Source organism: Lissotriton helveticus, chromosome 1_1 (assembly GCF_964261635.1).
Source record: "Lissotriton helveticus chromosome 1_1, aLisHel1.1, whole genome shotgun sequence".
Lineage (NCBI taxonomy): Eukaryota > Metazoa > Chordata > Amphibia > Caudata > Salamandridae > Lissotriton > Lissotriton helveticus.
The window spans coordinates 110,653,743-110,942,100 of NC_136057.1; the positions used below are offsets into that span (position 1 = coordinate 110,653,743).

The 288,358-nt window shown below is 46.9% G+C and overlaps 2 protein-coding genes across 2 annotated transcripts in view; one reads left to right on the forward strand and one right to left on the reverse strand.

The window, feature by feature from the left end:
- The first annotated feature begins 2,653 nt into the window (after positions 1-2,653).
- On the forward strand, positions 2,654-217,909 carry LOC144759342 (uncharacterized). Its single transcript, XM_078646480.1, has 6 exons — positions 2,654-2,674; positions 2,771-3,247; positions 61,215-61,222; positions 81,620-82,337; positions 176,207-176,386; positions 215,987-217,909. The coding sequence occupies exons 1-6, from the start codon at positions 2,654-2,656 to the stop codon at positions 217,658-217,660; spliced, it is 3,078 nt and encodes a 1,025-aa protein (XP_078502606.1). The 3' UTR covers positions 217,661-217,909.
- A 70,202-nt stretch (positions 217,910-288,111) lies between these two features.
- LOC144762308 (uncharacterized) overlaps positions 288,112-288,358 on the reverse strand; it is a 6,676-nt gene continuing 6,429 nt past the window's right edge. Inside the window, exon 2 of the mRNA XM_078647493.1 lies at positions 288,112-288,358. This exon is cut by the window's right edge and continues 1,940 nt beyond it. The gene's annotated coding sequence lies outside the window, so the exon portion shown is untranslated.

A 288,358-nucleotide genomic window follows, 5' to 3' on the forward strand; every position in this document is an offset into this window, starting at 1 on the left:
CCAATTCAGCTCTGCTTCCCAACTTTTGAGCAAGTTCCATTTGCTACCCATTGGGAAGCTTTCAAAGTTCAAAGCCCTGTCCATCTCCCACAAAATCCATGCAAGCAAGGAGAGCCCAGCCTAGCTGCCTGGATGCAATTTTACATGCCCTCCAGAACACTACGCTCCGCCAATCTAAACAAGGCCCACATCCCTCGTCAGAGCCAGAACAGGAGGTTGCTCCTTCCATGTCTTAGCTCCGACCCTATGGAATTCTATGCCTCCTAACCTTAGAAAGAGTCAATATCACTTACTGATCCGGAAACAGTGGAAGACCCGGCTCTTCTCCATCTAGGCTGACGATTTCGCCTCTCTGCGGCTGTGTTTCATAGGATCCATTTATGTCCCTTGCTGATATTGTCTCACACCCGGACCCTCACCTTCCCCTCAAGGCAGGCAGTCTCCAGGTGTTGTGCTATCTAAGGCTCTGCTCTCTTCTTGTAAAGGGTCAAAGTGGTAACACCCCTGCAGTAAGTGCCTTTATCAGCCGCAGGATTAAGATATAGTGCACACCAATACCCAGCCCAGTACAGGTCTGAAACAGACTGAAAAAGGAGCATGTACCTACATGTTCGTCTCCTCTGTTTGTACCTCATTAGTAGCTACCTGTGCACTTCCTCCGTTTGTATGTCCCGGGCGAGCCTCTTTAATGACGCTTGCGAGCCTGGTACTGCCAAGCATGGCCGTTTGTCTATCAGATCATTACCTGATGTCTGCTGTGTGCATCGAGTCTCTCCTCTGCTTTAGCTGTGAGTGAACCCTGCTGAGCGAGTACACAGACATTAGGGGCTATGGAAGGTGATGAGCAGGGAGTAAGGTGAAGCTGATTTCAAGAAATGCCCAAAGGTGTAAATGATGCAATCCCCCTCAAGCAACGGACATCTTGTCCCACTCTGCCTACGCTCCATCCACCCACAGAGTAGCATGCTGGCACCAAACGGAAAACATTAAGTCAGATACCATGGTAAGGTAGAAAAAGACAAAAAGCAGACCTGTATTGGCAGCAGAGATATCGCAGGTATATTACAGGTTGTGATGGAATCTATATAATCAATGCTGTAATCTTCTCACATATGCTTGAACAATCCCTAGGAATGTGGCAAAGATCACTTAACAAACAGAAAAGTAAAGACAGGAGTTGGAACTTCAGCTGCTCAACTGTGAACAGGAAAGTACTGTCAAGAAGAGTGTGAATGGAGCTTCATTTCTTATATACTTCCTGGAGCGTTACCTTTATTATATACTTCCTGAAGAGTTTTGTTTGTGATATGGTTCTTGAAAGGGTTACCGTTGTTATACACTTCCTGAAACTGAAGTGAGAGCAGCACATCCTGATCCATCTCTTTTTCCATAATCCCTTCTTGTTTAAATAAAATCTTGGCCATGTTGCATCTTCCTAAAGCTGTACCTCTAGCGAGTGGGCACTCCATGTGTGCTCTTTCTGTACTAAGTTACTCTGTGAACACTGAAAAATCACCTCCTTTTCTGAAGTAAGTAAGAGTGACCTGTTCAATGGAAGATTTAGTTAAATGTCTGTGTATGGTGAAATATGTCTTGGTAACTTTCATAAATGGTAAAGAAGAGATATCTTTTACAACTAGTTAAATATTGTGTATTCACATTCTCTTACATTTCCATTTAGTGATTTTAAATCTCTTTACATTCAATAGGAAACCAGCCTTGAATGCCCAAATGATCGTGAATTATGACAGTAATTGTGCAATTCTGAAAAAAGTGGTTAGACAAAATGAGCGCCAATATTCAGGAAAAGATCTGCACAGTCAGAGACTGAGGAACCTGAACATACACCGATAGATCCTGGAAGAAGCAGTCAAGAGCATATCAGTGGATGCACGCAACAGGACTAAGAAATGACCTCTAGAAAATTAAGGCAACAACACTGACAAACCACCTCCTGTATAAACAGGCCTGCACCACCAGCTTTGATCATGGTCCGGTATGAGGTGGATACAGCATTGCTCTGCTTCCTGTAATGATGGCAGACCACTATTCAGCATGCTAGGTGTATTATAAACTCTTTCTGGCCAAACCACATGAGCACGAGAAAAACACAAGGGAGTGGAGCTAGACAACTGAAGGGTAATAGAAAGAGAGGGCCTTTGATCTACAACAGACTGTGCTAAGTTGCATCGACCAGATGGAAGACTAATCTTTATCCGTAACACACAAAACTATTATGCAATCAAAAGACATACCCACCTACAAAGAAGCTTTACTTCCCAAAATAATGATATATGTAGCTGGCGAGTCTTGTATTTCATTGTGAAATCTGAAATCAACCATCCCAAAATACCACAGACACACCGGGAATGTGAGAATAACACAAGTGCTTTATCAACCATGTTAGCTCCTCAGGAAACGCACTCATGGGATGCAGACAATTATAAACCCGACCCACAGACACAAACCAAGAAAGAAAAATCATACACATGCAGCAAGAGCTTTAGTTTGTTATCGCTACTAAAGAACCATCAGCAAACACACACAGGAAAAGCAACGTGCAATTGCAATAAATGTGTGAAGAACTTTAGTCAGTTTGCACTCCTAAAAGATAATCAGCGAACACACACAGGGGAACAATCATACCATTGCAATGAATGTGCGAAGAACTTCAGTCAGTTATCACAACTCAAAAGACATCAACGAACACACACAGGGGAAAAACCGTACCATCGCACTGAATGTGTGAAGAAATTCTGTCAGTTATTAGACCTCCAAGTACATAAACGAACACACAGGGGAAAAACCATTCAAGTGCAGTGAATGTGGAAGTAGTTTTAGTGATTCCTCAACACTCAGGAGTCATCAGCGAACACACACTGGAGAAAGACCATTCAAGTGCAGTGAATGTGTAAAGAGCTTCAGTCTGTTATCAACTCTCCAATCACATCAGCGAACACACACTGGGGAAAAACCATACCATTGCAATGAATGTGGAAGTAGTTTTAGTCATTCCTCAACTCTCAGAGGTCATCAGCGAACACACACAGGAGAAAAACCATTCCATTGCAGTGAATGTGGAAGTCGTTTTAGTCATTCCTCAACTCTCAGGGGTCATCAGCGAACACACACCGGGGAAAAACCATTCCAGTGCAGTGAATGTGGAAGTCGTTTTAGTGATTCCTCAAATCTCAGGAGTCATCAGCGAACACACACAGGGGAAAAACCATTCCAGTGCAGTGAATGTGTGAAGAAATTCAGTCAGTTATCAACTCTCCAATCACATCAGCGAGCACACACTGCAACGAGTTCTGAACTGGAGAATCTATATTTAGGAACAAGGGGTTTATACTTCCATTAGTGGACTAATACATTTGGAACCTACTACTTTATAGATCTGTATTAATGATACATAACCAAACACCACCCATGTATGGACATCCAAGAGCCTTTAAAAACCACACTACAGAGGTGTGTACCAGGATTTACTTTAACATGAAGTAAATTATGATACAGCAAGAACAATCATGATGCTTTGAAATGTACACAATTATGACTAGATGTTACGTGTTAATAAGAAATGTATGTTTTTAGACTTAATAAAACAAATGTATTTGAATTAATGGTATTTGACTTGCTGAGTGTATATGAGGCGATCTTAAATGTGATTTATACCCTAAACTTTAAAGATAATTTGTGATGTCAGCAAGAAGCCTAGTTTATTTGGTAATAGAGGGGTCAAATCTCGATAGCATGACTGCTTTCAGCTGGGAGTCTGGTGCAGGTGGTATCAGAGGGGACTATTCTCACCAGTGTGCCTTCTCTCAGAGTGAGAAGCGATTCTTTGCTTGAGATGGTACTACCTCTCCTTCTGTGTTAATGAAGAGAGAGGTGCTACCAGTAATACTGAGATCTGGGATTCACAGCTGTTTTGGGAACTTAATTCAGTCTTTTTTACCCAATCAATACCTGATTTATTTAGGAAATCTAAAATATGTCTGTGTGTTGGCAGTCCTCTTGTTAATAATCCATAAAAATGCCACAGGGATTTACACATGAATTTGGCAAATACAAAATTGTATTTTTTTTAAGGTTCTTATATAGCACTGCTTTATCTAATAATGTCTGATGGGTTTTCTTCGAGCCCTTTCTTCATCGGAAAAAGTTTTCGATCGACAGACTCAATGGGATTTCCGATGAAAGGCTGACAACCTGTCCAACTCTAAACAAGGATGGTGGGTGGACCGTTGGTTTGGCTGGTGCAAGGCTTTGTTGCATTTTTGATAGAGTGCCCTAAATCTAACCCGCCTTTCTTTAGTGATTTTTCTATTTTGAGTTACATTTGAAGAATGTCCCGCTCATTTATAGTTTGACAGGGGTCCACGGTCTGCCAGAGGAGCAGGCGTAAAAAACTCCACTACCCCGTTGGACTACCATGCACCATATTTAGCGATCTCCACCAACCTGGCCATCCCTGTGTCTTCAGAGGAGCAACAGGAGCTCCTCTAAAAGCACCTAAAGTTTGGTGAGTGTCTGCCATTTTTCACACGGTTGCACAACAGACTTTTTTGGTTTTACTCCTAAAGTGAGAGTTTGCTTTTTGTAAAACCAATAAATCATGTACTTGATACACTGAGAGCTTTCTACAAGGGAGTCTAGGTCATTTTTCATAGATGTTTTCAGTTTGAGACAACCAGTCTTTTCATTGTGTTCCTGAAGAGAAACACGTAGGTCAGAATGCCTACCATAAGTAGGGCAGATGGTCTGATGTACTTACACCAACAGCCCCATGTATGTCAGTCATTGTTGTGAGGGTTCCTGAGGTTCTGACCTCTGTTCAAACAGAGGGGTACAGTGATAGCTTCTTCTCACCAACCTCCAAAATTCTCCAATTTATTTTTTATAATCAGTTTAATACAATTTGCTGATGGATTATACATGAGAACCACGGCCACGCTTTCTTCTCTTACTCATGCATTAGGGATCAGGAGGTTGTCTCTATGATTCTTGGCCTCTTCTTCGCCTGCTGAAGTCCTTCTGGCATAACCTCTTCCACCAATTTATCCTTCAAGGATTCATCTTGTTTCATTAAAGAGCCTTATTTGAACAGTTTCTCCAAATTTGTAAAACTGTTGAAAGTGGAGATTCTTCCTTAGAGACCTTGGTTGGAAGTTTGCAACATTGTGTCTGGTGTTGTGTAAAACCATTGTGTCATTCTCCAAGGCTGTGTTGTTGCACCACATGTTGTAGCAGTGTGCCACCCTCTGAGGCTGTGCTGTTCAATCAGATGATGTGTAAAAGTAGTGTGCAGCTTTCTTAGGCTTCAAAAGGACATACGTAAAGCCATTGTGTCTCCAAACATTCGCTGCTTAAAGCAACATCAGTGTCCACCTTCTACCTGGGATCCTATCTGTTTCTGACCATCATTAGGAGACACAGAAGCTACAGAAAGAAGGGCCTGAGGATTCACTAATAATGTGTTGTTATTAAAATGTTACAGATCACAATGGCAAGTTACAATTCTGTCAAACTGACACGCTCAATTAAGCACTGTGGCACTTTCACTATTGTTGCAACTATATTAAGCTACCTAGCGTCTTCATGTAAGTCTTACAGAATGGTGAACACACATAGATCGACCATTGTATACACCACACTTTATTGATGAGAAACCTGTGGGGAAGCATACAGTAATTTGACTATTAAAAAATGAATAAGGTTAACTAGACCTCCTTTACCAAAATATCAAATGTTATGATGTGGTAACATAGTCTTTCTTGAGTTAAATCCCTGGCTTGAGAATCCTGATCTCTTGCTGATGGGTTTGTCAGCAAAACTGACCATGAGTTTGTGTTTCAGACAGCAACCCTTTGGATGTTTTAGGCCTGGAATTCTGTTCTCAATTTCCAGCTGTACAAAAGTTTTTAACAGCAGTGGATTATCCTGCCTTTCCTGAGCCACCAAATCTCTGTGTAGCTTGATGTCTTAAAGAGCAGTAAGCTGGAACATCGGGTCTCTGAGTGCCCGATTCTCAAATCCTTATTTATTTTAGGAAACTTCATTGTCCTGCATCCTCTACTACTCATTCCAGATGGGTTACGTGGCCCATGAATCAATCTAGAATTGATAGAACCTGTTTCCTGAGGTCATTCCTCTAGGCCTGCCATGACTTCCTAAACCTTTCCAATAAAAGAACATTGTGAGAGCAGCAAATTGGTTTTGGCTTCCACTTTCAAAACTTTCCATTACAAACCAATTGTTCATGCTTGTTCCATTAAGCAGTTTTTAAATCGCATGATGGTAGTCTCCAGTCTTACAAGAAAATCCAGGTGTTCCCAGTGTCTATGATGGAAAGTCCTAATTTAATTAAATGCACCTAGGCGACTATCTTTAATTTTATGGATAGCAGTTTGATTCTGTTTAATATGTATAGTCCCTCCCTAATTTGTTCTCTGATGCAGTGGTATTTAACCTGTGGTCCAAGGACTCCTGGGGCTCTGCGAGGCCTACTCAAGGACTCTGCAAATGTTTTTACAATATTAAATAATAATACAATTAATAAAGGATGTATGAATGAAGAAGCTAAACTGAAAATTGTGAACCTTTTTCAAAATTTGATTATGAATTAAACAAAAGTTGACTGCTCCTCTACAGCAATTACTTTAAGGTAGTGGTGGATGCAGGTCTCAGCAGTCTCCTTACAAATATGGAAGCTGGCCGTGGTATTGGAACCAGTGCCAAATCCCTCGGAACAGGTTGAATTGGACAGGTAATGTAGGTGTCCTCCGAGCCAGCTTCCGTGACTATGACTGGCTCCTCCTTCTCATCCCCATCCATTATTCTAAGGCTTTCAAGAATTGTATTTTCCCCTTGTCTCTCATGGACTCAGCCAGGGTCCAATCAGACCCGATCATCAGACGGGGGGTTGGAATTTGGAGAAGATGATGGAGTAACTTTTCATTTTTTTGGCTGGAGATCAGAAATCCAACGGTTCAAGAAGAGGTACATCATGCTCATCAGGAAGCTCAACCTCCTGTTCTCCTCGTACTTCAGAAAGATGTATAGCTGGCTGCCTCTCCTGTTGTTCACTTTACTCAGTTTCCTGCGACAACTGGGTACTAGTTTACGGCTGACACAAATCCAATTCAGACGCATTGCTTGTCGCCATGATGGCAGTGGCGGCCTCGCTGGGAGACCTGGCCTTGGCTTAGGTTCGGGTGGTGGCATTGATGTAGGAGTGCCACACCATGTTTCCTAAAAAGGTGTTTGTTGGCACGCCAGTGGTGGCACAGGCAATGTGTTTTTTTTCTCTTCCGCCTGGGCCCCTTTTTAGGCAGCACCTTTCTTTGGGGCTGTCTTCAAGCTCTGTCAGTTTGCACTTTGCTGCACAAGCAGAAGAGAGAATGACTCACATGTTGCGTTCAAGTCAATTTGTGCTGGAGGTTAAGTGGCTGTTATCTGTTGTGCACCAGGCTAAAAGCAAGAAAAACATTTAGTGCAACTGGGCATTTTTGCAATTTGATTATTCATAGTACAGACAATATAATTTAGTGAAGTTATCTTCTCAGAAATAATGAACAACATTAGTGTATCCTTTCCATTCTAAAGTCAAACCACACTATCACCATATATAATATATCAACCAGGATATCAACATACAGATGTAACTGTTTGCTTTATGTGCATCAAAGGGGAGACACCTATGACAGGCAGGGGAGTGCAGGGGAAAATGGAATAATCCTAAAAAGATTAATGCTGATGTAAGCCTACGGTGCACCGATGAGCATGAGCACAACATAGGAAGGCCGCGCTTGTGTATACAACATACACAAAATGGCAACAGGTCAGATGGTCAAACAACAATTACAAGCAAGGAGGCATGGAAAACAAAGAACGCAGGAAGGCCTATGGCAAAAGCACACAGCTGGCTATACAAAATGGCCACCGGCCACATGATCAAATAACTAGGCCTGGGTGGTGAACTTCGCTCCGTTCAGGGAGTTTGTCAAGGTTTATGCACTCCACGGAGCTTGCAGAGTGCAGAAAACTCCGCTTCGCGATGTGCAGCTGAGTTTTTGTCCCGCTTGCGAACGGTAAGTTGGCGATCGCGAGCTGCCGCTCGGGTAGAATTTCTACCCAAGCAGATGAATATCAGCACAAACTGCAGTTTGTACTGCACTCTGCCACTCGCAGAGTTTGCAGAGTTTTTTTGTAACTTCGCAGAGTTCCGCGAACTACGCCCAGACCTAACAACAACAAGCAAGGAGGCATGGTGGACACAACAAAGAACACATGCTGGCCTATCGCAAAAGAACACTGTCTGGCTACACAAAATGGCCACATGGTCATACAACAACTGCAAGCAAGGAGGCATGGACAACAAAGAACACATGCAGGCCTACGCCAACAGCATACTGGCTGGCTATACAAAATGGTTGCCAGGCACATATTCAAACGACAACTACAAGCAAGGAGGCATGGTGGACACAACAGAGAACATATCTAGACCTATGGCAAAAGCACATTGGTTGACTACACAAAATAGCCACCGGCCATATGGTTAAACAACAACTAAAGGCAAGTAGGCATGATGGAGAGCACATGCAGACCTATGGCAAAAGCACACTGGCAGGCTGCACAAAAATAGCTACAGGACACATGGTCAAACAACAACTACAATCAAGGAGGAACCGTGGACACAACAAATAACACATTGAGGCCTACGGCCAAAGTACTGGCTGGCTACACAAAAGGGCCCCCGGTCACATGATCAAACAACAACTACAAGCAAGGAGGCATGGTGTACACAACAAAGAACACAGGCATGCCTATGGCAAAAGCACACTGGCTGGCTTCAAAAAATGGTCACCGGCCGCACAGCATGGAGATTAAAGACAAATGGTGGCCTATAGCAAACACACACACACACCCACTGGCCAGACAAAGACAGTATGGTAACACAGAGACACAGCATTAATTCAGCAATGCCAAAAATCAAGATTAAATGAGCTATAACATTTTTACAACAACACACATCTTCCCAAGGCATCAAATATTATTACCCCACCAAAATACACTCTTTCAGAATAAAAAGTGAAATACATTAAAAAAGCAAAGTAAAACCCACATTTTTAATTTAATCCAATGACATCTCTGGGCTAAATGATATTTAGTAACATAAACCACAGAAACCGTTGTTTCATATACCCAATAAATTGGACTGGTGGGATGGCCTGTGGTCAGACTAGGCCACATAGTATAATTAATTAATAGTGCAAATGTAAGTAACATGGAGAAAATATACTTATCTATGTAACCTTTCTGCCTACAAAGGATAAAAATGAAATGCCCAAAACATAACTAGACTCCTACTGCAACTCCAAGTGACCCACCATAACCACGGTCAAACTTAAAAAATGAATAAAAGTACAACTAAATACTGGTGCATGCCCTCTATCAATCAATCAACCCCTCATACTAACGTTTTGGACTTATTTGTGATATCACAACAACAAAGTCCTTCATCATCCAATGATATATATGCACAAGAAATTGTAGACAACGAGAGTGATCCTTCACCTCAAAATCCAAATGAAAAGTGACCAGGAGATGGACAAATTACTGCTGAACAGGAAGTTGGAGTCTCTAGGGCACATCAATTTTCGCACTAAAAACCAACCTGAACTGTCCATTGGAGTAGAATAGTCACTCAAAACATATTTTTGAGTTGATTTAGCTACTTCTAGAGAATAGAATTTGCTTGAAAAGCAGCAGAAGGCACTCGCCAGCATCACAAAAGTGGCACCGGTAGGCTCTGTGGCAAGCGGAAGCCGCACCAGCACCCAGCAAATCTCATTGCACTTGCCAGCGCACTCCAACACAAGTCTTGTACATGCAAATGGATTTATAATTCTGCTACTCGCCAGATGGTGGAATCTACCAGGAACTCCATGTTGCCCGCGTAGCAAGGAGTTTATGATTTCCAATAACTCCGCTAGTGGAATTATAATTCTTCCAGGGCCTACTCCTATCACCACTGTTGCCTGAGGAATAGAGCCCTCCCCAACACATCTAGAGGAGCACTGACAGACTTGGAGAGTTGCAGAGTAATTCTCCGAGAGATGTTAATACAGTGCTCTCACTCGCCTCCACGGACTACATCCTCCTAGGGGACCTGAACTTCTACCTCGAGAACAACAATGACGCTAATTCCGCAACCCTGATCTACAACCTCGCCAATCTCGGCCTCAGACAACTCGTCACCGCACCCACCCACGCCTCCGGCCACACGCTGGTCCCCGTCTTCTCCACAAGCACCCACATTGCCTTCGACCACACGACCAAACTCCAATGGACTGACCACCACTGCATCCATTTCACCTTCAAGAAACCAACCACGCACCACCGCACCCAAAAGCTGCCTCGCCGCTGCTGGGGCAAAGTCACCGAAGACCAGCTGATCACCACCCTCGCCCAGAACCCACCCACTGAACCCACCAACTCAGACATCGCAGCCCGCAACCTCAGACAGTGGATCGAAGACTGCGCCAACACCCTCGCCCCACTCAAGAAACCCTCCAACAGTCACGCCAGCAAGAGAGCCACCTGGTTCACCGACTAACTCCAGACCTCCAAACGTGCATGCCAGAAACTGGAGAAAATATGGCTCCACGACCGCCTGGATAACAACGCACATGACAGCAAAGAGCTCTTCAGCATCGTAAAGGAACTCTCCAACCCCAGCGCCAACACCAACGACATCCCGCCCTTGCAAGAACTGTGTGACTCACTAGCCATCTTCTTCTATTGCAAGATCGCTGACATCCACGACAGCTTCAACACCACGACTGCCCCGACTACGCCAGACTCCACCTCCCCTGTGAACACCACCAGCGCCATCCGCCTGACCTCCTGGTCCAACGTCAACGACGACGAGACACGCGAGGTCAGGAACTCCATCCACTCAGGGTCTCCATCAGAACCGTGCTCACAACACGTATTCAACAAAGCAGACGCTGCCATCGCACCCCAACTATGAAAGGGAATCAACATCTCCTTCAAAACAGCGACATTCCGCCAAAATCAACGGCCTCCTCAAGAAGCCCAAGGCGGACCCGTAAGACCTCAAGAACTTCCAGCCCATCTCCCTGCTCCCGTTCCCGGCAAAGGTCATCGAGAAAATCATCAACATGCAACTGGCCCGCCACCTGGAAGACAACAACATCTTGGACCCGTCCCAGTCTCGGTTCAGACGAAACCATAACACTGAGACAGCCCCATCGCCGCCACAGATGACATCAGGCGCCAAACTAGACAACAGTGAAACATCAGCCCTCATCCTCCTGGACATCTCAGCCGCCTTTGACACGGTCTGCCATCACACTCTAAAGACACGCCTCCTAGAAGCTGGAATCCAAGAGAAGGCCCTTGAATGGACCACGTCCTTCCTCTCTGGCAGAACACAGAGCGTCAGCCTCCCGTCCCTCCGATCCGAGGCCACCAACATCATCTGCGGCATCCCCCAGGGCTCATCCTTCAGCCCGACGCTGTTCAACGTCTACATGGCCCCCCTCGCACAAGTGGCCCGCCAACACAACCACAACATTATCTCCTACCCCGACGACACCCAGCTCATCCTCTCCCTCACCAAGGACCCGCACACCGCCAAATCCAACCTCCACGAGGGAATGAAGGCCGTCGCCGACTGGATGAAGAACAGCCATCTGAAGCTGAACTCGGACAAGACGGAGGTACTCATCCTGGGACACCTCCTGGTGGCCAACCACACTGGGAACGGCACCGACACCCACCGACCATGCACGCAACCTAGGATTCATCCACGGCTCCTCCCTCTCCATGTCTAAACAGGTCAACACCATCTCCTCCTCCTGCTACAACACCCTCCGCATGCTCCGCAGGATCTATAGGTGGATCCCGACTGAAACAAGAAGAACGGTGACACAGGCCCTCGTCCGCAGCAGACTGGACTACGGCAACGCAATCGCCCCAGCAATCACAGCTAAACACCTATGACGACTACAACGCATCCAAAACGCCTCCGCCCGACTGATCGTCAACGTCCCCTGCCGCAGCCACATCACCCCCACCTGAGAGACCTACACAGGCTCCCCGTCGACAAGAGGACCACCTTCAAGCTCCTCACCCATGCACACAAAGCACTCCACAACGCCGGACCAGCCTACCTGAACAGCAGACTCAGCTTCTACACCCCCACCGCCAGCTCTGCTCCGCCAGCCTCGCCCTCAACGCTGTCCCCCGCACTCCACGAACAACCTCCGGCGTCAGATCCTTCTCCTACCTCGCCGCCATGACCTGGAACACCCTCCCTACCCACCTACGGCAGATCCAAGACATGGCTCTTCGAGCAGTAGCGGCACCCCCTCCCCTCAGCGCCTTGAGGCCCCTTACGGGTAAGGCGCGCGCTTTACAAGTACTCTGATTGATTGATAGAACTTGTCAAACTTGCTAGGCAAGTGGGAAAAGTGGAAGGAAGCACAAGGCTCCTCTCCAACGTTTCCCTGTAGTCAATACCCCCTTTGAACGGGTGGGCATTGACATTGTGGGGCCACTGGACCCGAAGACAGACATGGGCAACAGGTTTATCCTGGTCTTGGTGGACCCTGCTACCCGCCCCCCGAAGCCATCCCGCTCAGGACAGTGACGGCCCCCATGGCGGGACGTGCACTGATGGGGATTTTCTCCCGTGTGGGATAACCCAAAGAGGTGGTGTCAGACTGTGGTGCCAACTTCATATCTAATTATATGAAGTCCCTTTGGAAGGGGTGTGGTGTTACATACAAGTTCATCACTCCTTACCACCCACAAGGTAATGGGCTGGTTGAGAGATTCAACCGGACCCTTAAGGGCACGATTTTGGGTCTTGAGGAACCTATGAGGCGTAAGTAGGACGTCCTCTTGCTTACCGTGAGGTGCCACAAAAGTCCCTAGTGTTCAGCCCCTTTGAACTGTTGTATGGACACCCAGTAAGAGGACCTTTGAGCCTGTTAAAGGAAGGCTGGGAGCCATCTCCCAGAAAACCTCCCCAGTATGTATACAGTTACATGCTGGCCTTCAGGAACCAGACTCAGCGATTCAGACAACTCGCTCAGGCAAATCTGGAAGCCAGCCAGGAACATGAAGCGGTGGTACGATCAGAAAGCCACTCTGATTGAGCTTCAGCCTGGAGAGAAAGTTTGGGTCATGGCCCCTGTAGTGTCTTGTGCGCTCCAGGACAGGTGGACTGGACCATTTGAGATGGTGGAGCACAAGAGTGATGTCACCTATTTGGTGAACGTGCGGTCTCCAAGGAACTCTTTGCGGGTCCTGCATGTTAACCGCCTGAAGCCCTTAGATAGGTCCGAAGTGGGCATGCTCCTGGCGACAGATGATGGAATGGAGGAGGAGACTCTTCCTGACCTCCTGTCTGCAACAGAGCAAGATGGATCAGTGGATGGTGTAAGCCTCTGCCACACTGACCCTTGATCAGCAGCAAGATTGTTGCCAACTGTTGAGACAATTCTCTGATTTGTTTTCCTTGATTCTTGGTGTCACTGAGTGGTGTGTCTATGACGTGGGCACTGGGGACAGTCCTCCTGTGAAGTACAAGGCTTACAGAGTGACTGACAAGGTCAGACCTTACATCAAGGAGGAGGTCTCCAAGATGTTTGCCTTAGGGGTGATTGAGGACCTCCAACAGTCCTTGGGCCAGCCCAATGGTTTTGGTCTCAAAGGCTGCCTCGCCTGGTGCCACAACTGAACTCCGGGTCTACCAAGGACTCAATTCAGTCACCAGGACTGATGCGCACCCCATCCCCAGAGCTGATGAGCTCATTGATCAGTTAGGGGCTGCACAGTACCTCAGCACAATTGATTTGTCGTCTGGGTACTGGCAGATTGCCTTGATTGATGGGGCCAAAGAGAGGTTAGCATTCTCCACACCAGATGGGCACTACCAATTCCGGGTTATGCCCTTTGGGATGAAGAATGCCCCTGCCACCTTTCAAAGGTTGGTCAACCAGGTGTTGGCTGGATTGGAGGATTTCAGTGCCGCCTACCTGGATGACATTGCAGTGTTCAGCGCCAGTTAGGAAGAACATCTGCGCCACCTCTGGGAAGTGTTGAAGGCACCGCGAAAAGCAGGCCTCACGATCAAGGCGAGTAAATGCCAGATCGGGCAGGGTACCGTGGTATACTTGGGACACCAGGTAGGGAGCGGCCAGGTGGTGCCCCTGCAACCCAAGATTGATACAATCCTGGCATGGGACTCAGACGCATGTGAGAGCCTTTTTTGCCACACGGGGTACAGCAGGAGGCTTGTCAAGGGGTATGGCAACATTGTTACACCCTTGACTGCTCTAACTTCCAGGAAGCAGCCCAAGAAAGTGAACTGGACTGACACCAGTCAGAAGGCGTTTGATGCCCTGAAGACTGCCATGTGCACAGCACCTGTGCTTCAGGCGCCCAACTTCTCAAACATTGTTCAAACGGATGCTTCAGAGCATGGTGTGGAGGTTGTTCTATCACAGATTAATAAGGAGGGCCTAGACCAACCTGTAGCCTTCATCAGTAGGAGGTTACTTCCACGGAAACAGAGGTGGAGTGCAATTGAGCGTAAGGCATTTGCTGTGGTCTGGGCACTGAAGAAGTTGAGACCATACTTGTTTGGAACTCACTTCCAGGTTCAGACCGACCACAGGCCCCTCAGATGGTTGATGCAGATGAGGAATGAGAACCCAAAGTTGTTCAGGTGGTCCATTTCCCTACAGGGGATGGACTTTACGGTGGAACACCGTTCTGGTACAGAACACGCCACTGCTGATGGTCTGTCCGGCTTTTTCTGCCTTAGTGAAGAGAACTCCCAAGGGGAAGGGTAGTTCTCCCCATATTTTAGCTGGAGGGGACACGTGTTAGACATGGTACCATTGGCGTGAGCCTCCCTTCCATTTTATACTGATTGCCTTCTCTGTTTTTGATATGTTTTTGCTGGTTAGATGCTTTGGGCTCTATGCCACTGCTATTCGGTGCCACAGTGCAAGTGGCACCTATGTTAAATTGTTGTACTAATTAGTGACTCCATGATTGGGTTATTTGATTTATTTGTCAGACCCTAGTACAGTGCACCGTGTGTGCCCAGGGCGTGTCAATCAAATGCTGCTGGTAGGCTTGCAGCACTGGTTGTGCTAACCACAGAAGCAGCTTGTAAAGTGTGTCTCAGGCCTGCCATTGTAGAGCCTGTGTGCAGTCTGTAACTGCCATGTCGACTTGTAATTGTAATTGTAATTGTAAGTGGATTTATAGAGCGCGATTGATGCCCGGGGGCGTCCAAGCGCTAAGGGACCAACAGATGATTAGGCAGAGGCGGGGATAGTACCAGGAATTACTGTGGGGAGTTGAAAAGAAGAGTCTTGAGCTGTTTCCGGAATGAGGTAAGATTGGAGTTAGCTCTCAGATGAAGGGGAAGGGCGTTCCACAGCTTGGAGGCGTTATGGGCGAAGGTCCTACCACCTGATCTGGCTCTTTTTATTCTGGGTGCAGTGGCAATGAAGGTCTGGGTTGACCGTAGGTTTCTGCTAGGATGGTAGTGAGAGATTAGGTCACGGGTGATAATGGGGCCTATGTCCCAGAAGGCCTGGTGGGCGATACACAAGGCTTTGAAGTGGATTCTTTGGCGGACTGGCAACCAGTGTAGACTGGTCAGACCAGCTCTGATGGATTGTCGGCGTGGGAGCTGGAGCAGTGTCCGGGCTGCACAGTTCTGCACTGTTTGAAGTCTCCGCAGTGTGTAGTCTGGTGCCGCGAGATACAGGACATTATTGAAGTCCAGGCAGGACTGGATCAGACCCTGGATGGCCACCTGTTTAGCCTCCATGGGTAAAAGATGAAGAATTTTTTTGAGCATTTTAAGCAGGCCAAAGCAGGTGGCCGAAAGTTTGGTAGCTTGTGTGTCGAATGACAGGGTTTTGTCGAGCCACACCCCAAGACTCCTGATGTTGTCCTTGGGTGTTGGAGGGGTACCCAAACAGGGTGGCCACAGGGAATTGAAGGAGCTTGGGTTCGCGGAACCTAGAAGCATCAGCTCCGTCTTGTCCCCGTTTAGCTTGAGTGATGAGGCAGACATCCAGCTCTTTACCTCCTCAAGGCACTTATAGAGTCCTCCGCTTATGGGAATGTTGGCCTCCTGCGCCAGTGAGACCACCAGCTGGGTGTCGTCCGCATAGGAGATGATCTTAACTCCATACGGACGAACAACCTCAGCCAGTGGCCTCATATAAATGTTGAATAGCGCCGGGCTTAAAGAGGAGCCTTGTGGGACCCCGCACCTTAAAGTTCTGCTGGTGGACACTGATTCCCCGTCGAATACCTGAAACGATCTGTCTTTCAGGAAGGACTCAAACCATAGCCAAGCCTTGTGCTTGACACCAACATTAGCTAGACGGTTCAGCAAGATGTCATGGCTGACCGTGTCAAAGGCCGCGCTAAGGTCAAGGAGGATCACTGCCACTGATCCTCCTTGGTCCAAGATTTTTCTGGATTCCTCGGTGACCATGAGGAGGGCGGTCTCGGTTCCGTGCTTGGGTCGGAAGCCTGTCTGGGTGGGATCTAGTAGTTGGTTGGTTTCTAGGAAGGTGACCAGATGGCTGTTGATGTATTTCTCCAAAACCTTGCTCAGCCAGGGGAGTAGGGAGATTGGCCGATAGTTGCTGAAGTCTAGTGGGTCCAAACTGGGTTTCTTCAGCAGCGCTTTAACCATGGCCCGTTTCCATCCAGGCGGGACCGTGCCGGAGGAGATGGAGGCATTCAAGAGGTCCATAATGATGGGCAGGGTGACCTGAGATGCCGACATTATAATGTCAGGTGGCGCTGGGTCATTGGGGGAGCCAGATTTGACTTTCCGGGCTACAGTACCCGGAGATACCAGATCTAGGGGGGGGAAGTGATCTAGTGTGGAGGGAGTCTGTGGGGAAAGGTGTGCCAAGGCTTTGTTAGTCGAGGCTGTGACGGGTGCGGCCAAGGGGGGGAAGGAGGCGTAGATTTTGTCAACCTTTTGATGGAAGAAGGCTGCCACCTTGTTGCAGTGCTCTGAGGATGTGGTTTCAGGCAAACTGGGTGGTAGCTTGGTGAGATTTTTTACTATTTGGAAAATCTCCCTTGGTTTTGATTTGGCTAGAATGATTTTGTTAGCAAAATATGCCGCCTGAGTAACTTGGATTTCTTCTTTGTACTCTTTAAGTAGCGTTCGGTATTGGGTTTTTTCCATTGGAGAGAAGTCCAAACGCCATTTCCTTTCAGCTTTCCTGCATAGGCGTTTCTTTGCCCTAAGGGCCTCTGAGTACCAGGGTGCAGATTTGTGGGAACGTTTCAGAGTGGTTTTTCTTTTGGGGAGAGTGTTGTCAAGGGATTGGGTGATCCAGTCTTCAAATGTCTGGTTGGCTAGGCAGGGATCCTTGTTATGGAGAGGAAGGCTACTAGCGAGTTTGGTCGTCCATTTATCGACTGGGAGGCGGGACCAGGCTCTGGCTATTCGTACTGTGGGTTTGATGGTTGGGGGTTTGAATGTGGTCCAGGTGAAGGGGACTAGTAAATGGTCAGTCCATGGAAGGGGGATTGGTGGGCTAGATGTAAGATCTGCACAATTGCTGAACACAGGGTCCAGCAAATGGCCTTTGACGTGAGTGGGGGACCTGACGATTTGGGTTAGCTGCAGCGCTGCAAGGTCATCTACCAGCATAGTGGCTATGTGATCGGTTGTGGAGTCAAAGTGGTAGTTAAGATCCCCTAGCAGGGTGAAGTTTGAGGGAGTGCTGACGCGTTCCGCCACAGTTGAAGCGAGAGAATTGTGGAATTGCTTGGGAGGGCCTGGGGGGCGGTAAATTAGAGTACCTGTGAAGCAGATGTTAGGGGAGAGTTTGAGGCTGAAGGCTAAGCTCTCGCAGTCCAGGATGGTTTCCGGGATTACTCGACAGAGGAATTGGTCTTTATAGATAATAGCTAAACCTCCTCCTCTGCCCTCAGGTCGGTCCTGTCGAATGATTTGGAAGCCAGGAGGGAGGGCTGTGATTACCGCCGGGTCCGAGTCTGTGGCCAGCCATGTTTCCGTCAGAAAAACAATGTCTGGCAAACGTTCTTCCAGCAGTAGCGCAAACTCTGCCCTGTGTTTGGGCAGGGATCTGCAATTGAGCAAGAACATGCGGTACTCGTGTGATTGGTCTGGGGCCGGCTTAGGTTTGAGGGTTGATTGACAGGAGGGACAGGTAAATGGGATGTTTTCTGCATGGAACTGGGACTGATAGCAATCCCTGCCATGGGGTCTTAATCCCAAGAGAGTTTCCGTGCTGTAATGCTTGCGTTTTGTAGCCTGGGATATAGGGGGGGTGGCCCTAGGCCCGGTACGGACGAGCACAGACGAGCTTGCCTCATGCGCGCCTTCGGCGCGCAATCGTCGCGCCCGCTGCGCTCGTCCGCTGCGCTTCCGGAACATGCACATTTTTGTTGGGAGGGGATAGGTGGAGGCGTGGCCTCGAGTGGGTGTGTCCCAATCAGGGCGGGAGGAGATTATTAGGCGGGAAAGGCGGCGATTTCGCCCTTACCAGCACTTGTTATCAGCGTGGAAGGGTGCCGGCACACAGAGGATATGTCCCAGGAGGGGTGAGTGAGTTAAAATTCAAGTGGCAAAAATACAATTGTTTAAGTTAAAAACAGTGAAATAATTCTGTCTCCTACTACTCCCGGCTGCGCCTCAGGAGGGTCCAAGTTATCTAACTTGCTTGAGATTCAGCTCGTTTTTTATAGCTTGGGGTAGGGGGCGTGGCCTCGAGTGGGCGTGTCCCAATCAGGGCGGGAGGAGATTATTAGGCGGGAAAGGCGGCGATTTCGCCCTTACCAGCACTTGTTATCAGCGTGGAAGGGTGCCTGCACACAGAGGATATGTCCCAGGAGGGGTGAGTGAGTTAAAATTCAAGTGGCAAAAATACAATTGTTTAAGTTAAAAACAGTGAAATAATTCTGTCTCCTACTACTCCCGGCTGCGCCTCAGGAGGGTCCAAGTTATCTAACTTGCTTGTGATTCAGCTCGTTTTTTATAGCTTGGGGTAGGGGGCGTGGCCTCGAGTGGGCGTGTCCCAATCAGGGCGGGAGGAGATTATTAGGCGGGAAAGGCGGCGATTTCGCCCTTACCAGCACTTGTTATCAGCGTGGAAGGGTGCCTGCACACAGAGGATATGTCCGAGGAGGGGTGAGTGAGTTAAAATTCAAGTGGCAAAAATACAATTGTTTAAGTTAAAAACAGTGAAATAATTCTGTCTCCTACTACTCCCGGCTGCGCCTCAGGAGGGTCCAAGTTATCTAACTTGCTTGAGATTCAGCTCGTTTTTTATAGCTTGGGGTAGGGGGCGTGGCCTCGAGTGGGCGTGTCCCAATCAGGGCGGGAGGAGATTATTAGGCGGGAAAGGCGGCGATTTCGCCCTTACCAGCACTTGTTATCAGCGTGGAAGGGTGCCGGCACACAGAGGATATGTCCCAGGAGGGGTGAGTGAGTTAAAATTCAAGTGGCAAAAATACAATTGTTTAAGTTAAAAACAGTGAAATAATTCTGTCTCCTACTACTCCCGGCTGCGCCTCAGGAGGGTCCAAGTTATCTAACTTGCTTGTGATTCAGCTCGTTTTTTATAGCTTGGGGTAGGGGGCGTGGCCTCGAGTGGGCGTGTCCCAATCAGGGCGGGAGGAGGTTATTAGGCGGGAAAGGCGGCGATTTCGCCCTTACCAGCACTTGTTATCAGCGTGGAAGGGTGCCTGCACACAGAGGATATGTCCCAGGAGGAGTGAGTGAGTTAAAATTCAAGTGGCAAAAATACAATTGTTTAAGTTAAAAACAGTGAAATAATTCTGTCTCCTACTACTCCCGGCTGCGCCTCAGGAGGGTCCAAGTTATCTAACTTGCTTGTGATTCAGCTCGTTTTTTATAGCTTGGGGTAGGAGGCGTGGCCTCGAGTGGGCGTGTCCCAATCAGGGCGGGAGGAGATTATTAGGCGGGAAAGGCGGCGATTTCGCCCTTACCAGCACTTGTTATCAGCGTGGAAGGGTGCCTGCACACAGAGGATATGTCCCAGGAGGGGTGAGTGAGTTAAAATTCAAGTGGCAAAAATACAATTGTTTAAGTTAAAAACAGTGAAATAATTCTGTCTCCTACTACTCCCGGCTGCGCCTCAGGAGGGTCCAAGTTATCAGGCAAGTGCACCCACTTGCCAGCCCCTAAACCTTCCCTTTCTTCATGTCAGACAACCCTAAGGTATGCCCAAGGGCAGGGTGCATTGTAAGTATAAGGTAGGACATGCCCTGGTGTGTGTGGTATGTCCTAAGAGTGAATTACAGCCATTTTCGTTTTTCACTATTGCAATGCTACCTGATCCCCCATAGTCCAGAATGGGCTATTTGATTATTCCATCTTATAATCCTAACGGACTCAGGGAACTAGGTAGAAATTCGAGTGTACTATGCCTGAACTCCGAATGATAAAATACATCTTTCAGTGAAGTTGGTTTTAACATTTTGTGTTTGAAAATACCACTTTTTAGAAAGTAGGTATCTTCTTGCCTAACTATCCAAGCCTGCCTCTGCTAGTTTGTGTATTCCTTGTCTGGAGTTTGAGTGACAGGGTCTTGGGGATTCCAGGAGACAGGGTGAGTCAGTAAAGTAATGAATAGAGAGATCTGCATCTAGATGGGTGGGAGGAGTTGCACCTGGGACCTCAATAGGGCTGTGCCTTCCCTCCACAATGCTGGCTCCACCTCATGTGGTAAGGGTGATGTCCCTGGCCTTCACTGTGAAAGGAAAGAAGGTGTCTTGTCAACAAAGTGCTCCAGGACTGACCAGAACTGGTTTGGACTAGGCAGAGGCCTCTCTGCCTTCAGAGAACAAAGAGAATTTGAGTATAAATATAAATAAATAAATGAAACAAATATTTGTAAGCGCACAGCTACCCGAAGGCATCCCGGCCCTGGGGTCTGTCGGGAAGATTAAGCGAGCTATTGCCCAGAGTCACATGGTGCTGTTCTGACCTGCAGCCAGTGATCGAACTGTGAGCCCCAGTGTCCGATATCAGTCACCTTGGCTGCAGCACCACACCTCTTCCATATGGGGACCCAGACGCCAAGACTTTTGATCACTTCTGGGAACAAGACGAACCATTCGCCAAGGAGAAGAACCAAGGAAGCTGCAGGAGTTTGGACTGCCCCTCTGCCAGTGTGCTGTTTGCTGGGTTGGCCTTCAGTTGTCTCTTCATTGTCAAGGAAAGGAGAAGGAACCTTTAAAGAACTTTCATCATCTTGCAGAATATAACTATAAAGGCTTGATTTGAGCTTGCCTCCTGACCGAAGACTCAGGGATACCAGACTTCACCCCCTTCTGTTTGCCTGCATCTGGAACTTGCTTTTCTAGTGCTATCGAAGGACTCTGCAATACCGACGCCGGCGAGCCACACCGGATTCTGCACTGAAGCTGCGAGTGCTGCTCCGACTTGCAACATGGATTTGACGCCGGATGCCGTGCCACAGCGACGCCAGCGAACAACATTGTAAGCCTGCCATAGCCGTGAGCACTGCTCCAACTTGCGACGCCGGCCCAACGCCTGCTGCTCCGAAGCTGACATCATCGCGGAGCCGATCGTCGACGTGGGTGGTCAAGAATCCATCGCAGCGTGACATCGTACGGAACCGTGGTTTCAGCGCCATTGTGACGTCACCTCCTCCCTAGTCAGGAACTGACACCTCCCCTGCCTGCACAAGCATCCAGGTCCCGATGCATTATCTCCCCCAAAGCAAGGAACCGACGCCGCAACGTGCCAACAACGTCGCTTCTCCCCGACGCCGTGAGCTGTCTTTGTTTCCACTTTTACAAGGTACTGGTCTTTTTGGGTCTGTTTTGACTCCGTGCCCGACGCCGCGCACCTCCCGGTCGGCACCGTAGTTTGGGATTTCTTTGAACCTATTTTTTAACCATTTCGGCCATCCTGAAGAATTCTTATTGATTACATAATTGTGGATTTTTGTCATTTATGGTCGTATTATAAGTCTATATAAAGAATACTTATTTTTTATAAAACCTGTGTAGTGTCCATCTGTAGTGTTTTCACTGTATTACTGTATGTATTCACAAGTGCTTAACACACTGCCTCTGAGATAAGCCTGTCTGCTCGTGCCAAGCTACCAAGCGGGTGAGCAGCGATTATCCAGTAGTGTTATACCCTTTCCCTGACTTAGAAGCAAGGGGCCCTATAAGTATACGGTAGGACATGCCCTGGTGTGTGTGGCATGTCCTAATAGTGAATTACAGCCATTTTCGTTTTTCACTATTGCAATGCTACCTGATCCCCTTAGTCCAGAATGGGCTATTTGATTATTCCATTTTATAATCCTAACTGACTCAGGGAACTAGGTAGAAATTCGAGTTTACTATGCCTGAATTCCGAATGATAAAATACATCTTTCAGTGAAGTTGGTTTTAACATTTTGTGTTTGAAAATACCACTTTATAGAAAGTAGGTATCTTCTTGCCTAACTATCCAAGCCTGCCTCTGCTAGTTTGTGTATTCCTTGTCTGAAGTTTGAGTGACAGGGTCTGGGGGATTCCAGGAGACAGGGTGAGTCAGTAAAGTGCTGAATAGAGAGATCTGCATCTAGATGGGTGGGAGGAGTTGCACCTGGGACCTCAATAGGGCTGTGCCTTCCCTCCACAATGCTGGCTCCACCTCATGTGGTGAGGGTGATGTCCCTGGCCTAAACTGTGAAAGGAAAGAAGGTGTCTTGTCAACAAAGTGCTCCAGGACTGACCAGAACTGGTTTGGACTAGGCAGAGGCCTCTCTGCCTTCAGAGAACAAAGAGAATTTGAGTATAAATATAAATAAATAAATAAAACGAATATTTGTAAGCGCACAGCTACTCGAAGGCATCCCGGCCCTGGGGTCTGTCAGGAAGATTAAGTGAGCTATTGCCCAGAGTCACATGCTGCTGTTCTGACCTGCAGCCAGTGATCGAACTGTGAGCCCCAGTGTCCGATGTCAGTCACCTTGGCTGCAGCACCTCTTCCATATGGGGACCCAGACGCCAAAACTTCCATATGGGGACCCAGACGCCAAGACTTTTGATCACTTCTGGGAACAAGACGAACCATTCGCCAAGGAGAAGAACCAAGGAAGCTGCAGGAGTTTGGACTGCAGACTCAGGGATACCAGACTTCACCCCCTTCTGTTTGCCTGCATCTGGAACTTGCTTTTCTAGTGCTATCGAAGGACTCTGCAATACCGACGCCGGCGAGCCACAACGGATTCTGCACTGAAGCTGCGAGTGCTGCTCCGACTTGCAACATGGTTCTGACGCCGGATGCCGTGCCACAGCGACGCCAGCGAACAACATTGTAAGCCTGCCATAGCCGTGAGCGCTGCTCCAACTTGCGACGCCGGCCCAACGCCTGCTGCTCCGAAGCTGACATCATCGCGGAGCCGATCGTCGACCTGGGTGGTCAAGAATCCATCAACAGTGTGACATCGTACGGAACCGTTGTTTCAGCGCCATTGTGACGTCACCTCCTCTCTAGTCAGGAACTGACACCTCCCCTGCCTGCACAAGCATCCAGGTCCCGATGCATTATCTCCCCCAAAGCAAGGAACCGACGCCGCAACGTGCCAACAACGTCGCTTCTCCCCGACGCCGTGAGCTGTCTTTGTTTCCACTTTTACAAGGTACTGGTCTTTTTGGGTCTGTTTTGACTCCGTGCCCGATGCCGCGCACCTCCCGGTCGGCGCCGTAGTTTGGGATTTCTTTGATCTTGATGTCGTGATAACTCCCATTGGAGTTATCTGTTGCTAAAGACTATTTGTAAGTGAATAACCTATTTTTTAACCATTTCGGCCATCCTGAAGAATTCTTATTGATTACATAATTGTGGATTTTTGTCATTTATGGTCGTATTATAAGTCTATATAAAGAATACTTGTTTTTATAAAACCTGTGTAGTGTCCATCTGTAGTGTTTTCACTGTATTACTGTATGTATTCACAAATGCTTAACACACTGCCTCTGAGATAAGCCTGTCTGCTCGTGCCAAGCTACCAAGCGGGTGAGCAGCGATTATCCAGTAGTGTTATCCCCTTTCCCTGACTTAGAAGCAAGGGGCCCTATTTGGTCAAAGGTGTATACCATTGCCAACTTGAGACCCCCAGTTCTAACACTTACCATCTTGATTATCCGGAAACTAAGCCTAATAAACCATCTACTTATAACCTACTTCATGGCTAAATTTGGACTTCCTTTGGATTGTATCAATGGTGATAAGCGGAAAAGGACCTACTGTGAGAAAAACGTCACTTCTGATACTTAAGAGGAGTCATGTTTGCTGCAACATGGGGGGGGGAGAGACATTAGAAGAACTTTTAAGAGAACCTATTTTAAGCCTGCTGAGAGAAAATGTGTCTGGGAGCCCCACCAGTGTCAGTTTCCATCAGATGGCCTCATCCTAGGGCATTTGAACAAGCTCTGCAGAGGTAACGTGACTTTGGAACCAACTTAAACTTTTTCTGGCTGTACTGATGCAGAGTGAGCCGACGGTTCCTTGCTGTGAATACTTCAAAGGTGAAGGGGATCCAGGAATTATGTTAAATGTTTAAGGAGAACAGACCACATGCTTCCGGCAGCCCTCCATTGGCTTGGAGGTGTAGTGCTTTAACATATATTTACAACCCTCTATTGGATTGAATTGCCAGTTTATTTGAAATTGTACACCAGAATTTTATGGGATTGAAGCATCCTTTTTGTGCCAGTGGTGAGTTTGCAATGGACCTGCTGTCACTGGATTTGTTTTTCTGCACTTCAATTTGACTGCCGGTAACCTGAAGAGTTGTTATTAAAAAGGGGCCAGCACAACCTATGTAAGCACATTGAAAAGGCCTTGAGGGCTGGGACCTGCGCTCTACATTTACATTCCCTGGTGAATTTCAAACGTGTCCGCCTCTGTATTAAATTGCTGGCAAGTGTGCGATGCCTGCTCACTGAGGTTGACGTCACAATGGGCTGTCCGTTTGATTAATACTACTGCCATCTCCTCTAGCAAAGAACGTAGAGCGGCGTTTTGGGAGCCATTTTTCCTGATTGGGAGGATTTATGCTGTCATGTCCAAGAAGTGACATTTAGATATGTCTTCTTAGCACTCAATTTATTATTTTTATCTTGGTGTTCCGACACAGCTGATTTTAAAACGCAAAAATGTGGGGTGCACTGGAGAGCAAGAATCCCAGCTTCATTGTGAGATCATGGAATATTTTCATTTGTACTCCAGGATTGTGCGCTTATTATGTAGTTTGATAACCTTCTCCTTCCCAGCAGGTGGATACTTGGGTACTAGGTTTGTGTACCAATGTCATTTCTCTCCAATTTTCCTTAGCATGCCTTATCATTTCTAACCAATTTTCTTAGCATGACTTTTCATTTCTCACCAATCTTCTTAGCATGCCTTGTTATTTGCACAAATTATTTCTTTCTGCATTTGTGCATAGCAATAATTTGATGGCGAGCACTGCAATATTTAACCTTTCCTATTTTGCCAATACAAATTTTGAACGTGCATTTAAGTATGTGGTGTGCGAGTTTTGCTGCTTGTTTGTAACTGTTTTTTCCATTCCTGATCTGTTCCCACATATATTTGAAAACATTCCCGTCACAGTGATTGTCTGCATGTGTTGGCTTGGCTGTGATTTCACCTATGTCCCTGATTGCTTATTCTGGCCATATTTTTTATAGGCCCTGACTTTATGTTGTTGTTTAAACTGAGGTGTGCATTGAAGGGTTGTGTTCCCTGTGCTGTTGTTTAACCTGATGTGTCTGTTGAAGGGTCAGGTACGCAGTGCTGTTGTTTAACTTGAGGTGTGTGTTAAAGGGTCAGATACCCTGTGCTGTTGTTTAACCGGAGGTGTGCGTTAAAGGGTCAGGTACCCTGTGCTGTTGTTAAACAGGAGGTGTGCGTTAAAGGGTTGTGTACCCTGTGTTGTTGTTTAACTGGAGGTGTGCATTAAAGGGTTGTGTACCCTGTGCTATTGTTTAACCTGAGGTGTGCATTGAAGGGTTGTGTTCCCTGTGCTGTTGTTTAACCTGATGTGTCTGTTGAAGGGTCAGGTACCCTGTGCTGTTGTTTAACCGGAGGTGTGTGTTAAAGGGTTGTGTACCCTGTGCTGTTGTTTTATCTGAGGTGTGCATTGAAGGGTCGTGTTCCCTGTGCTGCTGTTTGACCTGAGGTGTGAATTGAAGGGTCGTGTTCCCTGTGCTGTTGTTTAAACTGAGGTGTGCGTTAAAGGTTGTGTACCCTGTGTTGGTCTCCCTTTTAGACTGAAAACACCATAACATCGAGATGGAGCTTTCAAGTACAAACTTTGTCACAATACGTATCTTCTTCCTCTGCACTGTGTCCTCTTCAACAGGATAGTAGTGGTTGCACCAACACTGGGTTGTGTGGGTGTCCCCTGGGCACAGGCTCAATGTGCAGCTCTCACACTGCAAGAATTCTATTATGAAATAAAGTTTATAATCCAATTTCTTCAATGATGCATTTTATTCTACTCATGTATTGTTTAATGTAGTGTACTATATAACAGCTTTTCGTAAACATTTAAGTTTTGTATCTAATGATGAATGATACACCACTAGGGAGTGACATGTTTAATAGTGATACATATTATTTCTTGACAGATTACCCCTGATGAAGGCAAATTGCCGAAATGCATTGGGATTGAGTTAATGGATGTATATGAATTAATACCTTATTTGGATCCTATATGTTGGATGCACAATGAGTTTTTGATCAAAATTAAAGAATTTCAATAAAATGCATCATTGAAGAAATTGGATTATAAACTTTATTTCATAAAATAATTCTTGCAGTGTGAGAGCTGAACATTGAGCCTGTGCCCAGAGGACACCCACACAACCCAGTGTTGGTGCAACCACTACTATTTTCAACTACACTCCCGAGCGGGAAGTGAGCCCGGGGTGCACGGCAAATCGTAAAGAACCTATAAATATACATTGTTGTGCACCACCTTCATCAAGTTTAGTACTCTTCAACAGGATCTCATCCTCGTTGCCAGTTTTGTAAGACAGGACTCAGAGGATAACATTAATTAGAGCTTTATTCAGCAGGTTTCAATGACCCCTGGCACCTCCCTGATCTCTGGCAACTGTGTCCTTCAGAGCTTCTCAGAATCCACACACACCAGATTCCAGAAGTGGAATCATCCATGTTGTGGGGAAACAGCATCACAGTACCAGGGTGAAAATATACAATACAGAACATAACACTCTGGGAGTAGAGGCTTGACTGATCAGCACAGCACCCTCAAGATGCAGGTGTCTGTTTACAGTGCAGGGAGCTATCGTAAAGAAGCTAAAAGAAAATATGCTTATATATTTTTACCTGTGATATTGCATAACAGCATAGACCGTGATAGCTGCACCGATGTAAAATGCTTGTACAGTGCTGAGACATGACTTCAAACTTGTGACCGGCACAACGTTATTTTACATTGTAGCCTGAGGCAGCTGGTCTCATGGTGAAAGGCGCAGCTTTTATTTGTAATTCTAGTTTTCCACACTGTGCTGTTTGGACACTTGGTGATAGGCCCACTATCAGGCTGTGTCGCATACATTGTGTAGTACTCGGGGTTCATGGTCTTGATAATGTCGTGATGCAATGTCATGTCGGAATGTTGTTGGCGCGGGAATCTAACCGAGTACGTTGTTCTGTGGCTGGTGAGGGGAGAATCACGCTACATTATTGGTGTCTGTTACTAAAGGTGTTCTACCTTTACAACTAGTGTGGTGCAGTCACTACAACATTTTGGCAACAATCGCCCGCCACGTGTTGTGAATGACACCAGACTCTGGTGTGAGTGGAGTCGGTGCTGGGGCCAGCAGCAGCCGCTGGGTGTGTGTCACATCTAAAGGAACTTTGAGGCATGGGTAGCACTGGAAAAGGAGTTTCAAGTCAGTGCTTCCAGTCAAGATTTATGTCAGGTGGCCGAAGTGAGCAATGGGCATGTTTACTTTTGGCATGCTGTGTCTGCCTGCTGTGCCTGCTGTGTAACATTGCCTCATGCACCGAGTGCCCTGCTGAAGTGTCATGTCAAGCGCTCTACACTGCTGGCCTTATAATGTGTGAAGACTGCGTCTGTCAAGGTGTGAGTTTGGGGGCCGAAGTGTGAACGGGGATCACTGTGAGTAATAAGCGCATCAGACTGTCTCGCCTGCGGTGTCTGCCCGCTGTAGCTGCTGAGTAACGTTGCCTCACAAGGCCTCTGCTAAGCTGCCTGGCTGGGCACACACACTACACAACTGGTCTTGTGATGGTAAAGACTGCACACTCTCTACACGACGCGCCTGTTGGAGCCACTCCCCTACCGTTTTGGGTCAGTGCACACTGTGGAGGACAATTCATCGGTTCTGATCTGTGGCTGGGGCGTTTCTGAAGACAGAGAGTCATGGCTCAGGTGACACATTAGAGGAAAGGCTCTACCCTATTTCTGAGTAGACTGTGTGGTTTCCAGTAGAAGAAAGTATCTCGCAAGCAAGACCCAGCAAGACATTAACCCTTTCTGAACTCCACTAGCATTTAATTATGGCACGTTCCTCAATTGTGATTCCACCCCCATTTCTGGCACAACAGGGTCAACCTTCCATTCAAGCGGAGGAGTGGATAGACCTGTTTGATGATTAGATTAATTACAATAATCAAGCACAGAGAGAGGGAAAAGCGAAGGGTTGCTCCAGGTGCGGCAGTGCGTATCATACCAGTGACTCAAAGTGGTGTTTCACTTCAAACAAGGAGTGCAGAAGATGTAGGCATAGAGGTCAATATGCCCGGGTTTGTAAAGAGTCTGCCAAATCCCGTGCTGCAGTTACCGATGACTTAAGTTGGGAAGACGAGAATGGGGATTGTGTGTTGATGGTTCTCCCTGACTAGGGAGAATATGTCAGAAGGATTCAACCAAAGGCACAGTCGCGGCCGGCATGGCTCACGGGCGGGGGCAAAGCGCGGGGTCGCACGGGCTTGGAGGGATGGGCGAGTGGTCACGACGGAAGAGGGGGGTTCAATAATTAAAAAAAAAGTAAAACCTATCTTTCTGACGGCTCGGGTCTTGCGTCTTCACTGCTCGGTCTGCTCCTGCTTTTTTGCCTCCGGCCGGAAGAGGAAGCAGGCAGCCTCCCTCCCCTCCCCTATGCCAATAACAACGCTCCAGTGGAACGTTGTGAATGGCCGGGACGCCGCCTAGCCAGTGGCTGTAGGGTATTGCATATTCTCCATGTAGGCTGCAACCCAGAGTATGTATGACTGGTTTGGCCGGCCCGAGAGGGCTGACCAAACCAGTCATGCTTACTCAGGAGTGGGCAAACCACTCCTGCCCTGCCTGGGCAGCTCTGCCCATGAGCCTGCCCGCATTGGTGTGAAATCCTCCCAGCCGGCACCACTTTCCCACCGCTCCTACCTGCAGCAGCTGAATTGTGTGTCTTTTGCTGTCTAAGTACACAGGGTATACACAGGGTATGCCCAGATGTGGGTCCCAGGCTCACTGTGCCACTAGATTCAAGCTAGCCTGGCTGGTGAGGGGTGAAGCCCCGAAACTGGTCCCAGGATGCTTGTTTCCGGTCCAGGAAGGACCTGGCTTGGCATTTCGGGATAGACTCTTACCATGAGCCTCAGTCAAGACTGATTTGCATATGGCCAGTTCTAAACTGGGGTGGCATGGTGAGCAAAAGAATTATCAATTTAACCCAGATCTCTAGATTGGGGGGTGAATGTTCTGATTTGTTCTGCATTCCAGCCATCAATTGTGTGTCTTTTGCTTCAAAGGATTATGGTGGAGGTTTTCAGGGATCTGGAAAACCTAAAGTTTTTCCAAGATAATATTCTGGTTTTTGGAGCGTCCATTCAGGAACACAACAACATCTTAAGGTCTATGTTAGGTAGGCTAACGGGGGGCGGGGCTTACCCTAAGGAAGGAGAAATGCAAGTTCCTTGTTGAGGAAATTGAAAACCTTGGCTGTACGATTTCGTGGCAGGGAATCCAACCTTAAATTTACTTTTTGAAAGCTATCAAGTCTGCACTCATTCGACATGATAAAAACCAGTTACGTTCATTTGTGAGCTTGATCGAATACTATACAATTTCTTTTCCTCATTTTGCAAAAAGACTGAAAAATCTAGAATGTTATTGCGGAAGGGGTGTTGATTGGTTTAGGGCAATGCTCAGCAAAGTGCTTTTGATTGTGTAAGGAGAGACATTTGTGAGCCGGGAATTCTTGCACCTTTTGACACTCATCTTAAAACATTTCTAATGGTGGATGACAGTGCGCATGGTTTGGGGGCAGTATTATCCCAGGTGAGGGCGGGTACCCCAAAAAAACGTGGCTTCTGCCTCATTGAGGGAACGTGAAAGCAACTATTCAGTTATAGAGTTCAAGGCCCTTGCAGCTGACTGCTCTGTCGAGAATTTTAGGACCTATTTATGGGGTTTACATTTTTGCATACGCACTGATCACAAACCCTTGGTGAAAGTTTTGAGTCCTGGCGGTACTGGTAAGGGCTCAGTTAGGCTAGCTAGACTCGCTTCCAGACTTTAGGAGTATCGTTACAACGTTGCCCACATATCAATATGGAAGAACGTGCACGCTGACTGCCTTCTTGTATGTCTTTGGAGTGTCCCGGGGAAAACGGTCACAGTGGGTCTGCCTGGGATCAGGAAGGGGCTTGGGTTTCATTGTGTGATGTGGAAGAATGCAGCAGTGGCTGGGTCTGTGCTGATGAATTGGGTTCGCAGGCAGTCAAGTGGGATGAAAACTGGGGGAGGGTCTCTCAAAGGGGTGTGGCCGATGGTATTAAGGGCGTGGCTTACAAATCTAAGCTAAAAATCTATGCTTAGCATAGTGTGCCACCAGACAAATATTTTGCTGCTTCTGTCATTGCATTCACATATATAATACACCACAGAAGATTTCACCTACAACAAACTAGTACTATTGGCTTTGTCATTGGTTGTTATTTGTATAAGATAAATAAGCAACAACTATGGCTATATAATATTGAAAATACTTCCGTTCTGAAATGAGACTGTGAAAGAACTAAAACGAGGCTTTTTGACGTTAGATTAAAGGCAGTGAAGGATGGCACTGCTGCAGAGTCAAGATTTTTTTTTTCACCCTTTGGGTAAGGTAAAAAATGGGGAGCCCATCTCAGTACCTGCTTTTTAGAACTGCCGGTGAGCACCGGCAGGACCTGGCCCGATTAGCGCCTTGGGCGTTCGTACATGGATCGGGACGTAGTGTTGAACAAATGGTAGTGCATGGCGAGCTTAGGGAGAGCATGGTTGGTCCTTCTGTGAGACCATTTGTTAAGATTCTGGATGAACTAACTCTGAGTGACACAAAAGTTCTAATGAGAAATGACAAGTTTGTACCACCTGAGGGTTTGAGGTGCTAAAACATTATCGTGAGGGGCACTTAGGGCAAACTTTGACAAAAAACGGGTAAGGCAGGATTTTTGGTGACCCTGTATGGATGATCAGATCATGGTGAGTGTTGTGGATTGTGAAGTGTGTAAGGAGAGCGAAAAATGGCTTACAGCACAAGGACATATTGAGTACCCTGATGCACAGAGTACGATACCGAATTAAGAGAAAACTAAGGCAGAAAAGTGATGTTACAAATGTATATATTTGATTTTATTTAAAGTCCTATTTGGCGTCATACCCAGGCCTTTCCGACTCTTAAAACAACAACAACTGGTCGGTATTTATCTTGTGGGAACGGGTCAACCCTACCTGAGGTGACAGCATAAAAAGCACAGCAGAGTCATAGTGGGCTCTGCTCAAGCCTGCAGGATGGGGGTGGAGAGGCACCTGAGGCTAGCACTGAGCTGTCTCCTGCTGCAATAGGTCCTGAAAGTTAGATAAGGAGGCGAAGTGGTTAAATGAAAGGAGTGATTTGAGCAGGCTTGAAATACACTGGCCTTGTGCACCTGCAGAGCCCAACGTCTGCCACATGTCTAGTCATCAATGAAAAGTGTGTACGGGGCTATAGGCAGAGCCAGCAAACACAACCAAAACAATACACTTACGTGTTGGCACTGCCGTAATGAATCTTCCAGGGTGTTCTTTTATTTTCCGCATTAAAGCATGCCTTATGCCAAACTGAATTTGATCTGGTGGATAAAACGTCATGGTATTTTTCTCTATTTACGTTGCTATATACCCTGCTGTGCATTTGAAAAACCCAATAAAGTGTATAAAAAAATGAAAAGATCAATAAGCTGCCCGTTTAATTGCACATCTAACACGTTTTCATATATTTAATGAAACACAAAGCCTCGCTTCCAGTTGACAGCTTCCTGTAAATACTCTTTAGTCCTCTGCATAAGTGTTTTGAAGATGCTCATGTGAAGAGAAGCTGTAAATACTTTTCTACAGCAGCAACCGAGAGTGAGACCCTGTAACTTGGACTGTGTGTGTCTTAAAAACATCCATATCTGTGGCTTCTAAAAACCCAGGTCTTTCCTGCCACAAAATGTTTGTTCGTGTGAAATGTGTTCACTCCTGGGGACTGGGAATGGAGGTTCTGTTAGTGGCCACCAGAGGGCGCTCCTCGTCTGCTGATGAAATCCACAGAGCACATTGTATGAAAGGAAAGAGTTTCCTTTTCCAGGTCAGCGGTGGCAGAGACAGCACCAGCACAAGATGCTGACATCACTTCTTGCCTCTTTATCTGTTCCCAGTCTGCTGCAGAGGAGGAAGGGTGCCCTGTCTGTGCAGTTATCTTCATCTTGAGACCTTCACAGACCCCCCCCCAGACCGCAGATGTGCACCTGCCCCGCCCCCGCCCTAGGACGTGGAGAGAGCCTGGAAATGTCTGCACAGGTTTCTGCTCAGGTAGGAAATTGTCAGCACCTTCTGCTGTGTTTGTAGAAATAGACTGAAAATTCCTGGAGGAAATCTCTGTCAGGAGCCAGGCTCTTCTACGGGGAGGGGGTGGGGGAGGGGAGAGGAGGGGGGGAGGGCTTTCATTCTGGCCCTGTGGGTGTTTGTGATCATCATTTGTGTTGAGATCTGTGCAAGGTGCTTTGCATCTTACTGCACTGTGACAAATCTGTGCACAATGCACTGCGTCTTACTGCACTATGAGAAATCTGTGCATGCTCCACTGCATCTTACTGCACTATGATGGATCTGTGTCACTGCATCTTACTGCACTGAAGAATCTGTACCACAGCACTGCAATTTAGTAAGATGAAGTGCAGTGACACAGATTTCTCATAGTGCAGTAAGATGCAGTGCAGTGACACAGATCTCTCATTGTGCAATAGGATGCACTGCGGTGTGTACAGATTCCTCATAGTTCAGTAAGATGCAGTGCAGTGCGGGCAGATTTCTCAGTGCAAGGTGCATAGATTTTTCACAGTGCAGTATATGGCAGTGCAGTACATAGATTCCTCATAGTACAGTAAGGTGCACTGCAGCGTGTACAGATTCCTCATAGTGCAGTAAGGTGAACTGCGTCATGTACAGATTCCTCATAGTGCAGTAAGATGCACTGCAGCGTGTACAGATTCCTCATAGTTCAGTAAGATGCAGTGCAGTGTGGGCAGATTTCTCTTAGTGCAGTAAAGTGCAAGGTGCACAGATTTTTCACAGTGCAGTATATGGCAGTGGAGTGCATAGATTCCTCATAGTACAGTAAGGTGCACTGCAGCGTGTACAGATTCCTCGTAGTGCAGTAAGGTGCACTGCAGCGTGTACAGATTCCTCATAGTGCAGTAAAGTGCAAGGTGCACAGATTTTTCACAGTTCAGTATATGGCAATGCAGTGCATAGATTCCTCATAGTGCAGTAAGGTGCACTGCAGCGTGTACAGATTCCTCATAGTGCAATAAGGTGCACTGCAGCATGTACAGATTCCTCACTATTTAGTAATATGAAGTGCAGTGAGTGTGTTTAGAGTTTAAGAAATATGTGTGCTATGCACTGATTATTGCCCACACTGTGAGAGGTATTTACTTTTTGTGGAAACTTTCACACACTGTATCTTTTATGTCTGGCACTCTGAGGGGGTTTAAATAAATGCGGGTGTCTGTGTCCATTGCACTGCATTGTACTCACAATATGCAGTACTAACAGAAGAGGAAACCAATACACTGCACTTCACTTTGGAGAGACCTTCACTGAAGATTTAATCTGTGCACCTGGAACTGCTTTTTACCTTGACTGGGGAAAATAAGTTGGGATATGCATAATCATTTGTTACGTGTATTTGTAGTGCGCATTATCACCGAGAAGGTATCCTGGTGCTGTGCAGGTGTGGAAGTCTAGCCTAAAGGGCGGAGTCATTCAAAGATCCAGGGCGTCCGCTTCTTGGTTAGCTCAAGAAGTGAGGAGGAGGCTCGGATGTATTGAGGGAATTCGTTTTACGCTTTAGAAGTGATGTATGAGAAGAGTTGGCCTCCGGATCCGTTTCTGTGTATGCGTGGGATGTGTCTGAGTACAAGTCCGGCTGAACATAGGTGCATAGGGGGTTGATGGAAGGAGATGCAGTTGTGAATGTAGGCAGGGATTTGTTGGTTAGTGCCTTGAAATGTGGGCGCTTATACATCTGGAGCTAAGCAGCTCTGAAATGTGTTCTGAGTGGGAGGTTGTGGATACGTCTGGTTGCTGCATTTTGGGTGGTTTGCAGCTGTCTGGTGAGCTGTTTGAGGATTCCTACACAGAGAGTGTTCACGTAGTTGAAACTATTGGTGATGTGTGCGTGGATGGCTGTCTTCTGGTGATTCTCGTGAGCCATTATACATTTTTCTGCAGGGTGTGGAAGCAGTGACGTCATAGACCTGGGCGAACAAGTTAAGCTTTTTGTAGATGATGATCCCTAGGCTGCTGGCAGGCGAGTTGGGGGTGGAAGTAGGTCCTAGATTGGATGGCCTTCAGGTGGAGTCCCATGGGCAGGTGTTGTTTCCAAAGATCAACACTTCTGTCTTGTCAGTGTTGGTTGCTACTTCTGTCATGCAGGTAGTGAACTTGTTTCTTGTGTTGTAGATTTTGCCCAAGAGTGTCACTATTAGTTGTGTGTTGTCACTGTAGCAAAGGATGTTGATGTACTGGGTATGAACGACGTTAGTCATTGGGGTTATTTAAGTTTTGAATAGTGTTCTGCTGAGGAGTGAACCTTGAGGTGCTCCGCGGATGAGATTTCTGGTTTCCAAGGAGCATGATGTCAGGTTGAATGTCAGAGTTCTTTTTATCTGGAAAGAGTAGATTAATTGCATGCAGATTCTTGAATCTCCATCTTGTGAAGGCGTCTGATGAGGATGAGATGTGGTACCATGTGACACACCGCCATGAGGTTCAATAGAATGACGGTCTTACCCTGTCCTCTGTCTAGGATCATGCAAATGGCATAGGTAGGTTCAATGGGTGCTGTTTCTGTACTCTGGTTGGGCGGCATCAAGATAGGGTGGCCTTGAGAAACTGGTGGTTGATGAGGTAGCTGGTCAGACACTTATTGATGGTTTTCTCTAGGACTTTGGCCATGTATGGTAGGAGGGTGATTAGTCCGTATTTGTAGAGTTTGATGAGATCCTCTGAGGGTTTCCTCAGCAGGGCTGGGACAGCTGCCTGCCTCCAGGTTTCTGGGGAAGAGGGTCACATTGATGGAGTAATCCAGGATGGGAGTGAGGACTTCACTGATGGTGGTTAGACCTTTGTTGAAAGTGTGGTGGGGGCGTGGGTCTAATGGGGCTCCACAGTGGATGGTCTTCATGGTTGCGTCAGTCTCGTTTGCGGTGATGCCGTTCCACATGGTCCAGGTCCATTCTTCAGCTGAGATTGGAAGACTGGCTGTGAGGTCGCTGGAGTCCGGTTGAAGATTGAAGTTGCATACATGGATATAATCTTCCTCCAAAAGAAGTTAGAGATTGCTGCAATGGGTTTTGTAATGGGGGGTTGTTGCTGACTTCAATGCGGTTGTTGTGGGCTGTTCACGTGGCATTTCAGACATGCTGGTGGACGAATGTCAGGGCAGATTTGAAGACGATGTTGTCTGCAGTGTCTTTGCTCATTCTCAACTTGCTTTAGAGTTGCTTATTCTGCTGCATCACCACCCTGAGTTCTTCTGTGTACCAGCTGACATGCTTTTTTGATCTTGATTTTATTTTTGTGTTCCTATGCTTGAGGGGGTGCAGGTGGTGATCCATTCATTGACCTACTTGACGTCTTTTGTTAGGCTGCTGGTATGCTTCAGTGGGCTAGGATGTTGGTGCAGGTGGAGATCTAGTCATTGAAGTTCTTGACGTCTTCCATTAGGCTGCTGGTATGCTTGAGGGGGTGCAGGTGGTGATCCATTCATTGAAGTTACTGATGTCTTCTGTTAGGCTGCTGGTATGCTTCAGTGGGCTAGGATGTTGGTGCAGGTGGTGATCTAGTCATTGAAGTTCTTGACGTCTTCCGTTTGGCTGCTGGTGTGCTTGAGGGGGTCTAGAGTGTTGGTGCAAGTGGGGATCCATTCATTGAAGTTTTTGATGTCTTCCGTTAGGCTGCTGGTTTGCTTGAGAGGGGCCAGGATGTGGGTGCAGGTGGTGATCCATTCATTGAAGTTCTTGATGTCTTCCGTTAGGTTGCTTCTGATATGCTTGAGGGGTCCATGGTGTTGGTGCAGTTGGTGATCCATTCATTGAATTTCTTGATGTCTTCTGTTAGGTTGCTGCTGATATGCTTGAGGGATCCAAGGTGTTGGTTCAGGTGGTGATCAATTCATTGAAGTTCTTGATGTCTTCTGTTAGGTTGCTGGTATGCTTGAGGGGGGCCAGGGTGTTGTTGCCGGATGCGATTCATTCATGGAAGTTCTTGATGTCTTCTGTTAAGCTGCTGGTATGCTTGAAGGGGGCCAGGTTGTTGGTGCAGGTGGTGAGCCAGTCATTGAAGTTCTTGATGTCTTCCGTTAGGTTGCTTCTGTGCTTGAGGGGGTCCAGGTGTTGGCGCAGGTGGTGATCCATTATTTGAAGTTCTTGATGTCTTCCGTTAGGTTGCTGATATGCTTGAGGGGGGCCAGGGTGTTGCTGCAGGTGGTGATCCATTCATTGAAGTTCTTGATGTCTTCTGGTAAGTTGCTGCTGATATGCTTGAGGGGTCCAGGGTGTTGGTGCAGGTGGTGATCAATTCATTGAAGTTCTTGACGTCTTCTGGTAAGTTGCTGGTTTGCTTGAGGGGGGCCAGGGTATTGTTGCAGGTGGCGATCCATTCATTGAAGTTCTTGATGTCTTCCGTTAGGCTGCTGATATGCTTGAGGGGTCTAGGGTGTCGGTGTAGGTGGTGATCCAGTCATTGAAGTTCTTGACGTCTTCCCTTTGGGTTGCTGCTGGTATGCTTGAGTGGGGCCAGGGTGTTGGTGTAAAATGTAAATGTAAATTGATACTAGTATATCGCACTACTCACCCGCAAGGGTCTCAAGGCGCTTGTACGAATACCGCTGTGGAACCCATCCTGGCTTTCCCTGTGAGGTGTCCACTCCTGGGCACCCCCAAGGTGGAGGCCAGGCATCCTTAGCGTTGTGGGGGCCGTTGTGGAGATTAAGCAAGCTATTGCCCAGAGTTGCAGAGTGGGACTCCATGATTGGAATAGGCACCGAGGCGAGAATTATCAGGTCCGTGGAATTTTTGAGCCCAAGACCCGACGAGGCGGGGAATTGAACCCTGGTCCCGGTTAGACCTCTGCATCAGGGTCTGCCGCTCTAACCATTGAGCCACACTTCTCCACATGGTGCAGGTGGTGATTCATTCATGGAAGTTCTTAATGTCTTCTGTTAAGCTGCTGGTATGCTTGAAGGGGGCCAGGTTGTTGGTGCAGTTGGTGAGCCAGTCATTGAAGTTCTTGATGTCTTCCGTTAGGTTGCTTCTGTGCTTGAGGGGTCCAGGGTGTTGGTGCAGGTAGTGACCCAGTCATAGAAGTTCTTGATATCTTCTGTTAAGTTGATGGTATGCTTGAAGGGGGCTAGGGTGTTGGTGCAGGTGGTGATCCAATATTTGAAGTTCTTGATGTCTTCCGTTAGGCGGCTGATATGCTTGATGGGGGCCAGGGTGTTGGTGCAGGTGGTGATCCAATATTTGAAGTTCTTGATGTCTTCCGTTAGGCGGCTGATATGCTTGAGGGGGGCCAGGGTGTTGGTGCAGGTGGTGATCCAGTCATAGAAGTTCTTGATATCTACCGTTGTGTTGATGGTATGCTTGAAGGGGGCTAGGGTGTCGGTGCAGGTGGTGATCCATTCACTGAAGTTCTTGATGTCTACAGGTAGGCTGCTGGTATACTTGAGGGGGGCAGGGTAGTGGTGCAGGTGGTGATCTAGTCATTGAAGTTCTTGATATCTTCTGTTAAGTTGCTGGTATGCTTAAAGGGGGCTAGGGTGTTGGTGCAGGTGGTGATCCAGTCATTGAAGTTCTTGATGTCTTCCATTAGGTTGCTGGTATGCTTGAGGTGACGTGTGTTGTGGGCAGAAGCCCAGTCCTTCTCTGAGATGTTCTTCCAGCTGCGGCTGCCTGCCCAGAGGTGGTGGATCTCCTGTGATTCAGGGTGGTGAGCGTGAACCTTAAAAGGGTGTTTCAGTTTAGGTGATAGGTGTTTGTTTGTAGACTTAGATGTTATTTAGCGTGGAGAAGAGATGGGCCAGGAAGTGTTCAGCTGTGTGGGTGGGTCTGGTTATGTGCTGAGTACGGCCGAGGTTCCCAAGGCATTTGAGGAGGGAATTTAAATTGGAATCAATACGGTCCTCTAGATGAAAGTGCTAGTCTCCATGGAGGTTGAAAGTGCTGAAGTCAATGATAATCTCAAGTCTAGATTCGTTCTGATGTCCATTCTTTCTGTTACACTGACCTATATCTCTATATTATCAAAGTCAAGACAAGCCTTTTCTAATCTTTCTTCTGCATTTTACTTTGGGACTGCTGGCTTCTGATCATTCACTTTATCGTTAACAGGAAAATACATAGGTTGGCTTGTTCACTTTAATGCTTCCAAGTATTTTGAGGATACCCAGTGCTGAATGCTTCAATCTCTGACCCAATTAGAACCTCATTTAGTTTGTAAACATCTGAGGAGAAAAATAAATTGTTTTTTTCCCCACATGGGACTTGGTCCTTGTGAAGGTCACCTTCTTCAGATAGGAACCTGTTGTATCCTCTCTGGTTGTCTACTTGATGTCTGGAATACTACGTGTAATACACATCCAGGCTCCTGTGATCCCATACTCTTTACCAAGAGACTAAAAACAGCGAAAGTTAACCCCAGTCAGACTAAGGACTAATGAGCTGAAGGTTTATCTTCCAGGGCACTTGTGAAAGAACTTAACAAGGTGTGACTGCAGGACTCGTACTCCAAGATTTTGGACATTTGCAGAGATTTTGTCACAAAGACAATCTCAGCCTAATTTAATGACAAAAACATCAAGCTTGATCTGACTGTCCAAGCAACCGTAGATGTACCATGAGAAGGCTTCTGTCCTGATACTTAAGCAGGGTCAATCACATAATTTCACCTTGTTTCACGCCCAACCATCCATTCATTTTGCATTTTGTGCAGTTTTCCGATCCTGCTGACACGGGGAAACATCGCTAAGGCTATTTCCTGCATTTAGGCTTCAGGCTTCAGGTTCAGTGGGTGGAGGGAAGATCTATTTTATTTCGTCATTGTTTTAAAAAAAGCTTGAATAACCCTGAACACCTACCTGACTTATTACACACTCTTGCGCCCCGGTCCACTGCAGCCCCGTGACTGATTGATGTGGAGGGCATAGACAAGAGCAAAGACCGGAACCACTCACTTCCGGTAGCACACCATTTTGGTCGCCGCTCTAGTTGCTGCATGCCGCATTTCCTATTTAAAGCTAACAGACGGCGCGGGCATACTGTTTGTGCAGTTTTCCGAACCTGCTGACAAGGGGAAACATCGCTAAGGCTATTTCCTGCATTTAGGCTTCAGGTTCAGTGGGTGAAGGGAAGATCTATTTTATTTCGTCATTGTTTTTAAAAAAAGCTTGAATAACCCTGAACACCTACCTGACTTATTACACACTCTTGCGCCCTGGTCCACCGCAGCCCTGTGGCTGATTGATGTGGAGGGCATAGACAAGAGCAAAGACCGGAACCAATCACTTCCGGTAGCGCGCCATTTTGGTCGCCGCTCTAGTTGCTGCACGCCGCATTTCCTATTTAAAGCTAACAGACGGCGCGGGCATACTGTTTGTGCAGTTTTCCGATCCTGCTGACATGGGGAAACATCGCTAAGGCTATTTCCTGCATTTAGACTTCAGGTTCAGTGGGTGGAGGGAAAATCTATTTTATTTCGTCATTGTTTTTAAAAAAGCTTGAATAACCCTGAACACCTTCCTGACTTATTACACACTCTTGCGCCCGGTCCACCGCAGCCCTGTGACTGAATGATGTGGAGTGAAAGTGGCCTAGCCCCACCCTGGCTGCTAGGACTCCAACATGCAACAACTTAATTGAATTATATCAATTCTCAATCATAAACATTTTATAACACATTTGTATTCCAAATCTTTGAAATCTTTTGAATCATTTTCTTCAATGATTTAGTTCATGAATTCACAAATTCAATATATAACTGAATAAGTATATAAACACATAAGCTTTAAGCGTGCATTTTTTCTTTAAACCCAATGCATTTCGGGACGTGCTGTCCCTTCTTCAGGGGTTCTAGGTTTCTGTCAAGGAGAATACAAAAGAAAGGAAACATTTTCAAGGATGCACATTTTGAACATTTCCAAAATTTTCATATTATAATAACTGGTAACAAAATTCATTGCGGTTATAAACCACAAAGGAATCTCATGTAACATCTCTGCATTTACAATGGGCGATCATCATTTCATTATATGTTATTAATAGTTCACCTCCATATGCATTTACATTGTATTATACCGTTTTTACATGAATTGTCTTTGATCATAGTTAATTAAAACCACCATGTTCTTAGATTGCCTATGGTTATTATGTGCCAATTAGTGGTGAAACCTCTATTACGAATCTCGACTCTGTTCTGTTGTGCTCACCATCATATTTTGCGTAATGCAAATAAACATTCAACTATTATCCGAAACAGTCTTACTCTGCAACCAATGTATAAGACTGTTCTTCGAGGGCAACTGTAATCAGTGTCCTGACCGGTTTGCCTTCTGGGGGTACCACTCCAGAGGGGTGGTGCAGGCCTAGACGGGATCTTTAGGGTCCCTGGCTGAGTGTGGTAGTACTACCGTGAGAGCAGGTGGGGGCCATCTTAAGGGAAGGGACCTTGATCTTCAGAAGGGAGGGTATAGGGCTCTGGAATGGGGTGCAGAGGGAGGGAGTCCTCACCTCTGACCCCGGTGCAGCTGGTAAATGTGGATCCCAGGTGGTAGACTAGTTGATGGAGAGAGGTCCTGAACTGGTGGGAGAGTTGTGTTCTGGTGGGTGCTTCTCCTGTGAGAGTGCGGAACCCCAGAAGTAGAGGTAGGGTTAGGAGACGCTTCACCTGTGACCTCTGGTCAGCCTGACGGTGCGGACCCTAGGTTGAAGGATTGGTGGTAGTTTGGAACTACACTGAGAGGGAGAGTGGAGAATGGATATTATGTGCCAAGGGTTAGAGACCACTGACATCTGGATGGCCTGGTCTTGGCCGTGGACAACTAGGGAGTACCAGTGGGGTAGCCTAGTTTGGCCTGAGAGTTTTTTTTTCAGAGGGAACCATGTGGGCTCAGAGTGGCGTAGAACCGGAGGGTGTCCCTGCAGTGCGGGCCCACGTCCGTGTTCTATCTCCCGAAGCAGGGAAGCCCATCAACGTAGTGATTGGTCTACCCTGCATTTTGGCTGGTAGGGGGTTGTGTTGGACTTGGCCCTTTTTGCAGATTCACCCCTAAACTTTTAGCATTTCTCCCAGCCCTTTTCTCTGTGTAGTGTTAGTGGTTTAAGGCCGCTGGGCACTTTAGCCCTGTTGTCCAGTGTAAAGTGCGTGTTACATTTAGTGGGAGTGAGAGTGGCCTGTCCTCCCATAGGAATGCATGCGGGATTCCCTGCTCAGTGTGTGTCAGTGCTAATTCCTGTTATGAGAATAGCAGTATGGTTAAGTCTGGTATGTATGAAATTGTGAGAATAAATGCTGCACAATGTTGTGCTCAGATTTATTATGACTATGTGAGAAATGACACTTTTAGAAGTTGGCATTTCTGTGTGCTATGTGTTCGCCTGCCTGATGTGAAATTCATGTCTGGTTTTGGAGGGACAGGGCAGGCTGAGCCAGACGTGGGTTGAAAAGAGAGATCTGCAGTTGGAGTATGGGGAGGGGTGACCCTTTGATCTGAGCAGGGCTGTGCCTGGCAAGGTGAATGATGGCTCCACCTTCTACTGTGCGGCTGATGGCAGACCCCCTCTTCCTCAAAGGCAGGATGCAGCCTTGTAAACAAAGTTCTCCAGGACCACACCAAACTGGTTCTGGCTTGGTTCAGTGACTTGTAACTTTTGAGAACAAAGTCTTTTGGTGGTATAAGTAAAGGGGCTGTGACCCCATGAAATTGTTCAGTTCCATGGTGCTCTTCTAGGATGATGTACTGCTCCTGATCCTGCTGGGGCATGCTGCTGCTGGGGCCCAGGAACTGCCATGAGGGCTTGTCTCCCTGGCCCCTGCATTGCCCCCTTGGTTGCTGAGGGCTTTTTCTTTTGGAGCTATAGCACCCTGCACCCTGTGAACGATATATTTTAATTCTATCCTGGAGGAAGAACGTGTTACTTCTGGATGCCAAGACGAACCTCTGTCCGTGTAACTAGAGGGAAAGGACTTTGAAACTTTCATCCATCTTGCTGAAGCAACTACCCAAGGGCCTGATTTGAGCTTGCCTCCTGCTGAAGTCTCAGGGACATTAGACTTCACCCCTCAGCCATCCGGATTCCTATTTGAGGGGATTTCTCCTCGCAGGTGAGGCCTCTGTTGAGAATTCCAGAGCCTTTGGTTCTGCTGTGGGGAACGCGGGCTGAAAGTCATCGTATCACTATTGTGGGCCGCCACAGCTGAGGAGCTGTTGAGGTTGAGAGCCCGCACTTGCCTGTGTTACGAAAGTCATTGTTATCGCTATTGTGGGCCACTGCAGCTGAGGAGCTGTTGCCGCTGAGCGCCCGCATTTGCCTGTGTTGCCAAAGTCATCTTTTATCGCTATTATGGGCCGCCGCATCTGAGGAGCTGTTGCTGCTGAGAGCCCGCATTTGCCTGTGTTACGAAAGTCATAGTTATCGCCATTGTGGGCTGTCCCATCGGAGGAGCTGTTGCCACTGAGAGCCCGCATTTGCCTGTGTTACCAAAGTCATCTTTTATCGCTATTATGGGCCACCGCATCTGAGGAGCTGTTGCTGCTGAGAGCCCGCATTTGCCTGTGTTACGAAAGTCATAGTTATCGCTATTGTGGGCCGCCGCAGCTGAGGAGCTGTTGCCTCTGAGTGCCCGTGTTAGACCTGGCATCTTTGGCGTGGTTTCCCCCTATCTTTTTGCCTCTACCTCCTGTATTTTTGATGCTGTACTGGATTTCGTTTTTGCTGGTTTAGATGCTTTGGACACTCTGCCACTGCTGATCAGTGCCAGAGTGTAAGTGCTCCCTATGTAAATTGTTATTATGATTGTGTTAGACCTGTCTGCCTTTGGGTAGTCCCTCCTATTTATTTATTTATTTTTGTCCCCTTTTTGCCCCTCAAAACCTTTTTTTCTTTTTATGTCCACTGGATTTTTGTGGTATTGACCTAGGGGATAGATGCTCTTTTGCCCTCGTAGTCCCTTTTCCTGAGGCCTAGGTGCCTTGTCTGACTAAAAAGTATGGGACATGCAAAATGGTGGTCAGCAACTGTCATAACTAACACTTCAGGAGAAAGGGACCATAGGATTACACTAAGAAGGTACTAGAATCTTCTGGAGGGTTCTGGTAGCCAGAGCCAGCCTATATAAGGCCAGAACCAGGGCGGCCATTTTAGCTGTTGGTGGAGAGTGACCAGAGGAGGCTGAGTGGAAGTTGGTGAGGAGTAAAGCAGTAGCGAAGGGAGGAAAGCGCACTGAGAAAGGTTAGATCGACCCACGGGCCGGCTGCTCTACTGTGCTGGTGTGTCCCCCTTTCTACGGACTAAGCCCTAGCACCGCTACCTCATCTCTAGCTCCAACTATTGACTTGTGTCCAAAGAGTAACGTGGTTGGGCTATTTTGGATAAACGGGTGACTGGCTTGGGAATTCACCCAGAGAAGCACCCATTTGTAGGGGGTTGATTTCTGCCTGTCTGCCCCTTCGGGATCTAAACTGGACTGTCCCCTTAAAGCGTGTGGAGGAGCGATACTTTGGCGTTCCATCCAAAGTCCTGAGCGTCCGTGAGGCAAAGGGAAGAATCCTACCGTGTGAGGGCTTGCCGCTTTTGTCCTTTCCTCGAAACGGCTGTGGCATCTTCACCGTGCCGTTCGGGAGGTCCAGCGGGGAGAGCCGCTTGAGGAACGCAACCAAGAGGCTGGCTTCGCGGAAGTCTGCACTGAGCAACCAGTGACGCGGAAGAAGGGGGTGGGAGTCCGAGGAGGCTGGCTGGCATCTGTTCCCTCCCTTCCTGACGGCTGAGGTGAGGGCGGAGCACTGAGCAGTCATCGACGCGAAAGGAGGAAGTGCGGGGTGATTCCGGCTCTGTCAACCGCCCAGAGCTGTCAGCGCCAGGTCAGGGGGCTCCTCGGAACGACGTCGCTGGGGTGAGTGAAGAAGCGGAGATGTGGGACCGGACCGAGGCGTAATTCCCGGTAAGACTGTGGGGAGGTAGCGTGTCCGAGTCGTAGTGGGCGCCGCTATTGCCTGAAAGAGCTTCGTAAAGGAGAGCCTGAGACACCACCGGCTACCGGCGTGGAACAGAGTAAAGAGCAGACCGCTGAGGTCGACTGTAAGCAGGTCTGGGCTAAACTTTAGACAGTACTTAAACGAATGAGTGGAAGTGAAGTGGGGGTAAAAATTGCTAAATCCCCTTCAAGATATGTGAACTCCATCGAGACATTTACCTAGGCATTTTACTGAATCTATTTAGGAGTGTCATAAGTAGAACTGAGCAGGCATCTTACTGAATCTATTTAGGAGTGACATGTGTAGAACTGAGCAGGCATCTTACTGAATCTATTTAGGGGTGTCATAAGTAGAACTGAGCAGGCATCTTACTGAATCTATTTAGGAGTGACATGTGTAGAACTGAGCATGCATCTTACTGAATCTATTTATATGTGAAGACTGAACTACCTCATGTTAGGTTACTGCTAACAGAATTGAATGAACAGCCTAATCTGGATGTAGGAAATATCTATGCTTGCTAACTTCTAAATGTATGATGCATATCTTGCCTGATTAGGGTGCAGGAGTTGTGGAAAAGTAAATTTTGCCATGTTCTGTGTCCCTACGTGTCATCCATCATATGTTATGTGTGCATGATTAATATGCATATGTACTCCCTATGTTTGATTAATGACGCAATTACAGTTGTGTCCACTTCTAATATGCCAGTTTCCAGTTCTCGTGAATACTACGAATATCCGGCCTATGTAAAGCTACGTTGCCACGTTTCCCAGTGTACACGTTATTTCATTGTAAAGTCCCCGTTTCTAGGCCTCAAAAGGGCCTGGACACCAGATTCAGTTCCTGTCTCCTGAAGCCTCGCTGAGGAGCGATCCAGCCCCCACCTGTATCCTCGACCCTTCACTTACTTCCTGCCACGCAGTGCCCGGTTCAGCTTGGCTCTGCCTCTGAGTCTGCCAAAAGTATGTTATAGTTCCTGTTATCAGTTCAGTCCTCCTTCTCTGCATTCCTAAACTACTGAACTGCATCAATAGTTTCCGTCATTGTCTAGCCTTTTCGGCTCCATGTAAGAGAAATACTGTATTTAATGGTCATTTAGTATTCTTCATCACGCACTACATGTAGAATAATGCATGGTCCAGTCTTAGAATCAAGTTAGCCTTTCCCCTCCTGACTTCTAGTTTATATCAACATGTTCTCTAAACATCAGATACTAGATACTGTTTAGGTACATGTCGCCCTGACTCTCCAGACTTCAGTCTCTGCTCCTAGCACAGAGTTCATAGCCCCCAGCTTCTCCTAGTGATACGTCATTGCAAGTTTGCGCGCACCATCAGGTTAGAGGTCCCGGCTCCTTAGATAGCCCCCTCCATGGTTTCCGCCCTATTCATGACATATTCTGTTACGTTTGCATCACATGTCTATGTATACGCCCTGTTACACCTCTTTTCCCCCTTATCTTTCGCGACTGCTACGCGTCACGCCTTCTGCTCCACCCACTGCTACGCCTACTGCAATGTAATGCTATGTGTTTGCGTTATGTATATATGCTCATGTATTGTTATTAAAAAATTATCCCTTCCTTTCCCTTGTCCCGATCCTGACACCAGCAGCGCTGCTGGGCCCTGTCATCCTATTACTATGCAGGTTGTCCTGTTCCTGTCCTTTATGCTGTAATAAACCTGCAAACTCCTACTACCTCGAATCTTGACTCTTATTTTATTGAGCTATCTGTTATTCATTTATGTATTCAAAAATAGGGTATTATTTATTTATTTACCACATAATGGCGCCCGAACAGGGACTTGCCCTTTCCCCACGCGTCGGTGAAGCCACGCCGACCCCCTGACCCTCTGCAGTCGTGACGGAACTCTTCTGCGCAGTGGCAGATATTTCTGCTCAAGTATCCCTCAGGCCCACGGAGGAGACGGAGGAGGCGGTCCAGCATCCGAACGAGACGGTGGAGGAACGCGGTGAGTCCCGACCAGAGCCCAAGCCGAGAGTCCAAGGTCCGAGGTATCCGGAGGTCCACCCGTAACTGAAGTCCGAAGTTCGTCGTCCGTCGTCGTAGCAGTCCAGTCCGATCCGAGGCTTTCCGTTCTTGCTGCCCGGTGAGTACCATTACTGGGGTAGTATCTAGACAGGGTCAATCTAAATTGACTCTGGTCCGTGGGTTGGTGGTACCCAGACTCACAAACGAAGTGTTCACCTAGGTGGATACGGGTCTTGATGCGTCCCTTTATGGGACCGGTATGTTCCGTACTGTTTCAGCAGTGCATCCAGTAACTCTAGTCTGTTCCGTTCTCGAGAAATTCTTGTGTTTCTGTTCTCAGTATTCCAGGTAATATTCTGTCCGAACTGTTATGTTATGATGTTGTTCACTGTATTTCCAATGTCGTGGTATGCCTGAATTGTTCTCCCAATTGTTATTGTTCCTCGTCTATTGTATTGTGTCCCGATTCAAGTTTACAATGTCTCTCTTTTCGAGATTACGTCAGCTAAAAACTAGAAAGGGTTTGTTAGAAGAAGCAGTTCCTGTTCCGCCTAGGGACAGTCCAGGTCATTTTATGTATCAGAAGCATGGCATAAGCGCCATATTATATCTAGATTTATGGGTAGAGTATACCAAACAGTTAGAAGAAAAGTATAGATGGCCCGTATCGGGTACATGGGATGCCGAGTGCATCATGCGAGTAGAAGAGGCATTATGGAAAAAGAAAGCCAGACAGTCACAGAAAGATGCCATCGAGTTATGGCGTAAAGAAGCCCATAAAAGAACCGAAAAAGAAATCAGAAAGTCAGAATTAAGTAGAGAATCCTTAGAACGAGCACAAGAAAAAGAACTAATCGAGATAGGTGAACAAGTCAAAGCCGAACAGTCAGACAGACAGAGGCATGCCCTTAATAGGGGTATGTATCCTCTTCTTGCCGAGGGCTTGCCAAAGGCGACCCCAGAGGCATCTAGTAATTTCCCGCCACCATTAGTTCCGACCAAGCTACGTCACAAACAGACCGCAGCTGATATTTTTATTTCGTCTTATTTGGACGACACAGTCCCAGAATATGCAAATCCTGTTCGCGCTCCGCCCGTCCCTGTAAATCAGGCACTTCCCGCTCCTCCAGACACCGGAGTACCTGTTACGGTACCCCCGGTCCAGCCCGCCATACAAGTCCAGCCTACATTTCCATTTCCAACTCTGCCAGGACGAAGAGCCTCAGTAGACGACTCTAGTTTAGGGGCCGCAGGAGGAGGTCCTCCTCAAACCCCGCCGCCACGTAATCGTTTAACGACAGCCGAATTACATGCACAAGCGTCACAGCGTACGCCCAGACATCAGACTGTAGCAGAAATAAGAAAATCCCTTGCCGAATGCTGCTATGATCCAGTCCCAGGCGAGGATAGTATGGTTCTATATTCATTCCGCGTAAGAAAGGTGGCCGAGTATCTAGTCACCTTACCGAATATGAAAGAAGATCTAGACAGAATATATCGTTTCATCCGTACAGGGGATGATCCAGAAAGTATTGGCGAGGCCATGTCTCAAAGGAAAGCCGAGATCCAGCTCATGATATTAAAGTTTCTGATAAATTGTCTAATAAGAGAACAAGATTACCCGTCTAAAGATCAAGCTGAAATGAGAACCCTGACAAGGTGGAGTGATAATATAGCCGAGGGTAAGCACAAGACCGTCGGTGCTATGGAGAGTATGTACAAGAAAATCCGTAGAGAAATAATAAAGTTACACGAACAGCGTAAAGCAGCACAAGTAAGCGAGAAAGAAAGTAACTCTGATACTGAAGAGGTAGAAGACGAGAATCCCGACAGAATAGCGTATGTAGGAAAATCTAGACTTCCAGATCGCCATTTACGCCTAGAACACAAGTCTATTTTCCACCATCCAGCACCAGAACAAGGTTCACTAGAACAAGTGTTTCAAGCTACCGATCACATTCTGAAATCACGAATCGGTTACAGTGAGTTGAGTACTATGCATGAACAAGAAATAGCCCGATCAGCAGTCCGATGGATTACTGATTCTACCACTTTTCCAGACGAAATAGTGGCACAAATGTTTCTGAAAATGCCCCCAGCCGAACAACGACTGGTGGGTACGTATATGATCCAGCACCTCATTACTCTGTATGAGGGTCAACACTCTGATCCAGGTCCGTTACATGATATCCTGAACGAGTTACTCCAGTATAGATGGAGAGGTCTAGGTACCGATTTAATTAGTGTCATTCTAGAACAGCGCCACAAATATAGAACGTTTCTGAACCCGCATTTTGTTCATGTCTCACCCCCAGAAAGTAAACCCTTTTACATAGACAGACAGAATCCGTTACGAGAAGTCCACCCAGTTAGAGGAACGGGTGGCGAAATGCAACGAGTGTTTGTATACACTCCGATCACAAAGATGGAACTTCTTGAAATGAAGAAATTAATTCCCTGTCATGACAAAGATCCAGCAGGGTTCCATAGAGAATTAAAAGACATGCTCCGTATGGGAGAATACACGTATCCAGATATAATTAAAATGTTAAAAGTTCTGCTGCCCGCAGGGGTGTATGAAAAGCTCAAGGAAAAAGAATGGGAGGTGGGAGAGAAAAAGATCGATTGGGCAGTCCTAGAAGCTGAAGACAAGGTACGAGTACCAGGTACCGGTCTTGGAGATAAATGTAAAGAATTACCAGAATTATTGATTCAGGTTTTACCCAGATTATTGACAACTAGAAAAGAAGACTGGGATGCAATCTCAGCCTGTAAACAGAAACAAGACGAAGATATTAGTGACTTTTATTCTAGATTTGAAAAATGTTTCAGTATCAACAGTGGCCTCAAGACAAGTAGTGAGTCATACCCTCACCTTTTTGTTACTAAATTAGTCGAGAATTCAAGTCCATCAATTAAAAATCGAGTTTTGAAAGTCGAAAGTACCTGGCAAGCTAATACCCCGTCCCAGATGTTACAGATGCTCCAATACCACCAGAATAGAATTAGAGAAGAGCAAGAACATGAAAGGAAACGTATGAAAGACACGAAGATGAAAGTACTAGTTGCACAATCTGTTCCTCAAGACAGTCAGAAGAGGGGTCCAAATCAAGCCAGTCATCCTGCAGCTCCTGTTAAAGGGAACTGCAATTATTGTAAACAGCCAGGTCATTTTATAAACGAGTGTACAGTTCTGAAACACAACATAGCTACTGGTAAGACTAAAGAAAGACCACGTCCGCCTAGACAAGAACAAGTTTCACAGACTCCTCAGCCACAGAATGCACCACAGACAGTTACAGTACCGCAGCCTATCGCTGCAACACAGCACGTTACACAGCAGATGTACCAGTATGCACAGTCTGAGTATCCAGAGTACCAGCAGTACTCATGAAACAGCCTAGAGAGGGAGGTAGGCTTGCCTCTCATCGAGATACCTGTAGATCAAGAAGGTCCCTATGTTCACAGTCAAGTATTAGGGAAAGACAGAAAGTTTTTGATTGATACAGGGGCAAGTAGGACCACAATTAGTCACGCCGAAGTTCCAGGGGCTCCGCTCTCAGGCTCAAGAAATGTTTCCCTTGGATTTTCAGGAAAACCCATCGTAAATGAAATATCAAAGCCAGTTTCTCTAGAAGTAGGTCCATTGTCCCGTACTACTGATCTGTTACTTACTAAGTCATGTCCAGAAAATCTATTAGGCATTAAAACACTGAAAGAGTTAGGTGCAGTTATATGCTGTTCCCCAGAGGGAATACGATTGTTCCTACGTGACTTTAAGGGTCACTATGTATTACGAGATTTTGATTCAAGACTGTCTAATGTTCCACAGCATCTATGGGCACAAGGTCCAACTGATGTTGGTTATATGCAAATCACACCCTATCGTGTGACTCTCAAGCCAGGTGTAGTGTTACCACGAATCAGGCAGTACAGATTGCCACCAGAGGCTGTAGCAGCCTTATCCAAAATTATTGACGAGCTCATGGCTCAAGGAGTGGTTGTAGAAACTGACTCCAATGTATGTAATTCTCCGATCATTCCAGTCATGAAACGTACTGATCCTAATGCACCCCCAGTATATCGATTAGTGATTGACCTACGAGAACTTAATAAATGTATTGTTCCTCAGTACCCAGTTGTCCCAGATATCTCTTCCCTATTGACAGCCATTGATTCCGAAGCCATGTTCTTTACTGTAATTGACCTCAAGAACGCGTTTTTCAGTGTTCCTATTCATCCAGACAGCCAGTTCCTTTTCGGATTTTGTTTAAATGGAAGAAGCTATATGTTTACACGAGCTCCTCAAGGTTTCACAGAAAGTCCTAGTATTTACAGTCAAGCACTTAAGAGACAACTAGACAACATTCACATGCCAACTGACACTGCCCTGCTCCAGTATGTCGATGATCTACTGATCACAGCCCGTTCTGAACGTACTTGCGAGCGAGCATCCCTTACAGTCTTGTATTTCCTAGCCGAGATGGGGCACAAGGTGTCCCCTTCTAAGCTTCAATTCTGTGTCCAGCAAGTGGTATACTTAGGACACTTACTGTCCAAGAGGGGTAGGCAGTTGACACCAGACCGTATCCAGTTAATAGCGAGTCTTCCTCAGCCCAAGACCCAGAAGGAGGTACGTGCTTTTATTGGCCTTACTTCTTACTGCCGTCAATGGATTCCTCAGTATGCATTTCTAGCCAAGCCACTGATACAGTTAACGACACAGGAGGCAGCCGTATCGACTGTCCTCCCTTGGACATCTGAACATACACTTAGTTTCAATGAGTTAAAGAAAGCCCTATGCCAAGCTCCAGTTCTAGCTACACCGAACTACAGTAAGCCTTTTACACTTTTCGTTACTGAACGCGAAGGTACAGCATTATCTGTTCTCACACAAGATCAAGCAGGACAATACAAGCCCTGTGCTTATTTTTCGAGCACATTAGATCCTGTAGCCCAGGCTCTGCCTGCGTGCCTCAAGTCAGTTGCAGCCACAGCACTAGCTATCAGACAAAGTGATTCCATAGTCTTAGGACATTCCCTGACAGTACAAGTTCCACATTCCGTGGAAGTTCTTTTAAACCGAACACAGACTCAGCACTTGACAATTGCACGTTTAACAGGTTATGAATTGACACTGTTCCAGCCACACATAGAAATCAGACGCTGCAACATCCTGAATCCTGCTACACTGTTACCATCAGTTACTCCGAATTCTGCCACACATGACTGTGTGGAAGTAGTTAACATTACGACTAAGCCAAGACAAGATCTGACAGACATTGCATTACCAGATCCCGACCTGACACTTTATGTGGATGGTTCATGTATGAGAACAAGTACAGGAGAACTAGTCGCCGCGTATGCAGTGACTACTGACACTGAAGTTATTGAGACACACCGTATCGACACCCTGTCCGCTCAAGCAGCAGAGCTAGTTGCTCTGACCCAAGCCTGCATACACGCCAAGAACTTGAAAGTTAACGTTTACACAGATTCACGCTACGCATTTGGAGTTGTACACGACTTCGGAGTGCTCTGGCAGGAGAGAGGTTTCATGACTTCTCATGGAACCAAGATTCAGCATGGTCTCCTTATTCAAGCTCTGTTAGATGCCATACACTTACCGACATCTATCGCTATCATGAAATGCAAAGCACATACGAAAGTTACTGACATTATTTCCCAAGGTAATGATCTAGCAGACCGCACAGCCAAGCTTACAGCACAGACTCCAGACATTCCAGTTAACATGACACATACTCCAGATCCGACTACATGCATGACAGTTAAGGACCCTACACAAGATGTCATAGATATCCAGTTACATGCTACTCCTGAAGAAATCAAGAAATGGTCCGAACAAGGAGGGGTCCAGACAGATCAAGGATGGTTAACGAAGGGTAGAGCCACATGGTTTCTCCCCGACTCTATGGTTCAAGTCATTATTAATACCGCACATAGTCCAGCACATTTAGGAGAAAAAGCCATGTTAGACAGTATCCAGAACATTTGGTTTAACAAGCATTTACGAGCTGCAGCCAAGCAGAAAGTCCGTACCTGTATGATATGTTGTCAGTTTAATCCAGGTAAAAGTGTCCCGGTGGAACAAGGTGGATTCCAGCCTCCTGACCACCCTTTTGAAGTCCTCCAGATGGATTATATTCAGATGGAGCGATGTCGAGGTTTCAAGTATGTCCTTGTAGTTGTATGCGCTTTGTCCAGGTGGACAGAAGCATATCCAGTCCCAGATTACACAGCCGCGACCACTGCTAAGCAGTTGGTTCGTGAGTTCTTCCCCCGTTATGGACTCCCTAGAGTCGTATATTCTGACAACGGCCAGCCATTCTCATCTGAACTCATGAAGCATGTTTCCCTTCTGTTAGGGTACCAGTGGAAGTTCCATTGTGTACGCCATCCTGAAGCAGCCGGTCTCGTAGAGAGACATAATCAGACTCTGAAAATCCGAATCGCCAAAGTATGCAAAGAGAAAGGTGTGGACTGGCTAGTAGCTCTGCCAGTTGCTTTATTTTATATGCGCATGGTCGCACATTCCAGATCAGGTCTGTCCCCGTACGAGGTCGTTTTCGGCCGCCCCCCTAACATGTGGGGTACTCCTAGACCCCGAAGTATTACCGATGTTTCAAGTAATATGCTGACAGATTACCTAGCTTCCTTGATGTCTGCCCTCAACTCATGTCGTTCACAGGTTGCCGCTGCATTTCCAGACAATACCGAGGTGGCACCGCATGAAATCGTTCCAGGATCCATGGTGATGGTCCGTAATTTTGACAGATCAAGTCCGTTGGAGCCTCGTTGGAAAGAGCCCCGACAGGTCCTCCTCACCACCCGTACAGCCGTGAAGTTGGAAGGACGCAAAGGCTGGGTGCACCTTTCTCATGTCAAACAATTTAATGGATTGAAACCCGTCTTAAAGAACATTTCCCAGGATTTGAAGGATTGCCAAAATATTGTTCTCAAGGACTGTCCCGCAAAAGACATTGCTACAACCCCTCCCCTGTTAGAGAAAACTCCGCAACAGGAGTATAAACTCAAACTCCGGTCTAGTAAAATAAGTCAGCCAGTTTGATTGTCTAAGTCCTCCCCTAGGTGAAACGGTTAGACTGTTTCTGACATGTATAAAATAGACCCCCATAGTGAGAGAGTTAGTCAAAACTCAATTCGATGTATCGTTTTTCTAAGTTTCATTTTATTTCTCAGCATTATGATTTCCTGCACCAGTTATGCATTTTTCCTGTATTTCCCAGTTTTTCATGTAAATAAGTCTGCTAATGCTACTGTAGAGCACATGTTTAGTGACCTACCTCCTCATGAACTCTCTTACCGCCTCGCTATGCGAAATAACTCATTTATCCGCATGTTACATTACTCACACCAGACCAGCAATGCCACTAATTGTTGGGTGTGTGGCCGACTCCCCCCTTTCCAGACCCCGAAGGGAGTTCTGCCACTTTTTCCTTATCCATTTTCACATAATGGTTCGTGTGGAGCATGGTCCACGTTAACGTCATCCTCAACAGATATGTCTTTTCTTAACAGTACATGTTTTCCAGACAAGCAAGGTCTCCCCCACAGAACAGGGTTAGATCTAGAAAATGAAGTGTATAATTTAGGTAATTATTCGTCGAATTTCATGGTCCTGAATGTTCAGTCTGATTCTACTCCAGACTTACCTGCTATTTCAGTACTACCAGTTAAAGGCGAATTATGTGTCCGAAATAATGGTTCCGTACATGTAGGACATAGTGATTGTACTACCATTGTCAAGTATAGTGACAGTGGGAAATCTATTTTCAAAGCTTCACGTCATTCTTATTTTATTTGTGGTCAAACTGCATATGTTCGTCTGCCCCTCGATTGGGAGGGAACCTGTTACATTGCCTTCCTACTGCCACCTGTTTTTCTAGCCCCATCTGATTATCACAGAAACACACATCTAGTACACATTAGACATAGAAGGGAGTCCCCAATTGTCGATTATACTGAAACTGCTCTAGAACAATATACAGATTTCAATAGAGGTTTCTTTTTCTTTATAGGACCTATCCAGAATAGTAAACTGATCCGTAGGTTAACCAGAACCCTCGAAGCTGTAGTAAATGAGACTGCCTCTGCTCTAGGTAATTTAACTGAAGAGCAATCTGCTATGAGATTTGTCGTTTTACAGAATCGTCTCGTCCTTGACGTCATACTGGCCGATAGGGGCGGGGCCTGTAGAGTCATCGGATCTAGTTGCTGCATTTTCATTCCAAATAACGCGCCATCTGTTTATTCAGCTATAACCAGACTCCATAAGATTGCCCATCTGATTCACCAAGATCCAGGCACCTGGACATGGTCCGGTTGGTTCTGGAATATAATTTCTGCATGGGGATGGAAAGTCTTGTCTTTTCTAGGTATTGCAGTAGCGATCATATTCAGCTGCTGTCTCTGTATACAATGTGGCCCTGCGATTTGCGGCATTTGTGCTACCTCTTGTATTCCTAGTCCCAAGCCCCGTTCTAAATCCCGTTCCAGGATAATTCGAGACGAGCAAATGATACTGTATGAAATGATAGATGGTATCATGAATATTGATGTTTCCTGATGGAAACGTAGTGACAAGGAGGGAATGTGGAAAAGTAAATTTTGCCATGTTCTGTGTCCCTACGTGTCATCCATCATATGTTATGTGTGCATGATTAATATGCATATGTACTCCCTATGTTTGATTAATGACGCAATTACAGTTGTGTCCACTTCTAATATGCCAGTTTCCAGTTCTCGTGAATACTACGAATATCCGGCCTATGTAAAGCTACGTTGCCACGTTTCCCAGTGTACACGTTATTTCATTGTAAAGTCCCCGTTTCTAGGCCTCAAAAGGGCCTGGACACCAGATTCAGTTCCTGTCTCCTGAAGCCTCGCTGAGGAGCGATCCAGCCCCCACCTGTATCCTCGACCCTTCACTTACTTCCTGCCACGCAGTGCCCGGTTCAGCTTGGCTCTGCCTCTGAGTCTGCCAAAAGTATGTTATAGTTCCTGTTATCAGTTCAGTCCTCCTTCTCTGCATTCCTAAACTACTGAACTGCATCAATAGTTTCCGTCATTGTCTAGCCTTTTCGGCTCCATGTAAGAGAAATACTGTATTTAATGGTCATTTAGTATTCTTCATCACACACTACATGTAGAATAATGCATGGTCCAGTCTTAGAATCAAGTTAGCCTTTCCCCTCCTGACTTCTAGTTTATATCAACATGTTCTCTAAACATCAGATACTAGATACTGTTTAGGTACATGTCGCCCTGACTCTCCAGACTTCAGTCTCTGCTCCTAGCACAGAGTTCATAGCCCCCAGCTTCTCCTAGTGATACGTCATTGCAAGTTTGCGCGCACCATCAGGTTAGAGGTCCCGGCTCCTTAGATAGCCCCCTCCATGGTTTCCGCCCTATTCATGACATATTCTGTTACGTTTGCATCACATGTCTATGTATACGCCCTGTTACACCTCTTTTCCCCCTTATCTTTCGCGACTGCTACGCGTCACGCCTTCTGCTCCACCCACTGCTACGCCTACTGCAATGTAATGCTATGTGTTTGCGTTATGTATATATGCTCATGTATTGTTATTAAAAAATTATCCCTTCCTTTCCCTTGTCCCGATCCTGACACCAGCAGCGCTGCTGGGCCCTGTCATCCTATTACTATGCAGGTTGTCCTGTTCCTGTCCTTTATGCTGTAATAAACCTGCAAACTCCTACTACCTCGAATCTTGACTCTTATTTTATTGAGCTATCTGTTATTCATTTATGTATTCAAAAATAGGGTATTATTTATTTATTTACCACAGAGTGGATAGAGAACTCTCCTTTCAGAGTGAAGGAACACAAGGAAATGCCAGTAATGATTTTTCTTTTATGAAACTGTCTAGTTGCTAATTTCTTTTATGCAAAGCTAATTCATGTGCTGTAACTAAACACTGCTAAGTAACAAAGGAGAAATAGAGAATACTTTTCATAAAGCAAACCGTATTTTTCTAACATTGGTGTAGCGTCCTTATTTCTGAGTGGATGGACGTTATGTTACTGAAGGGTGTGACGCAAACTTAACACATGTACCTTGGAGTTAGGCCTTCCCACTTAGTGCCAAGCTACCCTAGGTGACTTGGAGATCCCAGGTCCAACGTAATTGGTGTCTAGCGGTGGGATGGGAACTGTGTTTGCGTCTACTCTGAAATAATAAAGCGTACTCCGCAGGCCTACACCTGGAGTTTTCTCCTGGCGGACTTCCCAATTACTTCTTTTTGTTTTCCAAATTTACTCCTGGTGGTGGGTGGAGGTAGCTTTGAGTTGCCCCTTTTGAACCAATTCTTCCCGAGTGGTTGCCCCTATATTTCTCATAAGCAAAATGGAATTTGCTCTGGAGGAACTGGAGACCTATACTACAGCCCAGCTTAGAGACTTTTGCCAGAAGATTGGAGTTTTTTTAAGCGTGGTGCCAAGAAGGGGGAACTCCAGACAAGTTTGAGAGCGTGGGTGGCAGCACATGGAGAGGGAAAGGAGGAGGAAGAGGGGACGGACCGGGACACAGTCATAGAGGTAGAAGGATTGTTTCCACCTGAGATGGGGAACCTACTACCAGGACCTAGAACCTTTTCAAGGGAGGGCAGCAGTGTCTCCGGAGGAAGCTTAACCGAAGCTGAACTAGTGGACAGGAGGGAAAAGAGACAGCTAAAGTGAGAGTTGGCTAAGATGGAAAAGGAGAGGGAGGAACAGAGGATGGCTCACGAGTTGAAACTTAGGGAGCTAGAAGTCAAGGCCCTACAGATGGGACCCTCCAATTCTCCAAATGGTGGCAGCGAAAGCAAAGAACTGACCAGGGAATCCAGACCCTACCTACCTAAAGATATAGTTGCCAGCTACAGCTCAGAGGATGACATCGCCAAGTGGCTGGCTGCCTATGAGGTCTCCTTAAGAGCCCATGGGATCCAGGAAAAACACTGGGGGGTGGCTTGTACAAATACATGCCTCCTACTGGGCGGGACACACTATTGGCCCTGGAACAGGAAGAGCAGACCCACTACCCCACCATGAAAGTGGCGCTAATAAAGAAGTTTGGGCTGACCCCAGAGAAGTATCGTCAAAAGTTCAGGGGAAGTCACAAATTAGGCACCCAAAACTGGGTGGATTTCCTGGACTATGCAAGGAAGGCATTGGAGGGCTGGATACAAGGCAGCGAGGTGAGGGACTATGAGGGGTTGTACGACCTTTTTCTCAAAGAGCACCTACTCGAGAAATGTTTTCCCGAGCTGCGTCAACACCTGGTGGACAGCAAGCTGACCAACCCCCGGAAGCTTGCAGAGGAGGCGGACATCTGGGCAAGTACCCGGGTGTCCTCAAAGGGGACTGGAGGGGATTCCCAAAGGGCCGGACAGGGCGCCCCCCAGAAGAAGGAGGGGGGGGGATAAAAAGCGGGAGTTCTCAAAAGGTCCCCAAAATAGTTTCCAGGGAAAGGGAACAGGATTCACCCCTAAGGTTAACCCGCCCAGAAACCCTCATCCTGGCCAAAGCCAGCAGCCAAGGGTTGTCCACTGCTTTGAGTGTGGTGGTGTTGGACATTATAAGGGAGATGTCAAGTGCCCAAAGAGACCACCCCCTCCCACCAGATGAAAAGCCTCGGGAGTAGCTAGTGTAGTGCTCGGGGAGGAGTTGCCCTTAGATAAGGGGGGTGAGTGGGCGGGTGTCACCTTAGTGTCCCTGGGAGATCGGGAGATGGTTCCTAAGATCCAGGTGCCCTCAAATACTGTAAAGTGTGGGCAATGGGTCACCATCAATCAATCAATCAATCAGGTCATTTATAGAGCGCACTACTCACCCGTAGGGTCTCAAGGCGCTGGGTGGGGGGGGGTGCCGTTACTGCTCGAACAGCCAGGTCTTGAGCTTCTTCCTGAAGGAGAGGTGGTCTTGGGTCAGGCGCAGGTCGGTCGGGAGTGAGTTCCAGGTCTTGGCGGCCAGGTAGGAGAAGGACCTTCCTCCTGTTGTCGCTCTTCGGATGCGGGGGACGGCGGCGAGGGCGAGGCTGGTTGATCTGAGGAGGCGCTTGGGAGTGTAGAAGTTGATCCGGTTGTTGAGGTAGCTCGGGCCTTGGTCGTGTAGGGCTTTGTGTGCGTGGGTGAGGAGCCGGAAGGTGATTCTCTTGTTGATCGGGAGCCAGTGCAGATCTCTCAGGTGTCCGGAGATGTGGCTGCGTCAGGGGATGTCGAGGATGAGTCTGGCCGAGGCGTTCTGGATCCGCTGGAGTCTCTTCTGGAGCTTGGCGGTGGTTCCGGCGTAGAGGGCGTTGCCGTAGTCCAGTCGGCTGGTGACGAGGGCCTGGGTGACCGTCTGCCTTGTCTCGGTGGGGATCCACCGGAAGATCTTACGTAGCATGCGCAGGATGTTGAAGCAAGACGAGGAGACGGCGTTTACTTGTCTGGTCATGGAGAGGGAGGAGTCCAGGATGAAGCCCAGGTTGCGTGCGTGGTTCGTCGGTTTGGGTGCGGTGCCCAGGGCGGGGGGCCACCAGGAGTCGTCCCAGGCGGAGGGCGAGGAGCCCAGGATGAGGACCTCCGTCTTGTCCGAGTTCAGTTTCAGGCGGCTGGTCGTCATCCATTCGGCTACATCTCTCATCCCTTCGTGCAGGTTGGCTCTGGCGGTGGCGGGGTCGTTGGTCAGGGAGAGGATCAGCTGGGTGTCGTCGGCGTAGGAGATTATGTTGAGGTTGTGTTGGCGTGCGATGGCCGCGAGGGGGCTCATGTAGACGTTGAAGAGGGTGGGGCTCAGTGAGGATCCTTGAGGGACGCCGCAGATGACTTTGGTGGCCTCTGACTTGTACGGTGGTAGGCGGACTCTCTGTGTTCTTCCGTCGAGGAAGGAGGTGATCCATTCCAGTGCCTTGTCCTGGATTCCGATGTTGCCGAGGCGCTGTACTAGGGTGCGGTGGCAGACAGTGTCGAAAGCCGCGGAGAGGTCCAGGAGGATGAGGGCCGCTGTTTCTCCGTTGTCCATCAGAGTTCGAATGTCATCGGTGGCAGCGATGAGGGCCGTCTCGGTGCTGTGGTTCGCTCGGAAGCCCGACTGTGAGGGGTCGAGGGATCCATTCGTCTCGAGGAAGGCGGTCAGCTGTTTGTTGACGGTATTCTCGATGACTTTGGCCGGGAACGGGAGGAGCGAGATGGGACGGTAGTTCTTGAGGTCGGTGGGGTCTGCTGTGGGTTTCTTGAGAAGAGCGCTGAGTTCGGCGTGCTTCCAGCTCTCAGGGAAGGTGGCGGTGTCGAAGGAGGTGTTGATGATGTCCCGCAGGTGGGGTGCGATGACAGCGTCGGCCTTGTTGAAGACGTGGTGAGGGCAGGGGTCAGTCGGAGATCCGGAATGGATGGAGTTCATTGTGCGGATGGTGTCTTCGGTGCTGATCGGAGTCCAGGTGCGGAGGGTGGTGGTGGGTGGCGTTGTTGCGGTTGTGGCTTGCGTTGGTTGGTTGCTGAAGCTGTTGTGTATGTCCGTGATCTTGTTGTGGAAGTAGGACGCGAGGGAGTTGCAGAGGTCTTGCGACGGGGTGATGTCATTGTTTCCGGCGTTGGGGTTGGAGAGCTCTTTCACGATGTTGAAGAGTTCCTTGCAGTTGTGTGCGTTGTTGTCCAGTCGGTCCTTGTATGTATTTTTCTTGGTGGCGCGGATCAGTTGGTGGTGTTTCCGGGTGGCGAGCTTGAGGGTGGTCATGTTGTCCGTAGTTGGTTCCCTTCTCCAGACTTTCTCGAGGGCTCGGCAGTTCTTCTTGGAGCTCTTGAGTTCCTCGGTGAACCATGGTGTTTTTCTGCTGCAGGGTCTGCTGGGTGGGGTTCTCAGAGGGGCGAGTTCGTCCGCGCAGTTGTTGATCCACTTCGTGAGGTTGTCGGCGGCCTGGCTGGGGTTCGCTGAGCTGGCGGGAGGGTGCTGGCTCAGGGAAGCGGTGAGCTGGTCGGCTGTGATCTTGTTCCAGCTTCTTCGGGCAACCTGTTGCTGGTGGAGGTGGATCGTCGTTCTTCTGAAGGTGAAGTGGACGCAGCTGTGGTCCGTCCAGTGGAGTCCTGTTGCATGGCTGAAGGTGACGTCTTTGCTGGATGAGAAGACGGCGTCGAGTGTGTGTCCGGCGAGGTGGGTGGGGGTGGATACCAGCTGCTTGAGTCCGAGGTTGGCGAGGTTGTCGAGCAGGCTGATGGTGTTGCGGTCGCTGTTGTTCTCCAGGTGGAAGTTGAGGTCCCCCAGGAGGATGTAGTCGGCGGAGGGGAGGGCGTGCGGGCTGATGAAGTCGGCGATGTCCTCGCTGAATCGTGTGCGTGGACCCGGGGGTCGGTAGATCAGGGTGCCTCTGAGGGTGGTCTTCGGGTTGGTGTGGATCTGGAAGTGCAGGTGTTCAGCGGTGGTTAGGGTGTCGTCGGTGTTGGTCGTGATGCGGATGGTGTCTCTGTGGATGATGGCGATGCCTCCTTGTTGTAAACAAAGTTGGAAGCGGCACACCAGCGTCGTGTAGTTCAGGGTAATTTATTTAAGATGCGAAGCAGAAAACCCAACCATCGTGCACAAGATGAAACGGGCAACTGCCAACCGTTAGATAGAACACAGGACATGTCATAAAGTGAAGCAGCGCGAGTGCAGCGCGCGACATGAATCGTGACACAAAGCAAAGGGTGAATATAACACATCTCCTTTCCTTAAACGGAGAAAGAAAAGGATACAACAGTATAAGTAAGTCAAAAGCTCATAGTAAACTCTTTACAAAGAAAAGGTGAAACATAAGGAAACACAGCATCATTGAACACATCTCTTGGCTTTGGGAAATGCAGAACAAAATAAAACAAGCCATTCAACCCCACATTCTCCCTTAAACAGACGAAGTTACACATAGTCCTTCAAATAGGCAGGAGCCACCTTGCAGCGAAGAGGTCTGCAAACTCTATCAGTAATCACATCCTTAGTAATTTGAGCTGAAGGAACAGACTTAAGCTTTCTTTGGTAAAGTGCTACCCTGCGGAGATTCCACGTCTGACCATTTTGTAGCTTAACATAGTTGCCAACTACAGACCTAACCTGGTAGGGTCCCCTAAATTTGTTGAACATCCTTTGATTGCCCCCAGGTTTTACTTTTACCAGGTCCCCTTCAGCTATTTTGGAAGAGACAGCTTTCCCCATGGAGTCGCCTCCCACACCCTTTTTTTTTCATGTAGCCAAGTGGGAATGAGTTTAGTGCCTGGTACCCTCCCCCTCATGAGCTCAAAAGGTGTTACAGACATGCTGCTGTGAACAGTAGTGCGGTATGCCCACAGCATTTCTTTGATCTCCTTCTGCACAGGGCGACCTGACGCTAAAGCGAGCTGCATAGTACCCTTAACAAGCCTGTTAATTCGCTCACAAAGTCCATTCCCTTGTGGGTTGTAGAGCGATGTACGCAAGTGCTTCAACCCAAGGAAAGCAAAATATTCCTCCATAATGGTTGAGGTAAGCTGCGTACCATTATCCGTTAACAACATTGAGGGAATGCCCTCACGTCGAAATATCTCATCAAGGACCTTGATAGTGGATTCTGCAGTGATGTTTTTCATGAAAGCGACTTCAACCCACCTAGAAGTTGAGTCAACCAAAACAAAGGCGAATTTCTCAGCATCAGTCAGATCATGAAAAGGACCTATGAAATCAATGCAGACCTTCTGCCATACACCATCGTCTGCAATAATCTTCCCCATGCCATCTTTGCTAGCACAAACCTGTAATCTCTTTTCAGACTCTTTGCACGGCTGGCACTGCTCAACCCAACTCTTCACCTGTGCATCTACACCTGGCCACCAAAAATCCGCTTTGACTTGTTTGCCAGTAAGGGTTTGGCCAAGATGGCCCTCATGCGCCAGCTCAATGATGCGGGGTCTAAGGGATGCCGGAGGCACATATTTCTCTCCCCGCACAAGGATGTGCTCACCCTGCAAAGAAATCTCGTCCTGTAACTGGACATAAGGCCTAAGAGCAGGTGAGACAGTGCTCTGCCTTGACACCCCTTCTTTGCACATCTTGATTAAGCCAGCCATAACAGGATCTTTCCCCATTTCCTCAATCCATTCCCTGCTAGATATGGAGCCGGGTAGATCACTTTCCAAGTCATCTAAAAACGCAACCACATTTTCAGTCACTAACTCCTTAGGTGGTTCCTTGGTGTCAGGTAATCTAGAAAGACAATCCGCCACACTGTTGCACCAACCGGGCAAATACTCTACCCTACAAGTAAACTCTTGTACACAAACAGCAAGTCTCGCTAACCTCCCAGAGCAGTTCCTAATCCCGCCAGGGGCCAAAACTTTCAATAGGGGCTTATGGTCAGTCCTGAGTGTGAAGGTGATTCCCCATAAATACACCCTGAAATAGCGAGTTGCCCATGCAGCTGCAAGAGCTTCACGCTCTATGACTGAGTAGTTCCTTTCGGTCTCAGTCAGAGAACGCGACGCAAACGCAATGGTGTTTTCTTTGCCACTCCCTTTCTGTGTTAAGACCGCACCAATCCCAAAGGAACTAGCATCAACAGTTAGGAAGGTGTGATAAGACTGTACAAAACTGGACAGAATATTAGCATCTAATATGTTCTGTTTGATCAATAGAAAGGCATTTCTCTGATCTGCACCCCAAGTGAAACCTTTCCCTTTCCGCATGATAATACGTAAAGGTTCGACTTTTTCTGCAAAGTTCTTTACAAATTTTGCATAGTACTCAACCATGCCCATAAAAGATCTTAATTTGTCTTTGTCATCAGGTTCAGACACATTACATATTGCGCTTACAAGGTCTTTCTTGGGTTGTATGCCAAGGCCAGATACGTGGTAGCCCAAATAGTCCACTTCTTTAACGGCAAATACACATTTTTCCCTGCGTAATGTTAGACCAGCACTTGAAAGAGCAGAAAAAACCTTGTCCAGAATGACATCATGGTCACCCACATCCAAACCATGAATCAGGATGTCGTCCTGGAAAAATACTACCCTTTCAATGTCTTTTAATATATCCGTAATGATCCTTTGGAAAGCACTAGCTGCCGAACAGAGGCCAAAAGGGAGTCTTTTAAATTGGTAAGTACCCTCCGGTGTGATGAACGACGTAAACTGCTTTGAGTCCGGATGGAGCTTTACCTGATGGTATGCGCTGCGAAGGTCTAACTTTGAAAATACCTTTCCTCCACCCAAACTCAGGACAATCTCATTTATGTTCGGAAGTGGAAAGCTATCCATTATCACCGCTTTGTTAAGGCTCCGCAGGTCCACACAGAAGCGCAAAGATTTGTCCGGTTTCTGTGTGATCACCACTGGACTCAACCACTGTGTGGCCTCCACAGGCTCAATTATATTGTCCTCTAATAACTGCTTGATGATTTTCCTGACCTCATCTCTTGCAGAAAGTGGTATTTTCCTTGCAGTGTGTTTCACAGGTGCTATATCTCTTCTGGTTTTAATGATGTGCTGATAGCCAATGGCCTCCCCCAATTTCTCATTGAAGATACACTCATGTTTTTTAAGAATAGTTTCTAAGTTATCATGGACTGTACTACATGCACTTTCAACGTCAATACACATTACAGGTGGATCAGCTCTTGGGTTCACTCTTATATTAAGTTCATATTGGTGTAACCATCCCAAAATTGCAGGGCCATGTGGGGACACGTAAACCTTCCCCTGAGTGATCCTCCCTTTAAACCTGATACTTGCCTCAAAGTATCCAAGGACACCAATGCTTACACCCTGGTAACCCCTTAATGTAATATCAGACTTCACTAAAATTGAACCAGAGCAAGATGAATTGTACAATATCTTAGGGACGATTGTGTAAAGCGATCCTGTATCCACCATTAAATTAACAATTACACCATTCAATTCAAAATCCGCTTTAGGCCGAGATAAGACAACATTCTCCATTGACTCCAGGTTGCCAGCAGACGTAATCATCATAACTTCAGCTTCATCATCAGTAACTTCAGCCTCAACCATAGCAACTTTTTTTGAGCCAATTGTTCTACACATTCGTGCATAATGCCCTTTCTTCCCACATTTTAAACAATCCCTGGATAAAGCTGTACAATTCTTTGAGTCAGCTAAATGAAACGGGCTTCCACACCTATTACAAGACCGTGTGGTTGGTTTAAACTTGTTTGTCACACTTTTATTAAATGAGGTTGTGGGTTTCCCCCCTTTATTTGTTTGCCTCCCTTGTATTAATGCTATGCTTTCCGAAGCATCTGCCTGTAGGTTTGCAACTTCCTGACAACTAGTATGTCCCAGTTGTATTCTTTTAAGTTCTTTCATACACTTATCGCTTTCTTCAGTGACTTTAGCAATGGTAATTGCTTCTGAAAGAGTGGGGTTTTTAGCTGCCCACAACTTTTCCTGTGTTTTCTTGCTAAAACACTGTACAATTAATTGGTCCCGAATCATCTCATCCTGTATATTCCCAAATTGACACTTCACAGAGAGTTCCCTCAGCCTAGAAACAAATTCATCAATAGTTTCATTTTCTCTCTGAGGGGCAGTGTAAAATTTGTGCCTGCGCATTACAACATTTTCTTGTTTAGCAAATCTAGTATAAAGTCTAAACAGGGCATCTTTGTAAACATCATCAATGTCAAGAGGTGGACTTGGCAAGTATTTAAACACCCTTTGACCCTCTTTGCCTAAAGCCCCCAACAGTAAAGCTTTCTTCCTGATGGCCGAGAACTTAGTACCATCTAAAGCAATTATGTAATTCTCAAACGCCTCACACCAGTCATCCCACTCCATTGAGGGTTCACCAGGGGCACTCAGGAAAGGAACAGGCGCTTGAATAGCATTGCTCACATTCATAGTGAATACTCTGCAGTAGTACACAATCTACTATAAGAATAGTTTAAACAGGCAAAATTTTATACAGACAGTAATGTTCGCAGTGTCTTAACTTAAAGTGTGTTTGTCACTGAAGTTTGAGTGGCACACTATAGAGATCGATTTAAAAGTGAGTGTGTCACTGTGAATTTGCTCTTGACCAATAATGGTGGTCTTTAATTGCAAACGTCTTAAAATTAATGTGACACACAAAAGCGAACTTGCATGGAAGTGAGTGTGTCACTGTAGAAAGAATAGCGGTGGTATTTTATAAAACAAACGCTTTCCCTTTGGCTTTGCGTTTCCCTTTTAAGACATTCCGCCTTCTGAGCAGTGGGGCTCACTGGTATAGTCTTTCCTTCACGAATGATTTCCCTTTTTTAGACCACTTGCAGCAAGGAGCGCTGTTGTCTGCGTCGACGGGCCAAGGAGCAACAGTTAACGCTCCGTCGCGCTTGGGAGAATAAAGCCTTGGGCACACTTCCTCTCACGGTGAGTGATTTTACGACATACCTTCTGTCGAGGCTTACTTTCAACCGCTTATTCTTCGAAGATAAATCCTCCGGTCGGGTTTTCTTTTCCTCGCTTCGTCTTTTCTGGCAGATATTTTCCGCACGTTATCCTCCGCCCTCAGCAGTCGCCAAAATTGTTGTAAACAAAGTTGGAAGCGGCACACCAGCGTCGTGTAGTTCAGGGTAATTTATTTAAGATGCGAAGCAGAAAACCCAACCATCGTGCACAAGATGAAACGGGCAACTGCCAACCGTTAGATAGAACACAGGACATGTCATAAAGTGAAGCAGCGCGAGTGCAGCGCGCGACATGAATCGTGACACAAAGCAAAGGGTGAATATAACACTCCTCCCGTCTGGTTGGCGGTGCGGTCCCTCCGGATGATCTTGTAGCCCTCTGGGATGGCGATGGCGATGTCGGGGGCTGAGGAGGCGTTCATCCAGGTCTCGGTGAGGAAGGCAACGTCAGGGGCGGTGGTGTCGAGGAGGTTCCAGAGTTCTACGGCGTGTCTGTGGACGGAGCGGGTGTTGAGCAGGATGCACTTGAGGTGGTTGCTGCTGGTGTTCGGCTTGGCGGGTGCAGGGAAGGTCCGGATGCAGGTGAACTTGCAGGCGTGGCAGCTGAAGGGTCCGTGGGTGTGCTTCGGGGCGGCTCGATGACATGCCGGGATGCGGCCGGTGTTGAGTGCGATGAGATCGGCGGCGGAGTAGGTTCGTCGGGTCGGCTTCCGTCGGTGGGGGCCAGGGGTCCTGGCCCTGGGCGCGGTCCAGGCGCGGACGGGCGCAGACGGGCTTACCTTTGGCGCGCCTTCAGCGCACAATCGGCGCGCCCGCTGCGCGTCAACGCTGCGCGTTTGCACGGTCGCCATTTAAGGCGAAGTGCGCGGGTGGGCGGAGCAGCTGGGAGGCGGGAGCGGGGAGGGAACAGAAGGAAAAAAGGGGCGGGGTCGGCAGTGGTGGCGGGAAGCGGGGGGCGGCGAGGGAGGCGGGAAACAGGCCGGAGGACGGTCAAAAACCAAGAAAACAGGCACAAGTTACAGTAAAAACGCTAAACACGGGCAAAAACAAAGAGAGATACAAAACAAGCACAAATGACAGTCAAAAGACGCTTGACACGGGCCGAAACTAGGAAAAATAAAAACAAGCACAAATGGTTGTCAAAACACAACAGAGCAGCAGGGTCAGCCGGCAGCGAGGCAAGCAGCGAGGCAGAGGGCACAGCGAAGGGGCACACGCAGCAGCTGGTGGCCGTGCGGCGCGGGGGTGTCCCACAAGTGGGTCACACTCACCTGTGTCGCACGGTCGCCATTTAAGGCCAAGTGCGCGGGTGGGAGGAGCAGCTGGGAGGCGGGAGCGGGGAGGGAACAGAAGGAAAAAAGGGGCGGGGTCGGCGGTGGTGGCGGGAAGCGGGGGGCGGCGAGGGAGGCGGGAAACAGGCCGGAGGACGGTCAAAAACCAAGAAAACAGGCACAAGTTACAGTAAAAACGCTAAACACGGGCAAAAACAAAGAGAGATACAAAACAAGCACAAATGACAGTCAAAAGACGCTTGACACGGGCCGAAACTAGGAAAAATAAAAACAAGCACAAATGGTTGTCAAAACACAACAGAGCAGCAGGGTCAGCCGGCAGCGAGGCAAGCAGCGAGGCAGAGGGCACAGCGAAGGGGCACACGCAGCAGCTGGTGGCCGTGCGGCGCGGGGGTGTCCCACAAGTGGGTCAATGGCCAAAGAGGGGAGGCTCTGAGAGACACAGGAGCCAGTATGACTATGGTAAGGAGTCAACTGGTGTCTCCAGAGCAGGTGATTCCACATGTACTCCACCCCGCCGCGATGGCTGACGGCAGATTGGGCCACTACCCTGTGGCCGAGGTTCCCTTTGAGTGGGAAGGGGTTGCAGGTTCACTTCGAGTTGCCGTAAGCCCTGCCGTGCCAGTCGATTGTTTGCTGGGAAATGACATGGAGCACAATGTCTGGAAGGAGGTGGAATACCGGACTCATTCGGAGATGCTGGGTACACCTGACTGGGCCTGTGCAAGCACAAGGTCTGCGACTGCCCAGAGAGGGAGTTCGCCAGGGCTGGAGCCTGGAACAATGGCCCAGCCCGCTGCCAAAAAGGGAAAGACCCGAAGACAGGAGAAGCCTGCTTCGGCTTCCACGCCCCATGAGACAGATCGGCCACCTGCGGTGGAGGGCCAGGAGTCCGTGGAGGGGGAAGTAGTCTCCCTGGAGGACTTACCTATCCCTGCTGAGTGGCATGTGGAAGGAGGGCCTACCAGGGAGGAGTTTTGTAAGGGCCAGAAGGAGTGCCCTACCCTTGAGGGACTGAGGCGACAGGCCGAAGCCCAGGCAGCAGGGAACGTTGCAGGGCACTACCACATTTACTGGGAGGACGGACTCCTCTACAGTGAACCCAAGGTACCTTTGCTCGGTTCATCCTTTGTAGTCCCTCAACGATACCGAGCCTTTCTTCTAGAATTGGCTCATGAGATTCCTTTGGCAGGACACTTAGGTCAGGACAAGACCTTTGCCCGGCTTGTCCCCCACTTTTACTGGCCTCAGATGAAAGTGGCATCTGACACATATTGTCGGACGTGTGTATCCTGCCAAGCAAGTGGGAAAACAGGGGTGAAGCTGAAAGCTCCCCTGGAACCACTTCCTGTCGTTAGCACCCCCTTTGAAAGGGTGGGCATCGACATTGTGGGGCCATTGGATCTGCCAACTACAGCTGGTCACAGGTTTATCCTGGTTCTGGTGGATCACGCCATGCGGTACCCAGAGGCAATTCCTCTGAGGACTGTCACTGCACCTGTTGTGGCTAGGGTCCTGATGGGGATCTTTACCCGAGTGGGTTTCCCCAAGGAAGTTGTGTCCGACAAGGGGAACCAACTTTATGTCAGCATATATGCGGGCAATGTGGAAGGAGTGTGGAGTGACCTACCGGTTCACCACTCCGTACCACCCCCAGTCCAATGGACTGGTAGAAAGGTTCAACAAGACCTTGAAAGGCATGATCAGAAGTCTGCCTGAAAGCCTGCGGAGGAAATGGGACGTCCTCCTGTCCTGTTTGCTATTCTCCTACAGAGAAGTGCCGCAGAAGGGAGTGGGCTTCAGCCCCTTCGAGCTTCTGTATGGGCACCCTGTACGTGGACCTCTCAGCCTGGTGAAGGATGGATGGGAAAAGTCTCCCAGGAAGCCTCCCCAGGATGTGGTGAGCTATATGCTGGCCTTCCGGAGCCAAATGGCAAAGTTGTGGAAGCAAGCTTCTGACAACTTGGAAGCCAGTCAAGCCGTAATGAAAGAGTGGTATGACCACAACTCTCACCCGGTGGAATTGGAGCCTGGCCAGAAAGTGTGGGTGATGGAACCTGGAGAGCTAAGCGCTCTCCAGGATCGCTGGGCAGGCCCCTTTGAGGTGTTGGAGAAGAAGGGTAAGGCCACCTACTTGGTGGATCTTAAGACCCCTTGTCAGCCCCTAAGGGTGCTGCATGCTAATCGCCTCAAACCCCACCATGAGAGGCCTGAGGTTATCTTGATGATGATGATGACTGATGGAGGAGAGGAAGCGGAAAGCGAGCCTCTCCCTGACCTTTTTTCGTCTCAGGAAAAGGATGGGTCGGTGGAGGGAGTAATTCTCTCCCCATCCCTAACTCCTGAGCAGCGGGAGGACTGCCGCCAGATATTGGAGCAGTACTCTACGTTGTTCTCCCTTGTTCCGGGAAGGAGCCACCTGTGTACCCATGATGTGGACACTGGAGACAGCCCACCAGTGAAGTCAAAGACCTACCGGCTGTCAGACAAGGTGAAGGCCAGCATCCACGGTGAGGTTACCAAGATGCTGGAGCTAGGAGTCATTGAACCTTCCAGTAGCCCCTGGTCCAGTCCGGTGGTTTTGGTACCAAAAGCTGCCCCACCAGGCACCACTCCAGAACTGAGGTTCTGTGTGGATTACCGGGGACTGAACTCAGTGACCAAGACTGATGCTCATCCGATCCCTAGGGCGGATGAATTAATTGACCGGCTGGGAGCTGCCCAATATCTGAGTACCTTTGACCTTACTTCAGGGTACTGGCAGATCTCCCTTACAGATGGAGCAAAGGAAAGGTCAGCTTTCTCCACGCCTGAGGGACACTTCCAGTTCTGTGTGATGCCCTTTGGGCTCAAGAACGCCCCTGCCACTTTTCAGCGGCTGGTGAACCAGGTCCTCTCTGGAATGGAGGCTTTCTCTGCTGCTTACCTGGATGCCATTGCCGTCTTCAGCAGCAGTTGGGAGGACCATTTGCGTCACTTGCAAGCTGTTCACCAGGCCCTGAAACAGGCTGGCTTGACAATCAAGGCCAGTAAATGTCAGATCGGGCAGGGGTCGGTTGTGTACCTAGGCCACTTGGTGGGTAGGGGAACTGTGCAGCCCCTCCAGGCAAAGATTGAGGCAATCATGGCCTGGGAACTCCCCAAGACCCAGACTGAGGTCCGAGCTTTCCTGGGCCTCACAGGTTACTACCGTCGCTTTGTGAAGGGGTATGGCACTATTGTAGCGCCCCTCACAGAGCTCACACCCTAGAAACAACCTCGACGGGTAGTCTGGACAGGGGCTTGTCAGCAAGCTTTTGTGAAATTGAAACAGGCAATGTGTGCATCACCAGTCCTGAGGGCCCCAGATTTCTCCAAGGAGTTCATTGTCCAGACAGACGCATCAGAGCATGGCATTGGGGCAGTGTTATCGCAACTCAATGAAGAGGGTCTGGATCAGCCTGTTGTCTTCCTGTCCAGGAGACTGCTTCCCCGGGAACAGAAGTGGAGTGCAATTGAGCGGGAAGCTTTTGCGGTGGTATGGGCTCTGAAGAAGCTGCGGCCATACCTGTTTGGCTCGCACTTCCTGGTTCAGACTGACCATCGACCTCTTCGTTGGCTGATGCAAATGAAGGGGGAAAATCCCAAGTTGTTGAGATGGTCCATCTCCCTACGGGAAATGGACTTCCGGGTGGAACATCGGCCTGGAGTGGACCACGCCAATGCAGACGGCCTCTCTAGGTATTTCCGCCTTAGTGATGAGGACTCCCAAGGGGTTGGGTAGCTCTCCCCACTTTCAGCTGGGGGGGACGCGTGTTAGACCTGTCTGCCTTTGGGTAGTCCCTCCTATTTATTTATTTATTTTTGTCCCCTTTTTGCCCCTCAAAACCTTTTTATCTTTTTATGTCCACTGGATTTTTGTGGTATTGACCTAGGGGTTAGATGCTCTTTTGCCCTCGTAGTCCCTTTTCCTGAGGCCTAGGTGCCTTGTCTGACTAAAAAGTATGGGACACGCAAAATGGTGGTCAGCAACTGTCATAATTGACACTTCAGGAGAAAGGGACCATAGGATTACACTAAGAAGGTACTAGAACCTTCTGGAGGGTTCTGGTAGCCAGAGCCAGCCTATATAAGGCCAGAACCAGGGCGGCCATTTTAGCTGTTGGTGGAGAGTGACCAGAGGAGGCTGAGTGGAAGTTGGTGAGGAGTAAAGCAGTAGCGAAGGGAGAAAAGCGCACTGAGAGAGGTTAGATCGACCCACGGGCCGGCTGCTCTACTGTGCTGGTGTGTCCCCCTTTCTACGGACTAAGCCCTAGCACCGCAACCTCATCTCTAGCTCCAACTATTGACTCGTGTCCAGAGAGTAACGTGGTTGAGCTATTCTGGATAAGCGGGTGACTGGCTTGGGAATTCACCCAGAGAAGCACCCATTTGTAGGGGGTTGATTTCTGCCTGTCCGCTCCTTCAGGATCTAAACTGGACTGTCCCCTTGAAGCGTGTGGAGGAGCGATACTTTGGCGTTCCATCTGAAGTCCTGAGCGTCCGTGAGGCAAAGGGAAGAATCCTACCGTGTGAGGGCTTGCCGCTTTTGTCCTTGCCTCGAAACGGCTGTGGCATCTTCACCGTGCCGTTCGGGAGGTCCAGCGGAGAGAGCCGCTTGAGGAACGCAACCAAGAGACTGGCTTCGCGGAAGTCTGCACTGAGCAACCAGTGACGCGGAAGAAGGGGGCGGGAGCCCGAGGAGGCTGGCGGGCGTCTGCTCCCTCCCTTCCTGACGGCTGAGGTGAGGGTGGAGCACTGAGCAGTCATCGACGCGGAAGGAGGAAGTGCGGGGTGATTCCGGCTCTGTCAACCACCCATAGCTGTCAGCGCCAGGTCAGGGGGCTCCTCGGAACGACGTCGCTGGGGTGAGTGAAGAAGCAGAGCTGTGGGACCGGACCGAGGCGTAACTCCCAGTAAGACTGTGGGGAGGTAGCGTGGCCGAGTCGGAGCGGGCGCCGCTATTGCCTGACAGAGCTTCGTAAAGGAGAGCCTGAGACACCACCGGCTACCGGCGTGGAACAGAGTAAAGAGCAGACCGCTGAGGTCGACTGTAAGCAGGTCTGGGCTAAACTTTAGACATTGCTTAAACGAATGAGTGGAAGTGAAGTAGGGGTAAAAATTGCTAAATCCCCTTCAAGATATGTGAACTCCATCGAGACATTTACCTAGGCATTTTACTGAATCTATTTAGGAGTGTCATAAGTAGAACTGAGCAGACATCTTACTGAATCTATTTAGGAGTGACATGTGTAGAACTGAGCAGGCATCTTACTGAATCTATTTAGGGGTGTCATAAGTAGAACTGAGCAGGCATCTTACTGAATCTATTTAGGAGTGACAAGTTGTGAGAAGTTGGCCTGATAGGTGATGTTTCCAATTCTGGAACCACCGGTTATCAGACCAAACAATCCCTTATGGTGTCTGGTTGTAAGTCAACCTTGTTAGACAAGCTATCCTAGGGGTAGCATGGACTAAGCAGCCTAAAGGCTTAACTTAAGAGGTCGTGTTAAGCGAGCTGTTTTACCACATACAATCCTGTAATATCAAATGAAAGGACACCACACAAGTATATATTATAAAATATATGTATTTATTACTAAAAACAATCCCCAGTATTCTTTATGAATAAAGGGGCACAAGCGTTAAATCAAAAGCACAGTTTAAACATACAAAGTTGCACAATTATGGATGAGGGCGGGGGGCCACTCAGACCATATACTAAACAAGTGGTATAAGAGATACCAATCGAACAGTGGTTAGGCCTAGGGCCTAGGGAATCGCTGGGAGCAGTCGGGACAAGCAATGCTGAAGTCGGGAGAGGCCCACGGGATTCGGGTGCAGTGCGGAAAGCGCACGCATGCACCAATGTTAACCAATGGTGCGTAAAAGTTGTAAAGTTAAAGTTTAAGGACACTTCCGCTGAACCTAGAGGAACAAAACTTAAGACACAGACCCTAGAGATGTGTACCAGTGTGGGAACACCGGCGGAGCAAAGTTACCTCACCCACAGGAAGTGGGTGCACAGGGTCGAAGTTGAGTCGGGTTTCGTCACGCAGGCTCTTGGTGCTTGAAGCTGAAAGGGCTGCAGGCGGGGTGAAAAGAGAAGTGTACGGTGGAGTCCAAGGGTGGACTCGAGTCGAAAAGTACCTGAAAGCAGAGGGGACAGAGTCTGGGTCACTCAGCAGTGACCAGGGTGGAACCAGGACGGAACCAGGCAATGTCGGGCGCAATCAGGTAGTTGTTGAGGAGCTTCTCTCCGCTGTCACGTGGGCTCTGGGGCATCTACGACGTCCAGGAGCGGGTCACGATCTGTCCCACGCAGGCTCTCGCCGTCGGCGCTGTCGGCTTCAAGATTGGAGCAAACAACACTTGGCAAAAGCAATCCACGCGGAACCGGGAGATTGCTTCTCACTCGAACCAGGAGGGTCAGAGTGGGGGCTCCTTTTCAGGGGAGCTGGTGCAGATCTGGAGCAACCAGATTCGCAGGTCGAATTTCAAGTTTCGTCGGCACAGGGGCCACTAGCTGGCTGGCAATTGACCGGGCCAACGCGTTGAGCCAAAAGAAGCAGAAGGGCCCCACGCAGCACTCGTCGAGTGTGGAGGGCTGAACTTCGGTGCAAGTGTGGCTCAGGGTTGGGGCTTCTCAAACCCCGGTGTACAGCTTTGAGGGTCACTCGTGGGCTGCACGGTCAGCGTCTCGTGGTCTTTCCAAGATGGCGTGCCCTACGCTCCCGGTCGCCTCCACGGGTCTCAGCTCTGCAGGGACTGTGGATCGGGCTGTTGGAAGGCAGGCAAGCTTGATCTCGTCGATCTCTGTCGCTCGAGTTCCGGCGGGAACTGCGACAAAGCAGACGTCGATGGCTGGATGGTGCCTGTTTGCACAGGGTGGTCACTCCTTGACCACAAGGGAGATTCTTCAGTCTTCTACGTTGAGTAGGATGTCGAAGGGTCCAGAGTTTCGTTTCTTATGTTTCATCAGGATAATCTGAAGTGCATTGGCACTGCTCCCAGTCTTATACTAATTTTGGGGGCTGGATTACCTGCTAGGTCCCCTCCTATGGGTGGGACCCAGGAAGTGGGTGGATACACCCCCTTCCTTTGATCCAGGCCGCCCTGGCACGAGGGCTGGAGTGCCCCAGAACCGGTTTGGCCGGATTATGCAAGGGGCAGCCTTGTGCGCCCCAAGCAGTGTCTGGTTTCTTTCAAACCTCCCTGCTACAATCCACTATCTCCTGTCTGGGGGGTGGTAACACCTCCCTGCGACAGGAAACCCTTTGTCCAGGCCCCTTTGGCTGAGTTTCGGTCAGCTTCAGGGGGTCAGACTCTTGTCTGTGGCAGAGGCATCCATTTTGTGGATCCAAGGTCCTTTTAGAAATTAACGGCATTTAAGTAAAGTAACATGTCTTACCCCTCTAGAGGGGTGGAATGCTATCCCCGTCGCCAGAACTGGCGAGGGGATAGTATTCCAAATCGTATGACACCTTACACGACATGTTTTGATAAAGCCAAACCAAAGTTGCTATATAACCTCGAGGATTATAATGCACTTAAGAGTATATGGTATGGCATTATCCTGAAACAGCTTAGGGAGTTGTTCCCGACAGCTGCAGACAGGCTCAGCTCATGCTAGAGCTCCATCTCACATTAAACCACGCACTCTGCCTCCAGGATTGATGAGGCCTTCCATAGGAGTGGCTCACAGGTTTATATGTGTCCAGATATAGGTTTAGATATAGGTATACTATATCTAAGTAAGGGGTGATTACACCACCTTACCCCAGCTGAGTGATCAGCCAGTTGTGTCAATTTAAGAACCAGCCAGGGGTGGCAAAAGATATGCTGCAGCTCCTGGTAGGCCTTGGTGGCCCCTATGCCCTGGGCACCTATAGTGCATTATACAGGGGCTGACAAGGAGTCCATTTCCAATTGTGGTATGTACCTAGGGTACATGGAATCCATTTTACAGAGAGAGCAGATGGCCTGGGGCCCTGATTGGCAGGGAACCAGGTCAACTAAGTCAAAAACCAGCTAAACACAAGGCAAAAAATCTGGGGTAACCATAGTCAGGTAGCCACCTTCCTACACATGTGTAGAACTGAGCAGGCATCTTACTGAATCTATTTATATGTGAAGACTGAACTACCTCATGTTAGGTTACTGCTAACAGAATTGAATGAACAGCCTAATCTGGATGTAGGAAATATCTATGCTTGCTAACTTCTAAATGTATGATGCATATCTTGCCTGATTAGGGTGCAGGAGTGGATAGAGAACTCTCCTTTCAGAGTGAAGGAACACAAGGAAATGCCAGTAATGATTTTTCTTTTATGAAACTGTCTAGTTGCTAATTTCTTTTATGCAAAGCTAATTCATGTGCTGTAACTAAAGACTGCTAAGTAACAAAGGAGAAATATAGAATACTTTTCATAAAGCAAACCGTATTTTTCTAACATTGGTGTAGCGTCCTTATTTCTGAGTGGATGGACGTTATGTTACTGAAGGGTGTGACGCAAACTTAACACATGTACCTTGGAGTTAGGCCTTCCCACTTAGTGCCAAGCTACCCTAGGTGACTTGGAGATCCCAGGTCCAACAGATTGGATATACATGATTGGCATATTTGTATCACCATGAAGTCCCTCCCTTGTCATCACAAGCCAGGGCTGGTGATGACAAATGCTACTAGTGGGCCTGCAGCACTGATTGTGCCACCCACATGAGTAGCCCTAAAATGGTGTCTCAGGCCTGCCACCGCAGTGCCTGCGTGCAGTCTATGAACTGCCATGTCCTCCTGGTCAGTGTCCCCACTGACCAGGCCTAACCCTTCCCTTTTGTGCACATTGGTCACCCCTATGGAAGGCCCAAGGAAACCCCCTGGGCAGGGTGCAGTGTATGTTAAATGTATAGCATGTACTGGTGCAGGTGACATGCTCTGGTAGTGAATGGCAGCCATTTTAGTTTTTCACTATTGTAAGGCTATCTTGCTCCATAGATTAACATGGGGGATGCTGGCTACAGTGGCTACCAGCATTTCTTCTCATAGGAACAAGATAGGACATAAGAGTCTAGTATCCCTGAACTCAGAATTTAATAACACATCTTTTAGGAAAGGTTGTTTTTAAATCCTGTGTTTGAGAACAGCATTTGTAGAAAGTTGCTGTTCTCTTGTCTGACCCTTCTGTGTGCCTTGGCCTGTTTGTGTATTGACTGTCTGGTTTGAGAGTGACAGGGGCTGGGGATTCCCCAGGAGGCTGGCTGAGTCAGCCCTAGGCTGAATGACTGCATTTGCAACTTGAGTGGTGGGAGGAGATAGCACCTGGGCCTGAATAGGGCTGTGCCTGCCTTCCACAATGCTGGCTCCAGCTCCTGCTGGGCGGCTGACGACCCTGCCCCTCACTCTGAAAGGAAAGGAGAAGCCAGGAAAACAAAGTGCTCAAGCAACACCCAGAACTGGTTCAGACTGGGCTCAGGGCCCACTTGTATAAGTACAGGACCCCTGACAACAGAAAATTAGATCATCCTGGAATCAAGAAGGAACCTCTGCCCAGGAGAAAGCTGAAACTGAAGAAGGAAGATTGTCCAGCTGTTGCTCTGCTGGATTGCCCTGCTGTTTCTTTGCTGCCTAGGAGAGGGGAAGGACTTTGCTTTGTGCTGTGTCCCATTGCTGGAAGGAATCTCAAAGAGTTTGAGAAGAGCTGGTTCCCTGTTCTGAAGTCCCAGGAACAAAAGGACTTCACCCCCAGCTTCCCCTGAGCTCTACTGAGAGAGTTCTGTCCTTCCTGGAGTGCTTGGCCCATGTGTGGTGCCTCTGGAAGTTGTACCTGTGTTGGGAAGCTGGAAACTAAGCTTGAGAGACTTTGCTAAAGAAAAGTTATCGCATCGCTCGCTGCGGAGCGCATCCCCGACAGTGCGAGAAGATTCCCGCTGCTGCGAAGGTCAAGATCGTCACAGCGCCTGTGGCCGCTGTCAGAGCCGTCGCATCCTTCGTTTGCGGGACGCACCCGACCGGTGCGGGAAGTCTAACATCGCTGCAAGTGTCGTCGCAGAGCCTGTCATCACTGGGTGAGATTGCTGCACCGCCTGCTTGCGGACTGCATCACGTCGCTGCGAGAGTCATCGACGAAGCAAACGCATCAAGGAGCTGCCAGAGAGATCACCTCTGGTCTGCGCATCGTCGCCCCGGAGATCGTCGCACCTCCAAAGATCGTGGCATCGTGCCTTTGCGAGAACAAACTTCCTACGGAACCTACGCACCGGAATCCATACAAGTGTCCTACCGGATTCGTCGTAACACGCCCGCTGCTGTCGCAAACGCCTCCCAGGGTCTCAGGAGCAACGCATCGCTTGTTTTCCACTGCACCAGCTTCTGCTTTTGGAACTTTGTCGCAACTAAAGGTACTGTGAGCTAAACGTGACGCAACTGTGAACTTTTCACGTAACTGTGGATTATTTTATCGCAACCTAAAGAATTTTAACGCAACCTGAAGAATTTTTTATCGCAACCTTAAGAACGCTTTTGAAACCATATTCTTGAACTGTGTATGTTGGATTTTTGTCGTTTTGGTCTTGTGTAGTTTAGATTAAATACCTTTATTTTGCTAAACTGTTGTGAAGTCAGTTTGTGGTGTTTTCACTGTGTTACTGTGAATGTTGGTACAAATACTTTACACATTGCCTCTGGTTAGCCTAGAGTGCTCGTGCCAAGCTACCTAGAGGGTGAGCTGGGGTTATCTCAGAGGGTTTCCTCCGTGCCCTGACTAGAAGCAAGGGTCCCTATTTGGACAGTGGTACCTACCTCTGCCAACTAGAGACCCCCAATTCTAACAGCCCGCATTTGCCGTCCTACGAGAATCATCGCTATCACTATTGTGGGCCGTTACAGCTGAGGAGCTGTGCCGCTGAGTGCCCGCATTTGCCGTCTTAGGAGAATCATCGCTACAGCTAGTGTGGGCCGCTGCAGCTGAGGAGCTGTGCCGCTGAGTGCCAGCATTTGCCGTCCTATGAGAATCATCGCTATCGCTATTGTGGGCCGTTACAGCTGAGGAGCTGTGCCGCTGAGTGCCCGCATTTGCCGTCTTAGGAGAATCATCGCTACAGCTAGTGTGGGCCGCTGCAGCTGAGGAGCTGTGCCGCTGAGTGCCCGCCTTTGCCATACTACAAAAATCATCGCTAGCAATGTTGTGGGCCGCTGCAGCTGAGGAGATGTGCCCCTGAGTTCCCACCTTTAAGCCCCGTACTTTCACAGCTGTGCATCACTCAGTGCTAGCTGCATCGTCTAGGTCTGCGCAATTGCGCACATGGATTCTGCTGCATTGGCAGCTGCCCTGACACTTTGTACATAGGGCATTTTGAACCCCTTTGAGAAGGCCGGTTGGCCAGAGCGACTGTCCGGTTTGTAGGGCGCCAGGCCCTAATGTGATGGATGTGGTGCTAGGAAATGTGATTTATGTAGTATGATTTACACACCCTGTTTTATGCCTCTAAATGTGGTTTATGATTATGAGGTTTTGCATACTGTATTTATGTTTGAGTTATCCTCTACTGTGGTTTATGCTAGTGAGATTATTTCCTAAGGTGAGTTATGCTTGGTAGGTTATGGTCTAATATGTTTAGGCTAATAAGGTTGGCACAGGATATATTTCATGCCTAATGTGATACAGTGGATAATATGATTTATGTTTCAGGATGTTGCTGAGTCCAGTGTTTGCCATTAATTGCTGGTTGTGTTCCAAGCTTATTATATGTTCTCCGTTTACTAGATGGTTCTGACAGTGGTCCAAGTGGCCCTGTCATGTGTATATAATCCCCTGTAAATATTGCCTAGTCCCAGTCGGCACAGTGTATATTGTGTGATTACTATTCTAATGTGTTTTATGATAATACAAAGGCTAGTTTGTATATAACTGTGTTTGGAGTGCCTTTTGTGGTGTGCCTAGCATGTTGTTGCTGTGTGGGTTGCGCAAATGCTTTACACATGGCCTCCGCGATAAGCCTGACTGCTCATGCCAAGCTATCAAGGGGGTGAGCAGGGGTTATCTTTGGCGTGTAACTCCCTTGCTGTGACTAGAGCAGTGGTTTCTGCCTGGATAAGGCTCAAGTCCAAGCCAACCTGAAATCCCATTTCTAAGAAGTCTCATCTAAGGGCTCAATTGACATCCACCAGCTGGTTGGAGTCACGTGTTGGGAGCCTTCACTAAATATTCAGTGATGACAAAATAATCGTATTTCTTCCGGGACCAGCGCACGTCGGTCTGACAGCTTCTTAGACGAGTTAAAGCAAACGTAAGACATTAAGTCCGATATCATGGTAAGGTAGAAAAAGACAAAAAGCAACACTTCTTGGCAGCAGAGATGTCAGAGGTATATCACTGGATGTGATAAAATCTCTATTATAAATGCTGCAATCTTCATACAAATGCTTGAACCATCCCTAGGAATGTGGCAAAGATAACTTAACAAACAGAAAAGTAAAGATGGGAGTTGGAATGTCAGCTGATCCAGTGTGAACAGGAAAGTATTGTCAAGAAGAGTGTGAATGGAGCTGCATTTGTTATATACTTCCTGAAGTGTTACCTTTATTACATACAACTTGAAGAGTTTCCTTTTTCACATACTTCCTGAAGAGTTACAGTTGTTATACACTTTGTAAAACTGAAGTGACAGCAGCATATCCTGATCATTTCTTTTTCCGCAATGTCTTCTTGTTTAAATGAAATCTTGACTGTGCGTCTTCCTAAAGCTACACCTCTAGCGAATGGGTGTTCCGTGAGTGCCCTTTCTTTACTAAGTTATCACCTCCTTTTCTGAATTAAGATGTGGCATGCTCAATAGAACATTCAGTTAAATATCTGTGTATGGTGAAATATCTCTTGGTTACTTTAAAAAATGGTAAAGAAGAGATGGCTTTTACAAATAGTTAAATATTGTGTATTTACATTCTCTTACATTTCCATTTAGTGATTTTAAATCTCTTTACATCCAACAGGAAACCAACCTTGAATGAACAAATGATTGTGAATAATGACTTTAATCGTGTAAATGTGCAAAAAGCGGTCAGAAAAAATTAGCTCCAATATTCAGGTAAAGAGCTGCACAGTTAGAGACTGAGGAACCTGAACATAAACTGATAGATCCTGAAAGAAGCAGTCCAGAGCAATTCAGTGGATGTAAGAGTCTGAGCTGTGCACCTCCACGCCACAAGACGAAGAAATGACCTCTAGAAAATTAACACAACAACAATAACTAACCACTGCCTGTATAAACAAGTCTCCAAGATTTAATGATTGGATGGGTGTGAGGTGGATACAGCATTGCTCTGTTTCCTGTAATGATGGCAGACCACCATTCAGTGCGCTAGGTGTATTGTAAACTATTTCTGGCTAAACCACAGGAGCAAGAGAAAAGCACAATGGAGTAGAGCCAAACAACTGAAGAGTAAAGGAAAGAGAGGATCTCTGATCTACTAGACTGTCCCAATTTGCATCGACCTGAAGGAAGACTAATCTTCACTCGAAAACATGCAAAACCATTATACAATCTAAAGACATAACCACATACAAAGAAGTTTTACTTGCCACAAGTATAATATATGTAATTGGTGAGTCTTGCATTTCGTTGTAAAATCTGAAATCAGGCTTCCAAAATACCACACACATACAGGGAATGTGAGAATAACACAAGTGCTTTATCAACCATGTTAGCTCCTCAGGAAACGCAGTCATGGGATGCAGACAAATATAAACCCGACCCAGAGACATCACCCAAGAAAGAAAAATCATTCAAAAGCAGCAAGAGTATTAGTTTGTCATCACTACTAAAGAGCCATCAGCAAACACACACAGGAGAAGCAACATGCAATTGCAATGAATGTGTGAAGAACTTTAGTCAGTTAGCACTCCTAAAAGATCATCAGCGGACACTCATGGGGGAAAAACCATACCATTGCACTGAATGTGTGAAGAGCTTTACTTGGTTATCACAACTCCAAATACATCAGCGAACACACACAGGGGAAAAACCGTACCATTGCAATCAATGTGTGAAGAAGTTCAGACAGTTATCAAATCTACGAACACATTTGCGAACACACACTGGGGAAAAACCATACCATTGCAATAAATCTGGAACTAGTTTTAGTGATTCCTCAACTCTCAGGATTCATCAGCGAACACACACAGGGGACAAACCATACGATTGCAGTGAATGTGTGAAGAGCTTTAGTGGGTTATCACATCTAAAAGTACATCAGCGAACACACACTGGGGAAAAACCATATCATTGCACTGAATGTGTGAAGAGCTTTAGTGAGTTATCACATCTAGAAGTACATCAGCGAACACACACTGGGGAAAAACCATACCATTGCAGTGAATGTGGACGTAGTTTTAGTCATTCCTCAACACTCAGGATTCATCAGCGAACACACACAGGGGAAAAACCATACCATTGCACTGAATGTGTGAAGAGCTTCAGTCGGATATCACATCTACAAGAACATCAGCGAACACACACTGGGGAAAAACCATACCATTGCAGTGAATGTGGAAGTAGTTTTAGTCAATCCTCAACTCTTAGGATTCATCAGCGAACACACTCAGGAGAAAAGCCATTCCAATGCAGTGAATGTGTGAAGAACTTCAGTCGGTTATCGAATCTCCAAAGACATCAGAGAACACACACAGTGGAGAAACCAGTGAATGTGTGAAGAACTTCAGTCGTTTATCACACCTCAAAATACATCAGCGAGTGCACACAGGGGAGAAACCATTCCATTGTAGTGAATGTGGAAGTAGTTGTAAGAAATCTTCAATATTATGGAATCCTCAGTGAACACACACTGGAGAAAAGCCATTCAAGTGCAGTGAGTGTGTGAAGTGCTTTAGTCAATTATCAGACCTACAAATACATCAACGAACACACACAGGTGAAAATCCCTAACACGGCAGTGAATGTGGAAGTAGTTTTGGTGACCCTTCAACATTAAGAAATCATCAGCGAACACACTTAGGGGAAAAGCAATTTAAGTGCACTGAATGTGCGAAGAGCTTTAGTCGATTATCAATACTACGAAGACATCAGCAAACACATACAGGGGAGAAACCATACCATTGCAGGGGATTTGGAAGTAGTTGTGGAAAGGATTTTCAGCTAACTACTGGGATTAGTAATAAAACCTATAAACACAACATACTTGAATAAGTTTAACAAGCACAGACTGGAGAATATTTGTAGCTGGTTTTGGTGTTGGGCCATTTTGTACAACAACTGGTTCAATGACAGCTGCTAGAGAACAACGTCCAAAGGCACAAGAAGTCAAAGTAGGAAAATGTGACCTGTAACTCTGAGAGTTAATGCTTGCAGTGCACAACGTTTATCCGAAGCCCTGACGCGGGAAAAAATTATGCTCATTTCGATCATCACATGCATATGTAAAAGCACCCACCATAGTGGCACATCCCCAGAGGTGTCCGATATCAAGCTGGACCCTTGGTAAATTTGCTGGCTCACCACTGACTATGTAAATGATTTACAGTGAAATTAATTGTATATGAATATATTTTAGACGTGTCTTATTTACTTAGAATAATTTACAACAAGGGGTGGTGATGGACAGAGTCTCTGAATTAAGCAGAGTACTCTCATCCAGTCAAAAGATCAGGGCTAGATCCAACACCATTTTTTAGCTCATTGCACCATCCCAGTTTCAGAACCTGGCTGTATGCAAATTAGTCTGTCCCTGGCCCAGTGCATCATGGGAACAGGGCAGACCAGACTACAAAAGCCAATTCTTACACTGGGAAGGAAACAAGCTTCCGGGGACCGGTTTCTGCCATTTCAGGCGTCTTCGGCCCGGCTTGCTTGAATCCTGATGGTGCAATGAGCAAGGGACTCACATCTGAGTATACCCTTCCACGCTTAGGGTGGACAAAATAATTTACAACAAGGGGTGGTGATGGACAGAGTCTCTGAATTAAGCAGAGTACTCTCACCCAGTCAAAAGATCAGGGCTAGATCCAACACCATTTTTTAGCTCATTGCACCATCCCAGTTTCAGAACCTGGCTGTATGCAAATTAGTCTGTCCCTGGCCCAGTGCATCATGGGAACAGGGCAGACCAGACTACAAAAGCCAATTCTTACACTGGGAAGGAAACAAGCTTCCGGGGACCGGTTTCTGCCATTTCAGGCGTCTTCGGCCCGGCTTGCTTGAATCCTGATGGTGCAATGAGCAAGGGACTCACATCTGAGTATACCCTTCCACGCTTAGGGTGGACAAAATAATTTACAAGGGGTGGTGATGGACAGAGTCTCTGAATTAAGCAGAGTACTCTCACCCAGTCAAAAGATCAGGGCTAGATCCAACACCATTTTTTAGCTCATTGCACCATCCCAGTTTCAGAACCTGGCTGTATGCAAATTAGTCTGTCCCTGGCCCAGTGCATCATGGGAACAGGGCAGACCAGACTACAAAAGCCAATTCTTACACTGGGAAGGAAACAAGCTTCCGGGGACCGGTTTCTGCCATTTCAGGCGTCTTCGGCCCGGCTTGCTTGAATCCTGATGGTGCAATGAGCAAGGGACTCACATCTGAGTATACCCTTCCACGCTTAGGGTGGACAAAATAATTTACAACAAGGGGTGGTGATGGACAGAGTCTCTGAATTAAGCAGAGTACTCTCACCCAGTCAAAAGATAAGGGCTAGATCCAACACCATTTTTTAGCTCATTGCACCATCCCAGTTTCAGAACCTGGCTGTATGCAAATTAGTCTGTCCCTGGCCCAGTGCATCATGGGAACAGGGCAGACCAGACTACAAAAGCCAATTCTTACACTGGGAAGGAAACAAGCTTCCGGTCTGCCCTGTTCCCATGATGCACTGGGCCAGGGACAGACTAATTTGCATATAGCCAGGTTCTGAGCTGGGATGGGGCAGTGAGATAAATAACGGTGATGGATCAAGCCCTGATCTTTGGACTGGGTAAGAGTGGTCTGCTTAATTCAGACACTCTGTTCATCACCACCCCCTTTTCTGTATCGTTTTTGGCCACTATAGGTGTGGCAGGGTATACTCAGACATGAGTCCCTTTCTCACTGCTCCATCAGGATTCAAGCAAGCCGGGCCGAAGAGGCTGAAATGCCAGAAACCGGTCCCCGGTAGCTTGTCTCCTTTCTGGTGAAGAATTGGCTTGGTAGTTTGGTCTGCCCTGTTCCCATGATGCACTGGGCCAGGGACAGACTAATTTGCATATAGCCAGGTTCTGAGCTGGGATGGGGCAGTGAGATAAATAACGGTGATGGATCAAGCCCTGATCTTTGGACTGGGTAAGAGTGGTCTGCTTAATTCAGACACTCTGTTCATCACCACCCCCTTTTCTGTATCGTTTTTGGCCACTATAGGTGTGGCAGGGTATACTCAGACATGAGTCCCTTTCTCACTGCTCCATCAGGATTCAAGCAAGCCGGGCCGAAGAGGCTGAAATGCCAGAAACCGGTCCCCGGTAGCTTGTCTCCTTTCTGGTGAAGAATTGGCTTGGTAGTTTGGTCTGCCCTGTTCCCATGATGCACTGGGCCAGGGACAGACTAATTTGCATATAGCCAGGTTCTGAGCTGGGATGGGGCAGTGAGATAAATAACGGTGATGGATCAAGCCCTGATCTTTGGACTGGGTAAGAGTGGTCTGCTTAATTCAGACACTCTGTTCATCACCACCCCCTTTTCTGTATCGTTTTTGGCCACTATAGGTGTGGCAGGGTATACTCAGACATGAGTCCCTTTCTCACTGCTCCATCAGGATTCAAGCAAGCCGGGCCGAAGAGGCTGAAATGCCAGAAACCGGTCCCCGGTAGCTTGTCTCCTTTCTGGTGAAGAATTGGCTTGGTAGTTTGGTCTGCCCTGTTCCCATGATGCACTGGGCCAGGGACAGACTAATTTGCATATAGCCAGGTTCTGAGCTGGGATGGGGCAGTGAGATAAATAACGGTGATGGATCAAGCCCTGATCTTTGGACTGGGTAAGAGTGGTCTGCTTAATTCAGACACTCTGTTCATCACCACCCCCTTTTCTGTATCGTTTTTGGCCACTATAGGTGTGGCAGGGTATACTCAGACATGAGTCCCTTTCTCACTGCTCCATCAGGATTCAAGCAAGCCGGGCCGAAGAGGCTGAAATGCCAGAAACCGGTCCCCGGTAGCTTGTCTCCTTTCTGGTGAAGAATTGGCTTGGTAGTTTGGTCTGCCCTGTTCCCATGATGCACTGGGCCAGGGACAGACTAATTTGCATATAGCCAGGTTCTGAGCTGGGATGGGGCAGTGAGATAAATAACGGTGATGGATCAAGCCCTGATCTTTGGACTGGGTAAGAGTGGTCTGCTTAATTCAGACACTCTGTTCATCACCACCCCCTTTTCTGTATTATTTACTTAGAATCACCCAACCAACTCTTAACTGGTGAAAGGACAGAATCCGTGCATGATGGCAAAATTATTGATCGGAGAGAGAGCTGTTGAAAAGTTTAGTTCTGAATAGGTTTCTGAAAGGTTGAGGGTTAGGTAAAGATTGAATCTTGAGCAGTAAAAAATTCCAGCTCTTAGAGTCTTAAACTATCGACTCCCTGCTTTACATTTCTTGAACCTTGGCTCTGGAAAAAAATCTGGATTCAGGAGTAAAGGAACACAAAAGATACTGAATTTTGACACAAATGATATTCAAGTTTGTTCTTACATGTATAAAGAAACTCTTGTTCTATAAACCGCCGGTGAATGAATGGACATAAAAAGTGCTGCCTCGTGAGAAAACAGTGAAACTTTGTGATGCAGTTGGGACGTCTTCAGACCACAAATAAGATAGATCGTAGCATTTTGACTCATCTCTAATGTGCTTTTGTGTTGCTGGAGCTGACAAATAAACAGTGCTCTCATAGCCCAGCCTTGTGTAGAGGAAGGAGTTCACCAATATAATATGCATATCAGAAGAAAGGATACATCTTCGGTAGCCCCAGATAGTAGAAACTAATGCTTTCCACCGAGGTCATTTTAACAAAGTGCTGAGTCTGGGAAGTTCTTCCTGCTGCAGAGTATCATCACTACCGCCACCACCCAGCCAGTTAGGAACAGCAACAAGACTGCTGTTCATCATACCCATGCTTATACATAACACACTACAGGGGTTTGCTCCAGGGTCAAACTCACTTTACTTTCATGTTAACAGCAACAAGTTCTAAACTGAACAAATTATATTTACGAACAAGTGGTTTGTACGGCCATTAGTGCCATAATACATTCTAAACCCAATACTTTATGAATCAGTATTAATGATACTTAACCAAACATCCAAACACCACCTATGTATGGACATCCAAGAGCCTTTAAACACCACACTACAGACATGTGTACCAGGATCAAATTCAATTTACTGTAACGTTAACATGAACTAAATTATGATACAGCAGGAACAATCATGAGACTATGAAATGTACACAATGATGACTAGATTTTAAATATTACTAACAAATGTATGTTTTGATTTGTAATAAAAACAAAAAATGTTTTTGAATTCATGGTATTTGACTGCTGATTACATGGAAAGAGATGTTAAATGTGATTTCTTCCCTAAACTATAAAGATAATTTGGGATGTCAGCAAGGAGTCTAGTTTATTTGGCAATAGAGGGGTCAAATTTAGATAGCATGACTGCTTTCAGCAGGGAATCTGGCGCAGGTGGTATCAGAGTGGACTATTCTCCCCAGTGTGCCTTCTCTTAGAGGGAGAGGCGGTTCTTTGCTTGCGACGGTACCACCTCTGCGTCTGTGTTAATGAAGAGAGAAGTGCTACCTGTAATACTGAGATCTGGGCTTCACTCCTGTGTTGGGAACTTAAGTCAGTCGTTTTTACCCAATAAATACCAGATTTATTTTGGAAAACGAAAAATGTGTGTATAGTGGCATTCCTCTGGTTAATAATCCATAAAAATGCTACCGAATGATGAGTACTTGAAAGCATTCTCCCATACGAGGGATTTAAATATGCATTTGTCACATGCAAAATTGACTTACATTTTTATTTGAAGGTTCTTATATAGCGCTTCTTTATCTAATAATGCCTGATGGGTTTTCTCCGAGAGCCCCTTCTCCTTCGGAAGAAGTTTTTTATTGACAGACCCAATGTGATCTTCAATGGAAAGATGACTTTCTCTCCAACTCTAAACTGGGCTGGTGGGAGGACCGTTGGTTTGGCTGGTACAACGCTGTGTTGCATTTTTGATAGACTGCTCTGTCTGCCACACCCTGAATCCTGCCTGTCTTTCTTTAGTGATTTTTCTATTTTGAGTTACATTTGAAGACTGTCCCCCTCATGTATAGTTTGACAATGTGTCCACGGTCTGCCAGAGGAGCATGTGTACCAACTTCCACTACACCATTGGACTAGCGTCCCCCATGTTTAGCGATCTCCACCAACCTGGCTATACCTGTCTCTTCAGAGGAGTGACAGGAGCTCCTCTAAAAGCAACTAAAGTTTGCTGAGTGGCTGCCATGTTTCACACGGGTGCCCAGCAGACTTTTTTGTTTTACTCCTAAAGTGAGAGTTTGCTTTTTGAAAACCCAAAAAATAATGTGCTTGCTACACTGAGAGCTTTCCACAAGGGAGTCTGGGTCATATTTCCTAGGTTTTTTTGTTTGAGGCTGCCTGTCTTTTTATAATGTTCCTGAAGAGAAGCAAGTAGGTCATAATGCCTACCATAAGTAGGGCGAACGGTCTGATGTATGTACACCAACCTCCCCAGGTATGTCGGTCATTGTTGTGAGGGTTCCTGAGGTTCTGACCTCACTTCAAGGAGAAGGGAACATGGATGGCTTCTTCTAACCAACCTCCAACATGCTCCTATTTATTTTTATATTCCGTTAAAATACAATTTTCTATTGGATTATAAATGAGAACCACAGCCATGCTTTCTTTTTTTACTCATGCATTAGGGATCATGAGGGTCTCTATATGATTCTTGGCCTCTTTTTCACCTGCTGCACAGTCCTTCTGGTATAACCTCTTCCAATAATTTATTCTTCATGAGTTCCTGTTGTTTCATGAAAGAGCCTTATTTGTGCAGTTTCTCGTAATTTGTAAAAACTGTTATATGTGAAGATTCTCCTTCGAGACCTTGGTTGGAAGCTTGCAGCAATGTGTCAGCTGTTGTGTAAAACCAGTGTGACATTCTCCAAAGCTGCTTAGTTGCAAAACAAGTAGTGTGCAGTTCTCTTAGGCTGCATAGGGATTGTGCAAAACCATTGTGTCTCCAAACATTTGCTGCCGTCTGCGATGTCATAGTGTCCACCTTCTACCTGGGATCCTATTTGTTTGCTGCCCACTGCGGCATCATTGTGTCCGCCTTCTACCTGGAATATTATCTGTTTGTCGCCATCATTATGAGACGTAGGAGCTGCAGAAAGAAGGGCCTGAGGATTCACTAATAATTTATTCATGTGCTTCACAACGTAAGGTCCAATTTACAGAGACAATTTAATAGATAGCATTCTGAAAGCACATATATTTCATTAGAACAATCCTCAATCACAAAAATACAAATACATATATTACCTAAACATTGTTTACATGATTACATGGTTATCACAGACAATATTATGTTCCCAAATAGATAACTAGACGCACAACTTTTGTAAACTCACAACACGTTATCCTGGCTGTGTTTGGCCGATATGCAGCATCTTTCGGAGAACTCATGAATGTTTCAATTAGCCAAACAATAACTTTGCTACCACAGAAGGCGACACAAGTCTGCTACCAGCTGCACGATATCTGCCTTACAAGGTCTGACAGTAATTGTGAAAAATATACATGTAGTCTTGTTTAACATATTTTCATCATGCTGGTTCATAGCAGTTATGTCTTGGATTAATGGGAAGTCCCCCAATGTAGAGTAGAAGTCAGTGCTTAACACTAAATGTACCTCATGAATTGACCACTGAATTAGGGAGGTCTTCGCCCCAGTTTATCGCAAGAGCTCCTGCCAGACGGCTGCAGCATTCGTTCCTATGCTGAGAGCCAATCAGAGAGGAGCAGAGCCAAGCCCAGATGATGTGTGTTTTTTTCTAGGGAACACTCTTTCTCGACATAAGTCTGATAGTCACAGCTTCTCCAATGTGAACAGGAAAGCAGTGTACCGAGTCCCAAGAAACTTTAGAGGCAAGTTAGCTACTCCAAACTCTCATAGCGTAGCATATAGAAGTAGTCTTCCAGTTGCTAAGATCCTAGGAACATCCCACTCTTGTTACCAATGTTCATATTATTCTTGCTGCTAGTAACATACATGAGTTCTGTTCTAAATATATTCTGTGTGGTTATCACTCATGTACTACGCAACAGGATTAGACGGTTGAAATAAACACTTTTAAACATATATAGTGTATTTTTTTAGTACAGTACTTGTGAGTGCTATGCTAAAGAACAAAGTTGGGTTTGAATTACCACTGCATCCCTGACCCCTTCGCAGAACTGTTAGTAACCCAGAAAGCACGGACACCACACCGGCACGTATGTCCAGTGGGGTAATGTGGGGGATACAATAACTTTGAATTCTGTTTAAGCGATGGAGCACTGAACTTAGTCCAGGCACCCGTGGGTGGGAAAGCCAAAGCCGATTGAGCTTGGCCAGAGCCCTAGTTTATGCAACACAATAATATTGTTTACATGTTTATTGGGTTATCAGAAACAATATTTTCTATCCAAAAAAGACAGATAGACAAACAGTTATCATATGTTTCCCCTTGCTTCATATAAGACCGTATCTTCAAAAGCATAATACATACACAAACAAAACATTTTATAATTAAAACATCAATTATCACTCAAAAAAGAGAACATGAAAGCCATTCAAGATATCAAAACAATTGTAAATGAGAATGACATCACAAATATATAGTATAAATTCACGATAAATTTCCACACGATTATATTGATCACTTAAATGATATTCTTTTAAACCTGTGCACATTTAATTTAATTATTTTCTTAGTACAATATGACACTAAAGGTTATGTCACAGGATTTGTCTCTGTTAAATATATAGCCATTCATATTTAATATTTCTCTTTAAAGCAATTGACTTAAATAATAATATAGTTTGCTCAATCCCTAAATATTCAATTCAAAGGATCTTTATTCGGTGATTAAAAAACACCATAAAAGCACATATATATACACAATTTAAAACATAATTAAATATTTTCTAGACCCCGACTAATATTTATAAAAATGATTTAAAAAGCTTTACAAAGTCCACAATCAGGCCGACCCTCTTGTTTTCCTTAATCTTAAAGAAACTTTCAAGAAATTCATTACACAGCACAATGTACGGGGGTCATTCGCCCTTTGCAAGAAGAGTAGAGCGGCTTTAGCATGTCTCAACTTGGCCTGTTTTAAAATATCCACCAGAAATCTACGCCTAGGGGTTACGTAAAAAGAACACAAGAGTACAAAATGAAGGGTGTCCTGCGGAGACCTATTGTCGCAGCCGCAGGCACCCTTCTGCTCAACTGATAAGGTAAAACCTGGTGGATCAGCTAATAAATTAGGTAAAAGATTGAGCCTAAAACGAGACATTAAAAACCTCTCCTGAGCATTATACATAAGATAAAGGTACGGTTCCAAACACTCTGTGCTCTTAACAAGACCCTGGGCACTTACGGAGCGTTTGGTCCCTTCAGTTGCTGCTCTACGGGTAGCTCTACAGTCCAAAAACGATTTCTTAATTTTAGGTTTGTCCAGTGGTGAAATTGCTGTGGGGTTTATAAAAAGATCCTTCTGATCTAGGTCTTCCAAGGTAGTCTTCACATATTTCAGCCACGATATTTCCAGGCCTTGATCCCTATCCAAGCAGTCTCTTAAAATTTGTCTGCTCAAGACTGCCTCAGGGTTTGCCCAGATTTTTATCCATGCCATAATCGGTCTGAGCTTAACCAGGTCCTCAATATATGGCCTCCCTAGTTCCCTGTGAGCAATTACAGCAGGGGTACTCCGGGGTATTTTCAAGATCGATCGCAAGTATTTGTTTTCCTCCTGCTGCAATTGGTCAACATTTACAAAACCCCACACTTCAGAACCATACGTAGCTTTGGAACAGCATATAGAACTATACAAGTTCAGGGGAACAATAACCCAGCCTACGCCCATAGCCTGCTATAGCACCATTTGAGGATACCAATCTGCTACATCGTTCTTCCACCAGGGAATCAAATTTTAATGAACCGTCAAATAACAGACCGAGATAGGAAAAAGACTGCACCTTTTCTAATGTGTGGTTCCCTATTCTGTAAGAAAACCTTTTGCATGATTTTGTGCCAGCCAACATTACATAGGACTTGTAAGCAATTGACTTAAACAATAATATAGTTTGCTCAATCCCTAAATATCCATTAACTCCTTAGAGTAGTGATACAAGTTCTATTAAAAGGACCAGTCTTATTTTGTTAATTTATCTCATTAAAAAAGAGGTCTTTGAATGTTAAAAATGAATTCCTACTCCTAACTTCGTGAGAACAAATGTAAACTATGCTAAAAGAGAAACCCTATACCTGTTTCTTATAGGTTAATTTAATTGACAATACTTGTGTTGAATCAATGTAAGAGTCTCAAACTTATATTGTGTATCATTAATCATTGCATTATGTCTCAGCGTACGATTAGAGTATACCTTTATTTAATGTACGCATTTATTGTCAGAAGAACGTCCTCAGTCTTCCCACGAACACAGAATTATTTCTGAACAACAAGGACAGCATTATGACTATAAGTCACGTTAGTGGAGGAGTAATGCTGTCTTTAATAAGATTGAGGCTTTCAGGATCTGAAAAGACACTTGGTAGGGTGTTATGTATACTAACTCTGTATCCTACGTTGTAGGAAGAGAGACAACCAGCATGACAGGAAGGAGCCCTGGAGGCAGCTGTAGTACTAAAGGTGCTGAAAAAGGCATCTGAGTTTGAGAGAGTGGACTGATACCAAATGAACCCTTGGACCAGGCAGTCTCTAGGGACTGTGCTTTCTGTGGCTCTGCTCTCCTACGGTAAAGGGACAAAGTAGTAACAACCCAGTCAGTACGTGTCCATGCAAGAGTACGGAATCAGAGGAGACAGGAAAGCACAGGATCAGAGCTATGACTGGCCACCCAAAAAGCCCTGTTCGACCTGGTCAGGAGAGCACCCATTGTGGCAACCATTAATTATCAACAAAGAGCCATGCACACTGTCAACAGACTGCCTGCTAAAAGGACTGTTAGTCCCAGGAGAACTGTTTGTCTGCTGTTGGAGGAGGATGGGCCACATCTTCTACACGCAATATAGTGTCGGACTCTCAGATGCAGCGCTGGACGCCACACCACTGCAGCTGCCTGGTAAAGAGACTACAAATCCCAGGAGACCTGTTGTCTGCTGAGGGAGGAGGAGGGACCGTATCTTCTAAACGCTATATAGCGCTGAACTATGTCCTGCAGCGTGGGACGCCAAACCACTGCAGCTGCATGGTAAAGGGACTACAAATCCCAGGAGACCAGTTGTCTGCAGGGGCAGGACGAGGGACTGCATCTTCAACCTGCTTTATAGCCCGTACTGTCTCCTGCAGCACGGGATGCCAAGCGCACATTTTCATTCAGCCTGTAACTGTTAGTTCAGCTGAGAGGCTGCTCTGCATTTCCCTGTATGCAGGCAGCTGCACAAAGTAACTTCCCAGGTGGGAGTCCCTAAAGCAATTGTGAAAGTGACACAGCTCAGAGCTCTGCAGTCACTGACTGTCTGCACAACAAGTTGAGTTCTGGTCAGTTTCATAAAGCTGGCTCAAGCCCGCTCACCGCAGGGACCTCTCACGAGTGCCCTTACTTATATTTCAGGTTCTTTGCAGCAGTAAGGTCAGTTAAGATAATTAAAGGAAAAGATTATGAAAGAACAGATTGTGAGCTTTTGAAAATATATTGAGTCTGTCAAATAAACGTAAGTTATCGTATAGCAGCCAAAGAAACCATATATCAGTTTATGAAACCCACTTTTGTTCCGCAACACTGTTGTCTCGAAAGTGTGCAAACATCAACCGATTTCACGAAAAACGAAACCAAATAGTACAGTTAGGAAAAAAGCGATCTGACGTGGCAAGCACTGGCTGCGTCATAGCTGTTTATTTTCTTGCGGCAGGTTGGTAGTACTGGTGTTGGGGTAAGATGTCACATTATAAGTCTAGTTAAGTATGTAAGTATATATATTTAAAAGTAAAAATCTGTTGCAATTCAAGTCTCTAAAAATATATAATATGGAAATTGGTTTTAAATGGTTGAAATAAATGTATGCATCTAGGATGTGCATCTATCAGTGACATACAGTCACAGGGAGAGTTTAAAGTGTACATGCAATTGAAATTAAGAAATAAACAAAGCATGTTGAGAAAAGTATTTAAAGTATGCGGTCAGGATGTGCATCTGCTGAGGGCATAGTTACAAGGCAAGTTTATAATCTATACGTGAATATCATTAAATGAAAACTATTAAATGAAGTATTAAAAAGAGAAAAAATAGCCTCTGCTAACGAAATACATTTACACAGAGTATCCCTGTGAGGCTAAAAGTGTTTGTAAGCAGACATCAAGGGAGCAGGGAAAAGTAGATCCCACAACCCAAACAGTGGAAGGACACACAAGTACCATGGCCTGCTTCAAGGAAGGTCGGAATTAACGGAGGATGACATGGCAGAATGCGCTGTCCAATGAACAGAAGCATACATATCGACAGACCTGATTCTGGTGGGATACTCATGATTTTTTAAGCAAAAAATGCCTTTATTTTATGTGTCACAAATACCCTACTAAAAGCCCACCTGTAGGTTTGTCACTGGATGTAAGGCTGTGACCGAATTATACCAGGTGATTCAAATGTAGAACATGGGAGGAAACATAAAGCAAACAATTCACTGAGGAGAAATGGGACAAGCTACGGGGCTACTCACAACTGGTCTCAAGAAATGCCACGTGCAAATGCTAGTTTTTTATCTATCTTCATCAGAAGTGTCTTTGGCCGCACCGGTGACGTCGGGTGACTCTGGTCAGTGCTGACAGAGATAGTGTCACTCATAGTCATTGAAATGTCACTCATAAATACACTGAAAATATGAAAATGTCACACATAGCAATCTGAAACCTTGGTAGCTATGTATGGATAGTCTTTTAAAAGCAAATAACAGATATGGCACAAGTTTACATGAAGACGGATGAATGATGGCTCGCTCTCGCTTCTACAACAGAACAGAGGTGCTGCTGCAACAGGCGGACCTCCTGCAAGGGACTCCTGGGCCTGTGGTGCAACCAACACCACCCCTGCATGATTCATGGTCATGTAAATGTAAATGTAAATGTATGTGTCTTGTAAAGCGCACTGCTACCCTGAGGCGTCGTGGCGCTGTAGACCGCTGGGGAACCCGTCCTGGCTATCCCTGTGAGATGGTCCTTACTGGGTATCTCCAAGGTGAAACCAGGCATCCCCTGCGAATGTGGGGCTGTTGTAGAGATGAGGCAAGCTAATGCCCAGAGTTGCCGAGTGTGATCCCTGGTTAGAGTAGTCACCGAGACGAGAATTATCGAGTCCGCTGACCCTGGTCCACGACCCTGCCGCGTCGGGAATTGAACCCTGGTCCCGGGCCGTTCTCTGCTTCCGGGTCTGCCGCCTCTAACCAGTGAGCCACATCATTCCACTGTACACACACTGATGGTGACAGCACTCACTTTAACACAACCTGAAGGGGGAGAGGTGACATACCTACTCTGACCTCCCCAATTTATGACTGCAACACACACAAAGGAGTGGGAAAGTGGATAGTAAAAGGTGGCACGTGCTCAGTGAGAAAAAACTGCCCTCACAAAATTGTGAAGTGCTTCATCACTGGGCATACTAACACCCCTGCACAGACCAACACCTGGGGTGGAGCAAAGGGAAGGGAAAAACAATACAAACAATTAAAATTTGGAATCACCGAAGAAAAGTGCAGCTAGTGAAAGTTAAAACTAGCTTGGATGTGTACCCACTCGAAACTTTATTCCTGGGTCATCTGGCTAGTTTTTAAAACGTGAAGGATGGTGGTGACAGGAGAAGATTAAGATTCCTTCACCCCTCCTTACTGCCAAGACGTCTACATGTTTCTGCCATTTAAATCGTGCCCACAGTGTCGGGTCACTCCGGCATTCATCAGGACCCTCCGGATCCCAAAAGCGTAGTACCCTCTGATCCTGCCTCAGGTATCTATGGAATGCATTCCTTCCAACATGGGGTTTTCTATTTCACGCAAACTTCGCAATCTGTGGGAAAAGCACACGGAGGGGAGAGAATTATTACTAGATTACCATTTGTTCCCCCACAAAGTATCAGAGAGTGAAAAATCCAAACCCCTGGGAGCTTCTTCCATTTTTGCCCACATCCTTTCACAACCTCAAAGCTCACAGTACCCTATAGGTATAATATTTCAAGCATTGCATCCAAATCGGACTAAACATTCATCGTGGAACAGTGTCCACACCACATAACACTCAGGAAAACGCTTTTACCATCATCAATAATGCTGCTCAAGAAAATCTCAACGAGTTTCACCAAGCAAATCGTTAGAATTAGCGAGGTGTTGGGAGGGACCCTATGTGGTCAAACTCTATAAGGAGATAAAACATATACATAATGGTGTTATAAATAGGCATGATTTGATATGTATATCAATAAATCTGGAAGCAACTCATAGTGCCATTTCACACAATCGTCAGTGTCATGACGTTAAACTAATACCTGGATCAGAGTGGAAATGCTCCAGTTCACAATATAAATGTGTATACCAGCACACATAGTCAAAATTAAAGTAAGCGATCACTTTGTTGGTGTAACTGCCCACCCAGTAGAGATTTGGAAAATCATTAAAGTCGGAGGCTACTCATAGTGTCATTTCACATAGTCTTAAGGGTCATGACCGCTGTGTGGAAAAGTAAATTTTGCCATGTTCTGTGTCCCTACGTGTTCCCCATCTTATGTTATATGTGCATGATTAATATGCATATGTATTCCCTTATGATCGATTAAAGATGCAATTACAGTTGTGTCCAACTCTAGTATGCCAGTTTCCAGTTCTCGTGAATACAACGAGTATTAAGCCTATGTAAAGCTATGTTGCCACGTTTCACAGTGTGCACGTTAATTCATTGAAAGTCCCCGTTTCTAGGCCTCAAAAGGGCCCGGACTCAGATTCAGCTCCTGTCTCCTGAACCCTCGCTGAGGAGCGATACAGCCCCCACCTGTATCCCTGACCCTTCACTTACTTCCTGCCTCACAGTGCTCGGCTCGGCCTGGCTCTGCCTGCCAGTCTGCCAAGAGTATGTTATGATTCCAGTTATCAGTCCAGCTCTCCTTCTCTGCATTCCTAAGCTACTGAATCGCATCAATAGTTTCCGTCATGGTCTAGCCTTTACGTCTCCATGTAAGAGAAATACTGTATTAATGGTCATTTAATATTCCTCACCATGCACTACATATAGGATTATGTATGCACCAGTCTTAGAGTCTGTTAGCCTTTACCCTGATAACTTTTGGATTCTATCAACATGTTCTCTAAACATCAGATACTAGATAGTGTTTAGGTACATGTCGCTCTGACTCTCCAGACTGTAGTCTCCCCTTCTAGCACAGAAGTCATAGCCCCCAGTTCCTCCTAGTAACACGTCATTGCCAGCTTGCGTGCACCACTAGGTCAGAGGTCCCGGCTCCTTAGGTAGCCCCCTCCATGTTTCCGCCCCATTTTATGACATATTCTGTTACGTTTACATCACATGTCTATGTACACGCCTCTTGTTACACCCACTTCAGCCTTATCTTCCGCGACTGTTACTAACTACGCCCACTGCTACGCCTACTGTATGAACTCTAATGCAATTGTTTAACTATAAATATTGTGCACTGTTATTAAAAGTTGTCCTCCCTTATGCTCATCCCAGATCCTGCCCCGGCAGCTGCCGGGCCCTGCCATCCTATTCCCGTGCAGGTTGTCCTGTTGCTGTCCTTTATGCTGTATTAAAACCTGCAAAACTCAAGATACCTCGAATCCTGACTCTTATTTATTGAGCTATCTGTTAATTAATTATTCCGAAAAATAGAACAGGTATTTAATTATTTATTTACCACATAATGGCGCCCTAACAGGGACTTGCCCTTTCCCCACGCGCCGGAGAAGCCACGCAGGCCCCCTGATCCTCTGCAGCCGTGACGGAACCATACCGTGCACGTGCAGATATTTCTGCTTCAAGTATCCCTCAGGCCCACGGAGGAGACGGAGGTTGCGGTCCAGCATCCAGACGAGGCGGTGGAGGAACGCGGCGAGTCCCGACCAGAGCCCAAGCCGAGAGTCCAAGGTCCGAGGTATCCGGAGGCCCACCCGTAACAGAAGTCCGAGGTTCGTCCGTTCGTCGTCGTAGCAGTCCAGTCCAGTCCGAGGCCTTCCGTTCTTGCTGCCCGGTGAGTACCGTTGCTGGGGTAGTATCTAGACAGGGTCAATTAATTTGTCTCTGGTCCGTGGGTTTGGGTACGCAGATCCAACACGAAGTGTTTACCTAGGTGGACGCGGGTCCTGACGTGTCTCTTTATGGGACCGGTAAGTTTCGTGCTGTTTTAGCAGTGCATCTAGTCATTCTAGTTTCTGTTCTAGTCAGTTCTGTTCTCGAGAAATTCATGTATTCTGTTTTCAGTATTCCAGGTAGTATTTTGTCCGAACTGGTATTTTAAATGTTCTTCAATGTGTTTTCAATGTCGTGGTATGAATGTGGTGTTTTTCAGTAATCATCGTGTTCATTGTGTATTGTATTGTATCTAGACTCCAGTTCAGCCATGCCTCTGTTCTCCAAGTTACGTCAGTTAAAAACTAGAAAAGGTCTGTTAGAAGAGGCAGTTCCTGTCCCGCCTAGGGACAGTCCAGGTCATTTTATGTATCAAAAGCATGGCATAAGTGCCATATTGTATCTAGATTTATGGGTGGAGTACACCAAACAGTTAGAGGAAAAGTATAGATGGCCTGTATCAGGTACATGGGATGCCGAGTGCATCATGCGAGTAGAAGAAGCATTATGGAAAAAGAAAGCCAGACAGTCACAGAAAGATGCCATCGAGTTATGGCGCAAAGAATCTCACAAGAGAACAGAAAAAGAAATCAGAAAGTCAGAATTAAGTAGAGAATCCTTAGAAAGAGCCCAAAAAAGGGAATTAATCGAAATAGGTGAACGAGTTAAAACCGAACAGTCAGACAGGCAGAGGAATGCCCTTATTAAGGGTATGTACCCTCTTCTTGCCGAGGGCTTGCCAAAAGCAACCCCGGAGGCATCCAGTAACTTCCCGCCACCCTTAGTTCCGACCAAGCTACGTCACAGACCGACCGCAGCTGATATTTTTCTCTCGTCCTATTTGGACGATACAGTCCCAGAATATGCAAATCCTGTTCCGCCAGCTCCTGTAAATAATGTAAATCCTGCTCCTCCAGTCACCGGGGCACCTGTTGCAGTACCTGTTGCGGTACCCCCGGTCCAACCTACATTACAAGTACCCGCTACATCAGTCACTCTGCCAGCACGAAGTGTATCAGTCGACGATTCCAGTTTAGGGGCCACGGGAGGAGGTCCTCCTGGTACCCCGCCGCCAAATAAACGTTTAGCGTTAGTCGAGTTACATGAACGTGCGTTACAGCGTACGCCCAAATATCAGTCCGTCGCAGAAATCAGGCAAGCTCTTACTGAATGCTGTTATGATCCGGTTCCAGGCGAGAATAATATGGTTATATATTCCTTGCGTGTAAGACGGGTGACCGAGTATTTGGACACCCTACCGAATATGAAAGAAGATCTAGACAGAATGTATCGTTTCATCCGTACAGGAAAAGATCCAGAAAGTATCGGTGAAGTCATGTCTCTCAGGAAATCTGAAACCCAGCTTATGTTATTGAAGTTTCTGATCAATTGTTTAATAAGGGAACAAGATTCCCCGACTAAAGATCCGACCGAAATGAGAGTTCTGACAAGGTGGAGTGATAATATAGCCGAGGGTAAACACAGGACAATCAGTAGTATAGAAAGTATGTACAAGAAAATTCGTAAGGAAATAATAAGGTTACACGAGAAACGTAAAACAGCGCAAGTAAGCGAGAAAGAAGACGACTCTCCTACCGAAGAGGTAGACGACGAGAATCCTTCCAGAATAGCGTATGTAGGTAGAACTAGACTTTCCGACCGACATTCACGTCTAGACTGCAAGAAAACTGTTCCTCCTCCCGCACCAGAACAAGGTTCTCTGGAGCAGGTATTTCAAACTACCGATCACATTCTGAAATCACGAATCGGTTATAGTGAACTTAGTACCATGCATGAACAAGAACTAGCCCGATCAGCAGTCCGATGGGCTACTGATTCTACCACTTTTCCAGACGAAATAGTGGCACAAATGTTTCTGAAACTGCCCCCAGCCGAGCAGCGACTGGTGGGTATGTATATGATCCAGCACCTCATTACACTGTATGAGGGTCAGCATTCTGATCCAGGTCCGTTACATGATGTTCTGAACGAGTTACTCCAGTATAGATGGAAAGGTCTAGGTACCGATTTAATTAGTGTCATTCTAGAACAACGCCACAAATATAGAACGTTTCTGAACCCGCATTTTGTTCACGTCTCACCTCCAGAAAGTAAACCGTTTTACATAGATAGACAGCATCCGTTACGAGAAGTACACCCAGTTAGGACACCAGATGGTGAAATGCAACGAGTATTTGTTTACACCCCGATTACGAAGATGGAACTCTTAGAGATGAAAAAGTTAATTCCCTGTCACGACAAAGATCCAGCAGGGTTCCACCGTGAATTAAAAGACATGCTCCGTATGGGAGAATACACGTATCCAGATATAATTAAAATGTTAAAAGTCCTGTTGCCTGCGGGCATATATGAAAAACTCAAAGAAAAAGAATGGGAGGTGGGAGAGAAAAAGATAGACTGGGCAGCTCTAGAAGCTGAAGAAAATACACGTGTACCAGGTACCGGTCTAGGAGATAAATGTAAAGAATTACCTGAACTGTTAATACAAGTTTTGCCAAGATTACTAGCCACGAAAAAGGAAGACTGGGATGCAATCTCAGCCTGTAAACAGAAACCAGACGAAGATACTAGTGATTTTTATTCTAGATTCGAGAAATGTTTTAGTATTAACAGTGGTTTGAAGACGAGTAGCGAGTCATACCCTCATCTTTTTGTTACTAAACTAGTCGAGAATTCAAGCCCACAAGTTAAAAATCGAGTTTTGAAAGTCGAAAGTACCTGGCAAGCTAATACTCCGTCCCAAATGCTTCAGATGCTCCAGTATCACCAGAATAGAATCAGAGAAGAGCAAGATCATGAAAGGAAACGTATGAAAGACACGAAAATGAAAGTATTAGTTGCACAATCTGTTCCTCAAGACAGTCAGAAGAGGGGTACGAATCAAGCCAGTCATCCTGCAGTTCCTGTTAAAGGGACCTGCAATTATTGTAAACAGCCAGGTCATTTTATAAACAAGTGTGCAGTTCTGAAACACAACATAGCTACCGGTAAGACTAAAGAAAGACCACGTCCGCCTAGACAAGAGCAAGTTTCACAGACTTCTCAGCCACAGAATGCACCACAGACAGTTACAGTACCGCAGCCTATAGCTGCAACACAGCATGTTACACAGCAGATGTATCAGTATGCACAGTCCGAGTATCCAGAGTACCAGCCGTATTCATGAAACAGCCTAGAGAGGGAGGTAGGCTTGCCTCTCATCGAGATACCTGTAGATCAAGAGGGTCCCTATGTTCACAGTCCAGTATTAGGGAAAGACAGAAAGTTTCTGATTGATACAGGGGCAAGTAGGACTACTATCAGTCATGACGAGGTTCCAGGGGCTCCGCTCTCAGGCTCTAGAAATGTTTCCCTTGGATTTTCAGGAAAGCCAATAGTTAACGAAATTTCCAAACCAGTTACTCTAGAAGTAGGTCCATTGTCCCGAACTACTGATTTATTACTTACGAAATCATGTCCAGAAAATTTGTTAGGCATTAAGACACTGAAAGAATTAGGTGCAGTTATTTGCTGCTCCCCAGAAGGAATACGTTTGTTTTTACGTGACTTTAAGGGTCACTATGTATTACGTGATTTTGATCCAAGATTACTGAATGTTCCCCAGCATCTATGGGCGCAAGGTCCAACTGATGTTGGTTTTATGCAAATCACACCCCATCGTGTGACTCTCAAACCAGGTGTAGTGTTACCACGAATCCGACAGTACAGATTGCCACCTGAGGCTGTAGCAGCCTTATCCAAAATTATTGACAAGCTCATTGCTCAAGGAGTGTTTGTAGAAACTGACTCCAATATATGTAATTCTCCTATTATTCCAGTCATGAAACGTACTGATCCAAATGCACCTCCAGTATATCGATTAGTGATTGACCTTCGAGAACTTAATAAATGTATCATTCCCCAGTATCCAGTTGTTCCAGATATTTCTTCCCTATTGACAGCCATTGATTCTGAAGCTACATTTTTCACTGTCATAGACCTCAAAAACGCATTTTTCAGTGTCCCCATTCATCCAGACAGCCAGTTCCTTTTCGGATTCTGTTTAAATGGAAGGAGCTATAAATTCACACGAGCTCCTCAAGGTTTCACAGAAAGTCCTAGTATTTACAGTCAAGCGCTTAAGAGACAACTAGACAATATTCACATGCCAACTGACACTGCCCTGCTCCAATATGTCGATGATCTACTGATCACAGCCCGTTCTGAACGTGACTGCGAGCGTGCGTCACTTACAGTTCTGTATTTCCTAGCCGAGATGGGGCACAAGGTGTCCCCTTCGAAGCTTCAATTCTGTGTCCAGCAAGTGATCTATTTAGGCCACTTACTGTCCAAGAGGGGTAGGCAGTTGACACCTGACCGTATCCAGTTAATAGCGAGTCTTCCTCAGCCCAAGACCCAGAAGGAGGTACGAGCTTTTATCGGCCTCACTTCTTATTGCAGACAATGGATTCCTCAGTATGCATTCCTAGCCAAGCCACTGATACAGTTAACGACACAGGAGGCAGCCGTATCGACTGTCCTCCCTTGGACATCTGAACATACACTTAGTTTTAATGAATTAAAGAAAGCCTTATGCCAAGCTCCTGTTCTAGCTACACCGAACTACAGTAAGCCTTTTACACTTTTTGTCACAGAACGTGATGGTACAGCATTATCTGTTCTCACACAAGATCAAGCAGGACAATACAAGCCGTGTGCTTATTTTTCGAGCACACTAGATCCAGTAGCCCAGGCTCTGCCTGCGTGCCTCAAGTCAGTTGCAGCCACAGCACTAGCTATCAGACAAAGTGATTCCATAGTGTTAGGACATTCCCTGACAGTACAAGTTCCACACTCCGTAGAAGTTCTTTTAAACCGAACACAGACTCAGCACTTGACAATTGCACGTTTAACAGGTTATGAATTGACACTGTTCCAGCCACACATAGAAATCAGACGCTGCAACATTCTAAATCCTGCTACACTGTTACCGTCAGTTACTTCAAATCCTGCCACACATGACTGTGTGGAAGTTGTTAACACTATGACAAAGCCAAGACAAGACCTGACAGATATTCCACTACCAGATCCCGACCTGACACTTTATGTGGATGGTTCATGTATGAGAACAAGTACAGGAGAACTAGTAGCCGCGTATGCAGTGACTACTGACACTGAAGTTATAGAGACACACCGTATTGACACCCTGTCCGCTCAAGCAGCAGAGCTAGTCGCTCTGACACAAGCCTGCATACGTGCCAAGAACCTGAAAGTTAACATATATACAGATTCACGTTATGCATTCGGAGTCGTACACGACTTTGGAGTGCTCTGGCAAGAAAGAGGTTTTATGACGTCTCATGGAACCAAGATTCAGCATGGTCTCCTCATTCAAGCTCTGTTAGAAGCAATACATTTACCGACAGCTATCGCTATCATGAAGTGCAAAGCACATACGAAAGTTACTGACATCATTTCCCAAGGTAACGATCTAGCAGATCGAACAGCCAAGCTCACAGCTCAGACTCCAGACATTCCAGTTAACATGACACAGACATCCACTCCAGATCCGACTACATGTATGACAGTTAAGGATCCTACTCAAGATGTCATAGACATACAGTTACATGCTACTCCTGAAGAAATCAAGAAATGGTCCGAACAAGGAGGGGTCCAGACAGATCAGGGATGGTTGACGAAGGGAAAAGCCACATGGTTTCTCCCCGACTCAATGGTTCAAGTCATTATTAATACCGCACATAGTCCTGCACATTTAGGAGAAAAAGCTATGTTAGACAGTATCCAGAACCTTTGGTTCAACAAGCATTTACGAGCTGCAGCCAAGCAGAAAGTCCGTACCTGTATGATATGTTGCCAGTTCAATCCAGGTAAAAGTGTCCCGGTGGAACAAGGGGGATTCCAGCCTCCTGACCACCCTTTTGAAGTCCTCCAGATGGATTATTTCCAGATGGAGCGATGTCGAGGTTTCAAGTATGTCCTTGTAGTTGTATGCGCTTTGTCCAGGTGGACAGAGGCATATCCAGTTCCAGATTACACAGCCGCCACCACTGCCAAGCAGCTGGTTCGTGAATTTTTCCCTCGTTATGGACTCCCTAGGGTCGTGTATTCAGACAACGGCCAGCCATTCTCATCTGAGCTCATGAAACATGTTTCCCTTTTGTTAGGGTACCAGTGGAAGTTCCATTGTGTACGCCATCCTGAAGCAGCAGGTCTCGTAGAGAGACATAATCAGACCCTAAAAATCCGCATCGCCAAAGTTTGTAAAGAGAAAGGTGTAGACTGGCTAGTAGCTCTGCCAGTCGCCCTATTCTATATGCGCATGGTCGCACATTCCAGATCAGGTCTGTCCCCTTATGAGGTCGTATTCGGCCGCCCCCCAAACATGTGGGGTACACCTAGACCCCGAAGTATTACAGATGTTTCCAGTAATATGCTGACAGATTACCTAGCTTCCTTGATGTCTGCCCTACACTCTTGTCGTTCACAGGTTGCCGCTGCATTCCCAGACAATACTGAAGTCAAACCGCACGAGGTCCTTCCCGGAGACCTGGTCTTAATCAGGAATTTCGATCGTTCAAGTCCGCTGGAGCCTCGCTGGAAGGAGCCGAAGCTAGTCCTTCTGACCACCCGTACGGCCGTGAAGTTGGAAGGCCGCAAAGGCTGGGTGCACCTGTCCCACGTCAAGAAATTCCATGGATGTCGAATAAAAACATTGGACTGTTCCATTTTCAAGGACTGCCGGAATTCTAAAACCTGCCCTATTCTCAAGGACTGTCCCGCTACAAACTTTGATTCCAAGCCTCCCCTGTTAGAGGAAACTCCGCAGCAGGAGTATAAAAAGAAGCTCCGGTCTAGTAAAATAAGTCAGCCAGTTTAATTGTCTAAGTCCCCCTCGGGTGAAACGGTTAGACAGGTTTCTGACATGTATGAGATAGACCCCCATAGTGAGAGAGTTAGTCAAAACTCTATCAGATGTATCGTTATTCTATGTTTTCTTCTATTTTTGAGTTTGATGGTTACCTGCACAAGTTATGCATTGCATTTATGTTTTCCAATTTCTCCTGTAAATAAGTTTCCTAATACTACAGTAGAGCACACATTTAGTGATCTGCCTCCTCACGAGCTATCCTATCGTCTTGCTATGAGAAATAATACGTTTATCCGTATGTTACACTATTCACACCAGACCAGCAATGCCACTAATTGTTGGGTGTGTGGTCGACTCCCCCCTTTCCAGACACCGAAGGGAGTTCTGCCACTCTTTCCTTATCCGTTTTCACATAATGGTTCGTGTGGAGCATGGTCCACGTTAACGTCATCCTCAACTGATATGTCCCTTCTGAATAGTACATGTTTTCCAGACAAGCAAGGTCTCACCCATAGAACGGGGTTAGATCTAGAAAATGAAGTTTATAATTTAGGTAATTATTCTTCGAATTTTATGGTCCTGAATGTTCAGTCTGATACTACTCCAGATTTGCCTGCTATTTCAGTACTACCAGTCAAAGGCGAATTATGTGTCCGAAAGAATGGTTCCACACATGTAGGACATAGTGATTGTACTACTATTGTCAAGTATAGTGACAGTGGGAAATCTATTTTCAAAGCCTCACGTCATTCTTATTTTGTTTGTGGTCAGACCGCATATGTTCGTCTGCCCCTCGATTGGGATGGAACATGTTACATTGCCTTCCTACTGCCACCAGTTTTTCTAGCCCCATCAGATTATCACAGAGACACACATCTAGTACACATTAGACATAGAAGGGAGATTGAGTCCCCGATTGTCGATCAAACTGAAACTGCTCTAGAACAATATACAGATTTCAATAGAGGTTTCTTTTTCTTTATAGGCCCTATCCAGAATAGTAAACTAATACGTAGGTTAACCAGAACCCTTGAAGCAGTTGTGAATGAGACTGCCTCCGCTCTAGGTAACTTAACCGAAGAACAATCTGCTATGAGATTTGTCGTGCTCCAAAATCGTCTCGTTCTTGACGTCATACTGGCCGATAGAGGAGGAGCATGTAGAGTCATCGGATCTAGTTGCTGCATTTTCATTCCTAATAACGCGCCGTCTGTTTATTCAGCTATAACCAGACTACATAAGATTGCCCATCAGTTACACCAGAATCCAGGCACCTGGACATGGTCCGGTTGGCTCTGGAGTATAATTTCTGCCTGGAGATGGAAGGTATTGTCATTCCTAGGTATAGCAGTAATGATCATTTTCAGTTGCTGCCTCTGTATACAATGTGGCCCTGCGATTTGCGGCATTTGTGCTACATCCTGTATTCCAAGTCCTAGTCCTAAGTCCCGTTCCAAGTCAATTCGAGACGAGCAAATGATACTGTATGAAATGATAGATGGTATCATGAATATTGATGTTTCCTGATGGAAACGTAGTGACAAGGAGGGAATGTGGAAAAGTAAATTTTGCCATGTTCTGTGTCCCTACGTGTTCCCCATCTTATGTTATATGTGCATGATTAATATGCATATGTATTCCCTTATGATCGATTAAAGACGCAATTACAGTTGTGTCCAACTCTAGTATGCCAGTTTCCAGTTCTCGTGAATACAACGAGTATTAAGCCTATGTAAAGCTATGTTGCCACGTTTCACAGTGTGCACGTTAATTCATTGAAAGTCCCCGTTTCTAGGCCTCAAAAGGGCCCGGACTCAGATTCAGCTCCTGTCTCCTGAACCCTCGCTGAGGAGCGATACAGCCCCCACCTGTATCCCTGACCCTTCACTTACTTCCTGCCTCACAGTGCTCGGCTCGGCCTGGCTCTGCCTGCCAGTCTGCCAAGAGTATGTTATGATTCCAGTTATCAGTCCAGCTCTCCTTCTCTGCATTCCTAAGCTACTGAATCGCATCAATAGTTTCCGTCATGGTCTAGCCTTTACGTCTCCATGTAAGAGAAATACTGTATTAATGGTCATTTAATATTCCTCACCATGCACTACATATAGGATTATGTATGCACCAGTCTTAGAGTCTGTTAGCCTTTACCCTGATAACTTTTGGATTCTATCAACATGTTCTCTAAACATCAGATACTAGATAGTGTTTAGGTACATGTCGCTCTGACTCTCCAGACTGTAGTCTCCCCTTCTAGCACAGAAGTCATAGCCCCCAGTTCCTCCTAGTAACACGTCATTGCCAGCTTGCGCGCACCACTAGGTCAGAGGTCCCGGCTCTTTAGGTAGCCCCCTCCATGTTTCCGCCCCATTTTATGACATATTCTGTTACGTTTACATCACATGTCTATGTACACGCCTCTTGTTACACCCACTTCAGCCTTATCTTCCGCGACTGTTACTAACTACGCCCACTGCTACGCCTACTGTATGAACTCTAATGCAATTGTTTAACTATAAATATTGTGCACTGTTATTAAAAGTTGTCCTCCCTTATGCTCATCCCAGATCCTGCCCCGGCAGCTGCCGGGCCCTGCCATCCTATTCCCGTGCAGGTTGTCCTGTTGCTGTCCTTTATGCTGTATTAAAACCTGCAAAACTCAAGATACCTCGAATCCTGACTCTTATTTATTGAGCTATCTGTTAATTAATTATTCCGAAAAATAGAACAGGTATTTAATTATTTATTTACCACAGCTGAAAGAATGCTTGAGTTACAGTGGAAATGCTCCAGTTCACGATACACATGTATATACCACCACATATAGTCATAATCAAAGTAAGCAATCACGTATTTAATTTGTTGGTGTAACTGCACACCCACTACTGTAATCTATGTCCACATCTTGCAGATGTTCCGTCCCACAGAACCCCACCCGTAGCTCCTTACTTCATCAAGGTGGGTACACTTCCTGGACATTCTCCAACTCTTGCAGTGTAGGTGGCGAGTTGCTGTCCTCCTCCTACCCTCAGACGGGAGAAGTTCCGGCAACGTGGGGGAGGTAGGAATCACATGATCTCGACATTTACGGCATCATGCATCCGATGTTCAGATCTATGCTTTCAATATAACTTTATTGAATACTTGCCAATTCCTCAAGGTTGCATGACGGTATAAACATATATGCCCCCAGCTTGTTGCCGATGAATTATGATCAGGGCCGGACTGGGAACCAAAACCGGCCCTGGCAAAGTGCTGGGCCGGCCCCCCAACCCCCCGGGCGGGAGGGGGGCGAGCGCTTTGCCAGGGCCGCTTTTCATCCGATTTTGTTACAGGGCCGATAAACAGCTCTGCAACAAAAACGGCCCCCAGGGCCCAAACCCGGCCCCCACCCTTGCGGCCGACCGGGGGATTGCCCGGTGCCCACAACGGCCAGTCCGGGCCCGATTATGATTGGCTGGAAGCGTGAATGTAATATACAGATTTGTTTCAGGAGGAAAGTTGTTTCTGGCTGGGGATCACCCATCGTACTGTTATAAATTATAAAAACAGTACCTGATGTGTAATTAAGTTTATTAGTCGGACTTACAAGGGGATAATTCCTATACATGTTTAAACCAATACAATATACAGGTAATGTAAAAGGTAGGGAACCTTCTTACACCTAAGGTTCACATTAACTCGTATCTCTCCCACGTTTTCTTTCATCAAATTTTGTCTATGGCCGACTAGCATGTTCAGTTGTTTGTATTTCTCATATTTCATTTAGTTTTATTCACAGATAGATACTCATGGGGAAAGGGGGCCACTAATCAAAACTGGAGTCTATATAGTGGTCAACTTGATATATTCAGAGTGTTCCAAGAAATATCATCATTCAATCCCAATACATGGCTTTTTAATCTGTAAACCCACTTCTGTCCCCTCTTCAGGAGTAATTTCTTTTTATCTCCTGTAGACGGTCTGATTCTGGATTAGTCCAGCACCGTCCAGGATAGGTCATTTACGGTGTGGTGTTCCTCTAGGTAGTGTGTAGTAAACTTTGTATTGGATTTCTGACACCTAATGGTACTTCTGTGTTCTTACTCCTAAGGTTCGCATTAAGTCGTGTCTCTACTATGTGTTTGTTCATCAGGTTTTTTCTATAGCCACACAGCATGTTCAGTTGTTTGTATTTCTCATATTTTATTTAGTTTTATTCACAGGTAGATGCTCATGGGGCAAGGGGGCATCATGTAACACAAGGTTGTTAGTAAGCAAGCCCAATGATGAAGCATGTCACAATTTTGTGAGTGAGGGCAGTTTTTTCTCACTATGCGCGTGCCGACTTTTATTATCCACTTTCCTACTCCTTTGTGTGTGTTGCGTGACAGTACTCACTCTGGCAAGGGGCAATCTGCTGACTCGGACTGGCATCAGCTCTATTGCTGGCGCTGGTGGGCTAAGCCTGTGTGTGACATGGTAACTCACGGAATCCATACCTCTGGGCTGGTGAGTATATGGCAGTGCTGACCAGCTTCACCAAAGTGGCAAGTCAGGCGTGGCCAACTTTGGGTCCGGGAATCGATCTTCATCCACAATGCTGTGGTGCGAGCGGCGAAGAGGACCTGAGCTACCATTAATTTGCCCAACACAGTGACAAGTGTCAGTGAACACTTCCTGAAATGCCACGCAATCGGAACGCTGCAGGTAGCGTGGGCCGGCAGCACTGCAGGACTGACCCCGTGACTCACCCCTGCTTATTAAAATGTCTCAAGGCTTCACAATTACATTTTAAGTATCCAAGCCATTGGGTAGTGACTCCTCAGGGATACGGCGTGGTGTCGGCCCGGGGTGTGTCCAGTCCCAATACATTGGAAAAAAGTAGAGAGCTGCGAGGAGCAGATCATTGGCACGCCCATGAAACCTAACAGGAAAAGCGAGCAACGCGCATTGCCACTCAGTCATGCTGCATTATAGCAGCTGAGGAGGGGCTCTAATACGTGACTACGCATTTCAGTGCGGTGATGGGGACCACCACACTGAAATGCGTTAGTCTAACGCCTGATGCGTTGTATGTGGCAGGTGCTGGCCATACTTATGCAACTAAACTGAGGTCGATGTCGCGTGGCGCGACGGCTCTAGTGGCAGACAGAATCACAGCTGTAATGAATAATTTATATTTTGCTCGTGAGTATGTTTTGAAATACAGTAGTCTGCCAGGCTGTGACCTAGACTCTGTTAGCTGACTATAATTATGACGGGTGAGGCATAGGAAATCTGTGTCCGGCCTCTCACATCCTACAAGACTAGACCCGGGTCCCGCGTGGGACAGAGAGATCCGCCTGGCCAGTGATGTTCCTCCTTTACCTCGATTGATTGCCAGCAACAGCAAAAAGCCTAGGGCCCAGTGGGTGCAGTAAGGCTGGTGAAATCTGGAATGACTAATTGCTTTTCTGCAGGTGTAACGTTGTTTTAAGCTCCCTTCGTTTTGTGCCCGTGGAACTCCAGCCCGTCCTCCAACAGATATCTGAGGATGTTGCAACATGTCCCTAGTTCAATTTCCTACCTGCCCTGGCCCTTTGGAATTGTTGCTGTCGCCTGGCAACACTAGTACTTTGAAGCTGGTGACATCCACCAGGACAGAGAGCTCCTCTCACGTCCAGCGTGCCTCCTGATTCGAGACAGAAATCACAGCAGTCTGCATATATCCTTATGAATTACACCATTTGCGCTACATGTTTAATACAGAAATAGACAAACATATTTAGCTCCATCAGTCGATATCACAGAAATAGCTTTACACCATGGCATGCATGGCGGAATTTAATGGTGAAACCATAGTTGGCCTAACAGCTAGGGCAGTCAACCTCAAATCTGGGGAACCGGGTTCGAGTCTCGGCAATGACACTGAAAATCCTGTGATTCTGGACAAATCTCATAATCTCCCTGTGCCTAACAAAATGATGAATGTGTCCTCATGTAACGCAACTGGTGCTATGTAAAGTGCTCTGATACCTGATACTGGGTCAGTTTGCGCTATATAAAACTCCGTAAAAAACAGCTATTGCTTATAAATGGTTTTAGGAGAGTTTTAGATATTTTAACTATTTGCAGCCTTTAACAGTAGTGTTGTGCCTCTGACTTTACAAGGGCACTAGGTTGGTGCCCTTCCATTTCTGGTGCTTTGCAGCACTTAACGTTTTAGTTTCTTATTGCTCAGATGGGTGTAATTTCTGACATTTATATGCTTTCCTCTTCTTCTTCGCTTAATTATGCTGGCCAGAAAGTGTCACTCATAGTCATTGAAATGTTACTCATAGCAATCTGAAACCTTGGCAGCTATGATAAGACATAACCCAAAAACACAGGAAGATTAAAAAAAATCTGTTCCTTTAATTTTCGCTTTGACATATGACTTATGCCGCACTCTATTTGGTCTGGTGTATAAAGTTGCATGGTACTTTTCTCTATTTACTTTGCTATGTACCATGATGTGCATCTGAAAAACCCGATAAATAAAGTTTTAAAAAATACAATGAAAAAATGAATAGGCTGACTAGTTTTACTGCACCGCTAACAGTATTCTCATATATTTAATGAAATATAAACTGTCACTTCCACTTGACAATCTCTGTAAATCCTCTTTAGTCCTCTGCATCAGTGTTTTGAAGATGGTCATATGAAACAACCAAGGGTGAGACCCTGTACGAGGACTGTGTGTGTATCTTAAATACATTTATTTCTGTGACTTCAAAACACTCAGATATTTCCTGCCACAAAATGCTTGTTTGCGTGTATTCACTCCTGGAGACTGGATGTGATGGTTCTTTAAGTGTCCAGCAGAGGGCGCTCCTCGCCTGCTGTTGAACTCCCCTGAGCACGTTGAATGAAAGGGAGAAGGGTTTCCTGTTCCAGGTCAGCGGTGGCAGAGACAGAACAAGCAGCCGATGGTGACATCATTTCCGGCCTCTCCTTCCGTGTCCAGCCTGCTGCAGAGGAGGAAGGACGCCCTGTCTGTCTGTGCAGTTATCTTCAGACCCTCATAGACCCCCCTCCCAGGTAAGATGGGAACAATCAGCCTGGAGTAGTTTCTGCTGTGAGATGGGGGCTGTGAGGCCTTCCGTGATATATACTAAGCACTTTGGAAAGATTAAATCATCTAAGAAAGGTTTTATGCTCTTCGTATTCAGGTTTTCAACACTTGAATATAAAGTTGCATCGAGGTCTCTGGGTATCTTATGAATTGCTTCTTGTCTCAGTACTTCTCTTCCCATTTGATCTCCGATAGCAAATCCAAGATCATATTTAACCTGTTTTGTCACTCTCTGAATGAGTTCTTTCTGCATTTGCAGCATAATTAAGGCATCTCAGACACTAATAATTCAGCATGTTTCCCCTTTGTTCCTGCAGGCTCTGATCTGGACTCGTTCTAGTTCTAACAGTGAGTCCTCTCTCTATTTCAGATCAGAAATCAATGCTCTCTGGGGCCTGTGGTAGCACTGATTGATTGATACAGGCACATTTTGTGGAGTCTGAAATATGCACGGTTCTTTTTAACCCGAGTGTGAGACACAAACTGAGTGCAGGGCATTCATGTCTGTAGCGGTCGCTCCTAACGCTGCTCCCTGCCCTGACCCAGAAGCTGGTATCGTAGCGATATTTTGCCAGTCTGCTACTTACTGGAACTAATTATTAACGCTCTGCTCGCATTTCAGCTGCTCTCATCTGTGCCCGCTCTGCTCGCATTTCAGCTGCTTTCATCTGTGCCCGCTCTGCTCACGTTACAGTTGCTTTCATTTGTACCTGACTGATTGTATAAGATAGCGCTCTGCTCGCATTACTGTTGCCTTCTTTAGTGCATGACTGATTGAATGAAATAGCGCTCTGCTCGCATTACTGACGCTTTTCACATGTGCCAGATTGTTGTTTAATTCTCACAGCGCTATATAGCTGATCGAATTTATTCAGAGCGCTATACTGCTACAGTGCGCAGTAATCACCAATCAATAGCGCTTTGCTGCCTTTAGTCTGTGCAATCGATTTCTGACTGATTGTGCTGGCGCCATTGCCCATTCCCTAGCCATAATTCAGGTTGTGCCCTAATATCTTCGTGTTAGGATTTTGGCTCGCAGCCATTTTGTTGTTGGTTGTTGGACCCCCCAGCCCAGTTCCCCACCACGCTCCCGCCTCCCAGCTGCCCCGCCCTCGCCCCTCCCCACTCCACTATCCACATATGACAGATGCTTTTGCGTGCAGCGTTCACGCACAGCGGTCGCGCCCCATGCGCGCCGAAGGTGCGCCAAAGGTAAGCCCGTCTGCGCCCGTCCGCGCCTGGACCGCGCCCAGCGCCAGACCCCCTGGCCCTCGCAAACCGCACTCCTCCCGCATAACGTTCGACGCCACCACCCCCCTAGCCCTTAACCCCGGACGCACACCACAATGCTACGAGGCTACCCCAGGACGCACCCACGGTCCCTTCACCTGCCACTCCTGCAAGTTCGCCTGCATCAAAAGCCACACCAAATCCTCGACCTCCATACGCAGCTCCGACTCCAACCACCTGAAATGCATCCTACTAAACACCCGCTCGACCCACAAACACGCCACAGAACTCTGGGACCTACTCGACACTGCGTCACCGGACATCGCCTTCCTCACAGAACCCTGGATGAATGCATCATCAACACCCGACATCGCCATTGCCATCCCGGACGCTTACAAAATCATCCGAAAAGACCGTACCAACCAAACAGGAGGCGGCATCGCCATCGTCCATAAGAACACCATCAGAATCACGACCAACTTCGACGACCACCTTGCAACCGCCGAACACCTCCACTTCCAGATCCACGCCGACCCCAGGACCACACGTAGAGGCACCCTCATCTACAGACCACCAGGAACCTGTAAACAATTCTGCGAAGACATCACTGACTTCATCAGCCCACATGCCCTCCCCTCCGAGAACTACATTCTACTGGGAGACTTCAACTTCCACCTGGAAAAGAAAAACGACTGCAACACCACCACCCTTCTGGACAACATGGCCAATCTCGGACTCAAACAACTTGTTGACACCCCCACCCACTTAGCCGGACACACGCTCGACCCTATCTTCACCTCCAGCAAACACATCTCTTTCAATCACACCACTTCTCTCCATTGGACGGACCACAGCTGTGTTCACTTCAGCTACAAAACTACCACGACTCACAACCCCCCACAACCTATTCCTCGAAGAAACTGGAACAAAATCACCACCGACCAACTCCTCACATCGCTCAACCAAAACACCCCAACCCTCACATCGGACCCAAACGAAGCTGCCACCAAACTCAAACAATGGATCACACTCAGCGCTGACAAACTAGCACCCCTAAAAAACCACCAGATCAAACAAGGTAGCAAAAATGCCCCCTGGTTCAACGATGACCTCAAGAACTCCAAGAAACTATGCCGTACTCTCGAAAAAACGTGGAGAAAAAAGCCAACAAATGACAACCTGACCACCCTCAAGGCAGCCACCCGCAAACACCACCAACTGATCCGATCCACCAAGAAATCAGCACTCAAGGATCGACTCGACAACAACGCCCACAACAGCAAGGAACTATTCAACATCGTCAAAGAATTTACCAACCCCACCGCAGCCTCAAACGACATTACTCCCTCCCAAGACCTCTGCGACTCGCTATCCTCTTTCTTCTACAACAAAATCGCCGATATACATAACAGCTTCAAGAACATCTCGAAAGAACAGCCCACCCCACCCATTTCCAATCCCGAACCGCTCTCTAACAACCTCAGCGCCTGGAACCCAATCACCACTGAAGACACCATCCGCCTAATGAACTCCATCCATTCAGGTTCACCAACCGACCCCTGTCCCCACCACATCTTCAACAAAGCAGACTCAATCTCCGCGATGTCATCAACTGCTCCTTCAACTCCGCTACCTTCCCTGAAAGCTGGAAACACGCCGAACTCAGTGCACTCCTGAAGAAACCCACAGCAGACCCCTCTGAACTTAAGAACTACCGCCCCATTTCCCTCCTCCCTTTCCCGGCCAAAGTCATTGAGAAAGCAGTTAATAGCCAGCTCGCTGCCTTCCTTGAATCCAACAACCTCCTCGACCCCTCACAGTCCGGCTTTCGAGCCAAACACAGCACCGAAACCGCCCTCATCGCAGCGACAGATGACATCCGAACGCTCCTAGACAACGGAGAAACAGTTGCCCTCATCCTTCTCGACCTCTCCGCCGCCTTCGACACAGTCTGCCATAGCACCCTCATACAACGCCTCAGCAACGTTGGAATACAAGGAAAAGCCTTGGACTGGATCATCTCCTTCCTCGCTGGAAGAACCCAGAGAGTCCGACTCCCCCCATTCAAATCTGAGGCCACCAAAGTCATCTGCGGAGTCCCACAAGAATCATCACTCAGTCCCACCCTCTTCAACGTTTACATGAGTCCCCTCGCATCCATCGCGCGACAACACAACCTCAACATCATCTCCTACGCGGACGACACCCAGCTGATCCTTTCCCTCACCAAAGACCCTAACACCGCCAAAACCAATCTTCATGAAGGCATGAAAGAAGTAGCCGAATGGATGAAAAACAGCCGCCTAAAACTTAACTCTGACAAAACGGAAGTTCTCATCCTAGGATCTTCACCCTCTGCCTGGGACGACTCTTGGTGGCCATCGGCCCTGGGTACAGCACCCACAGACCATGCACGTAACCTGGGCTTGATCCTTGACTCCTCCCTCTCGATGACCAGACAAGTTAACGCCGTCTCATCCTCTTGCTTCAACGTACTTCGTATGCTCAAAAAAATCTTCGGCTGGATCCCCATCGAAACAAGAAAGACGGTCACCCACGCACTGGTCACTAGCCGACTGGACTATGGGAACACCCTCTACGCCGGAACCACAGCCAAATTACAAAAAAAACTCCAACGCATCCAAAACGCATCTGCCAGACTCATTTTGGACATCCCCCGCCAAGCTCACATTACCGGCCACCTGAAAGACCTCCACTGGCTTCCCGTCAACAAGAGAATTACGTTCCGTCTCCTCACCCACGCTCACAAGGCCCTCTACAAACTAAGACCCGAATGCTTCAACACACGACTGTCCTTCTACACACCCTCCCGCCAACTAAGATCCTCCAACCAAGCGCTTGCCGCAGTTCCGCGCATCCACAGATCCACCATGGGAGGAAGATCTTTCTCCTACCTGGCGGCCAAGACCTGGAACTCTCTCCCCACTCACCTCCGCCTCACACAGAACCACATTTCCCTCAGAAAGGAACTTAAAACCTGGCTATTCGATAAATAATTCACCCCCTCCCACAAGCGCTTTGAGACCCTATGGGTGAGTAGTGCGCTATACAAATTTCTAACTTGAACTTGAACTTGAACTTGACCTTTAAATAACCCACGTCCTTGACACAACATCCGGTGCCGGCGGTTCTGTCATTGGCCACCAGAGGGCGCGCCTCGCCTGCTGCTGAAATCCAGTCAGCACATTGTATGGAAGGGAGAAGGGGGTCTTTTTCCGGGTCAGTGTGGCTGAGACAGCACTGGCAGCGGATGCTGACATTACTTCCGGCCTCTCCCTCAGTGCCCAGTGTGCTGCAAGGGAGGAAGGACCCTCTGTCTGTGCAGTAATTTTTCATCTTTTGACTCTCGCAGACCTCCGCTCCCCCTGACCCCAAATCTGTACCTGCCCCACCGTAGCCATAGGAGGAGGAGAGAGCCTGGAAATGTCTGCACAGGTTTCTGCTCAGGTAGGATATTGTCAGCACCTTGTGGTGTGTTGGTAGAAATAGACTGAATGATCCTGGAGGAAATCTCTGCCAGGAGCCAGGCACTTCTATCCAGGGACCTCTGGGGATATTTGTGGTCAACTTTTGTGTTTAAGAGGGGATCTGTTCACTGCACTGCATCTTAATGCACTGTGGGAAATCTGTGCACACTGCACTGCATCTTAATGCACTGTGAGGAATCTGTGCACGCTGCAGTGCATCTTAGTGCACTGTGCAAATTCTGTTCACATTGCACTGCATCTTAGCGCTCAATGAGAAATCTGTGCACACTCTTTGCTCGACTCTCACTGTTAGTTTGTTGACTTGCCCACCTGTACCCCTGTGTCAGAAGCATGTCCACCAGGCAGCTGAACGTCAAGGCTTTTCTACTGCACCATGCGCCTGTGCCCCTGTTTTAATATATCAGTCTAGGTAAAACCTCAGTCATTGCAATAGATTCCAGCGGCATAGGTTGGCTTATAGCATTATCTGCTGCAGAGGTTGTGTGTCTGCTGCAGGGATTGTGTGTGTGTATGCACTGACCTTGGGTCTGCCAGGTAGTAGTCCTTTCAAGCAGTGGAACATACATGTCTCTGTTTTTGATGTACCTCTGCAGGTGAGATGTGTGTGTGCATGTGAACAGCGTGGAGTTGTCTTTGCAATCTGTGTGTGTTTGAGGCGCATCTACAGTGTGTCTTTTTGAAGTGTTTCTGTCTTAGCAGATGTTGGTGGGACTGTCAGTTACTCTTCTTGGCCTCTCCTCTCTGTACAGAAATCTTTAGGATCACTTGCTGTAAGAGGGTCTGCTCTGTGCAGAATAGTCAGGTACTACTCGGCACACTGCAGATGTCTGAGCAAAGCCACATGTGAAGTTCTAGTACTTCCCCACAGTTTGGAAGAATTAGGCAGGTTTGAGTGAAACTACAGCACGACTTCCAAATGTGTGAGTGCCCACAAGCACCCAGGGCTACTTGGATGACAATGGTGCAAGAGGTTGCTGCACTCTCTCAACGGTGTGCTGATGAGGATTGTGCGATGATATGAAGCCTACATGAAAGATTCCAAGAGACTCTTGAAGTCATTCTGCTCTGCTTGTCACTTCAGCAGGAAGGGGCGAACAAGGTGAGCGAGCAGAAAAAGCAAGAAGAGTCCAGAGAAGAGAAATAAGAGTGATACAGTGAGAAAAAACACAAAGGGTGGAGTAAAGTAATTAATAGATATTGGACGAAATATGAAAGAAAGACATTTGAACGGGAGGGAATGAGAGTGCCAGAAGATGGCCAGGAAAAGAAATGTAATGAACTTTATTTATAGATTGCCAAAAGTTGAAATATATGTTAGGAGCTAAAAATGTGATTTAATTGCGACGTGAATATGAGTCTTCAAGAGTTATTGGTGTAATGTGCTGTTTAGTGGTACCAATACTTGAACAAACTTTATAGCTACGGATCTGGGATTTAATTCCAATCACCGAACGGTGTAAGTGAACCAAAGTGAGGGATCAATGTATTTTTGGGTTACCAATCTCAGCTCTGGTAAAATAGTTGAGAGGTTCCAGGTTCCAACCGTCCTCCTTTATAAATGTGTTTATGCACATAGGAATGGAATGGAAAGGGATTTATAGAGCTCATGGGTACTCGGGAGCATCCCAGCACTAATAGCGTTGCAGTTCCAACTATAGACAGTTTTAGGGGAATATATACGTTTTAAGTTGCTTTCTAAAAGTCAGATAGTTAGGTTCTAGGCAGATATTGGTGGGTAGGTGGTTCCATTGTTTAGCAGCATTGAATGAGAAGCGACGTCCTCCGCTTCGAGTTCTTTTTATTTTTGGAATTACCGCCAGTAGTTTATTATCTGACCTAAGAGATCTCTTTGGACGATAAGGGTGAATAATGCTTCTGATATTGTGGGGGTGTTAGAACTGGGGGTTTCTAGTTGGCAATGTTGTACACCTTTGACCAAATAGGGACCCTTGCTTCTAAGTCAGGACAAGGGGATTACACTCCTAGATAAGCCCTGCTCACCCCCTTGGTAGCTTGGCATGAGCAGACAGACTTATATCAGAGGCAGTGTGTTAAGCATTTGTGAATATACACAGTAATACAGTGAAAACACTACAGATGGACACAACACAGGTTTTATAAAAATAAGTATTCTTTATATAGACTTAACACAAGACCACAAATGACAAAAGTCCACGATACTGCACTTAAAGTTGACTTAAAGATGATAAAAGTTGCTTAGTTCAAGCTGATGAAAAATGCGACAAAGTTCTCAACAAAGTACCTGGATGCGTAACGCAAAATGAACAAAAGGCTCGCAAAGGGAGATGCGTCGGTTCCGTGCTCCAGGGGAGATGATGCGTCACGCCTCAATGCTTGCGCAGAGTAGGGGATGTGTCGGGATCCTTACCGGTGTGGGGATGATGCGTAGGTTCTCGGCTTGCGGTCCGGTTGCGATGCGCAAGATGGTGCCTCGATGCAATAATCCTGGTGTGATGCGAGAAGATGGCGCCCTTGATGCGATGATGATGTGTTCACGCCCTGGTAGCCTTGCGACAACTCTGTACTTTTGAGCCGAGACAGGCCCTGCTAAACGCTTCTCCGGCGATGCGATGGCGACTCTCTTGATGGCGTCATGCTTCTCCGGTGATGCGACAGCAGACAGCTTTGACGAAGACACGCTTCCTGGGAGATGCGGCGGGGGCACGCTTCTCTGGCGATGTGACTATTTCAGCTGCAGCGGCGTCACGCTTCTTCTCGATGCTTCCAGCTCCCAGGACACGCAGGCTTTGGCAAGCAGAATTCCCAGCAAGGAAACTCTGAGGGGAGCTGGAGATGAAGTCCTTTGTCCCTGAGACTTCAGCAGGAGGCAAGCACAAATTCAAGCCCTTAGAGAATATTCTGTAAGATGATGAAAGTCCTTAAAACGTTTTTTCTCTTTTCCCTTGGCAATAAAGAAACCACTGAAGGCTAACTCAGCAAACAGCACACTGGCAGAGGGTGATCTAAAATTCTTGGGCCTGAGTCCCAATATTTATACTACTTTTCTCTCTGTTCTCTGAAGGCAGAGAGGCGTCTGCCTAGTCCAAACCAGTTCTTGAGCACTTTGTTTACAGGACTCCTTCTTTCCTTTCACAGTGTAGGGCAGAAACATCAGACGCACCCCCGGAGGAGCCAGCATTGTGGAGGGAAGGCACTGCCCTATTCAGGTCCCAGGTGCAACTCCTCCCTCCCACCTAGATGCAGATCTCCCTATTCACCACTGGGCTGACTCATTCTGTCTCTTGGAATCCCCCAGCCCTGTCACTCAAAAGTTCCAGACACGGAATACACAACAGAGTCAGAGGCAGGCTTTGGATAGTTAGACAAGAAAATACCTACATTCTAAAAGTGGTATTTTCAAACACAGAAAGTCCAAACCAACTTTACTAAAAGATCTATTTTATCATTCTGAGTTCAGGCATACTAAATTCGAATTTCGACCATGTCCCCTGAGTCAGTTCGGATTATAAGATGTAATAATCGAACTGCCCATTCTGGCCTATGGAGAACAGGTAGCCTTGCAATAGTGAAAAATGAAAATGGCTGTAATTCCCTATTAGGACATGCCACAAACACTAGGACATGTCCTACCTTATACTTACAATGCACCCTGACCTTGGGCCTACCTTAGGGGTGTCTGATATGAAGAAAAGGGAAGGTTTAGGGACTGGCAAGTGGGTGCTCTTGCCAAATCGACATGGCAGTCACAGACTGCACACAGGCCTTGCAATGGCAGGCCCGATACACACTTTACAAGCTGCTTCTGAGGGTGGCACAACTAGTGCTGCAAGCCCACCAGCAGCATTTGATTTACAAGCCCTGGGTACACATGGTGCACTGTACTAGGGTCTGACAAGTAAATCAAATAACCCAATCATATAGTCTCTAATCAGTACATCAATTTAACATAGGGAGCACTGTGGCACTGAATAGCAGTGGCACAGTGCCCAAAGCATATAACCAGCAAAAAACATATAAAAACAGAGGAGGCAGTCAGTAAAAATGGAAGGGAGACTCACACCAATGATGCCAGGTCTAACAGGGAGCCTTTGCCTGAGAGACCTTTGTGCATGATACATAGAGCTTTGAATTGGACTCTTTCTTGGATGGGTAGCCTGTGTAGTGATGATAATGCATGTTTAGCTGAAAGGTGTTTGGGGGTGTTAAGGAGCAGGCGTGCAGCACAATATTGAACTATATGTAGTTTCTTGATAGTTTTGGCTGGGCTTCCTAGATCTAAGGCATTAGCATAGTTCAAGCGTGACAAAATCAAAGCTTGGACTAATATCTTTTTAGCTGAAAAAGGAAGCACAGGCAGGATCTTCCTAATCATTCTTAAGATTCCAAAGCAACAAGCTGCCACCTTACTTGCTTGCTTGCTCTTTGAGATCTAACTTGGAGTCAAGCCATACACCTAGACTATTGATGTGTTCCTTTGGCGCGGGAAGGGTCTCCAAGCAACTAGACCAGAAGGATCCTATAGTCAGTGAAGTGAAGTTACCCAGGAGCATGACCTCAGTCTTAGCTCCGTTTAACTTCAAGTAAGAATCGTTCATCCAGCTTGACACCTTTTCCAAAGTATAAACAACTGGTTCTGTCGGGTAGAAAAATGCTACTTTATGATGCTCATAGTGCATTTATACATGTGAATCAGTTTGCATCCTATGGAACACACCTGTGGAAAAGGAACCACACAATTTGAATTGTACAAAATCACTTAATGTTTATTTCGTGGCAACAGCTTTTGTTCATTGTAATTGTAATTATCTAAGAATGAATTAATTTTGATAAAAGAAACAGTACAAAGCAATTATCTCCTGTTTCTTTTCCATTAAATTGTGTGGTTCCTTTTCCACAGGCGTATTCCATAGGTTGCAAACTGATTCACTCGTATAAGTGCACTATGAGCATCATAAAGTAGCATTTTTCTACCCGACAGAACCAGTTGTTTATTCTTATACTTACCCAGGTTCTGAGGGACACAGGGTTACCCCATTTTTTGAAACTTGACACCTTTTCCAGGCATAATGCCAAATCCGAGCCTGTATTCTCTTTTTGATTAAGCGCAACCACAAGCTGGGTATCATCACCGTAGGTGATAATCTGGATGCCAAAAGGTGTAACTGTATCTGCTAGCGAACTCATATAGATATTAAATAGAGTGGGGCTCGGTGACTAGCCCCGAGGAACCCCACATCTAAGTGGCATTCTCTTGGAGATAGTTCCTTCTTCAAAGACGGCAAAGGATCTGTCCTCTGGGTAGGATTGCAGCCATTGTAATGCTGTTCCTGCCACTTCAGTCCTTCTCAATCTTTGAACCAACAATTGGTGGTTCACCATGTTGAAGGCTGCGTTGAGATCTAACAGAATGAGTGCAGCGCAGCCCCCTCCATCCAAGACTTTCCTAAGTTCTTCCAATGCTATTAGAAGTGCAGTTTCTGTACCGTGTTGTGGTCTAAATCCATTCTGTGATGGGTGCAGGCGAGAATTGTCTTCAAGGAAGGAGGTTAAAGTCAGGTTTACGTGGTAATAATGAAATAGGGCGATAGTTGGCCAAAACATCAGGGTCCATATTGTGTTTTTTTTAAAGTGCTCTCACCATGGCCTGCTTCCATTGAGAAGGCACTGTTCCAGTTGCTAAAGAAGTATTTATCAAATTTAAAACAACCAGGGATACCGTCTTGGTAATCAGATTTTGAGATATTTGGGGGAGCTGCATCTGACGGTGCTCCAGATTTAAGCTGACTGAGAAGTCCTTGAAGAGAGGAAAGACTTAAAGGCGGAATAACCACCAATAGTCGATCTCCATCTTGGCCTGTCTCTTCAAGTACTGGTATGTTATGTGGGGCCAACACTTGAGGAAAGGAATTATAAATCGTATGAATTTTATTATAAAAGAATTCTGCCATAGCATTACACCATTTGGGTGTGTCTACAACGGTGATGGGAATCGTAGGGGGGTGATGAGAGCCCTTTACAATCTGGAAAATTTCCCGTGGACGATTTGTCGACAGCGTGATTTTTTCCTGCCTTTATTTGGCTGCCTTTATTTCTATTTTGTAAATCTATATAGCCTCTCGATATTTGTTTTTATTAATTGCGGAGGAATGTTTCCTCCACATTCTTTCAAGCTTTTTGTCAAATAAATAAATAAATTGTCTAAGCTCCCTGAGTGTAGGCGTATACCAGGTATTTAGGTTAGATCTCGGTTTATTATGAATCAGTTTTTTTGGTAAGACCTTGTCAAGTGATGACTCAAGCCAATTTACTAGGTTTTCATTTGCGATGACTTGATCAGTTTCTAGATTGGGGGTCGCATTTTCCAAGATAGTCACACATGATTCTAAGGGCATTTCGACCAGATGCGCCCCAACTTGCTAGTTTTTTTGGTCTGAGCAGTTCCAGCCTGTATTATCCAGGAAAATGGTATTAAAATGTGATCAGGTCAGGGTATTGGAATAGGATCGCTGACCAGAAGATCAGAGATATTTGAAAAAATTGGATCCAATAAATGGCCTTTACAGTGAGTAGGGCCTTTAACTAATTGGGTAAATTGGAGCATATCCAGTCCTTCTATTAGTTTGACTCTGGATGGAGATACGGTGTCGTCAAAATGGAGATTAAAATCCCTTAGAAGGGTTAGGTTGGGAAGAGAACTAGCTAAATTGACAACTGTGTTGGTGAAATCTTTACAAAAATTTCCTAGAGCACCTGGTGGTCGGTATATAAGAATCCCTGAGAAGGTCCTGATGTGGGAAATACTTAAGATAAAATGGATACTTTCGCAGTCTGGTAGGGGGTTATTAGTGGAATGACATTCAAATTGATTTTTGTATATAATAGCTAGTCCGCCTCCTCTACCTGTGACGCGATCTAGCCTTCGTATTACATATCCTAGAGGATAGATAGGAATATGTAAGGTGATGTCACCTGGTTACCTCGGCCCTCTAAGCTACCACTGATTGGGAACATATGAGGCCCACAAACTCTCGCTCATATTCCTTCTGCGTTGCCTTGCAATGTCTGCATATTGTTGCACTAAATATTATGCTGTGTTTCCTTTTTTTTTTTTTGCTCTTCCTTATACATGCCAATAAAAATGTTTTGAAACAAAAAAAATGCTCTGGAAGTGAGACACCCAGGTCGATTGATCCATATGAATGTCAAGAGAGGGGCCGCCCTGAGACTGCAGAAAAGGGGCATTTACCACCCTCCAAAATGCCTTGCTATCTTTACTCCTCGAAGCCTTCCACAAATGTACCCATGCTTCATCCCTTAACTCCTTTTTTTCTTACCGCCCTAGCTGTCTTTTGGTCCGCTCGTAGTTTCCTTATCAAATCTTTGTGGGACTTGCAGTGCAAAGATCTTTGGAGGCCTTTGAACAATTTGTCTCAAACCCCCTTATCGTCGATTGAATGTTCCTTGTAGCTGGATGTAAAAGATTAGAATTTATAGATGTTAAAATTTTACTAAATGCTATTACTACTTGATGACTATCAGTGTTGGTGTCTAAGCAGGATTCAATGTCAGGTAACACCTCCTTTACAACCTTTGGGAGGAAGGAAATAGGGTTAATTTTCTCCCATTTAGGAGTAGATCCATTTTCCCTACTCCGCATCAGTTTTGGGGCAAATATAGAGTTTGACTTAGCAGAAAGAGGCCAAAAAAACAAAACAAAAAAGAAGGAAAGCATGATCACTGAACTCTGTCAACTCAGCTATGGAGGACTTAATACATCTCCTAAAATTAGTCTGAATAATTGTAAAATCAGATGTCGAGGTAACTCATTTACTTTGAAAGGTGGGAAGGGGTTGACCAGTCATGGGGTGACACAGGTTTATTATAACTAGGTCCCAAGGTAATGGAAAAACTGTTTGAAATGTTTCTGTAGTTATGATGCATAAAATGGACTAGCAACGAATCATTAGTGTCAGTTACCCCACAAATACGTTGGTCCGAATTGGGGCTACAGTACACATGAAAATCCCCAGCTCAAATTAAATTAATTCAACGTGTGTGATATGTTAACAGAGATTCCAATATTCCTGCCAACTCATCTGTCACCTGTGTAGGATTCTTAAAATTATTATTATAAAAATGAATCCGTAACAAATCAATTTTCCCAGAACCTTCAGCCAAGATAACATGAAAATGGGGCTAGTGATTGATAAAGGTCACCTTACCTAGGGTGATCGTGTTTGCTATAATTCTGAGTAAGCCGCCCCCTTAGATCTACCTGCTGCTGATGGAAATGCTGCCATAACAAAGGAGCTGTAGCCATTTACTTAGCCAGACTGCTTTGTTCAATTTTCCTGAAAACCAATATCGGAATTCGTAAACACTTTATGCCAATTTTGATTATCCTTTTTGTTTTCATAACCCGCTTTATTCCTAGAGGGAAACTTTATATCACTTTGGGACTCCTACGACCGAATTGCTGTCGGTACTGGTGAGAAGGATGTTGTAGGGTCAATTGGTAAGGATGTAATACTGCTTAGTGAACCTAAAACGACCAACTGAACCTTTTCCCGGGTACCAAACCAGAAACAGTTTGATAATCAATCAATCAATCAGAGTACTTGTAGAGCGCGCTACTTACCCGTGAGGGTCCCAAGGCACTGAGGGGATGGGGGGGTGCTGCTACAGCTCAAAGAGCCAGGTCTTGAGGAGTCTTCTGAAGGCGAGTAGGTTTTGGGTCTGTCATGTGGGTAGGGAGTGTGTTCCAGGTCTTGGCGGCGAGGTAGGAGAAGGATCTGCCGCCGGAGGTCGTTCATTGGATGCGGAGGACAGCGGCGAGTACGCGGCTGGCGGAGCGGAGCTGGCGGGTGGGGGTGTAGAAGCTGAGTCTGCTGTTCAGGTAGGCTGGCCCGGCGTTGTGGAGTGCTTTGTGTGCGTGGGTTAGGAGCTTGAAGGTGATCCGCTTGTCGACAGGGAGCCAGGGTAGGCCTCTCAGGTGGGGAGTGATGTGGATGCGGCGGGGGACGTTGACGATCTGTCGAGCGGATAATCGTTATAAAGAACAGACTGAGGAGGGAAATGATTTAGTGGAGAGATCGGTCAATCACATGCCTCCTTACCTTCCAACAATGAGTACCTATTTCATAGAACAAGGCCATCAAAAGCCACCTGTGCAGGCTTATGACCAGTTCTCACTAAAGAAAGGCCCTGAGTGAGTACGTTGGAACTATGTACTGGTGCGGACCTGTAAAAAAAGCACAACGAGACACCATAAATCAGAGAATGGAGTGTAGGGGCAACCAGTAAACTCCCTAATAGGTCTCATAGTAGCCATTCATTATCAAAGTTTAAAATAACCAGGCATTATTGGTTGGTTTTTTTGTTTACATTTTTATTTTATTTGTAAACATGAGGAAAAAATAAATAAATAAATAAACCAACATATTCAAAACATATACACCTCAGAAAGAATAATTACAGAAATAATTAATTTCATACATGAGGATGAGAGCAAATCAAACGTTACATGTGTTTCAAACATTATTGCTTAGACCTTAGAACAGCGAACCCCAGATTGCATTAAGTTTGTATACAGAGCGAGCTCCCCTCAATTTGGCCAACGCTAATTCCATATCATATGTCTCTCTAACCAACAGCCACCAATCCATGACTGAAGGAGGTTTTGGTGAGATCCAAACCCGAGCAATTGTCAATCTTGCAGAGACCAATAAGATAGTTAATAAGTCTTCGCGTTTAGATCCCATATTCTGTCCGTCCATCATTATATCCATTGTTGAGAGATATATTCCCATCCCCAACTTCAGAGACAATACTTGAGCGACCTTCTGCCAGAATATTGTAAATTCTGGGAATGTGAAAAATGTGTTTTATGTCAGCCGCCTATAGATCGCATCTTGGACATTTTGTTCGATCACTTACGAGTTATTAGATGACCACTTCGCTATTCTTTCCGGCGTATAATATAATAGACATATTGTTCGGTATTGTTGCAATGGCAGATTACAGGCGTGTTCAGCCTTGCTTATACTACTGAGATCCTGTGAGATAGTGCTAGCCGAGACCAATGTCCCCATAACCTAATTACGGATGCCTTCTAAAGTGTTATTTATGAAATATGTTTTCAGAAAGATTAGTGCACTTTCAGAAGTAAAACTGTGCTCTGCTCCTTACACGAAAATTAGTAACCCATGCATGTATTTCATAAATACTGAGCTTTGGATAAATGTGTACAGACATTGAAGGATCCTGATTTTATTCAGGGTCCTGATTAAAATTCTGGGGAAAGCAGTGCCTTCTGGCTGATTTACTAGCAGCTGGCTGGAGCTGGAGTCAGTAGTTGCCTCTTGATATATTCCGTAGCCACGTCTAGTGCGGGACAACATTTCCGAGTTTCAATTAACACTGCTGTGCTGAATGCAGCAACATTACCGCAGGGGGTATCCAGCTAGTGAAAATATCTTTGCAGTTGCAGGGATGAACGTAGCTTTCAGCCTGAAAAGAGCTCTGTGAAGAATCAATCAATCAATCACTCATTCCATTTGTAAAGCACGCTACCTACCCGTGAGGGTCTCAAGGCGCTGGGGATGGGGGAGGGGGAGGCGGGGGGGAGGCTGCTACTGATCGAAAAGCCAGGTCTTGAGAAGTCTTCTGAAGGCCAGCAGTTCCTGGGTCTGTCGTAGGCTCCTAGGGAGAGTGTTCCAGGTCTTGGTGGCGAGGTAGGAGAAGGATCTGCCACCAGCGGTGGTTTTCCGGATGCGAGGGACTGTGGCGAGGGCAAGGTTGGAAGTGCATGAGTGTGTGCTGTACAAGCATGTGCAGTACCTACACAGCGGGTTGAATGGGTGAACATTTCTCCAATCGCCCTCATTAGGATTACGTCACCCACTCTGAGGTCACCTTTGCTCTCCCATCAGGTCACATCCATCCATGTACCTTGAGTGACCATCCTGCTAGAAAAACACAATTAATGTCCCCCATGCTTAACTTCAATGGTGTCGTTTTCAAAGCACCAGCAGGTTGAGAGGAATATGGACAAATAAAATTGGAAATAACCTTTGGGGAGTCACAACTTTTCCACTCAGTATTTCCATATATCGTATTCCCACCAAATTGCACTTTGAAAAGCGCTCAAGCGATATCTTTCGATAGGGATGCAGAACCAGGGGAGTAGGTGTCATCAGTACGGCAGGTGCAGTGGCACCTGGTCCCAGGGTGAAAGAGGCTCAGTGTACCCAAATCATTGCTGCCGTCCATCAGTCTCGCTGTGAGTAGGGTCAGGTGCCCATTTACTTTGCTTGCACTGGGGCCCGTGAAACCCTTGCTACGACACTGAGCGCAATCCCACGTCCCTTCCGGCTCCCACAGGCTGGAGTAGCCGCCGCGGACTGCAGAGGAAGGACGGAGCGCTGCGCCCGGGGAGAGGCAGCCGGGGCTCCGTGGCTGTAGAGGAGCAGCCGCCCCGCTGCCTGCCTCGCAGCGAAGGGAGGGCTGCGTGCCCCGGGCTCGCACCATGCAGCTGACTGGCAGCAGCTGAGGCGCGCAGCCCGCTATGTGTGACTCTGGTAGAGCCTGCTTCTGCCTCTTCCACTCCCCGCTCCGGAGGCCTGACAGGAAATCCTCCCAGTGCTTCCCTTTCAGTGCAAGGAACCTCAGAGGCCCCTGCTCATCCTGCCCTCCCCCACCGCTGACAGGGTGGGACAGGCACACACCAGGGTGGACAGAGAGCGATCAGTCATGATCCGGAGACCCGCCGGTCACCCCGCGCAATAAGAGACTTACCTGCGCATGCAGGAATTCGGATTGATGCTAAGTGTAAAAATGCAAGTAAGTGCAGTTTTCTTCCACTATACAAACATCCAAGTTGTTTGTCTCCCAGTTGTAAGGAAATGACCTTCAAGGCAAACTACGGAAGTAGGGTTCCGAAGGGGTAGACTCGCGCCAGAAAGGAATGTGCAGTCCTGTGTAGCGAGAGGCTCACAGGAGACGCTGTAGCTTTCTTTTAACTGAAGTAATCTGAAGGAGACACCCTAAATAAACAACGTCAATGACGTCACACGGTCTGTCGTAGTGCAATGCTTTCAGAGGAATGTCACATTTAAAGTTAGGTTTCGCAACAAAAGAGTGCTGCTTTTGGCCTTTGGTTCTGGCAAAATCTTTGCTGCGAAATCCATGTTCAACCAGTGGCGTCGCTAGTGCAAGGAAGGCAACCCCAACTGTTGCCTTCCTTGCCCTGCTTTTGGCCTTTGGTTCTGGCAAAATCTTCGCTGCGCAATCCATGTTTACCCAGTGGCGTCGCTAGTTCAAGTAAGGCAACCCCAAATGTTGGAACTCTAAAATAAATTTTAAAAAGCGCTCGCGTGGCAGCAGGTGGGAGAGGGGATGGCCTGCGTGATTCACTTGCAGGAGCGATAATTGCTACCATATGGCAGCGTGCACTCCCGCAAGTGAATCTCCACACGTGCACGCGTTGCCATTGAAGGCAATGGAACGTGTGCACGTGTTTGGCTGAAAAGCCAAAGCAATCCCAAAAGGTCTTTTTGCCTTTGCATTTCATGCGTGCTGCGTAGGCGAGTCCTAATTGTTTCCTGCTGCCTTTTCTGTTATTTAATTCAGTTAGCTTAGCGCAACTTAAAACCATCCTAGTTTTTTTCGATTCATTTCTCATTACCCTCATGTTGACTTTTTCCTTTTCTTGCCACCTCTCATGGTCCCCCCCTTCCTACCCCTACGCCCTAACCCTTGCACCCACCCCCCTCCCGCATATAGGGGGGGTGGGTGCAAGGTGCTCAAGCTGCCGCTGGAGTGGCAGCTAACAGGAACCCAGACCCCACAGTAGATGCAGAGACGAGCCCAACCCCACCATAGATTGCAGAGAAAGGAGGAGAGAAAGAAAGGAGAAAAGGTATACAAAGAAAAACAAGCATTTACAATGCAATGGTTTCGCCTTTGGAAAAGTTAGAGCTATTGGCATTGTAAATGACAAAATTTGTATTTATGTGTTGGTTTTGAAAACAGATAAATAAATGGCATTGTCATTTACATTGCCATTAGCTTAATCTCTCGCAAATGTGAGACCTATTGTACCCTACGGACGAGCTCAGCAGACAGCAATTACTACCACACACACACACCCAGAGCCACACACACACACCCAGAGCCAGTCACACACACCCAGAGCCAGCCACACACACCCAGAGCCAGCCACACACACACACCCAGAGCCACACACACACACAGAGCCACACACACACCCAGAGCCACACACACACACACACACCCAGAGCCACACACACACACACCCAGAGCCACACACACACACACACACCCAGAGCCACACACACACACACACACACACCCAGAGCCACAGACACACCCAGAGCCACACACACACACACACCCAGAGCCACACACACACACACACACCCAGAGCCACACACACCCACCCAGAGCCACACACACCCACCTAGAGCCACAAACCCAGAGCCACAAACACCCACCCAGAGCCACACACACCCACCCAGAGCCACACACACATTCAGGAGAGCAAGCACAGCGAGGGGGCAGGGAAGCAAGCACAGCCAGGGGGCAGGGAAGCAAGCACAGCCAGGGGGCAGGGAAGCAAGCACAGCCATGTTTCCAGTGCTTGGCTATTCTGAACAAACCATTGGTATCCGGCCTACCACTCAAACGGAAACAACTCCTAGAATACCTTAAATAGCTAAATGAAACCTCAGAAGTAGAAACATTATGTCCTGACTACACGAGAGAGGCTGCAATTGTAACTGCGAGGGACAAATACCACTGAACTGGGAAGAAGACGGCGTACAACTATAGTGGAGGAATAACAACCTCGTACACTACTGCATACCACTGTGCTTTGTACCAGGAACACCACAGGCCCAGGTTTGGAGGCTACTTCAGAAATGCCACAGCACAGAAAGAATAACATTACCTAATGTACTTGTGTAATGTAGTTGGTGCTCATGTAAAGCACTCCAATACCTACTTTCGCGTTATTTACAACTGCCCAAAAATAGAAGCGGGGTTGAAGTCCTGGCAACGTGTTACAAATGCAGTTAATTAAAAAACGTTTTTTCTTGTTATTGAGGCCGCAGAAACAGCCAGCCTCGTGGAGCAGCTTCAAGCATGGGGAGTAACTGTGATGGTGAGTAAGCTGTTTTCTGGGCTAGTTATTTAGATGCTTACCGTGCCGTGAGAGCGGGGACGGGCTTCGTGATAGGAGAATAAAGACTCTGCAATGGACAGCGGCTGGTAATCTATAAGAGCGGCATACGTGGCATTGTGTGAGCCTCGGCCATGCTGAATCACGGTAAAATACCTCTATACGACAATGCTTAATTTTATACATTGTAGCACTGCCAAAGCTGTTTCTACCAAAGTTATTATAAAGCATCTGAAAAATGGCCTGGCATGCATGGCCGTGGGGCCAGGGAATATAACTCGCTGGGTAATTTACACAAAACGAGGCAGAGTAGTCGGGCCGTCAGTATGGACTAAATGAATGTTTAGAAGTTTGCGGTGAATAATCCTCGGCAAACGGTCTGCAAAGAAAGACGCCCGCATAAATATCTCATTAAAAGACGGAGATTCGGTCTAAAGTATCGGATACGCACTTTCTACGTGCATCAGGGATTACCTCTAAATCGGCTTAATACTGCGCTGAAACGCTATCACTGCGAGTTCAGAACGCCGTGCCAATACTTCCGGGGATCCCTACGTATGAAGCTCCCTCCCATGGTGGACACTGAGAACAGACTATGGCGACGTTCTCTGTAGTTCCCATTACGCCTCATCTATCGATATTTACGAGTGACTCAGGGTAACGAAATGAGTATTTAATAAATAAAATCATACTGTCGCGACAAACGTATACCGGCGCAAAACCCAAGCGACCTCAGCCCAGCGTGCATGGCTCCAACAAGAAAACTGCCTTCACCGGGAAAAGATGCCCGCAGCTCCAACGCAGCCCCTGCTCGGTCACCGCTTGGAGCTCCCTGCAACCTCTGATCACTTGTAAACAGAGACACGGACAGTGCGGGGGGTGGGGGGGCGGAACAAAGACACGGACAGCGGGAGGGGGGACGGACAGAGGGATACAACCATGCGGGACCAGGACGATCTTAGCAATGAGGAAAAACATCCATGTTAAAAAAAAAAAAAGTACACGCCCACAGTGGCCCACGTCTTCATGACGTTCTAAAAGGGGCGGAGAGAGAAAAAATTACCGGAACGCCCACGAATCTGCTCCCAGAAAGAATGACGCATCTCTCTTCCAATGGCTAGCCTCCATTTATGGAGCTAGCCAATGGAAGAGAGAGGCGGGACAAAGCCCCGTACTGCTAAACAAAAGATTTCTGCTGCGCAGTGGACGCCAGGCGAAACCTAAAAAGGAGTAGTTTAGATCTAATACATTGAAAACAATAATATGAAAAAAGAGGAAACGGAAAAAGAAAGAAAAATAGTAAGACCAACTCTACTCCTCCAATCTTCCTACCAGACAATCCCCGAAGCCCCCAGACTTTATTTGTATTTTGGTATTTGTATTTTGGTATTTGTAGAGCGCAACTACCGCTCCGGAAGGAGCATCCTGGCGCTAACTGGAAAGTATGCATAGAGTTTGGAGTTACAGAGGCAGGGTTAGATGGCCGCCAAGACATACTCGTCTGAGAGACTGAAGATCCATGTTTTCAATTGTTTCCTAAAATGAGTTTCTTTGGTCTGTGACCTCAGGTGGTGGGGCATGGAGTTCCATGCTTTGGAGGATAGATGGGTCAGGGTTTTACCCCCTTTGGTTTTTAGGTTGAATTTAGCGAGTTGAAGCAGGTTATTGTTGGAGGATCTCAAGGTCCTCTGGGGGTTGTAGTGTGGGTAGCGTTTAATTAGGTATTTGGGGCCAGTGAGGTTAAATGCCCGGAAGGCAACGATTAGGATCTTAAAAAGAATCCTTTTATGCAGAGGCTTTATCTTTATTGTGAGAAGTTGGCCTGATAGGTGATGTTTCCAATTCTGGAACCACCTATTATCAGACCAAACAATCCCTTATGGTGTCAGGTTGTAAGTCAACCTTATTAGACAAGCTATCCTAGGGGTAGCATGGACTAAGCAGCCTAAAGGCTTAACTTAAGAGGTCGTGTTAAGCGAGCTGTTTTACCACATACAATCCTGTAATATCAAATGAAAGGACACCACACAAGTATATATTATAAAAATATATGTGTTTATTACTAAAAACAATCCCCAGTATTCTTTATGAATAAAGGGGCACAAGCGTTAAATCAAAAGCACAGTTTAAACATACAAAGTTGCACAGTTATGGATGAGGGCGGGTGGCCACTCAAACCATATACTAAACAAGTGGTATAAGAGATACCAATCGAACAGTGGTTAGGCCTAGGGCCTAGGGAATCGCTGGGAGCAGTCAGGACAAGCAGTGCTGAAGTCGGGAAAAGCCCGCAGGATTCGGGTGCAGTGCAGATAGCGCACGCATGCACCAATGTTAACCAATGGTGCGTAAAAGTTGTAAAGTTAAAGTTTAAGGACACTTCCGCTGAACCTAGAGGAACAAAACTTAAGACACAGACCCTAGAGATGTGTACCAGTGTCGGAACACCGGCGGAGCAAAGTTACCTCACCCACAGGAAGCGGGTGCACAGGGTCGAAGTTGAGTCGGGTTTCGTCACGCAGGCTCTTGGTGCTTGAAGCTGAAAGGGCTGCAGGCGGGGTGAAAGAGAAGTGTCCGGTGGAGTCCAAGGGTGGACTCGAGTCGAAAAGTACCTGAAAGCAGAGGGGACAGAGTCTGGGTCACTCAGCAGTGACCAGGGTGGAACCAGGACGGAACCAGGCAATGTCGGGCGCAATCAGGTCGCTGTCGAGGTGCTTCTCTCCGCTGTCACGTGGGCTCTGGGGCATCTACGACGTCCAGGAGCAGGTCACGATCTGTCCCACGCAGGCTCTCGCCGTCGGCGCTGTCGGCTTCAAGATTGGAGCAAACAACACTTGGCAAAAGCAATCCACGCGGAACCGGGAGATTGCTTCTCACTCGAACCAGGAGGGTCAGAGTGGGGGCTCCTTTTCAGGGGAGCTGGTGCAAATCTGGAGCAACCAGATTCACAAGTCGATTTCAAGTTTTCGTTGGCACAGGGGCCACTAGCCGGCTGGCAAGGGACCGGGCCAACGCGTTGAGCCAAAGGTAGCAGAAGGGCCCCACGCAGCACTCGATGAGTGTAGAGGGGTGAGCTTCGGTGCAAGAGTGGCTCAGGGTTGGGGCTTCTCAAACCCCAGTGTACAGCTTCGAGGGTCACTCGTGGGATGCACAGTCAGCGTCTCGTGGTCAATTCAAGATGGCGTGCCCCACGCTTCCGGTCACCTCCACGGGTCTCAGCTCTGCAGGGACTATGGATCGGGCTGTTGGAAAGCAGGCAGGCTTGATCTCGTCGATCTCTGTCGCTCGAGTTCCGGCGGGAACTGCAACAAAGTAGACGTCGATAGCTGGGTGGTGCCTGTTTGCACAGGGTGGTCACTCCTTGACCACAAGGGAGATTCTTCGGGCTTCTACGTTGAGTAGGATGTCGAAGGGTCCAGAATTTCGTTTCTTATGTTTCTTCAGGCTAATCTGAAGTGCATTGGCACTGCTCCCACTCTTATTTGAATCTGGGGGGCGTGATTACCTGCTAGGTCCCCCCCTATGGGTGGGACCCAGGAAGGGGGTGGATACACCCCTTTCCTTTGATCCAGGCCGCCCTGGCACGAGGGCTGGAGTGCCCCAGAACCGGTTTGGCCGGATTATGCAAGGGGCAGCCTTGTGCGCCCCAGGCAGTGTCTGGTTTCTTTCAGACCTCCCTGCTACAATCCACTATCTCCTGTCTGGAGGGTGGTGACACCCTCCTGTGGCAGGAAACCCTTTGTCCAGGCCCCATTTGGCTGAGTTTCGGTCAGCTGCAGGGGTCCAGACTCTTGTCTGTGGCAGAGGCATCCATTTTGTGGATCTAAGGCCCTTTTAGAAATTAACCGCATTAAAGTAAAGTAACATGTCTTACCCCTCTAGAGGGGTGGAATGCTATCCCCGTCGCCAGAACTGGCGAGGGGATAGTATTCCAAATCGTATGACACCTTACACGACATGTTTTGATAAAGCCAAACCAGAGTTGCTATATAACCGCGAGGATTATAATGCACTTAAGAGTATATGGTATGGCATTATCCTGAAACAGCTTAGGGAGTTGTTCCCGACGGCTGCAGACAGGCTCAGCTCATGCTAGAGCTCCATCTCACATAAAACCAAGCACTCTGCCTCCAGGATTGATGAGGCCTTCCATAGGAGTGGCTCACAGGTTTATATGTGTCCAGATATAGGTTTAGATATAGGTATACTATATCTAAGCAAGGGGTGATTACACCACCTTACCCCAGCTGAGTGATCAGCCAGTTGTGTCAATTTAAGAACCAGCCAGGGGTGGCAAAAGATATGCTGCAGCCCCTGGTAGGCCTTGGTGGCCCCTATGCCCTGGGCACCTATAGTGCATCATACAGGGGCTGACAAGGAGTCCATTTCCAATTGTGGTATGTACCTAGGGTACATGGAATCCATTTTACAGAGAGAGCAGATGGCCTGGGGCCCTGATTAGCAGGGAACCAGGTCAACTAAGTCAAAAAACCAGCTAAACACAGGCAAAAAATCTGGGGTAACCATAGTCAGGTAGCCACCTTCCTACATTTATGTTTAAACAGCCCCACCTTTCTGCCATTTATACAATGTTTCCTTTGCTTCTGATTCGGAAAGAAAAGAAGATATCTGCCCCCCCCATGACCTTCAGACTAGCAGGTTCTTGCAAAAATTCTTGAGCCCCTGTAGCCTTTAAAGGCTCGATTAGCTGCCTAAGTTGCCATCTCCTGTCCATTGTTGATTTCCAAAAATCTGAGCAAAAGAAAAATAGAAAAAGACTCCACAGCTACCGGTGATCTTGGGCCAGCTTTTAAAGAAACTACTTGTTGTAGCAGAAAGGTCCCAAAGTAAATCAAAAACGGTCTTGGGTAGCGATTATCTTGCAGACGGTGTGCCAGCGGAAGTCTATGGGCCTTTTGTATCTGGCATTCCCAGTCCCAGTCTCCAAGATCTGGAAAAGCCTTCTGCAAGACCTGAACTATGAAGGCTCTGGGGTCTGATCCTTCTCGACCTTCAGGGATTCCAAACATTTTTAGATTTTGTCTCCTCTGACTATTTTCTAAATCTTCTAGTTTGAGTTGCATATTTGTGAGTTTGTCCGCATGCTGCCATACTGAACTTGCTGCTTAGGTAGTAGCTTCTTCTGTACAGACGACTCTCTGCTGTAGTTTGTTGAATACTATGATTATCTGCTCTGACTTGGGCAAAAAGCTCTCATGTCCCTTCCCTTTGATCTTTCAGAACTTGTAAAATCGACGACAATATTGAAGCTTCATTATCCTGACTCCCCTTGTTCTGAAGATCTTCCACCATGTATGACATATGAGGTGGTGGAGAGGGTCCAGATACCAGACACGATCCATTATAGCTTACATCTCGTGATCTTTAGGGTATTATTACTTTAGTCAATTCTGACTTGGGTACCTAGCAACCTGCAGCCTTAACAGCGCTGAGAGCGTCATCTGTTAAGCCAACATCCGTCAATCTACATATCACTGTCTTGATTCCCCCTTTAGATTGTACCCATCTCCGCATGTGGCTATTACCTGATCAATCTTTAGTTTGTATTATTTTCTTCTTACCCAACCCTGTATTTGATACATTTTGCAACTACCTTACATCCTTCATAACTTTAGATTTAGAGTTCTTCTTTAGGTTGCGAGATTATAGTAAGGCTTTTCAAAAGTCTACCCAAACTGCGGATTAGGTACAGTTCATGTGAGCCAAGCGCGTGCACATCGACAGCCACATCGCACCCACACCATTTGTCTGAGCCTCTGCATCAGACTTCAAAGGAATCTGCTCCCAAGCCGCTCCCCCGCCCCCGACACCCAATGCCGCTCCCCGCTCCCCCACCACGCAATGCCGACAAAGGGAACTCTTCACGGTCTGCAGTTAGCGTTTGTTGAAAATTAAACTTTACACATAGCGATCAATACCCAATCTTGAGTTAAAAGAGCGTGTGACCCCCAAAGACGGGACAACTGGTGTCAAAACCAAACGACCAAGAAGAACTTTCTGAGAAAAGTGATATCTATTGAGCTGGCGGCCCTGTCGAGTGGAGTTTGCATGTCTACAATATCGCCTGCATCCTCATAAGTTGTTTTATAAAAAAGTCTAAGCATAAGTGCTAATAATATTCTAAAGAACTCGAGCGGTGCATCACTTCCAAGGTAAATGACTAATCTTTTCCGTTGTGCGGTCTATTCTTTGTTTAACCAATTGACGGCTGTGGAGGGCGGTCAAACCACCAACTCTTCGTCGGTATGTTTATCTTGCTTGTCAGTCAGTACAAACCAGGTTTCCAATTGGCCCATGCTGTCTTCAGCTTATGAAGGGCCGGAGAGTCGATGGAAGGCTGGGGTGATCTGGTGTTTCAAATACTCCGTCGGTAGATCGTACGGAAGGTAAATACAATGTTTGGAAACTCTGCCTGATTCCATGAAGTGATTAGTGATAGATTATTGGCGTGTGTACGGCAGGCCCCGTGTCCTGCTTCGTCGCATCGCTTCTTGGATACCCCACCTCAGTCTCCGTGCCTCCCTACGAGTGTCTTCTCGTTAACGTAAATTTTTCTATTTTTGATTTTCTCAACCACTTATGAAATTTACTGAAGAAGTAGATATGGAGGCTTTCAGGGTTGGGACACTGCCAACATCTGTGGAATGCGCGTCTAAAAACAAACATAAACATTCTGTATATCTTTATGTAGAAAAGGCTATTCATGCATTTAGCGGTAAAAAAGAAAGCTGTTCTATATCGTATACAGACTGTTACTTTGCGTTAAATAAATCCAGTCGAAAAGCGAGTCGACAGAGCGAAGAAGCATGTTATCTCAGCCAACTATATTTTATGTATTTTAAGTTGGGGGCAAACACCCATTTTTTTTCAATGTTAACTTGTTAAGGCTTCAGAGAGGTCGTCTCGGTTGTCGGGACCATCCTAAATTGGTTTAAATCCTCGTTGGACGCGCGACAATCCTGGATGTCTGTTGGACTGCCACTCCCGACCGATATGCCAAGTATTCTGCTGCCACTTGTATTATTTAGGATATAAATCAAACACAGTAGATGATGGAGGGGGTGCTGAAACCTTTCAGACACTCACCCCTAGTCACAGATTTGGGTTGAATCCATCATTGTTCTTTAGCTCACTTCGCCACCCCAGTTCAGACACAGCTAAATGCAAATCAGTGTTGACCCTGTGCCTCATCGGAACAGTCCAGCCCAAACTGCCAAGCCAGGTTTTCCCTGGACTGGAAACAACCTTTCGGTGTAACACCCCTCATCAGCCGTACTAACTTGAAACCGATGGCAAAGTGAGCAAGGGATCCATGTCTGGAGTAGGATATATTCAACGATCTGATTGAGTTTCAGCGTGTTGATGGAGGTATGTGGGGTTTCTTTAGCAGATCTCAGCTTGGTGCTTTTAGATCCATTTAGGCCGCCCCCAGCATTTAAAGATGGTACCGTTTATCTTAGAAGAAATCCAAACAAGTCTGAATAAGATGCGGCTTAGTTTTAAAAGGGGAACATAATTATGGTGTTTTGCCTCCCAACATAAACTAACGCCTTAAATGGAAACCTTTCACTTTTTTAAATATATTTACATAGCATATGGGTTCCTACCTCTCCTCGCTTCATGCATTTCTATAACTGGCAGAAAGTTTCTTGGTTGTCCAAGGTCAATCGCTGTTTAGTGGGCTACAATTGCAACAACGGAAAATCCTTTTACAGTTTCTGCCCCATTTTTATATTCTCTTGCAGCACGTTTGCAAATCCATAGGTTCAACTCTGGGACTAGTTTCTTTAATTTCCTAATTTTTTCCCTGGACCAAGCCACACTGATTTCTAGTGTCATGAGGAAGGTGAGGTGGGGCTGGAATCTTCATGTCAGTGCAAAGAGTGAGAGACCTCCTCCCTCTTCTACCTCTTAAATTGTTGGGGATATCATCTCTGGGAAAGACTGGATTAGAAATTGGGCCGGGCCCCTCCTTACACTTCAGACGGGCCCTTTGTCTTCTATTCTTCCACTTACCATCTACAAAGGACTCAGGAATTGTACTTCACTTTGCTGTATGGTTAGGTCCCTGTGCGCCTCCTTCTTATCTTCTGTATAGAAGAAATCTGTATGGGTTCCTGCTCTGTAACTCATGCACATGTGCTTTACGCTTAGCTTAAATATAAGCTAGACATAAACACACCATCCATGTCCCGCATTTATGGAGTACTGGACCTGGTTGCAAGGTACTAACAGACCATTTTTAAACCAAAGGTGACCTGTAAAAAGGGCGGCAACTGACTTATTCTTTAAATATGCCCCCAACTACTCTAGCAATTTATAGATTATAATGTACCTGTCCTAAATCGGTTTTTGCTCCTAGAAGCTTTTGAAGACTGATCAGCCCATTTGGAGTGGGCATTTAACAGTTTAATATTCAAAGGCAACTTTGTCTTCGCTAACGAGTGCACTGCTCAGCCTGCTCTTCTTGAATGTACCTTTTCAGGTAGACGGAATAGTTCTATCATCGATGGCGTGCTGATTACTAGTGATATGAGCGCCTTTGTAACTTAAAAATTTATGTCAATTTTTTGCAGTGACCATAATGTCCTAAGTATTACTTTTATAACTTAGTATGCCTTTCAGGAGAATGGCCTAGAGGTTCATTTAGGAAATTTGAATGTTGACTCAAGTAATGATATTGTTCTTAGATGGAATTCTATAGATCTGGAGAGGCTGATTAAAGGCATTATACAGTTTAGTTTTTTTGTTTTTAACATGTCCAGATGAGCAGGTGGGGAAATCAAAAGTGGTTTATTAGAAAATTTCAATATCATCAAAAAGGGAATTAGGGATGCAGTGAAATGAGGGAATCCAAAACCCTGTGGCAAGTTTGATACTAATTGTACTAAAGCACACACTTTATTAAAAATGTCCCTTAATAAAGCATCCAGAAATAAAGAAGTAAAATCTTGCGTGCCGATGTATAGGGACCTTTCTCAAACAAAGGAGGAATAAGATTACGAAAGAGCAACACTATTGTTTACATGTAAAGTAAATGATGGTGCTACCTTTTGGAAAGTGAATGATAACTTATATTTTAGAGATGATGCTACCCCATCAGTAGAGAGCCATCCCTGCTGATGCTTTGGTAGCACATTTTAGTTGCATTGTTTCTGCGCCGTAGGTGGAGCATGGGGAGACTATTTATGAGCCACATGGCGTGGCTACAATATACATAAATGATTTTAGTACCTTAATATTTGTCCTGGAGGCTGTAACAGCTGCCACACACACCCCACACCCCCACACACACAACCCCACACACACACACCCACACACACTCCCACACACAGACTCACCCCACACACACATGCACACCCCACACAAACACCCTCACACACATCCCCACACACCCCACACACACACCCACACACACAACCCCCCACACACAGAACCCCCCCACACACACAACCCCACCACACAACCCCCCACACACAACCCCCCACACACCCCACACACACAACCCCCCCACACACACCCCACACATACAACCCCACACACACAGACACACCCCACACATACAACCCCCACACCCACAACCCCCACACACAACACCCCCCACACACAACCCCCCCACACACAACCCCCCACACACAACCTCCCACACACACAGCCCCACACACACAAATCCCCACACACACAACCCCACACACACACAACCCCCCACACGCAACCCACACACACACACACACACACACAACACACACAACTACACATACACACAACTACACACACACACAACTACACACACACACACACACACAACCACACACACACAACTACAACCACACACACACAACCACACAACCACACGCACATAACCACAAGCGCACAACCACAACCACACACACAACCACACTCAACCACACTCAACCACACAAACACACATACAACCACAACCACACACACAATCATCTATCTATCTTTCTATCTATCGCACTAAATCTATCTTTCTCTCTATCGCCCTCACTCTATCTATCACCCTCACTCTATCTATCTATCTCCCTCACTCTATCTATTTATATCTATCGCCCTCAGTCTATCTAGCTATCTATGTATCTATCGCCCTTAGTCTATCTGTCTATCTATCTATCGCCCTCAGTCTATCTATCTATCTATCTATCTATCTATCTATCTATCTATCTATCTATCTATCTATCTATCTCACTCTATCTATCTATCTCACTCTATCTATCTATCTATCATCCTCACTCTATCTATCTTTCTCCCTCTATCTATCGCCCTCACTCTATCTATCTATCGCCCTCACTCTATCTATCTATCGCCCTCACTCTATCTATCTATCGCACTCACTCTATCTATCTATCTATCGCACTCACTCTATCTATCTATCTATCGCACTCACTCTATCTATCTATCTATCGCACTCACTCTATCTATCTATCTATTGCACTCACTCTATCTATCTATCTATCGCACTCACTCTATCTATCTATCTATCGCACTCACTCTATCTATCTATCGCACTCACTCTATCTATCGCATCACCACAGCATCCCTCAGCACCACCACAGCTTCACTCAGGGGCACCACAACCTCACTCAGGGGCACCACAACATCACTATGCGCTACCACAGCATCACTGAACGCCACAGCAGCATCACTCGTCGGCACCACATCACTCGTCGCCACCACAACATCACTCAGCACCACCACAGCATCAATCTGTACAACCATTCAACAACAACTGGTTCAAATATGTTCTCTCAATGTTTCAAGCTTTATTACAAATGTCACAAAAAGATGTTAATATTTCACTTATGTTCTTGGATTTTCGTCACAATAAAATACACTGAACGTAATCTTCACAAAAGTTATTTACAAAAGTTTAAGCTATTGCCATTATAAATTACAATAACTTTTAGTTATGTATTGATTATTGAAAACAATTAAAAGCCATTGTTATTTGTAATAGCAATACATCTCAGTCACGTAAATACAACACATATTGCATTACAAATGCTATAGATGTCGCATTTGCGAAAGTTATAACTACTGGCATTGTAAATGGCAAAGCTATTCATTTTGCTATTTTCAAAACCAACACATAAATAAAAAAATTGTCATTTACAAGACCAATAGCTCAAACTTTCCTAATGCGAGACCTATTGCATTGCAAATGTTTTTTCTAGGAGTTGCCAGGAGTGCCAGTGGTTTTTGTCTTGCACCTATTTGAGGTCGCTGTCCCATTTGTAAGTCAGAGGGACTCTGTCTCTTCTGTTCCTCATCTTGGGTCGTCGTAAAGTTAGCCGACATACTATTATTGCGGATCAATACAGAATCAAAAGTATTCATTGATATATGTTCAGCAGATGAGATAACAGGGGTATATTCCCCCCGACGATATGTCATTTTGCTAATTTTGCGCCATTTACCAGGGTAGCAGATTGCCCCCCTGACTCCAACTCCCCATTAGGTAACTCGTTATTTCCAAGATTTCTTGAGTTATCCAGATTTTCCATGTCACCAGCCTCTATCTCAATCCCATCAGTCTCTGGTACCTCTGGTATCTCAGCATTTCTTCCCCCCATAGTGCCCACTTTACCACTATCTGGAGTCTGCACCAGGTTATGAGACTGGTGTTGCAAATTGATTCACTACCATAGAACCCTGGGTGGGCGGGCTCGGCGATACTTTGTTGCTCACTAATAGCATTGGTAATAATTTCAACCAGCTTGTTACCATTACCATTATTAGATTCTGTATCGATCTCAAACAATTCTGCAGATTTTTCTTGACTGCAGGTAGCGCAGCACTGGCTTACCAAGTCTTGCAGTTTGTTTGTTAGAATCCGCTCTTGCAGAATCAGCCTTCCCTATTGCCTGATCTCCCCCCAAAGGCTCCGGTGAACTCCCTGAGCTCGCTGCTGAACTCACCGGCACCAGCAATCTGTTTGCTGCCTGAGTCCCTCTGGCCGGATTCTTTGTTGGCGCCACTCTCCCAAATGAAGCAGCATTCGGTGAACGAGGAGCAGATCCAGAATGAAAGCAAGATTAATACCACCGAGCTGCAAGCCACACAGCCATGTATGTGGACGGCGAGCACCTGAGTCCAATCCTCATGATCGCCTGTATTCGGCACTTGTAGACGAGATAGTCGTCGGGCTTTAGCAGAAGATGTAGGCGTGAATATACTGAGTGTTCGTTCTTTCCTCTCTCCTTCTTCTCCTCCCTTCTCCACCATTCAGTATCAGTTTTTAGATATTCTCCGCACCAAAGCAAAGCGTGTCACATTAATTAAGCAGGAAGGGGTGGAGGGTTAAGTCTCGGGAGCCTCTCCGTGTGCTGGTTCACAGAGACTTCATCAGTCCGCCATCTTGTCTCCTCTCAAAGCCATTATTGGTTGTTTTTACATCAGACCGAATTCACTTCATTCTTCTGGCCATTATCAAATGATTTTGGATGAGATGACCTTTATTAGAGTTTTGAGTCATCCAGTGTCTTTGCCTTGGCCAACATCTGAAGTGAAGATTTTCTAACATTGGTACGTGGTAAAGGCACGTTGACTAAAATTTGAACATAGTGACAAGCTGCAGGAGGGAAGTCCATGTATTGCTGATTTGGTCTGCTATGGGCCAGAGTAAACGGGGGATTTACCTTAACCCCTTCGCTGCTAGGCCTGTGCTGAGCCTTTTTTGGGCTATTTGGGGTAGTTTGCACTTAGGCCCCTGTAACATTTTGACCACATAAGGTATGCAAGCCAAATTTGTGTCCTTTTCTTCCAACATCATGGGGATTCTAAAGGTACCCAGGGTTTGTGGATTCCCCTGGACGGGACCCGAAATTAGCCAAAATATAGCAATTTCTTTTTTAGGGGGGGAAATGGGAAAAAAGTGCTGCAAATGAAAGTGTTTGGGGTTTTCCCTGCAAATGTTATCCAAAAAAGGTTTGTGGGGCTGAAATCAGCATTTTCCCAGCTTTAAGGGAATGACTGACCTTTGTCAGAAAATAAACACTTTTTACACAGTTTTGGCATTTTTCTGGGACATAGCCTATTTTTGCTATTTTATGTGCTTTCAACCTCCTTCCAGTTAATAGTAGAAATGGGTATGGGTATGAAAGCAATAATGGATCCTGGAAAGCTTTTTGAAAAGTAGACAAACTTCTGAATTCAGCAAGGGGTCATTTGTCTAGATCCTTTAAGGTTTCTCTATAGAAACTAACAGTTAAATGTAGGAAAAATTGAAAATTAGTTGAAAAAACAGCCTTTTGTTTCAACGTTTTCACCTGTAACTTCTTCTAATTATGACAGCTCTTTCAAAGCAACATACCGTTACATCCGCGGGACCTCACTGGTTGTGGGGGTATATAGGACTTGTAGATTCACCAAGAACCTGACAAACCCAAAAATTGAGCAGCGACTTGCAATGGTTTTTTATTATGTATGCTATTATGTATAGCAATTACTCTGGAAAAATGTATACATGGAAAAATTGGTATGAAAGACACCTATGTATTTCTGCAATGGGAACAAAATATAGAGTTTAGAAACAGTATATATATGCACATTTCCGAAATTGGGAACACTCATACTAGCATGAGAATTATCGGTCATTTTCCAAAATGACTTCTTTTTTACACATTGTCTTTCATTTGAAAGGTAGAAATGCATTGAAAGTCAATAAGTAAAAACAATTGCTTTGCAAATCGAAATCACCCTAAGTCTCCCCGAAAAAAATGGTACCTCACTGTGGGTAGGCATAGTGCCCATGACAGGAAAGGGCTGAAACGCAACGTTAACGAACCACATTTTTACAATGAAAAATGACCCTTTTTTTTGCAAAGGGCCTAGCTGTAGCTTTTGAACCCTAGCTCTGCTGGCATCGAGGGAAACCTAGCAAACCTATACATTTGTGAAAAATACCCAGAGGAAACCAGGAAGGGGTGACTTGACTGCCTCCCACCAGGTTCTGTTACCCAGAATCCCTTGCAAACCTAAAAAATTGTAAAAAAAAAAAAATGTCCTCACATTTCTGTGGTGGAAAGTTCTGGAATAGGCATGGATTCACAAATTTCCACTCACCCCGCGTTCCCCCGGGTTTCCTGATAAAAACGGTGCCTCACTCGTCTGAGGGGAATAATGAACTTTTTACGGATAGGGCGCAAATGCTTACAAAAAAAGATAAAGCGCATAGTGTCTTTGATTGAGAAACCGTCACAAAAACAAATCTCCAATTTCGACTCCTTAGTCCATCCTGAGCGTTCTGTGAGGAGAAGGTGGAATTTGTTCAATCTAAATTTAGTCAGTAAGAATCGGTGATGCATGTTATTGACGATTCTCAAGTAGGGTTCTATACCTCTGGTGGTTATTAACATTTGATGAGCCCTTACAGTTGGTTTACATAATTCTTTTTCTTCTCTAGCCAAAAATGCCAACTGTTTGTATGTATCTTTAACCCATTTCAAGTCCCCCTTCAGCAGCTTATTTGGGGAATCAAACAATTCCGGTCGACCCAATTTAGTTGCCAATTTTTTGATGTAATTCAACCAGGGGATGGAGTGACCATACTCCAGGGTTAAACAATCCCTCAGATTTTCATGATTCAATTCTAATTCAGGGTTCAGCCATATAGAAATCAATTTCAATAGCGGCGCTAAAGCTATGCGGTCTTCCAGATATTCAACCCCACACTCTTGGTGAACAATATATCCAGGTGTAGACTGGGGAACGCATAACATAGATTTCAAAAACTTGTCCTCAGCCACCTGCAAGGCCTTTACATTTTTTAACCCCCAAAGGTCAGCTCCATATATGGCTATTGCAGTGCATTTGGCGTCATCAATTTTCAACACCGCCTCTATAGGCTTCACACCCAGTTTACGAGCGAAGTCCAGGACAGCCAAGATAGACCTGGCGAAGGCGTTTCGTTTGGCAACCAACTGGGGCAACCAGGTAGAATTATCATCAAAGATTACCCCCAGGTAGGGAAATCTTGTAAACCTAGATAAAACATTGCCTTCACAGTTCATAGTCTTAATTCTTTTGGGTTTACTACCCACAATCATTACATGCAATTTAGGAAAATGTACACTTAGATTCATCGCCTTCCTAAAATTAGCAAATGAATTTAAAAGACATTGCAACTCCACAGCTGTATGTGCTATTAATGCGGCGTCATCAGCATAAAGTAATGCCGGAATAGAAAATTTGCTGGTCCTTGGTATATCTTTACACGCCTCAGTTAAAACAGCACCTAGGTCATTAATGTAAAGAGTAAAGAGTAAGGGGGCCAGGATACAACCCTGCCTAACACCATTAATGATCGCAATCTTGCCCGTACTGTTACCCAAACGATCATACCTAACTGTGGCTGTGAGGTCCCTGTGTAAGTCGGCAAGAAAATACACAATGTTTTTATCAACACCTAACTTAAGGAGCAAACCCCAAAGTGTGGACCTATTCACTCGGTCAAAGGCCGAGGAAAGGTCCATAAATGCTAAATGCAAAGTACCCCTTTTAGCAATGGTGTATTTCCCTATTAACAGATAAAGGTTGAGGCACTGGTCTATAGTGCCTCAACCTTTCCTGAACCCATATTGTACGCATGAAAGGTTGTCTGTGTCCTCCAGCCAAGATGTTAATTTACCAAGGACCACTCGCCCTAGCACCTTCACTGCAGCGTCAATGAGGGAAATAGGGCGGTAACAACTGGGGTCCCCCCTATTTCCTTTCTTAAAAATGGGTACAATGACAGATTTGGACCAGGTGTCCGGAATGCTTGCCATACAGACCCTATTAAAAACATTAGCTAAAACTCTAGACCAAGTCTTGACATTCTGATTTAAATAGGTCGTCGGGCACGCCATCGGGACCCGGAGCCTTGTTACTGGTCATCTTCCTGATGGCGTCTGCCACCTCTGACTCGGTAACCGTTAAAGTATAGGGATCTAAAATAGGGGTAGGTATGATCCCCTCCCCAAGATATTCCCCTTCATAGACTGACTTACAATGAGAGCACCACGCCTGTTCCTGAATACCACAGTCTAATTGGCCATTACAGGGGTCCTGGAAAAAGGGTTTGTTAATGACGGCCCAGCATTTACCACTATTCCTGAGCACGTCTACTGAGGTTAGGTCTTCCCAGGCTGCTTCCCTGATCTCCCGCCTTCTTGTGTCCAGGGCATTGTTATATATTTTCCTTAATAAGGCCACTGTGGCCCTATTCACTGGTTTACAGTTCAGGGCGGCTTTTAATTTTTGATTAGCTAATGAACAGTTATGGTCGAACCACCCCAGCTCAGCAGGGACTTAACTTTCCCTGTATATCTAAGATCTGCTGAGACCTGGGTACAAATTATTGAGTAAGCCTCTAAAACCTCCTCGTTCCCTGCCTCCAGGTTCAAACAAGTGTCCAGCTCAAATCCTACTGTGGTTGTTAGGTTGGTATACAAGTCTCCCGGTATGACTCTACTCCATCTAAGTCTACGGGCCTGATCTGTCGCACAAATATCTGATTTGTCCGTTCTGTTTTGAACTGTCGGAGACTTTATGATCAGATCCGAAAGACTCAGGACTACTGGGTTATGCTCACTAAAGTGTGACCACACAGGCGAATATCCAAATATCCTATCCCCCAGTGTTAAACTAATGAAGATATAGTTAATAACTGAATGACAACCATTCCCCTTAAATGTGGGTATCTCCTTATCCAACAGTGTTGGGAGCATCAGACCATTGTCTGCCAGGATTGTCTCTAAGAGGCCACCCTGTACAGAATGTTCAAAATGAGTGTCTTCCTGTTCTACAGGGCCTAATAGGTCTAAAGACAGACACTCATCCGGACATCCATGAATGTTAAAATCTCCCATAACTCTGAGGAAACATTGAGTTTTATTGACCTCCTTATATTCTGTCAGAAACAAATTTAATATGGCCAAATGATCGGTCGCGGTGACTCTAGCAAAAGAATTATAAAAGTTAACGATTAAAATAGTTCCCACCCCACTCAAAGAAATTTGTACTGCCAAGGTATTTCGTGAGCCAGTATCTAATTGGGTGTGGGCACCAGGAATCGTGGCCGAAATTAGGGTGACCAAACCACCCTTTGCCCTCCCCATATTAGATTGGACCGCAGGGGTGGAGTAACACGAGTAACCATCCAAACTCAGAATGTTACCCGTGTCCCAAGTTTTCTGTAGCCCTATAATGTCGCTCATACTGATAAACTCTCTCCATGCTGGGTCATCTATTTTATTTTTGAGGCCAGCCACATTCCAGGTCACTAACTTTAAAAAAGAATCCCGGGGGCCTTGAGCTCCTTGAGCTCCTACCGTTGTCGGTGCATTAGGGGCATTAACTGCAACGACTGGGGCAAAATTGGCTTTTTGGCTCCCTAGTCACTCGTTTTCGCCCAAATTTGAAAAAATATCAAATCTGTTTAAAACGGGGACAGCAAAGTCGTAAGGCAATCTCCCTTTAAATGAATCACTATTCATTTGTCTAATCTGAGGTGGTGGATAAAAGAAGCCCAGTGGGAGTAAGTTTACATCTTTCTCAATTCTAGCTGACCCCGCCTGTCTCAATATGTCGTCAACCAGCCTTGGGGATCTAAAGCTTATGACCACACAGTCACCCTCTAAGCTTTTTTTGGTGTTGCCCACCCATGGGACCCTTCTGACCATCATGATATTGTTTTCCAGATATTCACCCAAATCTGTTTTGTTTGACAGGTAAAAGAGGGTTTTATTTCTCAATGAGGTCCAGTGTTCGTTTTGGCCATCGTTAATTTTCGGGACATTGGCAAGAATTATCGTATGGGGGCAAGCCTCAGCTGGTAAGTTTAATGATATCTCTCTCTTCTTAAGGGGCTGTGTATGTGGGCTTAATCTCCCTGCTGGCACCCGAGGGCCCTGTTTCTCACCCATGGTGGCTCCAGTCACTTTTGACACCGGAATAGAAATATTTGGTGCTATACTTTGAGATGTCACTGAGGGAACCAATATCTCTGCGGGACTAGCAACACACACACGAGGTGTAACCAAGCTTACACTGCTTTCCTTGGCAGAGACTGTATCACCACCTGATACATCCATATACTTATCCAGGAGTCCACCTAATATTTTTATCTCAGCGGACATCCGATCAAGTTTTGCCACTAAAGGTTTTATAATGCCCTTAATCTTTGAATCAATGAGGCCAGCTAATTTGTTGAGCTGTCCGTCATCCAATTTAACAGTGCTGGCTCCCACTGATGCATCATCTTCCTTTTCTGGATTTTTAATGGGTGTAATGGGTGTGACTGCTTTTTTCCTTATAGAACGGGTGCCCATACGTTTCGACTGTGTTTTTCTGCATGCTCTTACCACTCTGGGTGCAGGGGTTGGGGGATGCTGTACCAAAATGTCTATTGAATCCTCCAACTCAACATGTTCGGGCGTTTCCCTATCAGAGGCCTCGGGTTTTGAAGGTTACTACAGTCGCCCTGTCCCAGTACGACCAGAGAAGAGCACGTAATGGATGGTAAAGGGTCACAGCTTAGACCTAGGGACTGTCGTCTTTCAGTATTAATTTTCTTAACCACCTTGACTAAGTAGTTATCCATGGTGCCAAGAACAGATGGAACGATTTGGGTCGACATGCTATTAACTACTGTAAAGGGGACCGGGATTGATTCACATATATTACACAGTGTGTACTACACCCTCAACTATCACTTTAAGGATATTTGTCTTTATACTTTTCACAACCGTAAAACAGAACCCAAAAATATTGTAAAGTCTCACTGTGTATTTGGTGAATAGAGTGGGGGTAGTCCTCGGTATCTTGTGCCAAAGTCTGTGGCCCAGCCCAGCCTCGGTCTGCCCCGGACTGCCACAGACTGCCCCGCCCTTGTCCCGGGCTTCTCCCGCGTTGCTCCCACGCGCGACTCGCGGTGCGAGAGGCGTTCCGTCTACTTAAGCGCCTCCGGGCGCGCTGGTGGCGTGATTGCTGCGCGCCTCCCTCAGGCTGCTGGGAGAGGTAGTCCGGCCGGTGACTACAGAGCCATTCCCCTCACGGCGTGGCCGGTGACTGCAGAGCCGTTCCCCTCACGGCGTGGCCGGTGACTGCAGAGCCGTTCCCCTCACGGTGTGACAGGTAATAAGTAGCTGCCCCCAGGAGCTCAAGGCGCTCCGGTGACTGCAGAGCCGTTCCCCTCACGGCGTGACAGGTAAGAAGTAGCTGCCCCTGGACTGGCGCTTGGCTGGCGATTACCCGGGGTAACGCTGGGTGGTAGGAAATTTGTGTCAGCCCAGTGATGCCACAACTTTCCAACACAAAAATGTATGAAAAAAGTATTTGTTTCAACTAAATTTGAGGTTTGCAGGGGATTCTGGGTAAGGAAACGTTGGGGGATCCACACAAGCCATACCTCCCTGGAATGCCCCGGGTGTCTAGTTTTCAGGAATGTGCAGGTTTGGTAAGGTTTTCCTTGATGGCCGCCGAATACGGGGCCAAAAACCCATGTGACCCCCCCTTGCAAAATCAGGTAGTTTTGAGATAATTTGTTGTTTATTTATGCAGCGTGAACATTTTGGCACGATATTGGAAGGAAAATTTGATGACAATACCTACAGTTGGTAGGTTATTCTTAGATGGAACGTACACCTTGGCAGAGAGACTAAAAAGACAAAGATTACTGCATAGCCATCTATTCCTCAAGCACACACACATACTGGTTGGATTTAGCTCGAGGGCGAGTGATGGTTCAGTATATACAATATTTTTAACAAGAGATTTCACAAAAATGAAATGCACTGTTAATAATTGAAAGGGCAAAAAACTGAACCATTGACTTGCGGCTTGTGAGCTGTAAAGCCACTCAAGGCACCAACCTCTGTACAGGCCATTCATACACCTTTCATACGTGTGACACATACAAAACATTCACCCCGCCAGCCTGGGGCCCATCACATCACAACACTCACACCAGCAGACAGTGCCATCCAAAGGCCCATCACTTTCACACGCCCACATTCCTGACACACACAAGCTGATGTATTGCTTGGAGTGGCGCTCGGCTAGCAGTGTGTGTAGTGACCAGCAGCAAGTCACTACTTGCACATCGCCAGCCGAGTGCCAGTCCATGCACACCGCCAGCCAAGCACCAGTCCATGCACACCGCCAGCCAAGCACCAGGCCACGCACCCAGTTAGCCAAGCGCCTGTCCATGCACACCACCAGCCAAGCGCCAGTGCACACACACCGCCAGCCAAGCACCAGTCCACGCACATCGCCAGCCAAGCGCCAGTCCAAGGACAACGCCAGCCAAGCGCCAATCCACGCACGTCAGCAAAGCGCCAATCCATGCACACCACCAGCCAAGCACCAGACCACGCACACCGCCAGCCAAGCGCCAGTCCACGCACACCGCCAGCCAAGCGCCAGCCCACGCTCACCACCAGCCAAGCGCCAGCCTACACACACCGCCATCACATTTATACAAAAATGAAAGAAAAAAAACATCGCAAATAGATACAAATCTACTAACACAAAATCTGAAACTAAATACATTGCACTAATGCCAGCCTTGAAACAGAACAAACATTTTTAAGCAATACAGACCAGGCAGTTCACTTTACCACTCATGGATGCTCCCAATAAATATTTTGCGTGTGGTACGTTCTAAAACAAGAAGGGCACTCGGGCAGTACATACGAGTCTCCTTCCGCGTACCTCTTCAACAACAGACTCTACATCTCCTAGTGGGAAAGTCTTTTGAGGGTGTGGGAGGAATGTGATCAGGAAAGTGGAGATCTTTCAATCGATGTGATACAAAAAGGCTGAGCTGTTCCTCAGAACAAAAAGGAATGTACTAGTCGTGCAGGTATGTGAGCATGTTGTAGAATCTCAATGGGAACTACAGTTGGGCATCCATAGTGTGGTGTCATGCTTCATCATCTGGGCTTGCTCCTCGTTGGGTCGGCGGTGCAATACCCAACGGGCGACACCTCAAATAGGGGCACTTTGGCGGAGATCTTTTATCCAACTGCCGTATGATGAAGTGGGGGTGTGGGGCCAGAATAACGTAGACTTGGTCTGTGAGTTTAAAATAGGGCTAGGAGTACCAGGATCAGGTTTATTCTGGGGGTACCCTGCTCTAATTAAAAAAGAAAAACTAACCAGTACTCGTTGGAATATTATGTTTCCTGTCTCGAGTCTAGGGTTAGTATGTGCTCTGGTTGGTCGACATGTTTCTTGCCTGTGTCTATTGACTGGCAATTCTTCAGGACCCAGAATATCAAGAAAAATATTTTCTTTTGAATTACTGTCTACGTTGGTGAGATCTGTTCTAGGATCTAATGTTCCGTGACTATTTAAACAAATAAAGTGAGTGTAGTACAATGTCTATACCTGTGTTGCGCATCATCTACCTGGATGGGGAGAAAAAAAGCAATGCAACAGGTATGAAACTCTTGACCAGGGTGACCTTGTACATTCCAAGTGTAGCGCTAATCGCATGTGAACTAAAACCAATATGAAACAGCGCAGTGAGCGTGCCTGTGTGGTGGTTCAGTCAAGCTCACATTCTATAAAACCTCAATTAAAAAGCAGTAGCAGCAGTTATTCAAAGGTGGTTGTAGCATGCTAGCTGTGGTCTTACGTTGGGTAGATTGTCTAAGGATCTTTGCTAGTATAACATGCATGTATCAGTGTGCATAACAAGTTAAAACTACTTAGTTTATTCAATAAATGAGTATAGTGTTGAAGGTTCCCCACTAAGTAGTACTCTTAAGGTGTAGCCTAGGTTAATGCACAATAGATTGAAGTAGCACTCAGTTTACTTTGTTGGAGAATTGCGCGTAAACAATGTAAAGGCTAAGTATATAAGATGTACTTAGCTAGGAACGTTGCTATGTCATAAGATGCTTGAGTCAAAAGGACCATCCCTGCTCCCCTATGTTTATTTAATGGTAGATATGTTCGTAGGCTACTAAGCCCTGTGGGTTATCCGGTTTTGCGCAGGTTATAAGCGCTAGTATGCACCCCTTTTACTTATGCTCAATGTCAAATTTACCCCTCAACTGTTTGCGGAGGGCGCGTGTTGACTAAATTCATGTATACTCATGGATCCGCTTTTAGTCCCCGTGTGCTTCAGGAGTGTCGCGGGTTAGGTACTAAAATTCCACCCGTTGAATAGGTTGGTAAGAATCCATGAGTTAATCAGCGTGCTACATAATCAGGACTTTAAAAAGGTGGTGCTGGTTGGAGCTTAGGTTAAAACAGGTAAGGGTGAACCCAGGGGTTGTTCTCGCGCTTAGTACTCACAGTTAGTCGTCCGTGTAACAAGCCTTCAGCACCTACTCCGCGCTGCCAGGTCCGGTAGGTGAATGCTAACCTGGCGGCCATGTTTTTAAGGTGTGGTAGATTGGTCATGTGATTACGGGACCAATGCTAAAAAAGTCATATGACAGTAATGGAAACCACAGCGGCCATTACAGAGTGGTTTTGTCAGTCCACAACAGTACTCATTACGCTGCAAGTAGGTGTTCAGATTATCTCCTACATGCCAGTAATGAGAGCCCTACTCGAGCTAATAAGTCAGAGGTTGCCAATGGAGGTATATGCTATTGGAAAACATAGCGACCCCTCCTAAAATTTCGGGGTCCGTAGTAACTGTTCTGTATTATACGGCGGCCATGACAGTGTGTGGCGCTTAGTCAAATTAATACCCAAACAGGGACATAATTCAAGTAGGTTAGATTGCTCCGGGTATACTTTGTGTAGAACACACTAGAAGCCCATTAATTAGTGGTCTATGTATAGTTCAGTAACATGCACTAGAACCCTCAATGAAGGGTAGTGTACAGTAACTGGGCTACATGGCAGGGTACAAGCGTATTGCAAACTACGTACCTGTCTGTAGCAAAAATTGATATTTTGCATGTAGTATTTAGCTAGTGGAGTCCTAGTAGAGTTTAGAAGTTACTCCACGGTATGTCCTCGTTGAGGCCCATGCTGTCTGTTGATAAGCGATGTATCCACCTTTGCTCTTTATAGAACAGACTCTGTTTGGACGCCTTAGGGTTTGCTTCCAAGACTAACCACTTGAGGGAATCAGCAGTGTGGTTTTTCTCAAAGTAATGTTTACACATCTTGGTATTTTTACACCGGAAATTACTGCGGTGTTCAGAAATGCGCGTCTTTTTGGTGCGTGTGGTCATTTCCACATAGTATAATGCACATGGGCAGATTAGCAGGTAGATGCAGTTAGTGCTGTTGCAATTCGTGTGGCACCTGAGCTCCCAGCTGAAGGAATCGGTTAGTGCAATGGTTTATATACACTTGTGTAAGGACACTCACTACATGAGACGCAAGGGTAGTGTCCCACAACTGCAGGTAGTTGCCAAAGAGTGATTTGACAAAGGGCAGGTTTTATTTTAGGTCTAGTTTTGACAAGGATGTCTTTAACGTTCTTAGATCTTTTGAACGCAAACCGGGGAGGTCCTAATTCAAGCATTCCTGTGTTCAATATTTGCCAATGTCGTTTCAAGATTTTTTTCACTTCATTTGAAGCTGGTGTGAATGTAGTAACACAAGTCATAGGTTGGTTATCAACTGGATCTTTGGCTCTGCATTCCATAAGGCTATCTCTGTGGTTGTTCATGGCACGTTTCCTAGCCTGGGCAATTACCCTGGTGGGGTAGCCCCTGTCTGCTAAGTTCCTAGAGAGTATCTTGGATTCTGACTTACAGCTGTGTCTCGCTACAATTTCTCCTGTTCCTAAGAAATTGCCCAAAAGGCAAGTTAACTTGGAGTGCTTTGGGGTGGTGGCTGGTGAAGTGTAGGAGACTGTTACGGTCTGTGTTCTTTCTGAACATGGTAGTGCTTAGTTTGCCTCCTACAGCCAAGATGGTCAGGTCTAGAAACGCAATCTGGGAGGCTGATGCCGTCATGGTGAATTTAAGGTAAGGGTTAAGAGTGTTGATCCAACCAAAGAATTCATTATAGGATTCCCTGTTGCCAACCCAAAAGATCAGGATGTCATCTATGAAACGTTTCCATAATTTAATGTTGGAATAGTATGGGTTGGTCTGCCCGGTGATGTGTCTTGCCTCGAAGTCAGCGATATACAAACAGGCTACACTAGGGGCAAATGTGCTGCCCATCGATGTCACCTGTGTTTGGTGGTAGTATTGCCCTTTGAATTCAAAGTAGTTCTCAGTTAGGGCTTGTGTTGCACATTCCATGATGAATGCGGTAGGCGTTGGTGATTCCCAAGGACCTGTGTTCAGAACTTCCATAATGACCTCTAGTGTGGCCCTCTGTGGGATGTTTGTGTAGAGGGCCTCCACATCTAGGGTAATGAGGAAGTACATTTTGGCGCGTAACATGTCGGTCGTGTCCTGAATGCACGAGGGAATTTTTCTCACCAAGGGTTGGAGAAAATGATCGCAAAACTGCAAAAGGGGTTCAAGGACAGAGTCAATGCCCGATACTATGGGTCGTCCAGGGACAGATGTTACTCCCTTATGGATTTGGGGTGAAATATAGAAATAAGGTACCCTCGGGTCTTTTTTTACCAGAAAGTCAGCTTCTTTCTTGCTGATCCATCCGTGGCATTCAGTGGATTCAACCAATCCACTGATTGTACATTTTAGACATGTGGTCGGGTTGGCGGGGAGGGGTGTGTAATATCGTCTATCACCCAGTTGTCTTAGACACTCAGTGTCATAGTCCGTTGTATTCATGAGGACTGTTGCTCCCCCTTTGTCAGCCTGTTTTATAGTGATAGAGGTGTCACCGGCCAGGGATTCCAAGATCCCCATGTCCGCTTTGGAGATGTTGGTGTGGTTGTGGAGCCCACTAAGTGCTCAGATGTCTTTTAGTACTGCTTGTTCGTAGGTCAGAACCTCGTTAGGCACCATCCCACTATGTGGTGTAAATGTTGATGCATTATGGAGGCCAGAGTCATCTGAAGTTTCTCTGGGTTTGCCATCAAAGAATGCCTTGAGTCTGATTTTCCTGAAGAACTGTTGTACTTCACAGATCTGTTGGAAATTGTAAATTTTCGGTGTCGGAACAAATCCGAGAATCAGTTGTAAGTTGCCGTGTGGACATATTAGCTACCAAACGTACTTCCTGCTCGTTTTGCTCCTGGTATCCATCCCTTGTGCTGGAGTGTCCTCCCATTGCACTCTCTTGTCTGGCCCGTAGCCTCTTTTTCGTCCGCGCCCTCTGCCCCAACCTCTGTCTAAAAAAGGCTTGTTGTTTTCTTGTGGGACAAACTGCGGCTGGTATTGGGGGCCAAACTGTGGCATTGGTTGTGGGAATGGAGGGTACTACCAAAAAGGCGGTCCCTGGTAGGGAGCTTGTGGAAAATTGTATTGTCCACGCCTATTTGCTCTTCTCCCTCTGTTTCGGTTAGGCTGCCAATCTTCCCCACTCGAATTACTATCACTGTTGGAGCCTCTTCTTGAGGAAGTAGTACTAGAGTTTGAGAGATAGCCCGTTCCTGGTGGGACATAATCTGATTTTAGGCAAGGATACACCTTCTCCTTCGAGAAACGTTGGATATCCTTCTGCAACTTGGTTATTTTCTGTTTCATAAGATAATCCTTATGTTCAGCTAACTCCTTGTTCAGTTCGGCTAGCTTATTTTTGAAACCAGGATTAGGGATTGAGCTTTTCAGTGCACTCTCTGCAGCTTGGATGCGTACCAGTAGTTCGTCAGCTAGTCTTTTAGCTGTGTTCATGATCAAGATGAGAAGATCGAGCCACATCCTCCACCACTCCAACTCTAGAATACTTGCCTGTTCCACAACAACAAGGCTGCCTATCACAGACTGCTGAAACAGTACAAAAGTCGACTTTGACGCAGGAGAACACTCGTTGAACATAACAAATGCATTGAAAGTTGCTAAATTGAAGAGATGAATGGCCAACTTCTTAGACTAAACGTAAGCCTTACGAATAGCAGTGTAAGGTTCCAACCTCTGATCTACTCTATCAACACCACCCATGTGCTTATTGTAGTCTAAAATGCATACAGGTTTGCACACTTCAGCAATCTGACCCCAAAGATGCACAGGTGAAGTACTCTCATCATGGATGGTAGTCAGCATGTACACATCCCTCCTGTCCACAAATTTCACAGCTAGTAGTTCATCACTACGCAAGGAACTGCACTGTCCCCTCTGAAGTTTTTTGCAAACAAGCTCTTTTGGGTAACCTTTATGCTTAGAGCGGATTGTGCCACAAGCAAAAGTGTCCACGTTGAACAATTCCTTAAACTATTGCACAGCAGTGTAGACGTTATCAAGGTACAAATGGTGGCCTCTGTTAAACAGTCCTCTAGCAAGATCCCACATAATTTTCTCTGAAACTCCAAAAGTGGACAGACATCTAGAGGGGTCAATAGTGGAATCCCTACCAGTGTACACACGGAAATTAAAAAAATATCCTGTCCTACTCTCAGACAACATATGCAGCTTAATTCCATAGCGTGCCCTCTTGCTAGGAATGTACTGCCTTAAAACCAAACAGCCCTTGAACAGGACCAAAGACTCATCAATAGATATTTCTTTCCCTTGAGTATAGATCACTGAACGTCTATCTACAAAGTGAACAAGAACAGGCTGAATCTTAAAAAGACGGCCACAGTCATGGTGATCAGTGGCAACGCCAAAGCAATATCAACAAAATGCAGCATCTGAAGCAAAAGTAAATACTGATCACAAGTCATAACTTCAGGAAATATGGCCTTTGCCATCCAGGGACTGGTTGACCAATATGAAGCCATGGACGGCTTCCTTGTCAAACCCATCAATAAAGTCAAACCCCAAAACTTCTTCATCTCTTACAGATTTGTGAGAGTCCGCCGGGTAGCTCTAGAGTGGAGCCTCAGTTTGTCACTGTTCCCCCTCAAAAACTGTTCAGCATACAAATTAGTCTGCTCAACAATCTCACCCAAAAAATACATCATTTATAAAAAACTGAAAAAACTGAATAGGCAAAAAAAATTCACAATCCACTCTACACCCTGCATCACCACATCTTGGGAGATCTGACTCCAGAGACAAGGTCCCTGGGTAGCGTAATTGACACCGCTTCCTCCCTAACAGCGGCCTCGAATTTAAGGCCACCATCTCTGAAGATAATTTCATGGAATGTGGCTGGCCTGGGCAATAAGCTGGATCAACAGGAATAGAACGCCTTTGTTGATTCCGGGGATGTATGCCTGTTCCAGGAAACCTGGGCGAGGGACGAGTACTCTCGCCAGGGCTTCCTTGCATTTTTCCATTCCAGCGAAATGGGGGGGCAGGGGCCGTCCTTCTGGAGGCCTCTCAACCTGGGTGGCGACCCACCTGGGCTGTCAGGCTGTACGTCTCCCCCTGGCCTCTGAGGATATATTAGTGGTGTTGCTGGAATGGACAAATTCTCGTAGACTTGCTGAGATAAACGTATACTCAAGGCCGGTAAATATTTCACGAGAATCACCTACTATTGATGAATTATCAGCTTTCCTCAGTGAAATCCCCAAGGGGATCCCATTTGTGGTGGGTGGGGACTTGAACTTACATTTTGAGCCCCTCGTAGGCCTCCTGGATGGGCCCTCCCTGGAAGAGGACGCAAGGTGGTCTGTTCCCTCTACGGTGGCCCCTCCACCCAGAGCTCGGACACCACTTGCCCTACAGATTACTGCCCTAACTCTCAAACATGGTGTCAGAGCTTGCAATGGGCGCATTAAATCTGATATACCCAGTAAACATACCTTTAATAGAGCGGGCAGGGAGTCACGACTGGACTATGTCCTAGTACAACTTTCCATGTGGCCTAATATCATCGACTTTAGGGTGATAGAGAGAGTCGATAGCGACCACAACGCCCTTGAACTGGACTACGTTCTCCCTGGCAAGGAGGGCAGGGACTATGTCACAGTGGTAGCAAATCCAGGGCTTCTCCTCGAAAACAACAGAAGGAGAATTAGGTGAGAAAAATTAGTCACTAGTAGAGAGAAGCTTCCCAGGCTTTATGCTGGACTCATTCCAATATTGGAAAAAGTGGGTATCCTAAGTGAGGAACCCAGTAATCAGGAAACTCACAAATTACTGTATTTGGCACATGAGGATCTTATTAGGACCCTGGCGGCAGATCTATTTACCAAGGGCCAAAGTAGAAGTGGCGGGTCATACCGTAACACATGGTATAACGCTGCATGCCGCAAGGCGAAGGGAGATCTCCTGTCCTGCATTAAGGAGGGCAAAAGCAGACTGGAGATACAGGCCAGAAGACGGGATTACAAGAAAACGGTCACCCAGGCCAAGATTGAATGGGACCAGGATAAATGGGAGGAACTCTCTAGTTCTCTAGCCACCAGGGACTACCGTAAGTTCTGGCAAATTGTTAATATGGGATCTGAGCATCTAGCATCGGCAATAGAACCGAACATTGCGCCAGGGGTTTGGCAGGAGCACTTCTAGTCCCTCTATACAGTGGAAGCCGGGGATTCTTGCAACCCATCCCCAATTACATCTAGCCACTCTAAGGGGGACCTCTTCACGGAAAAGGAGGTGCGAGTTGCCATTGTGGGTCTGTCATCAGGCAAGGCTCCTGGGCTGGATGGTCTCCCAGGCGACCTGTTCAAACAAGAGCCTGATGTATGGGCTCCCTATCTGCTGACAATATTTAATGCTGTCCTGATGGGCATGGAGGTCCCCAGTACTTGGCTGGGCGCAGAGGTTGTCCCTATATTTAAGAAGGGTTCGCCTCTGCTCCCAGCCAATTACAGGCCCATCAGCCTAATAGATGTGTCCCAGAAGCTTTTTGGTAGGCTTATATTAGACCGCCTCCAGAACTGGCTTGAGGAAACTGATACTTTGAGCCCATACCAGGCGGGATTTAGAAGGGGGGTGTCTACAACCGATCAGATATTCCGCCTAAATCTTATCTACTGGCGGACCGCACTAATCGAGGGGGGTAGCTTGTACATGGTTTTCGTGGACTTCGAGCCACCTTCGATTTGGTGCCAAGATCCAGATTATGGAGTGTGCTCGCTGATCTGGGGGTCCCGGTAGATATTCTTGCTATCCTGATGAAACTGCATCAGAATAACTTTGCACGTGTCAGGTGTGGCAGAAATGGCAACTTAACGGAAAGATTCCCCGTTGACAGAGGGGTGAGACAGGGCTGTGTGCTCGCACCGACCCTGTTCTGCCTCTTTGTCAACGGGGTAATCGCCCACCTGAACAGAATTGACGACACCGATGCGCCCAAATTGAATGGCCACAGGGTGCCCGCTATCATGTTCGCGGACGACACCCTGCTGCTGTCTAAATCCCCCATGGGAATTCAGCGGATACTTGACGGCTTTCTGATATTTTGCACGGAGTGGGGCCTAGAGATCAATGCCTCTAAAACAAAATATATGATCCTAAACCCCTTCAACACGCCCTAATCCCTTGCTCGGTTTCGTGCGATTAGAGAGGGTCTCCACATTCGAGTATTTAGGAGTGACACTAAACGAGAATATGACATGGGGGACACACCTGATTAAGGCAAATATGAAACTGGTGCAGATAGTGTGTGGCATCTCCAGGATGGTGAACAAATCAACATATCGTCCACTTGGCCCTGTTATCCAAATTTATAAATCCCAGGCACGGGGGGCAGTTACTTATGGGGCTGAATTGTGGGGTCACACTTCTGCCCAAAACCTGATGATTACGGAAAACAAATTCATCAGGCAGTTGGTAGCTCTCCCACCAAGCACACCGTTACTCCCTCTGAGATTAAGACTTGGGAGTTAGACCAATTGCTGAAGAACTGGGTCTCAAACCTTTAACTTTTTGGCGAAGATTATGGAGCAGCCAAGAACTCACCAACTACAGGACTGAGCTTCAGGAGTTCTTATCTCTATCAAATGCCACCCACATCCCATGGCTAACCTACATAAAAAGGTCATGCGAGAGTCTGGGCTTCCCAGAACTTTGGACTGATCCAGCAAACACAAGTAGCAGGATACCACGCAAAGTACTGTCAAAAGCTTATTACGATCTAAAGCTTACTATTGCTTTGGACAGCACGCGAGAGGGATCCCTGACGAACCTATTTATTCAAAGCAAAGACTCCTATTTCCTGGAATGTGTTCTGGAGGGCATGACCCCTGCCTTAACCAGGAAGTTATTTCTGCAATGGAGATACGGCACATTACCCCTTAGGTCTTTTACTAGCTCTTGGTCTTCGCCTCCAACCACTGAGCACTGCCCGGCATGTGCGCATTCCCAAGAAAACGACTTACACGTGGTTCTATCCTGCAAAGCCTATCAAAGAGCCAGAAAATACTGGCTTGTCCCCCTTCTCAAAAATCTGGGCTTTAGATAGTTCTTCCCTGCGTACAGAATTTTTTTTTTCAGAACAAAATTTTATTGAGCTGTTGAAAAATTACATAATACATACAGTTTTCCGGAAACCCGGAAAGACTGTGAGCATGAAATCAACAATCACATTGCAAGCAATTCAATCAGTCATTTATATGTAAGAACTAACCCCAAAACCCCCCTCCCCTCATCCCCCCACTTCCCCCACCCAGACTCCCCCATCCCACCCTCTGCACAGCGCCTAAACAGTCCATATGTAAAAAGTATAGCAAAAGAAAAACAATGAGTGTGTATTTCTCATCATGCGGGCTCAATGTCCAAGTGTCTTTCACCAGGTCCACCAGATGCTGGCGGCTCCAGCAATAGCCCACTGTACTCTGCCCACCTCTTCCAGATTTTGTAGTGTTTACGGGGGCAGCCCCTGGCCTCAAAGATCGGGCGTTCCAGTCCCATATAAAAGTCAAGTTCCCTTTTCCATACTCCCAATAAGGGGTCTCTGGGGTCTTTCCAGGCACCAGCCACGTCTCTCTTGGCCATCATGAGACCCAACAACAACAAGTGGCGTTTATAAAGATTGCCTCCCACCTGTTCCAGGATATGAAGAAGGCCTAGTTGCGTTGTGCGGGTTAAGTCCCAGCCCAGCACTTCCGACAAACAGTCCCACACTCCCGTCCAGAACCTCCGTAGACCATCACACGCCCAAACTGTATTCAGGAACGTGCCCATTTCTCTGCCACACCTCAGACAATCAGGAGACACAATCAAGCCTGCCTTCCACAGTCATTCCCTGGTATAGTATGCCCTGTGTAGATACTTGAACTGAATGAATCGCAGTCGTACCGCAATGGCCGCCCCTCTGGGAGCCTCAAGCGCCTCTCTCCAATCCTCCTCCTCAAATGCCCCCAGTTCGTTTTCCCACTTAGCCATCCAGCGAGGTTGAGCAATGTGTGACCAGTGTTTGGTAGATTGCTGAGATCTTCTTGCTTTCCAATTCCCCCATGAATACCTTAGCCTCCAGGGGGCTAAATTCGGGCAGCGAGTCGAGGTTTCTCAGGGCAGGGGCAATGGCGTGACGGAGCTGTAGGTATCTGTAAAATTGGGTCTGGGGCATGTCATATTCCTCGCGTAGCTCCTGGAACGATTTGAGGGTCGTGCCCTTGACCACGTGTCCAACAGCTGAGATGCCAATCGCGTCCCAGCCACGGAAGCCCTGCAGGGACTGCAACCCCGGCAGCTGCCCATTCTGCCACAATGGGGTCTCCCTTGTCAGTCTATTCCACCATCCCATTCGACGAAGTGCACCACGCCATACCTGGAGTACTACTTGTGTGACCACCGGAAGCCTCTTCTTTTTAGCAGCCGAATACAGTAAAGTGTGCAGTGTGTCTGGGTCTGGTCAGGAATCGCTCCAGGGCGTAGGCGGGATCACTTCGATCCCCATACCACCATTCATTCAGTATCAACAGATGGGAAGCCTGATAATAGGACCGGATGTCCGACGTTGCCAGGCCGCCACAGTACGTGGAGAGAAAGCATGTGCGGAGCGCCACTCTTGCTACTCCCCCAGCCCAGAAATTACTAAGCGCCGAGTCTACCTGCCGGAACCACTGCGGCGATATAGGGTACGGATGATTCTGTAATTGGTATATGTGACGCGGGAGGGCCACCATTTTAAAGATGGCTGAGCGGCCATACACGTTTAGAGGCATACGGGACCACGTAGTCGTGTCCGAGCGGATACGCTCCCATACGGGCACGACATTGCGCGTCCATGTCTGTCAGGAATATCCCCAAATACTTAATACCTCCCGTTGCTTCCTGTAATGCCCCGGCCCAGGACCCCAAATTCCGACGCTCCCCCAGCACCCACAGTACTGATTTGCGCAGATTCAAGCGAAGGCCCGATACCTCCCCGAAAATCCGCATAATGTCAAGGACCCGCGGTCCAGATCTATTAAAGTCTGTAAGGAAAAATAGGACATCGTCCGCATAGAGCGCAATTCTGTCAGATGGTCCCGCATTCCACTCGATGCCCCGCAGCTGGGCATCCATCCAGACCCACGCCGCCAGTGGTTCCATGGCCAAGGCGAATAGATATGGTGACAGGGGGCATCACTGTCTGGTGCCTCTACCTATGGGAAAGGAATCCGACACTGCCCCGGCCACCCTCACAGATGCCGTGAGGTCGGTGTACAATAGTTGTAGGTAGGATAAGAAGTGTGGCCCTAAATTCAGACGGGACAAGAGCGCACGAAGGTAGATCCAGCTTACCGAGTCAAAAGCCCTATCTATATCGGCCAGGAGAAGGGCCGCAGGGATCCCCGCTGCACGGGCCGCCTCTACCGCTGCCTGCGTGCGCCTGATATTGTGTCGTGTTGCCCTACGGGGCATAAACCCGGCCTGGTCTGGGTGGACGAGATCTGTGATGTATGGGAGAAGGCGATTAGCTAGTGCCTTTGCCAAAATTTTTACTTCGGTATTTAGTAATGAGATTGGCCTGTAGGATTCGGGTTGGTCTGGAGGCCTTCCTGGTTTGCAGAAGACCACAATTTCTGCATGCCGCCAGTCCCTTGGAAGTCGGCCACATTCCCTGGCCGCCTCTAATGCTCTACTATAGTATGGACCTAGTTGGAGGTGAAACTTCTTAAAGAATTCGTAAGGGAATCCGTTGGGCCCGGGGGCCTTGCCTGTGTTCAATTCCCCGAGGGACGTACTCAGTTCCTCCACCGATAATGGAAGCTCAAGTCTAGCCCGCCCGTCATCCGAAATCGATCTCGGTGGAAGATCGGCCAGGAACTTATCAATGTCGCCGGGTGAGAGGAGCTCCCGGGGGGCGTATTGTGCCTCATAATATCATGCAAAGCTGGCCGCCAAATCCGTCGGGCCGTCATAGTTTTCCCGGTCTCATCTCGAAGACATGGTAGTGACTGCGCATGGAAAGTGCTCTGACAGAGTCTATAGAGCATCGGGCTGGATTTGTCGCCCCATTGGTAGATCCTACTCTGGTCGCTAGCCACAACTGTCGAGCCTCGTCTAGCTGCAAGGAGGCATAAGACTGCTGCGTCAGCAGAAGTTGTCGTACCTCTTCCTCACTCCCGCCCTCGCTACATCTGTGTTCCTGATACCTAACGTGGTCCGCCGCCTTAGCTAGGTCCTCCCTGCGCATTCTGCGGGCGGCAGCGCACCAAGCAACATCCACCCCGCGAAGTGTGGGTTTCAGCGCCTCCCAGAGGGTCATGGCATTTATGTCGGGGTGTTCGTTCTCACTCCAGTAGTGAGCAATAGCTTCCCTCATGTGAGACTGATATGGTTCTTGCTGTAAGTGCCATGTGGAGAGGCGCCATCGAAACGGCTGCCTTCTCCTGTCGAGAAGGAGGTCAAGTACCACCGGAGAGTGGTCCGACAGACCACGTGGCAGTATCGCCGTGGCATCCACCCTTCCAACCCAGGCGTGGGGGACAAATAGGTAATCAATTCTAGAGAAGGACTTGTGTACTGCTGAGACATATGTATATTCACGGTGTTGGGAATGTTGGTGCCTCCACGTGTCAACCCATCCCATACCACTCACCATGCCATTCAGTTTAGTATGTGTGTCCGGTGGCACCCCCCCCCCCCAGCCTATGTCTGTCGATCCGTGCATTCATCACATCATTCCAGTCTCCGCCTATGACTGCCATAACATCAGGGATTTCAGCCCAGACACCAAACAACTTTTCTATAAGAGCACCCTGCAGCGGGTTCGGAGCGTAAACACTTCCAAAGACTACCTGCTCGGTGCCTATCTTGCCCTGAATGAACACATATCTGCCCTGGGTATCAATCCACTGAGTCTCATGAGCATAGGAAAGCCTGCAGTGCACCAGGATAGCCACCCCCCGGGATCCCCTCACAAACCCCGCATGAAACACCTGCTGGTAACCATATCGCTGTACGCTAAGGGTCTTTGAACCCATGAGGTGGGTCTCCTGCAGCAGCAACACATCAGCTCTATCCCTTTCCTCCTGTTGCAGGACAGCCCCTCTTTTAATCCTGTTCAGCATCCTCCGTACATTCCAACTCATAACACGCATAGCTGCCCTCTGTAGGCCTGATTCAGAAGCTTCAACCGCCATTCATGGATTGAAGATCGGATATCCCGCATGTTAGAGGCCACACACACTCATCCCGCGTCAATAGGACCCAAAAAAACACTGTGCAGACATCCCCATTCCCCCTCTTAGTTCCCTCGCCCCACCCCCACCCCACCCCAACAACATCCCCTCCCCACCAACTCCCCTGTTCAGATGCGCAACAACCCGACCACCCCCCAACCTCATACCTCACAAACATTGAAGTACCTGTCGTGGAATAGGGTATCGCCAGCCCCCAACGGGAGGCCGGGTACCTACTATGCCAATGGATCCCCACCCAACAAACCCTTCAAATTCTACTTACCCCCTACCCAACTAAGCTAAGAACTCCGTGGGTACGTCCGCCCTCATTCAGGCATCCCCCAACCCACATCAACCCCTTACACATACATTATGATGTAAACAATCAAGCCGATAGTCATAGTTAGAAACTTCGCCATCGAAGCAACCATGTTCCATTAGGAAATCCTCGTGCCCCATGTCAAGGATACGTGAAGTGTCCCGGGGCCTCAGGACGGCGACGTTGGGTTGTCTGCCTCACTAGTTTCCTCCGTCGCCTCAGTTTGGGAGAGTTGGCTCTTCTGGGAGCGTGATCGCCAGTTACTCCTGCTACGTGATCTCCGGGGAGTCCTCGAGGGTCAGAGTCACGACCCGGGGGGGTATGCACCCTGATGCGAACTGTTTCATCTGTCCAAGCAAAGACCTCCTCCGGCGAATTGAAGAACTGTGTCCGGGACTGGAAGACCATTCGGAGGCGGGCCGGGTACAGCAAGGCATATTGAATTTTTAGTTCTCGTAGACGCGCCTTTGCCGCCGTGAAGGATTGTCGTTGTTGTTGCACCAGCTTAGTATAGTCAGGGAATATGAGGATCCTGTGATTGTCATACATTAAGGGTTCTTTTGCGCGAGCCTGTCGCAGAATAACATCCCGGTCGTGGTAGTTGAGCAGCTTGGCAATCACCGGCCTAGGGCGAGCACCTATAGGTGGCTTCGGGAGAAGTGCTCGGTGCGCCCTCTCAACCACAAAGCAACGCGACAGGGACTCCGGGGGGAGCCACCCCGCCAACCAACGGGCCAGGAACGCCGCCATATCGCCTTTCTCGCTGTCCTCCGGAAATCCCACGAATCTGAGGTTGTTTCTCCTGGCTCGTCCTTCGGCGTCCTCAACCCTGAGCGCAAGGCCCTTCTGAATCCCCTCCATGGCCGCCATTTTCTTTTTAAGGATCACCACATCGTCTTCAACCCCCGTGATTCTGGTCTCGGTTTCAGTGATGCGGGCCACCGCATTGCGAAGATCCTGTTGGAGTAAGGTGTCATCAGCCCCCACAGCTCCAATTTGTGCATCAAGCATATCTCTGGATTGCGTTATAGCAGCCATGAGGGCCGCATTGTCCGGACCTGGTTCCTGCGAGCCTCCCGCGGCCCCTGCCCCGCCACTCGGCCCCGTGAACTTATCAATTGGGCCTTGTTTCGCAGTGTTGCCACTATTGCCGCCTCTCGTCATGGTGGGTCGCAGGCACAAGGATACGGTGCAGGTCAGTAGCAGGGGCACTGGATGAGCGTCCCTTCCACCCGGGATTGGACCCTCGGAAGATGCCCCCCCGTCTCTTCAGATGCCACAGAGGTATAATCGAGTCCCTCAGGGGGTTACAGCCACAGCGCTGCCGCGGCGACCCCCATCCCCAGGTACAAGCACCAGTCCGCAGAGACTTGCTTCCTGCATCGATGAAGCGCCACTAGGGGGCGGAAGCTCCAGTTTTCGGCCAACCGCACACTCCGTCTGACCGCTGACCGTCTCTGTCTAATCATGGGCCGGGGCCAGCAACTCAGGACAGGCCCACTAATCACCTCCACGCTCAGGACCTGCAGGCCTCTCTTCGGCTCCCGGGTCTCCGCCGGGGGGGGGGGAGGGCAGGACGGTCTATGAAGTCTGGGGAGGGGGCCCAAGGATAGAGCACCCCACCACACCCGGGTCACCAGGCTCCCGCGGTCCGATCAGGCCGCCGAGTGGGAGCAGTCCCAGCCGAGGGTTCTACCCCTCCCCCCGCAGCGTCTCCCGCCTGGAATGGCGGCTTACCCGGCCTCCGACGTCACAGGTCTTAGGACAGCGCCGGGAACCTCCGCAACGGCCGTTCGCTGATCACCAGGCGGCCCCAGGTCTGTCTATCGCCAGGTATGGAGTCTGGCGCACTCCGCTCCGCAGCTCGCCACGGCAGCTCACTTCCGGCCGGGCGCGGGCAAACTCGAGCTCCCGGCTTCTCTCTGGCGGCACAGGCCTCTCGGTCACGGGACGCCGAAGTCCGGGGCATCCACCGCTAAGCTGACAAAATCGCCACCGGAGCCTCCGCTGTGTGCCCAGTAGTCAGGCTCTCCACCAGGGTTGATGTGAGTGAGGGCGATGCAGGATTTTGACAAGGATGTTTAGCCGGCGGGACGGAGCTCTCTAGAGTGCGTCCGCCATGTTCGCCGCTCCGGCCGCGTACAGAATTTTAAAGACTGATGTGTCACCTCCAATTGTGTTTGTAGTGGCAAAATATCTCACAGCAATGTGGTTCATTCGCACCCGCCTTTTGAAGGCGGCAGTGGATTTTTAATAATTTTAGCCTATTAATGATTTTAAGTTCCTTTGATGATGAACTGACTCACATGTTTGTAGTCTAATTTTACAACTAATGTTTTACTGATTTGTATAAAGTATAATGACTGTGATTATTTGTATATCTTTGATGATCGAACAGATCGAAATAAAGATTGAATTGGATTGGCATCACCGCTAAAGGCAGGCAACACCGTCTGCACCATGTTTGGATCAACCCAGAGTCCAGCCCTTCCAGTAGGAAGCCTAGCAGCCTCAGGCTGCAATCCAGATGCCTCTTGCACCATCGGCACAGCAGTATCCTCCTCTAAAATAGGTGCTTCATCCGCACCGGGAGTAGCTTCATACACACCCAAGAGTAGCTTCATCCACACCCAAGAGTAGCTTCATCCACACCCAAGAGTAACTTCATGCACACTGAGAGTACCTTCATCTGCACTGAGAGTACCTACATCATCCGATCATTCCATGTGGAGAGAAAACCCACTGCCTGAATCTTCCCCTCCCTCCTCTCCTTCAGACGCACTGTCAGTCTCATAATCCTGCTCAGAGGAAGATTCGAGAAGCATACCAACCACCTGCTGAGCAGTCATTGTACGGCTAGCCTTAATGCTTACTAATAAAGGTAACTTGTCAAACAAGTCAACAAAAACAAACACTTTGTAAAATAAGTAATAAACAAAATATGTCTATCAGAAAGACCTATATACTCCAAAACGATACCACTCACTTGCCAGAAGTAGCTAAACTCATCACCACCTACTCTGCACAGACACAGTATGGATCAACAATATCCCACTAAAAAAGAAAGAGAAAAGAAAATTACACATAAGACAATGCAAAACACATCACAAAGAATGTCATGCTCAAAACACTAACTAAATATGCTGCCATTATGACACCACTTACAAAAAAATTCATTCATGCATGACAATAATACTCATTTGGGTGATACACTTACCAAGAGGCATCTCGGATCACTCACAAGTACAATTCACATACACCGCACCAATGCCCGGCAGGCAAAGACTTTTCCCACTCTACTCGGGCTACTTTAAGAACCCTAAAATTGCAAATGCCCTTGTGAAATCCACTGAACAATACTTTACAGAGAACACAGTCAGTAGAATCGCCCAGCATTTTATGGGAGGCGTACAAGTCAGTAATTAGGGGTCAAGTCATATCGGTTATTACCAAACACAAACGAGAACACAGAAGGAATCTAGACACCTTAAAAGAAGTACAGAAGGCTGAGGTGGCACATGCCGCAAATCCTAACGATACCACAACACAAACCCTGACGTTAACAACCCAAGAGTTTAGGGCCTATGCGTGGAAAATTGCAAAAACAAGACACTCTGATACCCTATATAGGCTGTATGAATTGGGGGATAAGGCTGGGAGAATGCTTGCATGGTTGGAAAGGAGGGAGAAGGAGAGCAGATGGATTGCCCAACTGACGTTAGAAGACAGCACTATAACGACAGATCTCCAGCTCATAGTGGAGGGGCTGGCAACATATTATGAACAGATTTATACACCACATGCTACAGCCACAGTGGAAGAAAACATACAGTTCCTCCGTGATATAAAAATGCCTACCCTACCACCAGAGGCCATGCAGGATCTAGAAGCAGACTTTACGGCCGAGGAATTAGGGGGGGCGCTGGCAGCGCTTCACACCGGGATAGCAATGGGGCTTAATGGTTTGCCGGTAGAAATATACAAAAAAGTAGCGGGAATGGTCGCACCCCATCTACTTAATATGTATAATGAGAGCCAAGAGCAGGGGATCTTGCCCAGAGACCAAAGACTGGCCAGGATTGTGGCGATACACAAACCAGGTAAACCTGCAATGACTAGCTCCTCCTGCTGCCCAATATCCCTAATAAACGCGGAAGCCAAGATACTGGCCAAAGCATTGGCACTCTGACTGCAGCCACACCTAAAGAAGTTGATTCACCCTGATCAGTCAGGATTCATGCTGAGACGTAATACGTCTATTAATTTAAAACGCTTGCATGGAGAACTGGCTCGGACACCAGAGATCCATGAAGATGCGGCCATCCTCTCATTAGACGCCACAATGCATACGGGAAAGTGTCCAGGTATACTATCATCTGGACAAAATCACTCCTCTACGTGCTGCATGGCCCCACTCCCCGGCTCCCACAAGGATGTCAGTTACAAATCACGACCAGAGAATTCAAATATTTAGGAATATATGCTTCACCGCGGGAAACAATCTTTATATAGGAAAACCTAATGAGGCCACTGGCAAAATTCAGGGTGGATGTCAAACATTGGAGATCTCTTCCGTTGACCTTACTGGGGAGGGCAGCACTCTTCAAAATGCTAGCACTGGCTAGGTTCCTCTACGGCCTTCAGAATACCCCATTTCCAGTACACCCCTCATATTTTAAAGCAATCGAAGCAGAGGTCTCCACACTGCTGTGGGACGGAAAACCGGCCTGCATAGCACAACACAAATTAGTACGTAGCTGGTACGATGGGGGAATAGCATTACCAAATGTTAAATTATACTATTGGGCCTCACAACTAGTGGTGATAAACCAATGGCTGCACGTCCCACAGGATGAACCGGCATTCAGAATGGATAGGTGCCTACTACCCGCAGATTATCTAATGAAAGCCCTCTACACCAATAAGAGACGAAACACACTGACAGGACCGACTGCACACACGATCAAAATATGGCACACAGTGCAAAAGGCACTGGGTTGGGAGGGGGTACTAACACAGGCCACCCCCCTCTAGGAGACCTGACGTTTGGGCACCTTGACTAACACTCTGGGATTCAAGCAATGGGACCTCATTGGTATCACTACAATAGGAGATCTGTGTGTAAAGGGGGAGGTCCTTCCCTTTGCAACACTACGGGAAAAATACGGGATGTCAGAGACAGAATTCTATTGATCTGTCCAAATTAGACACGCGCTCAAGAGCTCTATCCCCTCAGATGCCCAACTACCAGAGACGTCGCCCTTAGAAGATAGACTCCTCACCACTATATGGACAAAAAGGCCATCTCCCTGACCTACCGTAAACTGGTTAATAATCAACCAGACCCCTTGACAGTGCTGAGGGAGAAGTGGCAGACAGAATTAGAAGACATGGAGGAGTCAGACTGGGTGGACGCGCTAGCGTCGGCCCCAGAGGCAGCGATTCTATCTAAGTTAAAACTCATACAACTTAAAGTGCTACACAGGGTATATTATCCACGCACTACTTTACACAAACTTGGGCACGCACCTGATCCACTATGCTTGGAAGGGTGTGGACATACTGGAACATTTTATCATATAATATGTGAATGTCCACATGTACAATCCTACTAGGAACAGGTGGTGAATGAAATCTCGGAGGTAGGGGGGCAGTAGCCCCGCTAGATCCCAGAGGGCGCCTCCTAAATGTCTGGCAACCTACGGATTTAAGTTTGGCACTACAGAACTGGGCCACGCTGGGGATAACGATCGCAAAACGGAATATAGCCAGGAACTAGGGCTCTGGGGTGGTACCTACGCACCAACAATGGGAAAGAGACAATGGATGTCGCAATGGTGTCTGAAAGGGCGGTTTACTCTCATAGGATGTCCCAAAAAATGGTCTAGAATATGGGGACGGTGGAATGAATTCTGGGGGAATATCTGTGAGCCTCCACAAACTGACTCAACTCCCGAAGCAAGCCCATAAATATAGGAAGGGCCGCATGGGATGGATTGTAAATATGACTAAAGGAAGTTGGCGGTGGGAGGGGAGATATGAGAGTAACGTCAATTGCTGTATTATAAAATTTCTAAGTTGTGATACGTCTGTTGTGTATGCCATAATAGGTGATATGTACAACCTAACGTCTGATGGAGATATTTATTGTTCATATGGATGCGAATTTAAATGCAATAAAAAATAATAAAAATAATTTAAAAATAAAAAAATAATACTCATTTGGAGTAAATACGACAAAAATGTTTTTCTTACCAAACAAAACAAATGCAACTACGCAAAACTGCAGAACAACCACTGCCGAAACCGCAAACAGGAATCCAAAGCTTTACACTAGAATAAAAAGGAGAAAAAAACTTTACAATCACATATGCAAATTACGCACCAGTCCACACACAATCCACTAGCCAAGCTAAGGGGTAGGGGGGCTTAAGAGTATAAATAAATTATTCACCGCCATAAAAGGGGAGCAATCCTTGCCCTTGAGGCCACTCCCCATCTCAAACATTAAAAAAACACTGGTGTCTAGTGGCTTCTGCCCCCCCCTTGGGGGCAGATGGACCTAAAAACATACTGCTATTCTGCCACCCAAGGAAGGCAGAAAAGGCCACAATCATCCTCCCATAAAGTGGAGCGACCCTTGTCCAAGGGGCCGCTCCCCGACATTAAAAAATAACCCTGGTGGCCCTACATAAATTAAATCAGCCGATCTGCCCCTCAGGGTGGCAGAAACGGCCAAATAAATGCTCTCCAAAGGAGAGCAACCATTGCCCAAGGGGCCGCTCTCCACAAACAAATCCCTGGTGGGCTAATGGGCCCAGTTTAAAAAAAAATGGTGAGATCTGCCCACCAAACACAGCCACAAACATTACCCCCAAAGGAGAGCGACCCTTGCCCAAGGGGTCACTCTCCACAAATAAATCCCTGGTGGCCAGGTGGTCCCTATATAAAAATAATGGTGAGATCTGCCCCCCCCCCATGGAGGGCAGACGGCTATAAACAATGCCCCCAAAGGGGAGCGACCCTTGCCCAAGGGGCCACTCCCCACAAATAAATCCCTAGTGGCCGTAAAAAAAATAAAAAAAACAGCCGATCTGCCCCCCAGGGGGGCAGAAACTGCCAAATTAATGCTGCCCAGAGGGGAGCGACCCTTGCCCAAGGGGCCACTCCCCACAAACAAATCCCTGGCGGTCTAGTGGGCCCAATTAAAAAAGAAAATCTGCCCCCTGGGGGCAGACACAGCCGCAAACAATGCCCCCAAAGGGGAGTGACCCTTGCCCAAGGGGCCACTCCACACAAATATTCCCTGGTGATCCAGTGGGCCATTTATTTAAAACACATGGCAAAAAAGCCATACACCATTACCCCAAAAAGTGTTATGTTATGTTATGTTATGTTATGTTATGTTATACTGGGGTTTTATATAGCGCACGGCTACTCATAGAGTGTCCCGGCGCTTTGTTTTGCACACCGATCTCACAACATAACAAAGGAAAACAGATAAAAAGCAGAAGGAAAACCAACGGAGCCCAGAAAAAACTAAGAAGTAAAAAGCCAGGTTTTGAGCCCTTTCCTAAAGGCCAACAAGTTTGAAATGCTGCGCAGGGCCACTGGCAGCTTATTCCACAACTGGGGCGCCAGTAGTCTGAAAGAGCGGCCTCCAATGCGTGCCCTCTTCACACGAGGCACTGCAGCAAGAAACAAGGATTCTGACCTCAGCGACCTGGCTGGGTGGTAGAAGGTCAGCCTTTTTTGGAGGTATTTCGCACCGGAGGCGTGCAGGGCTTTGTGCGCCAGAGTCAGGATCTTAAAAGTTATCCGCTTCCGGACATAAAGCCAGTGCAGTGCCTCCAGGAGACCCGAGGCTCTAGCACGGCGAGATAGTCCAAAGATGGCCCGAGCTGCTGAATTCTGGACCACCTGTAACCGTTGAAGCAGATATTCTGGCAGGCCGAGATAGAGAGCGTTAGCATAGTCAATTCTCGAGCCAATTATCGCCTGCACTGTGATCTTCCTGTGTTCCTCCGATAACAAAGGGAGAAACTTACGCAACATCCGGAGCAAGCCAAAACAGGTGCCCGTGAGGCCAATTATCTGTGAGCGCAGTGTGAGGCCGTTGTCAATCTTAATCCCAAGGTTTTTCGCCACCTGGGACGAACTTGCTGGTGGAAACATGTTCTCAGGCCACCACACTTTCCAGTCCGGATCCGAACTGCACCCGAAAAAGAGGACCTCGGATTTATCCGAGTTGCACTTGAGGCTGTGATGTTGGAACCACTGAAATACAGCCTCGAGGCAACCCTGGATCCTACCTCCATCGAAATCCGCACCCCTCTCGCAGGTGAAGAGGAGCTGGGTGTCATCGGCGTAAGAGACGATCTGAGCCCCGAAAGACTCCGCCAGAGCCGCCAGAGGGGTCATGAAGATGTTAAATAGAGTTGGGCTCAATACTGAGCCCTGTCAATACTGAGCCCTGGGGAACTCCGACACCCAATGGCGACATCTCGGCGGAGCAAGCGGAGGCCCAGACCGTTTGTCGACGGCCTGCCAGGAATGAACGGAACCACTGGAGCACCGTCCCCCTGAGACCAATCTCTGAGAGTCTCGCAAGGAGACCCTCATGGGGGACGGTGTCAAAGGCCGCCGACAGATCTAACATCACCAGCATCGCCCTGCCACCCGAATCCAGCACCTCCTTAATCGCCTCCGAAACTTCCAGGAGAGCAGTCTCGGTGCTAAGGTTGGTGCGGAAACCCGATTGAGTAGGGTGCAGTAGATCATGGGACTCCAGATAATCGGCCAGCACCTTGTGCACATGCTTTTCAATGATCTTCGCGAAAGCAGGCAAGAGCGAGATAGGCCTGTAATTTGCCAACACCTCCGCATCCAAACCGGGCTTTTTGAGCAGGGGGATAATCATTGCCTGCTTCCAAGACTGGGGAACCACACCCTGTGCAAGAGAACAGTTCAGCAGAGGGTTCACATATGGGTTAATGATAGCTGCCATTTTTGCCAAAAACTTGGCAGGGCAGGCATCCCGAGGAGAACCTGATTTAAGACAAGCCATCAGATCGAATGAGGCGGTCATAGAGAGAGGAGGAAAAGCTGTCAGGGCCACACCTGCACTGGGCAAGGTAGCAGCAACATTCTCCGCCCAGCAGGGCGCCTTGGGTCCCTGCAAGTGGAGCGACCCTTGCCTAAGGGGCCGCTCCCCCAAACAGTAAAGACTTGTCCCTATAGAAAAAAAAATCCCTGGGGTCTAGTGGGCATTCCTGCTGCACGATCGCACGATGGTGCAGCAGGAATGCACAAAAGAGGCATCAGGGGAAAGGAAAACCCTTTCCTTTCCCCGATGCCTCTTTTGCTAAAATCCCCCCTCCACAGAGGAAAAACATATCTCTTTGTTCCCCGACGTGCTGGAAGCAAATGGCTTCCAGCGCGTTGGGTAGAAAGGGAAACCTCCAATGACATCAGCGCCCCTTGCGCGCTGATGTCATTGATGACGTGAAAGGGGGGCTTGGGGGAGGCAGAGGGAGGGCTTCCCCTGCCTTCCCCAGTGAAAATACCCAGATCGGCATCCCACGGGGGAGCATCAGCGCTTCCCCCATGGGTGGGTGCCATGATGGCCTGGAGCCATCATGAGCACAGGCCCACTGTGCATCATGACGGCTCCAGGCCGTCATGAGCACTGAACAGGTAAACCTGTGGTCTTGGTAAGTCGTGTGATTGCCCCTTACCCATAGAATCTTGTATGGTCACCTGTGGTGGGCAACACCTAGGGACCACATCTACATGGTCTGGACTTATAGGATCCTTGCTGGGGACCAACTGATTTTCAACACAAGGATGACCAATATAAGTAGAGGGCAATTTAGCTAACTCATGACCAAGGATCATGTTTTCACAATTAAAACACAAATTATAACTTCCACAATTATAGTTTTTAAGAGTTTTACAGACATCAGAGGGGATCAACTTAGGTGCGATCTATAGAATCTTAACGGGCACAGATCAGTTGCAAAAGTTGTCTAAAGTTATCAGAAGATCATACCAATATGAGGGAAATGTAGTCTCTCAATGTTGCTGGCCATTCATACATGTGTAACTTGCTGGCATAGCGACCTTTCTGATCTTCTAGGCTGGACACTTGGTGGGCAGTATCTTATAACCTCTTTTTCATTTCCCATTTACGCAGGTAGCGTCATTTGGTTTCCCACTAAATGTAGAGGCAGGCTATGAATGTTCGGGGGTTGGTACAGAGACTGCCGGCAATTCAGAAAGAGAAACCCCACCATATAGTTTTGTTACACCCCTCTTAGTTGGAGAAATAACTAGATTAGATGACTGCCCTGCCCCTAACGAAAGTCTTTTTTCTGTAAGTACAATTTATTTTTCTAATGCCAATGTTGCCTTGGCCAGAAAGGTATCTAAAGAGGTAACCTCCTCTGTTGCGCTCAGCCTTTTCTAGGCCATGGTGGGCCTGTAAAGGGGGAGTGTAGAAGGACATGGATGGGCTGGCCCTTGAACCGGGCAAGTCCCGAGCAGAGGTGCCACACTGCTGCCTTTAACCATCTGTGGGTGCCGGTAGAGTGATGCTTCGTGCGGTAGAGCCTGAGGGCTGTAGTCTGTGCCCCGGCTCTGCTCCGATGCTTCCCCCCACACCGGGACCTTGCTGCTGCCTTTAAGCACCGCTGGGAGCAGGAAGAGTGATGAGCCATGTGGTGGAGCCTGGGGGCTGTAGGCAGTGCAAAAACAACAAGTGATGGACTGAATGTGGATCAATGTCACACACTCCCCCAGTCAAAAGATCTGGGCCCAAATCCATCGTTTTTTTGCACTCCACACCACCCTGGGTTAGACAATGGCGATATGCAAATCAGCTCTGACCCTGTTGCCCCATGGGAACAGTCCAGTCCGAACTACAAAAGCCATGTCCTTCCCAGAACGGAATCAAGCATCCGAGGACCGGACCGGTTTCGAGGTAACACCTCTCTTCAGCCCGGCTAGCTTGACTCCAAGTGGTGTGGAGTGCCTGGGACCCACCTCTGGGCATCCCCAGCGCACTTAGGGCGGCAATTGCAAAAACAACAAGTGATGGACTGAATGTGGATCAATGTCACACACTCCCCCAGTCAAAAGATCTGGGCCCAAATCCATCGTTTTTTTGCACTCCACACCACCCTGGGTTAGACAATGGCGATATGCAAATCAGCTCTGACCCTGTTGCCCCATGGGAACAGTCCAGTCCGAACTACAAAAGCCATGTCCTTCCCAGAACGGAATCAAGCATCCGAGGACCGGACCGGTTTCGAGGTAACACCTCTCTTCAGCCCGGCTAGCTTGACTCCAAGTGGTGTGGAGTGCCTGGGACCCACGTCTGGGCATCCCCAGCGCACTTAGGGCGGCAATTGCAAAAACAACAAGTGATGGACTGAATGTGGATCAATGTCACACACTCCCCCAGTCAAAAGATCTGGGCCCAAATCCATCGTTTTTTTGCACTCCACACCACCCTGGGTTAGACAATGGCGATATGCAAATCAGCTCTGACCCTGTTGCCCCATGGGAACAGTCCAGTCCGAACTACAAAAGCCATGTCCTTCCCAGAACGGAATCAAGCATCCGAGGACCGGACCGGTTTCGAGGTAACACCTCTCTTCAGCCCGGCTAGCTTGACTCCAAGTGGTGTGGAGTGCCCCAGCTCTTCTCGGAAGCGTCCCCCACAGCGCGACCTTGCTGCTGCCTTTGAGCGCCTCCGGTCGCGGGAAGAGTGATGCGGCGTGCAGTGGAGCCTGGGGACTGTAGTCAGTGACCCGGCCCTGCTCCGATGCGTCCTCAGGGAATCTCTAATAGGGTGCTCTACCTTGCACTCACGTCAATTGTCCAACTTGAGTATAATTGGAGACTTGAATCTTCATCTTGATCTAATCAATAATAAAGAAATCCAGGACTTTACTAATGACCTGGCCGCTTTCCAATTAGCTCAGTTAGTAAAACATTCAGCTATGAGGCCGTCCATTTGCTGGACCCTGTTTTTTCTAACCTGGCCACTCTTCAAACTGCTCCCTCTATTCCATTGACCTGGTCAAACCATTATTTGATGCCCATGACCATTGATACACCTAGCGTTGATAAAAGCATTACCGGTAACCCCACACTGAGAAAGCAGTGCCATAAAGTGGACCCATCTGCCTTTTCAAGGTTTATCGAAAGGAGTGTGCCTCTATTAGACTCTAATGTAGAACGGGCGGAGACTTCCACCAAAGCATGGCTCAATTCTGCCTTGGATCATTTTATTCCTGCCAAGCTCTATAAAAGTAGGAAGCAGCCCCCCAGTTGCTTGGTTCAATGAAGCATTGCTCATAAAAGAAACAATTCAAAGAACTAGAGTGCGCTTGGCACAAATCCTATGATGCTGCAGCATGAATGCAATGCTTGAGAGTGATTAAATGCTACTAGAAACTTATTAAAACAATCAATCAATCAATCAATGGCATTTATAGAGCGCGCTACATACCCGTAGGGTCTCAAGGCGCTGGGGGGGGGGGGGTGCCGCTACTGCTCGAACAGCCAGGTCTTCAGCTTCTTCCTGAAGGAGAGGTGGTCTTGGGTCAGGCGCAGGTCGGTCGGGAGGGAGTTCCAGGTCTTGGCGGCCAGGTAGGAGAAGGACCTTCCTCCTGTTGTCGCTCTTCGGATGCGGGGGACGGCGGCGAGGGCGTGGTTGGCTGATCGGAGGTGGCATTTCGGAGCGTAGAAGTTGACTCGGCTGTTGAGGTAGCTCGGCCTTGGTCGTGTAGGGCTTTGTGTGCGTGGGTGAGGAGGCGGAAGGTGATTCTTTTGTTGACGGGGAGCCAGTGAAGGTCTCTCAGAGGTCCGGAGATGTGGCTGGTTCGTGGGATGTCGAGGATGAGTCTGGCTGAGGCGTTCTGGATCCGCTGGAGTCTCTTCTGGAGCTTGGCGGTGGTACCGGCGTAGAGGGCGTTGCCGTAGTCCAGCCGGCTGGTGACGAGGGCCTGGGTGACGGTCTTCCTGGTCTCGGTGGGGATCCACCAGAAGATCTTCCGTAGCATGCGTAGGATGTTGAAGCACGCCGAGGAGACGTTGTTGACTTGCCTGGTCATGGAGAGGGAGGAGTCCAGGATGAAGCCCAGGTTTCGTGCATGGTCTGTCGGTTTGGGTGCGGTGCCCAGGGCGGGAGGCCACTAGGAGTCGTCCCAGGCGGAGGGTGAGGAGCCCAGGATGAGGACCTCCGTCTTGTCCGAGTTCAGTTTCAGGCGGCTGGTCGTCATCCACTCGGCTACCTCTTTCATCCCTTCGTGCAGGTTGGCTCTGGCGGCGGCGGGGTCGTTGGTCAGGGAGAGGATCAGCTGGGTGTCGTCGGCGTAGGAGATTATGCTGAGGTTGTGTTTGCGTACGATGGCCGCGAGGGGGCTCATGTAGACGTTGAAGAGGGTGGGCTCAGAGATGATCCTTGGGGGACGCCGCAGATGACTTCGGAGGCCTCTGACTTGTACGGTGGTAGGCGGACTCTCTGTGTTCTTCCTTCGAGGAAGGAGATGATCCATTCCAGCGCCTTGTCCTGGATTCCGATGTTGCTGAGGCGCCGTACTAGGGTGCGGTGGCAGACCGTGTCGAATGCCGCGGAGAGGTCTAGGAGGATGAGGGCCGCTGTTTCTCCATTGTCCAGCAGGGCTCGGATGTCATCGGTGGCGGCGATGAGGGCGGTCTCGGTGCTGTGGTTGGCTCGGAAGCCGGACTGTGAGGGGTCGAGGGATCCGTTTGTCTCGAGGAAGGCGGCCATCTGCTTGTTGACGGTCTTCTCGATGACTTTGACGGGAAACGGGAGGAGCGAGATGGGGCGATAATTCTTGAGGTCGGTGGGGTCCGCTGTTGGTTTCTTGAGTAGAGCGCTGAGTTCGGCGTGTTTCCAGCTCTCCGGGAAGATGGTGGTGACGAAGGATGTGTTGATGATGTCTCGCAGGTGGGGTGCGATGACAGCGTCGGCCTTGTTGAAGACGTGGTGAGGGCAGGGGTCGGTCGGTGATCCGGAGTGGATGGAGTTCATCGTGCGGATGGTGTCTTCGGTGCTGATCGGGGTCCAGGCGTGGAGGGTGGTGGTGGGCGGTGGTTGTTCGGTCATGGTGTGCGTTGGTTGGTTGTTGAAGCTGTTGTGTATGTCCGCGATCTTGTTGTGGAAATACGAAGCGAGGGAGTTGCAGAGGTCTTGCGATGGGGTGATGTCGTTGTTTCCTGCGCTGGGGTTGGAAAGCTCTTTCACGATGTTGAAGAGTTCCTTGCAGTTGTGTGCGTTGTTGTCCAACCGGTCCTTGAATGCTGTTTTCTTGGCGGCGCGGATCAGCTGGTGGTGCTTCCGGGTGGCAAGTTTGAAGGAGGTCCTGTTGTCCGGTGTCGGTTCCCTTCTCCAGGCCTGTGTTGAATTATTTGCAGACACATCAAAAACAGCAGCAAGCTTTCAAAAGTAATCTTCTTTGTTGTGAACAACCTGATTAAACCCACCTCCACTCCTGGATTAGCCGAAGCTTCTAACAGCCACTGCAGCAAGCTTGGTCAATGATCTTTATCTTTACTTTAACTGGGGTGAGAAAACAGTCAAACCTGTCTCTCTTGACACAGGGACTTACCACTCGCAATGGGCTCCCTTGGACCAATTGGCTCTACTTGACATAGATTCTATTTCCACCTTAATGCTTCAAGTGAAATCTGGATCTCCCGATGACCCATTTAAACCTACTTATATTTTAAAATTTCAGGAGAGCATCACACCCATATTTCTAGAATTAGCCAAACTCTTGCTGAGCACAGAAGAAGTATCAATATCATGAAAACACGCCAAGGTTATCCGTCTCCTAAAAAGCCTTCGCTAAATGCCACTCAGCCAGAAAACCATCAACCCATTTTTCTTCTGTCATTTCTGTCCAAGGATGAGGAGAAACATGTAAACAATCTCCTAACCAAAATATTAGAACAATATAAAATATTAGATTGTCCCCAAAATGGATTTGGATCATACAGCAGCAAAAATGGCTCTTTTAACAGTTACTGAATCCCTTTGCAGTACTGCAGATGCTGGCAAATCCCAGGCTCTGATACTCCTAGATTTAAGGGCGGCCTCCGACACTGTCTCACATGCAATAATATTAACTCGCCTCACTGCCCAGGGGGTACAGGGCAAAGGTCTGGCCTGGTTTACCTTCTTTTTAAAGGAGTGGTCTTTTTAAAGTTATAACCCTCTTTCTCCTCATCACAAAGAGGACTTGCTCCTGTGTCCCTCAGGGTTCGAAGCTCAGTCATACCCTCTTAAATATTCACAGCAGACCTCTGGTAAAGGTAGTGAAATATTTTGGAATATCTCCCCCAGTGTCATATGCTGATGACACTCAGCTAATTATTTCCCTGTCGGCAGAGTCGATTGGCTTTTGTGTCAAATCTAACAACTGTGTATCAGCGTTTGCCAAATGGATACACGACAACTGTTTAAAAATTAACTAAAAAAAATCTGATCCATGGAGTACCCAGTCTAGCTGCCTGGATGCAATTTTACAAATACCTCCAGAGCACTACGCTCCACCAATCTAAACCTGGCCCACATCGCTCGTCACAGCAGAGCCAGGAAAGGAGGTTTCTCCTTCCATGTCTTACCTCCGACCCAATGGAATTCTATGCCTCCTAACCTTAGAAAGATTCAATATCACTTACTGATCCAGAAACAGTGGAAGACCCGGCTCTTCTCCATCTGGGCTGACGATTTCCCCTCTCTGCCGCTTTGTTTCTTAGGATCCTTTTATCTCCCTTGATGATATTGTCGGACACCTGGACCCTCACCTTCCCCTCAGGGCAGGCAGCCTTCAGGTGTTGTACTTTCTAGGGCTCAGCTCCCCTCTCGTTAAGGGTCAAAGTGGTAACACCCTTGCAGCAAGTGCCTTTATCAGCCGCAGGAATAAGATACAGTGCACCCCAATTCCCAGCTCAGTAAAAACCTAAAACGGACCCAAAATGGAGCTTGTACCTACATGCTCGCCTCCTCTGTTTGTACCTCATAAGTAGCTACTTGTGCACTTCCTCTGTGTTTATGTACTGTTTTCATGTCTTCTTTAAAGACACTTTTGATCCTTCTCATGCCAACCATGGCATTTGTCTATCAGATCATTACCTGATGTCTGCTGTGTTCATCGTGTCACTCCCCTGCTTTAGCTGTCCATGAACCCTGTTGAGCGAGTACGCAGACGTAAGGGAGTATGGAAGGTGATGAACAGGGACTCCGGTGTGAGAAGTTGGCCTGGTATATGATGCTCACTAGTTCTAGTGATCACCTTGTACCATGCCAAGCAACCCTTATGATGATTGGTTGTAAGTCAACCTTATAGACCAGCTATCCTAGTAGCGTGGACAAAGCAGTCTTAGGCCAAACTCTGTAAAGGCATGTGAAGCGAGCTGTTTTACCATACACAATCCCCTTGAATACCAAATGAAAGGGCACCACACAGATATATATTGAAAATATATATATATTTATTTACTACAAATATCCCCTATACTCTTTATGAGCACAGAAGCAAATGCGTTAAAACAAAACACAGTTTAAATAAACAAAAGTTGCACAATATGGATGAGCCCTAGGGGCCACTCAAACCATATACTAAAATAGTGGTATAAGAACCACCAATCTGAAAGGAAATAGGCCTAAGGCCTGGGGAATCGCTGGAGCTGTTCGGGACTAACAGTGAAGAAGTCGGGAAAGGCCCGCGGGACTCGTGTGCAGTGCTTTAAGTGCACGCATGCACCAATGCAATGTCAATGGTGCGTAAAAGTTACAAAGTTACTGCAAAAGGAGTCTTCCGACTGGACTAGGACTACCAAACTTTAGAGTTAGGCACTAGAGGTGTGTACCAGTGTAAGAACATCGGCGTTAGTAAGTTACCTCACCCACAGGAAGCGGGTGCCAAAGTGTGTCGGGTTTCGTCACGCAGTCTGATGGTGCCTGAGGATGAAGATGCTGCAGGCGTCCAGGCGAGAAGTGTCCGGTGTGACCCAAGGGTGGATCGAAGATGTGAAGACCTGAAAGCAGAGGGAGCAATGTTCAGAAGTCACTAGCCAGTGACTGGCGAGGAACCAGGATGGAACCAGACGATGTCGGGTGCAAACAGGCAATGAGGTGCAGCTTGTCTCCGCAGCCACGTGGACACGAAGAGGTCTAGGACGTCGAGGAGTCGATCACGAGCTGTCCCACGAAGGCTCTAGCTGATGGCGGTGTCGGCAACTTGATTGGAGAAAACAGGCCTTGGCTAATGCAAGCCACACAGGAAGTGAAGAAAGCTTAGTTCTCGGACCAGCAAGGTCAGAGGTGCTGCTCCTTTTTACAGGAGCGAGGGCCAGTCTGGAGCAACCAGACCAGCAGTTTAGATTGTAGATTTCGTCGCCAAGATGGCCAGTAGCCGCGTGGCAAGTGACCGGGATGACGCGTTGAGTGGCAAAGTGCAAAAGGGCCCCACGCAGATCGTGGAGATGCTGGGGGGGCTGATCTTTGGTGCAAATGCTGCTCGGTGGTGGGGCTTCTCAAACCCCAAAGCACAGCATCGAGGGTGCCTCGGGTGCTGCCCAGTCAGCTTCTCGGGGGTCTTACAAGATGGCCGGTCCCACGTCTCTTGATGCCTCCACGGGTCTCTTCTATTCAGGGACTGTGGATCGGGCTGTGAGATGTCTGGGAATCCAGGTCTTGTTGGGCTCTGGGCTCGGGCTCCGGTGGGAGGCGGAGGCAAAGCAGACGTCGAGTTGCTGGTTGGTGCCTGTATTCACAGGGTGGTCACTCCTTGGCCACAAGGGAGATTCTCTTCAGTCTTCTGTGCAGCAGAATGTCGAAGTCCAGTTTTCTTCTTAGTTTCAAGTCGAGTTCAGGATGATCTGAAGTCTTGGGACACAGCTCCTACTCTTATTCCAAATCTAGGGGCCGGATTACCTGCTAGGTCCCTCCTCTGGGTGGGACCAGGAAGGGAGGTGGTTACACCCCCTTTCCTTTGTCCAGCTTCGCACCAAGACTGGGGCTGGAGAGCCCCATCACCGGTTTGAACTGGCATTTGCACAGGGACACCTTGTGTGCCCCAGGCATGTCTCATTCTATTCAGCCCTGTCCTACCCAATACACAAAATCCTGTCTGGGGTGGTGCTAGCACCTCCCAAGGCAGGAAACCCTTTGTCCAAGCCTCCCTCGCTGGAAGGACTCCCAGCAGCAGGAGGTCAGACTTGTGTCTGTGGTGGCAGCATCCATTTTGTGATGCTGAGGCTCTAGTTTAACTTTAACCGGGGTTCTGGTTATGTACATGTCGTGTCCCTCTAGAAGGGTGGAATGCTACCCCCGTCGCCAGAACTGGCGAGGGGGTAGTATTCCAATTCATATGACACCGTACTCGACATGTTTTGATAAAGCCAAACCAAAGTTAGCAAATAACCGCGAGGATTATAATGCACTTAAGAGTATATGTATGGCAGTATCATGGAACAGCTACAGGAAGTGGTTCCGAAAGCTGCAGACAGGCTCAGCTCATGCTAGAGCACCATCTCACATATTTCCAAGCACTCTGCCTCCAGGATTGATGAGGCCTTCCATAGGAGTGGCTGATAGGAACATATGTGTCCATTTTAGGTTAGGTATAGGCATACTATACCTAAGTAAGGGTGATTACACCGACTTACCCCAGCTGAGTGATCAGCCAGTTGTGTCAAATATGGAGGCCAGGGGTGGCACAATACGTGCTGCAGCCCCTGGTAGGCCTAGGAAACACCTATGCCCTCGGTACCCTGGGTACACTGTTACAGGGGCCTATAAGGTGAACCAGTTCCAATTCGTAATGCACCTAGAGTGCATTGGCATTAATTTAGAGAGAGAACAGCAGGCTGTGGGTCTGATTAGCAGGCCCACAGCCTCATTAAGTCATAAACCAGTGAAGCAAAAAGCAAAAATTTGGGGTGACCATAGGATAGCAGACCCTACTGTCCTACACAACCCCCCCCCCCCCAAACGCAGGGACATTAGACTAACCTTGACCAGTTGTGTCTTCATGTTCTAAATGGAAGTACCTGGAGAGACCATCTGCATTACCATGGTCAGTCCCTGGGCGGTGCTCCACTGTAAAGTCCATCCCCTGTAGGGAAATGGACCACCTGAACAGTTTGGGGTTTTCACCCTTCATCTGATTAAGCCATAAGAGGGGCTTATGGTCGGTCTGACTCTTGAAGGGAGTGCCAAACAAGTATGGTCTCAACTTCTTCAGGGCCCACACCACAGCAAAGGCCTCCCTCTCAATGGCTGACCAACGTTTCTCTCTGGGGGTCAGCCTTCTGCTAATAAAAGCAATGGGCTGGTCTTGACCATCTACCATAAGTTGTGAAAGCACAGCTCCCACTCCCAACTCAGAAGCATCTGTTTGGACAATGAACTCTCTTGAGTAGTCAGGACTCTTCAGGATAGGTGCAGAGCACATGGCCTTCTTCAGGTCATCAAATGCCTTTTGACAGTTTACTGTCCACTGAACCTTTTTGGGCATCTTCTTTGATGTCAGATCATTAAGAGGAGTCACAATGGACCCATAGTTCTTAACAAACTTCCTGTAGTACCCAGTCAGGCCCAAGAAAGCTCTGACCTGAGTCTGGGTGGTTGGAGAGGACCAGTCCTTTATGGTCTGGATCTTACTCTCCAGTGGTTGAACTTGGCCTCCACCTACAAGGTGGCCCAAGTATACAACTTTACTCTGCCCTATCTGGCACTTTGTGGCCTTGATAGTGAGGCCTGCCTTTTGCAGAGCCTCTAGCACTTCCTTCAGGTGGACCAGGTGATCCTCCCAGGTGGAGCTGAAGACAGCAATATCATCCAGATATGCTGCGCAAAAGTCATCCAACCCAGTAAGGACTTCATTCACCAACCTTTGGAAGGTGGCGGGTGCATTTTTCAAACCAAAGGGCATCACCACAAATTGGTAATGCCCATCTGGGGTAGAAAATGCAGTTTTGGCTTTAGACTCCTCATCTAACCTGATTTGCCAATAGCCAGCTCTCAAGTCAAATGTGCTCAAACACTTGGCAGAAGCCAATTTGTCTATGAGCTCATCTGCCCTTGGAATGGGGTGTGCATCTGTCCTGGTGACAGCATTGAGTCCTCTGTAATCCACACAGAACCTCATCTCTCTCTTGCCATCTTTGGTGTGAGGTGTGGGGACCAGAACCACTGGGCTATCCCAGGGGCTCTCTGAAGGCTCAATGACACCTGATTCCAGCATCTTTTGCACCTCAGTCTTTATACAGTCCCTGACATGGTCAGGTTGCCTGTAAATCTTGTTCTTCACAGGAAGACTGTCACCAGTGTCCACCACATGGGTACACCAGTTAGTCTGACTGGGTGTCAATAAGAACATATGTCTATATGACTGCAAAACCTGTCTATAGTCATTCTGCTGATGTTCAGTGAGGCTGCCATCTAAGGCCACACCTTCAACTGAGCCATCTTCAGGGTTCTGAGTCAGCAGGTCTGGGAGAGGGTCACTCTCTTCCTCCTGCCCCTCATCTGTAGCCATGAGCAAGCCCATGTCTGCCCTGTCAACATATCCCTTCAATCTGTTAACATGAAGCACCCTGTGGGGGCTCCTGGGAGTTCCTAGGTCCACCAAGTAGGTAACCTCTCCCTTCTTTTCAATGATAGTATGGGGCCCAGACCATTTGTCTTGGAGTACTGCTGGGGCCACTGGCTCCAACACCCATACTTTCTGTCCAGGCTGGTACTCAGTCAAGACAGCCTTTTGGTCATGCCAAGCTTTCTGTAATTCTTGGCTGGCCTCAAGGTTTTTGGATGCCTTCTCCATATACTCAGCCATCCTGGAGCGGAGACCAAGTACATAGTCCACTAGGTCTTGCTTGGGTTCTCTGAGAGGTAACTCCCATCCTTCCCTCACTAAACACAGGGGTCCTCTTACAGGGTGCCCAAACAACAATTCAAAGGGGCTGAAGCCAACCCCCTTTTGTGGGACCTCTCTGTAAGCAAACAGAAGGCAGGGCAGAAGGATATCCCATCTTCGCCTGAGCTTTTCAGGTAATCCTTTGATCATGCCCTGTAGGGTCTTGTTGAACCTTTCAACAAGCCAATTGCATTGTGGATGATAGGGAGTGGTGAACTTGTAGTTGACACCACATTCCTTCCACATAGCTGTTAAGTATCCTGACATGAAGTTGGCACCTCTATCAGATACTACCTCCTTAGGAAACCCCACTCTGGAGAAAACTCCAAGCAAGGCCCTGGCCACAACAGGAGCTGTTGTGGTCCTAAGGGGAATTGCCTCTGGGTACCTGGTGGCATGGTCCACCACCACCAGTATGAATCTGTGCCCAGATGCTGTAGGGGGATCCATTGGACCTACAATATCAATCCCCACTCTTTCAAAGGGTACCCCCAGCACAGGTAGTGGTATCAGGGGGGCCTTTGTTGTTCCACCTGCTTTGCCACGTTACACAGGAGCGACAAAACCCCTTTGTATCTTCAGACATGTGAGGCCAGTGAAAGTGAGGGACAAGCCTGTCCCAAGTCTTGTTCTGGCCTAGGTGTCCTGCGAAGGGAATATCATGGGCCAATGTTAGAAGGAAGCCCCTAAATTGCAGAGGTATGACCAACCTCCTGGTTGTACCAGGCTTGGGGTCTCTACCCTCTGAATAAAGGAGCCAATCATCCCAATATACTTTATGGGCACCTTGAGCATTCCCAGCAGCCTCAGCAGCAGCCTGCTGTCTGAGGGGTTCAAGAGAAGGACAGGTTAACTGAGCCTGCCCCAAGTCTGCCCTAGAAGGTCCCCCTGTCCCCAGAAACTCAACCTGATCAGGTTCAAGCTCTTCAGGGACAGTTCCTTCAGGGGTCTCAAGATCATCTTCCTGTGAAGACTGATCCTCACTTGTAGGCAGTTGGGAAGGCACAGCCTTTACCCTCCTGTTCTTCTTCTTGGAAGGCACTTGGTCCATTGTTCCAGGATCCAAGACCTGAGGTTCAGAGAGGCACTTTTTGGCCTGTGACCTGGTCACAGCAAGGACATGTGATGATATCCCTAACATCTCTGCATGAGTCCTGTACTCAACTTCTGACCATAGAGAGCTCTCCAGGTCATTGCCCAACAAACATTCTACTGGGAGATAAGCACTAACCACAACTCTTTTTAGTCCAGTTACCCCTCCCCAGGAAAAGTTAACAAGTGCCACACTATGTGTAGTAGTGACATTGCTGGCATTGGTCACCAGGTAAATATCACCTGGTATGTATTGTCCAGGGTCCACAAAGCTAGGTATCACCATGGTGACACTGGCACATGTGTCCCTGTATGCTTGAGCCACTTTTTCATTAATCAAAAGTGTCTGCCTGTACTTGCCCAGATTACTGGGGCTGACCGTAGTGGACAAATCTATGTCCACATCACAAATCAGAACAGCCTGTGTAGGGGTTCTGACTAGGCCAGAATCTCCCTCGGTTCCCAAGGTGATACCCACTACCCCCTTAGTTTGTGGTCCAACACTGCTGACTGTACTAGTGGGTGCAGGTGCCTTAGGGGCTGCAGTGTTGGGGGCTCCACCCTTTTTACACTCACTTGTCCAGTGAGAGGTGTTTTTACATGTACTACACCAGGGTTTTCTTTGACCTTCTTTCTTCTTCTTCTTGGAAGTTTGGGACCCACCCTCAGTATTAGTTTGGGGCCCTGTTGAAGACTTCTGGTTGTTAGCTTTCTGCTCTCCACCCTTCTGGTCTGTTTTCTTTTGGTCACCACCCTGGTTCTGGTTCTGGTTCTTTTGCTTAACTCTGGTTCTAACCCATTTGTCTGCCCTCTTTCCCAATTCTTGGGGAGAGGTCAGATCTGAGTCAACCAAATGTTGATGCAACTGCTGGTTCTGACAATTATTTAAAATTTGTTCTCTCATAAGCAAATTGTACAATCCTTCATAGTCTGTAACCTTACTTCCCAGCAACCATCCCTCCAGAGCCTTAGTGGCACATTCAACAAATTCAGACCAGTCCTGAGTCTGTGTCTTCTGGGTTTCTCTGAACATTAACCTGTATTGTTCAGTGGTTAAGCCTAACCCATCAATCAGAGCACTCTTCAGGACCAGGTAGTTTCTAGAATCCCCATCACTAACTGTGAGGAGTCTGTCTCGGCCTCTACCTTCAAAGGAGAGCCACAAGATTGCTGCCCACTGCTCCTGAGGCATCTGCTGTACTCTGCAGGCCCTCTCAAGTGCAGTCATCCATTTGTGGATATCATCCCCAGCTTTGTAGGGGGGCACAATCTTACTCAGGTTTCTTTTGTCATAGGACCTGTCTTTATCCTTTGGGATAATGCTGCCACTAGTGGATCCACTCTCTCTAGGCTGTGTTGCCTTAGCAAGCTTCTCTTGGGCCAGGGCAACTTCTAATTCTTGCTTCTGGATCCTAAGCTCAACCTCTCTCATTCTGGCCTCATGTTCCCTTCTCTGAGGGCTAGTCATCCCCCTTTGGTGTGACCATGAGAACCTCTGGAAGCATGGGAAGTGTTGGATTCACCTGAGTGATTCCTTCTCCTCCTAGACTCCTGGTTAAGTCCACTTGGGGGTCTGAGTGGGTTTGACCCTGACTCAGTCCCAAATAGGCTTAAGTTATCCTGGCTAAGTCTCTTGACTGGCACCTGACTAAGTCTTTCATCATCAGAATCACTTTCTTCCTCCTCCTCTTCCTCTTCCTCATCCTCAGGCTGAGTATCTCCAGTGTTCTGGTCTTCCTCATCTATCTGGACAACAGGGATAGGGGTGTCAGTATTATCATCTTCAGTGGGAGAGCCTCCTTCAACATTCCCTGTGGGGTCTGCTTTGGAGGTCTTTAGAGCTTCAGACTTGTCTAAAAGCTCTATGAGGTGTGATGTGGTAGGGGCTGGACCCGTCTTGAGACCTCTTAAGGTACACAGCTGCCTCATTTCTTTAAAGCTTAACATAGCAAATTTGGATGGTGCCCTTGGAGGGTCACTCTCAACAGGGACAGGTCCAGTGGACCCCTCTGCTCCAGACATTGCTCTAGTGTGGGTGGATATGTTGCAATCTACCTACACTGGTGTTTACCTACTAAACCTATCTAGTAGTTGTAGTCAGGGTGTGCTACTCCCTATCCTCTACAACAACTAAGTTCAGTAGAACTTAAGTATACTAGTCTAGTTTTATATGTACCTAACAGGTACCTGTATGATCTTTCAAATGATACTCTCAAAGATTGTAATGGTAAAACAACAGCAAGCTCAAATCCCAACCGCTGCTCACCAATGTGAGAAGTTGGCCTGGTATATGATGCTCACTAGTTCTAGTGATCACCTTGTACCATGCCAAGCAACCCTTATGATGATTGGTTGTAAGTCAACCTTATAGACCAGCTATCCTAGTAGCGTGGACAAAGCAGTCTTAGGCTAAACTCTGTAAAGGCATGTGAAGCAAGCTGTTTTACCATACACAATCCCCTTGAATACCAAATGAAAGGGCAGCACACAGATATATATTGAAAATATATATATATTTATTTACTACAAATATCCCCTATTCTCTTTATGAGCACAGAAGCAAATGCGTTAAAACAAAACACAGTTTAAATACACAAAAGTTGCACAATATGGATGAGCCCTAGGGGCCACTTAAACCATATACTAAAATAGTGGTATAAGAACCACCAGTCTGAAAGGAAATAGGCCTAGGGCCTGGGGAATCGCTGGAGCTGTTCGGGACTAACAGTGAAGAAGTCGGGAAAGGCCCGCGGGACTCGGGTGCAGTGCTTAAAGTGCACGCATGCACCAATGCAATGTCAATGGTGCGTAAAAGTTACAAAGTTACTGCAAAAGGAGTCTTCCGACTGGACTAGGACTGCCAAACTTTAGAGTTAGGCACTAGAGGTGTGTACCAGTGTAAGAACACCGGCGTTAGTAAGTTACCTCACCCACAGGAAGCGGGTGCATAGGTGTCAAAGTGTGTCGGGTTTCGTCACGCAGTCTGATGGTGCCTGAGGATTAAGATGCTGCAGGCATCCAGGCGAGAAGTGTCCGGTGTGACCCAAGGGTGGATCGAAGATGTGAAGACCTGAAAGCAGAGGGGACAATGTTCAGAAGTCACTAGCCAGTGACTGGCGAGGAACCAGGATGGAACCAGACAATGTCGGGTGCAAACAGGCGATGAGGTGCAGCTTGTCTCCGCAGCCACGTGGACACGAAGAAGTCTAGGACGAGGTGGAGTCGATCACAAGCTGTCCCTCGAAGGCTCTAGCTGATGGCGGTGTCGGCAAATTGATTGGAGCAAACAGGCCTTGGCTAATGCAAGCCACGCAGGAAGTGAAGAAAGCTTAGTTCTCGGACCAGCAAGGTCAGAGGTGCTGCTCCTTTTTACAGGAGTGAGGGCCAGTCTGGAGCAACCAGACCAGCAGTTTAGATTGTAGATTTCGTCGCCAAGTTGTCCACTAGCCGCGTGGCAAGTGACCGGGATGACGCGTCGAGTGGCAAAGTGCAAAAGGGCCCCACGCAGATTGTGGAGATGTTGGGGGGCTGATCTTCAGTGCAAATGCTGCTCAGTGGTGGGGCTTCTCAAACCCCAAAGCACAGCGTCGAGGGTGCCTCGGGTGCTGCGCAGTCAGCTTCTCGGGGGTCTTTCAAGATGGCCGGTCCCACGTCTCTCGATGCCTCCACGGGTCTCTTCTTTTCAGGGACTGTGGATCGGGCTGTGAGATGTCTGGGAATCCAGGTCTTGTCGGGCTCTGGGCTGGGGCTCCGGCGGGAGGTGGCGGCAAAGCAGACGTCGAGTTGCTGGTTGGTGCCTGTATTCACAGGGTGATTACTCCTTGGCCACAAGGGAGATTCTCTTCAGTCTTCTGTGCAGCAGAATGTCGAAGTCCAGTTTTCTTCTTAGTTTCAAGTCGAGTTCAGGATGATCTGAAGTCTTGGGACACAGCTCCTACTCTTATTCCAAATCTAGGGGCCGGATTACCTGCTAGGTCCCTCCTCTGGGTGGGACCAGGAAGGGGGGTGGTTACACCCCCTTTCCTTTGTCCAGCTTCACGCCAAGACTGGGGCTGGAGAGCCCCAGCACCGGTTTGAACTGGCATATGCACAGGGACACCTTGTGTGCCACAGGCATGTCTCATTCTATTCAGTCCTGTCCTACCCAATACACAAAATCCTGTCTGGGGTGGTGCTAGCACCTCCCAAGTCAGGAAACCCTTTGTCCAAGCCTCCCTCGCTGGAAGGACTCCCAGCAGCAGGAGGTCAGACTTGTGTCTGTGGTGGCAGCATCCATTTTGTGAGGCTGAGGCTCTAGTTTAACTGTAACCGGGGTTCAGGTTATGTACATGTCGTGTCCCTCTAGAAGGGTGGAATGCTACCCCCGTTGCCAGAACTGGCGAGGGGGTAGTATTTCAATTCGTATGACACCTTACTCGACATGTTTTGATAAAGCTAAACCAAAGTTAGCAAATAACCGCGAGGATTATAATGCACTTAAGAGTATATGGTATGGCAGTATCATGGAACAGCTACAGGAAGTGGTTCCGAAAGCTGCAGACAGGCTCAGCTAATGCTAGAGCACCATCACACATATTTCCAAGCACTCTGCCTCCAGGATTGATGAGGCCTTCCATAGGAGTGGCTGATAGGAACATATGTCTCCATTTTAGGTTAGGTATAGGCATACTATACCTAAGTATGGGGTGATTACACCGACTTACCCCAGCTGAGTGATCAGCCAGTTGTGTCAAATATGGAGGCCAGGCCAGGGGTGGCACAATACGTGCTGCAGCCCCTGGTAGGCCTAGGAAACACCTATGCCCTGGGTACCCTGGGTACACTGTTACAGGGGCCTGTAAGGTGAACCAGTTCCAATTCGTAATGCACCTAGAGTGCATTGGCATTAATTTAGAGAGAGAACAGCAGGCTGTGGGTCTGATTAGCAGGCCCACAGCCATATTAAGTCATAAACCAGTGAAGCAAAAAGCAAAAATTTGGGGTGACCATAGGATAGCAGACCCTACTCTCCTACATCCGGTAAAGCTGATTTTAAGAAATTCCCAACTTTGTATATGCTGCACTCACCTGAAAGCAATGGATTACTTGTCCCACTCTGCCAATGCTCCATCCCTGACCTAGCACCAAACGGAAGACATTACGTCAGATACCCTGGTAAGGTAGAAAAAGACATAAAGCAGACACATATTGGCAGCAGAGATATCGCAGGTATATTACTGGTAGTGTTTGAATCTCGATAATAAATGCTACAATCTTCCAACAAATGCTTGAACCATCCCTAGGAATGTGGCAAAGATAACTTAACAAACAGAAAAGTGAAGACAGGAGTTAGAACTTCAGCTGCTCCAGTGTGAATTGGAAAGTACTGTCAAGAAGAGTGTGAATGGAGCTACATGTGTTATATACTTGCTGAAGTGCTACCTTTATTAAATACTTCCTGAAGCGTTACCATAATTATATACTTCCTGGAGCGTTACAATTATTATATACTTCTTGGAGCATTAGCTTTATTATATACTTCCTGGAGCGTTAACTGTATTATATACTACATGTTAGACTTGGCATCATTGGTGTGAGTCTCCCTTCCATTTTTACTGATTGCCTAGTCTGTTTTGCTGGTTATATGCTTTGGGCACTGTGCCACTGCTATTCAGTGCCACAGTGTGAGTGCTCCCTATGTTAAATTGATGTACTGATTAGTGACTCCATGATTGGGTTATTTGATTTACTTGTCAGACCCTAGTACAGTGCACCATGTGTGCCCAGGGCTTGTAAATCAAATGCTGCTGGTGGGTTTGCAGCACTGGTTGTGCCACCCACAGAAGCAGCTTGTAAAGTGTGTCTCAGGCCTGCCGTTGCAAGGCCTGTGTGCAGTCTGTGACTGCCATGTCGATTTGGCAAGTGCCCCTACTTGCCAGTCCCTAAACCTTGCCTTTTCTTCATATTAGTCACCCCATTGGTAGGCCCAAGGGCAGGGTACATTGTAAGTATAATGTAGGACATGCCCTGACGTGTCTAGCAGGTCCTAATAGTGACTTACAGCCATTTCAGTTTTTCACTATTGCAAGGCTAACTGTTCTCCGTAGGCCAGAATGGGCAGTTAGATTATTACATTTTATAATCCTAACTGACTCGGAGAACATGGTGGAAATTTTAATTTAGTATGGCTGAACTCAGAATGATAAAATAAATCTTTTGGTTACGTTGGTTCTAACACTCTGTGTTTGAAAATACCACTTTTAGAAAGTAGGTATTTTCCAGTATAACTGTCCAGGCCTGCCTCTGCTAGGTTGTGAATTCCTTGTCTAGAGTCTAGTGACAGGGCTAGGGGATTCCAGGAGACAGGCTGAGGCAGCCCAGTGGTGAATAGAGAGATCTGCATCTAGATGGGAGGGAAGAGTTGCACCTGGGACCTGAATAGGGCCGGGCCTTCCCTCCACAATGCTGGCTCCACCTCCTGTGGTGCGTCTGATGTCTCTGCACTGCACTGTGAAAGAAGAGAAGGAATCATGTCAACAAAGTGCTCCAGGGCTGTGCTTTCCCTCCACAATGCTAGCTCCACCTCCTGTGGGGTGTCTGATGTTACTGCCCTGCACTGTGAAAGGAAAGAAGGAGTCATGTAAACAAAGTGCTCAGGAACTGGTTTGGACTAGGCAGAGGCCTCTCTGCCTTCATAGAACAAAGGTTTTTGGGGTATTCAAAATCAATAGGGAATGAATCACTCGACCTGAGTAACCAGGGCCAGCAACTTTGTAATGAAAAGCCCTCAATCACGTTTCGCAAGGTCATAAGGCGGTAGACCTTGGTTCTCTGCCAAGTCTAAAAACGTGTAAGCGTCATCATTGGGCTCCCTTTTTGTAGTTCGCTTACCTCCACCAGGAGGAATACCACTGGTTATTGAAGTAGTGATTGAAGATAGTGTGAAAGTGCTCAAGTGAAGTGAAATATTAATTTAAAAACTTGTATGTCCTTGACCAAAAATGTTTTACTGGGTCAGGAATCAAGTACTAATAAAAACAACGTGATGCGTATGGTTACTAGACCTATGCAATACTAGTGTCCAATGAATAGGTCGACATGTTTCAGCCCTGTGTGTACGCCAGGACAGTCGATGGGGCTTCAGGACCTCAAAAAGAGGTGTGGAAGGGTCCTGTGTATTACACAAGTACCTATTAGGAACTACACTGGTTCCATTCTGTGTGGAGAGTAAATTATTTCTATAAAAAAAAATATAAAATCAGGGAGGGGGAATAAGAAAAGAATGCATGTTACTACCGTGTTGCCTCTAGATTATTTTACAATGTGACAGTCAAATGTTTCAATGGGCAGTGCTCAACTTTAAAAACACACTATAGAGTAGTGTAGAAATAAGTAACTGGAAAATGGCAATTCTTTATCCTTACCTACCGTCCCAGTGACGTGATCAACACAAACATTCTCATACACAAAATGACCCGTGGTGAAGAGATAACACATTGCGATGTGGCACAGTTAGCTCTGCTAGTACACTCACATTCGATCTTACACTCATGTATCTCGCATTTCATGGTGATTAATAACATCGGGCTATATAATTGCAAGGAGAGGTAGTTGGTCTCATTAGTATCCTTTCTCATTAATGGTTAAGAGTACATTAGAATTAATGGTTATCGTATTATTTGTGGTTCTGTATGAGCCCCGTCTCATGTACGCAGAAATCACCATCCAATCATAGTTATCCTCATATGCACAAGTGCGACTGATATATGCATGTCAATTGGCAGTTAAAAAGAAAAGGAATTGTGCTAATTTGATGCACGAAATCTCTACATATGCGGTACCGCGTATTAACTTTTGTGTATAATGCGTACCTCCAAGCTCGACATGCGGGCTTCAACAGGGGGCCAGCGGGCACTTTGTACCTGTCAGAATAATAACAGACCCATGCAGGAAAAGTTATTAGTAAGGGAGAGGGGTTTTTTGTACTTATCTCCGTAGCATGCCTACATCGTGCTTGCACCTTCTGCAGTGTAGGGTGGCGGCGACTTGTGCTCGCTCTTTCCACGGCACGCTGGAATACGTCGGCGCCGCGGGTTGAGCGAGTAGATGAAGGGTTGTTTTGGAGAAACAGAAAGCAGAATACGCTCACCTTGAACAAGGTGGAAGAAGAAATACTCCAAATGTTCGTTATGCAGAAGTGATTGATATACAATTCCTTAATGAGGATTCTTTATGTAAAAGAATTGTATTTATTTTCTTGCTGAGAATTTTTTGAATAAAAAATGGGTTAAACAAATATGTGTTTGGAAAGATTTATATTAGAAGCAATCAGAATAATATTAGGGAGAAGGTACTGTTTCTCTAGCAGTCTGGACAAGCTTTACCAGGGCCCAATTAACTATAAAGGGATTTAGTGCTAGAGTCCCTCCACAAAAAATGGTTGTTTTGCAGTTCTTTGGTGATACATGAGAGTATATCAAACCTCACGATATACAGGGATTGATATTATTATAGTGGGATTCATTCTACTCATTGTTACTTTTGGATATGGGCGGTATCCCCGTGGTGTCTAGAATTTCTCAAGATATCCTTGTAGTAAATGTTCTAGGTCGTGTTCAATGGTTCAAACTCAACCATGGAACATTATCGTTCAGACCGCTTCTGTTAGTTTTTAGGCGGTGCACCCATCTTTGTTCTTTTTCGAATAAAATGCGTTCAGCATTCTGATTTTTGTGCTGCAGAGTTTCCAGGATAACCCACTTGAGGTTGTTTACAGTGTGGCCATATTCAACATAATGGGTACTCATTTTCGTTTTCAGTTTCCTGCACTTCACGTTGCTCCTGTGCTCGCAAATTCGTTGTTTGATTTTTCGGCATGTCATCCCTATATAATGTAGGGTGCATGGACATGTAATCATATAAATCACGTGTATTGTGTTGCAGTTTGTGTGGTTTCCAATAGTCCATTTCAAGTCTGGTAGTAGTTTTGTGGTTGTTGTTAGTGGGCATACCGAGCATGATCCACATAGGAAATGCCCTGTGACTGGTGGTAGATTCCAGAGGGTGCCTGTCGATGGGTTCATAGTGGCTGTTGTTGGTCTTGTATGCACTAAGATGTCTTCCAGGTTCTTGGTCCTTTTGTTCGTGAACCTTGGTTTAGGCAAATTCAATTCTCCAGATTGTAGGATTCGCCAATTTTTATTAATGATCTTTTTTAGATCATTGGTGCAGTAAGTGCTACGCATGTCATCAAGTCAGGGGTGGGTTCTTTCTGGGGGGTTTCGAGGAGGCTTTTTCTCTGTTGGTTCCATGCCCGTTTTCGGCATTGGTTAATTATTGTTTCAGGATAGTTTTGTTTCTTTAGTTTTTGGTTAAGATCTTTCGCTTGTGTCTTGTATACTCCTACGTCTGTGCAGTTTCGTCTAAGACGTAAAAATTGGCTGTATGGGAGGTTTTCTCTAAGCGGCCGGGGATGAAAGCTGTCGAATTATATCAAGCTGTTCTTGGAGGTGGTTTTGAAGAAAGTCTTAGTTTTTATTTCATTATTGTCAACATAGATGGTATAAAAATATTGGGACCCATACCCAAGAACGTTAGATCACTTCTGGGAACAAGACAAACCTTTTGCCAAGGAGAAGAACCAAGGAAGCTGGAGGAGTTTGGACTGCCTCTCTTCAAGTGTGCTGTTTGCTGGGTTGGCCTGCAGTGGTTTCTTTATTGCCAAGGAAAGGAGAAGGAACTTTTTAAGAACTTCATCATCTTGCAGAATATTCCTCCAAGGACTTGAACTTGTGCTTGCCTCCTGCTGTAGTCTCAGGGACAAAAGACGTCACTACCAGCTCCCCCTGTGAATTTCCTTGCTGGGAATTCTATCTCCAGACATTGTGCGTGTCGCTAGGAGCTGGAAGCGCGACACATCGAGAAGAAGAGTGTCGCCGCCGCAGCTAAAATCGTCGCATCGCCGAAGAAGTGTGCCGCCACCGCATCTCCCAGGAAGTGCGTCTTCGTCGAAGATGCCTGCTGTTGCATCACTGGAGAAGCGTGACCCCATCGAGGGAGTCGCCATAGCATCATCGGAGAAGCGTGTCGCAGGGCCTGTCGCGGCTCCAAAGTACGGAGTCGTTACAAGGCTGCCAGGGCGTAAACGCATCATCGCATCAAGGGCCCAATCTACTCGCATCGCATCGGGATTATCGCTAAGCATGGGCGTAAAATTAGTTCCGCTCGTGGATTTTGTAGATTGTTTCGCAATCCGCAAATCGTGCCAAACCGCGGCACAATCCGCGAATCCACGAGCGGGACGAGTTTTGCTCAGGAAGCACTTACAGGGTTAAAGCAGGTGCCCAAGTTGAAGCTAATTTCTTTGTAACCATTTACAAAATGGTTACAAAGAAATTAACTTCAACTTGGGCACCTGCTGTAACCCTGTAAGTGCTTGCTGAGCGGCGCCTCGTTGCCTACTTGCAACTATTCTCTGACCCTGCTCTGACCCTCGAAGCAGGGTCAGAGAATAGTTACAGTTAGGCAACGAGGCTCCTGTCACTAAAATTAAACCTCGGCAGGAAGCACTTACAGATAAATAAAGCAGGTGCCTGAGTTGAAGCTCAAATTCAGTAACGCATTATAATCAGCCCAAGAATTTAGTGAGCACGGTCGATGCTAGGCAGGTGTGCTTTCTCCCCAGATCTACCGTCTACAATTAGCTGTAATCCGTGATGGGGGTCTAGGCATCCACGAGTTTCTCAAGCGCAATCCCCCTGTACTTCCAGTGACCAGCACTTCCTGCTTTCTCCTCATTTGCTGCTCTGATCGGTCTCTGACCCTTTATAAACGATAGGCATGTGAACTCGCACAGAAGCCCGGCCCCACACACACTAGGCTATGCAACCTCTTCCCTCCCTTTCCCCCACTGTGATGGACAGCTCACTCGAGGGACCTCGGCGCCTATGGGCGCGGTGGAAAAGTTACAGACACACGGGGTCACTGGAGACAACTCTTCTGGGCCTTTCCACAGCTGTAGTGAAGGAAAAGCACGATACATTTACCCAACGAGGTAGCACTTACTGCTTTCTCCTCATCTGCTGCGCTGATCGGCGTCTGACCTTTATAAACAAGAGGCATGTGAACTCGCACAGAAGCCCGGCCCCAAAAACACTGGGCTATGCAACCTCTTCCCGCCATTTCCCCCACTGTGATGGACAGCTCACTCGAGGGACCTCGGCGCCAATGGGCGCGGTGGCAAAGTCACAGACACACGTGGTGACTTACCACTCTTCTGGGCCTTAACACAGCTGTAGTGCAGGAAAAGCACGATACATTTACCCAACGAGGTAGCACTTACTGCTTTCTCCTCATCTGCTGCACTGATCTGGAGTTCTGGACTAAATTACGGTCCAGAGGTGTCAGGGATAACACCCGAAGACCCCTGAGTTCTACCTGTCTTGCTGCACAAATAAAACAGAAACACGGGCTTCTCGATGGTGGCGTCAAAGACCAAAGGTTTATTACTGCAGGGATACAGAAGTCACAGAAACTACACACGGGCAGAGTCTAGGAGCCTGTTCGATTTGTACGAAGTGGGTTGTTCCTTAAATACACACTTTTTAGCTGTAGGCAACATTCTTCACATACTCGCACACTTCTTAAACTTTGTATCCTAAACAATAAATATTTGGCGTTAAACAGGAACCGTCAACGAATTTCTGATGTTAAACATTACAAATGAGGGGTTCCCACTGTTCGATCAAAATATCATGTCATCTTCTCATTCAGGAGCCGGACCGCCTCATCGTAAATTCCGTTACCTCCCCCTAATAAAGGCCCAGAAGGAAAGGAGCAGAGCCAGGTGTAGAAGATAGAAAAACAGGATAAGAGATGTTTGTAGGTCGTAAATGGGCAAGGCTGCCGTTTTCGGCCGCCTAATCATGATCAGGCCAACGAGCACGAGAACCAGTATAGCAGGACTGGCCTCAGGCAGAGGGAGCAGCTTCTGCCGAGTCATGCGGCCACAGCGTTTCTGAACAGGGTGCACGTGTCATGACACAAGGTGAATCGCCGGCTAAAGCCTACGTGTCCTTTAGCGAGATGAATTGATCGGAGGTCACTGTTTGCTTATTGACTATGTGAGGGCAAGAATACAAGATGGATGCTGTATTCTAAAATGGATGCCATCGATGTACCGGCAATGTGCTTGTAACAAGAGTGTTCTTGCTCATAGCATAGCGAAAACACCAGGATATACTATATGGATCATTTACGGTTCACTGGAACCGAAATTATAGGTTTACGATAACGTTGAAAACACGGGTTTCAAAGGTCACGGAACCTCAGACCCTCCTTTTGCCCTTACATAGGCAATTACTCACTCTATGTCAGAGTCTGTCTCGATGTTCATCAGATAAGTAATATGTTGCTGTAGCATTATGCTTTCTCGCACCTTGTCTCCCAACACAGGTGGTTTCCTTAAACAGGTTGCAGCACAGAGGCTACACAAGGCAGGGCCACACTGGATAACAAGACAGCACGAGAATAGGAACACTAAGACAATACCAATGACCACCAGAACCTTCCATCCCCACGCTGATAATAGAGTCCAAAGCCATTCCATTAGCGACCAATTTCCCTTGTCTACGTGAATAGAGTCGGAAATTTTGTGTAGCTTAGAGATCGCTTCGTAGACTGTCGGAGCATTATTGGGGATATAAACACAGCAGCTCGATTGGATCATTCTGCATACCCCACCTCGATCTGCAAGTATTACATCAAGAACCATACGGTTCTGTAATGTCATGAGACGATCCGCCTGAAGCTCAGCTGTCAAGTTACTAAGGGCACCAGCAGTTTCTGTAATAGTAGATTCAACTACCCGTGTTAGCCGACGTAGATTTCTACTATTGGCCATAGGCCCCCAGAACGGAAGGAAACCTTTGAAGAAGTCTCCGGCTTCCTGACCAGCTGTGTCTTCCTTGCTGAAAACACCTCTTACCATTCTGGTTCTGTGGTAATTTGGGGCAGCTGTATATGTCGGAGGCAACAGTCGAGCGATATAACATGAACCTGAAAAGTCCGCAGGCAACCATGTATATGCCCTGTCTTTACAGATGAAGTAGGTACCCTTAGCGGTTAGGAAGGCCGGTGAAGAGTTTGATGGATACACGTAAGTTTCAACACAGTCACTCTTCCCTAGCCGAGCTCTTGGATTCCTCCCATTACCTTGCAAACAGACTTGACCTCGGTGAGGCACGACCCAAACTGGAGTGGAGCTTTTACGCTTGTTTTCACCCAAACTAATGCTATACTCCGTAGTATTCCAACTCAAATAGACTCGTAGCTCATCTTTAGGAATAAATGGGGTGTTATTGACGTCTTTAATCATGTCAGTTATTCCCTTTAACAAAGCTTTATTAGCGGAGTTATACTTGGTGGAACGTGGAGGACGCGGGGGATAGGTCTCGAGGGCATAGACAAATACAGTCTGAAAGGCCCGACATGATCCATTATAGCTAAAAGGCAAGACCAGGTAGGGAATGCCTTTGTCCATGGTGTGTGGTATCAAACCGCACACCCAGCAGTCTGTTGTGTTAACTACCAGTTGGTGTTGGTGCAAGAGTTGTACAAAAGTGTTATTTATGAATTCTGAGCGTCGAGCTTGCTCATGTTCAGGAAACGGATGAAAGGATTGAAAAGAAGCATCAGTAGGAGAAACAGGTGCATGGGGAGGTACTGTAGTCGTGATCGGTGCAAAGATTAAATGAATACCAATGGCAATTCCACCCATCAACGTTATTAAAACAATCAAAAATGTAATTGCACATCGCATCAGAAAGCATTTGCTATGTAAAATTTTGTATAATCTATTTCTGCGAGCATAAATTACATTCTCTCGGTGCAGCCCAGGAAGCTCCATCTTCTACAACCGCTCGTGACCACTGATGATTTGTACGTAGTTGAAAATGCCTCTATCAGCCCTGGGAGTTCCCAGGACAAACAGAAAGACCAACCTTGTGTCTAGCCCCCGCAGATTCAACTAGGCACAAAGCCACGACCCTACGGCGACCCAGACGGCAAGGTAATAGAAACAACAAAAATAAAACAGGGAAATACAAAATATTCAGCAAACTTCCTGGCTGGAGGCAATGTAATAAAATATGAAAAATAGGCAGTTTCCTGCTTTATTTGTCCTTAGAATGAGAACGAAGGTTGTATCTCAGTTTTCCTGGTGTTGTTTGATCCGGGAATAGTTCGTTTTCGGCAGGACCAACAATGTTCGTATTTGTAGATGACAAATGTTTGTTCGATGCAGTGTTTTGGTCAGTGATCACAGAAACAGCTTCAGGGGGGAAGTCAGAGTTTGGTGAATCAGTTGTCAGTTCTGCATCACTGAAAGGAACATATCTAGGAACAGGTTCTGTATCAGAGGCACCAATTCCTTGTCTAACCCAGTTGTCATAGGGGAGTGGAAGGTGTACACGCTTAGTGTGAGTAGCATGGACCCAATTTTTCCGGCCAACCACACGCACAGCAGTCCTTGTTGCCAAGAGCACTTGAAAAGGGCCCACAAACTTCGGTTGGAGATTCCTGGTCCGTCCGAAGTTTCGGATGATGATGAAATCTCCGGGTTTCAGCTGATGACCTGGACTTTCCGGAGGCTTTGGCAATGCATCGAAAACCTGTTGGTGAATGAGGCTCAATTTAGCAGTCAAGTCAAAAAGGTAATCAATTAACATTGGGTACTCTAGCTGCTTAAATTCTTGTGGTCTCGGTACTCCCCAGACATTTGCGGGGCGACCGAACACAATCTCATATGGGCTAAGCCCTACTCGAGAGTGCACAGTCGCTCTAGTGGATAACAAGGCCAGCGGTAGTGCATCTGGCCAGGACAAACCCGTGGAAGCTTGGATCTTAGCAAGTTTCAGTTTAAGTGTGCCATTGTACCCTTCAACTAAACCTGCTGACTGGGGGTGGTTCGCACTATGAAACTTCTGCTTAATCCCTAAACCTGCACACACACTCTGCATAACTTTCCCTACGAACTCACTCCCATTGTCTGACCATACGATCCGTGGCATTCCATACCTGGGGAAGTATTCTTTTAGGAGGATTTTTAGCAGTGGACAAGGCAGTGTTATCTTTTAACGGATATGCTTCAATCCATCTCGAAAAAGCACAGACTACCACCAGGACATATTTAAGGTTATTACATCGGTCCATGTGGATGAAATCCAACTGAATCACTTCCAAGGGGCAAGAGGGAGGAGCGAAATGTCCAGCGGGTGTGGGAGTTCCCTTACCAGGATTATGCATCAGGCATACCATGCAGTTCCTAACCACTCTTTCTGCACACTTACTGATTCCATCATTCTTCCAGACTGGGGCCAACATTTTACAAATCCCTTTAGAACTGATGTGCGCTGTTCCATGCGCCATCGTTACCACCGCAAGCACATACGCATCCGGCAACATCCAACGCTGATGCTCCGACAAGTCAATCCAACATCCACCCGAGTCCAATTTGCCCGTTTTCTCTTTCCATACAATCTTTTCCTCTTCAGTCGCTTCTTCCTGAATTGCTTTCACACTTTCCACTGTGTCTTCACACATTCCCGATTCAGCAACCCATCTCGCAGATGTTGCAACATACATCCCACTCATCGTATTCCTAGCTGTCTGTTTAGCTATCTCATCAGCAAAAGTATTTCCACGACCAACATCATCCGTAACCGCTCGATGAGCGCTGCATTTCACAATCGCAACTTCAGTCGGTAAGGTTAGAGATTCCAACAAGTCATTGACTAGCTGACCATGCTGGATCTTAGTCCCATGGGACGTAATAAAACCTCTTTCCTTCCACAGTCGACCAAAACTATGCGCTACGCCGAACGCATACTGACTGTCTGTGAACACATTCACTCTCTTTCCCTTTGCTAAAACACACGCTCTAGTCAATGCAATTAATTCTGCAGCTTGGGCAGAATTCTGACTCACTCTTGCAGTCTCCACAATCGTACTCAAAGTCGTTACTGCGTAGGCAGCTGTCACATCACCATTCTCTAATTTAAAACAAGACCCGTCAACATATAACGTGCCATCTGGATCTGGTAACGGAGTGTGCTTAAGATCAATCCGTCCTTTTGTCTCCTCCTCGGTTCTAAAACAACAGTCATGGGGTTCAGAATCACTCGACTCCTGGCTAGTCGGCAACAGTGTTGCTGGATTCAGTATATTGCATCTTTTAATCTGAATGTGATTCGCTAGCAGTGTCAGCTCATAGCCTGATAATCTAGCACTGGTGAGGTGCTGAGTTTTCGTTCGGTTCATGAGTGTATCCACGGCATGTGGAACCATGACTATTAGCATATTGTTCATGACCAGACCAGCAGATTGTCGAATGGACACTGCAGCTGCTGCCGTAGCTCTTAAGCAACTTGGCAACGCTCTGGCTACCGGGTCTAATGTTGATGAAAAATACGCACAAGGACGTTGTTTATCCCCAAATCGTTGCGTCAAAACACTTAATGCACACCCTTCTCTTTCATGAACATAGAGTGTAAATGGTTTGCTGTAGTCAGGTGTACCCAACACAGGAGCTGAACACAGTGCTTTTCGTAACTCAGAGAAACTCTGCTGACATTCGTCAGACCATGGCACCGGACTCGGAACACCTTTTCCGGTCAGAGCCACCAATGGTTTTGCCAAGAGAGAAAAATTTGGGATCCATTGCCTGCAGTATGAAGTAATACCTAAAAACGCACGCACTTCTCTCTGTGTGCTAGGAAGATTCATCTGAGTAATTGTTTTTATCCTCTCCGGGGTCAACCTTCTTCCCTCCTTTGACAAGAGATGACCTAGATAGGTCACTTCTTGGCAACAATATTGTAGTTTGGAAGGTGACACCTTGTGATTAAAATCCGACAAATGATGCAGTAGGGAAATTGTAGCTGTTTTGCAAGTTTCCTTGTCATCAGCAGCCACTAGAAGGTCATCTACATATTGGACCAAGGCAGAACCAGGAGGAAGTACAAAAGAATCTAACTGGCTCTTTAATGCCTGACTGTAAATGGATGGGCTTTCACAATAGCCTTGTGGAGCGCGTTTAAACCTGAAACTTCGACCTCCTAGAGAGAAGCCGAAAATATCTCTGCTTTCCTCGGCTATCGGAATGCTGAAAAAGGCATTTTTCAAGTCGATCACTGTAAACCATGTGGCCGTGGCAGGAATCAGCGTCAACAATGCAGTAATGTCTGGAACCACAGGAAACTGCGGAATCACAATTTTGTTAACCTCTCTAAGGTCAATTACAAATCTGTAGACTGGAGGTTTTGAAGGATCAGTGCGTTTTAGAATCGGCAGGACAGGACTGTTACAGACATTCCCTCTAGTTTCTTCTATTACGTCTTTCTGGATTAGGTCTTGTACTATCAATAAAAGCGCACGTTCGCCTTCGCTAGAGATCCTATATTGTGGGATTCGTGGGAATTTAACATTTGCTTTTAAACTTACTACATAAGGAGGAATTTCCAAAAGACCTACATCATTAGGACCAGTCGCCCAAAGAGTATCAGGGAGAGAACGCAGCTCCAGTGGGAGCCCGTCCTTTGACAGGTATATTGGGGAGATGACTCTCTTACCCAACGTGAGCTGTACTCCTGAAGGAGAACAGTACAGTGTCGCATACAGGCGTTTTAACAGATCTAAACCAAGCAGATTTTCACTGCAGCCGGTCGTCAAAATCAAGGGTGCTTTTAATTGACGAGGCCCAACAGAAATAGACAAAGGACCAGAAACAGGATTGTGAACAGGGGCGCCTGAAAAACCTACTGAAACGTTTGTTAAGCCAGACAAAGGTGCGCCAGGGAGTTTCGCATGCATGATAGAACTTTTTGCTGCACCAGTATCCAACAGAAACGGTTCGACCACACCTGATGTAGCTACTGCGACATAAGGCCCACTCTGATCTACTGGAACTGATACTACTCCCTCTCTCTGTCCATGGCTGTCCTAGTACTCATTTTGTTGAAATTCCTCGCTAACCTCACAGTAATCTTCTACATGGTACTGTTGCGATCTACCAGGCTGTACAGATTGTCCATTCCGCTGATCGAAATAATTAGAAGGGCGATCATTAGTCTGCGGAGGCATAGTACCTCGTCCTCGGCCTCTAGGGGTTTGCGTAAAACCACCACGACCTCTCTGAGCTGGAACGCTATTATTTTGTGCTAGGACTGGACACTCATTCTTGTAATGACCTTCCTTTTTGCAGTAAGCGCACTGATTCCATTGGTACTGCGGTCTTTGGGAACCGTAATCGGTTCTCTGATGTGGCCCTTGCTGTGAGTTTGTCTGATTCGTGCGAGGTGGATATGCCTGTTGCAAAAGGACTTTAGTTTTTAAATCTTTTGTTTTCTTTTCTGACTTTTCTTTCTCTTCTTTATCCCTATTTTCATAGTACTGAGCAGTTGCAACTATTTGCGCAGTCGTAGAGACAGCCCACGCACTTTCAGAATCTTTTAATTTATTACTAAGCTCTGGTAACAAGTTATGCACAAATTTATCGACAAACAATCTCTGGCCTCCCTCCGTGCTCATATCCTGACCACTGTGATCTACGAAAGTTTCTTCAAATCTAGTGAAGAAGTCGGAGACGCTTTCGTCTTTCTTCTGCTTGCATGCGGACAGTTTGTCCCAATTAACGCGCAATGCTGGCATCAAAGTTTTCATTAGATCGATTATCCTACCAGGTAAATTAGCAATTACAGGTTCAGGCTTGGAACCACCAATTTGTTGACCATCTGCCGCTACTATGGCTGGCCAATCATCACCTAGAGCAACTGGATGATTTTCGTTACGAATTTTAGCCCAAATAGGTTGCGGCACTACATTGCCAAATAGCATGTCGATGTCTGCTAAGTTTATGACACAAGCTTGAACCGTGAGAGTCAGCTCTTTATAATACCCAGCTGGGGTTTTTACGCGGGTCTGGCAAAGCCTGTTTTACTGCTAATACTTCAGCTCGTTTCCACGGAATGTGTATCCACACTCTCTGGAACTGCGCTGGAGCGGCTGCAATACCATTGGCCGCATCAGCTTGAATGGCTTCGCGCCATATTGGCGGAACCTCCCTCATCGGATATTGACGACCTTGTTTTGAGCTACGTTTCTCTAGGTCCCTTGGTGAGCGGAGAGACGGATCAAACCTATAGCCTAAAATCAGTTCCATCGCTTCTTTTACATCCTGGCCTACTATCACACCTGCGGCAAATTTTTGTTGAACATGGATTAATTCATCCGGAACTGATTCAGAGTCGTCCTCCTCCAAATCCTCACGCAAAAGGGAACACATTACATCGAACACATACCGTTGTGTCGGTTCGTTCCATTGCATAAATGTATCTAATACATCTCGTACATCATACCTTCCAACTTTCGAAATCCACCTAAGGGCTGTAGAATCTAATATTCCTCGTTCTTCAACACTCGGAAGCTGACTACGTCTCTGAGTAGATTCAGATGCAGGAGTCTTAATCAGAGTTTTGTAAAAAGGAGATAGAATATTAGTGACAGATTCGGTGATTTTCCGACGAACAGAATGCGGAGAGATAAAGCTTGCAGAATGTTTGAGTAGAGATGTAGTTGGAACAGATGAAACAGTAAGAGTAGGGGTAGCAGGCAAAGCAACTTGCGAAATAACAGGTATAAGCGAAGCGGGCATAGGCAGAGGAGCAGGCAATCCTGGAAGAGGGGTTGCCGGAAAAACGTTGTTAACCACAGGGAGTGCAGGAGCTAGATTCAAGGGAGCAGGGGCAGGTATCCCAGGCTGTCCAGCAGCCGGTAATAAAACATGTGGCAATGGCGGGGCCGTAGCACCCTGTGCATACGGTGGAGGTGACCTCGACAAGTAAGACAATAGGGGATCCTTTTCATGGTCCTCTACTGGCTTAGCAGCACATGATGGCAAGGCGGGGTAGCACTTGTCAATCGCCAAATTACGCTCTCTATCAGATATCTCTATTGCTTTCTCAGTTTCATCGAGTTGTAGCTGCTTAGCAGACTGTATTAAGGTCAACTCTTGCTCTTTTTGCTCTTTCTTCAATTTCTTAAGTTCTCTTTGTTTGGATTCTTTCCGCCAATAACGGAAAGAATCAAACATTGCCGGCCGGGCTTTCTTCTTAAACAGTTTTATTTCCAAATTATCAAGGATTTCGGGTTCAAAACTACCATGTAGTGGCCAACTAAGGACACCATCCTTTTTCGTGTAGCGGACCCACACCTCATTATAAGATATAGGCCCCACACCATGCTTGCAGTAGAGCTCATAAGTAGGAGTTCCAATTGGAGGAACCGGACATGAGTCCTCCAACCGGGAATCCCTGTAGCAACCAAAACATTAAAACATACACTTTTTCCGATCTACCATTTTGAAAAACCAGAACACAGAACAAACACAGACAAAGATGCGCAATCGAGAACTTAGGCCTATCAAATGAACCAATGTATCGACACCCAAACCAAACCAAAGATTATCGTAACGAGAACAACCAGTGATAATCTACAAAACCAAGTCAAGTCAGAGAACTGAAAGGATCATCCGAACAGGAGCAACCAATTGATAAATCCTTACAAAGTAACCAAAAACAACCAGCAACCACTTAATACTTAACTGAGGCACTGTAGACGTCACCAAGGAGAAACCCGTCACGTCTCGCCGTACTAAGGTCTGCACCTCGGGTCCAAGACAGGGCGACAGTCAAGGCAGCGGACCTTTGTAGCCGTCTGGAAGAGAACGTCGGGCCACTTTTGCGATATACCGGTATCGATGAAGTGGGGCGCCTCCCTCTGGAATCTTCACATGAAGCTTCTCGAAATCTTCAGGCTTTTGGACCGATACCGAATGACGTCGCCCCACGTTGGGCGCCAATTGGAGTTCTGGACTAAATTACGGTCCAGAGGTGTCAGGGATAACACCCGAAGACCCCTGAGTTCTACCTGTCTTGGTGCACAAATAAAACAGAAACACGGGCTTCTCGATGGTGGCGTCAAAGACCAAAGGTTTATTACTGCAGGGATACAGAAGTCACAGAAACTACACACGGGCAGAGTCTAGGAGCCTGTTCGATTTGTACGAAGTGGGTTGTTCCTTAAATACACACTTTTTAGCTGTAGGCAACATTCTTCACATACTCGCACACTTCTTAAACTTTGTATCCTAAACAATAAATATTTGGCGTTAAACAGGAACCGTCAACGAATTTCTGATGTCAAACATTACGAATGAGGGGTTCCCACTGTTCGATCAAAATATCATGTCATCTTCTCATTCAGGAGCCGGACCGCCTCATCGTAAATTCCGTTACCTCCCCCTAATAAAGGCCCAGAAGGAAAGGAGCAGAGCCAGGTGTAGAAGATAGAAAAACAGGATAAGAGATGTTTGTAGGTCGTAAATGGGCAAGGCTGCCGCTTTCGGCCGCCTAATCATGATCAGGCCAACGAGCACGAGAACCAGTATAGCAGGACTGGCCTCAGGCAGAGGGAGCAGCTTCTGCCGAGTCATGCGGCCACAGCGTTTCTGAACAGGGTGCACGTGTCATGACACAAGGTGAATCACCGGCTAAAGCCTACGTGTCCTTTAGCGAGATGAATTGATCGGAGGTCACTGTTTGCTTATTGACTATGTGAGGGCAAGAATACAAGATGGATGCTGTATTCTAAAATGGATGCCATCGATGTACCGGCAATGTGCTTGTAACAAGAGTGTTCTTGCTCATAGCATAGCGAAAACACCAGGATATACTATATGGATCATTTACGGTTCACTGGAACCGAAATTATAGGTTTACGATAACGTTGAAAACACGGGTTTCAAAGGTCACGGAACCTCAGATCGGTCTCTGACCTTTATAAACAAGAGGCGTGTGAACTCGCAGAGAAGCCCGGCCCCACACACACTAGGCTATGCAACCTCTTCCCGCCCTTTCCCCCACTGTGATGGACAGCTCACTCGAGAGACCTCAGCGCCGATGGGCGCGGTGGCAAAGTTACAGACACACGGGTTCACTGGAGACAACTCTTCTGGGCCTTTACACAGCTGTAGTGCAGGAAAAGCACGATACATTTACCCAACGAGGTAGCACTTACTGCTTTCTCCTCATCTGCTGCACTGATCGGTCTCTGACCTTTATAAACAAGAGGCGTGTGAACTCCCAGAGAAGCCCGGCCCCACACACACTAGGCTATGCAACCTCTTCCCGCCCTTTCCCCCACTGTGATGGACAGCTCACTCGAGAGACCTCAGCGCCCATGGGCGCGGTGGCAAAGTTACAGACACACGGGTTCACTGGAGACAACTCTTCTGGGCCTTTACACAGCTGTAGTGCAGGAAAAGCACGATACATTTACCCAACGAGGTAGCACTTACTGCTTTCTCCTCATTTGCTGCTCTGATCGGCCTCTGACCTTTATAAACAAGAGGTGTGCGAACTGGCACAGAAGCCCGGCCCCACACACACTAGGCTATGCAACCTCTTCCCGCGCTTTCCCCCACTGTGATGGACAGCTCACTCGAGGGACCTTGGGCCCTTAGGGCGCGGTGGCAAAGTTACAGACACACGGGGTCACTGGAGACAACTCTTCTGGGCCTTTATACAGCTGTAGTCCAGGAAAAGCACGATACATTTACCCAACGAGGTAGCACTTACTGATTAGCCAGTAGAAAGTACTCCAGAAAATCCGCGAATTTGCAGTTTTTTTGCGAATTTGCACGAATTCGCAAACCGCGAATTCGCAAAATTCGCCCATCCTTAATTATCACATCGCATTGAGGCACCATCTTGCGCATCGCAACCGGGCCGCAGACCGAGAACCTACGCATCACCCCTACACCGGTAAGGATCACAACACATACCCTACTCTGCGCAAGCATTGAAGCCCGACGCATCATCCCCGCATCCGGTACGGAACCGACGCATCACCCTCTGCAAGTCTTTTGTTTATTTTGCGTTACGGATCCAGGTACTTTATTGAGAACTTTGTCGCATTTATCATCAACTTGAACTAAGAAACTTTTATCATCTTTAAGTCAACTTTAAGTATCCTCAGTTGGAATATTGCGGGCCTGAAGTCCAAGTTGGGAATTGTTTCATGGAGGGATTGTGTCAATTGTTATGATATATTGATGTTTCAAGAAACTTGGTGTGTGGAGGATCTATTGCTTGAGGGGTATAGTTGTCATAACAGGACTGTCCCGGTCCCTTTGGTTGGTCGTCCTAGTGGTGGATTGTCCATTTGGATAAAAATATGTGCTGGAACTAAAATTGACGCGCTACAAACAAATTGCCCTAGTTTTATGGCACTCTCGTATACCGAGCGGATAAAACTGTGTTTAATCAATTTCTATAATAATGATTTTTTGTCTCAACCTAATCGAAATTTTATTCTCTTATTTGATTTTATTAATGAAATCATGGATGGACAGGTATATGGGAAATTTGATGGCATTTGTTTAGGGGGGGATTTTAATGCACATGTACATCTAAGGAATCCCCCATGTAAAAGAGGAAAAGAACTGTTAGATCTTCTTGCTACTAGTGAACTTGTCAATTGCATGGAACATGTAGGTATGGAAGACTATGCATCCCCATTCCCTACTTTTATTGGACATGGGGGTGGAACCACAATTGATTATGTTTTCGTTTCACATGCCATTGCAAATTCACTAAAAAGGGCTGAGGTAGTGTGTGAAATTCACAGTGACCACTATCCAATTGCCATCCATTTATCATTGCCGAAGGGTAAATGCCCAAGACGTGAAATAGGCGCAATGGGTTTGGAAGTTCCTACAGATAAGTTAAGGGTAATCTGGAAGGGAGTGGACAATAAGGGAATCCTGGCAGGGGTATGTAAAAAACACCCAAGTTTGATCAAAGATTGTCTAAGCACAGAGGACCATGGGACCGATGTGGTTAAAGCGTTCTCTGAACTCTGCACCACAATTAAAGGCGAAATTTCCAGACCAGCCTCTAGTAAGGCTGTGGATTCGCCTAGATGGTTTGATGGCCCATGCTCTAAAGCAAATAGGATGCTTAGAGCTGCCTTAAAAGCTGAACCAAGGGATATACCACGGGTAAGGTTGCTCAGAGCAGAGTATAAGCGTGCTTTACGTACTAGATCAAACGATCTACTGAAAACCCACTGGGATTCCCTGGTACGATCTGCTGACCTAAAAGATACCACTGGGTTCTGGAAGGAGGTAAAGGAAATAAGATCAATCGGTTCGACTCTGACCGAAATTAATTGTAATATTACTGGTCCCATCTGGGTTGCACATTTTGGTAAAATCTATGCAACACCAGACAATCCTCCTTTACTGTTACCCCCCCCACACCCAATGTCCATTTCCATATCTGAGGTATTTGATGCCATTTTAGAAAGTGCCGGGAATAAAGCGCCTGGATCTGATGGGCTCTCTATAGACCAGTTAAAATGTGAGCCAGATTTTTGGGCTCCATTGCTGTGCAATGTTTTTAACAATTTAACTGAAGGGGAGATCCCAGAAACATGGTCACGTAGTATTATTGTTCCTATTTTTAAAAAGGGCGATAGGCTGGACCCTGGGTGTTACCGCCCAATTTCTTTAATAGATAACACTTTAAAGGTATTGGGGCGGATTTTATTTAAAAGGATAAGAACATGGACCGATGAGAATAACATCCTCCATCCGAGCCAGTTCGGGTTCCGTAGCAGTGTCGGAACGGTGGAGCAATGTCTGAATCTGAACCTGATCATGGCAAAATACAATATCGCAAAGAAATCCCCTTTATATTTTGGTTTTATGGATTTGAGCTCGGCTTTTGATTTTGTTAATCGTTCCCGGCTTTGGTTTACCCTTCTTGAATATGGTTTAGATGCCCATCTGGTACATTTTTTAGCTTTTTTACATCATGATCTTAAAGCCTGTGTACGTGTGAATCAAATGGGTGAAGTTTCTGATGATATTAGCATTGGTAGGGGGGTCAGACAAGGGTGTGTGCTGGCCCCTCTCCTGTTTATTTTGTATATCAATAAGCTAAGCAGCACTTTGAGCACCTTAACTAGTGATGTGCCTTACATTAATGGAGTCCCTATACCCACACTTCTTTATGCGGATGATGCGGTCCTGATGGGCCGCACTCCCAAGGCACTCCGTATTTTAATTTCAGGTTTTGTCCTTTTTATGGCCGATTTAGGCCTAACAACTAATTTTAAAAAATCTTTAATTATGAGCTGTGGCCCAAAAAATCACAAAATCCCCCAGATCATTTCAGGGTCAAATGTTTTAAAAAGCACTAGCACTTTTCCCTACTTAGGGTTGCTATTTTCAAACTGTGGTACGTGGCATGCACATGTTTCTTATGCCAGGAACAAGTTGGGCAAGTCTATTAATTGTGTAACCTCTTTGAGACAGCCCAACCAAGCTGATGTAATAACTTCCCTGGTCAAGATATACCAAACCCAATGTATGCCAACTGGCACCTACGGCGCTGAGGTTTGGGGTTATACCAACTGCTCCCCTATTCAAATAGAAGAGAATAGATTTTGTCGTAAGGTATTGGGGGGGGTTATCTGTTCTTCAACCTATGTATGCCATAATGAATTAAATATCCCTTACATTGAAGATTTCGTGAAGTCCAGACCAGCTTTATTCTGGATAAAGATCTGGAATAACACGGCTGCTGCATTAACCCGTGAAATTATTTTGGATTGTTTAAAGTGTGATAGGGGACACCATATACCATGGCTGAAAGCAGTAAAAGAGTCCCTAGTAAGTGTGGGTTTGGCTTCTCTGTTCACATCACCAAACCTAATAAACCGCTCCCATAAAACCATCATTTCAAGGGCATTGTATGACTTATATAGAGAAGAGCGTGACAGGAAGAACCTGACTAAATGCACGGTTGTAAAATATCTGGCCTATTCTGAACCACACGTTAAAAAACCTGGCCCACCGTATAGATACTTGTGTTTGCATCTTGGTAGATGGGTAAGGGGTTTACTGTTTCGCTTCCGAGACGGGAGTATAGTCAATCTATTGAACTTCCCGATGGGATATAATAAACATCTCGAAACCTTAAATTGCCCCTGTAACCCTGACCTGAAGCAAAGTCTTATGCATTTCTTGTTCTTTTGTGGTTTCTATAAAAAATTCACTGCACATTTTCTTATGCCCTACTGCAAGAAAAACGGATTAACTAACTTTAAAATGGCACTCCGGTCCTTTTTGGTATTGGGATCAGATGAAGTCATTTTTAGGATAAGTTGTTTTCTGAAAGCTGCTGTTAGATCGAGAATCACCCTTAATATTGATGTTTAACCACTGCACACTGCACTTTCTATTTTGATACTCTTTTCATAATGGTTTAATATTGGTTTTAATGATTTTAATAATGTTTTTATACAGTGTTTTTAAATAATATTGTAAGATATTCTCTTCTTTTACAAAAAATTAAATGATTTACTATCATGAAGGGATATATGTTGTATAGTTGGGACATTGTAAATGGATTCCGATTTTGCTCGTTTGTTCCCGGATAATTCTCCAATTGCAATTACTGATGAATGTTTTAAAAATGTATTGTGTTTTTTCTGTTTGTACTTTTATGGATGTTCTTTTACTCCGAATAAAGATCTTTTGACTTGACTTGACTCAACTTTAAGTACAGTATTGTGGATTTTTGTCGTTTGTGGTCTTGTGTTAAGTCTATATAAAGAATATTTATTTTTATAAAACCTGTGTTGTGTCCATCTGTAGTGGTTTCACTGTATTACTGTGTATATTAACAAATGCTTAACACACTGCCTCTGAGATATGCCTGTCTGCTCGTGCCAAGCTACCAAGGGGGTGAGCAGGGGTTATTTAGGAGTGTAATCCCCTTGTCCTGACTGAGAAGCAAGGGTCCCTATTTGGTCAAAGGTGTACACCATTGCCAACTAGAGACGCCAGTTCTAACACTACATAAATAGTTTTCTTTGTCATGTTGTCTTGAAAGGGTTACTGCTGTTATTCAATTCCTGAAACTGAAGTGACAGCAGCACATCCTGATCCATCTCTTCTTACATAATCCCTTCCAGTTTAAATGAAATCTTATCCATGTGCGTCTTCGTAAAGCTGTACCTCTAGCGAGTGGGCAATCTATGTATGCTCTTTCTGTACAAAGTTACTGTGTGAACACCGGAAAATCACCTCTTTTTCTGAATTAAGTAAAATGTGACATGTTCAATAGAACATTTAGTTTAATATCTGTGTATGGTGAAATATCTCTTGGTAACTTTCATAAATGGTCATGACGAGATGTCTTTTACAACTAGTAAAATATTGTGTATTCACATTCTCCTACATTTCCGTTTATTGATTTTAAATCTCTTTACATCCAATAGGAAACCAGCCTTGAATGCACAAATGATCGTGAATAATGCCCGTAATCGTGCAAATCTGAAAAAAAGTGGTTCAAAAAAATGAGCTCCAATATTCAGGAAAAGATCTGCATAGTCAGAGACTGAGGAACGTGAACAGAAACTGATAGATCCTGGAAGCGGCAGTCCAGAGCAATTCAGTGGATGTAAAAGTATGAGCTGTGCACCTCCACGCAACAGGACTAAGAATTGACCTCTAGAAAATTAAGGCAACAATACTGACAAACCACTTCCTGTATAAACAGGCCTCCACCACCAGATTTGATCATGTGTTCGGTATGAGGTGGATACAGCATTGATCTGCTTCCTGTAATGATGGCAGACCACTATTCAGGTGTATTGTAAACTCTTTCTGGCCAAACCACAGGTGTAAGAGAAAAGCACAAGGCAGTGGAGCCAGACAACTGAAGGGTAAAGGAAAGAGAGGGTCTCTGATCTACAAGAGACTGTCCCAATTTGCTTCGACCAGAAGGAAGACTAATCTTCACTCATAAACATGCAAAACCATTCCGCAATCTAAAGACATAACCACCTACAAAGAAGCTTTACTTGCCACAATTATTATATGTGTAGTTGGTGAGTCTTGTATTTCATTGTTAAATCTGAAATCAACCTTCAAAAATACCACACACATAAGGGAATGTGAGAATAACACAAGTGATTTATCAATCATGTTAGCTCCTCAGGAAATGCAGTCATGGGATGCAGACAAATATAAACCTGACCCAGAGACACTAACCAAGAAAGAAAAATCATACACAAGCAGCAAGAGCTTTAGTTTGTCATCACTACTAAAGAGCCATCAGCAAACACTCACAGGAGAAGCAATGGGTAAATGCAATGAATGTGAGAAGAACTTTAGTCAATTAGCACTCCTTAAAGATAATCAGCGAACACACATGGGGGAAAAACCATACCATTGCAATGAATGTGTGAAGAGCTTCAGTCACTTATCACAACTCCAAATACATCAGCTAACACACACTAGGGAAAAACAATACCATTGCAGTGAATGTGTGAAGAGCTTCAGTCACTTATCACAACTCCAAATACATCAGCGAACACACACTGGGGAAAAACCGTACCATTGCACTGAATGTGTGAAGAGCTTCAGTCAGTTATCACAACTCCAAATACATCAGCGAACACACACTGGGGAAAAACCCTACCATTGCAATGAATGTGTGAAGGCATTCAGTCAGTTATCAATTCTTCAAAGACATCAGCGAACACAAACAGGAGAAAAACCATACCATTGCACTGAATGTGTGAAGAGCTTCAGTCACTTATCACAACTCCAAATACATCAGCGAACACACACTGGGGAAAAACCATACCATTGCAGTGAATGTGTGAAGAGCTTCAGTCGGTTATCACAACTCAAAATACATCAGCGAACACACACTGGAGAAAAACCGTACCATTGCAGTGAATGTATGAAGAGCTTCAGTCACTTATCACAACTCCAAATACATCAGCTAACACACACTAGGGAAAAGCAATACCATTGCAGTGAATGTGTGAAGAGCTTCAGTCACTTATCACAACTCCAAATACATCAGCGAACACACACTGGGGAAAAACCATACCATTGCAGTGAATGTGAGAAGAGCTTCAGTCGGTTATCACAACTCCAAATACATCAGCGAACACACACAGGAGAAAAACCATATCATTGCAATGAATGTGTGAAGAGCTTCAGTCGGTTATCACATCTCCAAATACATCAGCGAACACACTCTGGGGAAAAACCATACCATTGCAGTGAATGTGTGAAGAGCTTCAGTCGGTTATCACAACTCCGAATACATCAGCGAACACACACTGGGGAAAAACCGTACCATTGCACTGAATGTGTGAAGAGCTTCAGTCAGTTATCACATCTACAAGGACATCAGCGAACACATACTGGGGAAAAACCATACTATTGCAATGATTGTGGAAGTAGTTTTAGTAATTCCTCAAATCTCAGGAGTCATCAGCGAACACACACAGGGGAAAAGCCATTACAGTGCCGTGAATGTGTGGAGAGCTTCAGTCAGTTATCACAACTCCAAACACATCAGCGAACACACACTGGCGAAAATCCATACCATTGCAATAAATGTTTGAAGAGATTCAGTGTGTTATCAAATCTTCGAAGACATCAACGAACACACACAGGAAAAATACCATAGCATTGCAGTAAATGTGTGAAGAGCTTCAGCCGGTTATTGGCCAACAAAAACATAAACGAACACACACTGGGGAAAAAATATACTATTGCAATGATTGTGGAAGTAGTTTTAGTGATTCCTCAAACTCAGGAGTCATCAGCGAACACACACAGGGGAAAACCCATTACAGTGCCGTGAATGTATGAAGAGCTTTAGTCTGCTATCAATTCTGCAGAGACATCAGCGAACACACACAGGGTAAAAACCATCTGGTTTCAATGAATTTGGAAATAGTTTTAGTCGTTCCTCAAAATTAAGGAATCATCAGCGAACACACACAGGGGAACAAACTTTCAAGTGCAGTGAGTGTGTGAAGTGCTTTAGTCAATTATCAGAAATACAAATACATCAACGAATACACACAGGTGACTACCTCTGCAGTAAATGTCGAAGTAGTTTTAGTGCCCTTTCAAAATTAAGAAATCATGAGCGAACCCACTTAGGGGAAAAGCCGTTCAAGTGCACTACACAAACACAAACAGGGGAGAAAACATACCATTGTAGTGGATTTTGAAGTGTTGTGGGAAGGATTTTCAGCTAGCTACAGGGATTAGTGATAAAAACCTATGAACACACTCCACTGACAATGTCAATGATTCACAGTCATATTAATTGTATATGAGTATATTTTAGACCTTTCTTATTTATAGATAATCAACCAACCAACTCCTATCTAGTGAAAGGACAGAATCCGTGCATGATGGCGAAAGTATTGATCGGAGAGGGAGCTGACTAAAAGTTTAGTTCTCAATACGTTTCTGAAAGCTGGAAGGTTAAGTAAAGAATCTTGAGCAGTAAAGAATTCTAGGTTTTAGAGTCCAGAACTATCGACTCCCTGCTTTACATTTCTTGAACCTTGGCACTGGAAAAAAATATGGATTCAGAAGTAAAGGAACACAAAATATACAGATTTTTGACACAAATTATATTTTTACAAGTAAAAAGAAACTCTTGTTTTTTAGACTGCCGGTGAATGAATGGACTCAAAAAGTATGTGCTGCCTTGTGAGAAAGCATTAACACTTTGTGATGCAGTTGGGATGTCCTCCAACCACAAATAAGATAGAGCGTAGCATTCTGAATCATCTGTAAGGTGCTTTTGTGTTACTGGAGCTACCAAATACACAGTGTTCCAATAACCCAGCTTTGCCCAGAGGAAGGAGTTCACTAATATAATATGCACTTCAGAAGAAAGGATACATCTTCAGTAGCTAAAGAAAGTATAAACAAATGCTTTCCACCAAGTTCATTTTAACAAAGTGCTGAGTCCAGGACATGCTTCCTGCCACCGACCATCATGATCATCATCACCACACCACCACACAGCCAGTCAGTAAAAGGAACGAGAATGGTCTTCAGCACACCCATCCTTATACATAACACACTACAGGGGTTTGCTCCAGGGTCAAACTCACGTACTTTCACGTTATCAGCAACAAGTTCTAAACTGAACAGTTATATTTAGGAACAAGTGGTTTGTACGGCCATTAGTGGAATAATACATTTGAAACCCAATACTTTAGAAATCTGTATTAATGATACACAACCAAACATTCAAACACCACCCATGTATGGACACCCAAGAGCCTTTAAAAACCACACTACAGAGGTGTGTATCAGGATCAAACTCAATTTACTTTAACATTAACATGAACTAAATGATGATACAACAAGAACAACCATGAGGCTTTGAAATGTGCACAACGATGATTAGAATTTACATATGAATACGAAATGTATGTTTTTAGATATGTAATAAAACAACACATTTATTTGAATTCATGGTATTAGACTGCTGATTGTATAGGAAATCGTAAATGTATTTTATTCCCTAAACTATAAAGATAATTTGTGATGTCAGCAAGGAGCCTAGTTTATTTGGCAACAGATGGGTCAAATCTCAATAGCATGACTGCTTTCAGCAGGGAGTCTGGTGAAGGTGGAATCATTGGGGACTATTCTTGCCAGTTTGCCTTGTCTCAGAGTGAGAGTTGTTTTTTTTGCTTCAGATGGTACTACCTCTCCTTCTGTGTTAATGAAGAGAGAAATTCTACCTTTAATACTGAGATCTGGGTTTCACTCCTGTTTTGGGAACATAATTCAGTCGTTTTTTACCCAATTCATACCCGATTTGTTTAGGAAACCTAAAAATATGTATCCTGGCACTACTCATGGTAATAATCAATAAAAATACCACAGAATGTTGAGTACTTGAAAGCAGTGTGCCACACAAGGGATTTAAACATGAATTTGTCAGAGGAGGAGCTAGGTGGCGCTAAACCGTAATGGCCGCACTGCTGTGAGGCTCCCGCCATCCTGGGCGAATTATCAATCATAAACCCCATCCTGTTTAAGTAGCGTGATCCTAAACCCTCACCATTGGGCAGCAGAAGGTATCCTTGGGCTGAATCCCGAGTTTGGTGCCGATGGGACAGAGTGACGAGCCACGGAACCTGGCGGCAGTTAGGAGTTTGGGCAGACTGGATCGCTCGACCGGCTGGATGAATCACGCGAGGCTGGGGCAGATTAGGCTGCATTACGGAGCTGAATGCGGCTCGGTGCAGCTCTTGAGACAAGTCTGGGCAGCCTTTTGAGCTCGATCCACCCTGGCAGGATACAAACCCGACGAGAGCTGTGCCGACGCAACCCTAGCGTACGGTCCTCCTGAGGCCCTTGTACCGGTGTGCGGCAGCCAGAGATCGGAGGTTGGACCACAGGCCCGACAACGATGGAGGTAAAAAGCTGAGGTTGCCGGCGACATCAGGGGCCCTGGTATCAGTGGCGCGCTGCTACACAGGAGCCTAACGGTGTGGGAGCAGGCAAAAGTGCATACTTCTGAGTTGGAGGCTGACTGTATTATATCACAAGCCCTGAGCCGCCATTTTCTGCACATGTGAGGCGCCGTCCCCTCCGACTCAGCAGGGGCATAGGCGGCGGCGAGTGGCCTTGACGGCTAGAGGCCCCGTAGGCGCGAACAACAGCGGCACATTGCAGCAAGTGAGGCAGACGCGCGAGTGAGTGTGAGCAGTTACAGCTCAAAACTGGAGGCTGATTGTACTGTTTTGTAGACCCTGAGCCGCCATCTTATGCGCATACAAGACACTGGCCTCCACAACCCACCAGAGGCACTGTGGTCCACCCAGCTAGCGCATTTGGACATCGGGGACCCCCATCTGCCCTGAGGTACCAGTGGGTGTTGTCTGAGAACTGCTGTTCCACTTATCCCAGTGGAATAGCCTGCTGGGCGAAGATCAAGGTCGGCCTACAGGACTTGAGAAAGTGCGTGTGGTGGATGGGCTCACAGCTGTAGCTGGCACATCTGGCCCCCTTGTCACATACATCAGAACTCCGGGTATCGCAGCTAACAAGCAGAAATGGGGGAACGGAACATAAGCAAGGGAAACTCACATTTGATGCACGCAAGGCGACTGGCTCCAACTCACGAGAGCGGGAGGAAGAGGATCCGCCGGAGACGAGAGATGAGGGGTGGAAGGCATTACTGTTGGGGAGGCAATAAAGCCTTACTTCAATTGATGCTAAAATGGACGCGATGAACAACAGGCTGGAGTCAGTGGTGGCGAAACTCGACCAGCACAAAGAACGACTAGAAGAAGCGGAGCACAGAGTGTCGGGCTGGAAGATGGAGCGGTAGCCAATAAACAACATGTGCTGCAAATGGACAAACTCCTAAAGGTTATCGCAGACAAGAATGAGGAGATGGAGGCCCGCTCCCGAAGGAACAACGTACGGATGCTAGGCCTTGCGGAATCTACCAACACAGGGCGATTGGAGGACTTTATGGAATGCTTGCTGATTGACATATTTGGCAAAGACGTCTTCTCAGCACATCTGGTCTCCGAAAGGGCCCATAGATCCTTATCGGCACGCCCCCCCCCGGGAACCCCACCGCGCCCTGTGATAATGCAATTTCTGAATTATCGCAACAGAGATACTGTTCTACGCTTGGCACGTGAAAAAGGTGCAGTGCATTATGAGAACACCACTTTAGCCTTCTACCCCGACTTCACACATGCCGTACAGGACGCCCGTCGTAAATTCACAGCTGTGAAGAAGAAATTACAAGCGCAAGAAATAACATATGCTATGCTATACCCTGCGAGGCTGAGGATTCATCACCGAGGGAAGCAACAACTCTTCAGCTCTCCTCAGCAAGTGGAGGAATACCTCAAACATGATCGTAGATTAGCATCTCGGGAAGAGTCTGCCCGACGGCATTCCCGGTCTCACTCGCCGCTGTCGGAACTGGCTGACGCCGAGACGCTGAATGAGATAAGGACAATAGCAGAGCAGTGGCCAAGAGCTCTCTGGACGCTTTGCCGATTGGTGATGTATTGCTACACAATTTATTGCCTGCTTAACTTATTGACTCGCCCGGACACTCGCCTCCGTCCCGTCAGAACAACCCCTAAGATAACTGGGGTTGTGGATGGGTGAGATAGGGAGGCTGAGTGGGTGCCTGACTAAGGGCGTTCCCCTACTTTGGGTTTGGTTTTTATATTTTCTCTGTATTGTCTGGGAATTTTTTGGGGTACAGATGCAATTTGTAGGATTGGGGGAAAAAAGGGGGAGGGATTGTTATTCCTGGCTAGTTGGGGGGCCAGTGTGGGATGGGGGGTGGGAGGGTGGTATCCGGCAGGTTGGGGTCGCCGGTTAGGTTGGAGAAACATTGTGTTATTGCAATTATGCTGATATGCGCGGAAGGGGAGACAGTACCCAATCTACATATACCTCTAGACATCCACTGCTGTAGGGACTATGGGTGAAACACAAGCTCTTCGGACTATCAAAGTGGCTTCATGGAATGTTAGAGGCCTTAACGACCCTAGGAAACGTAGACAGGTATTGGGATAGCTTGATAGGCATGGGGTAATGGTCACCCTCCAACAGGAGACACACCTGGCGCTTGGTGGCCTTCCCCAATTTGCCTCTAGATGGGCTTCATGTCGAAGCTTTGCGTCCTATTACAACTACTCTAAAGGAGCGACCATCTTGATTAAACGCGGCATGGCAATTGTGCCCGGAGGGACAGAGACTGATGCGGACAGCAGATTCTGTATGCTATGGGGTAGGCTCTATTCACAAGACGTATTATTTGCCTGTTATTATGGTCCTAATATTGACAACCCTAACACTCTGCTTTTGCTATGGGGTAAGATTCATACATTAGGTATCACATATATAATCCTAGGAGGGGACTTCAATACGGCTTTGCAACCACAACTGGACAGGTCACGGGCCCTCCCTGCCCACTACACAGTCACACAGAGGACGCTAAAAGACATAGTGGACGGAAATTGCCTGATAGACGCCTGGAGGTACAAACACCCCACACTCAAAGAGGGCACACATCATTCGGCGATTCACTTGACCTGGGCCCACCTTGATTACGTGTTTCTGTTGGCAGGAATGGCGCATTGGTTACACCAAGTGACACACTTGGCTCTCACGTTCTCCGATCACTCCCCAGTTGTTGCCGACCGTCAGATTCCCCTGGAATGCTCCCCATATTTAAATTGGCGTCTCAATTCCTCTCACCTCTGTGACACTGTATTCAAGACCGAATTGGAACAGGACATTCAAGATTTCTTTGATCGTAACCTGACTTCTGTCTCCAGTATTACGACGGTATGGGAGGCATTCAAAGTTACTGTGAGAGGGTGATGCATAACGAAGGGTGGTGGCGTCCTTAAGGCCTTGTTTAAGGACCTGCAAATGCTGGAGACTGACTTGCATGAGCTGGAACACACACTCACTCACTCACGGCCCGAACGACAACACAACTAAAGCCCAAATGCAAGACAAATTAACTGAATATGAGTTGATTGCAGATAGGGAATGTAAATTCTGCGGCAAGCTGTACATGGCACGCATTTATGATGAGGGAGACCGCCCGGGGAAGGCACCAGCAAGCGCAATTAGACCCCCCAAATTTGCCAACTATGTCATTGAAATTCATGATGCACAAGGGGACTCCTTCACTTGAATAAGAGCGTCAGTAGTGCGGACGACAAGACGTATTATTGGTGCTGCTGCCATCTGGTAGATTGCAACTTATCAGGGTTGTGAATGTGGACTTGCTTTAAACCTTGAGTCGAGTCCATCTAAATATATTGTATCACCCGTATCATGGGATCCTTTATATAACTGTGGAGTGGTGACAACACATATTTGTACTCATTTTCGCCTATGACACTTCGTCGTCCTAACTGTTATGATATGTTTGTCAAGCTGATTATGCTGACGCTCTTATTCAAGTGAATCCAGTTACAAATTCACCTCAATCATTGTTTTGGGTATTCTTTTATTATCACGCAACGCTGTGTACTCATCTCATGAACAGATTAATATACATCTTCCAAATATTATTTATGCCTTGATGAAGTCTCTGTGGGAGACGAAACACGTGTTGGCGATGTGTATGCTGGAAAAACCTGTTTTTTATGAACTTTGAATAAAGAAGAATAACACTATATGAAGAGGACCTTTTTTCTTGACTTTATATTGGATTATTGTTTACCCTTATACTGTATGTTTTCCATGTTGTTCTATGGATTTTACTGGTGACAACTGTTAATTGTTCATCTGTGCAAAAGGCACACGAAGGCTTAAATACGCTAAACACTATTTGGTGTGCTGTAATTAGAACCTCACCTCTAAGCAGGTTCTTATATAGCGCTGCTTTATCCTATACTGTCTGATGGGTTTTCTTCTTCAGAAGAAGTTCTCCATCGACTGACCCAGTGGGAATTCCTATGAAAGGCTGACAATCTGTCCAACTATAAACAGGGCTGGTGGGAGGACCGGTAGTTTGGCTGGTATAATGCTTTGTTGCATATTTTATAGAGTGCCCTGTCCACCACACCCTGAATCCAGTCCGTCTTTCTTTAGTGATTTTTCTATTTTGAGTTACATTTGAAGACTGTCCCATACCTTTATAATGAAACAAAAGGACCAAGAGCAGCAGACCCGGTCAAGCACTACGGATCGTTTAGTTCTCAAATTAAGGTGGTGCAATCTCTCCCCACACCTGCTGCCATAAGGTGTGTAGATTAATGAAATACAAAAGACAAAAGTGGAAGGTGCACTCGAATAAAGTCAATGAGAATTTTGTAATTCAAAGTTTCTTCTTCTTTATTCAAAAATATTTTTTTGTTCATGAAGCATAGGCACAGCCAACGCGTTTCGTTCCTCTTTGCCTTTTAGGAACTTCGTCAGGGCTGTAAAAGTTACAAACATATATATACATAAATATACATTTAACATACCAAACACAAAAAGGTAAATAAAAAATCACAGAAAACTGAGATAAGACTAACCCAAAAGACAACAACTAACAAAAAATTAATAGATTAACCTATATATTACCAATCTATTAATTTTTTGTTAGTTGTTGTCTTTTGGGTTAGTCTTATCTCAGTTTTCTGTGATTTTTTATTTACCTTTTTGTGTTTGGTATGTTAAATGTATATTTATGTATATATATGTTTGTAACTTTTACAGCCCTGACGAAGTTCCTAAAAGGCAAAGAGGAACGAAACGCGTTGGCTGTGCCTATGCTTCATGAACAAAAAAATATTTTTGAATAAAGAAGAAGAAACTTTGAATTACAAAATTCTCATTGACTTTATTTGAGTGCACCTTCCACTTTTGTCTTTTGTATTCCCTTACCTTTATAGTTTAACAGGTGGTCCATGGTCTGCCAGAGGAGCAGGCGTAACAACTTCCACTACCCTGTTGGACAACCGCCACCATATTTAGAGATCTCCAAAATGGCTATCCATGTGTCTTCAGAGGAGCAACAGGAGCTCTTCTAAAAGCACCTAAAGTTTGCTGAACAGCTGCCATGTTTCAAACGAGTGCCCATCAGACTTTTTTGTTTTACTCCTAAAGTGAGAGTTAGCTTTTGCTTTTTGTAAAACTAATAAATAATGTACTTGATACACTGAGAGCTTTCTACAAGGGAGTCTGGTCCATTTTGTCCTAGTTTTGTTATGTTTGAGACAGCCAGTCTTTATATTATGTTCCTGAAGAGAAGCAAGTAGGTCAGACTGCCTACCATAAGTAGGGTGGACGGTCTGATGTACATACACCAACGGCTCCAGGTATGTCGGTCATTGTTGTGAGGGTTCCTGAGGTTCTGACCTATGTTCAACCAGAAGGGAATAGTGATAGATTCTTCCCACCAACTTCCAAAATTCACCAATTTATTTTTATAATCCATTCTTCCTTAGAGACCTTGGTTGGAAGTTTGCAACATTGTGTCAGGTTTTGTGCAAAACCAGTGTGCCGTTCTCCAAGGCTGTAATGTTGCATCAAAGTGTGCATGAAAGCAGTGTGCCACCCTCCGAGGCTGTGCTGTTGAATCAGATTATATGTAGAAGTAGTGCGCAGCCTTCTTCGGCTGCCTAAAGACGTATGTAAAACCATTGTGTCTATATACGCTGGCTGCCGACTGCGGCATCATAGTATCTGACGTCTACCTGGGGTCCTATTTCTTTGCTGCCGATTGCGGCATCATGCTATCCACCTGCTACCTGGGCTATATGCTCCCTCTAAGCTGCGTGCCTGTGCGGCCACGCGCAATGTCATTTTCACTTCGCTGGGGGCCTATAGGGACGCGTAAAATAAAAGGAATCTCCTGCTGACAGGAGAAACGCTCTTGATGGCTTGCTAATGAATGTAGACTAAGGGTGATATTTTTCTTCCTGACTCTCGATTTTAACAAGCCTTGAACAGGTGCGACTCGCCAGCCCCACTATCACCATTCTCAGAAGAAAAAATAGTAACAAACTGTTTTTGAAACTTCGATAGCAGACACAAGATTTACACACCCTGCAATTAATAAAATAAGGAACATGTTTGTGCGGGTACCACCATTTTTTTATTAAAAGCACAAGCTGTTTTATTTACATGCTTGTATTTAAAAGATGTTACTACTGCAAAAGCCCCGGCTTATAATAGTGAGATGTTCAACTTAATTTAATTCGGGAGGTAGAGAATTACCAAGCTGGGAAAAAATAAGCGCGGTTCAAAATGACTGCCATAAAATAATCTTCATCTCAGACATGCTGTTCTCCACCTTTAGGAGGGGCATTTCCCTACTTACATTTTTAAGGTAAATTGAATAAACCAACTTTGTTGAAAAATTTAAGATATTGCATTCTTCTTTGTGTGCACTTTTGAAAGCTGATCTCCTGTTCTTTTACACATGTATGTGATTTCTCCAAATTGTTTTTAATAATTACAGTTCCTATCTGGCAGGCATGCAGCAGTAGTTACTACCAGCACTTCGTAAACACCAATCACATAAACCGAATACTCAAAAGACAGTTAGCAATACCAGGATTTCTGAATGGGAGCAGAAGTAACTCTAAGCTGTTATTAAAAATTAGACCCCTAAGGAAAATAAAGTGACCAGAGTATGTGTACCACTGAGTTGGGTACTGTGCATTTGTAACACAGCGCCAAAAAACATTGGATGAATGTTCATTTCACAAATACATGTATGATTCCCTATCTGGTACACATTTTCTCCCAACATTGACATACAAACTGATATGCTTTGTATCTGCATTCTGCCCATTCCTTCTTCCTGCTCATTTCTTTGCTTCTCCCACTTAACGGAGGATACCAGGCTTGATGCAGACAGCACCACATTATATTTTCGGGTGTCTGGGTTGCAGAGCTAAGTTTGTCTAGGAATGGGATTCTGCACTGGACTAAAATGACGATGTGCATAAGTCATGATGTAAAGGGATAGAATTCCAATTATATCAAAAGTCAAAAAATGAGAAAGGAGGTCCTAGAAGAAGGAGTCCTAAATTGCTTTATACCAAAACAAATGTTAGCCAAATCTACAACACTACTCCGAGAAGCCACATTAGTAATTCAAGCACCTATTTCTTTACAGTACAATTTAGAATAAAAAAAAAAAGATAAGGAACACCAGTGTTAATAAAATGAGCGGTCAGTCCAGTTGATTGACTTACGTTTTACTGTTGTAAATATTTCAGTGCAAAGTGTAGTAAGGTGCTATGACCACAAAGAGGAACAGAGGCTCACTGCCTAGTCTGCTCTCTTCGAATGAATTCAAGTAATCTTTCAAGCAGTGCATGAATTGTAATCACAAAGGCATTACAACTGTTGTGGGGAAATTCTTAAACTTCTGTGCTGGGAAGATACGTTTATTTTTCTCTACAGCAGTCTCTCTCAATAAATACAGTTTCAATCCAGTTATTTTTCTGTCAACTGCTGTCTTTCCTGGTCACCAAATCTGAGCAGCATTTTCTTCTTTGCACAACTGTGTCCCATAGTTACAGCTATCTCAGCTCCTGTTTCCCCTGTTTCACTGCTACTTTCCTGGCACTTTTTCTTCTGTTGCTGTCTCGTTTTCTTTGTGCAACAGCCTCTCTCAATCTCCATTCCCCTATCACTGCAGTCTACTGACAGTTTTACACCCACGGCAGGCTCCTCTCTTCTTTGAATCAGAAAAATAAGGGGGATGTAGAGGTATATGCTAGGTCCACCCTCCTAATGCAATGGTAAACCTGAAAACCCGAGATACCGGGTGAAGAACCTAGCCAAAGGTGGAAGAGATGCTCACTCAATGTGAGTCCGAAAATCAGCAGGAAAGAAAACTTTCTTACTTGAGTCCCCTCGCTCACCAGGGTTTCTCCTTGGTGGCATGCCTCATCATAGGGGCCATCTCAGTCCTCTACGAACTGAAGCGTGTTTTTGTGAATTAAGTAGGAGCGCTTTACTGAAGAATATGTATGGTGCAAAAGTGTAGTGGAGTGGACAGAGGCGAGTTAAAAATACCCAAGTATTTTATTCTTGCTCCTAGTTGGTATGTCTAAAAACAGGGTAAGATATGGGAAAAACTTAGCTATAATGGTTAGGAATCTCTAGTATACGTCAACATGTTTCGAGCATTACCCAGAGCTCTTCGTCAGGACTAAAGAGGGACCAGCCCTGTGTACGCCACTCCTAAATGACTTGACGTTCAGGAAATCAAAGGAAATGAAAAATGAAAGTGCGCTGCAACTAATAAGCATACGTTAATACATACGATCAAGCATTGTCAAGTAGTATTTATAAGGTAGCAAAATTGTGCCTGTTAGAAGGGGCGATCCCAGAGGGACAGGATATGCTCTCCCGACCACTCCGTGACCCACCTCTCCCACAAATAAGGCCGAGTCTTAACGTGAGGTCCTTGCCGGGGAGGACTTCGAGTCTAAGATCGTACACACTGAGCTCACACCACACTTATGAACGGACACCACACCATGGATTTCAGTAAGCAAGTTCTTTATCACACAGTAAAGATGTGGGCGAAATGAACACGTATTTACAAGCGATTGAGGGATCCTAAAGTCTCAGTGGTAAGGAGGAGGGAAGCGGGACAGTCTCAATGGTAGGCCAGTACGGGGCGTACCCTGCGCACAGCTCTCAATCCTCGAGCCGGGGGATACGGAAGATGGCGATCATACTGGCTGCTCCACTCACTTCTTCTCGAACCAGGGCGTGTTGGTAGCGTCGATGGTCCAGCCAGACCAGGGTACTCCTCGAGCCACGACGAGGTCATCAGGGCTCGATCCGGAGTGAACGGAGTGTCTGTCAGTTCTTGAGGAGCCGCGACCACGTCAGCAGGGCTCAGGGTGTTCAACGAATGTCCTTAGAGTTCAAGGATGAGCCGCGACGCGGTCAGTAGGGCTCTGAGGTTCCAGTTCCTTCTTCACGAGGGTGAGCCGCGACAGCGTTAGCAGGGCTCGATAAGTTCCAAGTTTCAGTCTTCTCCCCAAGGGTTGAGCCGCAATCAGATCAGCAGGGCTCTCTTGTCCAGGATACAACTGCCCGCTAGTTCTCGGGTGGGCCTTGATATAGCGCAGATGCCCTTTGATGTCCGGACCCTCGCAGGCGGAGATCTCATGCCTCGGGGCTGGTAGTTGGAGTGTTCCGTTGGTTGGCCCTTTGATCCTTTAGAAGATGCATCCGGGAATTCCCAGAGGCCCAGCAGGGTCTGGAGCCAGCTCTCGGGGAGGCCAAAGGTGTGATCGAAACCGGCCCACAGGGGATGGCCAGAGGTGTGAGAGAAACCAGTCCCTCAGGGGAGGCCGGAGGTGCAATCGAAACTCCTGGCTCTTATCTCACTCAGGAAGTCCTCTACCCCCCAGCCGAGCATGGCGCGTCTGAAGCCTAAGTTTCGCTAGGGCCGGGGTCAGGCAAGGCCTAGGGAGTCAGGGACCTCGGGAAGGGTAATGGCGGCCGGGGGCCCCGTGGGGTGATGCAGGTTCGGGGTGCCCGGTCCCGGGAAGAGGGATGGTGGAATACGGGGATGGTCATCTGTTGGTAGGGCCATGTAGGGAGTGGGGCGGACAGGGGACGGGACGACCCGGGGATTCTGGGTGCAGGGCTAGGCTAACTGGGTGCTGAGGAACGGGGGGAACCACGCCATGTGGCCAGGTCCAACAGTGCCCCATGGTCTTGGGGGGATGAGGGTTCTCGTATTCTTAAGTTTGGCGAGAGTTCTCCTCACTGTATGTCACCTAGTTGGTTCCCCTCCGGTCTGGAGGGGAACCAATTAGGTGACATACCTGAGATCCTGTCTGTTTATTGCCGACTGCAGAGCCACCTTGGATCCTATCTATTATCTGCTGGCTGCTGTCACTATTGTAGCAAATATATTAAACTACCTAGCGTCTTCGTGTAAGGCTTACAGAATGGTGAACACACGTAGATTGACCATTGTATACACCACACTTTGTTGATGGGAAACCTGTGGGGAGTATCCCGTAATTTGACTATTAAAAATGGAAGAAGGATAAGTAAACCTCCTTTGCCGAAATATCAAATGTTATGATATGTTAACGTAGTCTTTATTGTGTTAACTACCTTGCCTGAGAATCCCGATCTCTCTCTGATAGGTCTATCAGCAAAATTGACCATAATTTTGCTTTCAGACAGAAATCCTATGGATGTTTCGGCTAGGCAGTGTTCTCCTGAAATTCTATTCTCAATTTCCAGCTCTACAAAACATTTTCAACACCAGTAGATTATCCTGCCTTTCCTGAGCGGCCAAATCTCTGTGTAGCTAGATGTCTTAAAGAGTAGGAAGCTTGAACATCAGGTATCAGAACGCCTGATTCTCAAATCCTTATGTACTTTAGGAAACTTCATTGTCCTGTATCCTCCGCTACTCTTTCCAAATGGGTTACGGCGTCCATGAAACAATCTAGAATGGATAGAACCTTTTTCATGGGGTCATTCCTCAAGGCCTGCCATGGCTTCCTATACGTTTCTAATACCAGAACATTCTGAGAGCTGCTAATTGGTTTCAGGTTCCACTTTCAAAACTTTTGATTGCAAACCACTTGTTCACAGAATAGGAAGCTTGAACATCGGACTCAGAACGCTTGATCCTCAAATCCTTATTTACTTTAGGAAACTTTTTATTGTCCTTTATCCTCTGCTACTCTTTCCAGATGGGTTAGTCGATCCATGTGTCGTGTTTTTTAGGGTAGTCCAATTGTGTATACCCCATGTTACAGACATTATCCCATCCACATGACTATAGCGATTCTAAACAGGTGACCTTTTACCTAATAGCTCGTTCTTGTCTCTTTACCAGGATCTTAGTCTTCTATCAGAATACCTGTACCTGACATGCATAAACATGTCCCCGACGTACATAAACATGTCCCCATGCAAGATAGATTTAATTCTGTGTAAGGGTCACCCCTTTTTTTTATCCTTGGCCAACAGCCAGACGGGCATTATTGCACTTTTTTAGAAAAGCATTGGTGATTGTTTTCAAAACATTTATGATTGTTTTCATAACACCCATGATTGTTTTACAAACCTATTGATTGTAGAAAAAAACCTGGAGTGACCACTTTGGTATAAAAGACCCTCACTGCCCCCTACAAATCAGAGGAAAATTTCTTTCAAGCTGACATGGGATCCTGCATGATAAATCTTCGACCCTCATCGGTCTGACAGCCCTTGCGAGACTTCATTCGCAACCATCAGGTGAGGGGGTGGATTCATCCCTAGAGGTTTCTTGGCTACAGATACATTTAGAGATTCGCATATACATATGCACCTATACATCCAGGCTAGGCTAGGTACACTTAGGCAAACTACTTAAGGTGCACATTTTAGGAATATGCAAGTGCTGCTATTTTTATCTGAAGTGCTTATGTTCATCTCATTAGCACTATGATAGAAATGTATCTACGATTTACTGTATTGGTACTAGCAATCTCTTTCGTATGCTTCTGTCTCCTGATTGTTGCAGCACATATGCTTTAAACGAGGCTGACACTGGACCAATAAATTCTTATGGAAAAGTTGTAATCGCAATCCTGTGTATTTTCTGAGAGAAAGCAAGCAAGAGTGTCTGGGCGTTGATGCATGTGCCAGACTATTCCTTAGTCTAGAGCGCCCTCCAGTGCAAGTCGATGTAACGAGTTGCGCTGTGAAAACCACAATGTAACCATAGCACGTTGTAATGGTTGCGTGGTATAGGATGTTTCCCATCTAAGGGTGCAGGGGTGCACATGAGAACCTGATTTAGATTTGCCTAAGTAGAGTTTGATCAAAATCTGTGGTTAAAGGAGAAAAGTTTGTCAGATTTTGCTTCTAAGATTGTTACTTTATAGGCTGAAATGAAATGAAATACCATCAGTTGTAAAGCACACAGCTACCTCAGGAGAGGTGTCCCGGCACTGGGGGCCGTTGGTAAGATTAAGCTGGGCCAGGGAGTCTGACCCCGCACCACTGGGTTCACGGTTCGATCCCCGACGGCAGGTTAGCCCAGCTGGGTGCTGGGCTAAATTGCTGCCAGGGATCGAACCATGAACCCAGTGGTCTGAAGTCAGGTTCCCTGGCCGCTGCGCCACACCTCTTCCACTGAAATGGCCCGTCTGTAGAATTTTTTCTCTTTGGGGTCTAGTTGATGCACCATTTCCTTTCTAGCCTTTGGCAGCTTTGTCCTTATATTCTAAGTTTTCATTGAACCAAGGTTCTTAGGGCAAGGCTCTATGATTTGTATATACTTTAAGCAGGGCAAGACGGTTTACGGTTGGAGTCAATCCAAGGATTGTAATTACTGGTAGCTGTGATTAGATCTGCATTTGTTTGAGGATTTGATTTGACTAAGGATGTCTTTAACAAATGAGAGTCGCTCTTTTGCCAAGGTGGAATATCCAAGATAGCCCGAGGATGGAATTAAGACTATTAGCTGAAAGTTTCAAATGAAACATGACAGCGAGTTGATTCAAAATATAAGACGAAGGGCCAGATGTACGAAGCTTGCATTTTCGACTCACAAATTGTATCACTTTGCGACTTGCAATTTGCAACTCGTAAAATGCAATGTACAACAGTGTCTCAGACTCCCAATAGGGTCGCAAATTGCATACCTCATTGATATTTATGAGGCGGGCCCGATTTGCGACCCCATTGGGAATGGCCGGCACTCCCAGGTATAGTGGCCCGCTGGGCTCAACAGACCTCCATGTCTGGGACTGCTTTTTAAATAAAGCCGTTTTTTTAAATGCAGCCCGTTTTCCTTAAAAGAAAATGGAATGCATTTAAAAAAAAAAAAGCATTGACATAGCTAATAGGTCTCGCCTTTGGAACCTTATAAGTGTTAAGCCATGCAACAGTTGATGTTGTTGCACCAAGGATATTGCGCTGAATAACTAAACACTTATAAAGTCCCAAAGGCAAGACCTATTGGCTATGCCAATGCTTGTTTGGTTACCCTGCAACAAGTGTCAAGTACACTACTACTAATAGACATACAGACACCCATGCAAACAGAACACACACTTGCAGACACATATACAGAGTGTACAGGGGCTACTTGCTCACACAGGAAGGCAGGTAATGCATGAATCGGTGAATGCACAATGAGTGCATAAATGCAAGGATGGCTGGATGACTGTAGCTGCAGGTGGATAAATGGATGCTTAAATGAATGTACAGTGGGACACACGGATGAATAGAAGAATGTATGGGTAGATGAAAGGATGAGTGTAAGTGGATGATTAGATCAACTGAGTGATGAATGGTAGGGGTGGGTATATGGTTAACCCCTTCCTCAGGCCTCCTTGTACTCACTTACTATTCAAGCATTCATGCACTCTCCCATTCATTCATCAACGCATGGTCTACATGACTCATTCAACCATGCATCCACTCACCTCAGCACCCATGCACTCGCCCCTCTATGCAATGACTCATTCAACCATGCATCCCCTCACCTCACCACCCATGCACTCGCCTATCTATGCAATGACTCATTCAACCATGCATCCACTGACCTAACCCCCCATGCACTCGCCCATCCATGCAATGCCTCATTCAACAATGCATCCACTGACCTAACCACCCATGCACTCGCCCATATATGTAATGACTCATTCAACCATGCATCCACTCACCTCAGCACCCATGCACTCGCCAATCTATGCAATGACTCATTCAACCATGCATCCACTCACCTCACCACCCATGCATTCGCCCATCTATGTAATGACTCATTCAACCAGGCATCCACTCACCTCACCACCCATGCACTCGCCCATCTATGTAATGACTCATTCAACCAGGCATCCACTCACCTCAGCACCTATGCACTCGCCCATCTATGCAACGACTCATTCAAGCATGCATCCACTCACCTCAGCACCCATGCACTCGCCCATCTATGCAACGACTCATTCAACCATGCATCCACTCACCTCAGCACCCATGCACTCGCCCCTCTATGCAATGACACATTCAATCATGCATCCACTCACCTCAGCATCCATGCACTCGCCCCTCTATGCAATGACACATTCAATCATGCATCCACTCACCTCGCCCCCATGCACTCGCCCCTCTATGCAGTGACTCATTCAACCATGCATCCACTGACCTAACCACCCATGTACTCGCCCATCCATGCAATGCCTCATTCAACCATGCATCCACTGACCTAAGCACCCATGCACTCGCCCATCTATGTAATGACTCATTCAACCAGGCATCCACTCACCTCAGCACCCATGCACTCGCCCATCCATGCAACGACTCATTCAACCATGCATCCCCTCACCTCACCACCCATGCACTCGCCCATCTATGCAATGACTCATTCAACCATGCATCCACTGACCTAACCACCCATGCACTCGCCCATCTATGTAATGATTCATTCAACCAGGCATCCACTCACCTCAGCACCCATGCACTCGCCCATCCATGCAACGACTCATTCAACCATGCATCCCCTCACCTCACCACACATGCACTCGCCCATCTATGTAATGACTCATTCAACCATGCATCCACTGACCTAACCCCCATGCACTCGCCCATCCATGCAATGCCTCATTCAACCATGCATCCACTGACCTAACCACCCATGCACTCGCCCATCTATGTAATGACTCATTCAACAATGCATCCACTCACCTAACCACCCATGCACTCGCCCATCTATGCAATGAGTCATTCAATCATGCATCCACTCACCTCACCACCCATGCACTCGCCCACCTATGCAATGACTCATTCATCCATGCATCCACTCACCTCACCACCCATGCACTCACCCATCTATGCAACGACTCATTCAACCATGCATCCACTCACCTCAGCACCCATGCACTCGCCCATCTATGCAACGACTCATTCAACCATGCATCCACTCACCTCACCACCCATGCACTTGCCCATCTATGCAACGACTCATTCAACCATGCATCCACTCACCTCACCACCCATGCACTCACCCATCTATGCAACGACTCATTCAACCATGCATCCACTCACCTCACCACCCATGCACTCGCCCATCTATGCAACGACTCATTCAACCATGCATCCACTCACCTCACCACCCATGCACTCGCCCATCTATGCAATGACTCATTCAGCCATGCATCCACTCACCTAACCACCCATGCACTTGCCCATCCATGCAACGACTCATTCAACCATGCATGCACTCACCTCACTACCCATGCACTCGCCCATCTATGCAACAACTCATTCAACCATGCATCCACTCACCTCACCACCCATGCACTCGCCCATCTATGCAACGACTCATTCAACCATGCATCCACTGACCTAACCACCCATGCACTCGCACATCTCTGCAACGACTCATTCAACCATGCATCCACTCACCTCAGCACCCATGCACTCGCCCATTTATGCAATGACTCATTCAACCATGCATCCACTCACCTCAGCACCCATGCACTCGCCCATCTATGCAATGACTCATTCAACCATGCATCCACTCACCTCACCACCCATGCACTCGCCCATCTATGCAACGACTCATTCAACCATGCATCCACTCACCTCACCACCCATGCACTCGCCCATCTATGCAACGACTCATTCAACCATGCATCCACTGACCTAACCACCCATGCACTCGCCCATCTATGCAATGACTCATTCAACCATGCATCCACTGACCTAACCACTCATGTACTCGCCCATCCATGCAATGACTCATTCAACCATGCATCCATTCACCTCACCCCACATGCACTCGCCCATCTATGCAATGACTCATTCAACCATGCATCCATTCACCTCACCCCACATGCACTCGCCCATCTATGCAATGACTCATTCAACCATGCATCCACTCACCTCACCACCCATGCACTCGCCCATCTATGCAACGACTCATTCAACCATGCATCCACTGACCTAACCACCCATGCACTCGCCCATCTCTGCAATGACTCATTCAACCATGCATCCACTCACCTCAGCACCCATGCACTCGCCCATTTATGCAATGACTCATTCAACCATGCATCCACTCACCTCAGCACCCATGCACTCGCCCATCTATGCAATGACTCATTCAACCATGCATCCACTCACCTCAGCACCCATGCACTCGCCCATCTATGCAATGACTCATTCAACCATGCATCCACTCACCTCACCACCCATGCACTCGCCCATCTATGCAACGACTCATTCAACCATGCATCCACTCACCTCACCACCCATGCACTCGCCCATCTATGCAACGACTCATTCAACCATGCATCCACTGACCTAACCACCCATGCACTCGCCCATCTATGCAATGACTCATTCAACCATGCATCCACTGACCTAACCACTCATGCACTCGCCCATCCATGCAATGACTCATTCAACCATGCATCCATTCACCTCACCACCCATGCACTCGCCCATCTATGCAACGACTCATTCAACCATGCATCCACTGACCTAACCACTCATGCACTCGCCCATCTATGCAACGACTCATTCAACCATGCATCCACTGACCTAACCACTCATGCACTCGCCCATCTTTGCAACGACTCATTCAACCATGCATCCACTGACCTAACCACCCATGCACTCGCCCATCTATGCAATGACTCATTCAACCATGCATCCACTGACCTAACCACTCATGCACTCGCCCATCCATGCAATGACTCATTCAACCATGCATCCATTCACCTCACCACCCATGCACTCGCCCCTCTATGCAATGACTCATTCAACCATGCATCCACTCACCTCAGCAACCATGCACTCGCCCCTCTATACAATGACTCATTCAGCCATGCATCCACTCACCTCACCCCCATGCACTCGCCCATCTATGCAACGACTCATTCATCCATATGCACGTGCAGTTATGCACCCATTGAATTACTCGTCTATCCTCTCACTCACACATCTGTTCATCCAAACACTCACTCACCTGCACATTCAACTGCTCACAAAACTTCACTCCAACCGAACTCGTCAATCTATAAACAATCACTTCAATCTTTCAAAAGGTTTCCAAATCTACTGGCGTGGTCAGTACCTCTTACTGGTGCTACCGCGAGAAAGTTAAGAAATGCTTCGAGGTTCAAGGAATTATCGATCATTCGGTGCATTCCAATGTATTTATTTTTTAAAGACCAAAAACAAACTTTCCGTGAGTGAGGCCGGGGCTCTTAATGTTTGGAGCAGAGGAAGGAAGGCAGGAGTGTCACTTCCCTTGGAGTGTGGGCGGAGTATCCGCTGCATGACGTGGGTGTGACAGCAGGGCTGGCTCTGACCTTCAGCCTCAAGGAGGGAGATGTCGATGGCGCCACGAGGCGGCTGCAGCGCGGAGAGGATAATGGGCAGAACGGAAATCAGTTGTTAGAGCCAAGGATCTACCAAAGCTGAGGATATCACAGACGCCTCTTTATGTGAGTAAAATGAGGAACAACAAATGTCTGAGGATGAAGGGCCCGGGATGCCCTGGGTATATTGTTGCATGTTATAGCAAAGGATGAACACAGAAGACGCATACTGTGCACGTGTGACTTTATATCCATCACACTCACGGGTGAGTGCCTGCGCCGTCGATGCTTTAAAAAGTGTGAGGGGGGGGGGAACAATGCCGGCTACTTTTAATAACGCACTTTTTAGACATGATGAGGGTGAAATTCCAACTGAAAACTCGTGAAACTGTATAGTGAAATGAATGTTACATTTTATGTTGTTGTATTTCAGTACATACAGTGGGGCAGGAGAATTAAGATGTTTGAAATATACATTAATCAAATACAAAATCAATTTCTTTTTTCAAAAGCAAGTAGCCTTTCTGGTTTTTATCCATCTTTAGATTAAACAACAATAACAAAACATAAAAAAGCTAAGAGCCTCGTGGGCCCGGAGCGCTTTCCTCAGAAGGGGGTGGGGGGGGGAGGAGGGGGGGAGGGAACCTTTGTGGTTTCCTAAGTTTGCACAAAAGGATGTGACCAAACCTCAGCCGAACATCTGAACGGATTAAGAGCCGAGGGAGGAAAGCTTCACGAATTGTCTGAAAACAAACATGTAACTTGTTTTGAAAGGACAGAGGCACATGACACATGTGCGGGCACTGACTGCTGCAAGCCTCTCTGGGGGGCAAAGGTCATACCTGCACCCTAGGCTAAGAAGGAGGGTCCCTCACAACAAACAAGCATTGCACGAGGTGCTGCCAACATGACCCAGCAGAGCAAAGGCGAGGCCTCTGGAGCGACTGCGAGACTGGAGATTGAAGCAAATGGAAAGATATTTCGCTCATAAGCAGCACTCATCGGTATTTTGAACTTTACAAAGATTTTGAAAAGGCCTGACTTGATGTTGTACGGCTGCTCGCAATCAGGCTTCACAGGTGACCAGAGCTGCAATTACAGAGCCCAGGTCGAGGCCAGGGAAATGATTCATCTGAATGATGCTGCCTCACTGGGGGCACATATGACTTAGCATTTGTGCGGCAGGGACAGAAATTACTTCTCTAAATAAGTTTAGCACAGGCATACCATTATGCACTGAGTGCTTGCCTTTGAACACTTTTAGCTGGGACTTAAACATCAGTATGCCGTACATCGTGCCCTTAAATACCGAACAATGCTAATTAGTGTATGGACTTTTAAAAAGTTAATCTGCAAGGCGGAGATCATGCACGGACAGCCACTGCTGCCTGTAAAGCCCTGCAGCCTCTCTCAGAAACTAGTGCAGCAAACAGCATGTGAAGAAGAAAGATGCTGCACAACTTGTGACCCTCTGCAACCCTATACACTGCCGTTTAAGAGGCATGCTGCTCGTTCTCCCCTCTTCCACCGTGGTACATTGCTCTGCCCAAGATCTGCTCTCTGTGCTCCTTCACGCAAGAGATCTTTTTTTCCACGCTGCGTGTTTTTTAAAAGCAAGAGCTACAAATGGTGCCTCAGTAATGAAGTGTATGCGCTTCGCAACGGAGTTTGCGCACTCAGGGTTATTACACTAAATGCACGCTCCCTACAGGGAACACTGGCCATTAGGAATTTATGACTATAAGCCCTCGCTAAGTTACAACATTCCAGTAAATCTTACTTTGGGGTAAGCAGGACATAAAGATTGTTACAGTGAAAACGGATCTATCTTGTTTGTATTAATTGGTGTTGTAGAAACTTTCGTTTTGAGTGAAGTTCCTGGCATAAACTGTACAGTGATAGGGTTCAGTTCAGTGTGTATTATTTGGTACCGTTGCATATGTGCCTTTCGAGTAAAGCTCTTCTCACACCCAGTGCAGCGATGAGGCCTCTCACTGGAGTGTAAACTTCGGAGCCGTAGAAGATGTGTCTTACCAGTAAAGCTCTTCCCACACACTGTGCAGTGATAAGGCAGCTCTCCTGTGTGCACTTTGATGCCGTACATGGCCTTTCTTTCTGAGAAAAGCGCTTGGAAGACACTTTGCAGTGATAAGGTTTCTCTCCTGTGTGTTTGGTGTTACGAGACTTGACTTTTGATTTAAGCTCTTCTCGCACACAGTGCAGTGAAAAGGCTTCTCTCATGTGTGTACGCTTTGATGCCGTACAAGCGATCCCTGATAAGCAAAGCGCTTGGAACACTTAGTGCAGTGATAAGGCCTCTCTCCAGTGTGTGTTCTTAGATGCCGTACAAGGTGTGCCTTCTGAGAAAAGGTTTTTGAACACACAGTACAGTGATGAGGCTTCTCTCCAGTGTGTACACTTTGATGCTTTACAAGGTTCGATTTACGAGAAAAGCGCTTTGAACACTCGTTGCAGTGATAACGCTTCTCTCCTGTGTGTACAATTTGATGCTGTACAAAGGAACTCTTATTAGCAAAGCACTTGGAACACAGAGTGCAGTGATGAGGCCTCTCTCCTGTGTGAGTTATTTGATGCAGTACAAGGTTTGCCTTCTGAGAAAAGGTTTTAGAACACACAGTGCAATGATGAAGTCTCTCTCCTGTGTGTACGCTTTGATGCTTTACAAGGGTCGCCTTACAAGAAAATCGCTTTGAACACACAGTGCAATGATAAGGTTTCTCCCCTGTGTGTTTTCTTTGGTGCTGAAGAAGATGTGCCTTTTGACTAAAGCTATTCTCACACATGGTGCAGTGAAAAGGCATTTCTCCTGTGTGTATGCGTTGATGCTCATGAAGAATTTTCTTTCGAGTGAAGCACTTGGCACATACAGTACAGTGATGAGGCCTCTCTCCAGTGTGTACACTTTGATGAGGCCTCTCTCCTGTGTGTACATTTTAATGAGGCCTCTCTCCTGTGTGTGCGCTTTGATGTTGTACAAGGCCTTTCTTATGAGCAAAGTGCTTGGAACACACTGTGCAGTGATAAGCCTCTCTCCAGTGTGTACACTTTGATGAGGCCTCTCTCCAGTGTGTACACTTTGATGAGGCCTCTCTCCAGTGTGTACACTTTGATGAGGCCTCTCTCCTGTGTGTACACTTTGATGAGGCCTCTCTCCTGTGTGTACACTTTGATGAGGCCTCTCTCCAGTGTGTACACTTTGATGAGGCCTCTCTCCAGTGTGTACACTTTGATGAGGCCTCTCTCCTGTGTGTACACTTTGATGAGGCCTCTCTCCTGTGTGTACACTTTGATGAGGCCTCTCTCCTGTGTGTACATTTTGATGAGGCCTCTCTCCTGTGTGTACGCTTTGATGCTGTACAAGGCCTTTCTTATGAGCAAAGCGCTTGGAACACTCTGTGCAGTAATAAGGCCTCTCTCCACTGTGTGTTCTTTGATGCTGTAAAAAAGTTCCCTTTTGAGTGAAACACTTTTTACACGTTTCGCATGGATATGGCCTGAGGCTGGTGTGTCCTTTTTTGTGCCTCACAAGAAGTGTCTCATTGATAAATCCTTTCTCACACACATTACAAGCAAAGCGTCTCTCTCTCATGTCCATTCTGCGCCGTTTCCTTATGTAGATATTTTTAGTAAAATTCATCTTGACTCCGGAACCTTTATGGCTTTCTTTCCCATTCATATTTTCTAGATGTGATTGTTGTTCTGCAAAATAGAAAAAACCTTGAAAATTACATGAAGAAAATATTTCTTAAAAAAGCTGCATTGATATAATATGGAGACGTGAATAGTTACAATTCATGGAAAAAATATATGTTCTAGGAAAAAGAGTCACACTCTACTTTGAGACACAAATGGTGGCTAGTCCTCCTACACAAAGTGAGGTGACTTAGTTCTGCTGCAGGAGCATGCTGGGAAATCAAGTGATTCATAAGAACCACTGTTGGACATGGGGTTTCTGGTTGGCTCGGGTAGGCACCGAAGCCAGGCAGAATCCACCACTCTAGTCAGGGTACGCCAGATTCACACCTGAGATAATCTGCGCTCACCCTCTGGTAGCTTGGCGCAGAGCAGTCAGGATAGTTTAAAGAGGCAATGTGCAGAGCATTTGTGCAACACACTCGCGCAGCAACACAGTGAGTAAACCACAAAAGGGACTCCGCAGGATTAAGTAAAAATAGATTCTATATTGTACATCAAACAAGACCAAAATGACTTAAATCACACCGTTAGTGCAAATAATGCAGGTTTGATAGAGAAAAACACATAAATTACTATGAAAACATAGGTAACAGCGCACCTGCGCTCCTATTACACTTCATATGGTAACTGTAGTGAGCGTGGTTGAAGTGATTACATTTAGAAACCAAACGTACGGCACAGGAGCACCTACTAAACGCCAAACAGTAATTGAGATTGAGTCTTCCAGCAGTTCTCCTCTATGGACGGTCCTGCGCCATTCTTGAGGTCATCTCCAGAGCAGAGACAATGCTGAACAAGAAATGCCCCTCACGCTCTTGCAAATTTGGAGCCCACCGGAGCCACTTGAATCGGGTCTCTTTACCCAAGGGAAACCAAGCCACCCGTGAAGGAGAGCAGGGCGGCTTTACCACTCTGCTCGACCCAATCCGCCTCACAGTATCTTTGTGGGTGCAGGGTCACTGTTATCAGGGCATCTGTAACTTGCTAACAATGTTGTCATGTCTCGGGAGTAGGACCTGACGTTGGGAGCTTCGTGCAGTATACGCGTTAAAACCAGAGGGCGAGGCTGGCTGGAATGAGCCTCAGAATGCTGGCTGCCGCATATTACGGAACAACGTGTAATAGAAAGGCCTGCCTTGAAGGCTGTGTGCAGCTCCTGTCGCTCTGCATCCTTGGACGCAGCACTGTATCACCTCAGAGCAAGTCTTCAGGGGGCTGTTCCTCGAGTCTCACGACCAGAGGGGCCACACTAGTTTATTCTTGGTGGCATCTGATGGTGGTGATATCTTGCCAGACCCCGGGGGCGAGGTTCACAATACAATTCAGCTGCAGTGAGCACGCTGGCTCAAGGACATGTTTGTTTCTCTGGTAATGCCTCCAGGGGAAACAACGCTGTTCTCGCTAGAGAACAACGCTCACCACATGCTGGTTTGTAAAACATGGAGCACTTCCCTAGAAGGCACAAAGGCACTCCCCTGGTCAGAGCGCTGCACTGCAGGCCCATGATGGTCAGAGTGCTGCACTGCAGGCCCATGGTGCACTCTCCTGTAATGCACAAAGTTTTACCTTGGTGCAGAAGGGTGCACTGGCGACATGCTAGCCCTTGTATAATGGGCTCACCCAGCAGAAGTCTTGGAGAAAAGAGGCAACACGTTCTTTGATGGCCCTGAGATCTCAAGAGAACAGGGGCAGTCAAACAAACCCTTGGAGAGTACTTCAGGGCACAAAAGGAGGTGGCAGGCAGCAGACAGCACATACAGTTAGGTTGCAGATTGGCAGTCCCTCCTGCAGCCCAGCAGCAGCAGGTCAACACAACGAGGCAGTTAGTCGAAATGGTGGTTGTTCCTGGCAGCACAGTAGTTCTCATGGCAATGAGCAGTTTGTAGAGCCAACAGTGTTTGGCTACAGTCCCAAGCAGCGTCTAAAAACATGGGATCAGAGCTCCAGTACATATACTCAAAAATGTCTTTGATGAACGGGTGTTTTCAAATGAACCCTCAGAAGTGTGCAACAGTCCCTTGCAGCCCATTCCTGGCTCCAGACGATCAGTAGGGGGTAAATCAGCCCTTTGAGTGAGGGCAGAACACAACTTACTCAAATGAAAGTGTGAATCACCTCTCTGCCAGCGCAAGAAGACTATCAGCGTGCAGATGAATGCAGATGTATCCCCCGTCACACCCAGCCCCTCCCATTTGAAAAGCTTTGTTGTCATGGCTCTTCCAAACATGATAGTTGCAAGGGTTTCCTCTGTGGTTGAGTGAGGGGGTCAAACGGTAACCTCAAAGAATAGTGTTCAAAACACCTTCGAGGTCGAGCTTCCCCAATGCAGAATGCTGAACAGATTTCTTTAGAGTTATCATGAGGCGTTCTACCAGACCATTGGCCTGGTGTCAAAGGGGAGTGCTTTTTTTGATGCTTTATATTGATATGATTTAGAACGTTTTTGAATTCTCGACTATTAAAAGGTGGGTCGTTGTCAGATTTTAAGATTGCAGGTACAAGTCATGTCGCAAAAATGCCATCTACGTTTTGAATAACCCTGCTCATGTGTAGTGGATGAAATGTCTTCTACCAATGGAAAATGGGAGTATTGATCAACAATAACTAGAAGATAATGTCCATTATCCAGAGGGCCATAAAAAAATCAATAGCAATTCTCTCCCAAGCATGATGGGGCAATTCTGACACAATCAAAGGTTGCTGACTAACTTCAGATGAAAGACAGTTCCATATGTGACAAGTCTTCAAATCTTTTTTGACCCTTTGGTCAAAATACGGAAACCAGACTCGATCATGGAGAGCTCTCTTAGTGGCAACTATTCCTCGATCTCCTTCTTGGGCAAATTCGACTACTTGTTGTCAGAGATTTTGATAAATAACAATCCATGTACCTTGCAGAATGAGGCCTTCCTGCGTTACTGAAAGTTCATCTCTTACATTTCTGAACTTCATATACTCGCTGTCATTAGTCAGAGGTCTACAATACTGGTTCCACAACTTTTAATCTTGACATGCCACTACCTTAGCTCGTGGCAGGGAATATTTGCTCTAAAGCCAAGGCAGTTGGTGTACTCGATTTCACAATAAATTTGATGTAATCCTCCACTGTCTTAGATGGGGTACCAGGGCATAATCAGCCAGTTTCTGATCTTTCACTGGACGATGAAGAATCGTGTAGTTGTATTCTTGTGACCTCAAACCCCAACGCTCAATTCGAGGAGGCATTTTTGCTTTGGGATTGCCAAATACCATCAACAATGCTTGGTGATCAGCCACTAATGTGAAGGGCTTTCCATACACAAACACATGGAAATTATTCACAAGCCCAAACCAGTGCCAAACTTTCTTTCTCAGGGTGCACGTATGCACGTTCAGTTTGTTGCAGGCTCTTATTGGCATGTACCACAATATGTCTCGGGAATTTGGCGGTCCCTTGTGCTGTGCAAGGATTGCACCTAACCCTACAGGGCTAGAATCAACTGCAACCTCAGTATGGAGATTGGGATCAAAGTCAGGTATTTCAATGGCATTCTCAAAGGCTTGCTTGATTTTTTGGACGCTCTGTTGGCCTTCCGCAAGCTCCTGAAAACCCATCTCTTCAAGGGATCGCTCTAACATTGCTGTTCCTCTGCCGCTCGGTGCATAAGCGCTAGGAGGCCTCAGGGGAGCTACGCGCTATATAAAAAATTCATTCATTCATTCTTCTCACACTCATCTGACCAATGAAAAGACACATACTTTTTGGTTAGTTCTGGTGCAATGACCATAGAAAAGTCTTGCATGGATCTAGAACAGTAATTGACCGTTCCAAGAAATAATCGTAAGATAGAAATGTTTTGTGGGGGATTGGCAGTAGACAATGCTTGTACTCTAGATGGATCAGGTTTCATACCTCCATCACAAAAGACATGGCTGAAGAGTGTCAAGCTTTTCTTGTGGAATTCACATTTGTCAGCATTCAGAGTTAAGGCTGCATCATTCAGCAAACAACATACTTGCATGAGAGTTGTGTAATGCTCTTTCTGTGCAGCCCCACAATAACAATATATCACTATAGTTAAATACATTGACTACAGGCTATATGATATGTCAAATGACGTCTTGGAAAAGTTCTGCAGCAGAGGAAATACCAAAACTCAATCGCTTTTAGCAAAACAAACCAATATGCCTAGAAAAGGTTGCAATGTATCTGGATTTTTCTTCAAGGTCCAATTGGTAAGATCTTTTATTTAGGTTGAGTCGAGAGAAGAACTCTGCGCCATTCAATTGAGGTATTATATCAGCAATGTGCGGATTGTGAGGTTTTTCTCGCTCAGTTGCCTTATTGGCCTGACGCATGTCAACACTTATGCGTACAGGTCCTTCACTGTCTCTTTTAGGCACTGTTACAATGGGAGAAAGCCATGGTGTCGGACCAATGGAGCGTTCAATGATGCCATATATAAGTAAAAAATGAAGTTCCTTTTCAACAGCTTCTTGCAAGTGAAACACAACTCATCTCTGTCTTTGATGAAAATTCTCATTTATGTGTAATCTTACTTTCATTGTTTGACTTTTCCCGACCCATAAAATAATGAAAGAAATCGACTTACAACTTGATGATGAGCATTCATAGTGTAGTTCACTGATATCAGTCCCATATCAGCAGCACTATGGAAATTTAGCAAACACTTGAAGCTGTTCCTTGAAGTACATGAATAGGCACATTCACCACAGTTTTCTTCTGTTTCATCGTGGCTACAAAATTTTTATTTGACTTTTGAAGGGCGTTGAGGCAGCCCATGAGTATACTTTAGTCTTTGAGTTCGTAAGTTGTTGTACCGGAGATAATTTGCGATACATCTCCAGTGGCATAATATTTATCGACGCACAGCATGTTGAATTGTCTTCACTTTGGATTTTTTCTCACATTCGACTAGCCCCATATGTACATGCCTTTTTGAAGTAAACATCAATATTGCACAATTATCATGGTCCCTTTCATTGTAAACAGACACAGAGGAATTCTTCCTCGATGATTTAGACGATTATCAACTTCATCTTGTGTCGATTTGCCTCAATTGGTGTGACCGCTTATCCTTGTGGGAATACATCGAATGTCACTGATGTAGCGTTTGGTCGGACATTTTGTCTTCACGCTGCAACACACTTACTTTTATCTTCACGTTGCAAGTCATCACAAAATAATTCGCTTTACCACAGTCTATGCATATCTGTCCAATTGCGAGACATTTACCTTCATGTAGAAATGACAGTCCATGTCTGTAACACGTTTGGTTGAGCATTTTGTCTTCACACTGCAACACACTTACTTTTATCTTCACGTTGCAAGTCATCACGAAATGATTTGCTTTACCACAGTCTATGCATATCTGTCCAATTGCAGGACATTTACCTTCGTGTGGAAATGACAGTCCATGTCTGTAACGCGTTTTCTTTTTCTGTGGAGACAGGACATTGTGCCCCTCGGCCTTGAACCTTGTCTTACTTTTCATGCTCATGACCGACGCACTTAGGGCACCTACGGCCTCCATGTCAGTCACTTGGCAATAGGCACTCTTGTCAGCGCAAGCAGCCTTGAGGACTTGATACAAGCTCTGTTTCCATCAGCATTCGTCGTTGAAATGCATACGACAGACATCCATTGATTACTCCGAGGAGGGTTGCCTCCTCATCATAAATTAATTTAATTTACAGTGCTTTACCAATCATCCAGTCTTTGAACAAACTCATCAATGGTCGTACCTGGTCCTTGGCATTCTTGGCTGAATATGTATCTTTTATAATTCACATTTGTCACTGGACTAAACTTGACACTAAAGGCCTTTTCCATTTGCTCATATGTCTTTTCACCTTCTTGCAAATTCTTGTTCATGGCTTCTTTCACTCCTTCACCGGTCATGTTTCTCAAGATACTTTATACTCTTTTTCATCTATTGCATCTATGAACTCTTCAAAAGTCTCTATCCATCCATCGATCGCCAATATTCTCTTTTTTTGCAATATCACACGCAGTTGGCGGTTTTAAGAATGCAGCAGCCGGAGGAGCCAAGCAGCCATTCGAAATGGCCGCATAGTCGCTCGGCTCCGCGAGCCCCTTCGCCCCACACGTCTATCCTGTTGAATATCCTGCTCCAAAGTACTCTCCTTTGCCTCCGGAGAGAAAGCGAACCCCTACCGTCTGCTTCCGGTGCGTCTATGTGCCGCCGATCCCGAGAAATCTTCCCGTCTGTGCTGCGGCCTGTGTGATGGTGAGACCGGGGCGTTGATTAGGCGGGGCCTCCGGCCTCGGCCGCAACATCGACGGCCGTCGAGGGTGGAGCGGCTCCTCGCCGGTGGGGGCCGATGTTCTGACCGACCGCTGCTAGCCGTACCGACACGAACTGATCGACGTGGACCCTCGTAGGACAGAGTGGCGGCGTGGGATCGGAGGGGGCGCTTGCCTTCTGCCCCCTCCCCAGCGTTTGTTGCCCAGGCATACCCGGAGATCGCTCTGATACAGGTGGGCGACTCCCGGGGCCCGGCGGGACTTTAGCCTTTCGGTGGCTCTCCTTTCTGGACCCTGCCCCACAATTTGTTTGTCCTGGAGATGTATCCTGTGGTGTCCCCACGGTGCGGCCCGCTCCCTGGATCTGTGCGGGGGGCCGGTGCCGATCGGCTCATGATGGCGGCTGGCGCCTTTCTTCGCGGCTCACGTCCGGGCCGGGAGGCTGTTGCTGAGATGGGACAGGAATGCCCGCATCGTACGACGGAGTTCACACCCGGAGATGTGTTGGCTGCCTTAATGACTTTACAGGAGACTGTTGATTGCTACGCCCGAATCCTGGGTATAGGCCTGGACGCCATCGCTGTTTCGCTACCTGTGTCGACTGTGGTCCTACTCCGGGAGTCGGCCGCTGACCATGCTGCTGCCTCTGTGGGGAAGGTTTTGGTTCCTCGGAGCCTCTTTGGAACGCTTGGAGCCCGGACTTCTACGCCCGTGCTGGCCATCTTGATTGCCTGTATGACTTTGTCCTCGGAGCACATGTTTGACTGGCGGATGGGAGTGGAGTGCTGTTTTCCTTCTTGGACTGGCCCCGGGGGTTCGCGGCCATGGCTGGACTGTTTGACTTTTTTCTCCTGGATGCTGTTCTTTTGTGTCGGCTTTTGGAAGTTCATGGGGCCGGCGCTGTGGTTGCCTTACCTTTACTGTCTGTATTTAGGTGGCTCTGACCTATTATGCTTTTTTATGGCCCTGTTCTGTCCGGGCCTGCCTACCCTGTTCGGACCTTCGAGACTGTGCTTCCCATTGTTTATTGATAGAACTTCAGGCAGTATTCGTATCAGTCAGGGTCAGGGCTGAGGTGCCTGTCCTCTATTTACTTTATCATTGACGGGCGGTGTTGTGGATATCTGTGATTGCTACTTCTTTGTTCATATACTTGGGTTTTATTGACCTTTGTGGTATTGACTCCTTTTTGGGATTTTCGTAGTGTTGGGGTGCCGGGCGGGGCCGAGCGGCGCACCAGAGCTCCTCCTCCATTTCTTTTATCTTTTTTTCTCTTTTCTTTTTGTTTTTCCTTCTTTTCTTCTTCTATATTTCGGGTTCTATTAGGGCACAGGCACGCGGCTGGGGGGTAGGCCATGACCTTCTGCGGGTGTGCAGGGTGGGGGGTTGCGGGTAGGGCGTATGTTTGTGTTTGTTACTATGGCCCTTTAGTCTTTTCTTTTCTCTGTTGTCGTCGTTGCCTGTGTTTCTTGCGGTGTGTATGGCGCTGAAGGGTGGGTTTGGCCCTGTTGTATGCTGGGGCTGCGCCTTTGCTTCTCCTGCAATGTATATTTTGTCCCTTGGGGCCCCCCTCATTGTATAGACACTGTTTCATCTATCCTGTTTTACGCACTATCGTGGGAATGCGTGTGACTGCGTGACGCTTCCTTTTGCTCCTTATTTGTAAAATGAACCTTTCATATCCTTACTTGAGCTGATATGCCGCATCCGAATTCTGTACTGTTATTGTAGTATCCTGTATTTCGAATTGTTGTCATAAAGCTTCTCGATCGCAATGTTTTTACTTGACTAGCGGCCGGCCTAGATGGTTGTAGGCCCATCTCTGTACTCTGATTTGCTACAAATAAAGGTTCGATTTAAAAAAAAAAAAAAAAAAGAAAAATGCAGCAGCCGTGTATACTTTGGAGGACAGTAGTGCTCTCTCTGGCACTTCCTGTGGAACTTGATCAGACAGAGCTTTTCTAGCGCCTCGTGATGTGCTGGGTTCGGGGTCAGCCTTAATGGCTTTGGAGCTTGGATCTCGTCCTGGCTCTCCATCGGAGCTCTGTATGTTATGGCTGTCTAAGAAGTTGTTCTGAGCCCCTTAGGCCGCAGCTTTGGTGATAGGCTGACCTATTAGTCCCCCTGGCCAACTGGCTTTCTCAGGGGCTCTAATGCCCTATGTCCCAAATGTCAGGGCTGCTGCCAATGCAGCGGAATTCGCAGTGCGCAATTGTGCTGGGCAAAGGAGTACATCTCACTCCTACCTCATTCAGAGAAGCCCCCGAAGGAATGCTAGTCTAAACATGGCAGCTGCTCACTACTTGCTGGGCAGCTGTGCAATCCAAAAAGATGGGCACTGGCACCCTCTGTCCCCCACTGAGATTCTAACAAAATAAATGGGCCCAAACGTTGCAGCTGCCTGCGCTTCGCAGGGCAGCTGTGGGAATGCACCGGCTGTCCTGTCACTCACTGTGCCTCTGGCGCCCAAAATAATGCCCCACAAGCAATGAGGACGGGCAAAGTGCACATGGGAGTCCCGCCCTGGGACTCTGAAAATAAACTCTGTCCCAAATGTTGCAGTTGCCCACTGTCACGCGGGGCAACTGTAACAAAATCTGGCCAACACGGGGAAGAGCAGGGGCCTCTAGTTGGAGATTAGACTGGAGAAGGGCCCAAAACGTTGCAGCTGCCCGCTTCTGCGGCGCAGATGAGAAAATGCCTCAAGTACCAACAATGTGCCTCGAGCGGCACCAACACGGCGGTGCATTCAGCCCCCCTCACTCACTGGGGCCGCACTGGCAGATTTCTCTGGGTTCCGGTGGGTGGGAGCAGGCACCGACAACGTGACTCGTCTCTCTCCCAACCCTGGGCCCCTCCTCACCTAGTCGGGCGGTCTCTCTCTTCTTTTGGTCCAAGGAACACGGGGTAGGCTCCCGCCCGCTTCCTTTCTCCTTTTTCCACAGGAGCGCGGGGTAGGCTCCCGTCTGCTTCCGGCTTCTTGCAGAGCGCCCCGCCCACAACCAGGCCGCTCTTGTGAGAAGTTGGCATGATATATGATATTTCAAGATTATATTTGGTAAAAACAACAGTAAGCTCAAATCCCACCGCTGCCACCAATGTGAGAAGTTGGCCTGATATATGATGCTCACTAGTTCTAGTGATCACATTGTATCAGTCCAAACAACCCTTATGGTGATTGGTTGTAAGTCAACCTTATAGACCAGCTATCCTAATGGTAGCATGGACAAAGCAGTCTTAGGCTAAACTCTTTTGGCATGTGAAGCCAGCTGTTTTACCACATATAACCCCTTGAATACCAGATGAAAGGACACCACACAGGTTGTTATGAAAATAAACAGTATATTTATTAATAACAAACACCTCTGAACTCTTTATGAGGTCAGAGGGCTAAGCACATGATAATCTCTTAGGAAAAATACGATAAGTTGCACAAAATCACAATGGTGCCCTAGGGGCACGACAAACCATATACCAAGTAAATGGTGTAAGGAAATCGATAGAAGGAATGGAGCTGTCCAGAGGCTGTAGGTTCGCTGGGACAACACTATCCTAACCTCAGGTAAGTAATAGGAGGCCCACGGGACACGTGTTCAGAGTGTGAACTCACACTCGAGATGCGGAACAAAGTCAATGGACAGTACAGTTCGAGAAAAAGGTGAGTACGGACAACCCTGACTGGTTAGGACTAAAACGACTGTGAATCTGGACACTAGGAGAGTTAATCTACCCTTGAGCACCGAAATGCTCTTGTTACCTCACCCACGGGCTGCGGGTGCATAGGTGCGAAGTCGTGTCGGGTTTCTGCGTTGAAGTCTATGGAGCCTGGAAGAAAAGATACTGCAGGCGACCAGGTGGAAGATGTCCGGTGCGATCCACGGGTGGATCAAGGAAGAAGAGGACCTGAAAGCAGAGGGGACAATGTTCAAAGTCACTAGCCAGTGACTGGAGTGGAACCAGGAAGGAACCAGATGTCGTTGTCGCGATCAGGTGAAGAGTGGACGCTTGTTTCTGCAGCCACGTAGACCAGGAGGTGTCTTCGATGACCAGGATGGAGGCACGAGCTGTCCCACGCAGGCTCTCGCTGTGGGCGGTGTCGGATCCTGATTTGGAGTCAACAGGCCTTGGCAAAGGCAACCCACGCGGTGAGTGGAAACGGCGTCTGGAGTGGACCAGGAGGGTCCGGGGTGCTCCTCTTCTGGAAGGGAGCAAGGGCCAGTCTGGAGCAACCAGACCAGCAGTGAAGATTTCAAGGATCGTCGTCTAGGAAGTCACTAGCCAGCCGGCAAGTGACCAGACAATGCGTCGAGCAGCAATCAAGCAAAAGGGCCCCACGCAGATCTCGTGGATGCTGGGGGGCTGGTCTTCGGTGCAGGAGCTGCTCGGGGCTGGGGCTTCTCAATCCCCAAAGCACTTACTCGAGGATGCCTCTGAAGTCGTGCTGGAAGCGAAGTGCAGTTTCTTCAAGATGGCCGGTCCCACGTGTCTCGTCGCACCCATGGGTCTCAGCTGTGCTGCAGATGTCAGTTGAGGTCGGAGAGGTCTGGGAATCCGGGTCTCGTCAGGCTCTGAAGTCTGGATCCTCGAGGGAAGACGACAAAGTGAAGCCGCTGGACGCTTGATGGTGCCTGCAGTTGCAGGGTGGACAGTCCTTGCCCACAAGGGAGATTCTTCAGTCTTCTGTGGAGCAGAACGTCAAAGTCCAGAGTTTCTTCTTGTAAAGTTGTTCAGGATAATCTAATTTGGAATGGGACCAGCTCCTACCTTTATTCTACTAAAGGGGGCTGTACTGTGACTAGGTCCCTCCCATGGGTGGGACCAGGAAGGGGGGTGGTTACACCCCCTATCCTTTGTCCGGTTTCACGCCAGAGCTGGGGCAGGGATGCCCCAGCAACTGGTTTGAACTGGTGTATGCACATTCGTTTCAGGCCTGTCCTACCCAATACACAAAATCCTGTCTGGGTTGGTGCTAGCACCTCCCTAGGCAGGAAACCCTTTGTCCGAGCCTCCCTCGCTGGAAGGACTCCCAGCAGCAGGAGGTCAGACTTGTGTCTGTGGTGGCAGCATCCATTTTGTGATGCCAAGGCTCGGGTTAACTTTATCCGGGGTTCGCAGTTACATACATGTCGTGTCCCTCTAAAAGGGTGGAATGCTACCCCCGTAGCCAGAATTGGCGAGCGGGTAGTATTCCAATTCGTATGACACCTTACTCGACATGTTTTGATAATGCTATACCAAAGTTAGCATTCAACCGCGAGGATTATAATGCACTTAAGAGTATATGGTATAGCGTTATCATGGAACAGCTATTAGGACTTGGTTCCACAAGCTGCAGACGGGCTCAGCTCATGCCAGAGCACCATCTCACATAATACCAAGCACTCTGCCTTCAGGATTGATAAGGCCTGCCATATGAGTGACTGTTAGGAGCAATGTTCCCTCTAATTTTTTCCCTCTGTGGGCGGCAGTGTAGGGTCTATGTGCGCTGCAAGGAAGACTATGTGCGCCAGGAACCAGACCGCGCGTGGGGGAGCGGCGCCAAACATCACTCTAAACCTTTGCTTAAAAAAGGGAAAAAAACTGCATTTCCCCACATACAGCGCCATGTTAAGGGTCTTAAGGCAGGTTTGCAAGTTGGATACACACACCATGACATGAATTGGTTACACAGGCAAGTACACTTTGGGTTTAGAAAAGCACAAGACTCCAACAGTGGTACCATCATAAGATTTTACTGCTGTAGGTATAATGTTACTTGTTGTATTATATATCTGGATGCAGAGACAGAAAGAAGCAGCAAAACACCAGCTGGGCGGCACACAAGCTAAGCAAAGATTTCAAACTTATGTGTTACCTAAAAGTAAAGCCAGCAAGTCCAAAGGCACGACCTGTAAAGCATGATGGTGCTCAGACCTGTCCAGGCATCCGCCTCTGTTCAGGGGGCACAGGAGCTAAATTATTGGCCATGCTGGAGAATTATTTCCAAGCAGCCCAGGGCGGCCGACTCCAGTCCACTGGGCATGGGAGAGTGCACTGCTGCATCATGCAGTCAGGAGACAGCAGTGAGAGGGCCAGTCATCACCAGTAGAGAGTCAAGGTGCCGAGGGAAAAAAAAAGAACTACGGAGCGAACACAGTAAGTATAACCACCAGCCACTGTCAGCCACTGTATTAACAGTCACAATCAAATTGAGTTAATTTTGGGAAAGAGCGTGATATTCTTTCTTTGGAAGTTCCCAACCACCTATTGAGGAACATCTTAAGCAAAGCCGTAAGCCATACACAGGGTATGGTAGCACGCCCAACTTATTATCGGCGATGTAAACTTTGGAACACGAGTTGGTGAATTACCTGGTGTGTATTCTAGCAGCAAATGTTAACGTTTCGCCGAATACATCCGCCGTTGACAGAATTACTGAATAACGCAATCCACAGTAGGAACTGAGCTACACTTATGCAAGGGGCCCTGTAAGAAGCAAGAACTGCTGGGAGCCAGAGTGAGAAACTCCTGAGGAGAACTGCCTGTGAACAGCGAGACGACTAGGAAACAAATGTCGTAACTTAAAGTGAAGAGCTCTCTGGGAATCTGATCCCTCTCTCTGTTCCTGTCCATGGTTTCTCTTCCACTGGGACAATATGTGGGGTTTGAATACGCCAATATTAACTTGGCTATACTCAGTGCTTAATTTGTGCCGGTGCTTTCCGGTGCTAAGCACCGGCACTTATTTTTCAGGGCCGGGTCTACAGGGTGAGTCTGCTGTTAAGAGACTGGCCAAAGAATAGCAAACAAAAGAAAACCCCAGGAGCTGTTTCAGGATGTACATACAAGTGAATACACAATGTCCCCCCATGTGTGAACACGGCGAGATTTACTCGCCCCGGAGCCACAAGGAGGTGTTGTAACATCAGGATGGTGTGCGTGGCTTTTTACAATGCCTATGTATTTACTTCCTAATGTGACAGTGTAAGCCCTCTAGCCTAGGGCGGGGTGCACACAGCACAGGAGCCAATACATTTTGCAAATGAGTATTAGTTTATGTCAATTGAAACTGCAATATTGAGGCTGCCGGAGCTAGTTTTTTTTGCAATATTAGCCCTTTTCCCTGACCCATGAACCACATCGAAACAGTGGGCCCCTTCCTCCACAGACATGCCTGCTCCAGTACCTTTTCAGGGAGAGCTTGCGCTGTATAAAACTGAAAAAAAAAGAAACGAAGCACTGAATAATAAATTGATGAAGCAAGAGAGAAGCAACTTTTTTGTTGTTGCAGATTTATATAGTGCGAAATCGACCCGAAGGTATTGACGCGCTTTACACAAGCACCAGTTACAGTACACACTGACACATTCATTTTTCCCGTGCCTACCAATAAAGATGAATGATTTGTCCAGAGTTACAGGATACTGAGCAGACGCCAAGGTGCGAACATGTTTTCCCAGCTCCAACGTCGGCATCTCTGGCCCTTAGGCCACATCCTCACCCTGAAGGTGCGCCTCAACATTGGTAACCGAGGCAGAGGAGCATGGCATGAATTGTATTTCTTTCTGATTCTACAAGTAAAGCCGGAATTGCCCCCAGCCCCCCTCGTAAATATGGCGTTGTGTGGGCCCAGGTAGGTAAGGTTTCCTTTTCTCACCATCACACTTTCCTGTTTTAAGAGCGTGCCTTCGGACTGTAAAAAACACACAGAAAGGTAACGATCTTTCGTAGCCTCGGCCTCAGTCCGGGAGGAGATGAGACAAGAGGCAGGGTTGATTTGTAATAAACATGTTAATCCCTCCCACACCCCATGCTGGCCTGGAATGCTTCAAAGAGCAGGGGCTGCCTGGAGGAGGGGCCCACAGTGTATTTGGCTGGCAGTTGGTGCCGTGCGCGTGAGAGAAGTAACGGGCTGGAGGAGGGGTCCACAGTGTATTAGGCTGGCACTTGGAGCTGTGCACTTGAGAGAAGTATTGAGTGCAGTCCAAATCATTTGGTGCGCCGACATTTAATTGCACCAGCCTCGGGAATCTGAGCTGAGTTTTGAGCACCTGCACCTTTTCTTTTACAAATTAAGCACTGGCTATACTTTCTCCTTGGAAATTGTAGTTTTATGCCCCGAGGATGGATCTACCCACATCACTGCACACTTCTATAACATAGTCCTTTCACAAAGGCAACAGATGTTCCCATGTCTGAAAGATGGCAAATACATATGCCAATGTTTTAGCTCTCTCCATTACCCCAGTTCAGACATGGCCATATGCAAATCAATCTGACCCTGTGCCTCATGGGAACAGTCCAGCCCGAACTGCCAAGCCATGTCTTCCTTGGACCTGAAACAAGCATCCTGGAACCGGTTTCGGGTTCAAAACCTTCATCAGCCAGGCTATCTTGAATCCAGTGGCAAAGTGAGCAAGGGACAGGCGCGCAACACCCATTGGCCTCAAAGGGCTTCAGCACCACCCCCCATCTTGTGTGTGGCAGCCCGGGAAGAGACACTTCCCAGGCCGCTCACAGCCGCACCCGAGCACTTCACAGGTCTTTAAAAGACCTTGTGCATATTAATGGGGCTTTGTTGTTGTTTCACCGCTTCTAAGAGCCCCTGCAGCTCGACTCTGCCGATTGCCTAAAGATTCAGCCCCCCCGAAATTTGTTCTTAGCCCCCCCCCCCGATAATTTCACTCTAGTTGCGCCTCTGGCAAGGGACCATCAAAATCCCCATCCCCAACCGAGAGAGGAACGAGATAATCACACATCTCTGATGAGAAGCACTATCGCACAATCAATGGGGTGAAAAAATGCAACACCACAAGACCTCGGAGCTCATGTATTTCTTGTGTTAGGCAGAGAAGGCAACACTGTCATAGCCCTGGTCCTCACAAACATCTTTTACAGCGGCTTTTGGTAGCATGAACGGTATGTGTTAGGTCAACCACATGTACAGTGCATCACAGTGACTTTAGACTGGAGGACCTTAAACAGTAAGCGTGTGGCACTGTTTTATCAGTCATAAGGTAGAGTGGCTGTCCGTTGTATGAGTCAGCTTGCACAGTGTGCGGCACAGCTATGTACATCTACATGCACAGTATCTGTTGTCATTATGTCAGACCACATACACGGTATGAGCTTACAATATATAAGTCAGAAGCAGTATGCATTAAAGGGATGCCTGGATTTTTACCAAACACCACGCATCTCATTTGTGTCCGGATCTAGAATTATAGCATGAGCAAAATAAGTAACCAAATATTCACAGTGATAGATGAGCTGAATATGCTACATCCACGTATACGAAAAAATAATACGTTGTACTATATTATATGCTCCATTCTCAGCATCTGTTCTGCCATTACTTCTCCCAGACTCTCTTCTCTTCATTTTCATGATCTCTTTCCTCTGCTCACTCCCACCTAAACGCTGCCTCTTCCCTTTCTCGGCCACTTCCATTCCAAACCTTCTTCATCTCTCCACTCACCCAATCAGCCAGCCATTCATTTTCACTTGTTAATGCTGTGGGGATAGAGCATGTCATCTTTCACTTTTTCACGCTTTCACCCTAACAACCCTCGGCACTTTTTCTTGCTATCACCCTAACAACCCTCGGCACTTTTTCACGCTTTCACCCTAACAACCCTCGGCACTTTTCCACGCTTTCACCCTAACAACCCTCGGCACTTTTTCACGCTTTCACCCTAACAACCCTCTGCACTTTTCCACGCTTTCACCCTAACAACCCTCTGCACTTTTCCACGCTTTCACCCTAACAATCCTCGGCTTCGATACACCCGTTCCGGTTCTCTGTCCCCTGCTTGCTTTGTCTGAAAGGCAGCAAGTCTACAAGCGCGACGTGGTTGTAGACATGCTGCCTTTCATTTGTTAATAAAGCACAACTGGAGGGGCTGATTGGGAGCCGTTGCTAAACTAATCATGTTAATCGCAGCGCTTGACGGGCGCGCGATTAACATGATTACTTACAAAAAGGGACATCATCTTACCGTTTTCGCGCCGCACGCATTTTAAAAGCGGCGGCGCGAAGGTCCTCAGTTGCCAGTGCGCACATTGTAATTTATAATGCGCGCTCCAGGCGATAGATGTGCGCGCCCGCTCATCCGCGCAGCTTGGAGGGAACAGTGGTTAGGAGTATATGTGTCCATTTTAGGGTTAGATATAGGTATACTATATCTACAGCAAAGGGTGATTACACCACCTTGCCCCAGCTGTCTCACCAGCCAGTTGTGTCAATCAATCAATCAATCAAAGCATTTATATATAGCGCACTACTCACCCGGGGGGGTCTCAAGGCGCTAGGGGAGGGGGGGTCCGCTACTGCTCGAACAGCCAGGTCTTGAGCTGCTTCCTGAAGGCAAGGTGGTCCTGGGTCAGGCGGAGGTGGGTCGGGAGGGAGTTCCAGGTAGGAGAAGGACCTTCCTCCTGTGGTGGCTCTTCAGATGCGGGGGACGGCGGCGAGGGTGTGGCCGGTCGATCGAAGCTGGCGTGTGGGAGCGTAGAAGTTGAGGCGGCTGTTCAGGTATCCTGGGCCTTGGTTGTGTAGGGCTTTGTGTGCGTGGGTGAGGAGGCGGAAGGTGATTCTCTTGTTGACCGGGAGCCAGTGCAGATCTCTCAGGTGTCCGGGGATGTGGCTGCGACGGGGGATGTCCAGGATGAGTCGTGCTGAGGCGTTCTGAATCCGCTGGAGTCTCTTCTGGAGTTTGGCGGTGGTTCCGGCGTAGAGCGAGCTGCCGCAGTCCAGACGGCTAGTGACGAGGGCCTGGGTGACCGTCTTCCTGGTCTCGGTGGGGATCCACCGGAAGATCTTACGTAGCATGCGCAGGATGTTGAAGCATGACGAGGAGATGGCGTTGACTTGTCCGGTCATGGAGAGGGAGGAGTCCAGGATGAAGCCCAGGTTGCGTGCGTGGTCTGTTGGTATGGGTGCGCTGCCCAGGGCGGGAGGCCACCAGGAGTTGTCCCAGGCAGAGGGTGAAGATCCCAGGATGAGGACTTCCGTCTTGTCCGAGTTCAGTTTCAGGCGGCTGTTCGTCATCCACTTGGCTACGTCTGTCATCCCTTCGTGTAGGTTGGCTCTGGCGGTGGCGTAGTCGTTGGTGAGGGAGAGGATCAGCTGGGTGTCGTCAGCGTAGGAGATGATGTTGAGGTTGTGTTGGCGTGCGATGGCTGCGAGGGGGCTCATGTAGACGTTGAAGAGGGTTGGGCTGAGTGAGGAGCCTTGTGGAACGCCGCAGATGACTTCGGTGGCTTCTGATCTGAACGGGGGGAGGCGGACTCTCTGTGTCCTTCCGGCGAAGAACGAGATGATCCATTCCAGTGCCTTCTCCTGGATTCCGACGTTGCTGAGGCGCTGCACTAAGGTACGGTGGAAGACAGTGTCGAAGGCCGCGGAGAGGTCTAGGAGGATGAGGGCCGCTGTTTCTCTGTTGTCGAGCAGGGGTCGGATGTCGTTGGTGGCTGCGATCAAGGCGGTCTCGGTGCTGTGGTTGGCCCGGAAGCCAGACTGCGAGAGGTCGAGGGATCCGTTCGTCTCGAGGAAGGCGGCCAGCTGCTTGTTGATGGTCTTCTCAATGACTTTTGCAGGAAACGGGAGCAGCGAGATGGGGCGGTAGTTCTTGAGGTCGGTGGGGTCTGCTGATGGCTTCTTAAGTAGAGCGCTGAGTTTGGCGTGCTTCCAGCTCTCCGGGAAGGTAGCGGTGTCGAAGGAGGTGTTGATGAAGTCCCGCAGGTGGGGTGCGATGACAGCGTCGGCCTTGTTGAAGACGTGGTGAGGGCAGGGGTCGGTCGGAGATCCGGAGTGGATGGAGTTCATTGTGCGGATGGTGTCTTCGGTGCTGATCGGGGTCCAGGCGTGGAGGGTGGTGGTGGGGGGCGGTGGTTCAGTCGTGGTGTGCGTCGGTTGAGTGCTGAAGCTGTTGTGTATGTCCGCGATCTTGTTGTGGAAGTAGGAGGCGAGGGAGTTGCAGAGGTCTTGCGAAGGGGTGATGTCGTTGTTTCCGGCATTTGGGTTGGAGAGCTCTTTGACGATGTTCAAGAGTTCCTTACTGTTGTGTGCGTTGTTGTCCAGTCGTTCCTTGAATGCAGTTTTCTTGGTGACGTGGATCAGTTGGTGGTGTTTTCGGGTGGCGAGCTTGAGGGCAGTCATGTTGTTCGGTGTTGGGTCTCTGTGCCAGGCTTTCTCGAGTGCTCGGCAGTTCTTCTTGGAGCTCTTGAGTTCGTCGGTGAACCATGGTGCTTTCTTGCTGCTGGGTCTGCTAGGCGGGGTCTTCAGAGGGGCGAGGTCGTCTGCGCAATTGCTGATCCACTTCTCGAGGTTGGTGGCCGCCTGACTTGGGTTCGTTGCGCTGGTGGGAGGGTTCATGCTCAGGGAAGTCACGAGCTGGTCGGCTGTAATCTTGTTCCAGTTTCTGAGTGAAACCTGTTGCTGGTGCTGGTGGATCGTGGTCCTTCTGAAGCTGAAATGGACGCAGCTGTGGTCCGTCCAGTGGAGTCCGGTGGCGTGGCTGAAGGTGATGTCCTTGCTGGATGAGAACACGGGGTCGAGTGTGTGCCCGGCGTAGTGGGTGGGGGTGGACACCAGCTGCTTGAGACCGAGGTTGGCGAGGTTGTCCAGCAGGGTGGTGGTGTTACGGTCGGTGTTGTTTTCCAGGTGAAAATTGAGGTCCCCGAGGAGGATGTAGTCGGTGGAGAGGAGGGCGTGCGGGCTGATGAAGTCGGCAATGTCTTCGCTGAATTGTGTGCGTGGTCCCGGGGGTCTGTAGATGAAGGTGCCTCTGAGGGTGGTCTTGGGGTTCACGTGGATCTGGAAGTGCAGGTGTTCGGCGGGTACGAGGGTGTCGTCGGTGTTGGTCGTGATGCGGATGGTGTTCCTGTGGATGATGGCGATGCCTCCTCCTGTCTGGTTGACGCGGTCCCTCCGGATGATCTTGTAGCCGTCCGGGATGGCGATGGCGATGTCGGGCGATGAGGAGGCGTTCATCCAGGTTTCCGTGAGGAAGGCAACGTCTGGGGTTGTGGTGTCGAGCAGGTTCCAGAGCTCGACGGCGTGTCTGTGGATGAAGCGGGTGTTGAGCAGGATGCACTTGAGGTGGTTGCTGCTGGTGTTCGGCTTGGTCGGTGCTGGTGTAGTGCAGGTCCGGATGCAGGCGAACTTGCAGGAGTGGCAGCAGAAGGGTCCGTGGATGCGTCTCGGGGTGGCTTGATGGCAGCCCGGGATTCGACCGGCGTTGAGTGCGTGGAGTTCGGTGGCGTCGTAGGTCCGGCGGGTGGGCTGGTGTCTGCGGGGGCCAGGGGTCCGGGCGCTGGGCGCGGGCCAGGCGCGGATGGGCGCAGACGGGCTTACCTTTGGCGCGCCTTCGGCGCACAATCGGCGCGCCCGCGGCGCACAATCGGCGCGCCCGCTGTGCGTCAACGCTGCGCGTGCGCACGGTTGCCATTTATGGCCAAGTGCAGGGAGGGAGGAGCAGCTGGGAGGCGGGAGCGGGGAGGGCACAGAAGGAAGGGGGCGTGTCCACACTCCCGGCGGCGGGAAGCGGGGAGCGGGGCGGGTGGGCGCAGGGGAAAACAGCACGGGGGGGCAACAATACAAGCAGAAGGAAAACAAAGGAATTAAATACAAAATACAGTACAATTTTTACATTAAACACCCTAATGGCAGAAATACGGGACAACAACGAGCGGCGGCGGGGGGCGTGGCCAGAAGGAGGGAAGGCTCAGCGAGGCTGAGAGCAGCGGCAGGCGGGGGGCACACGCGACAGCTGGTGGCCGTGCGGCGCGGGGGTGTCCTACGAATAGGTCACACTCACCTGTGCCGCACGGTCGCCATTTATGGCCAAGTGCAGGGAGGGAGGAGCAGCTGGGAGGCGGGAGCGGGGCACAGAAGGAAGGGGGCGTGTCCACACTCCCGGCGGCGGGAAGCGGGGAGCGGGGCGGGTGGGCGCAGGGGAAAACAGCACAGGGGGGGGGCAACAATACAAGCAGAAGGGAAACAAAGGAATTAAATACAAAATACAGTACAATTTTTACATTAAACACCCTAATGGCAGAAATACGGGACAACAACGAGCGGCGGCGGGGGGCGTGGCCAGAAGGAGGGAAGGCTCAGCGAGGCTGAGAGCAGCGGCAGGCGGGGGCACACGCGACAGCTGGTGGCCGTGCGGCGCGGGGGTGTGTCTGTTTAGATGGCCAGCCAGGGGTGGCATAATACATGCTTCAGCCCCTGGTAGGCCCTGGGTACACCTATGCCCTGGGTACCTGAGGTACACTGTGCAGGGACTGATAAGGTGGCCCAGTACCAATTGGTAAATGCACTTAAAGTACATGGTTGTCAATTTAGAGAGAAAACAGCTAGGCTGTGGGTCTGATTAGCAGGCCCACAGCCAGGGAAAGTCGTAAACCAGTGAAGCAAAAAGCAAAAATCTGGGGTGACCATAGGATTGCAGACCCTACTCTCCTACAGCTCTGCCTGGCTTCCGCGTCGCCGCGGGCAGCGTGGGGGACCCTCTTGTAGAACCTCTGTGTTCTCGGCGGCGGCGGCGGCCTCACGCCGGGGGGGGGCAGAACCGGTGGGGTGGGCTCACACTTCATTTTTTTTTAAAGTACTAATACGTGGAAACAGCGGCAATGCGGGGTGGGCACACGCTCTTTCAATAAAAATGATTGCAGGGTGGGCACCCGCCGGCAGCACACACAATTGCGGAGTGGGCTCCCGCTTCAATAAGGAGCTCAGGGGGGTATCCCACACGCTGGGATTCCCTCGCAGCCTCGCGCTGCAGAAGGGCCTGCTCCTCTCCCCTTAGGTGACCCAAATACAGCGCTTACGAGGCGCTAGGCCACAAAAGTCCTCAAAAAGGCAGAAATAAGAGAGACCCCAGCAAAGTGCATCCGGAAAGGCCCGCACACAGGGCGGTTCCTCCTGACAGAGTGTCCGCCCAAAGTAAGAACAGCACAACACTTTCATGGGGTCACATCCCCTACATTTATAGGACAATTTCCTTTGTGTTACAGCATTGGGCTTGGGAAACCAGATGCAATTGATTTTGGAGCACTCGGTTTACCAGGCTCCTCTTCCCTATTGTTAGGTGGGGGCTCAGTGATCAAACGCACCACAGGGGGCGGAGCCAGCATTGTGGAGGGAAGGCACAGCCCTATTCAGGTCCCAGGTGCAACTCCTCTCTTCCATCTGCATGCAGATCTCTCTATTCATCACTGGGCTGACTCACCCTGTCTCCTGGAGCCACCCACACCATCCAGCCCCTGTCACTCACAAGCCAGACATGTAATTCACATTAGGCAGGCAGACACACAGCCATGCCAACTTCTAAAAGTGGCATTTCTCCACCACTCACCATAAATCTGTGCACACATTTGCGCAGCATTTATTCTCACGAGTTCATACATACTAAACTCGCCCCTGCACTCCTCTCATACCAGGAATTACCATGGACACACATATCCCCCATATATTCCTATGGGAGGGCAGGCCAATCTCACCACAGCACTCAGAGAGCGCAGGCACTCTACACTAGGCCACAGTGCTAGAGTGCACAGAGGTCTAAAATCACTACCACCATGTCAGAGCTTAAGGCTAAAAGTTCAGGGGTGAACCTGCCAAAAGGGCCAAGTCTAACACAGATGAAAAGTGGGTGGAGTCTAGGGAAGAGCGAGCGCTGCACTCAGCTTTAAAGTTACAAAATAAACCTTAAACGGCATGCATAAGCGGCGAAAGGAGAGGGGGTTGTTTGTAGTGTAGCTTCTGGTATATGCAGCAGAAGGGGGGTAGGGTTGATGAAGCAATAAGAAAAACATGTGAGTAGACTGACAGCAACATACTGGTTACCTTGGACTTCTGCGCATTATATACTAGTATCCCCAAATCTGGGGGGATTGCCGCCATACAGCATTTTTTGGAAACAGCATTCTACTTGAGCATTCTGAAATGCTAATAGATTTAATTACTGTTGGTTTGGCTAACAATTACTTTATCCGGGGAGTAATATGATTTTACAGCAAGTTGCAATAACTTAGCATGGCCAGATTATCAGGCACAATCTGTTTTAGGATTTCACCATATGCACTTGGCTCTTCACAGGGTATCCTTCAGGATCACAACGGTGTTCTGCTTGTTCTATCTGGTGGTGGTGACTTAACAGCTGCATTTCTTATCACTATGTCATTGTTACAATTGTGTGAGATACTTTGTATATCCTCTTGCAGCCTTGAAAAAGTCTCTATGACAAAACACGTGACGTCTGCCTGTCTGTAATGGATTTTACGTCTCAGGCGCAAGAAAGGTGAATAATTGTGACAACAATAAATCACAACAAACATCTCTGATCTTGCAGTACTTCTTTACTGGCCACAAGGCATGGCCATTGGACTTCGCGGAGGGCTTCAGTATTCCTCTGCTCATTTGGAAGCGAGGTGTTGGCAGGATAGGCCTCTTTGACTTAACGAGGGGGAGCAGCTGTCACTTATCACAGTTGCACATCACAAAGGCTCTGCATGAGAACTCTCACAAAGGAGTTATCGCTGGTCTTTTGTGACTCCAGACAAGCTGGACCCAGGGCAAGGAGGAAGCGGATGCCTGACACGTTATGGCGGTGGAAGCCTCTAGAAAAACCTACTAGTGGGCGCCAGGTATAAATATTGGACTCCAGACCGCAAAAGAATAAATGAGGTCCCAGTGCCACCTACTGTCCCTTCTAATACTTCATGCCAATAAAAATAACTCTCAAACAAAGTCCCACAAAATTATAGTGTCAGAGACAATTTACATCAATGATACCTAGTGACCCTCCTAACATATCTCACCATTAAAATGAACTATCAACGAAGTTCCACAATGCTGAAGTGCAAGATGTTCTCTTGCGAGTAAACTGTGTCTTTATATCGACACTGTTATTCTAAGCGTACATGGGGATTGTTTTGCCCATCTTCTTCCAATATTATCTCGTGCATTTACTGTCATCTCAAGTTGATGCTGCTTCCTATCCTACCATGTGCCTATAGCAGTGACCCATCCTTTGTGATGTCTACTAGTCTATGCTGATATTGATATACTACCTATGATGTGGGTGTATAACTTGTATATATGCTCTCGAATATAAAAGACGTTTCTGCAGACTGACCAATAAACTCCATCACAACCTCCAGCTCCAAGATACCATGGCCACTAAGAACCCAGTGACATCAACAGACCCTCTGGCGCTTTTCGGCATTCAAGGCCCCCTTTTCCTCAAAGAAATCCTACCAGATCGCCTTGGTGACCTTTTTCCACACGCATGTGACACTCGCATCCCACTCTTCCAAAGAAGTGTCCACCAACCGTCCACTGAAAGCCCCAATGTTACAATCAGGCGGTCATCTCAGCTGTTGGAGGCCGCCTCTTGACCACTATGCACACCTCTGAATGCTTCTCCTGAAGTCTAACTTTGGTTATCCCCAGAAACAATTTCTGAGTATCACTTCAACTTCGGGAGCGTAGAAAGATACGCCCCCAACTCATTTCTGCAAAACCTCTCCAAACACGCTGCTAAACTGTACAAACACAAAATCCTTAAAGAACACCCAGAGACACTAATAACAGACATCTTGTACAATCCAACACACGGAAGTCTTAAAATGGACTTCATCTTCTACACTACGAAACCCGCCAAAAGGAGAGAAAACGTCATTCAACACCTTCATGTAACTAATGCTACCAATGTCCCTTATGGATCTAAATAAACTATATCCCTATTCCAGAACTTTAGTGGAGATCAGTCCATAACTATATACAGAAATGGGAACATCCTAATCCAAGCCACTGAACAAAATTATCTATTTTCCACTTTCCGGCTCTCTGCGCCGCCATGCCATTCGCTCCCACCACCACCCCCCCACCCTCTCCCATGCACGCCCTCATCTACTAGCTGAACCTTCTACTCCCAAACCCACTTGCACTGCCCCCACCTCTACCTCCCCTACAGCCTCTCTGATCCCCAGACGCACTGAAGCTTCTGTTTCGATATCAAAACTACTTGCCCCCTCTGCATGGCACACCTCCACTGCCCAGCTTGACTCATCTATCCCACTGGAATCCTCTCAGTCCTCCAACCACAGCAGGCTGGATACTACATTAGCCCAGGAGCGGCCTGTGCAGGTAAGAGCAGTGGGGGGCCGGGGGAATGCGAGAGATGACGACAAGGGAAAATTAAATAAATCAATCCCCCCTCCTTGTCGTCTATTGAATCCCCCCATCCGGCCCCACCGCTCTCCATCATCGAGTGAGAGAGAAAGAAATAAAGGGAAACAGAGAAACAGAGAAAGAGTGACAGAGAGAGAGAGAGAGAGAGACAAAGATAGAGAGAAAGAGAGAAGGATAGAAAGAAAGAGAAACAGAGAAAGAGAGGGGGAGAGAGAGAGAGACACCATGGTTTAAGTGAGTTGCAAATCATTAAAAAAAATAAATTAAGATGTAAAAAGCAATCCCAATAATAAACTTCAACGTGACCTTTGTGCTTTTGATCCAAGACTACCAGACAGCGCTAAAGACATCTTGGGGATATTCAGGAAGCGTGATAAGCGCTGTTTCCCTCGGGAGCAGCGTCCCTTCAGTGCACTCGGAAGAACGCGTTCTTTAATTGCTTTAATAAAAATTTCTTGAAATCAATTCTTGTGTAATCTTTTTATTCTTTTTCTTTGTTTTTCATATTCCACATTATTCATTCATAATGTATTCTCTCTTGTCAGCCTAATGCATTTCGGGCATTCGCCCTTCGTCAGGGGACTTAATTCTGAAAGCAACCAAGTGAGGCACACATTTAATATGTACAAGTACATATGCTTATAATTACAAATTAACATCATGCATTAAATCATGTTTATCAATTTTATCATGCAAAAAACGAATATCGGGTTGGATTTTAGTTAACAAATGAATCTCGGTGGAAAGAAACAAAAGAGGAAATGTTGGAATGAAGGAAATTGAAGGAGGGAAAAGGTAGCCAGTTCACTGAAAGAGTGCAGAATGAGAACATAGTTATCCCGGCTATATACACCTAGGTGTATGTGAACGTTATACGCTGTGATTGTCAAAAACATGTGACTCATGCGTATGCATATGGAGTAGACCAAGTGAATCCCTTGGGTCTGACCTGTTGCTGTTGCGTAAGGATAAGTTCAATGCTGTATGTAGATCGTAGATGGAGTCTATAAAAGATGTAAAATCGTGATAAGACTAATACAATGAAATAACCTGATCGCAGGGGTCGGGTGTTTTAACGCGTGGAGCGGCTTTGGTGCTTACCGCGGGTTTTTGACGATGTGGCGTTTAATCCTCTCCGCACGAATGTGTGAAGACGGAGTGTTGAACGGCTGACGCTGTAATGTAAGTGACTCCGACATGTGTGTTGGATTCTGATTGAGTCAGCGCTCGGTCATGTGACCAGAGAAATGCGTAATCCATTCCGATAGGCGGAAAAGCGGTCAGAAGGGCTGTTGCTACGGTGATTGCGTTTTTTTGAGCGTGAAACTTTATTATTCAGAAATGAAGATGTGGGATCACATGTTAGAACAGGATGTGTGCAGGAATACAAACAGGGAAAAAGTGGTAGCCGAATGTAATCGGAACGGTAAAGGCAAAAGACTTAAAAGTGAACACCAAGGGCAATCAACATGGTTGTAAACACAATTGGATGAAAACAAATTAAATAAAAACAAGTTTGATGAAAACACTATAGTTCAATAACTGCTAACTCCGGAGTTCATTTATAAATGGCAACTAAATTCCAAACATTCATTGAGTCCTTTAGGCTGTACCGAAGACAACCGGTGTATCCAATACAGTTCTCTTCTGAGTAGGTACTGGGTATTGTCTCTTCCAGGTACTATTGGTACCATTTCTAGGATGCAATAACGTAGTTGACTGGGGTTGTGATTGTATTCATTAAAATGGGCGGCCACTGTGGATTTAGTTGATTTTAAACGAATGTTACTTTTATGTTCCACTATTCGTGTTTTTATTTTTCTTGCGGTTTTTCCCACGTTATGAGGCCACACGGGCATTTTAACATATACACCAAGTTGGTGCTATCACATGTTCCATTCGTATTGAGTTTGATTTTGGTCCCATGTAGTGGGTGAGTAATTTCATTGCCTTTAATGATGGAATTGCAATTACCACAGTTATGACACGGTAACGTTCCTTTAAATTCTTTCGCGGGAACATTAATCCTATAGTTTGATAGTTCCTTGATGTTTTTAGTTCTTTCATAGGCAAATCTTGGGTTTAATGAAAATATGCCATTGAAGTCTTTCTCCGATGCTAGTAATGGCCAATGTTTTAGAATTTGCTTTTTTGATGTATTGGCTTCTGGTGGAGTATTTGGATACAAATACAGCCCTCTGTTCATCCTTTGCATGGGATGGTCGTAGCAGTTGATCTCTATGTATTTCCTGTGCTCTGTCAATGGCCTGATGCAACGTGGTTTCAGGATACCCTCTGTCTTTGAATTTTTGAATGGTGGTAATTTTCTGTTGTTCATAGATTTCTTGAGAGGAGGCGATTCGCTAGATTCGAAGTAATTGGGAAAACGGTAAATGTTTTTTGAGTGATGGAGGATGGAAACTGTGAAAATGAAGGAGGTTGTTTCTGTTGGTTGGTTTCTGGTATACGCTGGTTTGTAATATGCCCTGTTTGTTGGTGACCAGGACATCCAAGAAAGATAGCTGTGTGTCACTGATGTTGGATGTAAATTAAATTCGGTCATTGACATTGTTGAGATTTTGAATTGCTGTTTGTAACTCGACGGTTGATCCCTTCCATAAGATGAAAATGTCGTCGATTTAACGTTTATATAGGATGAGGTTGTCTTGCCACTCCGTGTTGCTTAGTATATGTTCAGTTTCAAATTGGTGCATGAAAATATTGGCGTACAATGGGGCCGCTCAATTTCCCATGGATGTACCTGAACATTGAGCGTAGAATTGATTTTCCCTCTTGAGGTCGGTGGGGTCTGCTGATGGCTTCTTAAGTAGAGCGCTGAGTTTGGCGTGCTTCCAGCTCTCCGGGAAGGTAGCGGTGTCGAAGGAGGTGTTGATGAAGTCCCGCAGGTGGGGTGCGATGACAGCGTCGGCCTTGTTGAAGACGTGGTGAGGGCAGGGGTCGGTCGGAGATCCGGAGTGGATGGAGTTCATTGTGCGGATGGTGTCTTCGGTGCTGATCGGGGTCCAGGCGTGGAGGGTGGTGGTGGGGGGCGGTGGTTCAGTCGTGGTGTGCGTCGGTTGAGTGCTGAAGCTGTTGTGTATGTCCGCGATCTTGTTGTGGAAGTAGGAGGCGAGGGAGTTGCAGAGGTCTTGCGAAGGGGTGATGTCGTTGTTTCCGGCATTTGGGTTGGAGAGCTCTTTGACGATGTTCAAGAGTTCCTTACTGTTGTGTGCGTTGTTGTCCAGTCGTTCCTTGAATGCAGTTTTCTTGGTGACGTGGATCAGTTGGTGGTGTTTTCGGGTGGCGAGCTTGAGGGCAGTCATGTTGTTCGGTGTTGGGTCTCTGTGCCAGGCTTTCTCGAGTGCTCGGCAGTTCTTCTTGGAGCTCTTGAGTTCGTCGGTGAACCATGGTGCTTTCTTGCTGCTGGGTCTGCTAGGCGGGGTCTTCAGAGGGGCGAGGTCGTCTGCGCAATTGCTGATCCACTTCTCGAGGTTGGTGGCCGCCTGACTTGGGTTCGTTGCGCTGGTGGGAGGGTTCATGCTCAGGGAAGTCACGAGCTGGTCGGCTGTAATCTTGTTCCAGTTTCTGAGTGAAACCTGTTGCTGGTGCTGGTGGATCGTGGTCCTTCTGAAGCTGAAATGGACGCAGCTGTGGTCCGTCCAGTGGAGTCCGGTGGCGTGGCTGAAGGTGATGTCCTTGCTGGATGAGAACACGGGGTCGAGTGTGTGCCCGGCGTAGTGGGTGGGGGTGGACACCAGCTGCTTGAGACCGAGGTTGGCGAGGTTGTCCAGCAGGGTGGTGGTGTTACGGTCGGTGTTGTTTTCCAGGTGAAAATTGAGGTCCCCGAGGAGGATGTAGTCGGTGGAGAGGAGGGCGTGCGGGCTGATGAAGTCGGCAATGTCTTCGCTGAATTGTGTGCGTGGTCCCGGGGGTCTGTAGATGAAGGTGCCTCTGAGGGTGGTCTTGGGGTTCACGTGGATCTGGAAGTGCAGGTGTTCGGCGGGTACGAGGGTGTCGTCGGTGTTGGTCGTGATGCGGATGGTGTTCCTGTGGATGATGGCGATGCCTCCTCCTGTCTGGTTGACGCGGTCCCTCCGGATGATCTTGTAGCCGTCCGGGATGGCGATGGCGATGTCGGGCGATGAGGAGGCGTTCATCCAGGTTTCCGTGAGGAAGGCAACGTCTGGGGTTGTGGTGTCGAGCAGGTTCCAGAGCTCGACGGCGTGTCTGTGGATGAAGCGGGTGTTGAGCAGGATGCACTTGAGGTGGTTGCTGCTGGTGTTCGGCTTGGTCGGTGCTGGTGTAGTGCAGGTCCGGATGCAGGCGAACTTGCAGGAGTGGCAGCAGAAGGGTCCGTGGATGCGTCTCGGGGTGGCTTGATGGCAGCCCGGGATTCGACCGGCGTTGAGTGCGTGGAGTTCGGTGGCGTCGTAGGTCCGGCGGGTGGGCTGGTGTCTGCGGGGGCCAGGGGTCCGGGCGCTGGGCGCGGGCCAGGCGCGGATGGGCGCAGACGGGCTTACCTTTGGCGCGCCTTCGGCGCACAATCGGCGCGCCCGCTGTGCGTCAACGCTGCGCGTGCGCACGGTTGCCATTTATGGCCAAGTGCAGGGAGGGAGGAGCAGCTGGGAGGCGGGAGCGGGGAGGGCACAGAAGGAAGGGGGCGTGTCCACACTCCCGGCGGCGGGAAGCGGGGAGCGGGGCGGGTGGGCGCAGGGGAAAACAGCACGGGGGGGCAACAATACAAGCAGAAGGAAAACAAAGGAATTAAATACAAAATACAGTACAATTTTTACATTAAACACCCTAATGGCAGAAATACGGGACAACAACGAGCGGCGGCGGGGGGCGTGGCCAGAAGGAGGGAAGGCTCAGCGAGGCTGAGAGCAGCGGCAGGCGGGGGGCACACGCGACAGCTGGTGGCCGTGCGGCGCGGGGGTGTCCTACGAATAGGTCACACTCACCTGTGCCGCACGGTCGCCATTTATGGCCAAGTGCAGGGAGGGAGGAGCAGCTGGGAGGCGGGAGCGGGGCACAGAAGGAAGGGGGCGTGTCCACACTCCCGGCGGCGGGAAGCGGGGAGCGGGGCGGGTGGGCGCAGGGGAAAACAGCACAGGGGGGGGGCAACAATACAAGCAGAAGGGAAACAAAGGAATTAAATACAAAATACAGTACAATTTTTACATTAAACACCCTAATGGCAGAAATACGGGACAACAACGAGCGGCGGCGGGGGGCGTGGCCAGAAGGAGGGAAGGCTCAGCGAGGCTGAGAGCAGCGGCAGGCGGGGGCACACGCGACAGCTGGTGGCCGTGCGGCGCGGGGGTGTGTCTGTTTAGATGGCCAGCCAGGGGTGGCATAATACATGCTTCAGCCCCTGGTAGGCCCTGGGTACACCTATGCCCTGGGTACCTGAGGTACACTGTGCAGGGACTGATAAGGTGGCCCAGTACCAATTGGTAAATGCACTTAAAGTACATGGTTGTCAATTTAGAGAGAAAACAGCTAGGCTGTGGGTCTGATTAGCAGGCCCACAGCCAGGGAAAGTCGTAAACCAGTGAAGCAAAAAGCAAAAATCTGGGGTGACCATAGGATTGCAGACCCTACTCTCCTACAGCTCTGCCTGGCTTCCGCGTCGCCGCGGGCAGCGTGGGGGACCCTCTTGTAGAACCTCTGTGTTCTCGGCGGCGGCGGCGGCCTCACGCCGGGGGGGGCAGAACCGGTGGGGTGGGCTCACACTTCATTTTTTTTTAAAGTACTAATACGTGGAAACAGCGGCAATGCGGGGTGGGCACACGCTCTTTCAATAAAAATGATTGCAGGGTGGGCACCCGCCGGCAGCACACACAATTGCGGAGTGGGCTCCCGCTTCAATAAGGAGCTCAGGGGGGTATCCCACACGCTGGGATTCCCTCGCAGCCTCGCGCTGCAGAAGGGCCTGCTCCTCTCCCCTTAGGTGACCCAAATACAGCGCTTACGAGGCGCTAGGCCACAAAAGTCCTCAAAAAGGCAGAAATAAGAGAGACCCCAGCAAAGTGCATCCGGAAAGGCCCGCACACAGGGCGGTTCCTCCTGACAGAGTGTCCGCCCAAAGTAAGAACAGCACAACACTTTCATGGGGTCACATCCCCTACATTTATAGGACAATTTCCTTTGTGTTACAGCATTGGGCTTGGGAAACCAGATGCAATTGATTTTGGAGCACTCGGTTTACCAGGCTCCTCTTCCCTATTGTTAGGTGGGGGCTCAGTGATCAAACGCACCACAGGGGGCGGAGCCAGCATTGTGGAGGGAAGGCACAGCCCTATTCAGGTCCCAGGTGCAACTCCTCTCTTCCATCTGCATGCAGATCTCTCTATTCATCACTGGGCTGACTCACCCTGTCTCCTGGAGCCACCCACACCATCCAGCCCCCGTCACTCACAAGCCAGACATGTAATTCACATTAGGCAGGCAGACACACAGCCATGCCAACTTCTAAAAGTGGCATTTCTCCACCACTCACCATAAATCTGTGCACACATTTGCGCAGCATTTATTCTCACGAGTTCATACATACTAAACTCGCCCCTGCACTCCTCTCATACCAGGAATTACCATGGACACACATATCCCCCATATATTCCTATGGGAGGGCAGGCCAATCTCACCACAGCACTCAGAGAGCGCAGGCACTCTACACTAGGCCACAGTGCTAGAGTGCACAGAGGTCTAAAATCACTACCACCATGTCAGAGCTTAAGGCTAAAAGTTCAGGGGTGAACCTGCCAAAAGGGCCAAGTCTAACACAGATGAAAAGTGGGTGGAGTCTAGGGAAGAGCGAGCGCTGCACTCAGCTTTAAAGTTACAAAATAAACCTTAAACGGCATGCATAAGCGGCGAAAGGAGAGGGGGTTGTTTGTAGTGTAGCTTCTGGTATATGCAGCAGAAGGGGGGTAGGGTTGATGAAGCAATAAGAAAAACATGTGAGTAGACTGACAGCAACATACTGGTTACCTTGGACTTCTGCGCATTATATACTAGTATCCCCAAATCTGGGGGGATTGCCGCCATACAGCATTTTTTGGAAACAGCATTCTACTTGAGCATTCTGAAATGCTAATAGATTTAATTACTGTTGGTTTGGCTAACAATTACTTTATCCGGGGAGTAATATGATTTTACAGCAAGTTGCAATAACTTAGCATGGCCAGATTATCAGGCACAATCTGTTTTAGGATTTCACCATATGCACTTGGCTCTTCACAGGGTATCCTTCAGGATCACAACGGTGTTCTGCTTGTTCTATCTGGTGGTGGTGACTTAACAGCTGCATTTCTTATCACTATGTCATTGTTACAATTGTGTGAGATATTTGTATATCCTCTTGCAGCCTTGAAAAAGTCTCTATGACAAAACACGTGACGTCTGCCTGTCTGTAATGGATTTTACGTCTCAGGCGCAAGAAAGGTGAATAATTGTGACAACAATAAATCACAACAAACATCTCTGATCTTGCAGTACTTCTTTACTGGCCACAAGGCATGGCCATTGGACTTCGCGGAGGGCTTCAGTATTCCTCTGCTCATTTGGAAGCGAGGTGTTGGCAGGATAGGCCTCTTTGACTTAACGAGGGGGAGCAGCTGTCACTTATCACAGTTGCACATCACAAAGGCTCTGCATGAGAACTCTCACAAAGGAGTTATCGCTGGTCTTTTGTGACTCCAGACAAGCTGGACCCAGGGCAAGGAGGAAGCGGATGCCTGACACGTTATGGCGGTGGAAGCCTCTAGAAAAACCTACTAGTGGGCGCCAGGTATAAATATTGGACTCCAGACCGCAAAAGAATAAATGAGGTCCCAGTGCCACCTACTGTCCCTTCTAATACTTCATGCCAATAAAAATAACTCTCAAACAAAGTCCCACAAAATTATAGTGTCAGAGACAATTTACATCAATGATACCTAGTGACCCTCCTAACATATCTCACCATTAAAATGAACTATCAACGAAGTTCCACAATGCTGAAGTGCAAGATGTTCTCTTGCGAGTAAACTGTGTCTTTATATCGACACTGTTATTCTAAGCGTACATGGGGATTGTTTTGCCCATCTTCTTCCAATATTATCTCGTGCATTTACTGTCATCTCAAGTTGATGCTGCTTCCTATCCTACCATGTGCCTATAGCAGTGACCCATCCTTTGTGATGTCTACTAGTCTATGCTGATATTGATATACTACCTATGATGTGGGTGTATAACTTGTATATATGCTCTCGAATATAAAAGACGTTTCTGCAGACTGACCAATAAACTCCATCACAACCTCCAGCTCCAAGATACCATGGCCACTAAGAACCCAGTGACATCAACAGACCCTCTGGCGCTTTTCGGCATTCAAGGCCCCCTTTTCCTCAAAGAAATCCTACCAGATCGCCTTGGTGACCTTTTTCCACACGCATGTGACACTCGCATCCCACTCTTCCAAAGAAGTGTCCACCAACCGTCCACTGAAAGCCCCAATGTTACAATCAGGCGGTCATCTCAGCTGTTGGAGGCCGCCTCTTGACCACTATGCACACCTCTGAATGCTTCTCCTGAAGTCTAACTTTGGTTATCCCCAGAAACAATTTCTGAGTATCACTTCAACTTCGGGAGCGTGGAAAGATACGCCCCCAACTCATTTCTGCAAAACCTCTCCAAACACGCTGCTAAACTGTACAAACACAAAATCCTTAAAGAACACCCAGAGACACTAATAACAGACATCTTGTACAATCCAACACACGGAAGTCTTAAAATGGACTTCATCTTCTACACTACGAAACCCGCCAAAAGGAGAGAAAACGTCATTCAACACCTTCATGTAACTAATGCTACCAATGTCCCTTATGGATCTAAATAAACTATATCCCTATTCCAGAACTTTAGTGGAGATCAGTCCATAACTATATACAGAAATGGGAACATCCTAATCCAAGCCACTGAACAAAATTATCTATTTTCCACTTTCCGGCTCTCTGCGCCGCCATGCCATTCGCTCCCACCACCACCCCCCCACCCTCTCCCATGCACGCCCTCATCTACTAGCTGAACCTTCTACTCCCAAACCCACTTGCACTGCCCCCACCTCTACCTCCCCTACAGCCTCTCTGATCCCCAGACGCACTGAAGCTTCTGTTTCGATATCAAAACTACTTGCCCCCTCTGCATGGCACACCTCCACTGCCCAGCTTGACTCATCTATCCCACTGGAATCCTCTCAGTCCTCCAACCACAGCAGGCTGGATACTACATTAGCCCAGGAGCGGCCTGTGCAGGTAAGAGCAGTGGGGGGCCGGGGGAATGCGAGAGATGACGACAAGGGAAAATTAAATAAATCAATCCCCCCTCCTTGTCGTCTATTGAATCCCCCCATCCGGCCCCACCGCTCTCCATCATCGAGTGAGAGAGAAAGAAATAAAGGGAAACAGAGAAACAGAGAAAGAGTGACAGAGAGAGAGAGAGAGAGAGAGAGACAAAGATAGAGAGAAAGAGAGAAGGATAGAAAGAAAGAGAAACAGAGAAAGAGAGGGGAGAGAGAGAGAGACACCATGGTTTAAGTGAGTTGCAAATCATTTAAAAAAATAAATTAAGATGTAAAAAGCAATCCCAATAATAAACTTCAACGTGACCTTTGTGCTTTTGATCCAAGACTACCAGACAGCGCTAAAGACATCTTGGGGATATTCAGGAAGCGTGATAAGCGCTGTTTCCCTCGGGAGCAGCGTCCCTTCAGTGCACTCGGAAGAACGCGTTCTTTAATTGCTTTAATAAAAATTTCTTGAAATCAATTCTTGTGTAATCTTTTTATTCTTTTTCTTTGTTTTTCATATTCCACATTATTCATTCATAATGTATTCTCTCTTGTCAGCCTAATGCATTTCGGGCATTCGCCCTTCGTCAGGGGACTTAATTCTGAAAGCAACCAAGTGAGGCACACATTTAATATGTACAAGTACATATGCTTATAATTACAAATTAACATCATGCATTAAATCATGTTTATCAATTTTATCATGCAAAAAACGAATATCGGGTTGGATTTTAGTTAACAAATGAATCTCGGTGGAAAGAAACAAAAGAGGAAATGTTGGAATGAAGGAAATTGAAGGAGGGAAAAGGTAGCCAGTTCACTGAAAGAGTGCAGAATGAGAACATAGTTATCCCGGCTATATACACCTAGGTGTATGTGAACGTTATACGCTGTGATTGTCAAAAACATGTGACTCATGCGTATGCATATGGAGTAGACCAAGTGAATCCCTTGGGTCTGACCTGTTGCTGTTGCGTAAGGATAAGTTCAATGCTGTATGTAGATCGTAGATGGAGTCTATAAAAGATGTAAAATCGTGATAAGACTAATACAATGAAATAACCTGATCGCAGGGGTCGGGTGTTTTAACGCGTGGAGCGGCTTTGGTGCTTACCGCGGGTTTTTGACGATGTGGCGTTTAATCCTCTCCGCACGAATGTGTGAAGACGGAGTGTTGAACGGCTGACGCTGTAATGTAAGTGACTCCGACATGTGTGTTGGATTCTGATTGAGTCAGCGCTCGGTCATGTGACCAGAGAAATGCGTAATCCATTCCGATAGGCGGAAAAGCGGTCAGAAGGGCTGTTGCTACGGTGATTGCGTTTTTTTGAGCGTGAAACTTTATTATTCAGAAATGAAGATGTGGGATCACATGTTAGAACAGGATGTGTGCAGGAATACAAACAGGGAAAAAGTGGTAGCCGAATGTAATCGGAACGGTAAAGGCAAAAGACTTAAAAGTGAACACCAAGGGCAATCAACATGGTTGTAAACACAATTGGATGAAAACAAATTAAATAAAGACAAGTTTGATGAAAACACTATAGTTCAATAACTGCTAACTCCGGAGTTCATTTATAAATGGCAACTAAATTCCAAACATTCATTGAGTCCTTTAGGCTGTACCGAAGACAACCGGTGTATCCAATACAGTTCTCTTCTGAGTAGGTACTGGGTATTGTCTCTTCCAGGTAATATTGGTACCATTTCTAGGATGCAATAACGTAGTTGACTGGGGTTGTGATTGTATTCATTAAAATGGGCGGCCACTGTGGATTTAGTTGATTTTAAACGAATGTTACTTTTATGTTCCACTATTCGTGTTTTTATTTTTCTTGCGGTTTTTCCCACGTTATGAGGCCACACGGGCATTTTAACATATACACCAAGTTGGTGCTATCACATGTTCCATTCGTATTGAGTTTGATTTTGGTCCCATGTAGTGGGTGAGTAATTTCATTGCCTTTAATGATGGAATTGCAATTACCACAGTTATGACACGGTAACGTTCCTTTAAATTCTTTCGCGGGAACATTAATCCTATAGTTTGATAGTTCCTTGATGTTTTTAGTTCTTTCATAGGCAAATCTTGGGTTTAATGAAAATATGCCATTGAAGTCTTTCTCCGATGCTAGTAATGGCCAATGTTTTAGAATTTGCTTTTTTGATGTATTGGCTTCTGGTGGAGTATTTGGATACAAATACAGCCCTCTGTTCATCCTTTGCATGGGATGGTCGTAGCAGTTGATCTCTATGTATTTCCTGTGCTCTGTCAATGGCCTGATGCAACGTGGTTTCAGGATACCCTCTGTCTTTGAATTTTTGAATGGTGGTAATTTTCTGTTGTTCATAGATTTCTTGAGAGGAGGCGATTCGCTAGATTCGAAGTAATTGGGAAAACGGTAAATGTTTTTTGAGTGATGGAGGATGGAAACTGTGAAAATGAAGGAGGTTGTTTCTGTCGGTTGGTTTCTGGTATACGCTGGTTTGTAATATGCCCTGTTTGTTGGTGACCAGGACATCCAAGAAAGATAGCTGTGTGTCACTGATGTTGGATGTAAATTAAATTCGGTCATTGACATTGTTGAGATTTTGAATTGCTGTTTGTAACTCGACGGTTGATCCCTTCCATAAGATGAAAATGTCGTCGATTTAACGTTTATATAGGATGAGGTTGTCTTGCCACTCCGTGTTGCTTAGTATATGTTCAGTTTCAAATTGGTGCATGAAAATATTGGCGTACAATGGGGCCGCTCAATTTCCCATGGATGTACCTGAACATTGAGCGTAGAATTGATTTTCCCATTGAAAGTAGCTGTGAAACAGCGTGAAGTGCATCAGTTCCATCAGTAATAATTTCAGGTTTTCCTCCTTATCGCTGTTAAGCAGTGCATTCTCAATCGCTGTTAGACCCAGATTGTGAGGGATGGAGGTGTATAATGCCTTGACATCAATGGTGCTTAAGATCATATTGGTGGTGAATGATGTTTTATGTTCTTCCAGAATGTTCAAAAACTGCGTGGTATCTTTAATGTAGGTGGGTATCTTTTGGACTAATGGTTGTAAGTGCTTATAGATGAATTTGCCCACCGGTTCAGGGAAGGAATTGATGGTAGTCACGATTGGACGGAATGGAGGAGTGGTTGGATGTTTGTGGATTTTAGGGATCATATAAATATATGGAATGGATGGGTTTTGTTTCACCAAGAATTCTTTGTCCTTGCTGGTAATGACGCCTTTGTCTTTGTTGTCTTCGATTCTCTTCCGTGAGTGTGCCACCCTGGGCCTGTGTTTCTTTTCTTTGAAATATGGGACCTTATCTGTGATGCTATAAATCATCGTACGAAGTATCATCTGATGACCTGTCACGAGTTGGTCTCTGTTGTCGTCGGCGGGCATAAATGTCAGCCCAACTTTATACTTCTCCAGTGCGATAATCAGTGGTATCTCTCTTAAATTCCCTTAGTTTGCTCTCAAAGACATAAATACCCAATTGGACGCATACACTAAAGAAATCAATGAATGCAAACTAAGGAAATTTAACAGAGATACCACTGATTATCGCACCGGAGAAGTATACAGTTGGGCTGACATTTATGCCCGCCGACGACAACAGAGACCAACTCAAGACAGGTCATCAGATGATACTTCGTCCGATGATTCACAGCATCACAGAAAAGGTCCCATATTTCAAAGAAAAGAAACACAGGCCCAGGGTGGCACACTCACGGAAGATAATCGAAGGCAAAAACCAACGATACCTTTTTTAGAGAGAGGCCGAGGACCCCAGGAAGAACCAGGAGGGGCAGGAACAGGAGCAAAAACAGGACACTCAACAGAACCAGTCTCCAAAAACACGAGGAGTCACAGAACTTAATAATCAATATATCCAAACACGAAATAACAAGATTCCAAACACAAACATTACAAAAAGGAACATCTTTTGTCCCCATGAATCATTCGAACATCCTAGAGATACAAGTTTGCGTTTACAAATTCTTAAGGAGTTTGCGCCTCAGACATTTTTTTACTAACATCATTGAGAGACCAAACCAAGAGGAAACCAAGAAACCGAATATACTTATGGGACTCAGAAATCCGAGCAGATTTCAACCCCCCCGTAAGTCATAAAGTACACGACGCACTTGAAAAAGTAGTAAGCCAGGATATCATCAAGATCTTCAAATCTACAAGAAACAAAAACACCAACATGACACAAAAAGAGAGGCAGGCAATTCAAACCCTAGCGAACAATAAAGACATCACGATACGCCAAGCAGACAAGGGTGGCACCCTATTAATCATGGACACCGAGTTTTACGAGAAAAATGTCACGGAACACATCAATGACAAGGATACTTGCATGCGATTGGAGAACGATCCGACCAAGGAATTCGTTAAAAGCCTAACCAAAATCATCGACACCGCCATCGACACAGGCGTCATTACCAGCAAGGACAAAGAATTCTTGGTGAAACAAAACCCATCCATTCCATATATTTATATGATCCCTAAAATCCACAAACATCCAACCACTCCTCCATTCCGTCCAATCGTGTCTACCATCAATTCCATCCATGAACCGGTGGGCAAATTCATCTATAAGCACTCACAACCATTAGTCCAAAAGATACCCACCTACATTAAAGATACCACGCAGTTTTTGAACATTCTGGAAGAACATAAAACATCATTCACCACCAATATGATCTTAAGCACCACTGATGTCAAGGCATTATACACCTCCATCCCTCACAATCTGGGTCTAACAGCGATTGAGAATGCACTGCTTAACAGCGATAAGGAGGAAAACCTGAAATTATTACTGATGGAACTGATGCACTTCACGCTGTTTCACAGCTACTTTCAATGGGAAAATCAATTCTACGCTCAATGTTCAGATACATCCATGGGAAAATGTGAGGATCCATCTTACGCCAATATTTTCATGCACCAATTTGAAACTGAACATATACTAAGCAACACGGAGTGGCAAGACAACCTCATCCTATATAAACGTTAAATCGACGACATTTTCATCTTAAGGAAGGGATCAACCGTCGAGTTACAAACAGCAATTCAAAATCTCAACAATGTCAATGACCAAATTCATTTTACATCCAACATCAGTGACACACAGCTATCTTTCTTGGATGTCCTGGTCACCAACAACCAGGGCATATTACAAACTAGCGTATACCAGAAACCAACCGACAGAAACAACCCCCTTCATTTTCACAGTTTCCATCCTCCATCACTCAAAAAACATTTACCGTTTTCCCAATTACTTCGAATGTAGCGAATCGCCTCCTCTCAAGAAATTTATGAAAAACAGAAAATTACCACCATTCAAAAATTCAAAGACAGAGGGTATCCTGAAACCACGTTGCATCAGGCCATTGACAGAGCACAGGAAATACATAGAGATCAACTGCTACGAGCATCCCATGCAAAGGACGAACAGAGGGCTGTATTTGTATCCAAATACTCCACCAGAAGCCAATTCGTCAAAAAAGCAATTCTAAAACATTGGCCATTACTAGCATCGGAGGAAGACTTCAATGGCATATTTTCATTAAACCCAAGATTTGCCTATGAAAGAACTAAAAACATCAAGGAACTATTAAACTGTAGGATTAATGTTCTCGCGAAAGAATTTAAAGGAGCATTACTGTGTCATAACTGTGGGAATTGCAATTCCATCATTAAAGGCAATAAAATTACTCGCCCACTACATGGGACCAAAAATCAAACTCAATACGAATGGAACATGTGATAGCACCAACTTGGTGTATATGTTAAAATGCCCGTGTGGCCACGTAACGTGGGAAAAACCGAAAGAAAAAAACAAACACTAATAGTGGAACATAAATGTAACATTCGGTTAAAATCAACAAAATCCACAGTGGCCACCTATTTTAATGAATACAATCACAACCCCAGTCAACTATGTTATTGCATCCTAGAGATGGTACCAATATTACCTGGAAGAGACAATACCCAGTACCTACTCAGAAGAGAACTGTATTGGATACACCGGTTGTCTTCGGTACAGCCTAAAGGACTCAATGAATGTTTGGAATTTAGTTGCCATTTATAAATGAACTCCGGAGTTAGCAGTTATTGAACTATAGTGTTTTCATCAAACTTGTCTTTCTTTAATTTGTTTTCATCCAATTGTGTTTACAACCATGTTTATTACCCTTGGTGTTCACTTTTAAGTCTTTTGCCTTTACCGTTCCCATTACATTCGACTACCACTTTTTCCCTCTTTGTATTCCTGCACACATCCTGTTCTAACATGTGATCCCACATCTTCATTTCTGAATGATTTATTTATTTATTTATGCATTTTTATATAGCGCGGACTTTACCCGAAGGTGTCAGAGCGCTTCACAATAGGAACAGAACTGATACATGAGAACATTACAATTGAACAAATTACAAAAGCAAAAGTTACATTACATGAGGCAAAAGTAACAATCGTGAGCCAACAAAATACAAGAGGCAGCAAACGGTGCAATTACAGGAGGAAAAAGTGACATGTGTGCAGGTTACAAAAGCGTCAATAAATGGAGGACACAAACAAAAAACAAACATTCAGTAGGCAATGGTGGCACTTGTGCAAGAATCGAAAGCAAACAATATGTAAGAGGTAGCAAACAGTGTGATACAAGAGAAAAGTGACGTGTGCATGTTATAAACGAGTACCAAACATAGGTAGAAGGATAAAGTTTCACGCTCAATAAACGCGGTCACCGTAGCAACAGCCCTTATGACCGCTTTTCCGCCTATCGGAAAGGATTACGCATTTCTCTGGTCACATGACCGAGCGCTGACCCAATCAGAATCCAACACACATGTCGGAGTCACTTACATTACAGCGTCGGCCGTTCAACACTCCGTCTTCACACATTCGTGCGGAGAGGATTAAACGCCACATCGTCAAAGCCGTTCCACGCGTTATAACACCCGACCCCTGCGATCAGGTTATTACATTGTATTAGTCTTATCACGATTTTACATCTTTTATAGACTCCATCTACGCTCTACATACGGCATTGAACTTATCCTTACGCAACAGCAACAGGTCAGACCCAAGGGATTCACTTGGTCTACTCCATATGCCTACGCATGAGTCACATTTTTTTGACAATCACAGTGTATAACGTTCACATACACCTGGGTGTATCTAGCCGGGATAACTATGTTCTCATTCTGCACTCTTTCAGTGAACTGGCTATCTTATCCCTCCTTCAATTTCCTTCATTCTAACATTTCCTCTTTTGTTTCTTTCCACCGAGATTCATTTGTTAACTAAAATCCAACCCGATATTCGTTTTTTGCATGATAAAATCGATAAACATGATTTAATGCATGATGTTAATTTGCAATTATAAGCATATGTACTTGTACATATTAAATGTGTGCCTCACTTAGTTGCTTTCAGAATGAAGTCCCCTGACGAAGGGCGAACGCCCGAAATGCATTGCGCTGACAAGAGAGAATACATTATGAATGAATAATGTGGAATATGAAAAATATTGAAAAGCTAAGAAAAAGAATAAAAAGATTACACAAGAATTGATTTCAAGAAATTTTTATTAAAGCAATTAAAGAACGCGTTCTTCCAAGTGCACTGAAGGGACGCTGCTCCCGAGGGAAACAGCGCTTATCACGCAATTCTCCAACCCTCAGCACAGGGGGTTTTACTTCTATGCACCACCCAACTTATGAACTGATTCCATCTTCATTTAACTCATGTGCGATTTCCACACCCCATTTCTTGGATATGATATTCAGGAAGCATCAGTGGGAATACATTCCACCCATTCCTTACCATTGGATTTGTGGTTTGTAATTCACATCCGTCCCTCCCGCTGCCCAAACCTTGTTTACTATATTCTTCCACAAACACGCTTTCTTTAAAAAGGCCTTTAAATCTTGTTTTTATCTGGTCACATTTTCTGTGCATTCAAAGACAGAGGTCAAATGTCAAGCTCTCTCGGTGTTTACTTTTCTTCTAATGACTTCAAAATGAGAGAATGTATGTGACAATTCTGCTGAGTATCCACACAAGAGGAGAAGGTGTAACATTTTTTTCCTAGCACACAACAAAAAACAAGCACTGGCAAAGCCAATTGGTCTTGCCTTGCAAACCTACTGACTTTGCAAATGACTTTTAGCAGTGTCCCACACCATCAGTTGAAAAAGAAATATCCTACTGCATTTTGCCGGGTTACAAAGATTGACACGTAGTTACTGAGGCCTACCCTTTGAATTTCAATCAAATGTGGTGGATATGATTAATGAAAATAGAATGCCGGGAATGGAGAGTTATTATTGTGCCATCAATAAGCTCCTTAGGTGCTGCACCTAAAAATGCTGATAATCCATTTTTTTCAGAACGCCGGGAAAGGGGACTAGTAGTCTGATAAGAAGCTACAAATGGTTGCTCTCTGTTGCAGGGAATCCCAGCCCACAATCAGAGCCTGAGAAGTCTCTCCCCAATGTGAGTAGGTTATTTTTGAAAAGTAGTTTGGCCTCGTCGCCGGTATTTGATTATTTTCCTCAAGATACCACTAGCAAAGTGCCCAATAATTTCCAAATCAGCCTACGGGCTTGCTGTCTTTCACAATATTGGGTGTAAATGCCTGAGATGTCCTGTGGTTTTCTGCTTCAATATGGCCACCACGCAGGCAGCATCGAGGGTGCTGGCATTGCAGGGCATGAATGTAAATTTTCAGCCCTCACACACCTTCTTCACAGCAGGCACCAGGTGTGTGTGGAGGGGATCTCCCCGCACTCAGGTGTGTTATTTATTTATTAATTCAGTGTTTTATATAGCGCAAACGTGACCCAACTGGGTATCAGAGTGCTTCACAATTCTATAGCACTGTACTTCTGACATTTGGTTTGATTAGTCCATTAAACAAACTACCAAGTATATATATATTAAATTTTAAGTGGAAAGCATTTCTACTTTTCAAATAATACATGTCCTAAACATTACTAGAGATCAACTTGCATTACAATAGTATGTGTCCTAAATATTACAACAATCGACATTTTAGAAATACATGTACTAAGAAGAGCTCATATCATTTAGTACAGTGGATTGTACGTAGCAAACAGACTGGTAATAGAATTTATAGCTATCATCCTAAACTGCTTTTGGCCCAGAAACGTTGTACAGATGTGGCAGGGTCGCGTCATGATGCTGCTGGCGAGAGCTGCCAGAAGATGCTTCAATGGCACTGCCCTCTGTACATGCCGATGTCCCCTCCACCCCAAGCCGTCCTTCCAGTACCTTAGGTGCCAACTTTACAGTCGACAGTGAAGTTTCTGGTTGGCAGCAGTAGACATGAGCACTTTAGTTGAAACGGCTGCTACCATTATGCGAAGGGGAGGTGGTGAAGACAAGAAAGTGAAGTAATTTGCTTTTGTACATAACAAGCAAGGAGAGGCAAGCAGCGATGAGTGAGATGGTGAGGAACTGGCTCTCTTACTTTGAAGTCAGAGAAAGAACAGGCTGTTTAGGGGAAACATCATCTGACATTTGAACTCGGTCTGTGAATGAACAGCAAATGTGACGAGATATGAACTAGAATTACAGCCGTTTATAAAAAAGCTTGGAGTGAGTGAAAAAAGTGCGCATATGATGTGCTCTTAGACAAAGAAAAAAGAAAAAGTGCCTAAAGCAGTTGATAATATGGGACCATTGCAAGTATACAAGTGACGGGATGGTTCTCCGTGGGAGGGAACAATCTACAAAAAGGAGGGACAAGTAGGAAAGATTAGCCATTTGGAAACAAGGCTGTTTAAAGGAGATTCGAAGAAACAAATAAAAAGCAATGGGTGGGCAGTAAGACCACAAAGTTAAGCGCTGTTGCGGCACGACCTAAAAAAAAGAACTGGGCTGATGTTTCAGAATATATCAGAATTAGTACAAATGAAGCACATTTGTTTTGTATTACTGAAGTGTGGAGAAAAATATTTGAATAAGATTGAAACACATTAATACACTAGGGGATGACATTTGCAAACATTATCATTGATGTGCAGTAAAACCATATTTCGGTGTAAATGTAATGATCATTTCAATTGAAAATGTGTTGTCTGTAATGGCGGTGCGCTACCACACCAAGTATACTCCACACTACGCCACTCAACTCCACACCACTCCACTCCAATCTATGCCATTCACCCCATGAAACAACACTCCACACCCCTCTACTCTACACCACTTACCCCACACCAATCCACCCCACTCCACACCAATCCACCCCACTCCACTCCAATCCACCCCACTCCACTCAAAAGTACCCCAAACCATCCCACTCCAATTCACCCCATTCCAATCTATCCATTCCCAATTTACCCACCGCAATCTACCCCACTCTAACTCAATCTACCCCATTCCACTCCAATATACCCTAATACACTCAATCTAACCCAATCTACCCGACTCCACCCCAATCTACCGCACTCCACTCAGATTTACACCACTCTGCTCCAATATACCCCAGTCTACCCCACTCCACTCCAATCCACTCCACTCAAATGTATCCCACTTTACTCCAAAGTACCCCAATCCATCTACCTCCAATTCAACCCATTCCAATCTATCCATTACCAATTTACCCACCGCAATCTACCCCACTCTAACTCAATCTACCCTATCCCGCTCAAAACTACCCCACTCCCCTCAGATTTACCCCACTCTGCTCCAATATACCCCAGTCTACCCCACTCCACTTCAATCTACCCCAACTCTTATCTACTCCAATCTAACTGACTTCACCCCAATCTACCTCACTCTAGTTGAGTCCAATTTACCCACCTCCATTTCAATTTATCCAACTGCAATCTATTCAACTCATCTACACTCCTACCACAATCTACCCACTCCAAACTACCACAATCTATCCAACTCCAATCTACCATAATCTACTGCACTCCACTGTAATCTACCCCCCTCCACCCAATCTATCCCTCTCCACTTCATCAAATCTACCCCATTCCACTCTATCCTAATCTACCCCACAAAACTCCACTCCAATCTAACCAATTCTACTCCACCCAACTCTACCCCACCCAACTCTACCCAAACCTTCCTCATTCCAGTCGAATCTAACCCACCGAATCTAACCTAATTCCACTCCACCCTACTCCAATCTACCCTACACCACTCCATCCCAAATTTACCTATCCCAATCTACCCCATCCAATCTACCCCACTCAAATCTACTCCCATCAATTCCACCACACTCTACCCCACCCCAACCCAATCTACCCTAAACCATTCTATATAACTCCTCTCCATTCTTCTCCAGTCAAATGTACCACAATCCAAACTACCCCAATATACTGCACTCTAATCTACTCCACTCCAGTCTTCTCCACTCTACTCCAATCTACCTCATTCCACCCCACTCTTTCCCAATCTATCCCACTCCAATCCACCCCGATCCATCCTACTCCACCTCAATCTACTCCACTCCACCCAAATCTACCTCAATTCAATCTACCCCACTTGACTCCAATCTATCCCATTCCACTCTACCCCAATCTATCCCCCTTCTATCTACCCCACCAACCTCATGCCACTAACTTTTAGCCATGTCGAGCAGCAGTCACACTGGTGTACATAATGGCTAAAACTCGTTGCCAAAGCCAATAGCTTTCGGATAGGAAACACCTATTTGTTTTGACAATGCTTGTTTTCAGTGGGTGTTTTTTTCATCATATTCACACGCAAAAGTTGCCTACAGCCAACTCCAAGCAGGCACAGGTGTTCAACGGTGCCTGGGCACAGCAGGGGATTCCCTAAAGGGCCTGGCTTATGTTTCTTTATTTTTTATTTTTAAGGGTTCCTGGACACGTTCTTTGGGTTCTCGGACCCTTGCAAACGATGTATCCTTATTGGATATCGATAGCGTTTCAGACGGAGCACCAGGTCTCTGAACATCACAAATGTCCACCAGGGTACAAGGCCAATTACTGTGCCTGCCTAAGGTTTGCGGACCACAAGGGTCATGATGTGGAATCCAACCTCTGTTCAAAATCAGCAATTTCTTTCTACATTTTAACATTAGGCAGCCCCTGTGCCTGGGAGAGATAGGATGGCACCACAGCTCTTTATGGCTTCTTTAGTATTTTTACAGAATGCGGGGAACAAGTCTCTTCATCATGTGATGCTTCAAGATGTAGCCAGCCAATCAGGGAGCTTCAGGTCCGCAGACCCAACTTTGGGTTTACGTATCCGAAATGGATGGGCAAAAAAGCTCCCTCATCCAATCGGATCCAATATATTTTTACATTTGGGTCCGCGAGTCCAGATGCACGGACCATTCATGGGCTAAAGGTCCCGCTAGCTCTATCTTAAATGACTAGTGGCTTAATTTGAGAACAAAAAAACACTGCATGAAACTAGCCATGCCAATCCCAAATAGTTTTGTGCGGATTCATTGATCTGTACCAAAGTTATTATATGTGTATATATATAATTATATTACATGGGATTCTGTAATCCCTGTATAAATGGCAGTCTCTAATTTCTTTATAATCAGGAATTTGTGATGCACCAAGTCAGTGATTATGAAGAAAAGACGTCAGAACTCAGCTTTTATAAGTTATTACAGTCGAGTTCTGTGGGCACAATGCCTGCTGCCAGAGCCAGCAGCTGATGTGAAAAGAAGGTCAGGTCACGAAGCATAATTGAAGCAGCTGTTTAAAGCAACAAACAGAACTTTGCTTTTATTACTTCTGCTGTATGTTACTAGCTTAATATGAGAAGCAGAGGGAATATGTTTATTAGTTTCCTTAGATAAAGAAAGGGTGGAATCTTTCTGCATGTTTCTACACGTTCCGAGCTTCTGCAGCTTTTTTTTTTCAATGGACATTTATTGAACTGTTTCTAACATCTTTTTGCAACAAATATCTAACAGTTTTTATTTTTACTTTTGCACAAGAGGTTTTAAGTTCATTCTTCATGTTTGCTGCATATATAGGAGCTACGCACCAAGGTTTGAGGG

Coding starts and splice junctions, on each gene's coding strand:
- LOC144759342 (XM_078646480.1), top strand. CDS start 2,654: ATGAATGTGCGAAGAACTTCA. Junction 2,675..2,770: donor TGAATGTGCGAAGAACTTCA/GTCAGTTATCAC, acceptor GTCAGTTATTAG/ACCTCCAAGTACATAAACGA. Junction 82,338..176,206: donor GACATCAGAGAACACACACA/GTGGAGAAACCA, acceptor CCATTTACGCAG/GTAGCGTCATTTGGTTTCCC.